Below are 288358 nucleotides of genomic sequence, written 5' to 3' on the forward strand. Positions count from 1 at the left end.
TTGTCCCACATTGTTACTGTATCCTGACTGGGACTTATCACAGCTGATAGATTTGTTGATATAAGTGACACAAAAAGCTAGACGTTGACATTTCTGTCATGGTAAGGGAGATGCAGAGGGTGTGAGTTGCAGAGAAATGCAACTCCTTTGGGATTTAATGCAATTTATGTCAGACTCTTGAAAAGGTGGAGTCTTAATTTTCACTTAAGTAAACTAGTTGAATTGAGAAGGTTCAAAGTAGCAAACTAATGCTTCAAAGTTGCAAATAATTCAAGGTGGTCTCATGGTCAATGTGAGGCTTTTATCTCCTCCAGTCCCAATCCACCAGACTATTCTCATCCATATCACTTATGAGGAACAGTCCAGTATCATTCTCTCATCATGTTTTGTGCTTTCTAAAGGTGATCTATTGTCATGGACTTAACTGTATCAGCAAATACACAAACATATACATGACATGGATAACCACTTCTTCATCCTGGGTTCTCAGTAAGATTAATGAACCACAATTATGAAAATGAGAAGAACAAGTGAGTAGTGCATCTTAATCTGCACAGTTTCTGATGGTAGAGCCTCCAGGTACAGTAAAAAAAAAAAAAATCCTAAAAATGAAGATAATCTGTACAGGAGGAAGTAGAAAAGGAACTGCAGAATTCAGAAAATAGAAAGTAAAGGCTGATGGAAGAAAATAAATTTCAAAATACAGATTCTTCTGGACTTTTATATTTACAACTAAAATTTATGTAAAGAAATTTACACAATAAAGGTTTTGGCACACCATGTCAAGTTTCTATGTCTTTCTTTACAATATTCTTGGACATGTATGATAAACACTTTCTAAACTTCACAGTCTAGTGTCTAGCTTTGAGTCTTCTCACTGAAAGAAAAGCAATGACTGTTATCATTGCTTTCACTGGAAGCAGACACATATCAATTCTGAAAGCTGTTTAAATTTTAAATTCAAATGTACAAATGCACAGAATTCCTGATTCTTTTCTAAGATCCAATCTCTAGGCACACAGTCTTCTGTCTGGGGAAATAAAAAAAAAATCCTTTATGTGGGGCTCAGTTACGTAGATATTGGTATCTTGTGCTATTTTTGATGCTTTGAGGCATTCTACCCCATTTCCAGATAGCTCTCCAAAAGATACATGCTTTCTGTAGAACTGGTGACATTCTCACCAGGCCACATGAGTATTTCAGATATTCTAAAGCGACTTCAGTTTTCTAAAGTGACCTTAAAGTCTTCTGTTAGATAACTTAAACCTACATTTCATATCTGATAATTTGTTCATGCAACATCACAGACAGCTCTCATTTCCTTTGTCAGGATAGTAAGCATTTGTTTAATTTTGAGTAGTATGATCAGACCTTATCTCGCAGAGATATAACACGTACTATTAAGGGTGAAGAACAAAAGCATTCAAATAGCAGCCACTGTACTTGATTCTAAATACCCTATTTTCATTGTCATAGTAATCATAACTATTTCTGTGATTTAGAACAATTTAAAGTCTGGAATAGACCATAGATATAGAGAATATTTCAGAGAATACATCCCCAATAATGCACAGAGCACTACTTCTTGACAAAAGAAGCACTACTAATTTCCAGGGACAATAACCTCAATCATCTTTTGGTCTTTTCACTCCTAATAATTTAACTATTGTTAATATATTACTTGGAATTTCCAAGTAACTTCTTACCTTTTGTGATCCCAATTCTATTTAAAATGCCTAGAATGTGCATGAGTCTATTGGTGCCACCAATTAATCATAAATGAAAACCTGTTGCAAAAGCAGTTATAAAGCATTTCAACATATTATACACTCTTCCATTGCTAGGTTTGAAGGGATAGTGGTGACATTGGTCACATCCCATAGGAAATAAGTACAGTTTGATTTTTACATTAAAATCCATGGCTCACAAGCAGATGCTGACACCAGGCAACAGCAGTTTAAAAGGCATTTCTCTTTTGAGGAAGTAAGAGGGATCACCATAATGCAACACAGCAGAATTTCTTTAGTAACACAAAGTATTAGAATCAACCTTTCACCTTTAACAAAATTCCAGAAACAAATTTGAAAGAAAAGGATAGGAATAACTTCATTACAATTTTGCCATTCAAAAATCATATTCAGTATGTACATTAAACTTCAGTTGTAGAAGGTCACATCAGAACAGTGGGAAACTACCAACAATGAAATTGGTTACAATATCTAATTCACTGTTACATAAAATGCATTTACAGTATAATAGCTAAGGAATGCATGTAATTTAAAGAGGCCCCTTACAGCAATCACTGAGACTGAACATATGCAATATAAAGTCTCAAATCCATTGCATTTACTGAGGAGTGCAAGAGTTTTTTCTGTCCATCAAGAGCCCCTGGCTTAGCAAGAAAGTCAGACTGGTACATTATTATACTAAACAAAATCATGACTGTCAGTCAGAAGAAATATTCTTTTTGATTTTCATTGGCTGTGTTTTGCATGCTGAGCTCACTTTTCAGCGCAGATTCAGCACTGTCTTCATTTTCAGATCCTTTTGCCTCATTTTTTGAGTATATGCCTTTTTTTTTATAAATACGTACGGCTATGGCAGTGATGCAAAGTAGGATGAATATCACAACTGCTATTACACCTAGTAGAAGAAAAAAAGAAAAAAACTCCAGAGAAGGTATATACAAATAGTAATTTATTGGACAGACAACAGGACAAAAAAGGAATGACCACATCACATAATGGAGGAAGTAGCAAGGAAACTCTAAAGTAGGAAGCCATAGTTCCTTTCAAAACAGTAACAGCACTACAGTACAAGTTTCATGAAAATTATTTCAAAATTTTGCATACTACTACTACCAAAAACAAAAAAAAAATAAAAAAAAAGAATCACTATCATTCATTCAACTTTTGAGTGGAAGACCTTAGGGTACTGTAGAAAAGAGGTTATCTTTTCCTCCTTCACCACCAGCCCTTAGCTCTCTGTCAGACTGTGATCTCAATCCACTGCAAATGTAAGGATCTGATATTCAGGGACTTTCCTGAAGAGAATGGGACAACAGAAAGAGCTCTACTGTGACTTTCTGCTTTTCTCCAACTTCGGTGAATGTTAGACAAGGCAAAGTGTATTCCCCCTCCTCAGTTACTTCTGTTGCTCAGGACCCTTTCTCATGCCACATGTCATCAGGAGAGAAGTGGACGTGTCAGAAGATTTTGCCTGCCAATCATATCTTCTATCACTACTCCAGGTCTCAGAAAGGAATTTGGAGAGCTGAGGTAGAGAACAGGGTGAGGACAAAGGTGTTGATCTGGAATTCTGAACCAGATCCTCTATCATCTCTGCTTGTGTATATCACAAAGTCCAAGCCTCAGACCTTTGCTTTATTTTGACTTGTAAATAACCATAGTTAAGTAGTAGAAAAATTGTAAGTGCATATTCCTAATTGTATTTAGTAACAATAAAATGATGAGGTTATTGTTGTCTTTAAAAGTCTTTAGCTATTGCCGTTTAAAGTTTAAAAATGACTTTATTCCTAGTAGACTTAAAAATCCTCATCCAAGCTAAATTACCTAGTACATGAAATGGTCTTTATGTACAGATATTTATGTAAAATAATACCTTTTGAAAGAGCAAAGTAATGTTTGTCAAAGTTAGACATGTAGAAGAGCTCAGAAACCATTTTTTAAAATTCTGGCCTCATCAAATGTGTAGAAAAAGATACAGACATAAATAACATTTCACAAGAAAGGAGACTTCTAGGTTTTAATGCCTCTTATTCTGATATCTTTAGCAATACTGTGTTAAAGGTCACTGACCATGCAGTGTGTTGTTGGCAGGCACCAACCATAGCAGGTACCCTTATTTAAATGGTAGACACAGAGGTGACTCCAGGTTCTCATCTTAACTTCACCTTTCACAGACATAAACGCTTTTATCCTCAGTGAGAAGCCTTGTCAGCTTTATTCAGCTAAATTTCACTCTGTAATTTATCTGCTGAGGCTTTTAAAAACCTTAGAAAGAAAACCTATTCAGAATTTAAAAGACGAAGGGCATGACCTTTCCCTCCCCCTGCCCTCTTTCTGTTGAAATAACTAATGGAAACTGAAATGGAACTGTGCTGTGAAAATGCTATCTTTTCGAGTGAAAACAAGTTTCTCTCCCGCACCTCCTCCCAAGAGAAGAAATATCATGAGAAATTCTCACAGGGGAAGACTGTCACATATGCAATACCATTCCTTGAAAGAAAGAAAGAAAAAATGAACTGGCGTAGCTCTACACTTTCTCCAATACAGGTGACAGGAACTGAAATTCGTATGAGGGTTCCTGATCACAAACTGTCACTATTCAGGCTTATATGAGTACTCTACATTCCTTTTAAGGAGATGGAACTGTTATCTTCCCCACTACAATCTAGATGGATCCTGGCTTAAGGACAGTCAATTAGACTAAGGAATGGAACCTGCATATCCTGATTACAGTCCTGAATTTTAGGCACCAGATAACTATCCAAGGCTTTATATCATATTTGTTCTAATAGGCATAAAAAGTAAATGGACTGTCAACATATTCTCTTTAGGAGCAAGAGAACTGTACATAGCTCTTCCTCCATTCCTCTGTTGAAAGTGTTAAAAAAATATTTTTTGATGATCATTTGTAGTTCTATTTGAGCTGATAAAAATGGCCAAGAGAAATAGTAAGAAAATGGAAGAAGAGTAGTGATATTTCAAACCAAAAGTAAGTAGTTTTTATTTTAACATTTTATCTCACATGCAAGTGAGTCTATTCAAGAGTACATTGCTTTCCAGATGTGGAATCAGAATCAAGCTTGTCTCAGTCTGTCAAATGATTGATTCAAGCACTGTTAGGTCCCATTTTCTCAGGAAAATCTGTGCTGGTCAGATCTATTAAATAAGATTTTGAACTTGACTGTGCGGCAAGATGTAGTTTTTTGGCATAGTTAAGGAGGAAAAACAGTTCTTCCTTAAACATATGCTATTGGTCACAACGTATATGAGTACTTTTTAAAGTCATAGAGCATGGTATTAGGCAGGTTAGAAACCTGTTCTTAACATATTGTGTTTCAGGATAATGTTCAATGCACAGAAACACAGCATAAATTCATGTAATAAGGAAGCATAAGAGGTATGTATTACATCTTAGAATAACAATTGATTTTTTTCTACCACCTGTAGTAAAACAAAGCCTTTTTTCTAGTTTCCTTGGGCACACAAAACCAAACTGACTTCACTTCAGCATTGATTGACTCATAGTTAATAGAAAAATTAATTTTTGGAGTTGTTATAGTGCCTATTACCTCCAATAACTGCAGAGTCGTTTCTGATTGCATTAGCTAAGGGTTCTCCTTCATCTATTGGTCCAGAGTGATCTGTAGCAGAAAAAAAAAGGAAAGTGACAAATAGAAGAGATTTCAAGATGTTCTTACATGGTTACACCTCATGTACAGTGTGGTTCAGTGGCAGTAGTGTGAGTCTGTAAATGTGCAATGAACAGTGATGCAGATTACGGAGATAAAGAGAAAAATGTAAACATTCAGAGGAAAAGAGAAAATCTAGAGAAGAAATAAGTACATACAATAGAGAATTACTTTCAAAGCTACTCCAGAGATGTTAAACCACACAAAAAAAAAAAAAAGAAAAAAGAAAAAAAAAATTTATTCAGGTCATGAATACACTTTAGCTTTTGCTTCAGAGATCAGAACAAGTGATAACCATATGCTACCTGCAAATGAATGGGTTGTTTCACTTGATGTTGAGTCAGCACCAGTTAAAGTGCCACAGTTGGATTCAGTGAAGCGTCCCTTTACGATGACGGGGGCTGAGCTTCTGTGGTGCAGTGCAGCCTTCAAAGGAGCAATGTGGTTGAACTGCACTGAAGAGAGACATCCAATAAACCCCTGAGAGTTTGCCTTCATAGTCTCCTCATCTACATCACTGTTTTCTGTTAATCAAAAGGAACAGAATACAGTTAATCATAGTGTAAATCTACAAAATGAAGTGACAGACGAATAAATGAATAATTAACCTGTGTTCCTTTGAGTATATTTGAGTTACAGCAACATATGTAGATTCACTGAATCCCTTTCTTGTCTGTGTTTAATAAAAAGACAGTGAGATAGATTCAGTTCTTTTTTTTTCTAAACATACAACAGTTACTGACCTGCTGAGGGAAACGCTTTTAACTTGCTTTAGTAAGTTCCAAAGTAAAAAGACTCAAATGTAACTAATTTATTTACATTAAAATGCAGCACTTTTTCACTCTGCAAAAAGATAAGGATGAAGCATGCATTCAAGAAAAATACATATTTTATTGGATTTCATCTCATAAATATGTACATTATTGAATCATATTCTTTTCAGAAATTAATACATCTATTCTATCCTATCTTCATCAAGTCTGTCAAAACAAAACAGAAAAAATCTCTGAAGATCACTAATCCTGGAAATCCTTCAAGAAATTTTCTGCGAATTTTTTTTAAAAAATTAATGTTGTTCCAGTAGGCTACACATTTTAAGCATGTTATCATTATCTTTCCAATTATGCCAAAAAAATCACAAACAAAAGACAGATATCTTCCCACTTTATTCACTTAAGCTGCTTTTCTGAATGCTTGGATCTTGTCAGAGCTTTCTATTTATTCACCAGCCAATGCTTACTAATGTATTACTTTGGAAATGCAAAGCAGTTTATTTAGTCTGACAGTTCTAATTTAAGCAAAAATTCTGGAAGTACTAATTATTCAAAAAGATTTCTTAAGGGAAGTAAGTTTTCAAGTTTTCTACAAAGAAAATGAGAATCTAATCTCATTAATTTCCACTTTCACTTTACTTCAGAACACACAAATGAACCTGTGATCTTTACAAGGGCTACCATAACAATCTTAAATACCAATATAAAACACACTCCTCACATAATTAGGTTAACAATGAAAATAGGACTAATGTGTGTTGGTAGAATGTTGTAAAATAACACATCATCATTTTCCTCAACTACTCCCTGCTTATTGGAATGATGATGTATTAGTATACAGATGTATACCAGCCAAAAGCCTGCTCAGCCTACACTGATGGATTACATAAAATGCTGGGTGTTTAACTGCTTCTATTCTCTCTGTAGCATACTGTGCTTCTGATGATTGCCTCATTGCACAGAAGAATCTCCTATATCTGGATATATTAAGAAAAAACTAACCTGAACTGGCAAGAAAACAGTGTCCCAAACCCTTTGTGATAAATACATGTATCTTTCTAAGTAGGATCTAAACTTCAAGAGTAAAGTGTTTTTTATTATTTTCTAGTTTCCTTTACAAACTATTTCATAAATTTTTTATGTGTCTAATATGAAAAGAAATTATATATTTAAAATCATTAGAGTTCATTTGACTCATTAATTAGAAAATATTGCTGCAATGAAATAAAGCTTTTCATTAAAAGTCATAAGGTTTAGGAATAACTGTGCTTTGGTGCTAAAATCAAATTTAACTAACTGAAAATGACACACAACTTGTTTCTCAAAGACTGTTATTTATAATAAACTGCAGTTATGCATCCTTAAGCATCTTTACAGCAAAATGTTTGCTAAAATTTTTTTCAGCAAGAAAGGCACAATTATTCCACCTACATTGCCTTGTTCAAAAAAATCTCAACCAAATCTCAAAGGTAAAATATTAAATCAATAATCTCTTTCTTGAATTCTGCTTCAACCGTCTTTCCTCTGTGATGTACTACTGAAAGTGAGCTCCTAGCAGAATATTTTAAGATAATAACTGTGTGATCAAAAGATTAGCTTTGATCTTTCTGCTTTTATGATGTTGAAGATTTCAAAATTTTTCATGTTCTTGTATGAACTTGTCTCAAAATTAGGTAAGTCCATAACACACTGGGTGAACTACTGGCTGACAAATTGAGCTCAAAAGTTATAGTGAATGAAGTTGCATTAGACTGGTGGTCAATCATCAGTAGAATTCCCCAGGACTCAATTTTAGAGCTACTGCTCTTTAAAAGATCTGAACACAGGAATCTAATGTTTATTAAGTAAGTTTGATGACAATATTGAATGGGGAGGAGCTGTGGACTCCATCGACAGTGGAGAGGTCCTGCAGAGAGATCCAGAGAGGTGGACAAGTATATAAAATTAGACAAAAGTAAGTGGTAATTCCTGGTAATCTTGGAGATGAGAGGCTGGAGAGCAGCCCTACAAAAAGAGATCTGGTGGTTTGGTTTGATGCCAAGGTGAATATGAGTTCACAGTGTACCCAGCCAAAATGGCCAACTGTATCCTGGGGCATACGAAGTGTAGAATACCTAGTTGGCCAAGAGAGGTGATTGTCCCACTCTACATTGCTGTGGCCCCACACAGCAATTTAAGTTAGGTAAGTTCAGACTGAACATTAAGAAAAAATTCTTTGCTAACAGGGTAGCTGGTCAGTCATATGGCACATATGTTTTAGAGATAGGTAGTCCTTTAAAGTTGGACTCAGATATCCTTATAGGTCTCTTCAAACTTGAGGTATTCTACGATTTTATGATTCTATGAATCTACTCCCTAGAAAAAAAAATAATCACTGTTTGACTTTCACAGTCAAACTACCAGATGGATACTAATAATACGCCACAAAATCTCACGTTTGTGTAACAAGCCTGTGTTGGGATGAAGACTTTATTATGGCCAGGTTTTTTTTCATTAAAAGTGTTTATTAGAGTAATAAATAATTACATCTATATATCCTCTGATTTCAGTTGAATCATGGTTTATTGGTGTGTCTTTTTCCCTACAGTTAACATGTGACCCATAAACACTGTGAAGCTATTTTCTTTTTATACATGGATAAATACAACATTGTACTACGAAATTTGGTTATGGTTTAGATTGAACAGGAGCAGATAAATTACTGTTAAAATGTCATTAAAAATTTGGGGGTTTTTTTCCTGACTTTTCTGCACAAAAGAATACCCTTTAAAACCACTCAGAAACAGACTAGGACCTTTTTCCTTAATTTGTTATTTGATTCAGCAGCTTACTGCTGAAAAAAAAAAACCAACCCAAAACACGGCAGTGAAGAAAGCAATTTGATTAACAGGAAGTGATAGAGAGTTCTGTCATAAAGACTTTTTGCTGTTTTTCTGACAATATAAATTCAGCAATCAGGAGTCACAAGTGGGTGTTATTTGTGGAACTGTCATTTATCACACTGTTGAGATTCAGCAGAAAAAGCCTTTAAAATGTAATATTACAGGAGAAATATTTCGTCAAAAGAATTATCTCATCAAACTAAAGTACCTCAATTTAATTCCTGAATATTGATTTTTTTTAAAATAACAATATTTCATCCAAGACTGTAAGACTGTAGAAGCATTCTCTTTCCCTAAATAATAATCCTGAAAATCTTCTGTATTGAAAGCAAGCCTTGGCAAGCTTGGCTAACAAAATTAAAAATTTGATTGAAAAAAGATATTAAAAAAAAAAAAGTTTCACAAAATTTTGGAATACAATCATATGTACTTTAAATTGTGGGAGGTGTATTTAAAAGTATATTTTACACTTATTTTAAGCACTTTTCTATACCAACTTCAAAAGATTGAATTTTACTATTCTATTACTATGTTAGGTCCTGAACTCATAGAGTAAAAAAAAGAGAAATGGACATTTTTTAAAAACAACTATTATATATCATTTGCTTCATGGCAGCACTTTTTGGGGAGTGTACAAACATTATGGTTTCAAAGGGTTGATTTTAAAATTAACAATTCAAATTTGAACAGATCAGTGGGGCAGAGTGAGTGTTTTGCAATTCCATCGTTCTTTAAGAATAAAACTATAACAATTAGAGCTCTTAAGTAAGCTTAAGTAACAATTATCAATTATTTTCAAAGATATTCCCATGAAGACAGACCAAGTTATACAATCTTATCATTTCAGCCACAAATAAACCAATATAAGAAAGGACAAATTACCTACAAATAGAATGGAAGTTTGAACACACAAAAATTTCTCTGAGTAAAAACATTTAAGTGGTTTTAATTATGTCTTCTTATTAAAAGTCTATTTATTTTTTTTTAAATTATCACTGAAACCAATTTTTACATTTTTGGAGACACCAATATTCAGTGTGATGCCTTTGTTTAAGTATTATCTTAAAGTCACGTATTATCTTAAACTGGTGAAACTTTCTCTATAAGCCTTGCTGTAAGATTATCTATTTCTCATTTGGTGAGGAAAGATTAACACCATTCACTGAACAAAAACATCACCCACAGTTTCTCACCCTCACCCTGGGGAGGGTAGGAAGCTTCATCCTTGGCTAATGTGATTTTCTTTACTCAGCAGAAGTAAACTGCTTCCTCAATGTATTGCTGTAAAAAGAGAGGCTTCTACAGCATCCTTATTGTGAGGTTTTTTGAGAGGAAGTATCTTCTTAGAAGAAAATTAAAAATACAGTGATTTCTTTGGCTTGTAACCTGTGAACTCTGCAGCTGAGTGTATTGTTTCCCCTTTCCCTCACAATTTAACCTTAATATATTTTGCTGATTCCCAATACAGCCTAGCTCCTATTTTGTCACAATGTTGAAAACATAGATTCAGAAGTCTTTAAACTGGAAGGCTCAGGTTCCATAAAGTGAGGAGAAACAGTGATTTATTCCCTTTGTCCCTGGGAATCCAAAAACAGTTCAGCAGCTCTCAGATTTGCTTTCAACAACAACAACAAAATAACCTGAGCTATGTAGAACTGCAGAAGAGCTCTGACAAATACTTCTCCAGCTGAAGATAATCCTCAGAAAATCCATTGCTTTCTGGCCTACTTTAAAACTAGTGAGTTTTTCCTGAACAACATTTCAAAGGACAAGAAACACAAAATTTCATATTGTATTACTCATGCTGTTTATACCTGCAGTAAAGACTTGTTACTTTTTTCTGCTGCCTCCACAAAGTCTCCTTCCATCTCTAAATACAACTTCACAGATTCAGCACCAAAACCATTCAGATTTATAAAAGAAACAGCAGCTCTTCAATAACATCTCCCCTTTGAATGGGAGAGACCTATTACATAATTTTTTTCTAAGCCAAACTGGTCTGAGTGGCCCATGAGGTCATTTTATCTCCATGCCTCACACTATTGTGATCATGCAAAGTCATCATATAACTGTCGAAATTCCCACGTCTGAACTTTTATAACTGTGATTTCTTTGGGAAACAGAACATTGGCCCTGATCAAAGAGACTCTTGTTTGCCCACACACATGCAATTCAATACATTGCATCAAATATTGAGAGGAAGAAGTGATTCCTCAGCAGGTTTGTGGATGACATTAAGCTGAGTGGTGCACTTGATTCACTAGAGGGAATGAATGTCATCGAGAGAGACCTTGGCAGGCACACTTGAGGAGTGAGCAAATCTGAAACTCATGGAGTTCAGCAAAGTCAAGTACAAAGTCCTGCAAATATGTCAGGGCATTCCCCAATATCACTACAGACTGAGAGACAAATGAATTGAGAATGGGCGTACAGAGAAGGAGTTAAAAATACTGGTGGATGAAAAATTGGGTATGAGCTGGCAGTATGTACTTCGAGGCCAGAATGCCAAAAGTGTGGTCAGCAGGCTACAGGAAGTAATTCTCCCTACTCTGTTCTGATGAGACCTCACCTGTAGTCCTGCATCCAGATCTGGGATTCCTAGCAAAAGACGGATAAATCTGTTAGAGCAGGTGTAGGAAATGTTCATAAACATGGTCAGAGGGCTGGAACACTTCTTCTATAACTAACAGCTGAAAGAGTTGGGATTCTTCAGCCTGGAGAACAGAAGGTTCCAGAGAGACCTTATAGCAGCCTTCCAGTTGTAGTGGTTGTGCCTGGGCCAGGTTTTGGTAGTGGGGGGGTCTACAGGGGTGGTTTCTTTAAACAGAGAGCTGCCAGAAGCTTCCCGTGTAGCTGACAGGACCAGTACCAGTCCATTCTAAGATGGACCCTGCATCTGACAAATTAGTGATTGAGGTAATGCCTCTGTGAATAGCATATTTGAGAAGAAGAAGTTGCTGTACAGTTGCTAAACTGCAGCAGCAACGGGTAGTAAGAATGTGAAAACATCTCTGCAGACACCAAGGTCAGTGAAGGGTCCTGAAGAAAAACTCCCCTGTGAACTGTGGTGAAGACCATGGTGAGGCAGCTATGCCCCTGCAGTCCATGGAAGCCACGGGGAAAGAGAGATCCGCTTGCAGCCAATGGAGGATCCCACACTGGAGTGGGAAGATGCCTGAAAGGAGGCTGTACTCCGTGGGAAGCCTGCAGTGGAGTAAGTTCCTGGCATGCCCTGGGAGTCTGTGGAAAGAAAGGAGCCCACACCAGAGCAGGTTTGCTGTCAGGATTTGTGATCCTGTGAGGGACTCATTCAGGAGCAGTCTGTTCCCGAAAGGCTATGGATGTTCCTGTTCTCCCTGTGGATAATTCACATTGGAGCAGTGTGTGAGGTACTGCCTGCGTGGGAGGCCCCATGATGGAGTAGTTCATAAAGAACTTCCCATGGGAAGGATCCACTCTGGAAAAGTTCTTGAGGGAGTGTCTCCCATGAGAAGGACCACACAGCGCAGCAGTTGGAAGTATGAGGATGCCTCCCCCTTTGAAGAAGCAGCAGTAAAGTCCATCTGTAATGAACTGACTGTAACATCCAACCCTCATCTCCTGAACCACTGGTGTGAAGGAAACAAGAGTCCTGAAGAAGGGAGGGCTAGGGAGAGGTGTTTTAAAATTTGGTTTTATTTCTCATCTCTGTGCTCTGATGGTTCATTAATAAATCAAACCTTTTTCTCCCGAAGTTGAGTCTGTTTTGCCCATTCTGCTAATTTCTGAGTGATCTCCCTGTCCTTTTCTTTATTCACAAATCTCTTGTTATATTTCTCTCTCCTTTGTGCAGTTTAGGAGGAGAGTGATATTATGAGTTGGTTGTCACCAGGCACCCAGCCAGGGCTAAACTACTGCACCAGTGTATAAAGGAAGCTTATAAGAAAGACAGACAGAGATCTTTTACAATGGTCTGAAAGACAGGGCAAGGTGAAAGGTTTTTCAATGAAAGAAGGTAGATTAAGGTTAGACATAAGGAAAATGTTGGGTGTCTTTTTATGATGACTGTTGTGAGACACTGGAACAGGTTGCCCAGACCTGTTGTGGATGCTCCATCATTGGAAACATTCAAGGTCAGGCTGTATGAGGCTATATTTGAGCAACCTGCTCTAGTGGAAGATGTCTCTGCCCATGGCAGGGATATTGGAACTAAATAATCTTTTAAGGTTGGTTTCAGTTAAAATCATTCTGTGATTCAATGATCTTACACATCAGGCTACTAAATTAGTTACACTTGAAATATCACGTTCAAATCTCTCAATTCCTTTTCTAAACAACAGCAGGCCAGAAATCGTCTCAATTATGCTTCTTCATTGTGAAATTGAACTTAAAATTTTATTAAGTCCTTTTTTCTAGCTAACAGTACATGTAGGAAAAGGCATATTTGGAACTGATTTTTTTGTTTCTGAGCATATGTATGCACACATACACATGACAGGAAAAGTTAAAGACCAATATTTACTCAGAATAGAGAACTAATTTCATACATATTTTGATTTGGATTTACATTATTTGAAAGTAGATAGGGATCAGACAGAAAGTGGCCAAGACTACCTCTTCCCTACCCACCGGCACAATGGACTACTTTGTTTGTTAGTGAGAGAGCTTTTTGGAAACTTATCTATGTTTTTTACTGTCCTAGCCAGAACAGTATTTCTGAGTCTGTTATAATGGCAGAAACATTGATTTACCAAAGTTGTTATGTTACTCCCAAAGGTACTATAGTGAAAGTGGTAGATATATGGATCCTGGAGGGGCACCTCAGGTATATAGTAATAAAATTCCTCTAAAATAAAACGCATACAACTGAATGTGAACAAAACACTTCTTCGATCTTATGGTTTAGTGTGGCTATTATATAAAGCATGTAAATTGTTCCTATAAGCCTTGGGGAGCAAGACAGGGTAATATCTTCTCTGTACAACGTTAAGATGAAACCTCAATTTCTTCCATGTCACATATCATAATTTTCTAAATTTCTTTCTCCAAAAAGCCTTTGTTAACACTTTATCTTACTTAAAGAGATTTTTAAAGAGTGGGAAACTATCACTCCCTTGCAGTCAGTTTGTTGGCTAAATTTTCAAGCACCAAAGACTTAGAGGGGAAGGGAGCTCCTAGATCTTGTTTTGTTTCTGTTAAAAATTACGGTACTTGTGTGCCATAAAAATGACAAATATTTAAGCTCTATAAATTTAGATATAGTCTTTTCCTATAATCCATCATTTGGTAAAATAGTTATGTATTCTACACTTAGTCCAAGAAAATTTATAGAAGGATAAAAATAATCAAATCACAAAATGAGGGAAAGGTTACTTACTATATACAAGCCTTAGTTACTGCATAGTACAACATATGCCAACTCTGCTTCCATATTGTAGCAACAAAAAGTGCAATTAGAGGAAGAATGAACAAATGGACCATATGCAAACCTCATGAGGTTCAGCAAGGTCCTGCAAATCCAACAGGGAACTTGCTAGCTGTTCTCCACAGGCTGGGTGGAGAATCCACTGAAAGCAGCCCTGCAGAGCAGGAATTGGAGGTACTAGGAAAGGAAAAGCTGAATATAAACCAGTAATGTCCACTTGCAACCCAGAAAGCCATTCGTATCCTGGGCTGCATCAAAAACAGCGTGGTTAGCAGGTCGAGGGAGGTGATTCTGCCCCTGTATTCTGCTCTTATGAGACCCTGCCTGCAGTGCTGCATCCAGCTCTGGGGTCCTGCAAGATAAGAAGGCCATGGATCCATTGGAGTAAGTCCAGAAGACGGCTGCAAAGATGATCAGAAAGCTGGAGCACCTCTCCTATGAAGACAGGTTGAGTTGAGATTGTTTAGCCTGGAGAAGAGTATGCTCTGAGGAGACCTTACAACAGCCTTTCCATATCTAAAGGGGTCTATAAGAAAGTTGCAGAGGTGCTTTTAACAAGGACATGGAATGACAGGGTAATGGCTTCAAACTGAAAGAGGGGAGACTTAGATTAAATATTAGGAAGAAGTTCTTTACTGTGAGGGTGGTGAGGCATTGGCATAGGTTACCGAGAGAAATGGTGAATTCCTCATCACTGTAATTGTTCATGTCCGTGCTGCACATGATTTTTAGAAACTTGGTCTAGAGGAAAGCATTCCTGTCCATGGCAAGGAGGTTGGAGCTAGATGATCTTTTGTCCCTTCCAACCCAAATAATTTTATGAGTCTACAAAATTACTTTAAAGAAAAATATACTTTAACTTTCCAACAACACTAAGCCGTTCTCTTCAGTTTTGCAATATGATGAATACGAAAATAATAAGATCTTGACAATTTTAGTTTAAGCTATTTTAACAAAAATGAAAAATTGATAACTGTAGATATGAACATATTGATCATTACTGCAGAGAAACAGATAGCATTTCATGAATCATCACTAGACACAGATTCTTGTCATAGCTTAAGTAGTTTTTAAAAAGTAACTCCAACATATTTTTTATTTACATTAAACTTATCCCTAGCTGTTTATACCAAAACTATTCACAGAATTTTTTTTTCAAACAAAGTACATGATTAGCTGTGTTCTATGGTCTTTGTGTATGATTTCACAGTGATTTATTTTTTCCTGAGAGAAAAAAAAATGATGTTTGACAATGCATGATTGCAAAATGAGATAGAGTACTGTGAAATTATTTTTAATGGAACCCACTTGATCATTTTTCAGGAAATATGTATCCATTATTTGTGCTTCAACAAGACAGAAATTTCTATCTTGATTGTGACTTGGTGTCTAATTAAATCCAAGACAACAGATGTCTTTCAATGAGACTAGGGTTATTATTTTTTTTATGTGCTGTGATGACATTTTGATGCGCATTTTAGAAAATGCTGTGGTATTCCACTCACCTAAGATCTTGCCAAGTGTGAGTGACTTGATTGCATTGAATTCTGTGCCTGAAGACAAAATAAATTTGATTCTTTCATTCTGGTTAACCTGCAGGATAGTGTGGGGAAGAGTAAAGTAGAATAATGGAAGAGATATTAGTTGAAGTTTTCAAAAAGGCAGATAAGATCAAGGTTAAAAATAAAAATAGTTGAGGGAAGCATTTGTTGGTCATGGCACAAAAACTAATCAGGAAATATATGATCAGCTTCCTCAGATCACAGATTATGGCTCTGATAATTCTTAAATATCCCTCTTAATAAGTCTTTATTTATCTTATTGATTCAGCTGATTACTTCTGTTTCATCTATAAAATGAATAAAAATGAGAAACTTTCAAAAACACAAAAAAGGCTCTTTTGATTAAAAAAGGTACTTAATATTTAGTTTACACAAATCAAATATTATGCTGTAAATGCTCTGGCCTCCAGAGTACATCTAGAACTACTTGCCTTCAAGCCTTATACCAATGTATAATTAAGCAAATTCATCTCTAGCCTAAAAATACTAATTTGTAATATCCAGGAGTTTTTAATTTTAATTTTAAAATGTAAAGCTTCCTTACATGCTACTGTCTGTTATTACCAAACCAAATATTTTTGGCTTACCATCAAATATTCACCAAAATATAATAAAAATATCTTCCTTAATAGTGACATTCCTTTGTTGTAAAAGGGTCCAAAGAAAATTAGAAAAAATTAAATAGATAGGCTTAAATTCTTTTCTAGATGGCAACATGTTAGTACTGTAGCTTGATGCATAATTTGAAACAAACGAAGATAAAAAAAAAAGCAAGGCCACAGTAGTCTCACATTTCACAAATATGTGAGAATTTTCCCATAAAGCAGTTATTTGCATTTTGAGGTAAAACAATGAGGAAGTATTGACCTGAAATAAACAAGATGAACACCAGAGAGAATATAATAGACTTTCACTGTGCATCAGGAGTCTGCTAATCATTTTTTTTGTCTAACAAGATTACCTCTACAAAGAGCATTTCATCCTCTCTGTTAATCTTCACATGCTGCAGTTGTCCATCAGCCATGCTTTTGATATTGATGCTGAAGACATCAGGGTTTTGATGGTTATCTAGCTTGTATCTGACCTGTAAACTTCCTGCATGGAAAAGTAGAGCAAAAGCTACAGTATTTACGTGGTTTCTTTGTCAGAGATCTCCTCCCAGTTGGAGATGGACTGCAACGTTCTACACATTCATTGGAAAGCAAGGCAGACCCAGATGTGTAGACCCAGGTCTATTGTATATTTTTATAGGTACATAAGTAGTTTATCAAATTAGTTGAATGAAATTACTTACAATTAATCTGTAACATGGGTAATGTACTTTCAAAAAGAAGTTTATTTCACTAATTATCATGAAAATGATAATATGCCACTTGAGCAGCAGGTAGATCAATTTTAAGTTTCATTTCAAAATTTTAAAGAGAAAAGTGATTTAAAATATTTTACTGCATTTCTAAAGGAATTCCAGAAATCAATGTTTTTGCCAACATTATTAAAAGTAATAAAAGGTGAAACAAAAGTAAGAGGAGTGGTTTTCATGTCGAAATCACTGCTTGTTGCAGCTGGAGAAGAAATATGTCATTTAAAGCTACAATAAGGCAATGTTTAGTTTATGGTTGAGGTCTGGGAATCAGATTGAATCCTAGTTGGCAGTTGTGACATTCATTAGTGTTTCCAGGAGACGTATCTGAACACTCACCATTCCTGGTGAGAATGACTGAGAGGTATTCCTTGTAGAAGGAGCTGACGTAAAGCAGTAAGCTTGGTGTGCGTGTTGTTCGGAAGGCAAATGTGATTTCTTCCCTGTTCAGTGTCATGTCAGCATAGAAAGATGAAGCATGAGAACTGGAATTTTTAGCTAACGTGTAGTATTCTTGAAAATTGTATGTCACAGAAGCGCCAGTCCCAAAATAGGCAGAGATCTCTGAAACAAAAAGTAATTCAGTTTTTAAATATGCAAAATAAGACTAAATATCTTTTTTCTGCCACAGAACAAAATAAATTGTGCTTCTAACTGTTGTGATAAAGCTGAAAAGGACATTTAAATGAAGCTAGTATTTAAAACAATAGACAAAAATCAGAATAAATCACGGATACAGCAAAAGCTAGGTTTGATATGCGTCTTAAATATCTGTTGAATAAGTCTTTCTTTTTATTTAGTTTTATACACTTTTTCTGCCTTTTTTTTCCTGTTTACCCATGTCCTCAAGGCCAACACCTTCTGTTTTGTAAGTATATTGCACCTACAGAGAAATAGGTGCAGTAGTTTGTATCCTAACATAGTGATTGATCTTGGCCACACCTGGAACACATAATGTAGGAAAAGGGAATGGTCAAGTGAGAGACAGAAAAGGAGAATGCAAACTGTGTAATGGTCTGGGGGATGAATCATCCATAATGTTTTCTGTACCTCTTAAATATCTCTCAGACGTTATTTGCTACAAGTAAGCGTCTTAGAACAACCTGTTTCCACATACAACCTCCACACTTCAGGAAAAAATCTGGAAACTTCTGTAATCTAGCTCAACATCTTTCACAGAAGATGATTGACAGTTATTGCATACTTTCAGCAACAGGAGTCACTCTGGCTCAGCAGAGTAATAAAACTGGAGTGTAACCCTTAGTCTCTGCTGTTTGCAGAGGAAGGAAGAAAATATCATTCCTCACTGAGTGGCATTAGCTCCACATTGAGAAATACAGAAGAACTTCACACCTTTATTCTTGTAGTGGTAGTGCTGGCTGACATATGTTATGTTCACTAATTTAGAGGAACATGGATTTGTGGCAGTTAAACCACTGGGTACTTTATAAAATGCCTTTAATGCACAGAAGGAACAAGTAATTTTTAAGACATCAAAACTTTGTGAAAATATCAAAAGTTTTGTATAAACTTCCATTCTTTAAATTCAAATGTAATAACTTGAGATCATTTACTAGTATGATGTCAATACCAAAGAACTCCTTTAAAGAGGCTGAAAATATTGGCTCAGTATGTTCCTGATGATCTCACTGTCTTCCTAAAGCAAAATATTCAAAGTTCTTCTTTTTCTTGGATTGTTTTCCAAATTTACTCTTAGTTTTGAACCTTGAAAGATAGAAATCCAAAAGTTTATTGATAAATATATAATTCATAAATATATAGCTTTAGTATAATATAAAATAATCAAAGGAGTGATGTATCATTAGAAAAAAGATGCTGATCCTCTCAGGTAGTGTGATTCCTGCATTAAATACATGTTAAACATTTCTCCAGAAAACAGTGGTTTAAACTTACATTCATCAAATAAATAACTGAATATTTCCGTAAGTAAAATACAAATATTTTGCAAGCATTTAAAAATATCTTAAAAAAACTGTAAAAATCTTGTTTCTGGACTGAATGTTCCTGTTTTCAATAAATGATAAAAGAAAAATACATGCTTGCCTTTCTTACAGAATGGCCCAGCATAGGCAGAGAAAGTGCAGTCACAAGTGAATCCACTGTATTTTTCTCTACATTTTCCACCATTGTGGCACAGGTTACCATAGCTGCTACAATGGCCAGGACAGCCTGGTTCAACTCCTGGTGTTATCTTTGCTCTTTCTTCCAGATCAAGGGCCATTCCATTCAGCTGTAACGAACGAATGCATCCCAAAAATCCTTTCTGCCTGGATGCTGTCCCACCTGAAATAAATTCATACAAGCTTTCAAAAATGTAAAAGAATTGATGTTTAAAAGCCTCTTTATCCTGAAGAGTAGTCCCTGAACAGCCTATTATGAATTTCCAAGATACAACACTATGGATGTGAAAATATTTATAAATAGATTTTAAAGCATACCTGATTTCTTTATTTTGTCAAGTAATTACAGTGATCTCTTTAAGGTTTTAATGGGAAATAAAGATTTTGCACAGTAAGATATCAAATAGTTATACAAACTTTTAATTTGCAAAGGAGTAACATTCAGAAATCAAGTTGTTTTCTTTTTTTGAAGAGAGGAGAGGAGGGGAGAGGAGAGGAGAGGAGAGGAGAGGAGAGGAGAGGAGAGGAGAGGAGAGGAGAGGAGAGGAGAGGAGAGGAGAGGAGAGGAGAGGAGAGGAGAGGAGAGGAGAGGAGAGGAGAGGATTCTTCTCTGGAATACATTAAAAGTATTCTTTTTACATGGAAAACCTTGTCATAGCTGTTCGTGTCTATGGCAGGTACTAGACATATGAGATGATGTTTAAGTAAGTCTCATTATTCTTTTCCTTGAAGAAAATTATATTTAAATGAAGAGCTGAAAATATCTTGTAAATAGTTGGCAGAGATAAAAAAGCTCCATTATCTGAAAGACTGGTTTAACTCAAACACAAAATAGACTAGATATCATATTGATCCACATGACAGTATTGCAGTTGCAAAAACAGATTGCTCAAAAATTCAACTTGCTGCATTCATAGCAAACTTTCAGTTATTATATTTAGGAAATACATGACACAAACAATTCAAATGAATCATTATTGTTTGTCATGTTGCACTTCAAAAACACTGTTTTGACTGAATAAAATCAAATAAATGCCATTTCTAGCTGTTCTGCTCCAAAGTGTTTCAAAATAATTGTACATGCTCATAAAGGATTTCAAGGTACACAGTAGTATAGTGAATGTTATTTTATTTTACTCTCGAGGTCCCCAAGAATTGTCAGAGAGGAAAAATAACTCATAACACTAGAAACAAAACAGAATCACTCCTCTAAAACAATTATTCATCTGAACTTTATCAGGAGAAACCAAGCTATCCAGCATGCTGGTAGATAAGTCAAAACAGTTTTTAAATGATCAGGTTCATAGAGGAGAAGGATGTATTAAAAATTACTAGAATTTATCAAAATATTTGACAAAGAATCACTCTATTCAATGGTCAAATACTTTATTAAAAAACAAAAAAGACGGAAAGTGCAACTGTCCATGTAGGTTTGTACAGTATTAGAATGTTTGGGAGAAAGGTTAGAACTAGATATGAATCAATAGTCCTTAGAAAAAATATTTAGACTTCATATTACTACAAGCACTTGTAGGATTAGATAATTTCTTACTCTTGCTTCACAGATCAAACTTTTCAAATTCATATGGATCTAATTTCCACTGTTCTTATAATATCAGTTATGTGGTAAGTCTGAGAACAGTGATGAAATCTATTGTACAGAAATTTTAATTCCATTTCTGCTTTCCCAGTGTTTTATCTAACCATATTAACATCCTATTTGCTAAACTACAAAGGCAGAATTATTTGGGTAAATTACTTTCTTTGAAGGTTTCACAAGGTTTCTTGATTTTTCTAGAAGGTTTCTAGATTTTTCCTGGTTTTGTGAAATTTAAGAACAGTCCCTTTCTCTTCTTTCCAATACTAATTAAACATAATCTGATTTTTTTCATTAAATGTGTTAGCAGTCACAGACTGCTTTGGCTCGGAATAGACTTTTAAAGATCATATACTCCAACCTCTCTGCCATGTGCAGGTACATCTTTCATTAGATCAGGTTGATCAAAACTCTGTCTAACTTGACTTTAAAAACTTTCAATGATGGGAAATTCATAACTGTAGTGGACAAACTAAGAATCATAGAATCGCTTCAGCTGGAAGAGATCTTTAAGATCATTGAGTCCAGCCTTTGTCCTTTAATGTCATTTGCAAACTTACTAAGGGTGCACTCTATCCCCTCATCCAGATCGTTAATAAAGATATTAAGCAGGAGTGGCCCCAGTACGGAGCCCTGCGGAACACCACTCATGACTGATCATCAACTGGATTTAACTCCAATGACCACAAATCTTTGGACCCAACCATCTAATCAGTTTTTTACTCAGGAAAGTGTGTGCACATCCAAATCAAGAACAGCCAATTTCCCTAAGAGAACACTGTGGGAAACAGTGTCAAATGTCTTACTAAAGTCAAGGTAGACAACATCCACAGCCTTTCCATCATCCAATAAGAGTGTCATCTTGTCATAGAAGGTGATCAGGTTTGTTAAACAGGAACTGCCCTTCATAAACCCATGCTTGATGGACCTGATCACCTGATCATTCATGTGCTGCATAATAGAACTTAGGATGATCTACTCCATCAGCTTCCCAGGAACTGAAGTCAAATTGACAGGCCTGTAAATTCCCAGATTATCCTTCCATCCCTTCTTATATATGGGTGTTATATTAGCTGACTTCCAATCAGATGGGACCTCCCCAGTCAGCCAGGACTGCTGATAAATGACAATGGCTTGGTGAGCACACCTGCCAGTTCCCTCAGCACTTTAGGATGTACCCCATCCAGCTCCACAGATTTGTGCACATCAGTGTGGAGAAGCAGGTCACTGATCATTTCGTCCTGAGCTGTAGGAGGGGACAAAGTAGTTGTGGATGAACAGAAATAACAATATTCCCTTGATATTTCAGAAGTAACACATCCTCCTTCAGTAAATTAAATCCTCTCAAAGAACTGGTACAAATGGAAGTCCTTCACTTGTTCTTCAAACAAACCTCAATATAAGAAAACTTCAGCTGAAATAGTGTCCAGCAGTAACTGTAGACTAAGACACTAAATTTGTACTATGAAACTAGAGTGATATAAGGCTCTCATTTCATCATACAAACTATTTTCAAAATACTTAGTTGTCATCTTTTTTTTTTTATCCTTTGTTTTTTTGTCCTTTGTTTTTTTGTCTTTTTATATTTTCATTATGATAACAAGGAAAAATTCCAGTAAATGAGTGCCTACCTACAAACAGCTGGCTGTTGAGCTGCAAGTGAATACGTCCATCAGGTGGAGCACCATGAGACTTTTGAGGAAGCTGATCTACTTGTAAGGATGCCTCTTTGATGTTTCTTTCAGCCTTCACATAATGCCATTGGTTGTCATTTAAGGAAGTGAGTGTTTTCACTGTTACTTCACTAGGTCCATTTCCAACGTCAAATGAAAAAATCACTTCAGATGGAGCTAGAAAGAGCACATTAATAAAGGACATTTAAAGTATTTGATAGTCAGTTGGGTCACAAAATCATCAAGGGGCAGAACAAGTTACTTTAAATTCTAGTCTACTTTTTCATGGATAAGCCTGACTGGTTTAGGGGAAAAGCCTGCTTCAAAAGGTGTGTCCCTGAAGTTCATAGTTCATATTCTGTGATAGTGAGAGTAATAATTTTTCAACAGCATGATAATCAAACCATTGTGTGCCCATGGAGATCATAGTAGTCAAGAAACACTGAAATGTGATGCCTTGTTTTTCAGTTCAGATAAAAAGCATCCCTTGCTTTCATGCCAATTGATTGCCATTGTTAACTATATTTATATTATTAGTACTATAATCCTATCAAGTTCTACTGCTTATTTGCTTTTGTTTTTTCTTCACACAGTCTCTACAAATATCAGAGGGCAAATATTACTGTAAATTAAAAGACTATGTATATGATGAACCGCGTCATTCCCTAAGCAACTTTCACATTATAAAATAATAAAATGAGAAATATGCTAGAAATTAAAGACATGAAAATTTTGAATATCCTTTCTCTCTGAAACTCTTTCATATATTCAAGGTCAAATCTCTATGAAAATCTGTAATCCCTAAACAAGAGATTATCTTTTTTTTGAATTATTAAGAATTTGTTTAAAGGGCTAGAGGTCTGAAAAGATTTCATGAATCCAAGGGAAATTTTCTCACTTATCGGACTGTGAGAGAAAAGCAAAATAATTAGAAGTAGTCAACGGAAATAAATCAACTTTGAAAAACATTTTCAAAGATGAATTCACTGAATTTAAAAAAAAAACCCTTAAATGAAATATTTTAAATTTAGTTTTTAAATATTACAGTTTTAATATAATTTAGATCCACATTAACCAATCTTTAAATGCATTAATGCCACAAGTTTGCAGTCCTTTAGCCCCAAATCTGGTAGTTATGTATTTTCTGTAACAGTTGACCTTGAAAGAGAAAAGTAAATTGACAAATATACACAGTATTCGATCTCCAGAATAAAATAAGGCATAATATGCTGTCAAAGTTTAAATGAATGCCTTCTGTAATTGTATCTTCTGCCTAAAAGTCAGCAAGTTGTTATGCAATAATACAAAATAACTTTTATCTAAAACCAGTTCCTCAGTAAAAGAAATTTTAGGAGAAATTTTTTCGTTTGGACAAAATCTTCCCTTACTGAAGGATAAAAGAAATAAAAACAAACACACAGCAGGAGAACAAACGGAACAGAAACTCCATGTGACCAGGTAAAGAGAATTTCTGCTAAATTTTACCTTCTTTGTAATCCTCTGGATATTGTTGGAGTGAAGTCTGAAAACAAAAATTGCGCCTTGAACTCACTGAATGTACCTATCAAATAGCATATTAGAATGATGGGTTGGATAAGTGATGTTGCTGTTTAGATTTTTAAAGCAGGAAAAAATATAAAGATTTTGAAATAATCACTAAAATAATTAATTGTGTTAGTACCACTAAAAAAGGTAACGCAGTCTGAAGAAAGGTAATGAATCCTAGAAATGTCAGACATGAAGGTCCAGATAGCAAGCATGGGCACATGACCATCCCCTTGAGTGCCTGAAGTTTGACAGAATATGTCAGAAATAACTCTGCTAAAAACAGCTACACTGCAAATTTGGAAGAAATTTGTCATTTATATAAGTACACTGGCAAACTACCTGTGGAAAGTGTGCCATGGACATGGAGAGATGCTGACTGAGATCTAAAATTTGTTGTTTTGTGACAAACGACCTAGGCAAAGAGATGTTGGTCACTTCCTGAGTAGCAGGTCAGGGCACATCTGGGAGTTCTCTTCTGATGCAAAAATACTTTGTGGGTCTCGCCTACCTTTGTGTTACTTAAAAAATTTCCAAAAATTAGAGACTCTTGTAGCTCTAATGCATTAAAACATAGGCATAGGACAGCTATAGATTGGCAAAGTGGATTGGTGTCAGTGGCTACCTGTGGCTAAAATGATTAACAGAAAGCAGTTATTGAGAACCATTCAGATTATTGAGGCTGGGCATCACATGAGGAAGCAGAAAGGAACTAGCAAATGTCATGGTTTGAAGGGGCTGTAAAGATGGCTTCTGTAAGAAGTTGCTCACAACTCTCCCCATCTCTGAGCCATTTAGGCAATTAGATGCCTCCACGATCACTTTTAAGAAGTCAGAAGAGAAGGTTTCTTCCTCCATCTTCCTCCATCTTCTTCCTTCTTTTGCCCCTTCTTTTTCTTCTGGCTGGTGGTGGTGCAAGGAGTAGGAACAGTGAGAGAAACAACCATGCAGACTCCAAGGTCAGTGATAAAAGAGAGGAGGAGGTGTGCTGGAGCAGAGACTCCCCTGCACTCTATGGAGAGAACTGGTGAAGCTGAGATTTATTTTCATTACCTTAAAGACCCCTCATCAGCGGTAGAGACTCATTTTGCTAATGACACTATATCAGGGGCAGAGACTCATTTTGCTAAACTTGGCTTCAGACGAAGGGCAGTGATTCACTTCATTAAAGGCCCTGAGCCAGGGACAGTGACTATGGCCGGAAGAGGCCATGTCCCAAAGGAGGGACTCTTTATCACTATGGCCGGAGCAGGCTGTGTCCCGAGGAAGGGACCCAATATGCACAGCTGTAACTGTGGGGAGGAACACACGACAAAGCAGCTCATTAAACTTATGCCCAGAAGAGGCCTTATCCCAAGAGAGTGACCCTGTAACTGCAGAAACTGCAACCATGGCAAAGAATCCACGCCAGAGATATTCACCAAGGACTGCGTCCCGTATGAGGGACCCTGTATCGGCAGAAGCCGCAGCTGTTGGGAGTAACCCACACCAGAGAAGTTCGTTAAGGGCTGTGTCCCAGGGGAGGAACCCTGTGTTGGAGCAGGGGAAGAATGCCAGGAATTGTCCTCATCTGAGAAGACAGAAGCGGCAGAACCCATCTGTGAGAGACTGACCACATTCCCCATTCCCTGCCCCCCTGAGCTGCTGAGGGGGGAGGAGGTAGAGATATCGGGAGCAGTGAGCTGGGCCCGGGAAGAAAGGAGGGACAGGGGGAGGGAGATCTTAAAGTGCTGGTAGTAATTTTCTCATCATCCTACTCCCTTTTTGCTTTTATTCCACTCTGTTTCTTGTAGAATAAACTTTCCTACTTTCCTCTCTAGGTCGAGTACTGGAGTCTGTTTTGCCCGGAACTGTAATTGGCAGTGAGCCCTCCCTGCCCTTGTCTTAATCCACAACAACCTTGCTTATCTTTCTACTCCCATTTTGCTGGGTCCTCCGCCATCCTAATGAGGGTGGGAGTGAATGGGAGCACTGAGCAAGAGACTGTCATGGTGCTGCTGTGCTAGCTGGGCCAAACCATGACAGCAAATATGCTACAGAATACAAAACTCAAGCATTTTACATAAAGGAAACTGTTGAATTCCAAATATCCTGGACAATAAGTTCTGAATTTGGGCAGGCAAAGGCCAGCAGCCGCTGCATATTGAACTCTTTAGAAGTATTTCCAAAGAAACTGCAGAAGACTCTCCAAATTAATAACCCATAATGTTTCCAAACATACTTTAAATTTCTATTTAACTATTGCTTTTAAATAAGAAATAATCCTTCAAAGAGCACTCCAACAGTATAAATTAGTTACTCAGACTTTTGGTTAGAGGATGTAACCTGTACTCATAAAGGTATTTAATAGAGTGTATTTTTCAGAGTTGAACCAGTCTTACTGCTTTCAACCAATACATCTGTAGAAGATTACAGGAACTCAGATAATATTTCAGTTTTCATAATTCTGTAAAAAAAACCAAACAAAAGCAACAGCAACAACAAAGGGGTTGCTCTGTATATTAAAATACGGATAGAATGAATATCTCATATTTGGTAATAGCTTTTAAAATATTGCACACACATGCTCTGTAGTGTTTATAACTTCATGAAAAGATATGAACAGCAATAAACTTCATATTTCCTACTAAGACTCTTAATCTGACATTTTGCTTTGGCAAAGTTAGATATAAAGTTTTAAAAATCATTATGTCTTACCTAAAAGAATTAGATTTAAGTCTTGAGAACAATCAATACAACTTTAAGAAAAATCATTGTGGTCACAAGTATGGAATGCCAACTGTTAATCACATCATGCTTTTTAAATAATTTCTAAGACATTCTAAAAACTCACATCTGATATTTTCATTATTATTATTATTATTCATTATTTATATGGAGCTATTAATAGAATATCAAACGTAGGTTGGTGATTCACATCTATTATAAAAGAATATACGATGATTAAATATAAATAATCCTATCCAGTATGAAACATTCAAGGTGATGAGAGAGAGAGATAAAGAAACAAGTGTTCTGTGCAAGTACAGAGTTCTGGTTCCACTACAAACATCCCAACCTATGATGTATGAAAAAGAATACGTCTGTGTATTTAACAAATTAGGACATTTCTGGAAGTGAAGAAATATCTCTATACACTAGACAACAACAGTATAAACTTTGAGTTTTTAAATGCTGAAATATAGACCAATTCAACCTTTCACTTTGTGTCATGCCTCACTAGTCACAAGTAATTTAAAAACCATAAGTATACATGAATGGGACAAGTGATACGAGTTTGTCTGTAAATTATTCTTCTGAAGAAAGAGTTATGGTCTTCTGTCAATGGATTAAATGTAGTCTCAGAGCATTCTTTTAATGTTTCCATGATTTAACTTCATTTTGAAAATGGAAAATTATTTATCAGACACAAACATCATCATTGCTTCAGGGATTCTCCACTCAAGTGCTGATCCAGTGCACTTGTTGTATTGTGTAACAATAAGTTTACAGAACTTTAACAGAGGGAAGCTCATATTCATGATAAACATGGCAAAAACAGTGTTGACATCAGAGTCTCTTTCAAATGCAGCACACAGTAGATGATTTACTGTTTGTTTCAATAACTTGACAATAAAATTGGCCAAAAAATATTCAAGCACAATAGTTTCCTATTTATTAAAGACATATTAAGATTTCAATAGTAATATTTTGCATTCTATGATATATTAATTTAATTATTTGTTTGTTTGTACTTCAATGGAAAATATTGGATTGTAGTATCACAATGAGTTTGTAAAAAATAAGAAACTGTCTAATCCCAAAGTAAAAAGAATTCTAGAGAATTTTTCTGTTACTGAATTCAGTGAGACATTTTATTTTCTCTTGTTCAACAAAAAATTAGTCATGTGTAATCGTCTACAAAGCTGAGAATGTAGAAAGAAAATATTTTCTTAAAGTATCAAAAAAATAAGGATGAGAAAGTGTGATTAATCTTGGATAATGTTGCATGAGTCACATGTTGTGACTGAATGAACCTTCCAACAGTCACACGGATTCAGTGAGAAAGTGAAGAAAGGACAGTCTGAGCAGTCAGGGGCAGATTGCTATACTCTTAGATTAAGAACAATCTGAAATTATCTTTGGATGGATATTTGTAAAGTCTCAGTGCTGGGATTTTTGGGAGAATGTTAAAGCTTCAGTCGCAGTAGTAACAGTAATAAAGCTAGAAAACAGTTTTAAATTACTCTTTTTAAAATAATTCTTATTTAGTCCAACATCATAATAATAATAACAATAATAATCATAGCCATCAGTCTTGTTACTTACAGTATAACTCTATCCTTATGAAGTCTTGAATTCCCAGGTTTTCTAAAAACACTCCTGAAGAAGCAGTAGTTTTAAAGAAAAATGAAACATCTGCACTGAGCTCTTCATGGAAGGTGGGAAAATGTAGATATGATGTCTCTGTGTTGAAGGATGCTGAATTCCAAAATGTTCCTGATTGTCAAAATGAAAGATTAAGTGATAAATATAGTGTTATCAAATATTGCTAGTGTAAATACTACAATCAGGCAAACAAAGGAAAGTTCCCAGGCCTAGGAAGTAAAAGTGCAATGTTCATAAAATTTAACTTCCACAGAAGTCTCCCTCTGAATCCAGAAAACAAAAAGTAGTGGTTCTTGTAGACACAGAAGAATCATTCAGCAAAAGTACTTAACGTGCTCATTTCAGACTATCAAAACCCAACTAATGGGAAATAAAATGCCTGGCAAATCAGCTAGACAGTATGTTTAGGACCTGATATATCCTTTTGTAAAGTAAACGAACATGGCAGCTTTGAATGAAATACTATACCTACATAATATAAACTACAACTATGATAGTTGTTACACACATTTCTCACGTAACTGCCGTTTTTGGCAAGTTTTATCAGATAGCACAAAGAAGTTAAGATATAGCTCCTGGTAATTACTGTGGAAAGAATTTAAAATTAATAATAAGCTTTTTAGAAGACATTTTCTTCTTCAGTTTACTTCAGTTTAAAGTTCCAAGACCAAACAAAGTTATTTTGTTCAATTGATTTTTCTTTAAGCTGACATTTAATCATAATTTGTTTTATTTGATTCTTGATTATTGAAAGATTATGTGAAATCCCTTACAATATCCTCTTCTAATAAGATCATGATCTGCATTTATAGTGTTTAGCTAGAAGTGGTTTGCTTTTATTGCTGAATTCTTACAGATGTACTTCTTTATTAATATATATTACTTTCTAAATAAAATGAGACATTTGATACTTTCCTATCTAATTGAACAAAGGTTTTGTACATACATCTCATAATTCTGTGTCTAAATATTATGCCAAACTATCTTTTTTGCTCCAGGCACTCTGTTTGAAGTGGTGTTAGGGGGAGAAGGACGAGATCAGATTTGCAAATTTCTCTCTTATCTGCAAGACCAAACTCTGTGATATAGTGTACATAGAGGCTTGGTCCATCGCACAGTGAAGTAAAATCAAAGCTCATTCACTCATTTCTCCTGACTTTTAGTAGAATTCTAATCAGCATTCAAATCCTGCACCTAGCAAAGTAGAATGGCAGGATATCTGTCCGTATTCTGCAACTCCCTTTTGCGACCCTTGCCACTTGGGTCTGGTCATTACAAGTTGCCATCCATCACAAGTTAGAGCAGCTATCAAGACAACTTCTACACAGTAGGGCAAAGCTGCAAACAGATGGCTCAGTCTGGGAGAGGAAAGCATAGCTTTGCACCTTGCTCTCTTGTGCTTCCTGATGAGCTCCTTAGAGTTATCATCGTGCGCAAAGTGCCATCAGTTGAAGGCAGCAGTCTTACATATTGGTATCAATTTTAAACCCACGTTCTTTAAGAGTTTCAGGTCGTAACTCCCACAGAGCGAACTTCAACACAGTTAAGACTCAAGTATATAACAGCTGGTTGTTACCAGTAACTCAAACACAAGAGAAAGTTTAATACTAGTAATTTATACAAAATTGGTAAAACACTGCGAGCAATTAGAAGAGAGACAATAATGGCAGCAACAGTTCACTAGAGTAAATGACACAACTAGGTTCAATGAAGCATTTGAATGATCTTTGCAAATCAGAATAGAATCCTTGGGGGAGGTCAGAGATAGGATGTTTTATTCTTCCTCTCTTTATTTCCTGCTTTCTCATATCTAGTTGTTCTTTTTTCTCTGCTCTGGAAATTGTGTGATTTATGAATGTCAAACTACTGTATCAATAAAGCAAGTTACATATAGATCCATAAAAAAATATTGAAAATTATTTTATGTTGTAAATTAGGGTGGAAAAATGTCTTCACTTTACAGTGGCTCACGGTCTCCTATTTAGTTTTCTCACTCTGATAAACACCATGTTTATAGGAAATCAGTAATATTTAGAATTTTATCTGAGTACTGAGTCTGCAGTCTTTCTGTGAGTAAAAAAAAAAAAAAAAAAAGATATCCAGTTTGTCATAAATAAATACTTTTTATGCAAATTTATAAATTTTACACTGAAAAAATTGTTTTAGTTTTTAGCATATATCAGCTATTCTTATCAACTTAGAATTGAGACACCAAACAGAGACAAACAAGAACTAGACAGATAAACTAGTAATTTTAATGTTGAAAAGATAATAAAAGTGACTGTCAAAAGAATTGTGCAATTGCAAATTGTAGCACTTTCCACGTTTTTAATGAAAATGGAGATCTGTTTATTTGTATCTATTCTCTTGATGCCTCTCAGTGTTGCACCATTTGTTCTTTCAGTGTGAAGCTCCACCAGAGACAGTGAGTGCAGATTAAAAAAAGACATTATATTCCTGAACAAAACTTTCTGCACATTTAATATGTCTTCCATATTTCCCATATTCTCCCTTTTATAGGGATTTTATGAAACACTTAAAAAGTACTGAGAAAGCATGCAGGAAAGAGTTCTGTAAGAATCAGCTTCTATCTCTGATACATCAACAAATCTTTGAATTTCACTGGAAAGTCACTGTGGTCAGATTGGAGCTGCACATGTAGAAAGTTAATACTGGAGAAAGTATGCTTATTGTAAATTGTAGATCCTATTAATCTGTCTGATCTACGCTACTGGGTTATCTGATCTTAATTAAACTGCCAGTAGATAACCAAGAATTTTCCTGTTGTCTTTTATCTGCTCCTCTCTATCTTTCCTCTTAGACTGACTGTTAAATTATGTGATCATCTAATATTTGGTTTAAATGGGTTTGTTTGTTTGTTTGTTTTGTTTGGGTTTGCTGAAGTATTGTTTCAGTGCTTAGTGATGGGCATCATGATGGCTTGTCCTTTCTTTTATTGCAATGGAAAACCAAGTAGGAAAATCCTCATTACCTATCAGATGATTCAGTTACATCAATTAATTTCCATAGTTACTCAATATTTCTGTCAGTTTTGCTACATGCAAAAATTTCCTTTCACCTAGCACAGCAGGGAGGAGGACAAAATTACTGAGAAGTGTGTAAATTCCTTCTTCTGAAGCTATCCTTCTAATGTTATGAAGTCTGATCAGCTGGCAACTATTTGTGTCTGAGAATGTGTATAGTTCAGATGTCTCATCTGTAACACCACTTCTGGCTCAACTAAATTGCAGCTTATTATAAGATTCGTCAATTAGAAGACCAGAAGGCAAAACTGTGATCATCTACTTCAGACTCATATGCCACGCATTATATAATTTCTTTGAGTCAATTCTTGTCGGAAAAAGAGCTTTTATTTTAGGAAAAACATTCAATCAATGCAATTAAAAATTGTCCATTTATGGAAATTCACTAATGCTCTTACTGTAGTTCATATACAAATTTATGTATGCACACATACTCAGTCCATTGGCCTAGCTTCAAATTCTGACCACAGGATTTTTTTCTGATTTTCTGTATTACTTTCAAGAACACTATTTGAGCATTCTTATTCCACTTTTTACTTACTTCATTTAAGTGTAGCATAGCACCTTTGATTTTGCTCAAGCAAAGAGATTAAGTATAGGAGGCTTTCACTAAAAATGTATCTCTCAGTTTCTTTAAGGCAATGCTCTTACAACCTCGTGTTGGTTTCAGCAGGGATAGATAATTTTCTTCACACTAGCTGGTATGAAGATATGTTTTGGATTTGTGCTGAAAACTGTTGATCATATAGGGGTGTTTCACTATTGCTGAGCAGTGCTTGAACAGAGTTAAAGATTTTTCTGTTCCTCACTCCACTCTGTCAGCGAGCACATTGGGGATGCACAAGGAGCTGGGGGAGGGTACAGCCAAGACAGCTGACCCAATTTGACCACGAGGACATTCCAGACTATATGATGTCATGCTCAGTATATAAACCTTAGGGAAGGAGGGAAGGGGAAACATTTGGAGCGATGGCATTTGTCTTCCTGAGTAACTAAAAGGTGTGATGAAGCCCTGCTTTCCTGGAGATGGCTGAACATCTGCCTGCTCATGGAAAAAGTGAACGACTTCCTTGTTTTATTTTGCTTTGCATACACAGCTTCTGCTTTACCCGTTAAACTGTCTATCTCAAGCCACGAGCTTTCTCATTTTTACCCTTCTGATTCTTTTGCCTGCTCAACCAGAGTAGGGAATGAGCAAGTGACTGTGTGGTGCTTACTTCACAGCTGGGTTTAAACCACAACAATCCTTTCTATATATATATATATATATATAAATTATATGCAAAGCTCACACTAGTTAGTTTTTTTTAATTTAAATGTCAAACTATGAATTAACATTGAATGGATTACCTATTCCTATTTACCTGCTTGTGCTATCATTTTGAAGTTGAATCTGTATATTTCCTTTTTAAAAAAAAAGTTCAATCAAGTATTTCATCAACTATCTTCCTGGACTCCAAGTATCCCACTTCAATAGTATTGCCTTTAGTAGTATTCAAGTCCCTGAAAAGTTTGGCCAAATTTACTTTATATAAACTTGTGTTGAATAAAATATTAATTTTACATCTATATGCAGTATCTTTATTTAATGTTTTATTGTCTTATTATAATTTTTATTTTTGGGACAAGAATTAGTCCGAATGTGACTAGATTTAGCACATTTACTTTCTTTCAGTGTTCTGGATATATTCTTATGTTCTAATACTTATTTGAACTTTATAGTAATAAGTTGGAGTATTTGCAGCCAGTTCTTCCAAGGAAAAGAACCCTCAAAATCTTTGAATGATGTGGTTCTTTACAAGTCTCCCCAAATTAACTGATTCTGCCTACTACAATTTAATCAACATCTGACCTTTTTTCTCAAATACTGACAAGAATAATAGATACTTCTTTCTTTTTTAATGAAAATCATAGTATTTTTATATATTAATGGCCAAAATGTTTATTTTGTCCTCGTGTTTCAAAATCTTTCCTGTTACCTATCCCATTTGGTACAGGTTAATTTGAGTCTTACATTTCATTATTTTTAGATACATTTTTCAATCAGATACCTGCAGTGCTGGCTTACCATGTATTTGATGTATTATACAGAAGAGAATATAGGAATGAATCAGTAATATCTTTTAAAGGTGACAGAAACAAGTAAGTACTACTCGTATGCATAAAGCTGAGTGTCACTAAATCCTATCGCCTAATTTCTTTAAATGGCCATGTTCTTCTAGAACGTCATTACTACTTTTGTTGTGCTTTGATATCTTGGAAACGTAGATAGCTAACTCTGGCATAAATATTAAGAGAAATGGAATTTCATACATAAAAAGAACCATACTGGCATTGATTTTGCTATTATTTTTCATATATTAGGTTACTCTTTCCTGTTTTATTCTGGCAAATATGCTTTGATTTTGTATAAGTAGCTTACTTCACTGACGAGAGTCAATCTATAAAACCTAACATAAATAAACCAAGTACAGTAATGTACTGTTAAATAAAAGAGTGAGAAAAAAATGTTCAATGAAGAATAGGTAACTTATACCAGAGTGCATTTGAGTTATGATACATGACTTCTAAGTTCCTAATTAAATTAGTAACTTGGAAACTTACTCAAGTGAATGCATGGTTTATGACAGTTCAACTCAACAAACTACTTATGGATCTACCTTATTTTCCTGTGGGAATAAAAAAAAATATTTTCTTCTTTAAGCAGATGTCCTATAAGGAATAGATTACCAATGCAATGAGAATTTATGATCTTTTGGTTTTGAATCATTTAACGATGTACTGAGTTTATCACAAATACAAGTAAACTTTCTCCCTCACTTTTTTTTTCCTGGTATGTCCATGAGTTATTCTGAAGGACTTCTGTTTGTCAGAAAGAACAAAATACATGTTTCAAAAAACACTTTTCTGGAGAGTATGCAAATCATATCTGCAAATCCAAGAATATCTATTTTTCTTTGTTTGACATTACTTCTGAAAAGTGAACATTTGTTACCAGATCTTTTGTTATGTTCTCTACTTGTCAAGGGTGCAGAAGAGAACAGATGTCATTAAAAGTGCATTTAATTAGACCTGTATGGGTGTCTGCAACCTCAGATTAGAAAAAATAATGATATGCTTCCTTCTTTCAGATTCAAAGTGCTCCCAACATATTATTGCTGATCTTTCAAGAGGGTTTAGATTGAATTAATTGATTTTGTCCAGTGTGAAATTTAAAATGTAGAACTCAGAAGCTACTACAGTTTGTGGCTTTTTACATTTTCTGGAAAACTGACATTTAAAGACAATGTTCATTACACAAACCGCCATTATACATGAAGACTGTTGCAAAAAGTTCTAGTAAGTTACATACTCAGTCATTTCCAGTGTAATGATTGAATTAATATAATAAACATATGAAGTAATTATATTGCATATGAGAAAATATATTGCTATCAATTAATGCAATATAAGCTATATAATATATATTATATAGCTTATATTCTATATTATTCTACTATATGTAGGATAATATAGAATTGTAATAGCATAATATAGGCAATTTATTGTATTTCATACATGATATAAGATAGAAAATAGAAAATATAGGTCATAAGAGACTTCATACATATTTTATTAGACATTATAATAAAATCCTTAATGACTTTGTTTTTATGTGAAAAAATCTATTATTTTACATTAACTTTCCCTTCAGAAATTTCATATTGCTTTGTCAAATTTTAGTCCCTTCCTTTCTAAAATCATGCCATCTCTTACTATCTCTATCTTTGTTATGAAAATGTCTGAGAAAAAATTGCATTATTGCTTTCATTAAACAATCAAAGTGAAAGTTCCTTTTCAAGATTTTTGGCTGTATTATTACCATTAACTGTTATATACTGAAAAGTTTTTTCAGAGATTATTTCAGTTCCAAATTACTTCTTTCTGAAGTTAAATTCTATAGTGTCTCATCATAGTAAAAATATTTCTCTGATGTTCTGATTCAGACTTCTTGTGCCTGTTCTCATGATATTTTAGAGTTCTCTGTTGCAGTTTATCTAGAGATACTGTGACCATTTAGCATCACTGTGAAATTTTGCAGGAATTCAATCACTCAGACTAAGCAAACATCAAATAAAGGCAGGGAGGTCAATGGGTGTCAGAACATTCTGTATATTTTAATGATTCACCCGGGGAAGCTAGTTGGCTTCCATGTTTTAAGATTTGTGATAATTGGGGTCAGGTTATGTAATTAACAGTAGCTGGGAACTTGGTGAGTAGTGAAATTGAAATTCTCCCCACTTATTATTAGTAGATAAGCTGCAAATACTTCTGTTTCATTGCTGCCAATGTCCCTGGTTTCACGGTCTCTGTCTACAATGGGGGCTTGTTGCATTATGGGCTGTGTAGTTCCTATCATATCAAGGAGCTGGTTATCCCTCTATGCTCAACCCTTGTAAGATAACATCTATATCCTGCATCTAATTTTAGGCTTTCTGGTAGACAAAAAACATTGATACACAGGTGCAAGTATGGGGGAGACCACCAGGATGTTCAGGTCTGGAGTACTTTTCCTACCCTTCAAGCTGAGGGACTAGGGCTGGTTCAGCCTGGAAGAGGGACAGCTTTGGAGAACCTGACAGCAGCCCCCAAAACCTAGGGGGAAATTAACAAGGAGATCGAGCCAGGCTTTTTACACTGGTGTAAGATGTATCAAAGACAATGGGTATAAATTGAAATAACGAAATTTCAGGGCAGATCTAAGTAAAAAGAAATTGTCAATGAGGACAGTCAAGCAGTGGAGCTGTACAGAGAAGTAATGCATTTTTAGATGCTTCAAGCTGCAATTTGGCAAAACTTTAAGAGACTTGGTGTGAACTTATGTCTAACTGTGCTGTATGCTTCAGGATGACTCTCGTGATTCACGAGGTTTTTCATGTGTAGGATAAATGGTCAGCTCACAATGAGATGTCAGACAAGTGAAAAGGAAGCACAGATGAGGACTTTTTTCTGTATCTTAGGAGTTTTCATAAGAAGATTAGAATGCACTGCCATTATGCACATCTGGTGTCAAATATTCCAGGCATAATTACCCTGATAAGTCACAGGAATGAATGCAGAGATGATATAAAAATAAATACATGGTAATTTTTATTCATTTAACTATTCAGTCTCCTGAGTTTCCCTAAGAGTACACATTGGTACTTCTTTAATAGTATTTCTTTCCTCTTATTCATAAAGCCTGAACGTCTTTGGAAAACAAACACAAGATCTTATGATGAAGGGGGGAAAATCATACAAAAAATAAAAATAATAATATGTAATTATCTGAAAACATTTGATGTAAAGATATCAGGCTTATTAAATATTTTAATCCCTTTCTCAACTGTAGTAAAAATCCTCCTATTCAACCCTTCAATTAAGATCTTTAGAATTATATGTGGCAAAAAACTCCTGACTTTTGGTTACGAACAGCAGCAGGCACACACTATTTTGTGCAATAGTTTACTATTGAATATAAACCAAATCTTTTTTTTTTTTTTTCCTAATGAGGATGGAAATTAATGAGATTAGAAATGCCATCATAAATCTTTTATAAGGTATCAATTTTGTTCCAGTGGTCTCATTGTGTTTAAATAATTTCTTCCCACATGACAATTTTCTGGTTACTACATACATATTCAGGATGTAAAACCTTTATTTTTTTAATAAATCTCTAAACTTTAAATTCTCATATGAAGTTATTATATATACTGGATTAATATCCCACTGTATAGATTTCCTGGTTCCACAAATACTCAGAGTTAATTTGCATAAGGATGGAGGCACATGTAGTAGGTTTGTGTGGCCAGGTTTTAGTAGCAGGGAGTTACAGGAGTGTCTTCTTTTAAAAAAGATCTGCCAGAAGCTTCCCCTGTAGCTGACAGGGCTAATGCCAGTCAATTCTAAGACACACCTGCAGCCGACCCAGGCCTGGAGCAAGTTCCTGGAGCAAGACCTGAGAATCCATGGAGAGAGAAGCAGATACCAGATCAGGTTTGCTGTCAGGAATTGTGACCCTGTGGGGCACTTAGGCTGGTGCAGTCTGCTCCTGAACAACAGTTTCCTCATGGATGAAACCCATTCCGGATCAGTTTGTGAAGAAGTGTAGCCCATGGGAAGGAGCCACATTGGAGAAGTTTGTGGAGGACTGTCTCCTGTAGGAGAGACCCCATACTGGAACAGTGGGAAGTGTGAGGAGGCCTCTCCTTGAGAGGAAGCAGCAGCAAAGTCAATCTTTGTTGAACTGACAGTAACCCCCATTCCTTGTGCCCATGTGCCACTGCAGGGGAGAGGAAGGAGAGTCCTGGGAAGAAGGAGGGATGGAGGAGATGATTTAAGATTTGGTTTCTAGTTCTTATTTCTCTACTCCATTTTGATTGATTGTTAATAAATCAAACAGTTTTTCCCCAAGCAGAGTCTGTTTTGTCTGTGATGCTAATTGCTGAGTGATCTCCCTGTCCTTATTTCAGCTCACAAACCTTTTTCTCCCTTATCCAGTTTAGGAGGGGGAGTGATAGAATGACTTGGTGGGCACCCAGCCAGGGCTAAACCACTACACTAGTGAAGGCTACATTTTAACTAAGATATGATAACCAGTTATGAATTGAGTTCCATGCAATGCTTTATTCATAACTTAATTCAATTTGCATAAAAATCACTAATTTTTTTACTCAGAATATTTGTTTGAAAAATATACTGTTTATGTGTTCATTATTGATGTGTATCATTGAAAATATATCTTTAAAATTCTACCCTGGTTTGCACCAGATCATGGCATTTTTGTTTTTTCTTTTTAATTACAAAAGCATTGTATAAATGTTTTACAAAAGTGTATCTTTGGCTGTTTATCAAACAATATTTAAAATTTATTGCACTCAAACCCTAACGTTGTTTAGTAGAACTCTGAAGTTGTTACTTACTGTCACCACGGCACAGCAATGGCCCCAGTTTGTAAGCTGCTTCAGAATTTGGTCTGTCGGTATCTGTGATCACAATTTCAGTTACTGGTAGATGCTCCTTGTATGAGAGGAATCCAGTATCATTAGTCCTGAAAAGGTAAAATGAAAGCCACAGTTCTCTTGAAAGTTTCTGGTAAACACTTCATTATCATCTATAGATTGTTGGGGAAAAAAAAGGAAGAATTAGGTTCTGAAAAGAAATGCTGCAAAAGCCCACGGGTAATTCAAGCAACTATCAATACAAACAGATGCTTTGGTACTGACATTGGGATCATTTAACAGGGCTGAAATATTTTCATAGGCAGTGGGCAGTTTTATGGTTCTGCTTGACTTCAAAAGCACAAAAAAGCTCTTTGACACATAAATGGGTGCCTAACTGTCTGCCTAAGCTAATGTGTTTGCCCATGTCAGTAATTTTATGTTGCTGAAGACATACTGTATATATAATGGCCCATCTCTTCATTACTGAATATTAAATGGCTTAGTAGAACTTTCAAATATGTGAGGTTTTTTTTCACTTTGACAAAAGTTTTAAAAAATCAAATTGAAAATACAAAAGCATGCTGAGTGCACAGGAAAAGCAGTATATGCTACAGAAATGTAACTCTCAGAAAAGGAAATACTTGACACTCAGAGAACATAAGCAGTATTTGTAATCTTAGATCAAATTCCTTGTTCAAAATCTGTAACTTGTCAGAACTGAATTTCTAAATTTCCTAAGACCAGTTTTGGTGCTAAAATTTCTTGCTCTGAATCCACTCAAGACCATTCTGAAAAATTCAGTCTCTCCTTTCAATGAATTCATAGACAAATCTTCCCTTTAATAGACAAGGCAAATAGCTCAGAGACAGCAGAACAAACCCAGAGAGGGGAGGCAATCTGGAACTCACAATACTCACAGATTAAATGCAAGACACACATGGCAGTAAGCATGCCATATTTCTCTTGGAACATCGTTTAGTTTAGCAGTCCGCTCTCTCAGTTCACTATGCACTGAGACTGAAGTAATGGGAATAGAATTCAGCATGGTGCTGAATGAAATGAATTATTTTTTTTCTCCCTTTACTAACATCACTGTATTTTTCTGATATACAATTGCTGTTTATCTGTCTTGGAGCACAGTGCACACAATTGTACTTTTTTATTAAATGAGAAATGGAAAACAGTTTTTTAAAAAAAATTTTGATTTTTTTATGAGACTTTGTAGATTTCTAATTTAGAACTGAAAAATACTCCTGAAAACGCTGAAAGTGTTTGCTTCAGTAAAGCTATGCTGCAAACAAAGGGGAAGTGAATAGAAAGTAGCTTACCTATTCTGCTGAGAGGATCTGAATTTTGCAAATATTTCGAAACTGAGTTTTTAAAAAAACTATCTTTCTTTTTCTAGATTTTGAGAGATAGATATTTTTATTAGTGAAACAATGAATTTTAGAACCAAATCTATATCAGTATATGAAATAAGAAAGATCTCACTATGAAAATAGAATATTAAACTTGTATTTTCAAAACCATACTGTGTGTAACTCTGGTTTTCTATGCCTAGAAAGCATCTCAAATAAGCAGAACTTCTACCTACTTTTTCTTCTCTATGAACAGTATTGAGTCAACTGATTTAAACCAGTAGTCTCTAGGGAACAAAAAATAACTTTTGAGTACAAAATAACAAAGGAGTGTAAACATAACCTCCATAAATTTGAGTTACTGGGATAAATCTCCACTTAAAATGAAAATTTAAATGTAGAAAGTGTTTACAGAAAACAAATAATATTTTCAAAGTAATACATTCAACATATGCAGTTAAGTCAAAGTGGTCATAGTGAAGACATATACGTCATCCCCTATCTAATTTATTTACAAGTATGTAACCGTTATAAATTAATTTATGTATGTAAGCATGGATTAAGTGAATTGAGCAACAATGTATTACATATACTAGCAACTACTCAAAATCTTGTCTCAAAATGCATTCATCTTTCAACACTTATTTTGCTGTTGGGAATGAAGCATTGTTTGTGATTTTGTACAGCACAATAGGAAAATTCCAAGGGTTCCATGTACTTGTTTAATCTCTTTACTAGAATGAACACAGTAGATACTATTCTAAAGCTTGTGAAGCTTATGAAGCTTGTGAAGAATTTTTTACTAACCCTTTGCTGTATCTTCCTTTCTGTACCTGTTGAGCACCTTGATCATTATGAGAGAATAAATATTTTCCAATCAATTTCCCTAACTGTTCCTTTAAAGAAAGAGTGGATATCTAGACTGAGAAGAAAATAATATATTGCTTCATTTTGTACGTATGAAGACATTACAAAGAAATGTCTTCTTCTTATCTTTTTCCATTTAAAAAGACCCAGACGTTGCTACATATATTAGCATGCATATATTACTGTAGTCACTGAAATGGATTTATTGAACTTCAATATGTTTTAAAAGTTCAAAAGCTTAAAAGTAACTTCAACAGAAAAGCTTTCATTTGTAAAGTCTCTGTCTGCTTCATGAAGTCCTATATTGCACTGGAGTTATTGTCAAAAAAGTTGTATCTCATCCTCTTAAGTGAAAAGTCAGGTTCTGAACTGGAACTCATCTCTTATGTTATTTATTTGAATGGGGTCATTAGTAACATGAATTTCAAGTACAAATGGAAGACCTACATGTTAGATATTCTTCCATCCCTTTAGAATAGTGTTCAGAATGAATGTTTCACTTTCCTAATAGCAAGGCTGTATAGTTGTAATTATCTAAGCTGTAGATGTCAAAAAGAAGGTAAAAAGTCTAAACTTATAAGTATAGTTAAAACTTATGCTAAAAATTAGCTGACTTTTTCACAGACACTTTTTATTTTACCATTAAATATTTTCAGTAGTCTAAAACTAATAAGTGAAATTTTACTAAAAACCAGAGCCATTGTCATAATATAAAACATGCAATAAACTACAAAGCTAAAAGTTATCTATGTAAAATTAAACCCTTCCCAGAACTCAGACAGAAAGAATTAGCTATAATACTTCGTGTATATAGTCTATATTAAGCAGGTGACTCTATGGGAATTTAAATTTATGACAGTCTCGGTGTCCTAAATGTGCTATGGCCTGTATATTTTCTTTATTTACTTTCCAGGAAAAAGTATAGTGAATAAGTAACAGTATAAAGTCACCATTCATCTCTGTCTGCATCACAGTTGCAGTAATGTTGGGAGTCAATGCAGTTCCCCTCTAGTCCACAAGCACATTTTTGTACAGCAGGCAAGGAACCGCCCCAGTAAGTCTGTGTTTCATTTGTTTTTCCGATCCACCAGCTCAGCGGCATTCCACCTAAAAGATTAAGTAAATTTTACAAAATCAGTGTCCAGTCTTGTTTCCTACTTTTTTTAATCCAAACAAGTTTCCAAAAAGTTGAGAAAAATCATGCCTCAAATCTGAAAACTTTAGATGACTGAAAAAAACCTAACTTCACTTGATAAGTAATTATTCACTTTAATACTTCATTATCAGGTATTAAATGATTGTCACAGGTTTTGCTTGCATTAGTGGAACAGAGGACTCACAGTCCCTAGCTCAGCCAGCCATGATATTAGATTCATTTATCTTAAGTAGTCCATTTATATAATTCATTTTAAAATGGTCCACGAAAAAGGAGATACCATCACCCTAAAAATCAGGGTACTTTATATTCCCAAGTAAAGATCAATTTTAGATCATGGAACTACCAGCCACAGAATGAGAAGAGTTACAGAAAAGCTCTGCAGAAATAATCCCTTCCCACTAGCAAAAGTACTATAGAGTACTGTTACCCCATATCTGTGATGAACATTAAGTATCTGAATAGTGAAGTTAATCAGAAATGCCCAAAGACAGCTGTTAGGTCACAGGCAGCAGATTCAGAATTTATATAGTCCGAGACAGCAGAAATCATGTTAGTGATGCTCCCATAAGCAAGCTGATATACCTGGTGAGCTGAATAGAGGTTTCCCAGGACTATTACAACATTATGGTGCATCTAGTCAAGATTCTTTGTAGCAAAATGATAAAACTGCATGTTTCCTTAATGTTACTGCAGATTAAACTGAAGTATGCTGCCAAGCAAGCACAGTAACAGAAAATATATACAGAACAGATAATAGCTAAAAGATATGAAGCATATATATAAACTATCTCAAATGAGAAGATGGAAGGGTGATAGATGGAATATATGAAAGTCAAAGCATGAGAAGAAATCAAGTACAGTTAAATTGTAATTTCTTACAGCTGCACTTATTTTTGCTGTTGTGTTGCTCAAAGTTTTCTGCAGCAGACTCCCATGAAGAAGTTGGAATTTATCCTAGTTTCAACTTACAACTGCCGCTGCTTATTAAACCTCACTGTTAGATAAGACCTCTGTTACACTGACAATCTCTCAGATCGTAAACATATTGACTGCATTCATTACCACACAACTGTCAGCCCAGCAGGCCAAAAACCAGTGTGAGCAGTTTCTGGAAAAGTCAAACTTGCATAATAACATCAATGTCCAATATCAGTGTTTGTGTTTGCAAGCCATCACAGGAGGAAGAAAATCTAGAGACAGTTTATAAATAATTTATCAGATAACACTTTAAAAACCTTCCGACAACTAAAACTCTACAAAGCAGAATATTTTTGTCATTTAAACAGCATGCCTTAGCTTTACATTTCAGTCATGAATTAATGTTCCCAATCTTTCACTAGGGGCATTGAGATATGTTTAAAAGCTGATCTCAGTTATTTGTTCTTACAGCAAGGTGAGAGGAGAGTTTTTACTGAAATGCTGCAAGTTCATACTGATTAGCTCAGATTGTTATATCTGCTTTGTCAAATAATACAGATGAAGTAAAATAAAGCTATTAATTAGAACGGCTAGAGATTTCCTCCTAATGAGCATATAAATGTATTAGAAGGTGACTTCTTTAATGACATCATTCACAAATGCTATCCAGGGTGACTGAATATAATTTATTCTTAAAATACATTCAGTTGAGAATTCTTATGTGAACTGTAGGTTCCAAAAAATATTTCCCATTACCATGATAAATTTTTATGCTTGTCAGCTAATGGAGATGAGAGATAGTAGAAGTGGGAGGGATTAAATTGTGTAGGCAATTTGATAATGTACTCATTTGCATTTCAAATTTTGATATTTTGCTGTACTTGTAAAAAATGAAACAAAAAAAGCTTATTTCAGTAAAATGTTATTTGAATTTTATATCAATATCAGGTATGCTTCAATTATTTTTTTGTGTGTGATTGATTGTTTTTGTTTATTTTGTGACTATAAAATCATTCAAAGAAAAATATATAAATATCAACATGCAAATACATAAAGGTGATTTTAAGCAGAGTAACTTGGTGAAAACTATCTTTAGATTCTGAATATGTGAAACACAACTAAGTCAGCAAGCTAAAAATATGAAATTACATCACTTTACCTTCCTCAACTTCCCTCAAATTTAAGCATTGGTATTCCAAACAGAATTCTTATTTATCTCTCTGTGCTTTTCTAAATAGGCTGAGCATCCTATAAAATTTAACTATAATTAAATCTTATAATTGCAATCTCTAACTAAATTTCTAACTATGGTACTATGTCACTCTTAGACACTAAAGTATTAATGCGTATCTGCTGGAGCAGGATGAAACTGGAATGTTTCACATAAAAAGAGATAAGAATATATTTCCAAAGCTCTCAAAAAATATAGACCTATGTTTCTTAGTAACTATTTTAAATTTGAAATTACTACTCTTTAGAGAGAATAAGAAATATGTTTTGTCTGCTCTCCATATTTTTCATGCTCATGAAAAAAAAAATGGACCCTAATTCTCCTTTTTTCCTCCCCAGCTCTCTCTGTTTAAATAACTTATGACAGAATAATTTGAGAATATTTAATTCTGTGAACAAAGGTCATTATAAACTGCCATTTGTGTTTTTTCTGGTTCAAATATCTCTCAGCAACTTTAAAGAATCTGAGTACTAAACATTTGAAGTAGTTCTAACTCTGTAGTAGTAAAATGCCATAACCTTGATAGAAATAAATATTTTTAGCAGTCAGTGAAATAAAATGTGCTACGCAATAGAATATGCTTTATCTGCTTTACTTACCTGGCTTATCTAAAAGCCTTGACTTTTTGCAGTGGTAAGCAAGCTCCTGTTCACAGTGCTCTGCATGGTTAATTGTAGCCTGAAGCTGGTCTAGGCTGGCAGAGTACTTGAAAAACATAGTGTGAGGATTGTCTCGATTAGCACTTTTGACTCTGGTTAGGTTGGTGTTGTTATGCTGTATAACTGTCCACGTTGAATCTTTCAAAACACATATGAAAAGTAACAAAGAATGAGAAGTAGTTGCATAAGTTCATAAAGGAAAAAGAATGTATGATGTAATCAACCAGACTTTAAGGTGACAAAAAGTACTTTTAAACATATGAAATAGAGACATAAATAACTGTGCAAAATAAAAACAATTAATCATTGTTTCTATTTATAAGTAGTTTATCCTACTGTGTCTCTAACTTGCATTCAGTTTGCTGTGATTAGTGAATAAGGAAAAAAGTGACAACATTTAAACAATTTTTAAACAAGACACAGTTTACTTACTACAGCTTACTTAACGTCTTGCAATCAAAGAACAGAAAGAAGTAATACTTACTGTCGTTACTTTTCACAGACTTAAATTGTTTAAAAAATAACAGTAAATTCTACCCTAGATTCTAGCTGCATTACATATATCACTATAATTTGAACAAATTTATTCTGTGTAAGAAAATGGCCCATAGCCTTTTTGTATGATACAAAAAACCTAAAAGTAGCTTGCAAATACCGTTTTTACTCTTACACTCAGATTACATGAAGGAGATTTATTCTAGACAGTTAAAATCAAATGATATTCATTACTAAAGGTACTATTCAAAATCTGTATGTAGTCAAGGTCCATGAATCAGCTTCCATAGTTCAATCAAAATTTACTTCAAATATCTGATGTAATATAAGTCTACGGCAACCACCACTGTATGCCCATTTGACTCAGTACTGTAATATAACAAAGTACTAGTCCAGAAATTAGAGTTACATTTCTAAAAAAACCCACATACTGCTCTTAAGTCAACTTTTAGCTCAGATACTGCTGAGAAGGCATCTACATACTTCACTGAACTATGTAGACTAGCCTTATGATTCATGTAAAATGAGGGCATTGAAACTGTTGCCAGAATATTTATTCCACAAGTGAATGAATCATCTGCAAGACTTTTTGCCTATGAATCACTAGTAAATATTCAGTACTTCAAAGATTATTGCTAAAAAAATATGTTCTGAAGTAATACTCTTGTAATAAAAACAGAAAATATTTCCATATAAATATACATTTAATTCAAATGACTGAACAATCAACAATACATTGAAGGTTTATAAAAGGTGTATATTAAGATGTGCAATCTGCTATAAAAGAGACTTTCTTCAACTTGAAGTCATATTGCTGACACTAAGCAATAGAACAATTCACAGAATCACAGAATCACAGAATACTAGAGGTTGGAAGGGACTCTCTAAAGATCATCTAGTCCAACCCCTCTCCTTAAGCAGGTCTGCTTAGATCAGGTTGCACCGGATCACATCAAGGTGGGTTTTGAAAATCTCCAGAGAAGGAGACCCCACACCTTTCCTGCGCAGCCTGTGCCCCGTCTCCCTCACCTTTATGCTTTCATTGAAAGTCTTCTTTTAATTTCCCACAGCAATTATGGAAAGCATTTTTAATTGAAACAACTTATTACAATGCAAACCAGATAGATCAGGAATTAATGTTGATGTTAAAATATGTTGACACTACTTTAAAAGCTACTGGAGGCCATAGCACAGGAACTCGTTGATCACTCTATCCAACAGTTTCCATACAAGGAAATGTAACAATCTCTTTACTTCTGCAGAGAGAGTCCAGTACAGGACCACCAAAAAGTTCCACTTAAATATAAGAAAAACTGTTTCACTGTGAGGGTGATGGAGCAGTGGAACAGGCTGCCTAGAGGGGTTGTGGAGTCTCCTTCCTTGGAGGTCTTCAAGACCCACCTGGACATGTTCCTATGCGACGTGATCTAGGTGAACCTGCTTCTGCAGGGGGGTTGAACTAGATGATCCCTAAAGGTCCCTTTCAAACCTACCATTCTATGATTCTATGATTCTATGACTTGGGAGCACAGACACTACTCCCTCCCTGTTCTTCCAGATAGAAATTGCCCTAAACATTAGTGGCTGGTAAAATCTCATGTGGTTCTGCCATTTCACACTTTTGTCAAGCTCCCTCACCTATGAATACAGATACACTAAACTTATTCTGTTTCAGCTTTCACTTGTAAGGCCTGTGACACTCTGTCATAAGCAAATTCTACTTCAAGGCAGAGGTGAGCAGGCTCTGAGGTAAAGTTCTCCGGATCAGTCAAGTTTAGATTCATGTTAACTGTGTTCTTGTATCTTAATGGCCAATGTAATTTGAATAGATATGACAGATTAGGTTTTTTTCTAACTTGTAGTATTGATAAATTTTAACATTCTGATTTTATTCCTAATTATTTAATAAGGTTGTGTTTTATTTCATTAGCTTCTTACAGACCACACACGACTTACATTATAAGATATCATGATAAGATTATGTCCTACCTTTTAATATATAGGAAAAAAAGTCATAGTCAATTACAAGACAAGGGTTTATCAGGAAAAAAAAAAAAAAAGGAAATACCAAGGTGAGATGGCTATTCAAAGAACATTGTATTAAAAAGAATCAGTGAAGTTTTTTTGATCATTGGTTACCAGTTTTTCGCTAAATTATAAAATTTTATTAATATATGCTCACAGTGTCAAAGCAGATAGCTGGAATCCATCAAACATTTATTTTTGTACATGCAGATAGACATAATTGTACCTAAAGACTAGACTGAACAAAAAAACTAAGAGAAACAGGTCAACTATCTGACTCATTGTCACATTCACAAATTTACAAAGAAAAAGAAAAGCAGGTCTTTACAAAGCTTTATCATTTTAGGTGGCACTGGAGATTGTAGGCTCTTCATTCTGAACCTGACCTCCAAGAAAAAAAAAAAAAGGAAAGGCTCCTCACTCTCTGCTGCTTGAAAATAGAGACCTATGAATGTCAAAGACAAGGCAATGTTGTAAGATATGTGTGCATCTTCCTTCCTTGCTTCTAGTGAGAAAAGGGAATAGCAGTCATGAGGAAACGGGAAAAAAAACAAATACAAAAGATTCATCCTGGCAAGCTGTACCTCAAGACAAAAAAATGATCAATGAGGTTTGCTTAATGTGGTGAGTAACGAGTGACTGAGGAAAGCATTAACAGCTGTTCATGGACATAAAAAGATCAATCAGACACTGCACTGTACTTTGGAGGGTTATACTCACTTAAAAAAATAAGTCACATTTGTACCATGATTCTTTGGTCACAAAGGACAAGAGGATACTTCTTTCTAAAGGCCTGTGCTAATCTGAAATGTCCCCACCATGAGCTAACACAGTAGAAGTCAAAGTCAGGACATGACATAGTAATACTAGCTGAATTGCATGATCTGATAGAAATTGTAAGAATTGAATTTCAACATATATATAATAAGTATCCTTTAGATTGCTGTGAAAATCAGCTAACGTCACTAGCAGACAGTCTCATCAGTTTCTCAAGAAATAAACATGACCACAAATTGCTTACAAACTAACATCAAAAGCTTATGGTAAGGTTTCTAATTCAAGTTCTTAACACTTAGGACATACTTATACTAAATGAACTATAGCTTATTCGTGTAGTCTTTTAAACAGTTCTGTGTAAAAATATTTTTTTTGTCACATGAAACAACAAAATGTTTCCATCATTTTGTCTGAAAAGCAATTCAAATAAAGTAAAAAGAAAAGGAAATAGCCACAATGAATAATTTTTGAAAAGCCATTTATATGTAACCTTCATTTAAGGGCTATGTATCAATAGATATGCATAGACAACATCAAGTGGTTTGCTAAAAAGCAGACTGACAATAAACTGTGATATCTAAATCTACTAGTGACATAAATTCACAAATTCAAAGACCTGGGTACAGAAGATGAGTCAGGCTACCTGAAAGTGAGTCTCTGAGAGTCACAAAGGTTACATATGTATTCTCTAAAAGGTCAAATTGCAGCTTGAGAAATGATGCTTTATGTCTATACTCATCATAACGAAGGCCATATCTGAATTACAATTTTTAAGAAGGTTACTGGGAAAATTCAGTAGTTTTCCCACAAAACAGCTTATTTCTCATTTCCTTAAGTGTCCTCAAGAGGCTATAACTCCAATGAAAGCAAAGCTGCTCCTCAAAAATGAACTAGTATGACATTGTCTCGATGTGGAACACATCTTGTTTACACGAAGCACAAGAAGAACACAGTGTTAGCGTCACAGCCTGAATCCTGTTACTATTGTAATTTCTCTATAATTCTTTGACTGGTATTCTGAGCTACAGTCACCTTCATTTTGTTTTGCATGTATACATTATACTTAACCAGCTACTGAGGTTTTTTACTTGGTATCTTATGTTTCAATATAATGAGCATGCATACAAACCCAGTTGTGAGTTAAGGAAGTTTATCACCTCACCTGTCATATTACAGTATACAAGAAAAGGTCCCAAGGGGCCACTTCCATCTGAATCAATATAGTAAAAGCCTGAAGTGTTCCCTCTGTGCTTATAGGCTTCACATGATTGCTCATAGATGGCTGTAAAAGAACATATTCCATCACAAATGTGATGACATAATTTTACATTTTATTCAGGAAATTGGGAGGGGGAAAAAAATTGGGAGGCATGGAGCCTGTCTGGGGAAGAGAAATTGCATGTCTTCACTGCTGAAGAATACAGAAGAAATCACATAAGAAAACTCATATTTTCATTTTATCAGGGAGATCACTAGGGGCATTTTCAAGCATTTTCTTCCATATTTCAAACAGGAAAATTCAAGGATGAAGGCATGAAATGTGAGTCAGTAAACAACAAAGTAATGTGAATGCCAAAAACCCTGGTAATCAGATTTGTAGTAAACATATATTAAATATCTCAAGAAATTCAGATATTTTCTTCTTGTTGCTATCACACACAGCAAAGCCAGGCAGTGCTTCTAGGTGTTCTGATTGTCTCCTGGCATTTTTTAGGTTTCACGCTTCTGATTTTCTTCCTTTCTTAAACAGAATGGAGGACGACTTGTCAGCGACTGCAGTAAAAGAACTAAATAAGCAAAGAAAAAATGACAGCTTTGTGGTCCCGTGTCATGTACACTTTGTATCAGTCAAGGCTTAAAGAAAAGTCTATGGTGACTTCTTTATCATCAAAAACCTGTGAAAAAAAGACTTATGAGTGTATTTCTCTACTTAAAGATAAGGGAACCACTGAGGGTAATGTCACAGCTAGACTACATTAGCCTAATTTCTGCTTTAACCATTACATTGCTATTAATCAGTCATACTGTTCTGATCCTTAGTTTCAAAATTAGATCTTGTGCTCTATCAGTTACCGTCAAAACTTGAAAATGCTCTATCAAAAAAAAAAAAGAAGAGTTGTTAGGTAAAAAACGTCATTTCACACTTCTATTTGACTGTTATGCAAATGTGAGTCCAGAATAATTATTAATAGTCAAGAAGAATTTGATCTACTAAAATTCAGTTTTGTCGTTTGGATTATTTTTTTCTTTTTGAACTATAAAGTACTATTACAGTAATCCAAAAGAGGTGTTAGTTTTCAGAAGTGTGATCTTCTTACTTTTTATTCGATGGCTACTGACATTTTATAACATCTAACAAAAAGATAAACAATTCTTTCAGATTGTGTATTCTATGAAATATTCAGAATGCACAATTTATGTAATTTTCAGATAGAATTTCATGATTCCTTATAGTAAATAGTTAAATTTAAATGCAACAAGAGATTCAGTCATTTATTGTTTTCTAAATATAGTAGTTTGTATACTAATGTTTGCAGATCATTAAAGTATTTCTAGGTTTATAACAAAAATAATATTTCTTTAAAAATTCAAGGGACCTTTTTTTTCACTTTGAAACCATATAGAAGTGTTAGAACATGACAAAAATCATCCAAGGTTCTTGATTTGCAATCACTATTAAAAACACTAAAGTCAAATACTAATGCTCTTCCATTTTATAGCCACAAATACAGCATTTTAGTAATCATAAACAAACATCCCAGAAGGGTGTTATATGTATCTTTAACCGTTAATAAGGTTTCAATAAGTCTTATAATATTATTGTGTTTCTCATAAAGTCTTAATCATTAAGAAACCATTCTCTTCACCTGTCCTCATTGACATAATTTGTTGATCTAGCATATGATTTTTCAAATTATAATAATTCAAATCGTCTTCATTTTCACCTGGGGCTCATCATAGTTTTATGTTATACACCATGTTATTCAAAACAATCTGTACAATTGATATCTTTGTTACACAAATTTTCTTCAAATTGTTATATATTCTACTGTGTTCTTTACAATTAAGGCATTACAGGAAAAGTCATCACTACTGTTGTCTCTGTACAAGCAAGATTTAATAGGGCACTCTTCTAATAAAATCAATGATTTCTCAAAAAAATCCTATGTCTTTAGACATATATTCTTTTCATGAAATCCTATGAGATCTGTATAGCTTTTCTAAGGACAGAATTGTTTATTGGATCATTAGGACTGTGTTTGGAATCTTTTAAAATATATGTAAAGTTTCATAAGATCTTCTAGTTATTAGAAGCACGTAATGAAGGCCTAAGTAATTTATTCCTCTTCCCAGAACATGCTTAAAGCAATACCAATGTAGAGCAGTTCCTGTGAAATTAATTACTTTCCATTAGCTTTTTTTTTAATTTCTCCTAATCTACTCCCTGATTCAGCAAACTATATAGACATGTGTTGAGAGCTTAGTATGTGATTACTTTGCCCATAAACGTACTTCTTTGTCTCATGAAAAATTAATATTAATAGTTTTGATGAATAAAGATTAATTAAACTCATTACTAAATGATTTACTGATTCAGAAAGGAGGATTGTATGGATGGAAGAGGATATTACTGATCATATTGTGTAAATGATGAAAAATGCGAGAGAGAAAAATATTAGAACTTTCAGTGAGTTTTTGCTCTAACGTATTTTGAATTATTAAGGCCCTTCCTTGAACCAATTTGTCAATATCTACATGACTGGAAAATTTCCTACCATGAATGATCAATAAAAATATATATTTTTGTGATAAAACCCTTCAATTAGAAATAAAAGCATAGCCTGAAAACATCTTAGACATACGGTAATGACAAGTAGCTCCTTTGTAACCAGTATTGGCACAGTCGCAGTAGAAGCTGTTCCAGGACTGTGAGCAATCACCACCATGTTCACAGTAATTAGGTAAACACCTAAAATTAAACCAAAAAAGAGCATTTTCACTTTCTTTTCCACTCATTTACATGTCACTTGTGCTTATCAAGGGATGTTATATTATGGGAAAGTAGTACAGTAACCTGAAGTAAGTCTTCAAGCTCATCAGGGAATGTTTCAATATAAATATTGGAAAAGAGAATAACCTCTACTATTTCTACAGACTATACTAAACATATTAATTATGCAATGAATCTGTGAGAACAGAAGCAAAGTGTAAGATGCATAATTGCTACTTATCACCATTCAACTACCTGAAATTCAATACTGATTGATAAACCAATGAAAGATTTTAAAGCTGATAATTCCCTGGCAACTTATGCAAATGATAGGATTTTTTCAACAAGATATGTCTCAGCAAAATAGCATTACAATACATTGCTTTCTATTCTTGTAAAATACTAGATTTTTTTAAAAAATAATAATAAATAAATTTTACTGTAGTACCTGAGAGTTATTTCTTTTTCTAAAACCAATGGTTACTTTCTTTTATAGAAGAAATAAAATATTAAGTACATTATTTCCATCACAAAAGGTAACTACCAGTAAAGCTAGTTCTCATTTTGGTGATATGAGTAGAACCCTAAAGAACATTTCTGCAGTGCTATACCTAAGTATAAAATACTGCAGGAGAGGAAAAAAAAAAAAAGAATTTTTTTTTTTTTAACAGAACTGAAAATATATTGAAACAAGCTGGCAGGCTTAAGTCAATTGTTTACTAGCTTTTCAACTTAGAAATTAGCTAACATTCTAATTGCAATCAAAAGTATATGTATATGTGTCTGTTTGTAATGCAGCTCAGAAAGTATAAAAAGGCTTTACTGTTGACATTAACTACAGAAAAAACAGAACACTAATATTCACAGGATATTAAAATACCTTTTAATTTATTCAAGAAATCTGAAGAGGGTATTAAATTAGGATTTTAGAAAGTTCAGCAGTTCACACATCTGCCCTATGAATAATTCAGGGCCTTTGTACATTCACTCCTTTATCTTTATCTTCCTTTCACATGTATAAATAAGAATAAGCAGAGGTTTTCAGAAAAGGGAAAAAAAAATCACAAAAAGAAGAATTAGTAGGTAAAGTGTAGGTAAGGTAAGTGATATAGGTCACTTGTTTTCAAGTAAATGCATGACAGTTTTGCCAGTGAAAGAGGTGATCTTGTACCTATTATCTCACTCAGAAATGTATTTCTAAGACAAATCTGTAGGTGATATACGTCAATAAGCTATGGTTTGGAAAATAAAAATTAACTTTAGGCACTGGACTTTCAATTATTTTGATATTAAATACTGTGCTTGAAGGGATTTTCTAAATGTTCATCATGGTAATTCTTAGGGTAAATGCTTAATTTTGCTTTCTACAGGTATGATTAGTCCGTTATTACAAATATACACCTCCTTTATCATAACTGCCACTCAGGACTTTCGGTGCCTTATGACAACTACTCTGCATGCATACCTTTCAGTAATAGCTTTTCTTGTCTTATTTCTTTTTGATAAAGACATCATTACCACAAAATTGTAAGTGATTTACATGGTCTTTACTTGTATTGACTCCCTGTCCATATTAATGATTTTTCTTAATAGTGTTAACAAGATGCAATGCTTTGACTAAATTGATGATGCTTGAACCAACTTTAATAGAAGTGAAAACAATTTAGGGTAAAATTGAAATTTTTTAACATTAAATTTTACAATTTCCCTGTTTCAGAATGACTATTATAAAGTCCTCACTATCTACATCAAAATGAAGATGTAATTACACTTTATGTCGCTCCCCTACTCAAAGCAAGATTCAGAACAGTGCTTTCTCTGTGGAAATTAATCTTCTAACAAAAATATTTCTAATATTAGAAAAAGTATTCCTAACAACCTGTAAAAGGAAAAATTTTGATTCATTATAAAGCCAGCTTAAACCATAAAACCATCAGTTGCCTAAGTATTTTCAGTATTTTTTGAAAACATGCTTTTATTTGTATGGCATTTGAAAATTATACAGGATTTAAAACAAAGGCAGTACAATTATAATAATGATAATGATAATAATAATAACAACAACAATAACAATAATAAAAATAATAAAACAATATTCAAAGGAGAACATTGGTTCAAAACCTGAAAGAAATTTCTATGTTGATTATCAGCTACATATATGTACTGTGCACTATCTGCTTCTCATGGTTCCAAACTATATTTTGAAAAAATATTTTGAAAAGAATAACTGATTGTTCCATTTTTCATTATTGTTCTTTCTAAAGTTTTAAATAAAAAAAAAAAAAGGGAGAAAAAATGCTCGAAAGCTATTCCAGTACCATAAGGGGGGGGGGGGGGGGGGGGGGGGAGGCAATTTATGGTTGGCTTCTTGGGTGTTTTAATGTATATTATTTTGTTCATTTATTCTATTTTGGTACTGCTGCCAGGAAACCAAGTGCAATAGCTCCTGGTAAGCAATTTCATGTTTCTGTGTAGTGCTTGATGTAATTATGACAGATTCATCTGGTACTGTTTCCTCAGAGACTAAATGTGTGAACTTTATGAGGCGTTTGGAATGACATTGTGTCCTTTAAAATTATTTTGTCAATAGTTTGTGTTCAATTAGTAGTTATTAAATCAATATATACTGATACAGTAACTGAGAGAAAAGATAGTAAGGATAAATACATGAAGAGAATTATTTGCATGCCAAAGAGGGATATGAGCAATGGAATGATATAAAGGTATACAAATGAAGGATCATGGGAAGAGCAATGACTGGAAAGAGTCATAACAATTTTATGCATAGGAGGAGAAATTTGAAAGTGTATAGAAGTGAGAAAATAGAAAGTAGGAAAATGGTATTTTTTTTTGTTTCAAAAGAACAGGTTAATAAATTATATCTAAATCAATAAATGAACAACTAACCAACTATGTGTCAATGAGGACTGCAAATCTGATAAAACAGTCTACATATGTCAACTGGATATATACACATATGAGATAAAGAATGGACATTAGAGAATTATTTTATTTACTGTTGCACATAGATTCAGATCAATATGTCAACAATTTTTGTGTTCATGTACTTCAAATGTGTAAAACTATTATATTTCATGGTCCACTGTTTCTACTACAAAAGACATCAATAACTCCAGAATTTGTGTCATGCTTCATTATTAAGAATCAGAGATGCAAAGACTCCTATAAAGACTATATGATGAGGAAGTGGTTTGTTTGCCCTCAACTGTGGGGAAAGGGATATCTGGCATAGTGGCAAAAATGCTAATTTTTTCATCTTAAGGCAACCAAAGATGTGTAGAAATCATTGTAGGAAGAAAATACTTTTCTCTCAACCAATATGGTGCACAAGATGATACAAGTGACATATTCAAAACTGTTTTAATACTAGTAGGCAATTTTAATGTCGACAAGAAGAGCGTATTTTATCAACTGGGATTTATGGTGAGAAATAGAATTAATCTGATAAAGAGAAACATAAAGTTTTGTCCAAATGATGATCTGCAGATATCAAAAGGATTAAGACTGTGTGAAGAAAATGGAAATAAATAGTTCCTGAAGTAAGCGAGCACAAGACCAGGGAGACTTTTTAAAAACAGGCTAGATTGAAACAAAAGATAATGAATGTAACAAAATTGCTGAAAATGAGTGGATTAAATTTATATTTTCAAAAGTTAGGAAAACACAAAGTAAGCATGCTGAGAAGCTAAAAACTAAAGAACTACTGCAAGAAAGGTGTAATTGTTAAGATATAAGGACAAAATCAATATATGTAACCAATATAAACAAAACGAATTAAAAAAACCTTCCATAAAGACTTTTTTTTTTCTCCTTTGGTATCATTGATCATAGGAAACCACATATGATTTTGATGAACTATGAGTAACATAAGATCAAATAAAGACTTAACACACCGTCAGAAGCTGTGGTTTCAAAGTTTAAGTGCCTTGCCTAACTCCATACAGAAAAAAAGCAGATGGTATAAAATAAAGATGGTAACTACCTTCATATGCTATAAAAAGTCAGCAAGATAGAAATATGAAGAAGGGTTATATATAAAGCTAACCTCCTTTATACAGTGCTTAAAAGCAAGAAAAAACCAATATGGTAGGGTGCAGTTCTGAATAAGCTGAACTTGCACTGAACAAATACAAAACCTTATGAAAACTGGAATATTGTCAATAACACTAGTTTTATATATACTGAGATTCACAGAGTGACTTTATATATATTTAGACATGCAAACTTCTTTTTAAAAACCCGCATGTATACATTTACTATAAAAGCCATTAAAAACCTGAAATGAACTGAAATCACTATATGTAAAAATGCATCATCTTCCTTTAAAAATGTAGACATCTCTGCATTCATGGAGGAAGAGATGGTTCTTAATCCACAGCTGTGAGATGAGCATTCTGAGAGGTCTTCAGTTACACTGTGTATTGAAAAATCGATGGTAAATCTGAGATATAAATTGGCATCAATTATCTTATGAGCCAATTTGGTAATATTTTCCCCTCATAATATTGCTTAGACATCCTCTAATGTTATATTAGAAGTGGAGGAAGCTATATTCCAGCATTGAAAAAGCAGCACTGATCAATGCTTTAGAAGCTAGAAGATCATGAGGTCATAGAATCGTGGAATCGTTTCAGCTGGAAGAGACATTTAAGATGATCGAGTCCAGCCTTTGTCCCAGCCCTATCAACCACTAGATCATTTCCCTAAGTGCAACATCCAACCGTCTCTTAAACACTTTCAGGACTCCACCACCTCCCTGGGCAGCCCTTTCCAATCCCTGACAACCCTTTAAGGGAAGAAATTCAGCCAGATTCATTCAGCCTGATATCCAGCCAGAACTTCCCCTGGTGCAATTTGAGTCTGTTTCCTCTTGTTCTGTTGCTTATTATTAAGGAGAACAGACCAACCCCTGCCTTACTACAACCTCCTTTCTGGTAGTTGTAAAGAGTGATAAGGTCTCCCCTGAGCCTTCTTTTCTCCAAGCTAAATGGCCTCAGATCCCTGAGCTGTTCCTCATATGAGACATGATCCAAACTATCTTGGTAGCCTGCCTCTGTATCCGCTCCAGCATCTCAATGTCCCTCTTGCAGAGAGGGGCCCAAAACTGGACACAGTATTCAAGGTGCGGCCTCACCAAAGCCAAGTACAGGGGAATGATCACCTCCCTCCTCCTGTTGACAAATCTATCATAGAAGAGAGGAAAGAGACAATGTAAAAAGGCTGAAAAGTGAGAAAATTACTCAAAAACAGTAAGGTATGAGAAAGGTAAAAAGGAATGGAGGTGTATGCTGCATGCCAAATACAAATCTCTAACTATTTATATGGTAAAGTTCTGATTGAGGCCAAACTCTGCTTATGTCTATCAAATTTACTGCCTACTGCAAGTCAGGATTATGTCAGAAGAGACAAATTAGCACAAAGAGTTACATATATACAACTGTATAATCTCTTAAAACATGACTGATGTGAAAAGATTAGTGAGAATACCTGCTTCTTCAGGGGGATTAGAGTAGATGATCTCTAAAGGTAACTTCCAGCCCCTACCATTCTATGATTCTATGATAATACACACTAGAACCTAATTGAAAAGATCACAATGCAGGCAGATTTTTACCCTCCTTTTGGAGGTTCGTTCCCATAAAGTTTTATGACCAATTATGTAAAGAATTAGTATTATTTTTGCCTTTGATCTACAAGGTCTTGTGACTTCAAAATAATGATCTGAGTAGATGTACACTGTGTTATCTCTATAAATAGAATATAGATCACAGAAATACTTCTGTGGACTGGCCAGTTGGGTACGGTCTTGAAGCAGATCTCTGCTTACACTGTTTTCCACAAAGATAGCAATTTTTAAGAGTCTTGTAATTCAACGAGATTGCTTTAGAGCAAATGACAACATTTAAGGACTAAAATTTTAGAGGGTTGGGAAGAAATGTGTACAAGCACATCTTTCCCTGCCTGTTCTGTCATTTCAGTACAGTTTTTCAGCTTGGTCCAACACAACAATTTCTAGATTAAAGCAGATTTTCCACAGATGTCTATAACTGCATTTTCCTGAGACTGCAGCAGAAATCATCTCTTTTAATTGCCCATTTGTGCATTTGCTCCCTCTCCTCTCAGCAGCCTCTGCTGTTCTGCAACATTTCTTTTGGCTCATCTTCTGCCTTCACTACATTGAATTCCATCAATGGCCTTCCATTAAACTTTTTGAACTATTTCAGGAAAGCCATACAGTCTTTCCTCCCTGCAGAGGGAGTCACTTCATCTAGATATTTTTTTTTTAGATAGGTAGCATTTGTTGCAAGTTGTGAGAATAGTTCCAACCACAGCCTAAAAATTATTGCTCACTCACCACAATGGATACTATCTACTGTGCTTCTGGATGGGTAGAATATAGGAATAAGTAATAAGTTATGAAGAATTTAGCATTTTAAAGGGTGAATGGGACTACATGTCACAGAAGGAAGGTTGTGTCTATTGCCTTACTTGAAAAGAAAGCATGAGAGGTAAAATTTGTCAGAAACATAGAACAGTTTTAACTGTAGCTACTGTAATTTTATTTTTAGTGCAAGGAAATCTAATTGCTGTGCTATGTATACTACATTTGCTCTAGACTTTTGAATTCTTACAAAAGCAGCAATATGCCATTTTGTAGTTTTCTGTTCTTTGTCATCAAGTCAATATCAGAAATAAAACATTCAAATAAACAGAAGAAATAGTAAATATTATTTTCTTACCTGTCTATAATTCCACACAAATCTATCAAAATATCACTGAAATTGCCCAAAACATTTTGCTGAACTGAAATCATATCTACTGCTTTGTCACCAATGGAAATGAGTCGCATGCATCCTTGAAAGCCACCAAATGAGGTATTACATTCAGGAATGTTTCCACTGCCAGGGCAGCCTGAAAGAAGCACAAAACCTGGAGTTGAAAAAAAATTATTGAAAAATGTATCTATTCCAGAAGTAGATAGAACTGTGATAATCTCCATGTGTTGGAAACTTTACGAATGGAAGACTTCAGCTAGAAGGTCTTCTAATTAGTCATGGTGGTGTAACAACAAAGAAATACTGTTGTTCAGTATTACTATTTTTAAAGCCTATGCAAAAGTATCACTAAAAATTTGGATAAACGATAATCCAAGCAATAGTTGTAAAGCAATGAATGAAATCAAGATGTGAACAAACTGTCTGACTGACCTTAATATCAAAATGTTAAGCTACAATACAAGGTGCACATGATTTGTATGAGTTTTAAAATACAACCAAAGTAAAATAAATTAAAAATGAGTTACTAAGTATAGGGATTTTCATTTATTAAGCTGTTTAGAAGATTTCAGAAAGCACTGATGACAATTTCTTGATACAGGTAATCAGTGACTTACCTGGGAGAAGTGCTCTTTTTCACCTGCTACTAGTAGGCAAGAAAGAAAAAGTTGAAAATGTGAAGCTCAAGGACAATCTCAAGTAAACATGAGGCTGTGGAGTTTAGGATCCACCAAAAACAGAGCAAGAAAAAAAGGGGATTTACAACCCTGGACTTCAAATGAATCAATTTTGGTGTGTTCAAGACATGTTTTGAGGATGACCCTGGGTTTGGATGAGATAGATTTAATTTTCACAGGAAGCTGAGAGGAAGCACAGCCAGAACTGATGGCCTGAAAAAGCTAAGGGGTTATTTGATGCCATATGATATCACATGCAATTCCAGAGGGATGGGTTCTGGGGCCAGTCTTGTTCAACATCTTCATCAATGACCTGGATGAGGGGACAGAGTGTATTCTCAGCAAGTTGGCTGATGATACCAAACCAGGAGGACTGGTTGATTCGCCAGAAGGCTATGCTGCCATTCAGTGGGATCTCAACTGTCTTGAGAGTTGGGCAGAGAGGAACCTCATGAGGTTCAACAGGGACAAGTGCAGAGTCCTGCATATAAGAAGGAAGAACCCCATGCATCAGTACAGGCTGGGAATTGACCTGCTGGAGATCAGCTCTGCAGAGAGAGACTTGGGAGTCCTGGTTGATAATAAACTGAACATGAGCCAGAAATGTGCCCCTGTGGTCAAGAAAGACAAAGGCATCCTGTATTCTATCAAGAAGAGCATGTTCAGTAGGTCAAGGGAGGTCCTCCTCCCCTTCTCCTCTGCCCCACTGAGGCCTCATCTGGAGTCCTGTGTCCAGTTTTGGGCTCCCCAGCTCAAGAGGGACAGGCAACTTCTGGAGAGAGTCCAGCTCAGGGACACTAAGACGATCAGGGGACTGGAACATCTTTCAAACAAGGAAAGGCTGCAGGAACTGGGGCTGTTTTGTCTAGAAAAGAGAAGACTGAGGGAGGATCTCACTACTTACAAATATCAAATGATGAGTGTCAGGAGGTTGAGACATCCCTTTTTTCTATAGTACCTAACAATTGGAAAAGGGTTAATGGGATGAAGCTGGAACACAAAAAGTTCCGTTTAAATATAAGAAAAAACTATTTTACTGTGGGGGTGATGGAGCCCTGGCACAGGCTGCCCAGGAAGGGTGTGGAATCTCCTTCCTTGGAGGTCTTCAAGACACCTGGACATGTTCCTATGCAACCTGATTTACATGGACCTGCTTTGGCATGAGGTTGGACTAGATGATCTCTAAAGGTCCTTCCCAACCTCTACCATTCTATGATTGTATGATTTTATGTTCAGTATATAAATTGGCAGTGTGTTCAGGGAAGGAGGAGGGATTGCAGCTTGAAGATGGGCTAGGCATTGACTTTCTACTGGTGTGTAATTGCATTGTGCACCACTCATTTCAAATACAATTTTATTAGTTATTATTATTTCTTATTTCCTTTTGTTGTCCTATTAAACTGTTCTTATTTCGTGTCCTTAAACTCATTAATTTTTACTTTTTTCTTTTCATTCTTCTCTTTGTCCATCAGTGACTGTCAGTGAGTGAGTGGCTGCACAGTGGCTGGTTTCCAGTTGGGACTAAACCATGTCAGCCTTCTTTAGTGCCTAACATGGGGCAAAAAGGCAGATCTGACCAGAGTGTGCTAAAAAAGTATAGTTATGAACTATGTATTCCCGGCAATACAGTTAATTACCTCTGGGAAAGAGATGAGGATGACCATTTTGCTATATAGGGTAACTGACTTATAATATCATTACATCATTGGTCACGAGGTAAATCTGTCATTTCTATGCAGTATTGTTGTCATGGCTGTACCTCAGGTCTTTTCTCTCAGAATTTATTAGTAACTGCACATAATCTGTGTGGGAGAGATGGAGAAAACTTTCTCCCACTCTTTAAGGTCCCATTTCACTTTCAGGCTTATTACAAGAGCTTTTAAGAATTTTTAACATCATTGGGATATTTGAGTAAGCATGTTTTTATTGCTATTTTTCCTGAATATGTTTCAGGTCTTCTTTAGGTTTTATATATATAGATATTTTTTTTAAACTACTACTTAGATATCTGCCCCAAGGCTAAAAACCCATGGGTGCCACAATCTGCGGGAGAATATGGGCAGATATCTAGACAACTTCTCACTTTCAATGGTTTGGAACTTCACTCTCAAAAAACTACAGGACCCTGCTGAAGTGATAGAATATTTGGAAAGAAAATAATGTGATTATTCCTAAGAGACATAGTTTTCCACACTGTGTTGGGCTCTGGTCAGTATCTGCTAAACACTGCATGACATTATACAGCACCTTTAAGGGGAAGGAAAGCAAAATACACCAAGAGGCACTGCAGCTATTCCAATCCACATGCTGAGCACTACAGCCACCCTAACCCCTGGGACATGCACTGCAGCTGAACCAGAGAATCAACCTTTGCCAGTACCAATCGCCCCTACACAGAAGAAGAAATACATTAAAACATCAGTTCTTTTTGTAAGTGATTAAGGTGAACAAGGGTCATCATGAGAACAGGAGAAAGAGGCAGAATCAGAGATAATCATCCAATCACTACCCTGGAATGAGCTGTGAGGTACACTTAAGGATTTCAGCCAGGTGAACATATTGGTAACTAGTTTCTCTGGTGCTAGGATGATGGGGTGAGTAGCTTGGAATTAGAGGGTGAGGAAAGCAAGCAGCTGGAATCTCTATCTATGGAAGAGGATACTGGCAAGGTAAGTGGGAAAAAGTTGTAAGACTTCAGCCTCTGGAGAAGACTTCTGTTAGGTGTGAAGGAAAAATACACTTCAAAGATGATATTATACGTCATCCCGTCAAGTGGACCACTGTGGACAGAGCTATCCAGTACATGAAGGAATTAGTCATGCTGGAGGTGGTTTATAATTATTCAAATGAGCAGTTATCCACAGACCAAGGTGAAGTCCAATGCACACAACCTATGTGGTAAAAGTTTCTATAAATTGTATCATCATCTTATGACAGTTAATTGGCAGTTCTTGAAAGAAGGTGAGGGAGAAATGATGGATGAAGTGTCTCCAAATTCCAGCAATGCAAAGGAAGTATCTCTAGCGCCCTATGGGCTTGCATCTTATCTGTGGACAAATTGCCATACATACTAGTCAAGAAATTGTCCTCAGGGTTCCAGCAATGTAAGGATAAGTTCTGCCCCGACCTGTAAGGGTCCATATCTCAGCTATTAGGAGTAAGCTTTCTTCTGCTTAAGAGAGAGAATATAGAAGGTACACACTATGAGTTACGCCTTTATGACGAACTAGAGGATATGAGAGAATGGAATCAAAAAACTATCCTAGAGGCACAGATACATGAGTTGCAAAGAAAAACAGTCACAAAAGGGGTCTCTTTCTCTAGAAATACTGTTCCAGTTTCCAGCAGGAACCTCCCCAGGCAGAGTAAAATGGATAATCTCAGTTGTCATCTTCTTGAAGGGATCTTTGATTCATGATTACAAAACACAAACAATATCTGCAAAAGACAGTATCAGAGGACCCCTGTCTTCAGCCAGTTGGAGGAGAGGGGCATCTAATAAGACAATAAGACAAGACATCTGTGTGCATTCAATGGCCTAGTACGTCAGATGCACAGGAGTATAAGGCTCTAGTTGATTCTGGTGCACAATGTCCACCTAATACTGCCAAACTATAAAGGTACAGAACCCATCTGTATTTCTGGAGTGGCAAGGGGATTCCAACAACAAATTGTATTGGAAGTTGAAGTGAGTCTAACAGGAAATGAGTGGAATAAACATCCCATTGTAACTGGCCCAGAGGCCCCATGCATCCTTAGCAGAGTATGTCAGGAGAGGGTATTTCAAGGACCCAAAAAGGTATTGATGAGCCTTTGCTGTAGCTGCCTTGTAGACAGAGGAAACTGAACAGCTCCCTGCCCTGCCTAATCTCTCAGAGGACCATTCTGCTGTGGAGCTACTGAGGATTGAAGAGCAGTAGGTAAATATCACTACCACTACTGCAATGTGTTTTACTGTGGTGAGGAACCAAACTCAAAACTGTTGCTACCTTTGTAAAGTAAAACGTTTACCATGTAATTGGTATATTGCTTTAAGAAAATCAGTGGACTTCTAAAACACCAGTTAGAAGCACAGTAACTTTTCATCACCACGTCCAAACAGACAAATCAATTATAGGACTAATCAATCTCTTTACAATATTTCACAATAAAATTGTAAAAGAGGTTTTATAATTTCTGGTGAAAAATCTGCCATGCATTCAGAATAAGATATTTCAAGTTGAGTACATATTAAAAAAAAAGAGCCAAATAAGGCAAATAATAATAATTTTAAAAAGACCACTAAAAGTTTATCTCTTCTGCACTTAGCTATTCTACAAAATTGTGCCTCGGATTTTTTCTTTGGTGTCTGTCTTTTAGAAGCCATTTTCTAGTTCTGTTAGAGAAAAAGCAACATAATTAATATTAATGAAATTCCTTAGAAATGTGGACTGAATATTAAAAATAGGAAGAAATTCTTTAATAATGGAATTTCCCCAATGTGCTTATTGTAATATTAAACAATTTCTTTTTGCTCTTATAGTTACAGTGAGTTTTTATTCCAAGAACTGAGAGAGGCACTATATGCTTGTTGATACTATAACTAGAAATTGTGCTGACATATCTCTGCTGACATATTTCTAACGTGTTTTCATGTTGATTACACATTTTCTCAAATCAGCATACATATAGCTTGTATACTTTGTATTAATTAAAACAAGCAAACTAACCAGCATATCCCCAGGACAGCTATCTTGGAAGAGATATTCATGTTTTAACAACCAGCATGTAGAAACATGATAAATATTCATACAAACTTAGAAAGAAAGTAAAAATGCATTGTCTGCATCTTGATAGTGGTATATTATATGAAATTTTAATGAACAATTTTCTAAACTCAGAAACCTTCTACTAGGTTTCCCAAGCTTGTATGACATGTATGAGGTGCTGATATCAGCTGTAAAGCTGAAATCAGAGAAGCCGTGGAGTGGGTATGCAGTTAGTACTTTCAGTGTTCTTGGAATTACATTGCATTCCTCCAGCCCCTCCAAAATGAATAGAAAGATCTTTTTACAAATTAATTGAATATGTTGCTTTTTGCAATTGTTCACATCCCATCTGATTTGTTCAGGTGTGCCTTCAACTCTGAAATAGTGCAAATCACCCAATCAGAGAAATGGGAACCTAAAGCAACGTAGAAGTTGTGGGGGGTAGTGGGGCAGAAAGTAGTCATCTGGCTATTCAAGGCCAATGTTTTTGTATCTTTCTCTGATAGTGTAGTGGTTTTGCCTGGGCCAGATTTTTGGTACTGCAGGTTGCTATATGGACGGCTCTCTAAACAAATTGCTGCCAGGAGCTTCCTATGTAGCTGATAAGGCTAGAACCACTCAATTCTAGGATGGACCCTGTAGCTGACCAAGGCCTGACCAATTAGTGATAAAGGTAACACCTCTGTGAATAACATATTTGAGAAGGGGAAGAAGTTGCTGGGCAGTTGCTAAACTGCAGCAGCTTCATGGAGTGAGAATGTGAAAATATATCTGCAGATACAAAGGTCAGTGGAGCAGGAGGGCAGGGAGGGTGCTTAGGCCCTGAAAGAAAGACTCTGTGACTTGTGGTGAGGACCATGCTGAGGCAGCTGTGCCTCTGCAGTCCATGGAGGTCACTGGGAATCAGAGATCCACTCGCAGCGCATGGAGGATCCCACACTGGTGGAGGTGGATGCCTGAAGGAAGCTGTGACTGTGGGAAGATCACCCTGAGCAAGTTCCTGACAGGACCTGGGAGCCTGTGGGGAGAGAGGAGAGCACACCAGAGCAATTTTGCTGTCAGGACTTGTGATCCTGTGAGGGACTCCGGCAGGAGTAGTCAGTACCTGAAGGACTGTTCTGCCAGTGGGTGACCCATGTTGGGGCAGGGTGTGAGGACCTGCCCCCATGAGAGGCCCCATGCTGGAGCAGTTTGTGAGGAACTGTAGACCATGGGAAGGAATCACACTGGAGGAGTTCATGAGAGACTGTCTCCCATAGGGAGAGACCTCACAGTGTAGCATTGGGAAGTGTGAAGAGGCCTTCCCCTGAGAAGAAGCAGTGGAAAAGTCCATCTGTAATGAACTGACCACAACCCCCATCCCCCATCCCTCATTCCCTGTGCCACTACAGGTAGAGGAAGGAGAGTCCTGGGAAGAGGGAGGGGTGGGATGAGATGTTTTTAAGATTTAGTTATATTTCTCATCTCCATGTCCTGCTCTGATTGTTTATTAATAAATAAAACTTTTTTTTTTCTCCCCAAATTGAGTCTGTTTTGCCTGTGATAGTAATTGCTGAGTGATCATAGAATGGTAGGGGTTGGAAAGGACCTTTAAAGGTCACCTAGTTCAACCCCCCTGCAGAAGCAGGTTCACCTAGATCAGGTTGCATAGGAACATGTCCAGGCAGGTCTTGAAGACCTCCATGGAGGGAGATTCCATACTCTCCCTGGGCAGCCTGTGCCACTGCTCCATCACTCTCACAGTGAAATCGTTTTTTCTTATATGTAAATTGAACTTTGCGTGTGATCTCTCTTTCTTTATCTTGACTCACAAATTTCTCATTGTATTTCTTTCTCTCCTGTCCAGTTTAGGAGAGGGAGTGATGTTATGACTTAGTGGGCACCCGGCACCCAGACAGGGCTAAACCACCACAATCTGACAGATTAAGTGGTATTTTTATTAGAGAAGGCTAGATGTCAGATTTAGGGGTTTGTGTGATTTTTTTCAATTATCTCAGAAATCTGAGAACTGATAATAAATAGTCCAACAATTAATTCCTATGCTATTATGAGATGGAGCATTGGGCTAATGTTGACCAATACATTCAAATGCAGTTTAATATTATTATTATGTAGTCCATACCAAACCGATTTAGACATAAGAACATACCCAATTCTATCAGTAATAATGTATGCGATTAATGACAAAATCACTTTGTAACAAATAATTGTCAATATTCCTAGGGAAATGAAGATATCTAAACACATATTTTTGTACAAATTATATCCTCCAAACATTGGAAATTTACGTCACTGTAGTAAAAAAAAAAATTGTATCATGTAAAGAGGATATTTGCATAAGTACACAAGCACTCACTTAAGGTGAAAACTTGAAGTCATACCACTGGAATAGTCTCACAAAATATTAATTTACCACACAACACAGTATGCAACAAGAGAGAATTTTGTGTTCCGTTGATTGTCAGTCATATTATATTCAATTATCAGGGCATGATCCCAGAAAACAATTTTCTAAAACATGAAGAAGGACTTAGGGGGTGTAATTTGTTCTACCAAACATTAAAAAATTTAAAGGAAAGATAAACTCAGAAACATCATAGCAGAGCATGAAAAACAGATCATTTGAGAGATAACCAAGCTAGGCAAAGCATATTTAAGGCAAGCCATACAATTCTTTCCATTTGATTAGACATATCAGGGAAAAATGATGTTTGATTGTGGGATAATGTCAGCATTAATAAAAAACATATTTCACCTCCAAAGTAGAAAACATCTCCTGAATTAATTTGCAGAGGTATGGAGGCATGAGCAGAGGAAGTCACATCATTGTCCACTGTTACACTGATACGATTCTTTTTGACAGAGAAAGACACAGAATGCCACTGGCCATTATTTAATCCAGTACCTGGAAGGAAAAGAAAAGGTAAAATGAAGAATAAACATCCATTATTTGTCATACTATCTGAACAGTGCAGACTTTAAAAGAGGAGATTGTTAGAGCAATCATAGCGGAAAAGAAAATGAAGAGCACAAATGTCTTTCATGAAGACAGAAGCTTTCTCTATTCCCCTGCTTCAAATCTGATAAAGAAAAAACAAATCTACTTCAGTGAATAAGCCTTACTGTTGTAACATTCCTAACTACCTGTAATATATCCATTTAATGTAGTGACTATGAAAAGCATCCTCCCAATCTAAGGAGGTTATCATTAAGATACCATTGTGATGGCTGGTACAGTATTTTACACATAATACACAGCTTTACTACAGTATTACAAAGGATTTCTTCCTGTTTTAAAATCAAAGGTAGTTAATATATTACAATCCAGTAAAGTAGCAAAATCGTGTAGATTTTAAAAGCTTCAGCAGCCACCATGTCAATGTCACATAGTTCTATTTCTTTCAATTGTCTCATTTCTTTGAAAGGTATGTGAAAATTTTGACAGTTTAGCCTCTGATACCATTTACATGATCTCTGACTGTGTAGGTGTAAGGTGCCACAAAGTAATAAACTTAAAGCCCTAATTCTGGAAAACACTTACATCTATATATTTAAATTAATTGTATATAGGGCAATATGTAAGCATATTATTATCTTTAAGAAGTGCTTTAAGTCAATCACATTCTTGGCTGTTCTTCAGAAGAGAGATACTTTTTCAAGTAAGGTCAAAGAATACAATCTTTGAATTGTGTAGTCTTTTCTTGACTGCAGTGTCTATGATTTGTGATCTGTGATTCCCCTTTTGAAATGTCATGTATTTATATCTCACCACTAGAATGTGTTGTATGTTCCAAAAAAACCCAGTCCACTAGTTAACTGATTAGTTCAAACGGAAGGAAAATAAATAAAAATAGAAAGACAAGAAGATTCAAAAAACTACGTCATTACTAGGCTCCATATAGTACCACATTCTAAACAAAAGATCGTTACACAGGTAATAAAATCACACTATAAATTCAGATAAGGTATCATCTACAAAATATCTCTTGTATGTTTTACAGATTAGTCTTATACACCTTGTCTGTTATTTCTTTTTCGTAGTTCAACCACTATATTTATTAGCGACCCCATAACACAAAAAGTTAAACGTTTTGCTTTATCTGCAGCCTGAGTGGAATTACATAAAAGCTACGTCTAATAGATCTTCTTATCTTTGTTTTGCACTTTCAAGAGCAATTCACCTTTGTAACATAAAGGCAGAAAACACAGAGTTGCATTCACTGGCTTTCTGATATCATTCTGGCCATCACTTGTTTTGGTTGCAGTCTTCGATGAGAAGTAGCATTTGAGTTTGCTGAAGGAGTAGTACACTTACAGTATGAATAATTGGCATTAAAGATATCTCTCTAGCATCTGGCTATCAAAAGGACATCCGTAGAGGAGTAATCTGTTTACATAGTATTTACATAGCCCTACAGGTAAAGTGGAGGGATTGGCTAGAGATTGCCTATATATTCAAGATATCCAGCTGCCAAAGAAGCCTGTTGGTACTGGTGACAGTTCATAGAACTTACAGGAGCCTTCTATGTGGCATATCTTATGTTACTGTGGTGGTTTAGCACTGACTGGGTGCCAGGTGCCAACCAATTTGTTCTATCACTCCCCCTCCTAAACCGGACAGTTGAGAAAGATATAACAAAGGTCTCATAAGTCGGGATAAGGACAGGGAGATCACTCAGAAATTACTGCCATAGGCAAAACAGACTCAGCTTGGAAAGAAACGGTTTCATTTATTAATGAATAATCCAAATAGAATAGGGAAAATGAGAAATAAAAATTGAATCTTAAAACACCTCCTCCCACTCCTTCATTCTTCCCAGGTCCCTACCTCCTTCCCTGCTAGTGGTGCAGGAGGATGGTGGATGGGGGTTATGCTCAGTTCATTACAGATGGGCTTTGCCACTACTTCTTTTCAGGAAGAGGCCTCTTCTCACTTCCAGGGTGTGGAGTCCCTCACCACGGTAGACAGTCCCTCATGAACTTCTCACAATGCTATTCTCACATTCTCAGTCCCTGAAGCTGCTGCAGTTTAGCAACCGCACAGCAACTTCTTCCCCTTCTCAAATATGTTATTCACAGACCAAGCCTTGGTCAGTAGTGAGTCCATCTGAAAATCGGCTGGCATTGACCATATCAGATACAGTGGAAGCTTCTGACAGCTCTTTCTTTAAACACCCAACCTTTGTAGCCCTCTGCTACCAAAACCTGGCCACACAAAACCACTACAATAAGGGCTGGTATGTTACAGAGATATGGATTAAGAAAATGCTTTAAAACCTAGCCATTTAGACTGGTTATATTTTGGATAGATCATGTGTAACAGACCTTTAAAAAACAGTATAAAGCATTAGAAAAATACTGCTGTCTTGCAATACCATGTGTATTGTCATACTGTATAATAAAGTTTTTAGATTAATGAGTACTATTATATATCTCTACTAATTTTCTAATACTTTTTTACAGAAAGAACTCATCAAATATATCAATACGTTTGATTAGTATCACATAAGAAATCAACAAAGTATCACAGATAAAACATCCTTACATTTTTTGCACTAACTTGAACCTCAGAAATCTATACTCTTTCATAAAAAAGATAGTAGATATAGTAAAACAAAACCATGAAAAATGTATTTTTTTAAAGCACAGATAAGGAAGCATGAGAAAAAAAGGATTTTTTCCCAATTTTCAGTTAATATAATCACTTTTCCATTATAGATTATTGCAGAACTATTGTTTAATGAGAAACTAAATTGTATAACACATATAGTCTATAATGTCACTTGCCACTTTGGGTTTTAAAGATTAGAATTTTTTATTTTTCATACTTACTCATTTCCCTCTTTCTAGCCTCAATTCTCAGCTACCAAAAACTCCTGCTTCTTGCACCTCATCTCTAAGAATAAGCAAGACGTTTCTTTATTTGTAGAGATATTCCAAGTGAATATTTTTCCTAACCACATCTCTGCAATACACTACTTTCAGTAATCAGAGAATTTAAGAATCAGGGAATTGTTTGGACTGGAATGCACCTTCAAAGGTCACCTAGACCAACCTTCTTGTCATGTGCAGGAATATTTTTTTACTATATTAAAACTCCAGACAACCCGACCTTGAAAATTTTCAGGAGTGAGATATCTAAATCTACCCTCTTTCTTTTAAAACCATTACTCCTTTTCCTGTCATATAGACCCTTGTAAAATATCTGTTCAGCATTCCTGTATGCTCTTATATATTGAAAGGCCACAATAAAGTCTTCCTAAAGACTTCTCCAGACTGAACAACCCAATCGTCTTTCAATCTTTCTTTACAGGAGCTGTTTCAGCCTTCTGATCATGTTTGCAGTCCTGTTCTGGATCCACTCTAACAGGTCAATGTTTTTCTTCTGTTGTGAATCCTGGAGTTGGACACAATATTCCAGGTAGGGTCTCATCAGAGTGGAGTAGAGAATCGCCTCTCTCAACCTGCTAGCCATGGGGTTTTTTTGATGAAGCCTAGAATCCAACTGGATTTCTCGGCTGCAAATGCACATTATCAGCTCATATCCAATTTTTCATCCACCAGTACCTTCTCTGCCAGGCTGATCTCAATTCAGTGATCTGTACTGGAGGTTGCCCTGAACAAGGTGCAGAATATCAAACTTCACCTTGTTGGACTTCATGAGTTTCACAGAGGCCAACTCCTCAACCTGTCAAAGTCGATAGTTATTCCCTCTAGTGAATCAAGTGCATCCCTCACCTTGACTTATCAACAAGGCTGCTGAGGAGACACTCGTTCCCACTATCTATGTCATTACTTAAGATATTAAATCTAATAATAAATTCCGTAATTTAATTTAAGTTGTTACAAAGATAACTGCTCTGTTCCTTAATTTGTCATCTTACCTCAAGAACTTCTTGTTCTAGTGAGTAAATCATATACCAAATACTGCAATATTTGACTTACCTCAAGCATGAGAATACCCTAACATAGAGGAGATTGACTGAATGAATGATTGAAATAGAAAAAGAAAAAAAAAATGGCTACTGGAAAATTGATTATATTAATTTTGCTGTTTTTGATTTGTTTACTGTAGTTTATCATACTGACTTATTAAACCATTTCAAGATGGATATATAACCTCTTCTTCAAATAGGCTGCCATGGTTAGAGGTATTAAACAATGTTCACCTAATTCAAGTTAAGACTTCCCCAAAGTCAATTTCTTTCAGTCTGAGGAAAGCCATTGTGGGAGGACAAGACACTCCTGAGAAAACAGCCAACTCTAGCCCTGGAATTAAGAACTGCTAACGTTTCCATTCCCTCTGTAAACTGTATTTCCTTATATTCTACTAGGAGTTTCAAATGTGCTTTATCAGAAGTGAGGAAAAAAAAGCACCTCCATTATTTTAATATCTAAATACAAAAAAAAAAATATTCTAGAGAAAGCTATAGATTAGTCTGAAGTATAACCACCAAATGCTATGACTGTTAACATCACTTAATTAAAAGTTACATAGAAAGACAGTCATATGAAGAAATTAAGCACTAAGATCTTGAACATCTATACATACTGTGGTTCAATGTAGTCTCATCATTAAACACAAATTAACTTTGTGTTCATTTATTTTTGTTTAATCTATGTAATTTCTTTGTGAATATTTGATGACTAGCTTGCAAAAGAAGTTACAAAAAAAAGATATTAAGTAACCATTCTGTAAAAGATGGATATATCTTATTATAATTTAATCACTCATGAATTGATACGCTATTCTCCTTGGTTTCCCATGGTTGAGGAAATCTTTAAAGAACACACAATAATGAATTTGAGGACTGTGTTCAAAAAAATATGCTCTGATTTAATTATCAAATTTCATGTGTGTGTGAAAGTCAGGTCATAAGTGCTTGCCTGAAGGGGAACAAACCCGTCCAGCCATCCGTAATTGAATTACTCCATCTCCAAATGCAGACTTCAATTACTACAGTGAATGTAACAATAACACTTCAAAAACTCACTAAAAAGTTCCTCATATGGTCTTGTCAAAGAAATTCTTTCTCAGAAGAGAATAAGATGTTTTTACAGGAGTTTCTGTCTTCAGAAAGACGAATGCAATTCCTCCTATAAGACTTCATGACAGGTAAGCTTCACATAAAATGAGAATATTAAATTCTGTTTCAGCATAGAGTTGAGATTTATTTTGGAGTGTTTCAGTTAATATGTTACATATCATGTTGCAACTTAGAAATTTAATATATAGTTATATGTTCAAATCTACAGCTGTCAAAGTGTCACTGCCTTCAGCTGGTCTGTTAAAATGATGCTGCATGACAGTATCTTCTTTAACATACATTATCTAGTTGAACTGCAATTGAAATAGATTTTAAAAAGCCATATTCTTCACTCTTAACTACATGTCACTGACATTCTTACTAAAGAATTGACATTTTCAAATGGTGAGCCTGTGGAAACCTTTTGTCATTAAAATGATATTCTTTATGCATCAGTTATTTTACATTATAATACCAGGGCTGATCATATTATCACCCACAGAAAAAGGATCAAAGTACTTATATAAATTTCAGTATTATTTGTGATCATTACTATCTTACAACCTTTTCTTGAATTAAAATATTCTACTGTTTGAAATGTTACTCTTAATCATTATATGCTTGTAGAAACACAACGAGCTTCCTGCAGTGTGTTGATGACAACTTCCTGTCACAGGTAGTTGAGGAGTCAACAAGGAAGGGTTTGCTACTGAACTTTGTGCTGAGAAATAAAAGAAGATCTGGTCAGGGATGTGAAGACTGGAGGCAGCTTTGGGTGCAGTGACAATAAGATGGTGGAGTTCAATGTCCCACATGGAAGAAGCAGGACACCAAACAGGATTGCGACCTTGGGCATCAGGAAAGCTGACTTTGGCGGCTTCAAAGACTTTTTGGGAGCAATCTCATGGCATAGTATTCTAGATGGTAGGGGTGCTCAACAAAGCTGGTCAATCTTCAAGTGCCACTTCATTCAATCCCACGATTGGGGTGACCCCACAAGCAGAAAAATCAGGAAATGGAAGCAAGAGGCCTACATGGATGAACAAGAAGCTATTGGAATGACTCAAGGAGAAGATGTATCTGGTACGTGGTAAAGGAGCTTGGTTTCTTGGGAAGAATATAGGAATATTGCCAGACCATATAGGGATGAAACTCAGAAGGCCAAAGCCCTTTTGCAATTAAATATGGCAAGGGAAGTAAAGGAAAACAAGAAGGACTTCTCCAAGTACATAAGCAGCAAAAGGAAGGTTAGGAAGAATGTGAGCTTGCTGATGATGGTAATTTTTTTTATTACTTTCTTTAAGACAAATTAGTATTAAACAGTGTCATTAAACTCTATATTCTGAGTTGAAAACTCTTCAGGTTCCAATGAATGTTTATAAGCTTAAATTCTTCATACATTCAAATCAACTTTTTTCTAATTGCCAATAGAAAAAGTAGTTTCTCTATTTGTTATTCACCTGCTAATTCAATTTAAACATTACAGGAACTAACTTGTCTTCTTTCTCACTGATAATATTCTTGCTTTCTTAATATGAAACATTAAATATATGATTGTGTGTAGTTTAAAATAAATCTAAGATCAAGTGAGTTTTAAAATACCATTGTGTTTTCTGCAGCCACATTATTCCCTGTATCTATGACATATTCCTCTAGTAAGTTGTCTCTGGCCATCTTTTTTTGCCCATAAGAAACCATTGCAATCACAAACTTATTTTCTCATCTGCATATATTCTTTGGAATCCCATTTATCTGCCTAATCTCTTTAATCTAGACTCAGACTAGCCCCAGCTTTCCGTAACACAACAGATTGTTTCGCATCCATTGTTTATATTCATTTAATAGACAGCTTTGTAATTGAGACCTCTAAAATGTAATAAATGTGTTATTTACAGTTCTTTATAACTATGTAGAAAAATTAGTTATGTAATGTCTTATGAAGATACTGATAAATGGTAAAACACATGTTAATGGCTTAGTTTGACAGCGTAAGACATTAACTTGTGTACACGTCAGAACTGAAAAGTTGCTTAAATGTCTCACATTTCCCTGATGATACACCTGAGCTTCACATAATGTATAATATTGCAAGTAATTTTTACGCAGTCATTAGGAAGAAAGCACAGATACATGTTTGTAAGCAAAGAAAGTGCTTAGAAACATTTGACATTAACATCCACATAATTAAAGCATTATTTCACACATACAAATCATAAAACTAAGTCAAGACTACATGTACTAATTCAAATGACTTTACATTAATGTTTTTATTCAATATGTAAGTATCTCTAATTTCTTTTGTTTCTGTTACCTGCAGTGATGTCAGTTAGTGCTTTTCCTGGTTTATGAAGACTGATTTTAACTTTCCCGTCACTCAGATATAAGAGGAAACCACCTGAAGCCTGGTGCAGTTTACCAGATAACAGAAGTCCCTCCTTATTCCAGGTGCGAAACTGGAAACTGATGAAGACTTCATCTTGACCTGATGTGCCTGGCACTGCCAGGTAACTACTGGAGCTCAGAAATGTAACAGGAACCACCTGTGGCTCTAAACATGAGAAGGACATGTTACCCTAGGAAGAAATTAAACAAATATGGCATTAGGAACATTTTAGGGGAAAAAGTCATGAAAACTTTTTTTGTGGAAACTACAGAGTTTCAAAACATGGTGCACAGAACTAAATATTTGTAATACTTGAATGCATTAGTCTAAATATCAATTACAAATCTAGAAGAATATCAGCAATTTGAGAAATAGTTACCTAGCTGCTTGACCAGAAGAGACATATCTGCCTGAACAAAGAGTGGGAAGAACCTTTGAATCAATGAGGTAAGACAGTAAATTAAATTATATGCGTGATTTAATGTGCTTTAGGAGTTAGACAGACCTGCGTTGTTTCTATTTTATGTCACCCTCAGAGAGTTTTAGGTACTGACAAATTTCTGAAAGTCAGATAAAATGCTACTGAATGCAAAATTTTGTACAAATATTTACATGGGTCTAAATGTCTGTATGCAGACAAAAATTTTGAGCTTGGCTGCTGACTCTTTAAGATAGTGTTAAATTTGAGAAAAAAACCCACAAAACCTTTCTGTTCAGCCAAGGGGCAGTCTCTTAATCTGTGCAACTGGAAAAATGCACTGACTGTTTTCACAAATAGTCAACATATGAAATATTGCTACATAGGGATGTAAAACATACTTCATAAATCAGAAGAAAGCATGTTTTCAAGCAAGTGCATATGGACCAGACCACGAGTTGTGTTTAGGCACCCAGACATTATTTTATGCTTGAATGCCTCTGAAATCACTGGTTCTCAGTACACATAAAAACTTACGGATGAAGTCATTAATAAATTTTGTACTAATTTGTATCTGTGTTTGTACTGAATGATATAGATAAGAAGGCTAAAATGCATCTGGTGCATTTTTGCATCTGGTGTCAGAATGAGTTAATTCTTACTCTTGATAGTGATAGAATATGCTCTTTGATCTAATGACTTGCTGCCGTTTGAACGATAAGTAATCTATTCTGTACATATGATTACCAAGAGATGAATGACTTTAGAACTTAAAGTACATTTAACTTCCATTCAACATGAAGAGCTTTTAAACTTTTGAACATATATAAAATCTTGACCATATAGTAAAAAGCTAAAAAAAATCAATTTAAGAAAGACACTCACTAGCCCCTGGCATGGCAAGCAAGACATTAAAGTTTATCTGTTTTAATTTTCTTCAAGGAAAGTATAAAAATAAACAAAAGCTCTGTCTTATGAACTCAGCTATAGAGAACAGTTGGCTGAACTGAGCTATAGTAAAAAGGTAGTCATCAGATTTATAAACCTTGTTAAATGCTACAAGCTTACCATCTGCAGATTCCCCCTTCATGTTATCTGGACAGCTGCCTGATACTGTATCAGACACAGCAAAGTGGCTATTTGACAGAGATTCTATGATAATATAGATACTTTCTGGCACATTTCCTCTATAAAACATCTTAAAAACAGTTTTGAAAGTAGCACAACAGTTTAAATAATTTGAGATCAGTTTCCAATGACAGTAATTTTATATCTTATATTTATATGACAGTAATTTTCATTAGTCCACACAGAGCCTCTTATAACTGTCTTATCAACATTCATCAGCATCACAGATAAGATATTATAAGGAGGTATCAGTTCACTTAAGTCTGAAATATTTCAGATGAGCTTCACATGACAAGAGATGCCTTACATCCATTCTCTGTAGCACATAGAACTAAATGTAATTGTTCATATTCTGAACTGAAATCCAAATTTAAAACTTTGGAGCTCAGAATAATTTAATTAAAAAGAACCTTATTTTGAATGGTTTGTTTCCATTATATCTCTACATTTCTTACTGATAGATAAATCAATACTACAAATAGAGGTGGCTCTTGTACTGGAAAAAAACCCAAAGGATTTAGTAAACTTTAGAGAAAACTTTCTGTAACACAGAGGGAAGTTAGTTCCTTAGTTGAATTTTTTCTCTAAATGCTATGGATTTTAATAATACAACTATTGACCATGTCATAATAAATTCATTATACCCATCAATTTAAACTACAACTCCTCAAGCAAAGGGCAGCATAAATGACCAATAGAACTTTTCAAACAAAATTAGATTGATCTGAATAAAACACTGGATCAGTGTCCTCAGCAATAAAAGTCTATTCAAACATACTCATGATGTTCTCATTAGTCAGATATAGAAGTCAGAGTCGGAGCTTCAAAGACTTCAGATGAATCTTGTTTTTCTCATTGACTTTTCTACATGCACAACAAGAAAATAATACAATGAGATATCACACATCTAAACATCAGCTAAAGAACTGAAGAATAAAATGGATCTTGCGTTGTGCAGTAGATCAGTCTGTACAGCAGCAAATATAAAATAACCCTATTAGGGGTTTTCTTGACTTTTCTTTTGTTAAACTACATAGATTTTACTAGAACTGTGTTAACACAGGGTATCTGACAGTAGCTGTGGTTTTTTTTTCTTTTCTCTCTGTTACCTATTTATTCTTTCTTAACTATGAATCTCTTACCACAAAGTAGATCTGAGATTTACGCCTCCTGGCCAGGTCAATAATGTTCAATCCATTATAATAAATATTTTCAAAACACCCATGAAAGTTCCTGCGTGACAATGTCCCTGATTTTCCAGGCACTGGGATCCCTCCAAAGCTGAGCTTAGAAAGAGAAGAGAAATCAATGATACTATTAAGTAATTTTCTAAGGAAAGAAGTTGCCAATAGCGTAGGGGCAGAAGTCAAAGATTGGCCAATAATGATTCTGCTACTTGTATCACATCTAGGTATTGAAAGAACAGGGAAGCAAAAATTAGGCTATATCAAGTCACATGTATGCATTACAATACTTTGAAATGTTGGAGGTTTTATTCTTCTGAAGATGCATCTTAACAGTTGCTTGGTGTAGAGACCTATCAGTTTTTAGGGTCAATTATGGCTGCAAAACCTTGGAGAAGAAGGCCACGAGTCAGTACATGCAGATCTTACTGTACAGTGAAAAAGAAGGAGAATTCTTTAATGACTTCCTCAGGAAATTTGAGCCTGACTTCTCCATTGTGCAAATCATAACTACCATAATAAAGAACAAAAGTGCATGAAATTAAATTATTCTAGGGCAAGTTGAAAACAAATGAAAAGAGATAATTTTTTCTTCTCAAAATGCTTAGGCTGTGCAGTTCGGCGATGTGATGTAACCAGTTTACTTGGGTTCAGAAAGAGATTGGAAGGTTTAATAACAATAAAAATCCATTGAGAGCTATTAAATTCAAGACTATCACTCTGTCTTAAGAGGTCCCTGAGGCAGAAACTGTTAGAAAGCAGTAGATTATTTCACAAAACCATTGCCACAAGGCTGACCTGAGTTATACTCTGGTCTATATTTCCACTCTTGGACACCATGAGAAAGAGGATATCAGATTTAAGTGAACTTTTCAACTCACTCATTTCAAAGCTATTCTGGTTGACATTGTGGAAAAGGTCACTTTAAGCTACTTTTAATTTTGAAATGTCACAATATTTAATATCATTTTACTGAAAAAAACCCCAATAAAAATTAAATATATCACACTTCATTAAGCTATTCAATTGAGACATTTTCCTAGTCAGAAATAAAATTCTAAATACAGTAGTACATACTTTTTTAAGTTTTAAAGCTTGGTTTTTTCCAGCTTTTGCTTTCCTTTCTACCTTGAATTTGTAACATATTCTTCAAACTACTATGTGTGGAGAAAAAATTAATTTGTAATAAAGAATTACTAGTTGATTTTGTAAAATAAAACTATTGGCAAGTCAGAACTATAATTTGTTGGTTTTGAATTGGTATGATACTCTGAGCCTTGGCATTGTAGCTTAGATTCAGAAGTTTTAACTAGAAAATAACTTCAGTCTTGTGAATGATACCTTTAAAATGAAACAATGCAGACATGGAACAGCACAAAATCTTGCTCTAATGGCTTAAAAACTTGAATTAATAGAATCATTTAGATCTATGGGTTCCAGACACCATGATCTATTACTCATTGCCTCACTCAACAAATAAGTCAGGGGCAAACACAAAGCAGCAAGTCATCACATTAAAACTCTGAAATATTAATATTTTTAACCATAGGTGGGACATTGTCACAGCAAATTACATCTACTCTTTTTCACAGTACGTTTGTCAGATTTAATAGGAAATTAAATCTTAATCTAAACATTGATAAAATGCTTTTATGCTGATTTATTGTAATTTTCATTAAGCCATCAAATAAAAACTTTGAGTTGGGGCTCATTCCTTATGTTTACGTACTGTGTACCTCATTTGCAGCACTACTGAAACAAAGATATTAAAGTAATGAATTGTGAGATGAAAAAGATGATCTTCTGAAAATTTTGAGTGGCAAATCTAGTGAAGCATTAATAATCTAAGAACAACTCTTTTTCTTTTATTTATTCCTTTTGGAGACAGAATATCTCTAATGTCTTAAGAATTAAAAACTTTTAAGTTTGTTCTCCTTTGCTTATTTCACTGCATCTATATAATAAAGTTAGTAAATATAAAAAGGAAAGGTAATTTTCACACCTTATAATCAAGGTCCAAATAATTGAATTCTCCTTTTGCATGAAAATGATGAGTGTGTTTATCCACAGTGAAGTTTACTTGACTGTTAAAGTGCTCAATGACAACAGAATGCCAGTGTTGATCATCCAAAAGGCTACCCAGCGTAATATTAATTTGGGCATTAGAAGGGTGAGTTTTAGTATCACCTTGAAAGAAGAAAAATAAAAGCTATTAATTTCATATAAAAATATAATTATTAAAAAGTAAACTGCCAATTTATCATACTCTATGCATTAAAATCCACTTAAAAGAATTTTATTCAAATAATACCTAATACTTTATTAGATTTTATGAGATTGTAGCTGTTACCTAAATTAATGAGTAAGAACAGCCTCCCTTTAATTAACTCCAGGGTGATGTGGTCTCCATTTTGTCCTTCTCTGTGGAGGAGAATTCCATCACTTTGCATTGTCTTAAACTTCAGAGAAATCACATCTTTCTGTGCACTCATGAGTTTTTGATTAAATGTGTAAATTAGATAACTTTTCCCATCAAAGCCAACCACCTCGGACCCTAGAAATAAAGAAATGAAAGATAATGTATAATGCTATGTCTAAACAGTTGCATGTTACTTCAATATGATATGAAATCCCACCACTAACAACCCTAGATTCACCTGTGACGAGTAAAGTGCAGCTTTTTTCTGCTATTCCTATTCTTCTCCAAATATTAAGACTGTCCAGTTTTAATGATGATGTTAACACTAGATAATAAAGCAAGGTGAGAGAAAAAGGTGTGGCTTCTATTCCAATCTAGTACTAATCTCACATACTGAAAGGTGGATTTTTTTGGTCTTGAAGCCGTTAAGTACTTTTACTATTTTTGTTCTTACTGTATTTATTGGGAGAAAAACTCTACTAATTGATCTCCAATTAATTCTAATTAAATAAATAAACAGAGAAAAATAATGTTCATTACATTTAACCAATTTTTAGAGACTTCATGCATGCTGTAGATTTCAGCCACTATTAAAATCATTGTAGATATCTGTACAGTAGCCCAAAATAATATCATGGCATACTATTGTAAGAAAGAAAAAAATAGTCTCAAATTAAATCCTGTAATTTGTGATTAGGACCCATTCTTTTCATCCAATTTGACTCTACTGGCATCATAAACAAATTCCAACTTTAATTAGGTTGAATTACAATTTTAATACTGGAATCTAGGACTTTTTATCATCAGTTTCCTGACATGGCCATCACAGAACCACAGAGTGGAGGTTGCCACACATCTCTTGAGATCACCCCGTGCAACTTCCTCACTAAAAGAAAGATCACCTCCAGCTGATTTCTTAGCGTCATGTCCAATCAGGTTTCAACATTTTCCAGAGAAATAGAATACACAACTCTGGGCAACATATGTCAATGTTCAGCTATCCTCACAGTAAAAAAATTTATTTCCGTTTGTACCATTGCTTCTTGTCCTTTTATTGGACACTAATGCAAAGATCCTGGTTCCATCTTCTTTACATTCTCACATGAAGTATTAATACCTATGGGTAAGATTGTCTCTGAGCCTTCTACTCTGCAGTCTGGCTCTCACAACCTCTATTCATATGGCACACACTCCAGTTAATCATATTTGTTGCTTTTTACTGGATTCTCTTCCATATGCCCATGTCTTTCTTGTAGCAGGTATCCCAGAACTGGATCCAGCAATTCAGATGTGTCTCATTACCATGGTTGTGTAGCGAGTAAGAACAACCTTCCTTGACTTACTGGCAACAGTCGTCCTAAAATATCCCTAATGGCCTTCTGTGTTGTAAGAATATGTTGCTAGATCATGGTCAACTTGATGTCTGTGAGAACTCTCATGTCTTTTTGTTCAAAGCCACAGTCTGCTCCCAGTGTGCACTGGTAAATCCTTCTAGGATTATGCCTCCACAGGTGCAAGACTTAGCCCTTCACTGTGTTGAACAGCACAAAATTGAATACACTACAAGTGAATATACTCAGTTTGATTTTATGTCACTGATCACAACTCCTTCAGCTAAGCAGTTTGGTCTGTTTTCAGTCCACTTCATTGTTCACCTAAATAGCCTGTACTTACATTGTCTATGAGAACATTACAAAAGATAACATCAAAGCACTTGCTAAACTCCAGATAACTAACATCAAACACTTTCTTTCATTCACCAAGCCAATTATATCTCTGTGGAAGTATACTAGTTTGGTCAGGCATTATTTCCCCTTCATAAATCCATTCTGTTTCCAATAATTTCCTTATCTTTCACATGTTTGGAAATTATTTTCATGATTATTTGCTCCTTCACTTTTGCAGGAATTGAAATGAGGCTGACCAATTTGTAGTTTCTCAGGTTCTTCAGGTTCTTGCAGTTGTTGAAGATGGGAGCACTATTCCAGTCTTAAAGATCTTCTTCCTCTGTCATCTGCCACTAGTTTTCAAAGGTAAAAGTGGCCTCATCATGACTGTGGCCAGTCCCTGCAGCACAGGTCCATGGACTTACATATGTCCAGCTTGTTCAAATGTTACATATTCTGACTCTCCTCCACTGATGATCTCCCTTGCTCTAGTCTTTCCTGTGGGCCTCAGGAACCTGAGATTCCTGAAGGCAAGTCTGACTGGAAAAGGCCAAGGTGAAGAGGTCTTAATGCCTTTTTGCTCCCAGATCCACTGACTCATTGAACAGTGATTCCTTATTTTTCTGTCTTCTCTTTTGGTTCTGATATATCTGTGGAAACTCTTCTTGTTGTCTTCCATGACCTTTATCAGTGTCAAATCCAGGTGATTTGACATTCCTAACTACATCCTTGTATGCTCAGACAATGTTTCTATACTCTTTCTGGGTTATCTGACATTGGTTCCACGTCTTGTAAACCAGAGCTTAGGTAGGAACCTCCTGCTCATCCATGCAGACCTGCTGCTACTGCGTCTTATTATTTGAAATATGAATAATTGCTGCTGAAACTATCTGTGCAACTAGTTGTTGATCCAAAGGATCCCAGTTTCCCTAAACCGCTTCTGTCTTGACAGCAGGAGCAAGGAAAATGCAATCTGAGACCCTATCAGTAGGATTGTTAGTGTCCACATGGAAAAGGAGCAAAGCAGGAGAGACTGAAGGCTGAACAAGCCTGAACAGTCTCTCCACTCGCCCTAGCAAGGCACAAACCTCCCCTAGTGAGGCCTCCAACATCTGCAATGGAGAGAGTTGGGGACATACCTCAAGGGATATCGTTATAGTATAGAATCATGCAGTAGTTCAGGTTAGAAGGTATTTCTTAAGTATCAACTAGTTTCAATATCTCTACCATGGGCAGGGACATATTTCATTAGATAAGTTGCACAAAGTCGCATCCGGTATGACCTTGAGCACTTCCAATGATGAGACATCCACACCTCTTCAGAGCAACCTGTTCTAGTGTCTCATCATTTAAAAAAAAAAAAAAAAAAATCTTCTTTGTGTCCAATCTAAATTTACTCTCTTTTGGGTTTAAACTGCTATTGTCCTGTTACTACAGGCTCTTCAAAATAATTCTATCACCATCTTTAATATAGGCCTCCTTCTAAGTATGAAAAGGTTTCCCTATAACCTTCTCTTCTCCAGGCTGAACAACCTCAACTCCCTCAGCCTGTCCTTGTTAAGAGAGGTGCTCCAGACCTTTGATCAGTTTTGTAGCTCTCCTCTGGACCCACTCCAACAGGTCCACATTCTTCCTGCACTAGCCATCCCAGAGCCAGACACAGGAGTCAAGGTATGAGTAGAGAGGAAGAATCATCTCCCTTGACCTGCTTGGCTCTATACTAAAATAGATAAAATAAAAAGCTAAGTTTTACAGACAAAGAAAACAATAACACTGGGGAATTTTCATCATTACACTATGAATGTATACTTTCTGACTTATACTTCTCATGATTGTGCTTAGAGGTAGGTACAGTGCTACAATTGTATAACACTCCAATAAAATATACTTTGTATTTAAGACTGATTTTTACCTAATTTCTTTCATGGTCACATTCTTTACTTGGGGGAATGAAAATGAAAAGATCTTATCAAAATAATCTAAAAGGATACCTGTAAAAATCAGTACAGATTGAACAGTCCACAGACAAAAGAAATGATAACACTGTAAAAAACTCACAGAGTATTCATCCTTCATAAGTAAAGAAAAAGTATATCCTTGAAAGATAAATTTATGAAATAAGTGAAGATGCAAAAGATAGTCAAGAATTATAAAGTTATTTTTCAATTGGCTGTTTGACTTCTTGAAAGTCAACTAAAAAAAACCACTATGTATTTACTAACTTTATTTAATTTCACTAAAACATATTTCATTACATGGTCAGTATGGAAATGAACTCAATCCAAATTAAATACAGTACTAAGACAATTATTTGTATTTAATTTTCAAAAACTCAGAAAGTGAATGCAGCCATGTTATAAATACAGTTTGTTTTTCTTCACATCTTGATAACGTACTTCTTACTTATGAAGAATTCCATATACATAATGAAAAAATATGGCATTCTACCTAAAAATTAATCATAGGTTGAGTATTTTACTTTATTTTACTAGGTATTCTTGCTAGCTTTACAGAGATGGAAATTCAACACGATGACTGTCAGTCATTTACTTCATTCTATTAAGAGCCCAGTCCCATTTCTGTGGTGTGTGAGGATTTCTGCTTACTCTTCTTTGGAATGTGTCTGAAAATCTTCCCCACTGAGCAGGGATGCCCCTCAAGCTTACCCTCCAAAGCTGAGAGAAAGAATCACCCACGGTCTTTGATATTGGTGAGTAACATTCTCTATGAAATAAGTATTCTCTATAAAATAAGCTAGCTTTAAACTGTTAATTCCATTAATAGCAAGTACTAGATGCAGTACTAATATCATGTAGTAAGTGTTCCTCTAACCCATTGCCTACTAAAACAGAAAGCCTATGTTCTTAGTCTCACCAAAACTACATGAAATATATTTCTAATTCCAATAATATTAATCTATAAAAATAAAATTCTATTTTGCTATACCCTCTGAGTTTGCCATTGTCACCCTATAGACATGGGGAACACCATCAAACCTGCTAGCTAGATATGTTCTTAGTAGGTACTAGATATGTTCTTAGCAGGATTTTGTCATTAGAAACATACTCTTGTTACTAGTTATTAAGTAAAGAGTATAAAAAACATTTAAGACCACTCTTCAAAATCTCTTTCACTATTCTGCTGCACTAGTTCCTAAGAAACAAAACCTACTATTGTCCAAAGTTGGAATAAACCTTCCCCTCACCACCATACAAGAATGAAAATTTTGAAAGGGTTGAAGATGTTCATAAAAATTCTTATAACAGTTCTTACACATGTTTTGTTTTTACCATACGTACATTTTCACTAGAAAGGGTTGTGAGACTTGGGTTTCAAACAAGGTAATCAGGATAGAAAAATGATCCCAACTACACAGGGTGCTGTAATATTTTCCTCTTTCATGTTTACCAATTAGTCTCAGCTTCTATTACACCCTGGATTTAAATATGTCTGCATGAGTCTTTTCTACCCTGCTGTTGTAAATCAAGAAAATTTAAAAGGTCGATTATATTTGTGTTTTCATCATTTATGATATGCCTTTCTCAAACTAGTGTAATCTAAATCTTTAGTACACTGTGAAAATAACTTTGAAAGTGATGAAATGACTCTGGGAAAGTGGAAATTCTGGAAGTTACTTTACACACGATAGGCCCAAGATTTCTAGTGAGCATGAGCAAAAGTACTAGTTACAGAATCTTTGAAAATTTATTTTTTGTTGATCTTTAAATTAATTTAAATTAATATTAACATTGTATAAAGAGAAAGTCTAAAACAATGACAACTGTTTGGCATTTAAAATTGGTTTTAGATATCTATAGTCCTGACCAGTTGTCAATGAGAGACCTACTTTCTCATCCTTACAATATTTGGAAATAGACACCTGAAAAGGTTAACAGTGCTCAGAAAAGTTAGGTAAATCATGACTTAGAGACTGTTTAGTAAAACCTTAGCCAAAAAAAGGATAAAATTGTTCATAACTACACTTGAACACTTTTACAATTGCATTTTTATAAGCACATTATACCAGTTATGAAGTAGATGGAAAGTTCTTTCTTTGAATGATGTAACTGTGCCATTAATTTTATATATTCCAACCAGGAACACAATGTTCAAAAGGCTTCAGCACACTTTATAGTGTTACATGACTCTGGAAGACAGTTTGCATATCACAGTATCTGCAGTGGTTGTTGTTAGGCTGTATGTCCAATATTGCTTTAACACACAGCATGCATTTAGTTCCCAGTTATCTTTCTCATACAATTTAACACAACTCACCTTTTCACATTTAAAACCATCTTTCTGTCTGTCACAAGAAAAAGCTTTTGTTTTTGTTTTTAGTGTTCTGATTTTCAGAGGATGGAATGAGAAAGAGTGTGTGGTAATGAAGGGAGAAAAGAATAAGTCAAAGTGACTTCTAATTTTCCTCTTTTAATGCCAGGAGATAGCTTAACCTGAATTCTGTTTTACATGGTTTGTGACAACCTGATATTTGAAGAAGAGGAGATGAGAAATGTCTCTAGATTCATCAGTCCCTTTTGCACACACTAAATAGGAAGAGCTATGAGGCAAGAGGCTTAGAGAGAGTTTGGGGTGAGGTTTTTCTGGCAGAACAGTGTGTGTGTAAATATGGCACTAGCAGATTTTGTCCAGCCACATAAAGCCACGTGGATCACCTGGAGGTCAAAAACATCTTCCTTTCTTGCATCAAAAAGATTGTAGAACAGGAGAAAGAAAACTGGGGAATGTAGCTGAGGTAGTAGAGTGAAAAAGAAGAACATAATCCAAGCAAAGAAGCACAAATAAAAGGACTTGTTCAAAAACAAAGGTCTTTACAAACATAAAACCTGACAGTCTTTGATATATAAACTTCACGATAAAGTTCAGTGAAGTTATCCAAGAGAGCTATTTTACTGGAAGACAACAGACCTGCAACTTGAAAGTAGTGCCAACAGTTGTCTGGTAAATATTACTTCATTAAGATAGTAATGAATTCACTTGAACATGAGATATGCATTTTTCAGTATCATTTTATGGAATAGTAACATCAAATTCTTACAGTTTTAGTTTCAATTGTGTAATTTGTGACAGGTAAGACTGGAAGAAAAAATTACCATATTTACACTTGAATACAGAACACAGTCCACATATTCAATGGTAAATGGAAAGAGAGTTGCTTACTTGGATAATATTAAGACCCAGTGAGATCTCTTTGAAAGGAAAAACGAGAAATTGAAAATTTGGAAAGTATGAATCAAAGTAGGTATCATTGACATTTCTGCTTTACTTTATTTTCTGCTTACACCTGGAAAACTACATAGCAATTCAGAAGCAACTAGGCATAATTGCTGTAGCAATTACTATGTGTCCTGCATATGTCTGATAAAGGGAGGCAAAAACTGGAGAGAAGGAATTCATCTTTCAAATTATTGCGTGTATTTTAGAACTGTAAGACTTTAATCACCTGGTTTGTCTTCAACCACTAAACTAAACTAGCAAATGCTAATTCTAGATGTTCAAAATAAGTAATGAGATAATAGTTTGTAACTCATTTGGAATGAACACACTTATAAATAACAAAAACCAAGCATTTCAGGATCTCATAGTACTATTAATACAATGAAAACCTTGATCAGTTTAAAAAAAGTTCATTTTAACACTGTTACTTTATTTATGTACTGCATTATAGTAGATAATGGGTGAATTCTTTTTAAATTCAGTCTAATCTTAGAAAACAGTTATGATTATTTGTTTCTATAAGCTATCTATAGGATCCATTCTGTACCCAAAAATAAAATATATCCTGTGCCAAATACATAAAATATAGAAAAATATATCATCTTCTATAAATGTAGTTATGGACCAGACACAAAATATTTTAACTGTATAACTACTTATTGTGTGTTTTGATATTTTATATTATATTTTATAATATGAATACAGTCTTCTTTAAACTCATAGGTTTTCCACAGATCATAAGGCTACAGGAATATCAAAGAAGAGAGCCATAAGATAACCTTGCAACGTTACAGACAAAATGAGAAAACTGAATATAGATAATTCAAATCTATATTTTAGACTCATACAAAAGAAACCTGTTTGGAAATGTTTGAGAACAAGACGTTGAGTAAGTATTTAAAGACAGGCAAATCACTGGGAAGATGCAAAGCCATTTGACTTTCAGTAGATCCAGTAGAGAAAGTAAAGAGCATACTCTCATCCAGTACCACAAAGATGAGATTTCAAATTGGACACTTCGATGAACTTTCAACTGAGAATGAGAAAAATCTGTTCAGCTTTCATTTTTAACTTGTAGTAGTCCTGGTACTTAAAATAGTGCAGGGTAACCTGAATGTTAGGCACATTTCTCAGTTATAGCAGTATTATAAGATATTTCTAGGAATCATAATTCATGCTTCCAGTATCCTGGCAGATGTCACTGAGGAATTCTGTGTATTTCGCTTCTCACACCATTTTGCTGCCATGAGCTATCTGTTCTCTGGCAAGGGGTAGTTTACCTAATTTCTGAGGTGGCCCAATCTCCTGTAGTCAGAATCATGGAATCATAGAATGGTAGGGTTGGAAGGGACCTTTAGAGATCGTCTAGTCCAACCCTCCTGCAGAAGCAGGTCCACCTAGATCAGGTCGCATAGGAACATGTCCAGGTAGGTCTTGAAGACCTCCAAGGAAGGAGACTTCTCAACCTCACTGGCGAGCCTGTAGATTGAAGGTTAGTTGAAATTACTAGTGTTCTTAGTTCATGGTCTTCTATTTACTTTATAGAGAAAAAGTTTAAGTTAGAAAATTTAGAGGTGTGTTTTACTGAAGTTTAGTTTGAAGTGAGATACTAATGAATGGAAATAGAAGAGAGATATATGGAGACAATTCAGAAAAGATCAGCTGTGTAAAGAATGACTTAAGCCTAGAAGATGAAAAAAAATTTTCCTATGAAAAGTAAGGGATAAAAAATTTTAAAAAATTTTAAAAACCCATTAATTTCGTTTCTTAGAATAAAGATATGGAGGAAAAAAATGCAGTAATCAACTTGCTAAGATAAATATCTTTTTTAAGACTCCAGAGATGAAACACTGGAACAGGAAGACAAAATGGTAATTTACATGGTCCACCAAACCAATTCAGTCGCAACACTTATGCATTTGTCTTCCAAATGCTTATAACAGTTATTAATGTTTTATTAATTATACACAAAATGTTCTAAAAATACCCCTTAAACATATGACAATTTTGAAGTATCCTTCAATCTTTTATTTACATATATACCTACTTACACTCTTTTTGTTTCAAGATCAAGCTCATGTGTATGTAAAGCTGTAAACACTTTCCACATTTCATCCTTCAGGTTGAAAGTATGCCACGTTAAGATGCAGTTTAAAAAACCATCAAAAGAAGAATCTACACTTAATCACTTATTGTATTATGTCCACACAATTCATTCTAACACAAAATGGTCTCGAAAATAATCATTACATACTGTTAGATGATGTAGGATAGGGAAGTCTCACATAAATTTATAGACTCTTTCATTCAGGATTAAATTTAAGCTTCAAAATCTATTTTCAAGTGTAATTTAAGTAGCAAAAGACAATGATGAATATTTGTTTCTGTTAGCTTATTCAGCAAAGCACTTACTGTATGTGCATCCATAAACTTCAATGCGCATTCCAATTCTGCCATTTGGATTCCAGTTCAAAGGCACAAAACGGAGAAATCTTGCCTTGATGGAATGCTGAAGCTTATAGTATATGACACTGTCCGCATTTGTGTTTCCAGGAAATGCCTAGAGGATGATGAAAAAGTGATCAACCACATTCATATGGAACACAGTAGCACACAGAAGTATTGCTGAACTTTCCATTTTATATTCTTATCTAGCAAGCAATCAAGTAAAAGAATAAAATTTAACAGTGAATTCCACAGGAACAACTGCTGAATCAATCTTGAATATTTTTCTGCATCAAATGTTGTTATCTGTGCATTTAGTACTGACCCGACACTCATTAAAAAATCTCACGCGTTCTAAGATTTATGTGAATGAACATTTAAAAACCAAACATCCCTTTCAAAAATGTAAATATATTTCAGCGTATTGTACCATAGTGTATATGTCATTTTCCTAAGACAACAATGTGAGCTCTTTGATTTCTTACTGAAAGCTTAGATAAATTTCATTGCAAACCTGTGTTTTAGATGCAAAGTATGTCAAATCAAGACAGTTTTTATACTGACAAACCTTAGCATTGAAATTGGTTTCCAAATAAAGAATCCACAGTACTATATAAGAATTTTAAATCAATGCTCTGTTGAAAAATACAAATCTACATTTCAAATTTTTTTCCCAGGTGAGAGATAAAAAAAAAAAAAAAATTATAATAGAAACTCTTTTTTTTGTGGAAATATTTGACTGGTAATACTGCTTTCTCTTTTTGTTATATAAAGATATGTACAGAAGAACATAAAATTACAAAGAGTTGTAAGAATGAACTTTAGTATCCTAAAGATAGACAATATCCTCTCATTTTGTTGCTTATCTATTTAGGTGTTGTACAAGTTTTTTTTTCTTCACTGTGTGTTTCTGATATGGAAGCAGAAAGAATTTGTTCAAACATTCTAAATCTAAATATCTCATAAACCAGAAAGAATCAGCTGTCTAAAATATTTTCATGAGCAGAATTAAAAACATTACACATATCTGGATATATGGGCAGTAATGTTCATATAGCTATCAGACATAGATGTTGCAACTGCAGAAGCTTATAGAAACCAACATATTTAGGTATATAGCTTTTATTGAGGTTATTTTCTCTTCCATTCTGTCCACCAGAGGAAAAAGGGAAGTCATCAATGCAAAAGCCGGGCTAGTTAACTCCTGACTAAGAGACTGGTGCCAGTAGGAAGGTTTCAGTTTTTATGACAACGGATCCTTCTTTGGTGACTATAACTTGATAGGACATGATGGAAGTAATCTCTCTCACAATGGCACTGAAACATTCAGGAACAGAGTAGCCAACTTGACCAAGAGGGCTTTAAATTGAAGGACTTGGGGGATAGGAGTAGAAGCAACACAGAACAAGCTATCTTGTCTAGCAGGGAAACAGGGCAGGGCAGGGAATGTGATAAGTGCCCGTCATCCGCACATCCTGTTGAGATGCAGAAGACTGACCACCCTGAGAGACAGCCAAACTGGGGAGGATCCTCCTGCATCCATCCACGGAAACCTGTGTGTCTGAGTAAGCTGCTGTGCTGCCTCTACACCAATGCACGCAGCCTGGGGAATAAGCAGGAGGAACTGGAGATGTGGGTGCGGATGCGGGGCTACAACCTCATTGCAGTCACAGAGATGTGGTGGGACAGCTGCCATGACTGGAGCACAGCCATGGAGGGTTATGTATTGTTTACAAAAGACAGGCCAATGAGGTGTTGGAGGTGGAGTTGCTCTCTACATGAATGTTCTGGTTTAGCAAGGAGCAGCTTTTGCTTAGTAACAGGGGGAGCGGGTTGCAGTGAAGACCCGGTAAAGAGTTCTTGGACTCTCCCCTGGCTCCTGGGTTCAGACCCACCTCCGGCCCGGCTGGGCTGATCTGGCGCCTCTGCGATCACTATTTAGGGGACAGGAATTTGAAGTGCTGGCAGGAGGTATATGAGTGATACAAGATGGAGGCAACCACGCAGACCCTTCAGCCAGAGAAGGAGGAAGGAAGGAGAAGCAATAGACCAGAGATCCCTCTGCAAGCTGTGGTGAGAATGCAGCTGTGCCCCTGCAACCTATGGAGACCGATGGCAGGACTGAGAGTTACCATCAGCTCTGTGTGAGTGAGTCCAGATGGATGAGGGACTGTGTGGGGAGACAGCCATGGCCCAGGCCGTGCTGGAGAGCCTGTGCGCCGCAGAGCAGCCCCACACGAGAGGCAGAGAGGAGCTGCAATAAATGCGCGTCAGAGCAGCCCATGCAGGTCTGCCATGCGTGTGAGTTACCCCACGGACCTGCAGGGAGGATGGGTGTGGAGCCCATCTGTCCTGAGGAGGGACAAATGGCAGAAGCTATCGGGAATAAACTAACTGAAACCCCCACTCCCTGCCCACCCGAACCATTCACGGGGGATGACGTAAAAACACCGGGATCAGGGTTGTGAGTCCGGGAAAAAGGGAGATGTGGCAAGAAGGTGTTCTTAAAAAGGCGGGTTGGACTCTCCATTGTTGTATTATGCTGTGTTGTTTTATTTTGGTTATGTTTTGGGTTTTAAGATTATGTTTTAGTTGATGTTGCATTAAATTATTTTCTGTTTTCTTCCCCAAGCATTAATCGCCATTATAAATGAATCTTTACATCTTCCTTTCCTTGTACTACTAAATTTTAATACATCCTAATATCTGAACGTTTAATAGAAGACAGAAGTGAAGCAGAGCAAAAAAATCCAAAACAAAACAAAACAAAACCAGCTAGTGAGTCAGCTCATTATGACTAACTTATTAGGCTCGTCAAAGACAATGAGAATTAGTGACTAAATGTCCTCACCACTTTGAGGTTCAGGCTTCAAAATTTCACTGTCATCATGAGTGAAGGTGGAAACACATTAAGAAGCTGAAGAAGAGCTACTATTTAGATTGTGAGACCCTTACAGACCTCTTGTCTCTTCAAAAGTTTATTTGCAGCCTGTAGCAAATACAGTTGCTAAAGAAAGTGCCAATTAGTTTGCTGAATGAACCAGAACTCAAGTCCCAGAAGTTTAAGTACTGTGAGCAAATGAAGTGTTTGATTAAGTTTTTTCCAAAATCATTTTTGGAAGGCAGCCACCTCATGAAAATTAGTTGTTAAGTTTTAAGTACAGAATACATATTGCTTGATTTTTTTACTGCAGGGTATACTTAAGCCATGCATTCTTAATTTCAAATTATGGTTTTGAATTCAGTAACAGCCTAAAAGTCATTCAAAGTACTCCTTAAAGCATTCAGAATGGTCAGTTAAGAAATCAATATTTTTAACTGTAATTTTTGTAAAGATTTTACACATTTTAAAATCTATCAATTAAGCTGAGTATTAAATGGGTCTTTTTGCCTGATTTCAAAAACTCTAAATACAGTTTGTGGGTTTTTTGGTTTTAATTCCTTTCACAAGAAAATAAAGAGCAGACAATCAGACAGCATTTCCTCCAGACTACAGATAGTAAAGACATAACCAAAGCCAGCTTGTGGACTTTCTAGAGGAGAAGCAGATTCAATGTGACAGACACATTCCTATCTTTACAGTAAAATGCAATTACTATTTCAAGGCCCAATCCAACAATCATTTAAATACTCAGCAATTATAACCATATAATGAACCACCTTCCTTCCTCTTATCTCTGCCTTCTTCAGATTGTTCAGATCATTCCATTCTGTGTTAAATCAATCAGAGGGAAGTTGTAATCTAGATTATTCAGCGTCTCACAACCTACAAAGGCAAGTGGTGGTTAAAAAGACTAAATGTGCCCCTTAGTTAATATGGATGTTATACATAACAGGCATTGTTTGCATAAATATCAATAGGGTTTTTAAGCTGACACCTTCAATATAAATGTCTACTGAATCTTAGCAGTTACTTTTACAGATATTGTATTATACTACTTTTTAACAGCATGAAAATATATCAGTTTTGCCTTAAACAGTAGGCAAGACTTTCAGTAGGATTGATATCTAAGTACATCACTCTTCACAGCCTTTTTAGTTCCACAAAGGAAAAATACCCTGGGCTATACTGAAGCCTGAAATGAGGGCCTACTCTCAAAATTGTTTTAACCCTTGTACTCAATTTTGAATCCTGTAGTTTCTTTACCTCAAGATATTTTAAGTCTGCTTTGAAGACACAATTTTTCAGTTTGTTATGGAATCAGAAGTCATGTATGTGCTTCAGACTGAGCAATGTTAAATGCTGTGTGCAGAAGGGCATCATCATGCTTAGAATGGTTGTGAAAGTAAGCTTACATAAATATAAGGTAAAAATTAAGTTTGTTTTCCTCTACATCCTCTATCTTGAAAACAAATGTTTTTTAGACTAGGGGTAACACCATTATCACATAGAAAACTTCCTTAACTAGTCAAAAGTAATCCAAAAGCAAAAGTTTGTATGAGACACGCACTGTGTATATTCAGCCTGAATTGTCTAGACTAGATGATGATTTTTAACAATGCAACTTGGAATGATAAATTATATATATACTGTAAAATATACTATATGCCTAAAAAATATGTACAATGTTTTAACATATATTTTGTACCCATTAATAATGTATAAATACATTATTAAAATATTGCTCTATATTAAACACAATTTTTACTGTGTTAAATAACTATATTTAGAACCAAATTCTCATTTCATATCTCAAGATAAGAACTGGAACTAAATCCCAGCATGGACAGTTTTGTCAGAAGAGGTAGCAGTCTACCTTAAGAAGTGTTTGAGCTTTGTTGTGTGTTTTGTGAATTCTACAGTGAAAACCAGCAAAACTAGTTGACAAAATCAGTGTAACTAAGAGCTGTTTAATTAAAATACTTGTCCTTGTTGCGTGATGATAGACATACTGTCAAGCCAAACTGCCTGTACATGTCTTTCTGTTTATGACATATACCAAAACTTTAGTTGGTATTAGTGACAAAGGTTGTCAGGAAGGCAATAGCTATTCCAGGAGCCTATTTGCAATTTATTCACCTTGGAGCATCATTCAAACTACTCTAATAATGATTAAGGATTAAACCATCTTGAGCTCTTCTGAGAACTGAGTTCAGAATAAAATATCTTCTCACATAACCTCTAAGCCATACTCAAGTTCATACAGTAGTTTAGCTGTTTACATCTCAGTAACAAAAGATTTGTCTATTCAAGTTAACCTAGCACACAATAAAATAACATCAACATCAATTCACAAGAGTCAAAACATCCAGACTGTTCCTTCTGAACTGTGGTAGGTTATTCTTAGTCTTTTATAGTCACTCCTGAAAGTCAAGGAGTAAGAACTCTTTGGTTAAATTGCAAAAAAATGAGTGCGAAAGTCCTTAAATCTGAAAAAAAACCATTGTACCACGCAACTGCCTTCTTTACTTATTTACAGATTGGACTTATGGTTAGAAGAAAAAGATTGCACAGATAAAATGATCAAAGATTGCTACTGTATTATTGATTGTAATCAAGGATTCATGCAATTGGCAGTTTAGTGAGAAGCCCTGTGCCCTAAGTTGCTTACTGTATTTTTCACTAGGTCCTGACTCTGAAGTTGAACTATACTAGAATAATCTTAAAATAACAAAAACACATGGCAGTTGCACATAGTCAAAACTTTTACTGATCTTAATCTCTTATGGTGTATATTAAAGAGAGATTATGTATATTAAAGACAACATGATTAAGATCAGATTGAAAAATCTTTGCTAGAAAACTATCATAAGTTCTTGTCCCAGTCATTGTTCACGCCACCATCTTCTGTTATTTCCATAGGAGCACAATCCATCTTGCAAGTTCTGATGCATTTATATCATCTGCATATTGTCCACATCATCTGACCAGCGCTATGATTGAAAGGAAAATCTATGATCAGCTACAGTAGTAACATGATTTCCAAGCAAAACAGTGGAGGGAGCTTAAAACCACTGCCACACTGGAATTGTGCCTAATTAGTGTCAGATATATTGATGCCATGCAAAAGATAGTATGTTTGTCATTTCATTCAATGGTTCTATAAATCTGTTTCCTTCTTTAGCTGGAAGAGAGTTTGGGCTTGCCTTATTTTTTTTGTTCGTTTCTTTGTTAATTTTTTTTAAAAAATTACAGATATTTCTAATGTGTTTGCTTAAAAGATTTTAATTGTGTCATAGTGATATAATAATTTCATATTATAGACTTGAGTACAATCCTATTTGGATACAACATTACAGAAAAAAATCCCTAAAAATCCTTTAGAAGAAGATTTAAAATAATATTTCATTTATAATTATATTTTTTGCTTAAAGTTTTTGCAGTCTATTAAGGGTATTTCAAGGAATATCATCAAATATTATATTTTAAATATGTCTTAACTCATTGGGCTGTAGAATTTGCCATTAAAGTATAATTGATTTTATTTTTAGATCGAAAGTTCAAAATTGGAATCCTCTTATAGCTTTTAGCACTGGAAATGTTGCTATTTTTTTCATGTAGAAAATTATTTCCCTTACCAAGAGGATTACATATCTTATTTAATTACTAGCCATCTTGAGTCCTATTAAAATTACAGATGGCAAAAAGGGACTATTGAGTGCTCTTCAGAATGTTTCAAAACACTACTTATTTTTCAACTGCATCACTAATAGTGTTATATATGACAAACTAGAAATGTAGAAAGGGAATTTATTTAATTAAATATTACACTGTACATAGTTATATAGCTTCGCTTCATAAGAATTTACTAAACTGTGTCTCTGCTCATTATAGAACATCTCAAGGTGAATTATTCACATGTGCTATGATAAAAACCAGGAAGATAGTGGATATCTTTTGAAGACATAAAGCTCTAGCTATTTCAAATTATTCAGTATCTAAAAGAACTCTCTGAAACACTCCAAAACATGGTATCACTTCCCACCTGTACTTTCTTTTACTGTTTATGAGGGCACATTAGGAGTAATCATAGAATGGTAGGGGTTGGAACGGACTTTTAGAGATCATCTAGTCCAACCCCCCTGCAGAAGCAGGGTCATCTAGACCAGATCACACAGGAACATGTTCAGGTGGGTCTTGAAGACCTTCAAGGAAGGAGACTCCACAACCCCTCTGGGCAGCCTTTCCTCATATGAAAGATGTTCCAGTCCCCTGATCATCTTGGTGGCTCTGTGCTGGACTCTCTCCAGAAGCTCTCTGTCCCTTTTGAGCTTGAGAACCCAGAACTGGACACAGCACTCCACATGAGGCCTCACCAGGGCAGAGGAGAGAGCCAAAAGAACCTCCCTTGACCTGCTGGCCACAATCTTCTTGATGCATCCCAAGATGTCATTGGCCTTCTTGGCTACAAGTGCACACTATTGGCTCATGTTTAGTTTCTTATCAATCAGGACTCCCAGGTTTCTCTCTGCAGAGCTGCTCTCCAGCAGATCGGCCCCCAGCCTGTACTGTTTTATGGTTGTTCCTCCCCAGATGAAGGACTCTGCACCTGTTCTTGTTGAACTTCATGAAGTTCGTCTTTGCCCAACTGTTTTCTGTCTTGCGGCTATAAAAATTACTAGTTACTCTGACCAAATGCAAAAAATCCACTTGGCTGTTGTACACAAGTGTAGTATAAATGTGGACTCCAATGGTGACTTTAATTCTGCCATATTTGAATCCTAGCTAACAGTTGATATTAGAAACTGGCAAATCGTGGAACAAAATCTACATGGAATTAAAGAGCAGGAGACATTAGAGGTTAATAATGGATCCAATCCTGTTTAGAATCTCCATTACTTATCTAAATGATGGGACAGACTGCACTCTCTGCAAGTTTCATGGTGACATCATAACTTGGAGGAGTGTCTGATACACCAGTTTCGTGTAGCTATCCTCAACAGGCCGGAGAAAAGTATTAGCCAGAACTTCATGACATCCAGCACAGGGAAATATGAAGTCACCAAGAGCCAGAAATATGTCATTATTGAAAAGAAATTCTAGTGGTATCTTGGCTGAATTATACAAAGTATTGCCAGGAGATGATGGCAAGTGATGTTTCTCATTTATTTAGCACTGGTGAGGCCACATCTGAAGTATTGTGTCCAGTTGTGAGCTTCCCAGTACAAGAGGGAAATGGACATACTGGAAAGAGTTTAAGATATGGATAAAAGATGAAGAGCAGACAGGTGCACCACACTTAGGATGAACATCTGAAAGAGCTTTTTCACCATACAGAAGAGGAGCCTCAAGGGGATATTATCAATGTATATAAACATTGGATAGGAAGACCTAAACAAGATGGAGCTAGGCTCTTTCTACTAGTGTCTTAAGACAGGACACGGAGCAGTGGGCAGAAACTTAAACACAGAAGTTCTGTTTGAACATAGGAAAACCTTTTACTATAAAAACTTGGTTTGTTTTTGGGTTGGTTTTTTTTTTGTTTTTTTTTTTTTTTCCAGAGGTCAGATCAGATTTCCCTAAGATGTTGTGGAGTCTCCATCCTTGGAGATCTTCAAAAGTCCTCTGCACATGTTCCCAGGCAAACAGCTCTAGGTCATCCTACTTAATCAGCAGTGACCAGATGATCTCCAGAGGCTCTTTAGAACCAGAACACTTTATGATTCTGTGATATTTGTTTTCACACTATAAAATAGAAGGGGTTTGTGGTGGGAAGAAAAAAACAGAGCTCATAATGTGATACCACACTGCAATCCCAGATGAATGTCTGTGAGGCTTAGATCTCCAGGACTTTCTCAGTGCTGTGGAAACTAGGTTTTAATATCACCAAGGTCATATAATGGAGTGCACCAAAATCTTGTAATGCAAACCACCCCTCAGGGATACACATTCTTTTCAATACTTTGTCAATATTTAGTTGATGTTTGACCATGTGATATATTTATTTTACAGTCCTCTCTTCTTCTTTCCCTTGTTTAATCTCTTTCTAGTATTTCTTCTCCTTGGGTGAGTGCTTAATTCACTGGAATATTATTTCATGTCTCTTGCTCTTTTTTGCCTTTCACTATGTGAAAGCCAACTTTAAATAAGAGCTTCAGAAGATGAAGAGAGGATGAGATCACACTTACCAAGTAGTTTATCAAAGGTGGCAGCGGACATTTTTAAGTTGATCCAGTACTAGAGATTCTTTCTGTCTTTTTCATTTGATGTTCTGGTTTTTTTTCGTTTGTAGTTTTGGTTTTCTTTGAAGATAGCTTTGTAATATAGAAGAGGAAGGCTTTAATATCTATAATAATAAGCTAACAACAGAAGTTCGTGTATTTTCTTTCTTTTTGCAGCAGTAGCCACTGGCTACCCAATTTACTCAGCAGCATTGCAGGGGTGTGTGGGTAGGATATGAATCTAGAGCACTTGCTAGCCAGCAGAAGTCTATCATCTATCCTTGCTCCTTTGAAAACGTAATTAATAAAAAGTGTCTCTTTTATTTCTTTTTTTTCTCATGTTCAGCAGATACCTCACTGTCATAGTGTAAGGAATAATGTGTACATTAACAATATCTTAATGCAAACCAGCATAGAGAACTACTTTTTTTATTTCTTCCGTCTATCTTATTTCCTGTTTTATTCATCCACACATAGCAATAAATTATATGTGAAGCAACTTGTCACCATTGGAGGGAGCTCTTGTACTAACACAGCTGGGCACAACACTGAGTTTTGTTAATCATCCCATAAAAAATTATCATAACACCTCTTCCTTATTAATTACCAATATGTAATTATGAAACCACTATGCTTTATTTATTAATACCTAAGCACATGTACCTCACAGATATTCCCTGAAAATGGAAAGTGTGAACACGTTTCATTACAATATTACTAGAATTCTAAACAATATCCTCAGAGACTTTAAAAGATTATTAGCTAATTATTTACCTGAATGATTATATATAGACTTTTACAAATACAGAACTGTATTTCATGAATTTGGATCTTGATATTCTAAAGGTAACTTTGATGACCTCTGAGATTAGTAACGAAAGCATTTTTTAAAGGAAATGATAATTTACCTTCACTTCTCATTTTTTAGGGTTTTTTTTTTTTAATCCATTTGAAACTACCTGTAAAATATGAACACATTGCATTTGTCAGCTGCAGTGTGACTGTTCTTTCTACTTTCAAATAATCCTGACATTTAACTACTATGATGCTGGGTAATGCAATGTTTTTACTAACTATATCGAATGTTGAGTAACTAATGAAAAATGTTTATAAACTTAAAAATAATAAGCTCCATAAACATAAAAAAAACTTTTCAAAGAACAGTAGACTATTTAACCTATTTAATTCCACATAATTACTTGTTAAAAATTGTAAAATTTTAACAATTGATATATCTCATTACATGAAATTTAAGTAGGAATAACAATTCATTACCATACTATTTCACAGCACATAGCATATCACAGGCATTAGCAGAAAGAAATAATAAATAAAGATAATTCAGGTAAATTATAACTATAATAGCTACGGTGCAAGAGCAGTGCATTTACTGATCTGTCAAAACAGTACATGGGGATCCTGTTTGCTCAAAGCAGTATTAAAAAATGCCTAAAAATTACAGTGTAACATTCTGCATATTTCACACTTTGCTCTGAAATTATATTAAATAACCAGTAAGAAAGGAAGAGAATCTTTCTTAGTAACATATATGCAACAAAGAAATGGCAGAGCAAATGCTTTGTAGCTCCTTTGACCTGAGGGTCATAGAAAGTAACAGAGTTCAGTAAAAATGCTTCTTACTAAATTTATATCTATAGCTTTTCATAAGCAGAGTCTCACCATTTCTAAATTTAGGAATATGTGTGTACATGAATTAGTCTGTAAGTCATCTTCATGTTTACAACACAGTAAGTTAATATAACAGTAATTAGATTCTTATGTTAATACTACTCTCACATTTCACCTCTAGTGAAAACTTTTTTTTCTACATAGTGCTTGCCATTCTGGTTATAAGAAAGCAAATAGCTTCCATTTTGCTTCCTTTGTTCTGTTGATTGATACTTTCAAATGAAACCTCAGACAAACTTACTAAAGAGATTAAGCTTTTCAGAGAAACTGCAAACAAGGCTCAAAGACTTTTCTGTATACTAATTCTGTACTAAATTTTATCAGAAAAGTTCAGCTAATGTACAGTGAGGTTGCATTCAGAAGTAGTTATCAGAGACTAAGGAAAAATAACTCCAATGTGTGAAACAGTTCCTTTTAAGAACATTTGGGACACAAAAGCAGAGGTTCAGATTTCTGGAAATGTCAGCATTCATGATAGCCACACTGAAAAAAAAAGATGAGACAACAGGATAATCTCCCAAGTTTGAGTTTCATCATGATATTCTTTAACGATCCCTCATCTAGCTAAACAAACTTTAAGCTGACTGCTTTGGTACAGCAGTTACACACCTGCATTGAAATAGACTAAGACTACTTAATAGATGTTTATGAAAACCAAAGGCAAAGTGAAATCAGAGCTTGTCTTAACTCATACAGGTATTGAAATGATCATTCAGATGAAAATAAAGGTTAAGACTTATCACTTGCCTAATGTAACTAAATACAAAGGATTAAGCAGACAAACAGTATCATATTCTCCCCTTAAGTATTTAATCTTTATGTTCGATTTTTAAGATTTTTACTATGTCTGTGCAAGGCTTTAATTTTCTGATCCTTTCTTCTATATTGCAGGGAGCAAGACTACATCACTTCAGGATGAAAAAACATGGCTAGATTGATATCTGAAGGTCTCCTTGGTTTGTCTGGAATAGTTAATTTTCTTCCTAGTAGCTGGTAAAGGGATATGTTTTTGGTTTGTGATGAAAACAATGTTGAAAACAGAGAGATATTTTGGTTATTGCTCGGCAGTTCTTGTACAATGTCAAGGCCTTTTTTGCTTCTCACCCTGCCCTGCCAGCGTGTAGGCTGTAAGTGCACAAGAGGTTCGGAGGGAACACAGTTGGGATGGCTGACCCAAACTGACCAAAGGCATATTCCAGACCGTATGATATCATGCTTAGCATAAATAACTGGGAGAAGAAGGAGGAATAGAGAGGCATTTAGAGTGATGGTGTTTGCTTTCTCAAGTAATGGTTACCTGTAATGCAGCCCTGCTTTCCCTTATATTAAAGAGAAAATAAATTATTTGTATCGTCTGTTCTTTTTAAAACAGAACCAGATAAATTCCACAGCATGAGAAACTTAAGAGTTAACTAATTGCTAACAAACATAAGGCATATTACTTCTCTTGCAGGCATCTGATGCCTCAGAAACGTAATGCAGAGATCCCACAACTAGAGTATCTGCAAATCCTACACTGTAACCAGGCTCTTTTTTGCTCAATGAATGTTCTAAAAGTCACCGTAGAATTTTTAACTAGTGAATGGAAGACATATCAATGACGGTCATTAGCTTTCTTTGTAACAGGTTATTTGGTGGAAAGCAGAAAAAGTCATAGAATAATAGAATGGTAGGGGTTGGAATGGACCTTCAGAAATCATCTAGTCCAGACCCCTAGCCAAAGCATGTCCATCTAGATCTGGTCAATCAGGAACGTGTCCAGGCAGATCTTGAAGATCTTCAAGGAAGAAGACTCCGCACCCTCCCTGGGCAGCCTGTACCTGGGCTCCCTCACACTCACAGTAAAATAAATTTTTTCATATCTTTAAATGGAACTTTTTGTGTTACAGCTTCATCCCATTACTCTTTGTCCTGTTGCGAGATACCATAGAAAAAAGGGACCTCCCAACATCCACTGTTTATATATTTATAAATATTCAAAAGATCAAAAGATTTTGTAGTATTTTAACTTCATGGATCTTGCTTATGTTGTAACATCTTTAAACTGACTTTGATGCACACCAGTGTTGTACAACAGATATAAATAATGCTTTCTCAAGTGGATATTTCTAGTTTGGTAGTCATCCTTAACTACTACATGTGTCTAGAAAAAACTAAGTGCAAGGCAGAAAGGAACAGAGAACCAGTCTCACATATCTAGATAAAACAATTCAGATAGAAATCTATATTTTAATTCTAGCAATAGGGGTTTTTTGGGTGTTTTTGTATTTTCTATAGAGGTTCTTGAAAAAAATCCAAACAAAATTACTATGCAATTTATGTCACAAACACTGGTAAGTAACAAAATTATTCTCACCTGAATGAAGGAAATCTAAAGTTTCAGAGATGCAAATTAGCAAAAATATTCTTAAAACACTTATAATTAGGTTGCAACGGCTGGAAGGAATTAATCTGAGGACGCTTTTCCCTTTCATTTACAGTTGACACTGAGCGCATAGTTCAATTCACAATACACTGATAAAGACAGTGAGTACTTAAACTTATTTAGTACTTTCATTTGATCTGAGTAAAAAGTCATAAGGAGGGTTTTACTGTCATATGACTATGGGGTTGCTCCAGTAAACTCAGTTTTTAAACCCATTTTATTACTACAGTGGAGGACTGAAATTCAGTGAACTTCAATATGTTTGTGCAATAGCAGAAACTCCATTCTATTTCCTAAGGAAGACTTAAATCTGGAAACAAATAAATCAGGACAAAGATGGAAGCATGAAGTTGCACAACCACAATTCAGCAACACAAATCAGAAAAATTGCCTTTGAATGAAAAACACACACAGGTTAAACTCCAACTTCTAGAGAATGATACACCAGTACGTTTTACAAATACTAGGGGTGGAAGAACAGTCTGAAAATTTATTTTAAAAATTATGACTTCCTACTCCATGGCAGCTACATTATGTACTTTTTCCGCCATTATTTATGATTGTCAAGTTTTAAATTAAACCAATACCGATATATCCTGGTCTCTATAGCAGTTACCTTCTCTTTGAAATATGAAATTGTTTGCTTAGAAAAAACCCTTTGTCATCATTGAATAAATCACTGAACAAGCTAACAATTAAAGAAGACTGCTCTTGCTTGGCAAATTTACATTTCCAATTACCTTAATGTAAGAGAGCGATTAAAAAATTTCTAACACTTTTTAACTGAAAATGTAGTTCATGTTATATTAAAAATATTAATAAATGTTAAACTTTATTGGTGTTTTTTTCATGCTATAAGCTAAGAAGATAATGAAAAAATATGTTTATAAACAATATCAGATTTTTTGGTAAATATTTAGAATAAATACACATTAGGAAAAAAAAAAAACAAAACAAACCCATAAGCAAGAAGCACAAAATAAAATTATAGATAGATAGAGTTTCTCTAAAAAAGATTTAGTAGTTATGAACTAATTTTTTCATGTAACTCTTTAAGTTACCATTTTTATAATTTTTTCTTTTAAGCTACACATTGTAACTGAAAATAAGGGTTTTATTAAGCAATATGTATTTATATATTTATTTATTATAAAATATTAACCGACATTCAGAACAGCAAGTGCACTTTAAAGTTTTCAGGCTCTGCTTTCAATTCAAGTACTCACTTTGTTTGTTACTTAGTCTGTGTGAAGTTTTATCTGTCACTTGGTCTATGTGAAGTCTTATCCTAAAGGAAATCTTAACAGAGCAATAACCAACAAGCATACACAAGACTTCTTCATGTCTCTGTCATATCTAAAAAGGCTTGTGTGATCATTCTGTCTCATTGTCTGTTTGGTCTTTTCTCATTAGTTTATAAAAAAAAGATATTTAAATTAGCATATCTCTTAGTAAGATCATTCTAGATGTTGTAAGTCTATGCGCTCATCAGCTTCTAGTATACATAAGACTGTGAACCAGGAGTCTTACTCATCTTGCAAAAGAGTTAGAAAACACAGAAAGGAAACTGAAGTGAAAATGGTTCTGTCACAGGTAATAAAAAATTCTGGGACTATAATTAGGAGCTGGGATGACTGCAGCCGGTAAACGAACATCAAGCACAAACGTACAAATATTAGTCACCAGCTTGTCATTTACAGATAAAGGTAACAAATGCTACTTTTGAACCATAGACTGTCTGTGAGATTATGTGCTGTATCGTTTCTATTGTTGGCATGATTGGACATTTTGACAGTGAAAAATAATTGCCATAGGTTTGTATTAACATCTTCTGCCTGTTAACAAGGAAGAGGACACTGCAGTGCTTATCCTCATAAGCGGTTCTCAAAACATCTCCCAGCTCTGAGGTGGACCCACCTCCAGCCCTGCTGGGCCAATTTGGTGTGTCTTCGATCACTATTTAAGAAAAGAAATCTGCAGCAGGCATGTGGAGGAGTGGTACAAAATGGAAGTGATCACGTTGACCCCATAGTCAGAGGAGTTTTGGATCAGAGACACCCCTGCAGCCCATTGTGAGAATACAGCTGTACCCCTGCAACCCATGGAGGGCAATGGCAGGACTGAGAGCCACAAGCAGCTCCAGGTGAGTGTGCTTGGATGGGCAGGAGACTGTGTGAGGAGGCAGCCATGGCGCAGGCCATACTGGAGAGCCTGCGGTCCACAGAGCAGACTCACACAAGAGGCGGAGAGGAGCTGCGGCCTTTGGGATGAACACACACCGGAGCAGCCCATGCAGGGCTACCTGGACTGTGAGGGAACCCATGCTGGAGCAAGGGAATCTCAGGGAGTCCTGCTCTGAGGTGAGACAAGCGACAGGAGCCATTTGAATGGATAGATTGGACCCCCTCATTCTCTGCTGCCCTGCACTGCTCAGGGTGAGAGGAGATACAGACATTGGGATCAGGGCCCAGCAGGAGGGGAGAGTTAGCAAGAAAAAGAAAAAAGGGCTGGTTGTGCTCGTCATCATTGTACCACTTTAATATTTTATGTTTGCTGTGTTTTTGGTTGGTGGCAGATAAAATCATTCCATTTTCTTCCCTAAGTTGAGTGGTCCTATTTGTTTTGCACAGGATCATAAGTGGCAAGTGATACCTATCTGTCCTTACAGGGTTCCAATTGCCCTTAGAGCTGATCATTCCTGGATTGATCTAAATCCAGACAAAAATATAAAAAAGATATTTCAGACTGAATTTACAAATTTGCATGGGTAGTAGAAGATAAAGAAAATAAAACAATAGAAGTAATTAAACATGATCGCTGTTTGTATACTGTCCCTACTGTAACCTCGATAGCCAGTGCCCCAAAAAAAAAAAATTGTGCCTCACCATCATATTAGATGGACAAATCAAGGCCTTCTGCCTGACATTGAGTTCTGAGGTCACTCTAACAGCTTTTAGCTCCTAAAGATCTAAAAAGAAAATTCTGCAGCAGAAGTCTCCTTCCATCTGTACATATCTGTGCATGTATGTATTGTGAGCTATAAACAAGATTCCACGAGAAAACTCAAATCTATTTCTGGTAATGGGAAGAGGTTGTAAAGATGACTCCTGTAAGAACTTGCTCAAAACCCTCCCAGCTCTGAGCCAGACCCACTTCTGGAGCTAAGCCAATTAGGTACCTCCACAACAATTTTTTAAGAAGCAGTCAGAAGAGGAGAGTGCTTCCTGTTCCTTTTTTGTTCTGCTCCTTTTTTCTGGCTGGTGGTAGTGCAAGGAGCTGGAAGACAGAGAAACAACCATGCAGATCCCAAGGCCCCTGAGGAAAGAGAGGAGGAAGTGTGCCGAAGACTTCTCTGCATCCTGTAGAGAGAAGTGGTGAAGCAGAGATTTGTTTGCACTTTGTTAAAGACCCCGCATCAGGGACAGTGACTCACCTCATGGAAGATCCCATGCCAGGGGCAGTGACTATGCCTACAGGAGGCCATGTTCCATGTGAGGGACCCTGTATTTGCAGAAGCTGTAACTGTTGGGAAGAATCTACACCAGAGAAGTTCATTAAGAACTGTGTCCCATGGCAGGGACCCTGTATCAGAGCAAGGGAAGAATGCAAGGAGTTGTCCAGCTCTGAGAAATGTCAGAGCCTATCTGTGAGGGACTAATTACATCCACCCCTCCCTACCCCCCTGAGAGCAGTGAGCTGGGCCTGGGAAGAAAGGAGGGATGGGGGAGGGAGATCTGAAAATGCTGGTTGTAATTTTCTCATAATCCTGCTCTCTTGTTGCTTTTTGTTGTGTTCTGTTTCTTGTAGAATAAACTTTCCTACTTTCCTCTCTACGTCAAGCAGTGAAGTCTGTTTTGCCTGGAACTTTAATTGGCAGTGAACCCTCCCTGCCCTTGTCTCAATCCAAAACATCCTTGGTTATCTTTTTTCCTCCCATCTCGCTAGGGCCTCCACTATCCTAATGATAGTGAGGGTGGATGGGGGACAGTGAGAAAGAGACTGTTGTGCTTCATTGTTGACTGTGCAAAACCACGATAACAGTATAGTTTATAAAAATAATTTTAACAAATGAAAGTATACAGTTATTAATCATTGGAAATAAAAGAAAATATCTATTGTCCTGGGAAGGACCTTGTAATTAACTTCAGTATAGTCCCTTTTTATGATTGAGATTAAACTGGTGAATGCCTGGCTCAAAGTTCAAGGATACTCCATGAAAACTCTAATTAGAGCTACTGTGCAAAACGTTGAGAGTGTCTTTAAGTAAAAAAAAAAAAAATCCTAGATGTTACAATAACCTTCCATTAAGTTTGTAGCTACTTCCCTTACACAACATAGGTAACCTGCTGTTGCATTACATAAAGCAAGTTTTTATCAAGTTTTCTGCAAAATTTTTTCTAGGCAATGGTCTATCTCCAAAGAGCTGCTGCCATCTGAGGTTGCAGCCACAAAGGGCTCGGCTGCACCTACATTTTGTGACATTGTCGTGGTTTGGCCCAGCTAGCACAGAAGCATGACGACAGTCTCTCGCTCAGTGCCCCCATTCACCCCCACCTTTGTTAGGATGGCAGAGGCCCCAGCGAAATGGGAGGAGAAAGATAAGCAAGATTGTTGTGGATTAAGACAAGGGCAGGGAGGGCTGGCTGCCAGTTACAGTTCTGGGCAAAACAGACTCCAGTACCTGACATAGAGAGCAAAGTAGGAAAGTTTATTCTACAAGAAACAGAATGGAATAAAAGCAAAAAGGGAGTAGGATGATGAGAAAATTACAACCAGTACTTTAAGATCTCCCTCCCCCATCCCTCCTTTCTTTCCGGGCCCAGCTCACTGCTCCAGATATCTCTACCTCCTCCCCTCTCAACGGCTCAGGGGTGCAGGGAATGGGGGATGTGGTCAGTCTGTCACAGATGGGCTCTGCTGCTTCTGTCTTCTCAGATGAGGATGACTCCTGGCATTCTTCCCCTGCTCCAACACGGGGTTCCTTCCCCGGGACACAGCCCTTAACGAACTCCTTTGGTGGGGGTTGTTCCCAACAGCTGCAGCTTCTGCCGATACAGGGTCCCTCACACAGGACACAGTCCTTGGTGAATATCTCTGGTGTGGATTCTTTGCCACAGTTGCAGTTTCTGCAGTTAAAGGGTCCCTCTCTCAGGACAAGGCCCCTTTCAGCCATAGTTTTAAAGAAGAAAATCACTGCCCCTGTTTCGGGATCTGCAGTGAAGTGGTTGAGTAGCCCCCTGGCTCAGGGCCTTTAATGAAGTGAATAGTTGCCCCTGTTCTGGGGCCAGCTTTATCAAAATGAGTCTCTGCCGCTGATGTGGGGTCTTTAAAGAAATGAAAACAAATCTCAGCTTCACCAGTTCACCAGTTCTCTCTTTCATCACTGACCTTGGAGTCCGCATGGTTGTTTCTCTCACTGTTCCTACTCCTTGCACCACCACAAGCCAGAAGAAGAAGGGGCAGAAGATGGAGGAAGATGGAAGAAGAAACTTCCTCTTCTGGCTTCTTCTTAAAAAGGGATTGTGGAGGCGTCTAATTGGCTCAGCCCCAGAAGTGGGTCTGGCTCAGAGCTGGGGAGCCATCTTTACAGCCCTTTCCCCCTTACCAGAAAAGGCTATCATGTCAAACTATGACAGACATGTTTTTTTTCGAGGCTCTTTCTCTGATCAGGATGTCCTATAAAGTCTCCTGGCAGCTTATGTTCTTAATAAGTTCCTAATATATCCTTACTGGACCAAGGGCTATCATTCAGAAACTAACCTTCTCCAAATTCTACTCTATTTCAGATTATTACACAGTTTCACAGTAGTTTTATAATCTTCACAAAAGAAAAAATTACTTTATCCAGCTCGTTCTGAGGTCTCTGACAGAAGTCACTGACCACAATAAAAACAGAATCATGATTTTCTATTTTGTCTCAGATATAATTTTTCTAATAATTTAGAAAAACCTACAAGAAATATCATAAATCTAAAGGTTAACCTTATTGTAGAGATTTCTATAATTTTCTTCAACTATGACCTAAGAAACAAATCCATCTCAGCATAGCTGTACAAGGAGGAAAACTAATCCCAGAGCTTTGAAGTCTTCATGGAGACATCCTTGCTGGTTGCCCCAAGTCATATAAATGTATCTTCAGCTTAGATGGCAGTCAGTCTCAGTATAGGAGAACACTGCAGTTAAAATAACCAGTTGCACTTTTGTAGACTAGTTCAGGGTGCTTTTTTCCATGCTTCTCTTTGCAGCCCTGATAATACATCCACTCTTGTACTGACAGAGATTTACTCTACAGCAGTACATTAGCTTCAGTCCCATGCTGTTTGCCTTCAGCTAGTTAAGTAAGTTGGAATATATGTCCTACAAACTGCATACATATCTAGACAAAAAATAATCTTACAGAACTAAACTGTACTTCAAATATGACCCTCAAATCTTACTGCAGGAAACACTGGGTAGTTGGGCAAAAATAGTTGGTATGAATGGAAATGTAATCCATATAATCAAAAAAATCTCTTAGAATTTGTGTATTTCCTCAGAAAGTCCTGAAATGGGACACTCTGCTGTGTAAAAAATATCTTCACATAGATGATCAAAATACAGTCTTAAAATTAATAATAGGCACTGTCAGTGACAGAAAGTGAGCAAATGGGAATTTTCTTTGAAAGTATATTGGTTCTGGAGTGTAAAAATTGGTAAAACATCAGCAAAAATATACTCCTTAAATCCAGATTATTCAACATTGAGACACATGTCTAAGTGATAATTTTTACTCAGGTATAACATTGATTTGGAATTTCACTGATTTCACCTGAATTGTCTTCTTTTTAAACAAAGTAATTATATGATCATTCTTTTGAGACAAGGTTTTCAGTTAAAACATTAAACTATCAATTTTCATTATAGAAATTAGGAAAAATAAAAGAAATAAAAACAAGTTAGATGAAATAACAAAATATGTGGAAAATATGTTGTAACAAATCAATAATGCAAGTCAGAACAATAAAACCTGTTTGTGGGGAAATTAGCTATGGATAGTTAATCCAATAAGGAACATAGCTGTTTCTTTATGTTTCGCTCTAGTGAACTAGAATTTGGCAGTCTTCATTGTTTTTCATATTAATATTTTCAGAAGGTTAATTCTTTATTTTGGATGAGATTTTTTTTTCTTTTGATGTCCTCTATTTTATTTAAAAAAAAAGTAGTATTTATTTATGTTTCATATTTTTAAAGTCTGTTTTCTAACTACATACTTCTCTATTAATTTTACTAAGAGGGAGGAAAAAAGATATACACTTTAAACAAAGTAAATAATCTTTGTGACTGCCAAGCAAGTAATATATAGCAAATGCATATGTCTTTTGCCTTTTTTTAAAGTTTTTTTTCCAAATAGGTTAACTTTGAAAAGCTTTTTGAAAATACAGATATCAAAGAACAGAAATGATGGTAAGGTCACACATGAAAACGTTTCTGTTTAATACTCTTCCTGGTAATCTGAAAAATATTGAAATACATGAGTTAGATCAATCTTGAGTAAAAGGTGTATGAGTATTTTTTCTTTTACAATGACCAAATGACATCTGTTTCTCCATATCAAACCTATTTATATTTCAATTTGAGATTGACTTGATTTGTCTATTCTTAAAAATACCTAAAAGCATTAGTGTACTCAAGTTCTTCTTAAGAAATCTGTTAGTTAATCCAAAGTACATCTATACTATGCATTATTGAGATTCTCCTACCTTCAACAACATTATTTATCTTGAGATGTATTTATATAATGTACACAATATTTATATTTATTTATATTATCTTTATTTTTTCATTATTGCTTTGCAATTATTAATCACCTGAGAACACACAGATTTTCCAGTCTTGTAGAAGATACCACTACGAGCTCTGATTTTTCCTGATGATGTTCATGAAATCATCTTTAAAACTCTCAGCCTTTCCTGTCTATGTCACCAGAGTCAATTTAGCTCATATTCCTAAGTCTCACCATCACAAACAGAATTGTTGGGGTCAATTATTCACACATTCAAATGACCTTGCCAATGCAATTTTTTTTTTTTTAATCTTAGATCTTTGTTATAGAGAAGATAATAAACTGTGCTGGATATGTAGTTTTAACAAAAGTACATCTACTCTTTTTTCTAAACCCTATGATCTTCTGACATTACTAAACACAAGTTGCTACAGGTTCTTTACTGTTTCAAAATAATTTCTTTTCTATGTTAGATATTTTCTATGCAAGATTTTTCATCAATATGTGTCTTCTGAGTATGACATATTTGAATGTAATTCCAACTCCATACAACACTCATTAAACAAACTGTAACACAGACTGCGGAAGAACAACTAAATCTGTCCTCAAACAAATTATAATAGCATTATGATAAATATTGTCTAAACAGATAAGAGACATGGAAAATACCACAGTCTGATTATCCATTATTCAAACACTCACAACCCAGTATCATGAATGTGTTAAACATATAAATCAAACCCTTTGTACAACTAATTGGAAAAAAGAGCAAGTTAAATTTTATATATTCAAGAATGCTATGAAATACAGAATTTTAATTTACTGTAGCTAGCACCTATACTTATTTGAACTAGGTTGGTTTGTTTGTTTAGTGGAATATGTGTATGAAATTTTATAAAGCATATTCATTTTACTGACGATAATGGTCATCATTTTTATCACTATAGAGAAGCATTTTGTTGTGGTTTTTCCCAGTCAGCAATGAAGCACCATAACAATCTCTTGCTCAATGCCCCCCATCCATCCCCACCCTCCTTATGATGAGAGGAAAAAAAGATAGCCAAGGATGTTGTGGATCAAGACAAGGGCAGGGAGGGCTCACTGTCAATTACAGTTCCAGGCAAAACAGACTCCACTACTTGACTTACAGGAAAGTAAGGAAAGTTTACTCCACTACCTACAAGAAACAGAACAGAATAGGCACCAAAACCACGGCAGGATTATGAGAAAAATAACCAGCACTTTAAGATCTTCCTCCCTCATCCCTCCTTTCTTTCCAGGCTCAGTACACTGCTCCCAATATTTCTACCTCCTCCCACCTCAACAGGGGAGAGTCATGATCAGGGTACATGATTCCCACTCTGCTGTACTGGTGGAGGCAGTGAACTGACCTCCTTTCTCTTCATGCCACAGTACTTACAGATTTCTCTCATCCATACTAAATATTCTCTTTTCCAGGTCAAAAAATCCCAATCTATTCAGTCATTTCTTTCATACCAGCTGTTCCATTTTTAATGTTTTAAATCATCGTACTCTTTTCCTGTTCTATTGTATTATTTCTGAATGGGTGATCAGGTCTGCACTGAAGATACTGAAGACATATGAAGAAAATATAAATTCAAACAGTGAGGTAAATAGTTTTTCTCTCTCATTCTCTACTCCAATTTCTTAATAATTCTAACAGTCCATTTGCATCATTTTCCTGAGCATTGAGCTGATATTCCCGTGTGATTTAATAATCTCAAGTTCTTGTCTTACAGTAGCCTGCAAACCGTGACTTAACACAGATGGAAAACTTTGTGTTTGGTGTATTTTGGTTTTTTTTTGGGGGGGGGTGGTTTTGATATTTTTTTGCAATGCACGTTATGTTAGTAATGATTTTTGTTTAATTAGTGATAGTATTTAAAGATTTTGTTTGTTTAATGATAGTATTTTTGATATACATAAGCTTATAAATTGTCCAAATAAAAATCTGGACCATAACTCAATCTACAGGTGACTTTTTTTTTCAAATTTATTTAACACTTACAATTTTTTAAAAAATAAAGGCAAGAAGAAATTAATATATTTTTTCTAGCCATATCAGGGAAAACTTAAAATGGCAAGATGGCATATAAGTCATCATAAACAGATTCAGAAGCTCTGTAAAATGCAAAGATAAATTTGAACATTTTTTCATATGTTTCTTATTTTACAATTGATATTGCAATGCATTTTTTTTACCTGTGATAAAGAGATGCTTTCATTAAAGTGTCAATTTGGTATGTCTGCTTTGCACAATGACACGCTCTTTCTCTCACATAAAAAGTTGTACTGTCTTTTGAAGATGAATCTATGACAATTCTACATTGGGGATGTAGACAAAGAATAGAAATGGTATGAGAGCACAGTAGGTTTTGCAATGTTACAATCACCCTACTTCCATTGAAACTAAATGAAAAGTTAACATATTTTTATTTCCAAATCATATCAGTATTTTTCCTTTTCCTTTTTGCAAAATAGTAGGAGTGTGAAATGATGAGAGCAAAAAAAGAAGAGGTAAATTGGTGAACTTCAGCACTCATTTAAATAGATACTCTTCCTTTAGATTATAGTGTAATTCATCTTGGAAAGGTCATTCAGTCCAAGATCTTGCTTAAACAAGGTCAGATTTTAGGTCAGACAGGTTACTCAAGGCTTCCGTGGTACCTTAGATTTCTATTTGGTCAGTGTTTTAAGGATATGTTGAGGACTCTCAAAGCTGTATGAATGGGCAAAGCTATTCTTAATTAGATGTTTAGAGTATCTTGAAATATATTTTTTTACTAAGAAACTACAACTGCGTGTTGAATCAGGTACAATCATTTTCTACTGAGTGTACACTGTCCCTGATGAATCAGTTCTCTCAGAATAGTCATGTCACTGCAAAAGGAAGTAAACGGAATTGCTTATAAACACTTTAGCTTTTCATATACAGCAATTCCAGAAAAAAAAAAAAAAAAAAGCTATTTGTCAGTGCAGTGAAAAAGAGAGTTTCTGTTCATGATTAAGAGATAAGGTTTTACAAGGGTGTGACGTCTGTTCTGATGCTGAACCCTGTAAATCCAGCAGTTAGACCATGTCACTTGTTTTGTCCTATAAGTTTTGTGGACAAAAAGATAATCCTGAGAACACCTCTTAATACCAGCAACACTTCTTGGAAATAACTCTGTGACTACATATGGGTCCAGAATGTCAGATGATTATATTTGGAGTACAAAATACAATGGCTTGAACATAGTCACATACATGTTCATGTAAAAGCTATCTTTTAGGAAGCTTGGGTTGCTTTTTCCATCATCAGCGGAAAAAACTACAAAAATCAGAAGCCTGACTTCTAAAATCCCTAATAAAAATATCTCATATTTGTTGGGATGAACCCTAGCCAGGGACAGAAGCAAGCCATGTCTGCTTCTAGGATTTGTGCTCCAGAGAATGGTGATCATTTCCTCAAAAAGTGAAATATACACTTTTGGTGGCAAAAAATAAGAAGCACATATTTTATGTGCTTCTTTTCATTGGAAATTAACAGATAGATTTATCTGAAAATCTTCTTCCAATTCCAGCCTCAGAGTGAGGCTGCTGTCCAGCCCAGAAAATTTTAGACAAAATAACTCCATTTTGGTAGAGGTAACCTTAGCATAGATTTGAGTTTTCTCGTGGAATCTTGTTTATAGCTCACAGTACACACACAATCTGTATTTTACGAAGAAAAAAAAAAAAAACTAAACAACCCCAAAGTGGAAGTAATTTTGCCTACGATACACAGTATACTGCAGCACGTGATCTGAGAAAATAAACAAGAGATATGAGAGGTTTCCCAGTAGATTTCTTGGGACAAACTGATCCTATGATAGAAGGTGCAAAGAAAATCAAAGACAAGTCACAAAGAGAAAACATGATATAAAATACAGTGCAGAACAGTTTCCATCTTGACTGCAGCTGAAGAATAGCTGTTGTTTCACACTATATCAATTTTATTGTGGAACTCTCTCAGCTTCTAGCATATCTCTGAGGAATATCTCGAACAAGTGCTCAAGTAAATCAACAAAAATGAACTATAACTCAATAAAAGTGCCTTTTACAGATTTACAACTATTTCCATAACATTCAAGTCATTGCCCTCATTGCAATTGTATTTGTCAGGAGCCCAATTAATCCATACATTGAAATCATCACTCTTCACTTGACCCAGGATAGAGATGTTAAACACATGTGTGAATTCAGGTGCTCAAGAGAGCAAGAAATGTGAAAAGCAGCTTTTCATTTCTAGGTGACCTGTTTAAATTAATTCTAACTCAGTAGTGACTGAATATCACTATCAAAGACTGTCTGATTACCTATGTGAAAGATTTTGTTGATCTTATTCCAGTTTCTAGTGGAAAGGTCGAGCATTCTGCACACCAAAATATATTCCTTGTGTTTTCGAGAGTCACCAGCTTTCAACTTAAACTGGAAACTGCAAGATGATGTCCTCTAATGAAAGTGGTTCTCCTATGTTGAGAATGAAAGTGGATTTTCTACTAAGTCTGTGCTTTGTTGCAACAGATGTAGTAAAAAATGAGTTGTTCCTTTTCCTGAATGTACAGTAAATTACAAACATATGCTCTTACAGTAATTATAAGATCTTGATGGCAACACTACTAAAGTTATCAATCTTCAAAGAAAAAAGTGGACTTAAAAATCTAGAACATATCACTGACAATCCATTAGATTCAATTTATGTACAATGGGAATAATGTAATTTTTTTCAGATTATTTTTCTGCATTATTAAATATATTGACTCTTTTTTTTTTTTTTAAAGAAATTTTTTGTGTTATAAGTATGTTCTAATTCACTATCCAATTGAAAAACACTTCTATCTCTATTCAGCATAATTACTGTCTTGGGAAGATTATCACAGTCTCCTCACTGACAATTTATTATTGTTTAAAGAAGCTGCATCTTAAGAAAATTTTCATTACAGCTTTGGACTCAGTTTTTGCTCATTTTGTTTTAGCGTATTTGTATGTCTCATTCGTCATGTCAATACATACCAGATGTATATTAAGTATATTATCAAGAGATATAGAATTTAATGAATATTAAGAGAAACATCTTTGATATTATGATCCTCCAGAAGGGACTTTGGCCATATTATGATTAGCTCAAGTCTAATTGCAATTCCCTGAGTCCCTGAACTAAATATCTCTAGCATCACAGAGATAATGATTTTCTTTATTCTTCTTTTTAATATTTTTTCTCCTAAATGAGTTTGAGTATTTGGTAAAATTGGTTGCAGTTTATAAGACAGAAAAAGGAGAAATATATCATACTATACAATTTCATTTATATAGTACTATTATGAAAAGTAATTAATGCAGCTTAAATGCTAACCAATTTAAAAACAAATTAAGTGGCTCATGAAGCTCAACAGTGGAGTGTTCTTTATAGGAAAAAGTTCCATATGCCACTCTCACATATAATACCTTTTTTCTTTTCATGAACGTCTTTTGAGAAGGAAAATAGTTTTACTAAAAAGAGTTTTACTGCAGTTCTTTTTTAAAATAGCACTCTGTGGGATGTTGTATTTATGAAGGAACTTGATATTCCAGAAATTTACCATCAGGAATTAATTTACATCAAATAAATAATTTTTGTCAAATAATTACATCACTAATAATCATAATTACATCACATTATTTTTGTCAAATAATTACAAATCATGTCAAATCATTTACATCACTTTCCAAGAGTATAACAGTAATATAATGGTAATTTCTTCCCTCCCCTTCCTGAATTTTAAGTTATGATGCATTAAATCTGCTAAGGAAGCAGTGGACTGATTGTAGAATATGTTCAGAAAAGGAGGATTATGTCTTCAAGTACATGAATGTAACTGGGATGAGAATATTTTCTAATGGGAGATTTCTGTTTTTCTTTCTTTCTTAATGGGCCAAGACAAAGCTTTTTAATTTCCTTGTAAAATCTAAAATACCACTATATGGAAGTTGTTTTTAATGAAATCACATAAATTATATACAAAATTTATGAATGTTCAATAGTAGACAGTAGAATTCAAGAAGTGTTACTAAAAGATGTACAAACTCATCTGAGAATCAGAGGTCATACTAAGGCTGATCAACACTGATGTTGACTATGTCACACTATTACAAAATTATGTTGAAACTATGGTAATACAATAAATCCTTAGTTTTATTTCAACAGATCAACCTCCTTGTCTACTGTTTGGTTTTGATTTGTTTTTTTTTTTTTTTTTTATGACATTGTTAACAGAAATGGAAAATATATGCAGGTAATTCAGAAGGCTACAAGTTCTTTCCCAGCATGCCAGCAATTTCTATGTATGAATTATTTACATGAATCCATGATATCTGAGTCAAGCAGCTGAGCCCATTAGAGAAGCAGATAAAACAGTATGAGGTGCTGGGTGCTCAAATTCTGCCTGACCTGACCTAATAACTGACTTTTCATTTTTTAGTGTAAAAATTAAAAAGACAATGAAAATTAATTCCTACTTATCCAATTTACAAAATTTAATTTAATTTAAAATTTATAAAATATTGAAACAGTTACCTCAGGAATGATGATTTTTATTAAAGTAGCTAAATGACAATACTCAAACTTTTAGGATTCAAAAAATGTTTAAAGCTGCATGTATCTCCTAATAGAATCATTGTGTATGGTACAATACAAATTCCTTGCAAGAATGTTGAAAAGAAAAAAAAAATATTAAATTCTCACTATGAAACCATTGAATGAATGCTTCACTGAAACCAGGAGTAAAGATGGTGAAAGACAAGTATGGTTCTAAGTTTGACAGGAATATTTTTTTCTATCAAAGTGATGTTGAAATCCAGGGTTAAATGGAGCATTAAGCTATGTTTGTGTTTCAAAACAGCTCTGAAAACAATTATGATATAACTGACATTACCTTGGGTACTGGAAGAAGGTTAAAGAATGCTTTGGGTTTTTCAGGTTTGAAGTTGATTGCTCAAGTGTTCTTATCTAAAGAGGCTAAAGATTAGTTTGGATATGACTGATACCTCTGCTTTGCTCAACAGTAAATACAAAACTGTTGCTATAAAGAACTGATTGGTGCTCAGGAACTACCTAAATCAAAGACAGTTATCTCTGGTCTATCACCTCATTGTAAGCTCTGGTAGCTTGTTTTATTATTTACTGTGAAGTCAAAAACATATTTGGAAAACAAATTTGAGTTTGACCCTGACTTAATTAAGTAATAAAACATAGAGTAGATTCTGCTGTTGTGAAGGATTTTTTGATGTTGATTTAACTTGGATGAGTTATTATGTAAATCCATATGTATAATTATGCAAATACATACATCCATGACTCATTGCTATTTCCCACTACCTAAATTGTATATTATTTTATAGTTGTATCCTTTATTTGATACAATATATTTTGATTGTCTGTTTTTTTACTATCCAATTTAACTGAAAATGACCAGTGCTGTCCATGCTGTGTCATCCAGGCTGGTTCTACAGGATCCAGCTCAAGTCTGTAATGAGTACTACTGCTGATCTTTCCTTTTTCCTTACATCATCAAGGGTTTTTTTTACAGCCTAGTTTACGTAAGTTTAATCTCTGTTTTTATTACAACATCCTAGATTACCAATCTAGGTAAAATCCTAGAACATTTCAGTGTAATTTTTGTTCATTTATAAATATGTAATTTACAAATATTAAGGGTCTTCTGAACACTTACTACAGTTATATTATAATAGACATTCAGTACAGTAATCTAACATAATAAAATTAGATTCTCTCCATTTAATTCCTTTAATTATCTTGGTCTTCAAATTTTTTTGCAACACCGGCTCATATCAAGCAAGACATGGTAGAAGACAGCAGAAAAATTAACAAAATTAAAAACAAAATTAAAAAAAATTATTTTGTTAAAGTCTCTGAATCTTGAGAGCTCATTCAGATACATTAATTTCTAGGCAAAACTACTTGTTTATTTAATTATGACACAAAATCATGTTGAAATCTGTACTTGCTTTCTCCATGTGAGATTCTTCTCCATATTGCTCTCAAAAGTAGTTCTTAATCATTCAGTCACATGAGAGAAGAAATCTCTTCCATGTAGTTGTATATATGCAGCTAACTTCTGTAACGCAGGTTCCCATAACACTGAATTAAATTCCTTTAAGCTCAATGGCAGTAAATCAGCCCTTCTGACCTCAAAAAAAAAGTGAGAAGCCATACAGCCTATCACTGAATAGCCCTTAAAATACACAACTTTTCTGCCTTCTGGTGGTATGGTATAGAAAAAAAAAAAAAGAAAATGTTTCAAAATTAAACTTATTTGTATAATATCACTTTTTAACAGATGTGCCACTGTGTCTTTCCTATGGGACGTCTGTGGTCCCGACTGCACTCAGATTCCAGTTTCTGTTTTCCAGTTGAGTTCCTCCTACATGTAACTTGTTCAATTAAAAACCACTTTGATATGTTTAAAGCTGGAATTGTAACTGCCTTTATTCAGATAACTCTCCTAAACGTAAATAGATAATAAATTACAAAGTATTACAAGTATTTGAGTTGAGATATTTACATGCTTGATGACAAGCACAATGTTGGATGATTGTTCTTTTAGGTGGTATGTCACAGCGCTTTTTTTGTAGTGTATTTTTACCAAATTCAAAGTACTGCGTATATAGAAAAAGTAAATCAGAAAAAAATAAAGATATAGCGAAATGTACCTAAATTCGAAATTATCTTTATATTTAAGATCAGATGGATCTTAATACATTAATATTCATGACAGAATATACTGTAGCCTCATATTTCAACATTATCCTGCCAAGACTGTCAAAAGGTACACAATTCACAAATATATGAATTAATGAAGGGTAAAATATTTCCATCAGCTTCCTGAGATCGCGGGGAGTTTAGTCTGTATGGTCAGATTTTTCTTAAAACACTGGGAAAATGACAAAGAAAGAAAGGGAGGAAGGGAGAGTGAGAGGATGAGAGAACTTATCACTTGAAAAAGTCAAGGTTGATGAACAGTTCAGAAAATCAGGTTTGGCTTTAAAATATTAACGTTTCTGTATCCTTCTTACCATTTTGTGTCTTTACATTTTCAATAACTATATAACAGAATTCCAGTCTTGAGCATCCAGCTGACCTGAAGAAGTGTCTTAAAAATTACCAGGTAATTATCATTTGAACATGTAAACAACAGCCAATGGCATCTTCCAATTATTAACTAAATTTTGAGGGGAGAAAAAAAAAAAAAAGATGATGTAATAAGAACTTTATTTTTTATCCTCCTGAGGGAACAATTTCAACCTGCAACGGGAAAATGTGCTAACATAATACATAATTAAAGAAATATTTAAAAAGAAGCATCTTTCAAAGATGTATTGATGGTCATATCAGTCATGTATCTTCCTGCTCACTTGGATTCTGTGAATGGAACTCATCACTCAAGCATTTTGCTTACAAAAGTGACTCTTTATGACCTTTGATTTTGACCTTGGGACCTGTATGGAATCCCTACAAGTGTATTAATGATTTGAAGGGACTCAACACAGAAATTAGGTGGTATTGGTTCCAAGAAGCACTTTTGCACTTTAAGATACAGACTATCAGAAGGATTTGTCATGTAATATGAACACAAGTAGAAAAAACCATTTTTGTAAAAAATAAAGATCAAATATTCTAAGCTATCTCTAAAAGCAAAGGTGAAAATATTTCTGTTGAAAACTGTGAACAAAATTATTCATAAAAATGTTCCTGTGCTGTTACTTCTTATTGCTATGTTCTGTATTTTTATATTGAACTAAACTCCTGTTTTAATAAGAAATCCAAGGAAATATACTTTTATTATGATATATATCATGTCCACTCTACTTGTACAACAAGTAAAAATCTTTGCTTTTGCAGCATAAACACACACTTTTTCAGGAGTTTTGAGAATATTTGCTTGGTATTTGAATGTACTGGGTTTATACAGTGTAAGTAATTTAATGCATCTGATCAAAGTATTCAAAATGTTTGCCATCATTAAGAGCAAAACCTTCCTTCTTCATTCTTTTAATAACAGTGCTATGATGTTTATTTCCATGTTATATTTTAAATTTAATGAAAGCTTATTTTCTCTAGTAATAGTTTTTAAGTTTCACTTATTATGGCATTGAGGATCTTAACTGTTGCATCAGTAACATAATGAAGGAGAAAAAACACCACAATACATTTAAAGAGCATTTACATATAGATTAAAAAAAAATTAGCCTTTTCAAAATATGTGTACCATGTAATTATTCACAGTTAAATACTTCCACCTAGTAGAAAATTTAGCAAGACTATAAAGCTAAACTGAACAAGTGACCTATGAGGTGTTTCAGGGAACTTTCATTTCCATTATAAACTTTCTGAAAGCCACCACCAAAGTAATTATATTATTACCTTTCCAAACAATAAAATACAGCATATTGTGAAAACTGGGATTAAAAGTTCCATATTTGCTATCTTTAGCTTTTTTTTTCTTATGAAGTTATATTCATGAGTTTGCTACTTACTTGTATTTAGTCTGCATAGGATGAAGGAATTTTTTTTTTTTTTTGGTAGATATATAAATAAATGAATGCCATGCAACTTTTTGTTCTGACTCCATATCCTGGTTTCAACTGGGATAGAGTTAACTTTTCTCCTAGTAGCTGGTACAGTGCTGAGTTTTGGATTTAGTGTGAGAATAATAGTGATATTTTAGTTATTGTGAAGTAGCATTTATCCTAAGGGAAGGACTTCTCAGTTTCCCATACACTACAAGAAAGGAGGTGCACAAGAAGCTGGGACGGAATGTGATCAGGACAGCTGGGATGAAATAGCCAAAGGGATATTCCATACTATAGAATACCATATCCAGCATGAAAACTGGGAGAAGCTGTCAGGAAGGGGCAGATCACTGTCTGAGTATCAGTCAGCAGGTAGAGAGCACTTGCATTATGCATTATGTGTTTTTCTTGGGTTTTATTTTCCTCTTCTTGTTACAGTAATTTCTGTTGACATTATTGTAATTATATATTTTAATACTATTCTTGTGGAGTTTTTTTAATTTTCATTTTAGCTCTTATCTCAATGCATGAGCTTCATGTTTTTTTCCCCCAATTCTCCTACCTGGCCCACTAGGGGAGCAAACATTTGCGTGCTGGGGTTAAAAGAGGTTGGGGTTGTTGTCAGGGGAAAGGCATGAACAGGAGAAATAATTACAGTTTGGTAGGATCTGTTATCTGCAAAGGCCTGTGTTACTTAGTATTCTTCAAATATTCTTTTTCCTTCATCCACTGGTGTGATTGAAGCAGTTATTGATATAGCTGTTTAACTGTGCTACTGTTGACTGATTTTATAGTCTCAGCTTGCACACACTTAGGCAATCATGCACACTCAGATCACATGAGTTTATATATTGATTTCACATTAATGATATTATTAACGTCAGGACCTTCTAAGTCAGAAAAGCAAGTCACACATCACCATGTCATATCATTTCCACCACAATAAACCTCATCAAAGAATCCCTAATGTGTGTAAATCTCTGAAACAGCAAGGCTTTCATCTCATCTCACATTGCTATAAAAAGGAAGGTAAACTACCTTCAGAGGAAAGTACTCAAGACATCAGTACTTGTAAAATTTTCTCAAGAAGTTAAATCACACTCAACAAGGAATCTGTAGAAATTTTGCAGAAAGTGTAAAAATAGATCTAAATAAGATACTAAAATATCCAATTCAAATAAAAAGATTAGAACTAGAGTTCTTAAATTCCTGTAAATAAAGCAGTTAAAAATAGAATAGCAGATGTCCAAATAATACTTTCATCTACAGACTAGATACAAACAAGCTCACATGAAGAGTTTATTACTATAATGAATTGTACCTAATAGTACCCTTGTGTATGTAAATATGAAGTTCTACCCATAATTACTGTCATACAGACAAAGCCAGAACAATTAATAATGGTCTCAAATGGCTTATGGAACTGTAGGGTGTAAATAGCCCCACATCCCAATAAAGCTAACCAAACTCCTAATGTGATGTATAATTTTTTTTCCTGGTGATCTAAAAATAAGTAAAAGAATCTATGTCAGATCCTAAGTCCCAAAGGCATCTGACAGAGTGATAAAGATAGTACTGCATTGGATGGCTTTTTTACATTAGACATTATCTAATCAGGATAGGAAAGAGAAAAAAAAAAAAAAAAAAGAAACAGAAAAAGTTATTGTAACAGTCATTGCTATCTTTTTTAAGCATCATTGTAAAATCAATATAAGATTATTATAAATGAAAGCTATATATGCAGATATAAGCTGAAGCCTGATCAAAACTCACTCAGATGTGGGGTTTTTTTCCTGACTTAAAAACCCAAAAGTTTTACAGACTTTGAGGTGTTCTTGATCTCTCTCCAAGCCACTTTATATTAACTAGATGTTACCTGCTTTTACTTTGCAAACTTTGACACATTTAGAAACAGTGAACAAAAGCTCTTCTCAGCTTTACAAATTTTTTTTGCTTTCTCTTCAATTATAAGCTCTCCATGTATTTTATTATATTAACAGCCTTCCTCTACCCATTCCAGTTTACACTGTTCTGTAACACCAGTATCTATGACAGCATTAAATATACCAAAGAGAGTTTTATGCATGATTCCTATTCAAGTACATTATCCTTTAAAAAAATTACCCCATAAACACATAATGTCTCCTGTCTTTTTCAGAAAAAAAAAAAAAGTTAGCTCATGTGCATCTTACAGGAAAGTAGTACAAGCCCTGAGGTGGCTCTTTTCTGCTGACACCAATTGATGCTTCATTCTTACTGCCCCAACATTCAGTGTTATCCAGTTCTGATTATAAGCTACTATGGTTTTTCTGTGCAGGCAATATAAATAAGTAAAATCAAATTTAATTAACATTAATGTTTTTTGTGACTATGTCAATTAGAAATTACTAACTAAATATTCTATCAGGATCAATTCTCCAAAAAATGGGGAGCTGATCTAATGTGTACCTTCTCCTTTATTTTCTTATACAAGGAAAGACATTTCCTTAGTCAGTTTCTTGAATTAATTTGAATTAATTCAGATCTTCTCCTGCTGACTAACGAGCTGCAAAAACATGAGAAAGGTAAAAAGAAAGTATTTCTAAATTTATTATTGCTATGTTAGATTAAAGCTGCAATTTGTTCTGCTATAGAAGAGTAATATTTATAATGAAACTAATAAATTTGAATGAGAGGATAGATAGAGTGTGCTTACCTATATGTGATGAAGAATTTGAAAATAAGACTATGGATCTGCAATCCATCTCTTGTTCATTTTACCTGACTATCATTTTCTTATGATGGAGAAAAATACCATACTTGTAAGGTATGAACATAAATATAAAATCCATGAAAAATAAACCCTTTTTTAGCATTTGTTGGAACAAAGAAATAGGAGGATCGATAATAATGCCTTCAAGAAAAAATGCACTCCAAAAGAAGTGTACTACTACCAACTACCCCCAATAGATACAAGAAACGAATTACTTTCAATGACTAAGGATTTTGAAGATTTCTTTGAATCTTGAGTTTATAAGCAAGAAATACATCAATTATATGCAGTCTTTTCTGTACATTCATCAGCATCGTGTAAAGGTTTCACTTGCCAAAGTAAGGCTCATGAAATCTGTTATTAGTGTACAAATTATCTGCAGTGTAATAAGCTAATAAGGACAGGAAAAAAGGTATATGACCTGCAGCACTGAAATTAAAAGAGTAAAACAGCAATACTAGATGAATACAATGTGACTCGGTCTGGTAGGATAAGAAGAGATATGGAAATGGACAGAAGACAAACTTCTTGATGGATTAGTGGACCCAAGGAAGAGGAATGATTGGAGGCAAGGAGCAGATTTTGCTATTCTATCAGTGGGAAATCATAAACCATGAAAATTTTATATCAAACTATGGACAGGGCTTTGTACCACTGCTTTCTCATGGACAAAATTTGAATGAAAATGTAAAAAAAAAAAAACCTCTTTTCTTCTGGAAAGGCTGAATTAAGTCAATGAGCCAGTGAACAGGTCTGGCTAAGTCATTTCCATTATGTCTTAAAGTACAAGAACAGCATTTATCTTGGACGGGCAACTGGTAAAGAATTAAATGCAACTGTTGAAGACACTTTTCTTGCTACTCAAAGTAAATTTTTATTTCCTGACTGAAATAATACCTCTGACCTATATATTTCACTACTTGATGGTGTTCAGTTGTTTACCACTTGCCATTACAAAACTGGCACTGAAGGGTAAAATTACCAGCTATGCCTATTTTACCACACAATGTGTTTTGCTTAAGAAAGACAGCATGAAAATACAGTTTTGGAATTCCACGTGATCTGACCACTTAAGTCATTAGATCTGTTAACTGTTTTCAGATTTTCTGTGTTGGAGATCTGTAGCAAAGAAGGATTTATCATTATACATGAAATTGTATATTAGCGAATTTATTAATTTTTTTCACCTAATGCTAAATGTTGAAATAACTCTAAGTGCAATTTTATGATGCAAGAAATACAGATTAATAGATAGGAGATAGTACTCTTTTAATTCAAAATTAATCAAAAAAGAAAGAAAAAAAATACAGTCTACATGATTCTTATACTACAAAGATTAAAGAACTAAAAGGAGATGTAAGAGAAAGAGCCAAAAACATTTCCTAGATAGGAAAATCGAAGACTTAGGGGGATGCAACAAAAATCTATAAATATAATCTAGACAACACTCTAATTCATGAAAATACTGAAAAATTCTTCATGATTTCAAAAGAAAGAAATAAAATTTAGTTAGGGGAAGAAAAGATTCCAATTCATGTAGAGACAGTAAATACTAAATGACACACAAACAGAAAACTAACGATGAAAAAAATGTAATTTCAATGTATTTCTAGTCTATAGAAAGCATTTACTTGCTATGATTGAGGGTTAAATTAAAAAAAAAAAAAAAAAGAAAAGAAAAGAAAAAAAAAAAGGATATCATTAGGAGTAGAGTCCCAGTAGAGAATTCAAAGGGTCTTGTACTCTTCTGTCACCTAGCTCTTTTTTTCATGCCATTTCACTGAGATGTTCTACTCCATGGTTTAAGAATTACTTTCTTTTTATATATATTTTGCATTTTAGGTTAAGTCCCTCCTAAAAAACAGAAAATAATTAAAGTTTTTTCTTTACTTCAGTTTAAGAAAATGTTAGGATAACACTATTGCAAATGCAGATTTTGTGCAAAGACTTAAATGTCAGGAATCATAGAGCACAAAGAACTTTGTTTTCCTACTGGATATGAAGATTTATGCATAATAAAATGGCTGTATATCTTAATGTTGGATAAATAAGATAAAATTGGGCACCTCATCTGCAGCAAAGATGACACAACATTAAACTTGGGTCTTACTTATCTCCTGTAGTGAACAGCTCACTGTTTACCTTTCATAAAGTGTTAATAAATCTGATGACTCAAATGGCTTGAATGTAAAATATTTTCAAAATGCAAAAAAAAAAGTATAATTTAAAATGTGTGTCTCTGTTCAATTCTGATGTTTCTCAAAAAGGTGAAATATAAAATATAAACATTTTAAAGTATACATTTATTTATCAGAAGTTTAATCTTGGTTCTACATAGAAGGTGATAATCAAGCTTTTCAATTCAACAGAATTTTAAGAATAATACTGAAGAAATGTTTCTAATACTAACATAGAAAATTTATTGTTACCATGAGTGAACTGAAAGCAAATTGCTGAACAAACATCAAGTTATGACAAGTAATTTGTAAGATGTCTTAAGCATCTTGTGCTCATTTCATAGCTACCTACCATCAGTTTTAAGTAGTGACCATAGGTCTTGGAAGAAAAAACCCATATGAATAGCCAACAGATTTCCCCAAATGTATTTGAGATTTTGCCTATTTTATTCATCACCCACAAAAGTCATGGACTGACTCATATACAGACTCAGGTAAGAGAGTAAAACCACCTACATTTTTAAAGAAAACAGCCTTTTGGTCACAAAAGATCAGTATAGAATTCTACATGTGTTAGAGAGTTCAAAAAAGACACTGTTCAATGCTGTTGAAGATAATATCCTAACTCAACTTATAGACTAAATAAACTCAAACGGCCATATTTATACTTATGATGGACTCAGATCACGGAATACATAGGTTGACTGCAAAAAATACTAAAGGCAATGTTAAACAAGGAAGAGGTCAGGGCAAGTAGGGGAGAGAGCAAGGGCAAGGAAGGGAGAGAAGTGTATACTACCTGAGTTGTGACAGCAAGACAGAAGTAAGGTTGAAGGGTCCTAGATCAGCCAAGAGGAAGCTCTAAGTTAGTCTCTCATTAGATATGCCAAAATTCATCACGTATGGATGATTTTGCAACACTACAGTTGCCATTTAACCATGGCTTAGCTGGATTAGCTATGACTTAGCAATGTAAGTTTATCCAATGATAACTTTGGAATGGTTGGGACAGATAATGACTGTGGGCACACACATTTAAGGCTGCTTCTGCCCTCTGTTTTTTAGGCAAGTTCGTGACAATAAGGAAGGGCTTCCTTACCTACACTGGACCCTTCTTCTCGTTTCAGAGATGAATTTTTCCAGTTTCTAGGCCTGATCTCTGTTTTTCACAACTTAAGACCATAGAACAGCTTTTCTTATGCAAAAACTTACCTTTTAACACATACCTCTCTCTTTTACTCCTTCACTATTAAAAGATAATATTGTCCATGAGACTTCCATCAAACTGACTGGACAGATTTCTATACTGTTACATAGCTAGACAGAAAAAAATGTTTTCCAGTAAAATGTTTTGAAGAACTTTAGTTTCAGTTAAAAAATTAGAACAGAATATTTCTTCTATACTAGCTCATCTGTTATCATAAACTTGCAAATCTTACAAAGCCAAAGGCACAGGTGGTAACTTCATCCAATATCTACTTTTAATGACAAGGAATTGTTGTTGTAAGTAGCTTCTCTATTGTAATATTTTCATAATGTTTCTCAAGACAGCATGGGTTTATGGAAGGTAGCTCCTGCTATCTTCTTTTATGACAAGCTGACCCTTTTAGTGGATATGGGAAAGGCTGTGAGTACTGCCTACCTAGTCTTTAGTGAAGTCTTTAACACAAATCTTTTTGTTCTTGAGATCATCACAAATCCCTCTTTCTACAACTCTTATTGCCAAGAGTAGGAGATTGTACTTGTTCACATTCAAAAGAAAACTTCTACAATGTAATAAGCTAAAAAGGAGGAAGGAATAATTCAGAGGAATGAAAAATTGAAATTTTAATACATGACATTTAATAGCAAAAATGAAAAGGAAACACTGTCCACTTCTCTTGCTTTTTTCTCCAGCACACTAAAATAACAACTTTCAATATAAGAGTGTTAAGAATCTAAAATGAGTTCATGTGGTAAATCAAACTACACAGTTTTACAGATTAATTTAAACTTTGATTTTTTTCCAGATACTTGACACCTCATCTCATATCAAGGATTAACTCTGCTTTTACAAAAAGCAACACAGAATTAAGACAGGAAGAAAAGTTAAAAAAGGAAGGAATTTTCAAGTGAAAGATCAAAGATTTTCTCAGTCAACTTTGAAAAGGGTGATAGGCTTCTCAAACCTACTCTCATCCTTAAAATAGAAAAATCGGAAGACACCATGTGTCCAGTACTAATTAAATACACTGTAGACCAAATAAATTAGAATGAAGGTGTAATTTACGCAACCTGAAGAATCTTACCATAATTCTTTTTTACTTTTCCAGGTGAAAAAGCTTGAAAAAAAATCTCTTTTAAGTGTCATTCTTCTCCTTACATCAAGAGAATCCTGTCTTTAAAATCTAATTTATTTCAGTCTTACCTGATCATATTGCAGAGGGAGCATATTCCTTTGTAAAGTCACCACTTTAGTGTTCTGTACTTTATAAGGCCACAAAACCTTGACAAGAAAACCTGCACTGGACAAATTTCATTGAGAAGACACTGATGTGTGAACTGGTTTTGGCTAAGACCACAGTCTCTTAGTAACATTTCCCTCTTGTAAATTTTACAATAAGAGAACAAAGAAAATGTAACTAAATGACTTCTTTAGGCAATTTGAGATTTACTCACCCATGGAAAACAATATAACTCTTGTTTCCATAAATAAGTAAACAGTTTAAAGAACAGAAAGTTTTCACTTCCTCTCACTTCTCAAAATAAGATTCTGTATTTTTTACTAGGGACTGAAGGTGAAGTGTGACTACAACACTCATTGTATTTGAAGGATGTAGTAGTTGAATATGCCTTTGTATTTTTTTATACATTCCCTTCCTACATTATTTTAATTTCCGACAAATATATAGCAACAAGCCCTAAGACCAAATAAATAGGTTTAAAACATAACTAACAATATCTGTGGTTGGTAACATTCTTTTCCATATTATCTAACTTGTTTTGCTTTCAAATGATGTCAAAGTTTCTAAATTCTTTGTTACTGTGGGCTGGAAGATATGCCTATATATTTCTGACTGGAGGTGAATAACCCATTCTAAGTTTTCAAAGATACAATTGAAAGAGCATTATAGCATATACTTGAATATGTTGAACTGATTAATTAAAGTAACTAACACAACTGTTAAAACGTGCAATTCCAAGGCTAGTCCATATATCTATTTGAGGCAAAATAATCTGTCGAATCAGAAAATTCATGCACAAAAGCTAAGAAACCTCTTTTCACTATTTTTTCTATATTCCAGTGATTAAAACTTGAAAAATAATTAATTATACCCATACTCAATTAAATCACGTTCATTTACGTTGCTTTCAACTATACTTATATCAAGTGAACTTATATTTCTAGCTAATCTACAAAGTATTAAATAGTAATATTTATTTTTGCAATATTCCTGGACATGCAAGGGATCTACTTTTTTTAATTAATGTATTTGTAACCTTACTATAAGAGCTTTCCAATACTGAACAAAAAAAAAATTTTTTGTTTACATTAACATTTTCTTGTACAAAGCTGCTTCATTTTGTGACTCAGATGAATGGCTAGAATTGCACAGTGCTTCGAAAACAAGTGAAGGAAAAATAACATAACTCATGAAGATTTTCTAATACAAAGTAAAAGATTTTTCTTTCAGTGAAATAATTTTCTCTCCTCTCCATCTGATAATCTTTAAGGCAGACCCTTTGTTTTGAATATGTTAGTCTGAAAGTACTGGACACTGGCAGTTTTTTATGATTTGTCAGTATTTGGCAGCATCTGATGGTTTTTCTAATGTGATATGTCTAGTTAAGCTGCATAGACTTTTTTTTAGTTCAAAGGGCCAGGATTGAGTTCTAAAATGGGAGGAGCAAGCAGGAAGAGACTGAGAGACTGTTGTGTTTACACTACATATTTTCTTGTTCTTGCAGATAGCATCCTGCTAGGAAACTAATTCAATCTCTTCAGAATTAAGTATTTCAAATTTTTCCTGAAAGTGTTCGAGACATTATGACACATGCAAATCAGTCACACTCAAGACTAAGCAGGTTGCATAATACTTTCTGAGAGATTAAATCACAAAACAGAGATTTAGTCTTAAGCAGTAAACAAGCTTCAGAACAGATATCAATGAAGTCATCTCCTCTTCTCAGATCATGAGTTTCTTTAAAATAATTGTTTTGACACCAGTGAATGTGGCAATAAGTAACACAACAAACAAGACAGGAGATCAAAAATTTAGTATGTTAATATATGATTAAGAAAAGGTAGTTAGCATTACCAGAACACCATTTCATAATATGCTACTGTTGCAGTTTGAACCCAGATGACAACAATCAAACTACACAGTTGTTCACTCCTCCCCACCTCAAAGGGACGAAGAGGAGAATCAGAAGGAATAGGGCAAACTTTGTGTGTTGGGGTAAGGGCAATTTAATAGAACACCACAAGGAGAGAAAAAATGGCCATAATGTCAGCAGAGGAATACAGAAAACAAGCAATGCTTGGCATCACTGACACTCAGTCCTGACAGAGAAGCTAAAGTTCCCTCACAGCTCTGTGTCCTCCAGCTACCTGTATCTACTCAGCATGACATCAGCATGGGATCCAATATCCTCAACATGGCCCCCTGTGGCCCCCGGGGAAAGTTAACCGTATCCCTGCCAAACTCATGCCTATTTTGGAGGACTTCAGATGTTTTTTACCATGAGTAGTCAAATAGCTTTCTGGCTTTTTTTAACCTTTTTAACTGTGTATCACACCACCTTCAGCATGTGTAAAACAGTACAATTATCCTGATTTAAGCTTTGTTCTATACTAGCATCAGGAACACAGATTTTTTTACTGACTCAATATTTCAAAAATTTCTTGGACGTTTTCTGTGAATCCTGGTAGAAGTGTTTCAGAAGTCTGCATCAGGAGTTGGTTTACAAATACATGCTCTTTTACAAAGACTAAAGTGTATTTAAAGCCAATGCTCAAGGCTGAAGTTTTCTCGGAACAGGTTATCAGGGGAGTCACTGAATCAATATATGTACTACACAGAAGAAAGAAAAACATCTTTTTCCATGTTTTCCTCCTAGTTGGATGTTCAAGTGTACAGCAACTTACACAATGTACAACTAATTCTTCACACTTCCGTTTAGTGGTGAATAACATGTACTTTTCACTTCCTTATGACAGAACTTCCTTAATACATCTGACCACATGACAGAACTTTCTCCATAAATCTCAAACAATACTATAATCAAAACTGGAGAAGCAGACTAAAAAAATCAAATTTTGTACCCAAGTTACTAATAAACTGCATTGTTGCTTGATGTCTTCATCAGTGGAATGCTATTTTCCTGTCCACAGCTTTGATTAGAAAATTTCTATCAAAGATCTTTTTGATTTCTCAACACTATTAAAAATGTGTACTCATTTCAATGTAAAGAACAGAAAAACATGTAGAGGTCACAGTTTGGCTTAATGAAATTAGACTTCATCCAGCTTTTGAGGGATTTTAATTTTTTTCCAGTAGACTTTATGAAAGTTCATGGTACTACTCCAGCATTCTTAAAAGTAGTTTCACAATTTTAGAAAAAAAGAAATATTAAAAAAGAAATATATGCATATTTTTAGATGATCACTGAAAAAAAGTTCTCTGCTGAACTGAAAATACTCCAGAATGGCTTTGATATTTCCCTCTTTAAGATGTTGTTAGTTTGTCATCAAGGTCCATGCTCTTCCCAAAGACAAGGCCAACTTGTAATTATGTGCTTTGGGAAACAGAAATTCCTGAAATACATAACAAGTCTAATATAGTAAGCATAATTCTGATGGCATACATTTAATAAAACACTGATATTGATAGGTTTCTATAACTGAATGGAAAAATTAGCCAGAATAAGAACATTGAGGTTTTTAAAACAGTCAGTATAGATCTACATTTTAATGAATATTCTGATATGGTCAAAGTTTACCACCTCAAAGAGAACAGTATGGATAATTCAATTTGAGTTTCTTAAGAGATCAGAAGCGAGATGATAAGAAAAAAATACCAAACCAAAAGCAATTCAGTAGAATGCCTAACTTTGCTATTGTATTCAACATCACTAAACTCTTCTAAGTGTGTTTTGCATGCTTCATTAAAAAAAAAAAAAAAAACAACAAAAAACCAAAAAAACAACAAACCCTTATACTATAAAACCAGAAACTGGTTTACTCCTTTCACATTTACGCTTTCATTTTAGGAAGTATTACATTTTCTGAGTAATTCAGTTAAAATAGTATATTTTTCAAATCAATAATAAATTATAAAAGATGGTACAAGTGATGTGTCTACATGTGCATTTTTCCAATCGGCATGCCTCTGAAAAGGTCTTAAACATCCTTCCACTGTATTAGCCAACATATTATTAGCGTTTCCCATGTATATGCAAATAATATATAGCACTATAGAAAAGACTTTATGGTTGATTTTTTTTTTTAAGTATAAATTTTAAAACTCATGTGTACTACTGAAAACTTATTTAGTAGTGCTCTGCAATTTAACAAGCAAGGATCCATAACATCCGGTAGCCCTTCTTTAACTTTTACTTCAGTTATACAGGTCCAGGTAAATTCACTTTTGTTTATACAAAGATTTTTTTAAAGTCATTAAATAGATATTTTTGCTCATAGTCAGGTTTGAAACAGCACCTTTCACTTAAATACTATCTACAGCCAACATCACTAAAAGATATCAATGTCCAGATTGAAGACATCAGACAATCAATATGTTGTGTACTAGACTGGAAGGCAGTGCAGTAGCAGAGTGTGTACTGACAACTGAAACAGCAGTATCGTTTACTTTTCTATCCATAGAGAGAGCTTCCAAGGCTTCAATTATGGTCTTATCTGAAAAATCAGACAGCGAACAAGCGGACAAAGAATGAATTGCTTTGTATCATCCACAAAAGTAGAATCTATCCTCTCTGGTAGCTGTAATTCTTTTCCCTTTCTCTTACAGTTTTATGTCTTTATTTACCTCCCTTTATCCCAGATATGATCTAGTAAGATATCTTCTCTAAAATAGATTTAAACCTTTGGTATTGTTTATATTTATATATTCATTTTTCCACTGCTGCTCCTGTCTCACACTTGTGAATTCATTTGCAAGAATTCATTTGGACAATATTTAATTATATTGACACCTAGAAGTGACATATTCAACCTTAGCATGTAAACTATGAATAGAAAATAGATCTTTTTACTAATGTTACATATCTTTCACAATAGAACACTGCTCAGCTCATCACATTTTTCATATTTCGCTTTTCTCTGTATCACATAACTATTGTGATTCTTTGGTAAGATAAGACTGAGGGAAAATTGAGGAAAAAGATGATGACAGTGAATATATAAAATTCATTATTTTTCATGTAATCAGTTAGAAATACTCAGTAATAAAATGGACAGTTCATACAAGATTCATCTATCATAAGAGCCTTAAAAAGAAATATATCATTCTGTGACAAAAGTGAAATAATAGTTCACAAATCTTTAGAAAAAACCCATGGTGACAGTGCTTCATATTTATAACTAGACACTAATATCTAATTTTTAGCATTCTACAAAGAACATACAACCCCTTTAATGAAAATTGATTAAAAAAAATTTACAACTGCTTGATTCAGATATACAATACTTTGCAGAGGAGTTTCCTAAAATTTTCCTGTCAGTAACTAATAATGATGACTGATGGAACAGGAACAAAAATCTACACAGACGGTTACTTTAAAAAGACAGTTATTGTAAATGCCATGGAGGCTCATAAAGCGTTCTCTGATGTCTTCCACAGCCTAATCTTTCAGAAAGGTGCAGGTGATAGTATTGATCAAAAAATATGGCATATCCATGAGCTATCCACGAAACAAAATAAAATCTAACAGTTGAAATGAAAATTTGCCCCTTTTTTATCGAAAAAATGGGAATTACTGTACAGAAATATGTATATATTCAATTAATTTTTTTTTTACTCCTCTGTAATGAATCTAAGATGTCCAATAGAGTTTCATCATGTCCATGGATTTTAAAAGCCCACCTGGATGAGTTCTTATGTAACCCACTCTAGGAGGTCCTCTTCTGTCAGGGGGGTTGGACTAGATGATCTTTCAAGGTCCCTTCCCACCCTTAAGATTCTGTGATTCTGTAATTCTTCGACTTTCACAAAGGGCAATGTGCTGGAAAAGTTGCATTAAAAGTTGTAAAAGTAAATTAACAGATATAAGAATGAAATTATTTGACACAGGATATAAATATAGTTAAAATAAGTGAAATGCTATAAATCAGTGTTTCATGGTACTTTTCTGACATTTTGACTCAGTATCAAAAAAATATAATTCCAGTTGATTTCCATATAGCTAACTATAAAGAAAAAACTGAGAAAGACTAGTTTGAGGCACAACAAGGAAATTATCATCAGTGATAGTTAGGGCTAGGGCCTTTCAAAAATTTTGGCAATTTGTGAAGAGAGAAAGAAAAATTTTTTCACTGAATTTTCAAAGTATATGATTGATCACATTGAAAATTTTACTAGATATGAGTAGTCCTGCTATAACTGATGAATCATTTATTTAAAACACACTGGAATATTCCTTTCACAGTTTCAATCCAGCAAGTTTTATATAAGGGTTGAAATATGCAATAAAGTTCATTTTAAATCTGCTTACCTATGACCTTTAAAACAACTGATAGCAAATGTCACTGTCTGGCAATAGAAAATCTAGATTTAAATGGGCTAAATGCCAGACTACTGGAGAAAAACTAATTCTTTATTCAGCATAAAAATGTATGTTGTTAAGAACTAAATACACATCCCAGTGGAGGAACACCATTCATTTCCATTTAAGAAAAGGTCCTAAAATATGGCAACAAGAAACTATACAGTATTAATACATAGGTTACTAATCTGGTTTATTCTTATGTGATTCATTTTGCCAAAAAAAAAAAAAAAAAAAAGACTAAAAAATACATTAAGAACAAGCTTGTAACATTTGTTACAAGTGTGTCAGGAGGTTGTGTCATCCCTTTTTTCTTTTGCAACTAGCAACAGCACAAGGGTTAATGGGATGAAGCTGGAACACAAAAAGTTCCCAGAGAGGTTGTGGAGTCTCCTTCCTTGGAGATCTTCAAGACCCGCCTGGACGTGTTCCTATGTGACCTGATCTAGGTGATCCTGCTTCAGGGGGTTGGACTAGATGATCTCTAAAAGGTCCCTTCCAAACCTACCATTCTATGATTCTATGATTTTACCAAATTCTATGGCATTATCAAGACATAATGTCTCCACACATCAGAGATGTGATGATCACATGGCATCTTATTGAAATAAGAAATATGTAGTTGATATTTTATCAAAATACTGTCTAACTCAATATGAATTGAAGGTGATATTGAGAAAATAAATCATTAATACTAAAAGGTATATGATCCTTGTACTTCAAAAATCAACTGAATTTTCATACATACTCTCAAATTTCTCTTCTTAGATAATCATTATCAACTCCATCTTAGACATACAGACTCACCCTACATTTAAGCTATATTTACCCATTAGGAAAAACACTTTAGAAACAGATTTTTTTCCTCTTCACTCTAACAGTGTTTTGAATTTAACATCTAGCCATTATCTAAAACCTTAACTACATAAGCAAATGACAAGGTAGATGTTTCCAGTGAATGCTTAGGCATGGGTTCAGAGCGCAGTGTGCTATTACAAATCAAATTACTCATTCATGATCATGCAGCAGGGTGGTAATTGTTTATTCCATGTTAGATCATACAACACTAGAAATAACAGAGATTTCTGTTGTGTTTGTGGAAGAGAATGTTGATAGCATCATACTAGCAGATTTTACTTATTCAATAGCCTGGTACGTGAACTGGGACAAAAAGCAAACATACAATTAAAATAGCAAAGGAGAAAAATCCAATACTAAATAAGACCACCCCAACAAACAAAACCCAAAAATTATAAACCACTAGTGATGCACAGCAATATCTATTCAAACTGAAAACTGTCATACAGTCATGTAAGAAAATCAAGTGAGAGAAGAAATTTTTAATTGTGATACCTGTTTTAGAGATATACAGATTCAGAGAAAGAGTAGAACCAGATAAAAATCAGATTCTTAGAACCTGAAATAGGAATTTGAGCATTTAAGTGTACTTTGGAGTTTCCAGGTTCAAGCAAGTTGGCAACACTTAGTTCTGCAAACTATTATTTCTACTTTCAGGAATCCATAATTTCAATGCTTGGTAAGTTTTCTAAAGGATTTTCAAAGAAAATATGAAGATGATACAAATATGACTGTGCTGTAAAGTTAATATACTATTATAATGTCAGGATTGACCCTATACCAGGGCTAAGACTGTATATTCTAAAAATAAACTTGACATTTTCTCTGAAGTTCAATGGCCAAAGTTTTTATGATAAATCAGGGCTCTCTGGTTAGCTTTAAACCTCAAGGAGTTGACTAAGCATAAAACAAATTCATATAGAATAGAGAGATGCTTCCAAAGGAGCTCCAAAGTATGTGTCTGAAAGTATTTTTAATACACCTTAAAACAGTGGCTGTGGTAACAAAAGACAAGCAGAATGTGTGGTCTGCTACTACTTACTAGCTCAACAGACCTTGAGCAAACTAAACGGACCTCAATCTGTTTATGAAGATAAATTGTTTTCTTCAAAAACAGCTTGATTTCCCCAAGCCATCTGTAATGTTCACAATCTGTTGTAGAAAATATAGATAGTATTTTCGCATCCATAAGACAATTTTTCAATGCATCATAAGTGATTTTCAGACACAAATATATGTTCAAGCACAAATATCTCATCTTAGTATGAGAATAACATTATCAGTATCACATCACAAAAAACACAAAAAAGTGAAACACAGAAAGTTCCACTTAAATATAAGAAAAAACTATTTTACTGTAAGGGTGATGGAGCAGTGGAACAGGCTGCCTGGAGAGGTTGTGGAGTCTCCTTCCTTGGAGGTCTTCAAGACCTGCCTGGACATTTTCCTACGTGACCTGATCTAGGTGACCCTGCTTCTGCAGGGGATTGAACTAGATGATCTCTAAAGGTCCCTTCCAACCCTACCATTCTATGATTCTATGATTCTATAATTCTATGATATCACACTAGAACAGCCAATAGCTGAGACACAAAAAAAGAAACTTTTGTTTTTTTGGTACCGTATTTTCCATGAAGCAGATATTATGTTATTGGCTTTAAGACAACCAACACATAGAAACAATTCAGAATCTATCATGTGAAATCATTTTAATGGAGAAAAAGTGTTCCATCATCATCACTTTTAGATTAAAAAAAAAAAATCAAAGATCTAAATATAATTATCCTCATGAAAATCTAGTGTTGATATTTAGAAACTCAACTGAAGATATCGAATTTTTCCAGGATTTGTGCACACAAAGTCATATTTAGACTTTCATAGCATAAACTGACCGATCCAACTTGCAGAGAATGGCAGAAGCAATGAACTGGTTACTTGCTGTTTCTCTATACTACCCAAATACAGTGAGTTGTAGTTGCTTTTCTATTGCTTTCCCTTAAGATGACCACTATGTGAAAAGTCCTTCTTATCAAGACCAGTCCCAGAATCCAAATCTTGTGTTAAGTTTACATGATTGTCAGTCTTCATAACACATTAAAATTTGATTTCCAAAGCTCCTGTTTGTCCAGGCAATTTAATGACTTGCAGTACTAACATGCTTTTTAATCTATTAATGTCTAATTGTAGTAGAACAGTTTACTTGTATACGTGTCTGGAGTTGCATATTTTCAAGGCATTTTATTGTCATTAGTTAAATATGGTCTCCTTAAGTGTGTGCATTTAACTTTTATTTCCCCTCCACACATGGACTGTTATAACATATGCAGTGACACTATATATTTTCTCTGTTATGGCATTAACCATTTCCTTAATGTTTACATGCATATTTTATCAATATTTTCTTTAAAACACTGTCTTATTTGCTCATGTTTCAAACTTATTTTTTCTTCCTTTTGTGTTACAGTAAATACTCTGGGACAGGTTAACCTTATGCAGGCATTCATCTCTTCACTTACTGTAAGTTATTTTATACAGAGCATTAATCATTGTGACTGCCAAATTAGCCTTTTTAGATTGCCATTTAAGTGTCCAAAAATAGCAGTGTGGTCAGTCCATATTTTAAACAGAAGTGGATATGGAAATATAAAAGCTGAAAAGTTCAGTTCAAAAAATGTAATGTTTTAGATAAATATCATGTCATCTTAAATGGAAGATTATGCATGTAACCAGTTTCACAAAAGCTGCTGTACAATAGATCCATGCATTTATTATTACTTTCAAGCTTCCCTGTAGCTCTACTTTTCTTCATGCTGCATTTTTTATTTTTCCTTTCAAGCTCCTTTTTACCTCAGGTTACGGTATTCTTCTCCTTTGCTTTCTCCTGTGTCTTCTTGCAACCTCCAGCATTTCTCTCTGCACAATTGTTCTTTCTTTTCAAGTTCCAACTTTGCACTAGTCAGCTTCTTCCCCATGCAAACACCGAGTGAAATAGTCTTTCAGTAACTATCTACCCCTATTCCTCTCAGTTGTATATACATCTTAGGGTTATTTTCATGCAAATGTTCTTAATCAGAATCTATATCAGCGAATTTTCTACAATGGAATGTATCTCTGCGTTTGTAGGTGTGAGTGTGTGTATGTACATACACCAAAACATTGATTTGGGTGCAAGGCAGACAGGTCAAGTTTTGTGTCACTTTATAACATTTTACCAGGTAAAGAGCTTTGAAAATGTTACCGAATGTATTATTTCTAATAAGCATCTGCTTATTAGGGAGGACAAGAAACCTGATGTTATTAAAAATATTTAGATTAACAATACTGAGATGGCTAGATTTAATTTTCCCTAGAACTGCACATATGTTGAAACTCAAAATCTTTTAAAAATTTAATTATTTAAATGATTTTCATAACTCGTTTGTTGTCCCTATCCATAATTTTCTAGTGTGTGGGGTATTGTAAATATATTCACCAGTATCATGAAATTAGTACACAGTTCTTCTGGAACAATAATTTCAAATTCATTATTTTGAACTTGTACTCAGAAAATCCTGACACTTACAGTTATTTGGTTAGAGAATCTGAACGTAACATCATGATCTTATATGTACTGAAAACACTCCAGGATATGTTCCTGAACACTGCAGCAAGTTGAATAAAGATCACAAACTACTCATAGAAGCATTATTCCACAAATCACTTGAAAATATCAAATTCATTTATGTATATCACACTCAAATAGATAATTCTCAGGTAGAAAATTCAAACTTTCACCGAATAAATTATTAATTACAAATTATTCAGTCTATATTCTTCTTCTCACTCAAGTGAAACATCAGATTAAGCAAACATTTCAGATGTATGAATTCAATAAATGCTTAATTGTTTAACTCATTGTCACTGAACCTCATATTTCAAATTTAGGTTCTTGTTTGGACCCATATGAGATGAGTTCAATGAAAGATCATAATCCCTACTCCCAGTGTTCATTTCATACTTAGAAACATGCCAATACCCAAAACACACACAAAAAAAATTAAAAATATTTACATTACTTTAAGCTATTAAGTAAGTCAATCCTGCTACACAGAATATAAAATTATTTCCTTGTCATAACTAACACCATATGGATATGCATAATCATGTATTTCATCTAAAGGGCTCTGGAAAAATTATTTGTGTCTTTTTAATGGTTATACATATATGGAACTAATTATGTCTAGTTCACTATAATTATAATAATGTGGAAATAAAGAAGGAAATATCAAACAAAAAACCTGCAAAATCTTATGCAATATCACTCTGCATACTGTATAAAAAGAAGTACTTTTGATGTTTACCTTAATAAAACAAAAACTTTTCAAGTCTTGAAACCATGATCTTTATCTAGCATGACATATCTGGCTTATTTATCTGATACTAAGCTTTGAAGCATCATCTCTTGATTTCAGATCCTGAGAATCTTTAGTTTAACTCAATATCAGCACAAAATTTCCTTCTGGTCTGCCCAGATTCTGATAACCACCATTCTTCACTACTCTCTTCCTGACTCCCATCCCGATATTCAGTGGCTCTTGTTTTTGTGTATTAGATTTGGATATCTAATATTTTGGATGATAGCAATGCCAGGACTGCTCCTGTTGTTATTTTAGCAAACATTCCTGAAGCAGAACATTTCAAGGAAAAGATATTTTGATATCAAGTATGTATTTCACAGTTTTGGGATACACATTCATGTCCTTCTTATGTTTTTTAAATTTTACTTTAAACAGACACTCAGGATGAAGGGGATTTTTAATCTCCATGATAAAATAAAACACATTTTGCCTGTCTTTAATGCTATTATCCCTTACAAAAAAGAATTAAAAAATTTAGAACTGCAAATATATAGGAGTTTTTAACCACTTTATAGATATTGGTGCACTTCAGGATTATAACACATAACTTATGCAATCTGACAAATTCTGTGATAATTTCCTCTTTAAGGAAGTTACAGAAAGGTAGAAGCCAGTTGCAGTTTTAAGTTATAGAATCACATAATCATATAATAGTTTTGGCTTGAAGAGACTTTTCAGATCATTGAATCCAATCTTCGTCATAGCTCTAGACCACTAGAGTATTTTCCTAAATGCAACATCCATATGTCTCTTAAACACCTACAGGGACAGTGACTCCACACCTCCTGGGCATTCCAATGTCTGACAACCCTTTCAATCAAGAAATTCCTCCTCATATCCAGCCTGAACCTCCCCCGGTGTAACCTGAGGCCATGTCCTCTAGTTCTATCGCATGTTACTAGGGAGAACACGATGATCCCCGCCTCATTACAACTTCCTTTCAAGTAGTTGTAGAGCAATTAAGGTCTCTCCTGAGCATTCTTTTCTTCAAGCTAAACAGCCTCAGATCCCTCAGTTGTTCCTCATATGAGACATGCTCCAAATCCTTTACTAGCTTAGAAGCCAGCCTCTGGATCCACTCCAGGACCTCAAAGACCTGGTAGAGAGGAGCACAAAAGTGGATACAGTATTTTGAGAGAAATGATCACCTCCCTCCTCTTGCTGACAACACTGTTCCAGGTTTAGATCAGGATGCCATTGGCCTTCCTAGCTAAACGGGCACATTCCTGGCTCAGGTTCAGCCACTGTCAGTCAATGCTGCCAGGTCCCTCTATGCCTGTCAGCTTTCCAGCCACTCCTCCCCAAGCCTGTAGCGCTGCTGGGGGTTGCTGTAGCCCAGGACCTGGCACTTGGCCTTATTGAAACTCACGGTATTGGCCTTGGCCCAGCCATGCAGCCTATGTAGTTGTTATAGGTCTTTATGTTACATAGTCGAGTTAAGTAGTTAAAACTATTCCATTGGGAGTGTTTGGATGAAAACACAAGACAAGTGAATAATCAACAAGCTACAACAGAACCAACTGTGTTGAAGTCATCATCATCTGCCTTACTTTAATTTCCAGATAAAATAGTCTTTATTTTCTGTGAGTAGCAATAGAGAAGTGCCATGTCAGTCTGTATATTGAAGTCAAAACAGTGACAAGCAGTAGCTAAGGAAAATATAATGAAGTACACATTTGTGTGGGAGTACCCCACTCCACTCCTTACCTCTGTGAATCACAGCTTTAAGAATTATCATAAAAAACCATATTTGTCACACAAAACTAACAATCTTCACAAAAAAGTATTCACCACACCCAAAATGAAAATAACATCATCACACTACTGAACAAAAGTGGATCATTTATATACAATCCACTCCTCATTCCTTCATCACATAAAAAGAAACCAAAATTCTCTACAATAATTCCATTCTAACATCATCCAGTTCATGTTTTACCTCTTACCAATCCCAGTTACAATCCTTATCTCAAACTCCTCAAAACCCTCCTGCTTCATGTTGAGCACCAAAAAAAACCCATGGTGGTTTGGCCCTGGCTGAGTGCCAGATGCTCACCAAGTCATATCACTCTCCCTCCTAAACTGGACAGGGGAGAGAAAAAATATAATGAGAGGTTTATGTGTTGAGGTAAGGACAGGGAGATTGTTCAGCAATTAGGGTCTCAGCTAAAATAGACCAAATTTGGGAATTAAAATGTTTGATTTATTAATGAACCATCGGAATAGGGAGATGAGAAATAAAACCGAATCTTAAAACACGTTGTTGTGGTCAGTTAATTAAAGATGCCACTGCTTATTCTCAGGGGGAGGCCTCCTTGCCATTCCCACTGCGACAATTGGGGGGTCCCTCCCACAGTGTGGGGTCCTACCCATGGGAAATACTTCCTCATGAACTGCTCCAGCATGGGGCCTCCTGTGGCGGCAGCTTCTCACACCCTTCCCCAACATGGGTCATCTACCAGGAGAATAGTCCTTCACATACCGACTGCTCCTGCCTGAGTCTCCTGACAGCAAACCTGCTCTGGCGTGGGCTTCTCCCTTCCCATGGGCTCTCAGGTCCTGCCAGGAACTTACTCCAATGTGGGCTTCCCACAGAGTCACATCCTTCTTCAGGCATCCACCTGCTTTGCTGTGGAGTCCTCCTAAGGCTGCAAGTGGATCTCTGCTCCCCTTGAACTTCACGGACTGCAAGGGGACAGCTGTTTCACTACGGCCTTCACCACAGGCCACAGGGGAATCTTTCTTTCAGGACCTAAGCATCTCCTCCCCCTGCTTCTGTAGTGACCTTGGTGTCTGTAGAGATGCTTTCACATTCTCATTCCCTGTTGCTGATGCAGTTTCGCAACTGCACGGTAACTTCTTCCCCTTCTCAAATGTTACTCACAGAAGCGTTACTTCAGTCACTAATAGGCTCAGTCTTGGTCAGCTGTGGGATCCATCTTAGAACTGACTGGCATTAGTCCTGTCAGCTACAGCAGAAGCTTCTGGCAGCTCTTTGTTTAAAGAAGCCACCCCTGTAGCCCCTCCATTACCAACAACCTGGCCCAGGCAAACCCACTACAACTTTTGAGTTACTTGTGCCTTGGGATGCAGAAGGAATTGATATAAAATTGTTTGCTCCAAATAAGTCATAATCAGAAAACAAGAAAAGTAACATATACATACAGCCTTTTGGTTTTAAAGTGAAGCCAATCATGGTCAAGAACAAGGACTGATTTTTCTCTAAGGAGAAGGATCATAGCTTCTAGCAAACATGTGAATCCTTAAGACTGAGGAAGAGTCACTAGCTTAGAGAAAACATTGAAGAAACTGCACTCTAGATGTGACAATCATAGAATACTTGTGATTTACTATTTCCTTAATCTGCAACTTTTCATAATGATTAATCATTTTACAGTACTGGAAGTTTCCAATGAACTACCACTCCAAATCCTTTAAAGAGGAAGTCAGGAATATATGTAGCAATATGTGTGCAAGAAATTACTCAGTATTTATAGTATTCTATTACATACCATTAGAATAGTAACCGCTAAGAGCTACTGTTAAGAAATCACCTCTACACAATCTCAAAAGATTGAGAAAATTATAATAAAATTTCCAGCTTTACCTTAAGTTAAGGTAAATAAAATGGAAAATAGACCTCAAAATGAAAATGTACATACAAACATATTGAAAATTTGATCACAGCTGTGGAATGAATAAGTCATTATTCTGTCAAGAAAAAAGCAAAGAAATAACTCTCTTTCCCCCCCCGAAAAAAAAAAAATCCAAACAAAGGACTGAATTTTGTGGTTTCCCCTAGCTGTATCAGAGAATAAATGGTAAACTTTTAATTTAAGAGAAAGTGTATCTCTTTTCTTCTTCTAATCTCCTGATAATGAATGACATTCTGTTGTTTTCATCATGAGCAGGATCACTCATTCTTTCACTGAAACGATCATCCCTGTGAAACTTGTCATTCAAACTGTAAATTGCTCTCTTTCTTCTCTGTCTTAGTTCCTCCATTTTCAAAATGATGGAGAATATAATTTCTGTTACATTTTTACTCTCCTTTTAAAAGAAACATTAAATTAGTAATCTTAAGCAGAGACTATACACCAGAAAAAGACTTGTGATACTGGGGTATGAAATTAGTGAAAGCTGGAAACTATACTAGTTAACATGATTAATATATGGAGCCCTGAAATAATAAACTACCAATTACAATAGCAGATTCTTCACAGATAAAATACAGGCAATGATACCTAGAATACAAATTACTAGGAAGAAGTTATAGCAGAACAGCTGTTAAATGTAATATTGAAAGACAGGCATATTTTCTTAGCACTTCTTGAGTCAAAGCTTAAGTTTACCATCAATTTTTAAAGATGTTTAAAGTTCAGTATGCCTCCTGAATTTTGAAAGAAACTAAATAGAAAAAAATTGTCCTTTCCATAGTAAAATATGATATTCTAATACATAAACTAATTTGCAACCATTGCTCACTTAGGAGGTAAAAAAGAAAAAATAACTATACAAAGGATGTGTTTGGGAAGTTGGGCTTTACTCCATCTGAAATTATATTCTAAGGAATGTAAAAAATAAAAATAGACTGAAGAACATACATATTCAGACATATATTATTTACATTTACAGTACTATCACAGAAAAAATTAGATTTAGTTGAATTAATATTTTTCCAAGACTAAATTATTTCTTCTAAAATAGAAATATTTCTGTCTAAAAATATACATTTTACCACTAATAACAATCATTTAACATGACAATTTTGTCTTGACCAGAAATGTATTAGCTTTTAGAAAGATGTTAATATTGATCCTAGGGCTTAGTGCCTGAAAAATCTTAATGTAAGTATCGAGTAGATTGCAGAAAACATTTAACAGATTTATTTTAAAAAGACAATTAGTGAGGAAAGACATGAAAAGGAATGTGCATATTTTTTTCCTAGAAAAAAAACTACTAAAGCCTCAATTCTTAAATATTCTTAATAACACTTAATCTACAATGAGAGCAGTCCTAGTGACTCTAATGGAGATAGACTTTCAAAAGTATTTGGAGTAATTCAAGGGTTTTCAGCAATAAATAAAATCTACATTGAAAATAAACTATTATCAATATAAGATAGCAAGTAAGGTAAGTAATCAGTAAACTGTCAATGAGAAGCCCGAGATCAAGGTATATTGCACAGGTAAAGACTGCAGACATTCTCTCTAAATAGAGTCCTAATGTACAGAGAAATGAAAACAAATCATATTTAGCAGCCACAAGGGGCGAGAGAAGTTCATCTCGCCTTACTTAGAATATCCAGATCCAAATTAAGTACCACAGGCAATGAAGCATTTTATAGATTGGAGAGGGATAAGATAGTTATACATGACTCATTTCAATCTGACAAAGACATCTAAGGTCAGAAGAACTAGCCTTAAAAAAGACTACCCTTTCCACAGACTATAAAGAAAGTTTTTATAACTAGATCATCTGTAGATGCCTGGATACTCCTCTTTGCAATTCAGTTATAAAAATTTCATGGTGAGTGAAAAAAATTTGATCCACTCCCCAGACATGGCAAGAGCTTCAGAACCTAAGATAAGCCAAAGACAACTCAAACCTTACTTCTGTAAAGGAAAATAAAAAATAGAGTTGTGAAATTGTACAGATGCATCTTTTCTTGTTAGGTTTAGAAATCACGGTTACAAAGTGCAAATCCTTACATATAGTAAAGAATTTTGAAGTACTTATAGCAATACAGGTCTTTCAAATCTGCAAAACATCTTTCTAATTCACAGTAGTAGTCAAGGAAAAAAGTTAAAAAATTACCCCTGGTAAGCAATCTTGTAATAAGGCAATGACTCAGTTAAAAGAGAATAGAAATAACACAGTGGGTATCATAAAATGTGGAACATTCTTTCCTGAAATGAACCTAGGCACCTCAGTTAAGAAGACTTAAAACATAAACATATAATAGTCAGAGAAAATCTATAAAAATAAATAGCGATTTAAGTGTTTCATTCCAAGAATATATCTATACATTAGTTTAGAAAAACGTAAATGCATTCCACTAGAAGCAGAATTCCTAAAGAAACATACATAAAAAGATCAATAGATTATCCCTGAATTTGATGGTTTATGTCCCTGAGTTATGTATCAGTGTCTGCAAGCCATACCTCTAATCTTCATTGCAATTATGAAAATATTCATTTGTTTATTAAGTTTGAGATAATAAAATTGAAGTTGACTTTTCCCCTCCTACAGGTCTAACAACCTCCTTACACCTGCTTCACCATTTAACTTTTTTTTTAACAAATTTTTATTAACTATTTTACTGGTAGCAATATTTGGGAAATACTTGTCTACATCACTGTTTGCAATACCAACATGGGACTTCAAAAGACCTCACAGAAGAAATTAAGCAGCTCTACATCTCATATTTGTATTATTCATTTGTCTGAAGATGAGCAAAAACAATATTGTAGCAGCTTATACTCATTTAACATTCGGAAGATTGTTTTTCTTTTCTCTCTCCCCACAGCCGTATGGATTAGAAACTCATTTATTTCCCTTTGTTATGAAAACACAATCTGAAGCAGAAGTATGTAGCAAATTCAAAAAGAAGGATATTTATGCAATGGGTAAGCCACTGCATAATCTCATTATACCATAGATGGGGGTTGACAATAAGAGTAACAAGAACATTTTGAATTAAAAGTCAACAAAATTAAAATGCTGAAAGTGAAATACATTTTAACATAATGTTTAACTGCAACAAGAAACAACTGAAGCCTAAAGCTTATTAAAATTTGAAAAACATCAGCTCTCTGTATGGACAGAAAGATAAAAATAACTTGACAGGATAAAATCGTAGATCACAGGTATTAATTTTCTTCCTTTAGACGAAGATGCTAAATATTGAGTATTAATGAAAGGTCTAGAACTTTCCATGTGGATTTTAGGCATTGTCTGCCTGATATAGTGTACCTTTTGCTCTCAATAACATTCCTATAAATAGAAGGTAATGAGCATAGCAAGGCATAATAATAATTATTATTAGATACAATGCCAATTAATGATAAATGGTTTAAACATCAGAAACTAGTCTGTGAATTAGATGACCAAAAATTAAATGTTGCTTAATTTTGATTTGTTTTTAAATAAATTTAGTTTTGTTTAGTTATATTTTGATTCTTTGTCTCTTTTCATTTTTCTTTTATAATCAGATTAAATGTACCAGAAAACAGTAAAGTAATATTTCTTTTCTTCCTTATTAAAAATCCAAGTTTAGCAGGCTGGGATCAATACTTTGGGAAAACAGCTTTACATATATAGCAGCAGAAAAGACATTCTGCAGTACATTTTTAGTCCTTAGAATATCTCCTTTGGAATTAATGGAGTCATGATAAGGATACGGGGGGTTATGTTTCTTTGCTTGTTACAGCCTTTTATCTTGTCAAAAGCAAAATAATTTTGTATACTTAATTATTTAAACACTTTCAGTGTAGTTTTTCATATTCCACTACTTTTCTTATAACAATTTATAACACAAGTATTTTAAGTCTTCTGCAGAAACATAATTCTCATTATTGAAAAAAACATACCCAAATGCTTTCTTCTTGACGATACTGCTTCCAGTTTCGACCACTATCACTAAACATTAGAAGGTAGCTTGTTACCCAGTCAGAGCTCCCGTAACCACCTTGAGTAGCAACAGCAGTAATCTCAGTTCTTTCACCAAGATCAATCTGAAGCCACTGGTATTTATTGGACACAAGTGGAGACCAGCCACCAGCACCTTAAAAAGAATGGAAAAGATTGAAAAGTATTCTGAAAAGAAGAAACTTAACACAAAACTTGTATATATAAAAATGAATTAATTCATAAGAGCAACTTGATATAGTGAAAGATGTCCTTTATATTCTCTATTTCATTTTATATGGACTAAAAGATCTCTGAGGTCCACTCTAAGCTGAATGTTTCTGTAGTGTTCTGTTCTGTGAAACTTGGATATGAAGAATTGCAATAAGCAGAGTTAGATGATAAATTTATATGTCTCAAATCAACCACTCCATTTGCAGCCAAAATAAGGGAATCATATCAAGTCATGATATCAATTTAGTTTTCCGTTCCCTTTCTTAGCTTGCCTTTATTTACTCAGATCAGGTTACTTTGTGAAGTTGGATGAAAAAGCCCAAAAACGAGGTGAGAAACAATCACACACAAAAAAGTGGTTTTTTATGAAAGTATTCTGCAAAATTTACAAGTATTCAGACATGGCTGGCATCTGGTGGGTTTTATTAGAGAAGAGGTACCAAAAAAAGATGCATTTTGCAAGCATGTATTTATATCTAATTCAGACAAATTCCCACCATTAATAAACATTGTATTATCTGAAAGAGACAGCTGCAATCCAACTTTATGCTTGTATAGGTTTCAAGATATATACCATTTAATAAGTAAAACATTACATATGGTTTTATTTCCATTATTGAATGGATTTTAATTTTTTTAAACAAACTTTAAAAGTGATTTAAAAATAAGATGATGGGAAATCTTGTAGATGTTCACTAGCCTCACACAAAATGTGAGGTTCGTTCTACAGAGGAAAGTAAGTAGAAAGAGCTGAGAGGAATACATAAATCCTTAAGTATGTGTGAATTATTTTGTCCACACCTTTATAAATTAATTAAAATATAACCTTTAAATCTATGAGTGAAGTTAAAGACTCTGTAGATTTGTTATTTATTTTTTTAGTCATTTATCTACATCAGGATGAGAAATTTCAGGTAAAACCTCCCGTTTTCTCCTTTATTAATTATTTCTTAGGAGAAGACATCAGATCTAGGATATAAGGATAGCATTTTTAAAAAGTAAATTTTCTGTGGTTTGTATATGAACCTGTTTTTCATGAAAACTGTAGTTGAGTGGTGATTTGAATTCTCATTTAATCATAATTAGTGATATAACTAGCAAACTAATTTGAAAACAGCTACAGTTAGCCCTTGCAGTGACTTAATAGCAATGATCCCAACCATACTCTTTCCCAATAAATCTAGAGGGGTTTTTTTTTTCAAAAAAGACAGTAAGAAAACAATTCTGAAGTAATATTTGCATCACAGAACTCAAAATCAAACAAAAATTTTGCATATGCATGTTGATGATACGGTCAAGAACTAGTTCCAAAAATGGATTCCTTCAAAATTTTAACTGTGAGTTCTGACACAGAGTATGTTCCTCCTTTAGTACGTTCCTCCTTAAGTGAACAATTTACTAGGTACATCTAATAGCAGAAGTACAGATACTTCTTTTAAAATTATGATGGAGAACATGAAGCAATGAAGCAGCATTTGTCTAAAGTCTAAAGCATTTGTCTAAATATTCAGTGAAAATAAAGATAACGTAAAAGTGGTATTCTGCACTTAAAGAAGGCAGAAATAGTGCTTGGTGTGGCATGTTACTAATTTAAATTGATTTTCCAACTTGGCATATGTTACTTCCCAAATCCACAGGTTAAGTTAATGACATAAAAAAAGTCTGTTGCTATTATTGCCTGAATTATATTTATATCCCCTTACATTTTCTTAATGAAAATTACATCACTAAGTGAAAAGATGTCTACTTCTTTACAGTAAAAATTATCAGGTTGTTCCATGTTTATTTTTAAATTCCTGTGCTGTAATAGTCCATTATTCTTTCAGAGGAAACTGTTAGATCAGTACTTCAAGGTGATGGCTATAAATTCTTCATGTTCAGCAGTAACGTAAACCCATAAAGACATTTAAAGATGTAAAAAAGAAAATCCAATTTCACAAAAAAACCACTCCAAATTAACAAAAGTTTTCAGATGTGCTTCACTTTAGACTGAGGGCAAGTGATTTTTTTTTCTATTATTTTACTTTTTTTTGCTTTATTTTTCCTCCACAAAAACAGAAAGATAACCAACCATAACAAATAGCTACAGTTAAAATACTGAAAGTACTTCTGTAGTTATCAATGAGACCACATGAGTCTCCTTTCCAAACTCTTCACTGGTCTCCCACCCAGCGGTGCTTGGTTTCTCTACGCAATTTCCATGACGTGTATCAGTATCCTGAGTACACTAAAAGGATTTACCAGCCCTCTCCCATCTTCCATGGGGCTTCCCCCTGTACTTTGCCCAAGAGCTAGGAATCCTATTTGAGCTCAGCCAGCTAGTCCTGCTCCCTAACATACACCTTCAATGTTTTTGCTTAGGTTCTGAGATGAAAAAACCTCATGACACAACTCTTTACCAAAAGCTTTAGATGATATTACCCCTTTCCATCACTAAGATATTTCTAATAATGTATTTGTTACTGCAAAGTCAAGAATGTAGATCAGAGCCTACCAAAAGTTTCTCTTTGATGCGCTTTCTAAGTTTAGTCGAGAAACACTCACAGAGAAATGTGTCCCATTCAGCCTCTCCCCTTAAAGCACAAACAAAAACATTTCCAAATAAAATGCAAATTCTAAAAATTATTAAGCTAAGATAAAGATGACAATTAATTTATGACATTGTCTAAACTACTCGGAAAATTCCTCATCCTCCTTTCAGATAAAATCAATTCTACATCAAAGTCTCCTTTATCTTATTGAGAAGATTTCTCCTCAACATTTCCATGTAGCAGCCTGAATTTGCACTACATCCATGTTCACACAACAACCCCTAAAACATCCTATCTCCTTCCACCTATGCTGGCAGCACTTACTCAGTGTGAACAGATATTAAAGAGAATATGGTATACAATTCAACAGGAAGGGTTTCTCCCTGCAAGGAAGGTAACAGGGTATTATTTGGGAGACGGTTGCTATTCTCTTGGTTGGGTAGGGCATTGTGATATTCTTTCCAATCCACTGGCCTTGAGAGCCACGATCATTCCTTCTTGCATTGTGGAAATTAACAAATTAAAACACAGTTCACCATTTCTGCAGCTCTCTCCATTGCTGATGCAGATCTTGCACTAAAATGAGAGGTCAAGTAGCCTCTTAGGGCTTTATGAGGTTGGGCTGAAGTGTTAAAACCCATGTTCATTCAGAGAGAGTAAATCAAACAGAAAATTAGTGGCATTAGGAAAACTATATAAAATAGTAAATCAATGAGAATACACAAGACATTTCATTAAGTTTGTTCTGCCCACAACCATTATTCAATGTCAACATATGATTCATAATTTCCTAAGGAAGTCATAAAACTTCCTAGTACTAATAACTGAAAACTAGAGTGGATTGCAATACTTCCACTAAAACCCTCATTTTCTGTTGAAAAAAACCTCTCCATGACATGTCTTCAAAAGCTTTGTATCTGGCAAGTAGGAAAACTTTGTAAATGCCCAAACCAGATGAGACAACTTAACTTTCACTACAAAAATCCCCAGGTCATGCACTAACATTCCAGGAACTGCATCATCCTGAAGGGCTAAACCATCACCCTTTGTCATCCCTAAATTTTCTGAATAATTGACTTTGTAGTCTTTATTTTAATTCTCTAAGATTTCTTTTTGCCAGTGTCATTTATGTAAAGCATATCCTTTCTTCAGTTACCTATCACTGTTTTTCTGACTACCACTGATGAAACATCTTTTTCCTTGTGAATTAACAGCAAATCAGAAACATCATTTTCACAGGGGAGACAACCCCTACCTACAGGTACAAATACTAAACTACAGAGATGTTTAACCCTCCTTACTTTCCTCTTTACTTGTCTTGTCCCAGTATCAAGATTCATTGCATGCAGTATACCAAAAATTGACATTAAGGCTGAAAAAGTATACAAGTTTCATGCTTGATTTCTAGCAAATAACCCACACATTGTGCAACTCCTTTTTAATGAAGAACATGTTGACTTGAAGTTGCACATGTAGATTAGAAATCCTCTGATATTAATGTTATTTTTTTCTACTTTAATGGCTTTTTAATAAAAATATTTGGAAAAAAGTTTGTGCATATATTGGAATGCTTGTACATGTGTTGGAATTGTCTTTGATGTACATTAATTTACTGAATATATCTGGCAAGTACATGCTTTTTCTGAAGTACTAAATCATTTTCTTAACTCATGAGCCTCTGTTTTTCAACTCTATTTAAATAGCAACTTGCCAGCTTGCCTTGATGGCTGAAAGCTTAATGGTCTATGGTTACTAGGAGGCTGGTTTCATGCAGCATAGCAGTGATTAAATGAAACTTAAAAGTTCCCATCAATTTTTTGTATATACTAATTCAGAAACAGGCTCTTTCATTTTATGCAATATCTGTAAATAAACTACTCAATTAATAAATTTTCCTCAGCTCTTGATATTTTCAGTATTTAAAAATTGATCTATTTGTGCCAGATTTAAAATTTAAGAATATTTCACATATTATTGAACCAACATTTTCCTTGTGACATGTATTAATTTGTTTCAAAAATATAATAACATTCTTTTTTTCAAGACAGCTAAGTGATGACATATTGGGATTTCTTCACACCCATCCCCAGGTAATGCACAATGCTTTTCTGCTAACATTATATGAGGAGGTGTTACTCATTGAAAAATCAGTTTACAGTTTAGTCAACAATTTCTTAGTCACTTCAGTTGCTGAAGTATAAACAAGATTATAGTCCTGTAATGTAGACATTAAATTGCAGAATATCCACTTTCTTTCAAATTACCTACATTTCTTGAAGATTTTCATTCTAATGCACTTACAGAGTTTAAATTCTGTGAGTTTCTTTCCCTTGCATCTAGAAGTTAAATATCCTCTGTCTTCCTGCATGGCCACTAATATAGATATATCACAATGCTGAATGAGTATGCTTTCCTGAATGAGTATAGATGAGTATGTCTGCTGAATGAATATGTCTGCCAGGATTTGTATTTTAAGGGCACTCACTTTAATTCCTTAGCTTCACAAGTGTGACAATACCATTATGAATAAGACATTGATAATAAAAAAAATAGCAAACTTTCCAGATAGCTACAAAAGAACAAAACTAGAAATAGCTGAGGAAAAAGGCTCAACATTTAAAATCCGTGACAGAAAATACCTGAGTATTCTTACAGCAGATTTGAAGAGTATCAGATTTATAACTTTAATGCTGATGGCAGACATTTTTTTAAGTGATGCTTAAGCTTTCTAAACTGGCTCTCTGTAGCTATCAGTCTGATAGGCTGCTTCATTTTAAAAGCTTTGAATTACAGAGAATAGAAACTGATATAAATATTCTTCCTTTGTACCAACAGCAGCAGACTACATTTATCTTGCACTATGATTACCATTGTCTACGTTGTTATGTAAACCACAACACAGTTCACATTTATATGTGTATTCACACCAGTTTCTTCACATACAGTTCATTATACCATTTAACCAGCATCATCCTTTATGCCATTTTCAAATTGTGCTTTTTACAAGTTTATTGTAATAACTACAATATATAAGTGAAAATCCAGATTTAAACACATATAGAAATGGATGCTTTCCTTTGATTAATGAAGATGTGTATTTCCCATATGGATTATTTAACAGAAGCTGACTTCAATCTGAAGTCAATAAAGTTGTAACAGGGATAAATCTGGCTGCAATAATACTAAGCAGATTTTCTACATGCAAGTAATTGCCAGTTGAGGTTTCCCAGGCTTAGAAAAGTCAAATGAAGTGTTTTACAAAATCAAAAAAATCCTAAAATATCATTCCTTTCTCAAGGTGAAAAGCAAGACATCCTATTTCACAAATTGAGAATTATAAAACTGTACGCTTACACTTAAGAGAACAATACAAGGGTTTTGCCCTCTAAAAGTTTGTTGACTGATGACAGTGATGGGGGGTGGGGGAAAATAACTGATAAAAATTTTTGATGGATCGCTACCACTCTGACAAGCATCTTGAAAAGCCTCTTGAGTAACACAGCTGGGGAAGACGATGAAGGCTGAAAGTTAATCTTTTTCTTCAAGATTTTAGTTCTTCTGTTCTTGATTAAGGCAATTCAAGAAACAGAGCAATTAAAATATCCCATTTCTACACAACCAACATGCAAGAAAAGTAGTTACTGGGAAGAATCTAAAGACTCAAAGGTGTTAAACAGTGAAAATCACAACTTGACCAGTTTGTCAGAAAGGCTCAATGGAAATCAGAACTACTAAAAAATTTCAGGAACTTTTGTGCTAGGTGGAAGATGAAAAGAGCTATATGAACATCAGACAAACTCATTTCTACGGAAAGGGGGTGGAGTGGCTACTTCTGTGGCCTCAAAGGCAGAACAAGCTTCATTTTGTAGAATGGTCTAATCCATTTTAAGATATTCTGAACCCAGATATCAATGGAGAAAACAGGTATGACCTTAGACTAGAAGGAGCAGTTGCATTTATTATTTAAACTGTCAGAATATTTTATATGTAAGGATTCAAAATTTCTAAATTGTGACAGGTGTTAGAAAATTAATGTTAGGTTTTAATAATAATTTGTAACAAGTAGCAGTTATGGTGTCAAAAGAAGTTACAGAGGCATTTTGGATCTGATTCAGAATGACAGAAAGGCACTGGGAAAAAGCATTAATAATGACAAAATTTGCTCTAACTTCATGGAGACAGAAGAATGTAGCCAATTTTATTTCATCTCTTTCTTCTGTGTTAACAGTAATTTAGGTGAGTGAGTGAATCTCATTTTACACCCATCTTCAGAAGGCTTTGAAGACATTTCTCTTTAGTCAATCACTCTGTAAATACATCTAGGGATAGATATACTTTATACAGGTGACTGCCATATTTTATCAAAAGGAGTACTGACAATGATTCAAAGACTTATCAAAGCCAGTAGTTTTTCTTCAGATTTTTCATCAACACCATGCCACAAAGTGCTACAAATAAGCAGTCTATGCTGGACAAGATGTTTTGTGTGTTTCATAAAAATCAAGTTTTATTTAAGTACTTTTATATAATTAATATGATATGTTACTCTCTTATTTTCATTTAAACAGGTAAGATGTTTAAAGAAATATTACATTGAAGCTGTAATTGATGCACTCAAGAGACTGACCCATCAAACCTGTGTATTAAAAAAGGATTTTTTTCTTCACCCAGCAGAAGGCAAATACTAGAGAAATGTCCTTCCAATATATTTCTACTAGTTCTTGTTCTTCACAGATGATGCTTTTTAGGAAAAATATTTGGAAATATATCAGTTCAGTTCAAGATTTGGAACATTCTTTCTATTATCATCGACTTTTATTTCATCTCCCTTACTAGGAATTAGGAACTTTACATAACTTGCACATAGTCTGACAATAATCCAAACTAAACCAAGCCAATCTGGGAGACTGTGATAGAATCATAGAATTGTTTCATCTGGAAGACACCAGATCATTGAGTCCAGCCTTTGTCCCAGTCCTATCCACCACTAGGCCATTTCCCTAAGTTCATCATCCACCCATCTCTTAAACACCTCCAGGGACAGTGACACCACCACCTCTCTACAAAGTCTGTTCCAATGCCTGACAACCCTTTCAGTAAAGAAATACCTCCTCATATCAGGTATGAATCTCCCATGCTGCAACCTGAGACCATTTCTCTTGTTCTGTTGTTTGTTACTAGATTGTTTCATTCTTAGGAAAATATACTCTTTTTCCTTTGTCTAGTATCTGGGAATATCCAGGTTTAGGATGCTGTATTAGTAAATTCTGCTTTGTACAAAGCCTGGATCATTCCTTTAAATCTGTAATCTTCTCTCTCTTTTTATTTATCAGCAAAGTGGGGATGTTTATGCCTCATCATCATAAATTTTGGCTGAGGAGGTAATTTTGTTCATAGGTAGATGATGCATAGAAAACTTCATGGGGCAAACAAAAATAAAGATTTCATTGCCATCATTATGCTGCTGAGTTTAAGCAGAATCCTCATTTAGAATTTTGTAATCATGTGATTTCTAACTGTATATTCAACATTCTGTTAGCAAACATAAAATAAATAGACTGAAAATAGAAAATATGTATTTACTGTATCAATATCTGTTACAACAAAAGAAAAGTATAGCATAACTAACTCCAATACACTGTTTAGTCCAGTTTGATAAAGTTACACAGTTTCTTTCAGGCTAATAAATTTTTATATGCTGTTTATGCAGCAGCTGCTTTCCATGACTCTCCTAATTTTTTCTTCCTTATTCAATAGTCTTATCCAACATGTTGCGCTCCTGGCTTGCAATTTAAAACAAGCACTAATAATTAACTACAGCTTTAATTCATGGTCAAATATATATATTGACATTAACAAATATGTTTTTACATTTGAACTTCTGCAACTCATTCAGTTGTAAAAATTTTAAAGTTTTTAATTCTTTATGATTTTTTCCCTGTCATGCCCTCAGATGTGAAACAACCAGATAAAACCAAATCATCACACCACATCAGAACTAGTTCTTTTTCATTGACCACTGATCACTTCAAACTAGTGTATAATCCCAATGCTTTACTTATTATGGTCACAGAATTAAAAGAAAACCTTATAAAAGCATTTAGTATTGATCAGTTGACCTCGGTTTATGTGAAATGAGAAGACTGTAAATAGTTTAAATATATGCCAATCTGACACCAATTACATTTTCCAAATTAATCAAATTAAATTTCCTGACTCAAGCTACAGTTTCCAGTGATGAGAATTATACTGAAAAATACAAATATGTATACCCAGTTTGTATTTCTCTGTTTCAGATATTCATTTATGATTTGTGTTACCGTCTTCTCAAACATAAATTCACCACTGGCCTTTTAATAGAAAATATTGACATTTATTAAGAGCAGACTGATGCATGGTATGGACTAAAAAGGTTTTTTAACTATATTGCAAAAAGGTAGACTATTTTGTATAACTTTTGTATTTTCCTTGAGGAGCTTCACACTGTTTTGAAGAGTGATATGCATCAATATCCATGAAATGCAAAGAGAATGGCAACAAATTTAATTATAATATCAAATGAAATCTTAAATCTCCCTGATATTTATCACCCATTTCTAACTGAAAGCTAGATAGACTGTTACTCGTTGTGCTTAGCAAGAGTAAGACATTTGTATACTCTGTTAGAGAACTAGAGAATGAGAAAGACAGTGTCCCTGAGGATATGAACATGTTTGTGTCTGCCAATTTTATCACTACTTTAATCTCAGTCCTTGATGATTAACTTTCTGATGATGGTACTTTTGGAATTTCTATTTCAGTCCTGGAAATGCTGATTCACTGATTTCAACACCTGTTTTAGCACATCCAACATTTTATTTCCATTATTGTGGCCATATATTACTACAGCTAGCAGCAGGGGAACACTGGCAGACCTGACTATTGTCCTGCACACAGTTCTGACATGCAAAAAGAGAACATGATTTTCTAAGTAAGAGAACAAACTACTGAGTTACCCTTCTGGTGCTTAAAGTCTCTTTGTGCTTATGTGCACAAGAATATGAATATTCTACAATGGAGTTACAGAGACTCTGTAAATGAACTCAAATGTCTGGTCTGATTCCATTTTTACTCTGGGTAAGGTACACTCTTCCAAGTGTCACAGTATGCATGTAACATATGCAGTTTCATTTGTGTACATGTACATTTGTGAACTACTTGACCTGATAAACACAGAAAAAGGTGAGATCAAACAGTTAAGTACAATGTCACTTACATAATTTGATGCTCCAGTCATTACTCCCAGCATTTTGGTCACTTATGCAATTACATATAATATTTTCATTATTTAGAAAATTTGGACAGTAATAACCAATGTATTTGTTAGTCTACTGACATTTTTCAGTAACTCTAAGCTTATACAGAAATTGGTTCTTTTCTATCTGTAGACACACTGCACCAGATCCTCAATTGGAAAATTAGGATAAGTCTCCTAAGTCATGGCATTTTGTTTTCAACCATCTCTTCCATATTGTCCTAAATGTTAAAATGTATGCAACGATTCAGCATGGCGATTTCTGAAAGCCGTTATTTAACCATTCCGTTAGCTTATTCAGCTTCCATGTTTTAATATTCCCATTCTTTTAAAAAGAATTAAAAAAAAAAGCTACACTATGTCTTTTCAAACCCAAGAGAATTTCTGGTTTTGTTTCATTTCGTTACATCTGTGTTTTTCATATTTTTATGTCAATACTTCACAACAGATTTTAGAGATAAACCCACATAAGTAAGAAGAGGATTGAATGCTTTAAATTAGAGAAGGACAAACAGTGTTCACTCCTGGCTCACTTTTCTTGGCAAAAAGTTTGAGAGTATAACAATGACAGTCAGGAAAATAGCATAGGAAAAATGCAATTGAACTAGATTGATGGAATTTCATGACCAGCGAATATAATCACATCTGGCTTGACTATCAGAAATAGAAAATAACGTCTTTGTTGGTTAAATGCTTAAACTGTAGGTAGTACAGTTATAAATATTACCAGATTAAGAATTTTATTATTGTTTCATGTAACTTTGGAGGACAAAATTTATTACTTGTAATGTGTAAAAATGAAGAAAAAGTGCAATTTAATGTACTTAAATTTTACCCTTGGAATAAAGCTTCATTTTTCAGCAATCTGGACTTTTTGCAGAGTATTATAATAACATTAGTCCTCATTTGTGATTTTCAAAAATATAATTATAATGCTAATGAAACCAAATCAGCCAACCTCAACAGCCAAATGAGAAATTCACAGACTTTGTATCTGCATCAGTTTTATGACAACTGGTGTATAACAAATGCACAGCTAAGCTGTATTATTTTTAAAGCTATGTCTCACTTCAGAATTGCATATTTATGCATATTCAGATCTCATCTTTTCAGAACATCACAGCTTCTTAGTTTTAAAGACAGCTATTATAGAAAGCAGAACTACTGGAATAAAGCTTTGCAATTCATGTAAAAATAAATCAATTATAGCAGATTTTTGTTGAGAAAATTGTCCACAGATTCCAGAAAAGTAATATATTTGTTAAAAGCCTTGATGAATTGTGCAGATTCTGTGGGCTGCAATGATTTCAACTTCATTTTTAATTGAAAAATACTGTATCAGTTTCAATATTGCAGCAAATTTTTTAAAGAAGCAAAATCAAAATGATACAAATCCAGTACAACTTAATAATATTTACACACTTTCTTCTAAGAATGAATTTTTTAAACTGATAATTCTCTAGCATAAATATTATGAGTTAATTTGATTTCAGCAATTACCTATTAAGTAATTGTATTTTTTAGGAATAAAACTACTTTTTGATAAATTATTTTTACTGTCTTGTAACACAGAGATAAATAAAATGCTGAGTACTGAAACAGAAACTCTTTGTAGGACACAATAAAAGGCAAAAAACAGATATAATCATAAATAGAACATGACTGGTCAATATTTGTGCTTTGTTCACATCTATATCTAAGCAATTACTAATTTCCAAATGCAAACTAATGTCTGACAGTACTACTGTTCTGCTGTCTGTGTGCAAACATTTATATGGCAGCTTAACTAAATCTATATCCTGAAATAGCATCCCAGATGATAAGGTCTCTAGACCTATAGACGGATATGAAATAAGAAGAGGACTGGTCTCTACTCATATTTCTAAGAGGTTTCATGGCTGTACTGTATTTCAAATGTAATGGAATTTCAAATGTGATTAGATTGCTGTGAGTTTAGATTTTTTTCTTTATACTTTAAAAATTTTAAAAGAAGATTAGACTATAAATATATATATGTAAGTATACACACTATGTATAAATATATATATGCATTATACTTAGAGAAGCTGATACTATTAATAAGAAGAATGTATATTTATAAACATGCTTCAGTTACAGTACCTCAAATTTTTAAAGAATCATTTAATTTATGAATGTCAGGTGGCTGAGAAACACACATTGTTACCTGGACTACAAATGGATTTGTATTCATTTATACTTACTCCCAGGTAGCCCAAAGAATATTAGTCAAGAATTGAAGTCAAATTGATCTCTGTCTCTAGGAAAGATGGAGTTAAAGCTTGGAACTGAAATGTGATGTAGATAATACAAGACATAGATAATGTAGATAAAAACAGGATATTTTCCAGTTTTGCAGATTTCTTCCGAGGAAGTTTTGTCTGCTAAGTAGGTAAAAATTTTCACAACAAAATTTAAAATTTTGAGAATATCATGTTTTCTATTAAACAACTAGATGACAGTGAAACAATATTTTAAATTAAGAAGTTTATACATTATTCATTTATATTAGCTTTTTTTTAGTTGTCAATTGCAAAACTAAACAAGACTTGAGAGTAGGACAGAGAAGAACCACATGAGGTTTGACAAGGATAAGTGTAGAGTCCTGCATCTGGGGAAGGACAATTCCATGCACCAGTACAGAGACCTGGGAGTCCTCATTGTGGCCAAGAAGGCCAATGGCAGTCTGGAATGCATTGAGAAGAGTGTGGTTAGAGAGTTGAAGGAGGTTCTGCTCCCCCTCTGCTCTGCCCTGGTGAGGCCTCATCTGGAGTCTTGTGTCCAGTTCTGGGCTCTCCAGCTCAAGAGGGACAGAGAACTTCTGGAGAGAGTCCAGCGCAGGGCCACCAAGATGATCAGGGGAATGGAACATCTTCCTTATGAGGAAAGGCTGCAGGGACTGGAGTTGTTTAGAGAAGAAGAGACTGAGGGGGGAATCACATTAATATTTAGAAATATCTAAATGGTAGGTGTCACGAGGTTGGGGCATCCCTTTTTTCTATGGTATCTAGCAACAGGTCAAAGGGTAAAGGAGGTAAAGCTGGAACACAAAAAGTTCCATTTAAACATAAGAAAAAACTATTTCACTGTGAGGGCAATGGAGCAGTGCAACAGGCTGCCCAGGGAGATTGTGAAGTCTCTTTCCTTGAAGGACTTCAAGGCTCATCTGAAAGCATTCCTGTGCAACCTGATCTAGGTGGATCTGCTTCTGCAGGGAGTTTGGACTAGATGATTTCTACAGGTCCCTTCCAATCCCTACCATTCTATGATTCTATGGTTTTATTTCTCTTTCCTCTACTCTGTTTTGATTGTTCATAAATAAATTAAACCATTTCTCCCTAATTTGAGTCTCTTTTACCTGTGCCAGTGATTCCTGAGAGTTCTTCCTGTTCTTACCTCAACTCTTCAGTTATAGTTCTTACTCCCCTGTCTAATTTACAAGAGGAGTAATATTACCACTTGGTGGGCACCTGGAACCCAATCAGATCTAAACCACCACAATCTGGATTCCAAATTCACCCGTCTGTATAATAAAAAAAAGGTTATATAAAAACTTGGTAGTGTTATTTAGTAGTAAGGATACTCAGTACTTTCTATTACAATTCCCTGTTTCCGTATATTTCAAATCCTGTCAGTCTTAAAGATAGATTGAAATATTTAGTTTTTTCAGGCTTATTTTTCTAATTCTCTCTTTTATCCAATAAATGCTCTTTGCAGTTGTAAGACTTAGATCAAGATTTTGCTCGTTATTGGAAGATGAACTTGTGTGAAGAATATGTTGGTTTTTTTCTTTTTTTTTTGTTTTCTTATCAAGTACCACATTTGAATGACATTTAAAATTCTTCAAACAAATGATCAAGATTTGTTCTAAGGTAAAAAGGTCTGTCTGCACTGCTCCACTAAAATACTGGTGATGCTGAGTTCTATGGGCTGAAAACAGCTACAGAACTGAAATGAGGAAATTTATTTTGTAACTTGTTTCTATCTATCTCCTTTATTTGGGCGACGGAAAGGAAGATAATTCGGTATGGAAACAAAAGAGGTTGATAAAGAACTCCACTCTCAATTTAACTGGACTTCAGTTAAAGAGATTTAGTACAACTGCAGCAAATCCCTCATAAATACTACATAAATTCTTAATGTGTGAAGAATATGTGAAGGAATTCTTTAACTGGTAATGACTGACTCTCAGAGACTGTGATCTCAGAAAGAGCATATTCTCTGATTGTTTGGTCTCACAGGACAAACAGATGCTGCCAGTAGGGAATTTTATAACATGGATGAAAGTGCTAAGATACCATTTGGTTCTGATCCAATAAGAAGGCAAAATCTTTTTGGTTCCAATATCTGAATGAGTTGTGGGTAATATTCAGTTTTGATTCTGAATTGAGGATTTTTTTTTCTCATAACTGTTTTTTATGGTAAGATACAGAGTATCTGCAGGGTCAGTTCTTAGGTGCGGATGTTGTTTGAATATATGTAGTCTGGAACCTGGATTAGAGGCCATAAGGACATTTGTAACCACGTATGTCAATACTGCGTCAGCAAGAAGGAATCTACAAAACTAGTTGTGCTTTTGTCACTTCTGACCTTAGAAACTCTATAAATGTTAGAGAAATTAATGGAAAAAGCACATGAAAGGACTTGAGAGATACTCCAAATGGAATATAGCCAGAAACTGCACTGGGAATCTTGTCTTCTGTAAAGCGGAATTTTGGCATTTAGAAAATGTGTCTTGTCTGTCACTACGTATGCCCTCCCAGGAGGAGGCTCCAGCTGCTTCAGATCCTGGCACCAGGTCAAACAGTTTAGCAAATTCATACTGACTTTCCTGGTGTTATATTTTTATGTGCCAGAATCCCAGTTCAGTCCAAACTTTGCCAAATTCTTCCTGGTTTCTTTTCAATTCCAAGTCCAGAAAATGATTAATACTTGAGGGAGAACTGCTTAACAATAACTCATGTTTTGCTCTACCTTGAAATAGTGTATTTGAGACTAAAGACAAATACATGAATCAGTCATGTAGGTGAATCTGGAAATAAGTTTCCAGGAGTCCTGGGAAAGATGTACACAGAGAAATATTTTGGATTTGTGAGAGGAAAAATATCTTACATGGTCTTAAGAAAGGATAACAGAGCCACATTGCATTTTATGCTCTCTCACTTTAGCTTGAAGAATCCTATATGTGCATATGGTCCCTTAAACATCTCTACTCAAAATAGAGCAATTACAATAGTCTTTTCCTAAGTATATATACTAGAAAATTTATAGGCACCGATCATGATAAAATAATTCCTTTTATGTGATACTCATATAGCAGCAAAAATATAAGATTTTTTTTGTTGTAGTTCCAAATAGAAGGTGAGGCATTTGTTGTTGCTGTTGTTTTCCTTTTTTCCATCAGGAATTTAAAAGCTGGAATTATTTATTTTACACTTTTATCTGTAGCATTTCCATCTCATAAAAAATTAAATTATGAAAGCTTTTCCACATTTCTACACATTAGAAAAATAATCAGGCCTTCTTAATTCTCCGAAAGACAAAACAATCCCTCGAGGAAACACAATCAACAATGTAATGAGTTGTAAAATCTATGATTTCAATGGGTCGCTTCTTTTTTTGCCTAAGCTGCTCTTTCATGACTACTCTTCTATGCTTACCAGTTTCAAAGCTGATGTTTAACTACCTATAGACAGCTGGCCTTCTGCAGTGAATTAGTAGTTAGTTCTGTGAGTATATACAGAAACTACTTATTAAGGAGAGTGATTTCTCTACAAGATGGATTTTAAAACTATTACTGCTGTGACTGTCAGAAGATTAAAACAAGGTAACTTAGAAAACAGGTCTGAGCTGGTCAAACAAATAATTTTCAATGTAGGAAAAAAGACCTTATATCTAAATAAGTGTGGAAAGCAGAATATCATAGAAAACTTTAAAATACAAGAAACTTAATTCATCGTTAAATACTCAAATTTGCATTTTAGATAATGTATAAAGCTTACAGAGTTAATGCTCAAACTACTTTTACTCATTTTTCTATTGAATGTTTGCATTTTAGCAAAACTGAAATGTATATGGCTAAAGATGTTTTAAACTGCATATACGTAACAATATCTACCTTTTAGTATTTCAAAGTAGTTTACTTCTGTATTTCAAAAAACTATAAAGTCATCAATGCCTATGGAAATTGAAGACTTTTTTCCATTATCAGTTCATTTATGAACAATTAGTTAATAAGAGAGAGTCATCTCTTTTGCCAAATAGTGGTCAGTTCAGAATGTAATACTCTTTTCAGTAAGGTAATATGTCTCACATTTTTTAGCAAAAAATCTAAAAGGCTATTCTGCAGTTAAGAAGCTGATTATTTCTGAGAAGACCCTGAACACCTAGACATACACAACAATATTTTAAGAAAGCACTAAACAAAATAACACTACATACATTGTCCAGAATTACTATGATTAATGGAGTTAAAATTTATATTTAAAATCTTATGATAGAAATAGGACAAGGGGTAATGGGATGAAGATGGAACACAAAAAGTTCCACTTAAATATAAGAAAAATGTATTTCACTGTGAGGGTGCCGGAGCAGTGGCACAGGCTGCTCAGAGGACTTGTGTAGTCTCCTTCGTTGTAAGTCTTCAAGACCGGTCTGGACATGTTCCTGTGTGACCTGATCTAGGTGAATCTGCTTCTGCAGGGGGTTTGGACTAGATGATCTCTAAAGATCCCTTCCAACCATACCATTCTATGATTCTATGATTCTCTGATTATGGCTCGTTAATCAAAACATGTTTATAAGATGTCATGAAGCTTCTGGATATAAAGTACTGCAAAGATACATTCAAAGACATGCAAATGAATCTCTTATGAAAAAGGTTTTTTTGTAAAAAGAGATGGAATAAAATGATAAAAAAAATCCCAGTAATTTCCAACAAATAGTGATATACTTTCCAGTTGTTTCTCGTCTCTAATCAGTCCTGATTTTGGTTTGATTTGATACTTTTACCATTTTTCAACATTTGATTTCCCATCAGAAAGACATTCATCTTTCTATAGCTCAATAGTAAAGGCAGATTTTGGCTCCTTTGTTTCTAAAAAATGAACATAGAATTTACTGTCCTCTTACAAAACCACTCAAATAAACTATAACAGAAAATATTTGGATAAAATCCATTTTATACTCTTGTTTATGTATTTTTATTAAGTATCTATAAAGCATATATATATTTTCTCTAACACTGCACTGCAAAACTTCAGAACTTTCAAAGGAAATTCACAGTATTACTGAAATTACTCACTTACCATTACTTACCATTAGAATAGATGCCTACAGCTCCATTCACATTAAAGTGTTCTGGATTTTGCCTATGTTAAAATTCACATCCTAGAGCCTTTCTTCTTGCAGCTGGCAAAACTGAAGATCTCAGTTGTGAATATTTTTAAATCAATCCTTGATCAATGACACTAATTTTGTACTTAAAATTCCATCTGCATTTCAAAATTGTATTAGCTATTTTTGTAGTATACTGCTCATACTTGTAGGGTTTTCAGTATCACATATATTTTGTCCATTTGAGAATATTAAAATGACAGACTATTTCATCAACAAAATACAGTTGTATAGATACTTCTTTTAGTATCATATCTTACATCTTGAGCCCTCTTGAGTAAAATATATTTTTTCTATCTTCAGAAACCTTTTTCAAAGACTAAATCTTGCAGTAAAAAATATGAGATGCAGTCTTATCCAAGAGTTTTATCTAGTACTGACCTCACATTGCATCTGTTCATTTCTTTTTTCCCCCAGAATTATTTAATAATGGACTTAAAAGTCTCTTTTAAAAAAAAACTTGAGAATTCGTATTGATTCCTATTATGTTATCCTGAAAATGACTAATTAGCTTTGAACACAGCAGATAACCTCTCCTCTGACAAATTTGTCAATGTAGTTTACAGTTTTATAATTTGGATTTTTATTTTGGATTATTATTTTAGACTTTCATTTACACCTACTTCCTCAGATAAGATTACTTAAGATTACATTTCCTTTTGCTTGTCTTCTGTTCCAAATAAATTAATTTTAAATTACTCTTTTTGACAATATTTTTGTGAACTTTCTTCATAACAATACAGAATTACTATGAACCCTTTTTTTTTTCTCTTGATCCTTTACAGGTCAGACTATTTAGCAACGACCTCTTTATGTTGTCATGAAAATGTATAGAGGATAATCTATGACTGAGACATCATTACAATCCACTCATGCTTCAGGCAAACACCAACATTAGTGTGCAGTGATGCACAAGTATCTCTGATATTATCACTACTTCTATCCAAGTTAATTCGCTACTGAAGTATTAGAGACTACTTGAGCCATAAAGTATAACAGATTATTATAAAGTCAGCTTCTGACCTCAAAGTATTTTCAGAGTTGTCTTTTGCAGTGGCCTTCACTCTATTCCTGCAATGCTCACTTTAAGACACTAAAAAAAAGTCTTAAAAAGAGGCTGAGCTGAGACCAGTGCATAAATGTAAACCGTGCACCCCGTGATCCATGGTGAGGTGGATCAGGACTTGGCTGAATGACAGAGCCCAGAGGGTGGTGATCAATGGCACAGAATCAAGTTGGAGGCCTGTGGCCAGTGGAGTTCCACAGAGATCGGTTCTGGGGCCAGTCTTGTTCAACATCTTCATCAACGACCTGGATGAGAGGACAGAGTGTACCCTCAGCAAGTTGGCTGATGACACCAAACTGGGAGGACTGGCCAATTCACCAGAAGGTTGTGCTACAATTCACAGAAGTAGGACTGTAGAAACTATAAAATCATATAAAACAGCTGACATGTTATGAAATTTGTGGAAATTCCAGATTATTTGTTATAGTTTGTTAAAAAGGTGAGAAAAAGTAAAGAGAGCACACAGGTGAAGCCTTTGTCGTCTACCAACACGCTCATAAATTATTTAAGTTAATATCTAACAGAAATGTCTGATACTAAAAATGACAGGAATACTACATTTGAGAAATATCACATTGTGTTGATTCCCAAGGGTCATGAATATGTAAAAATGCAGAATACTGAATTTTATATTACTGAACTTATAAAAGAACTCGTATTTTTGTTAAATGATAACAGACAAAAATTAAGTAGCAGGCAGATAAATATCTAAAAAGGCTACTTCTAAAAAACTAAAAAGAAAATTCTTCCTAAAAATTTCTACTGATCCATGCAAATCAATTCTATTTAATTACCTCACTAACATCACGCCAATTTAACTGGCTTATGAAAAACCCTGAAGTACATTAGCACTTCTGTTCGTACATCAATAATCTTGCTGATTGAGCTACTTGACCTTTTTTTTGCTGATTTCAGTCATCCAGAGGAGTTCTGGGGATAATCTCACTGCAGGTGAAGAAAATCATAAAGTCAAGTCCACTGAGTCATCTTGCAAGCCTAGCTGACTGAACCTGGACCATAGCAGTTTCATGTGTTATTTATATCAGTAATAATGAATGGAACAGTTCCAATATGGACATGGATGTTAATTTGCTATGATATGCTGCTCTGTAGAGCTGAAACCTTTTTTATACTTTCTTTCCTTTCACTACATCCGACTAATTTATTACAACCTCTCTCATTACCTGTGAAGACCTTGAACAACAGCAAAATTGACTGAGAAATTATGGATAGATGTTGTTGTTCATTGGAAATCTGAAGGAAATATAGTAGTAAATATAATCTATTGGTTTTGTTTTACACTAATATTCATGATCTAACACTAATTTCCCTGCCTAAATCTTTACACGAAAATGAAAATTCTAAGTGAATATTATTTATCTAAAATATAAATTATGTCTCTTTTAGAAGAAAATCAAAAGGATATATAACTATTAGAGAATTATCTTCCTCAGCTTGCCTCAAGACCAGTGAAATTTATTCAAAACTGTTAAGTAATAGAATTTCACTGTCAATCTTACTTCAAGAATGCAGTTATTTGTCACCTGAGCAGGACCAGATTATGATAGAATGATTAAAAAGTGAAGAACTATGTATTTTGCACACATAATGTAATTCTCTAATACATCTGTGTACTTATGCTACTTATTGGATTTTATTTAGTTTTTAAAACATAATATTCTATGAATGGATACTTTATTCATTTGTATAGCAAAAAGATGAAATAGAGCCAAGAAGTTACTTTCCATTAGTTAGTCCTACTTTAGATACTAATCAATTTCCATTTCTTCCAAGACATATTTCATATGTGTTTAATTTATTTTCATGCACTTTTATGCACTATTTTCTGAAGAGGTACAGTTATGGTATACAATTGTCTGCATCTTTCAGAGGTCTAGTTTAAAAAGTAATTCAGTAAATGTAATTCACTAAATGCTAAGAATATTATGATAATATTTAGTTTAATTACTTGTCTGAGGGAAATAGTGACTATGATATTCAAGAGAATGCCTCTATATTGTAAGGCTTTGAGATTAATTCTGAGCTCTCCACCAAACCAAGCAAATATGCAGGTACTGTTTCAGTGTAATGTCAGTATGAGAAGGTTAATAATACATAAAAGTACATCTTGCATACCTGCAAACTGAGCAATAATAATGTTTTAAAGGAGGTAGAAAGTATAAGGTTCTATGCAAATTAAAGTTTCTGAACTTTTTCTAGGGATATGACAGGAAAAAGGTTTTTATATGTTTACATTATTTTCCATTAGAATTGGAAAAATAAGACAGTCTTATAAAAAAAAAAATATAAGACACTCAAATTTGTTTTGCAGTACAACTGAAATTTGTCAATAGTATATCACTTGGAAAGTCTGCTACCATTTTTTAAGTTAGGAAATTGTCCAAAAATCTCAGATCATGTCCCATCTAGCAATAAGTTAAAGTTTTTCACTGTTTTTGATTTGTCAGTAGAAACAATCCAACCCTCCCTTCTGCCTCAAACATGCAAGGAACAACTTACATACATCAGCATTTATGATTTCCTTTTCCATCCCTTAAAATATTAAAGGGGGTATGATCTGAAATTACTATTGAAAACCAAGCTTGAGAGTAAAATTCTATTATGACTCTCTAAAAGATATAACATTGATTATAATTTTAGGTGAGTTCAACTTTTATATATGATTTGAAAAATACATTATTTAAAATCGTCTAAACCCAAAATAGATATGAATAAACCAAGGTTCCTATTTTTTTAATGTCTTGAGTTTAACAAAAGTGATAACTGACATGAATTGCAGAAAAAATTTCTGAAGAAATTTTTTAGATTTTTTTCAGACCATTCAAGTTTGTTTCTAAAAGTATTTAATCTTGTAGCTCTACACTACTTTTTTGCAAATTTTTTTTTTTTTTATTCCTATAGCTATATTTCAGGTATAAAAACAGTTCTAAAGGATTTCAACAACAAAATATCTAAATAAAATATATTTATAAATACCCCAAGAAAATACCTTTACTTAAATTACAATTTCCTTGTGTCTTTTCTGCATATTGCCATAATCTGAATTTGCTATTCCAAACATATTCTCAAACATGGAATAGTTCTGGCTGAAACCTTTTTTTTAAACTTTGTTGTGCTTGAATGAACTTTGATGACAAAGCAAGACCTTTGATTTCGAGAAATAACTGAATTAATATTCTTAACTTTCTATAAATGTTCATGAAAGCATGATGTTCTGCAAATATCTGCAAAACACCTGTAAATATTTTAGCTTATTTACTTATCTACAGGAATTCCACTGACAATACAGCAGAAGACAACATCTGGTTTTTTTTATGCATACTACTGAAATCACTGCTTATTTAGCTTAAAAATAAAAGATTTAGTTGCCTCTTCACCTTTTTCTTGACCCTGTTATTGCAGTCTGGTAAGTCATAAAATTCTAATCCATGGTATTAACTAGATCACCTTAGATTTGCTGTTCATTTATAAAAGCACAATGATTACCATCTGACTGGATCTTTGCCATTCCAGCCTCATTTGCTTATTGCTTGTATTGAAGTAAAATATCAGCCTTAATAAATTTTATTTGCATACTAATGAAATGGAAAGAGTAAGTTCTTTCTAATTATCTGTTTTTTGAGTTTTGTGCTTCTTTATTTTAGTTTAGAGCAATACGTTACGATAAACTGTTTGTTTAAAAAAAAAAAAAAGAAAATTAGTGTAATTAAACTTACTGTGTGGTAATCCTCTGTTTTCTTTCACTATTTCCTTCATGTTTTCTTTAACTACTGATAAGCAGAATTTGTTTTTCTATTTTGACCCGCTTAGTTCAAAATCTCAGAAAGTTATTAAACTATAGTGTTTTATACATATAAATATATGTACAAAAGACATGAAATTTACAGTACTATATTGAATAAACTATCCTTTCAATGCCTTTTGACTGAAAAACAGTGCAATAAAGTGTTTTTGATATTCAGTGAAATGGCAGAGTAGAGATTAATTAAAAAAACAAGGAAGCTACATATACACACCAGACTAAAAACAGATCTGATACCTGTTAATGCATTCAGGTTTCCAGGTTATTTGTGAAAATCTGGCAAAGTTAAGGTGACAGAATAATTAAAATTAGTTCTTTCATAATTCAGGGAAAGAAAAAGCTATAAGCCAGATTTTTTAACTACTTAACATCTTCTGTATTAATTTTTCTTTTGTCATACTCCAACAACTGTGTGTGAGTATGAGGCAAAGAAAGCACAGTCAAATGCCTGACCAGATCATTTAGCTTCCCAAATATTGATGCTCTTCTAAAGGCATGTGTAATCTTGTGGAGCAACTGTCTTCTGAATCTTTTTCCCATAAAGCTGAGAAGGTCAGTAATTCAAAATAAGGCCTACATTTTTCTGTAGGTATAATGATTCACAGTCTCAATAATAAATCTTTCCCAGCAAGACCAGAATAACAAATGAGAGGACTTTGTTTATGAACAACCAGCATGAAATACTGATCTCATTGCAGAATAAACCAGAACCTTATCTCAGCAGTGATATAATCTCCCAGTCTGGGAAAGGGCTCTTCCACGGATCATGATTGTAAAATAATATATCTGGAAACATCTTGTATTTGCAAATGAAACAGTCTGTAATGCCAAACTTTATCTGATAACTCATCATGAAAATTATTTGCAACAAAGGCACGTTCTTGATGGCCCAGGTTACATATTAATTCCTGTCAAGAATTAGTAATCAATGACGTTATATTATAATACCATTAATGATACCATTATATTATCAACAATAAATAAATTAAATAGTATAATTAATTATATTATTAATTAATTATATTAATTCTTATGATTAAGTCCTTAAATACTTCTGTCCCAATCAGACTTTTTCAAACCTTGAGCAGAACTGTGAGCTTAACCAGGATATTTTTTGTTTCTTCTCTTGTTTGCTTTCTGGATTTTTAAGTTTTGTTAGGTTTTCCTTTTTTGTTTTGTTTAATGTACTTTGATGTGAAAAGACATATTTTTTAAAAAGCATCTCCTCTACAATATATTTTTGCATCACATGCGCACAGTGGTGGAAGCAGCAGAGCAAACCAGCCTAGTTTTCCCTTTCAGGATCTATAATTTTACAACATAGTTTTCCCTTTCAGGATCTATAATTTTACAACATAGTTCAGTGTTAGAGTATATAGTTATAAGGACACTAAGAACCCCTTTCTTCTTTTTGCATAGATATAAATGTTTACTATTTCCTTTTTCTAGAGGACATGTTAATGGTGAATTTCTAATTCAGCTGTACTCCCAGATTCATTTCAGAGTCACAACTTTGTTGAATACAGTTTCTATTTGACCATTTTTCTTCTAAACACTTTTAACTCACCCTGTAAAGGTGCTTATTTCAATAGAGAAATTGATTACTATATGTCTGTGTAATTGCTTTGCCATGCTTATTTACTTTTTTACAAATCTTCATAGTATTTACACATTTCATCATAAAAGATTTATGTCTAAAACAAGAGTATTGAACAGGGTTGGCCTTCAAGTTTCCTCTGAACTTCTGTGAGAACTGCTTTAGACAGTAATGAGAAATGCTTTTTGAGATCAACCATCCATTTCATTTGGACTGTATTAATATTGTGCTATTATTTGAAGTTAAAATGTCATACAAAATTAAGCTAAAACTCAGATCTGACAAATACTAAATCCATGAATTTATGTCTACTAACCACAAACAATTTATTCAAGGTCTTATAAGATTTATTTTTAGTGTTACTAGTTTTTTGCTTAATTACTGTTACTTGACTTTTTTAGCTACTTTTCCATTATTGCAAGCAGAGTTGACATCAGAGTAACTACTATAGCAGTTAGCAGAACTATCCATTGGCTGTGCTTGAGTATTATGTATTTGCAAACTTCAGGAAAACAACACACTAATAATAAGTGAAATTGATTCCTAGCTGTTACCACTTTCTTCAGCTGCTAATGGACTGAATCATTATGTAGTTCAATAATATTATTTTCCTCTACAGACAGCTGAAACATAATCTTAACATAATGTTTCTGTTTTACTAATCTGTCTCTGCTGTCATTGTTTTTCTTCATTTAAACCCTATACTATTTTTTTTAACTATATATTCTCCCCTCAGTCCTTCTAACTTATCTTATTAATTTTCTACATTTAGTAAAGGCAAAGCTATACAAGTAAAGAATTATTCTCTCCTTCAACACAATTTCCCACATTCCCAATTTCAGAAGTTTCCTGCTAATTTCTACATATTCTTTGTCATTTGAAGCAGTGTAGGTTTATAAGTATATTTGTTTTATTTCTTTACTGATGAATTATAACAATTTGACTAAGTAATCTGTGTAAAAAAGCTATGGTTTTTCCCTGTCAAAATTATGTTCAATTTTGCCTAATTTTGGCACTTTAAGAATGAAAGGTATTATTGGTCCATGATCTGCATGTCTAAATTGAATGTTAGAGGGTCACAATCACTCCCAAATATTAACTTTGAATAAAACCAAATTATTCATTCAAGCAAAGTAGACAATTATCTATATTAAAGGCAAAGCCATTTAAAATTATCAGTCAATTTATTTTGAAACTGTAATGATGTATTCACTGCTTCCATGAGATCACTGACAACAGAGAGAGATTCAATTTATCTTCTCTTAATAACAGATGTTTTATCCAGTCTATATAGTTCAACAATTATTTCTTCTGTGAAAAACTCATTTGTTCATAATCATGTGTGCAGAACAACTTGCTTTGTTCCACCCAAGTATGACTTTCATATATATACCTTACACATAGAGTCGAATAGACCCTTGCAAATTCATAAAAAAGCTAAATATAAATTCAACACAGAAAACATGTTTTTTTCCTTCAGCAAGTGCTGAATCTCTACATTTACTGAAGAAGATTTAACTGAAGACTAAGTTATTTAAGATTGATTTATTGAATATCAAAGAAATAATTCATGTTACCTTATCTACCCAATTCTATAGAATTCTATCTGAATGGACAAAAATTTCATAACTGAAGAGTCTAGTCCTGTTATTAAATCACAAAAATGTTTGAACATGGCCAATAAATAACACACTCAAATCTGTGCCCTGTTGAGTGCTTTGAACCTCAACTGAGAAGGCAGCAAGCTAGCAGTTTTATTATTAGTTAACCTGCTGCTTTGTATCTGCAAGAGATGGAAAGATACCAAATATAAAGCTATGTGCATTACTAGTATCTTCTCATACTACAGGACACTGTGAAAGAAATGATAAATCTAAAAAATGCATGCTAATGTGGGACAAACAACTGTATGGTACATGAGAAAAGACAAATGCTAAATAAGGTTCTAAATATACAATTTTGTGAAAATTAAGATACTGTTTGAGGTAAACTCATGTGTTAAGATTCCAAGAGCTAATACTACTTCAAATTAAGGTATATAATTTTCTTTACTATCATAGCTTAATTCAAAAAAGTAGTTCATACTTACCAAATTTTCACCCTAGGATAAGGAAATAGATTGAAATATTTCTTCTTCACTATAGATTTTCTGTCTGTACATAGCAAATGTTCCAGTAAATCAAGGATAACCAAGAACAGAAATGGTTTTGTCAGTGTAATGTATTCTCACGTTTTAATTTACATACATATCAACTATATACCTTGATATATTTCATTGGAGTCTCACTGAACTGCAACTTCACAACTGTTTCGTTTTTAATTCCATGTGGGTAATAGTTAAAAAGAAGCCAATGGTCATAGCCAAAAGGTGGGAAGTTGGGCTTCATAACTTGAACTTATACTACAGTGTGGCACACCATTGCTTTCCAAACACGTAAGGTGATTTGAAGCAGCAACATATGACTTTGGATAGCTAAACTGGTTCAATTTAAACCCAGATTTTAACTGTTTTTAAAGCCATAATTTTAAAACACACTGTTCTTTTGATATGTAAACAAAAGAGATTTTGTTTACCAACATCATATGTTGGTTAACAGTAGGTGGATCAAGAGCTGACTGAATGACAGAGCCCAGAGGGTGGTAATCAGTGGCACAGAATCAAGTTGAAGGCAAGTGTTCAGTGGAGATCCATAGGGATTGGATCTGGGGCCAGTCTTGTTCAACGTCTTCATCATCGACCTGGATGAGGGGACAGAGTGTACCGACAGCAAGTTCGCTGATGACACCCAACTGGGAGGACTGGCTGATTCCTCAGAAGGCTGTGCTGCCATTCAGCGGGATCTTGACCGTCTTGAGAGTTGGGTAGAGAGGAACCTCATGAGGTTCAACAAAGACAGGTGCAGAGTCCTGCATCTGGGAAGGAACAACCTCATGCACCAGGACAGGCTGGGGGTCAAACTGCTGCAGCTCTGCAGAGAGAGACCTGGGAGTCCTGATTGGTAATAAACTAACCATGAGCCAGCAATGTGCCCTCATGGCCAAGAAGGCCAATGGCATCCTAGGATGCATCAAGAAGAGTGTGGCCAGCAGGTCAAGGGAGGTTCTTCTCCCCCTCTCCTCTGCCCTGGTGAGGTCTCATCTGGAGTACTGTGTCCAGTTCTGGGCTCCTCAGCTCAAGAGGTACTGGGAAGTGCTGGAGAGAGTCCAGCACAGGGCCACCAAGATGATCAGGGGAATGGAACATCTTTCATACCAGGAAACGCTGCGGGAACTGGGGCTGTTTACTCTGGAGAAGAGGAGATTGAGGGGAGATCTTATTAACATTTATAAATATCTAAAGGGTGGGTGTCAGGAGGTTGGGACATCCCTTTTTTCTATAGTAGCTAGCAACAGGACATGGGGTAATGGGATGAAGCTGGAACACAAAAAGTTCCACTTAAATAGAAGAAAGAACTATTTCACTGTGAGAGTGATGGAGCAGTGGCACAGGCTGCCCAGAGGAGTTGTGGAGTCTCCTTCCTTGGAGGTCTTCAAGATCCGCCTGGACATGTTCCTATGCGACCTGATCTAGGTGACCCTGCTTCTGCAGGGGTGTTGGACTAGATGATCTCCAAAAGTCCCTTCCAACTCCTCTAATTCTATGATTCTATGATCCTATTGCCACATGTTAATAAAATCCTTCCTGAAGATATTTATTCTTCCTAAGCATTAACACTGTAATGTTAAGACCAAGAACCTTGCCAATATGCTGAGGGAAAAATGAATAAAAATTGCATATAGCATGTTACAGACAGGAATGACTGAGCTCCTGGGTACTTCTCTAATGAGGTTGAACTGAGATTTCTCAGTATTTCAGTGTTATTTTTTTATCTTTTTATTATTCAAAGTATTTCCACGTATTTTTGACAGGACTTTGAACATAATTGCTTGTGAGAAATACATCACAAACAGCACAAACCTAGTGTGATATGTCTTGACTTTTAATTTTTTTTTATATAAGTTTTTATAGAATTTAGTAGATAATGTCAAAAAGATTCATGATAGATGCACTTCACACAGAAAGCAGAAGACTGTTGCAATTAGAAAAAGAAAATATGTTTACAGTGACTAAAAGGAATTAAAAATTTCTCATCCCTATAGTAGTCTTGACATAAAATGAAAGATTTGAGTTGCCATTAGACTTCAGATAAAATTTAAAAAAAATTAATAGTCTCCAGATATCCTGACATATAGCAGTGTTTAAAATTTTCAGCCAAATTGACCAAAAGGACTAAAAACATGTGTTTACTTAGTATAGCAAAGAAAAATATAAATGTTTACAAAGCTTTCAGATGTTTTATGTAGATATATAACATAAATAATAACCTAATATGTGTTTCCTTCTCTTTAGTAAAAATTGGGTCATATATCAATGAATAAGCATAATAAAACGCTAGATTCGGTGAAGGGATAAAATTACAATAATAAAGATTTCAAATTGCCAGGAAAAAGAAGACAATTTCTTAAACTTACTTCCTTAACATGTGTTTCTGTCTCTCCAAATGGAATCTGCATTGTCTTTTATTTCATTAGAGAATGACATAAAATAACACTAATATGTTTGCACTTTTTCTAGTTATCCGAAAGAAAAAAAAAGATACTACATTCTAGGTTTGTTAAAAAACAAACAAACAAACAAAATAATAATTTTATTTGAGAAGTAGGCACCCATGTATATCCAAAATTGTCTACACTTTATGCAGGATAAATCCTTTACACTAAAATTAGTGAAACACTCAGAAATGTCTGAACATACAATTTTATCATGTTGCAAGGTCAATTCTTAGAGATTGTTTTACCTTCTAATTTTCTTTAAAACAATCAATAGATTTATCTCTATCCCAAATAACCCAGATTATGCTCACTATGTATCATTTCAACATTATGCTCGTGCTCAGGTACAAAGATAGTTTAAAAATCTTGTAAAAAAACTCAGACATCAATCACCCAATATTAAACACTTACCTTCTCTTCGATTAAGCCTTGCAAATCCAGGGCTGTGACTGTTTGACAGCTCTGTTGAACTGCTGAATGATGACTGAGGCAAAGCAGACACCAATTGATCATCACAATTATCTGTCAGTGAAAAATATCATATTCAGGTTAATACAATTATCACCACTTATTGGAACTGTAATCAAAGAGAACACTAGAAAAATACCTGAATCAACTCTGTAACTGAGAGCAACAGATTTTTAAAAACATCCTTCTGTATCATACATTAAATTTTTAGTATTGAGGCAGCATTTTTAATACCCAAGACGTCATTAAACTACCAGGGTATAGTTTATTATGCTTCAGCTGGTTGTACTTGCCCACTTCCAATCTAACTTCTGAGATCATACTGATTAATGGTTCACAGCTCACTCACTATCATTGACATGGATAGCAACTGACACCTAGGCTTGGCTCTAGCATGAAGCTCTTGCTACATGCTCTTTTTTTCTTCAGAGCTGATGCCAGGACAGGTCTGTACAAACACATTAAATACAAAATACCACAAAGCAAATGAACAATAATAATAATAAAAAAATCCCTTTTAAGTACGGTAAGAATGTCAAAATGGAAACACTTTTGCTTTGACAATGGTGTGCACAATTGATAAAGACACAGCACAAAATCATTGCACAGCTATTAGTAAGCAAGTCCTAACATCATACAGAATGAAACCTGAGTGTTTTAGAAAAAGAAGACTTAAATGCAGTTCACAATCAATGATGCATAAGCAAGCAAATGCTAATCAATATTTGAGATGTTAAATGCCTCTCCAGCTCAATTATTATACAGAGCATGTGTTTATTCTCCATTTAAATTTGAAAAATATAAATTGAGAATCAATATCTATTCTAGTTTTAGCTGAAAGAAGACTGACTTTAAAACACTAAAAGTGTAAGCAATTTTTTGCTACCTATACCATGCTGGGATCTGTTATTTAGGAAACAAGAGGAAATTATGTAAACTTAGTTTTTATGAAATTCTTTTTAGGACAAACTGTGTTATCTGGATGCAACTGGTAAGTGGCAAATCACAGATGAGTTCTTCTTCTAATCATTTTGTCTACCAGATTTCCACTATCAAAATCACGTATAGTAATAAGTATGAAATTTTTTTCTGACTTAGCTATAATAGTTTTGAATAATTATGGAGATTTCTAATTAGCAGTAAAATTTTATATATATATATAAATTTCTATATGCATTTTTATCATCCTCAATTTTTTTTCTGCTGCTGAAGTTGGTTCATTTGATTTAAGCAAACTCTTCCTAAAGTGGTGGTTTGATACTGACCATGGCTGCTATGGTTAAAAATTGTCTAGCTGTAAGCTCATTTTTCACTTCATAATCCATGGACTAGATTTTTAAAGATGAAAGAGGTTGTGCTACTTGGGACAAACTGTCTGACTAGTAAGCATAGAAGAAAAATGTAAGGGAAACAAGATTTCATCTCATAAGCAAATGCATCGCACTGGTAAGTCTTTAGAAAAGGATCTCATTAGTGAAAGATTTCTTTACAGCACAGAAAATAAAAAGAATTTATCAGTCATCAGCTGCACCAGATAGAATATGAATACTGTTGTGTTTCACACTGAAAGCTACTTACACTGCTCATGCAAAGGAGCACTTCCAGTGCCCCTGATCCTTTTTCTACTGTCAAAACCTACATTGTAAGCCTTGATACCAAGATTGCTTGTAACAGGGTGAGGGCTGCAGTGCAGCCTGTAAAGAGTTCTCAGACTTTTCCCTGGCTTTGAGGTTCAGACCCACCTCCTCAAGCTGGGCCAATCTGGCATCTCTGACATCACTATTTAAGGACAGGAATTAAGTACATAGGAGATGGAAGGGAAAGATAAGATGGAAGCAAATATTTGGACCCTGTAGCCAGGAAAAAGACAGGAGAGATGCCAGACCAGAGACATCCTTGTAGCCCATGATGAGAAGCAGAGATCCTGTGTCAGAGAGGTAGAGAGCTGGAGGCTCCGGGTCAGATGAAGAAAGTAGTTTAGACCCCAATCTGGAGAAGATGAACTGGGGTTGCAGTGGCACATTGGAGCAGCCTGTGCATGGCTGCCTGGTGTGTGGGAGACCCTGAGCTGGAGCAAGGGAGAACTGATGAGGAGCACTTCTCCTCAGGAGTGTGACAAGCTGCAAGAGACATCAGGAAAAGACTGACTGCACTCCTCCATTGCCTGCCCCAGCACTGCTTATAGGGGGAGGAGGTAATGACACTGGGCTCAAGGCTCTGATTCTGGGAAGATAGAAGGGGTGAGAGAAAAGTGATCTTAAAGAGCTGGTTGCACTTCCAACGTTTGTCCTACTCTGTATTATTTTTCTGTTGGATATTTCTGTTTGTTATATTTTGGTTTGAGGAGGATTAAATTCTATTTCTTTTCTTCCCCAAGTTGAGTAGCCTGGTCTGTTTTGTCCCAGACCATAAGCAGACACTAAGCCCTCCCTGTCCTTTGGGAGTTCCAAAGTCTGTGGTACTGAAGTCTAATTGTGGTCTTTTGTCCCTGGATGGACCTAAACTATGACAAGAAAAAAATTAAGAGGAGAGAACAGAAAGGCACTTTCCCTCAAATATATGTCCGTGATCTAAAATCTAGGTTTGAGTTGAAAGTGACTTTTAAAGGTCATGTAGGCCAGCCCCCTACAATCAGCAGGGATATCTTCAACTAGGTCAGGTTTCTCAGAGTCCAGTCCACTCTGGCGTTGAATTCTTCCAGGGGTGAGATATCTTCCACCTCTCTGTCCAATCTGTTCCAGTGTTTCACCAACCTTATTCTGAAATATTTATTTCTTATATCTAGTCTAAATCTACTTTCTCTTACTTTAAAAACACTACACTTTGACTTATCTCTACACATTTCTCAGAAACTCATCTATTGCTTTAAGATGCTGCCAAGAGAACTGATTGAACATTTATATAGTATTTATCCTATAATAATTTATATCACTCTCAATTGAGACTAGAAAGGTACATAAACAGTTGAATATACACAAGATGTTATTAAAAATCCAACAGTGCAAGACATTTGTTTTTGCTTTTATACAATACTGATTCAAGAGAAATGAGCAATGCATCACAAACAGATCTACTCTGAATAGTCATTTATCTTTACAACAGCTGCTATGCTTTTTTTCAGGAAAATAACTTCATATAAACTCTTTTTTTTTATTGCTTAATACATACTGCTTAAAACATGTTCTTGTCGCAGCTTAAAGTGTGCAATGTGATTCAAAATGTAGTGACAATCCCAGAATTGAATCTAAAATGTTTTGTAAAAATTGACAGGAACCAGGTGGTCAGTATAGAATTTAATAATAGCGAATGAAAACATAATCTGGACCACATGAAAAAGTTATATTGTTTCACCTACTGTGGAAAATGTACTAGAAAATGAAAAACTGAATTCAGTGTTCTCTCACATGTTACTGGTCATTTCTCTTAGATACCCTTTCTCCATGCATCAGTATAGATTTCACCGCAGAAGATAACCTAGTATAATTCATAATTTTAAAAGGCTAGGATTGGATAATGTAGGATACTGAAACAACTGCTGTTTGAAAAATTGTATGAAATTAGCAGTATTTGATAGGATAAAAAGGCATTACTCTGTGAATAAGAGGTGAAAAGTGATACCATAATTTACATAGATCATGCCATATGATCTTCAGCAGATGGAGTTCAAATAGCATATCACGGAGTAACACAGTTATCACAGTTATAACACTTGTTTCATAAATAAATTTTGTGTCTTCAACCAAAGCAATAGATGACTAAAATAAAACACTGAAAAAAATATTAGAATACTGGGACAACGTGGGATTTATTTCTGCAAAATGCATAAATGTATCTTGTCATTTCCATGTCAAAAAAAACCACAATGTCATTTACAGGTGTAAACTTTCTTTGTTCATTTGCAATAGCAAAAATATATGGCATTGGTTTTAGGTTGAATTTAACATTCAGAGTGCTGTTTGTCATCTGATTTTCAGCTTGGTCTATAATATAGACTCAGACTTTCATGCATTTCATTTTCAGGGCAAACTTTGTCTGAAAATGCAAATGTGAGTCCACTGCTCAATTACTACAAGTAGATATACAGGAAAGATTGAGTTTCTAATTATCTAGAAAGTACCTGTATTACATTGAGATATTTTATTTATTCAAGACATATCTTAATTCAAACTAAAACATCCCAACAGCAACACATACACATAACATTTTACTTAATTTTTTAGGACATTAATTCAAGCTATTATATCTTATTCCCTTTTTTCCCCCTTAAAATCCAGTTTACTCAATAAATAATAACTATCAATGTCTAAATGAAGTATTGGATTTCTTGTAAAGCAGGATGTATTTAGCAAAGAAGGGAAAAAATATTATAAAGGCAAACTTTTCTGAAAACCTACTAAGTTCTGCAGCTTTATCAAGGACTCAGAAAATAATGAGTGCCTAATAAGCAAAGTAATAAACTTTTTAACATTAAGAAAAAGAATGTGTAATAGTAATACAAATGAAAATAAAAGAAAACAATAAAAACATTAAAAAAATGTTTATCAATCTTTCCCCAACTCAGGATTACTCAACACCTTATCATCAGATAGGCAGATTCTCTAAGGACAATTGTAAACGTAGTCTTAGTGGAGCACAGTAGGAGAAATAGTAACTCTGGGAATCTCTAAGAAGTTTATACTAATGTTTATCTTACCCCTACAGGTAAAATTGCAACACTTAGTACATTAATATTTGAATAAATGACTATTACTTATAAAAAAACATCATGAGTGAGGGTTTTAACATGCTATCGTACCGTATCACTACAACTACTACTTGCTTAAACCTAAAAAAAAAAAGGTGAGACAAAAACTACACTCCAATAGTTATTTATTACATTTATGATTGAGTTATGTGAACTTCAAAGCATGCCTTTTCCTACTGTTGTGAAGATTAAATATCCTTGAGCCCACCTAATGTTTTCAACGGTAGAGTTTATTTTCCCTAAGACTATGCACATATCTCACTTTACTTATTAGAACCTTTAAATATGTTAATTGTGGTAATTTAATCTTCCTTCCATGTGCAGGCTTGTAATTAGTTTCAAAAGAGTCATTGAATTTAATGAGATTCATGCGACACAGATAAAGAGATATGTGCCTCTTCTACTATTGCTGAGAGAGATATTGACCATTATTATGATCCCCATTATGGTGTGCTCATCATCAATAAGGGTAAGAATAATGAAGATAAGTCGATAGATTTTCAAACAACTAGATCAGGTTAGTTACAGGCCTTCTAGCTATGCAATGCACAATGTCACTTGGTATGAAACTGGTCTGTAGTTGCTGCTGCTGTATGCTTCCCCTTGCATTTACTTCCTGATCATGGAAAAGCTATTTTTGTTCACAGAGCCTAAGCACTTCTTGATCTTGGGTATACTACTGTCTGTTTGTAGATAAGAGTTTGAAAACAACTAGAAAAGGTGGACTGTTTCCTACACGCCTTTCTGAGCTCCTTGAAGCAATACTTAGCCACTCCTGTTTCTCTTTTTCACTCTTCAGTTCATTTTGTGGAACTCTCTTAGACATTTCCATATATCTTATTTGAAATGGACATAGCAGCCATAGAAGCTCACAATGCTTTGCTTTGATGAGGTTTTCTAGCTATTTTCAGCTGCTTACTACTTTGAAAGCTGTTAACCTCTCAAGTTGAAATTTTATTGGTGATTGGCCCAGGCTTATTCTTTTTTTGTCAGTTGGATTTTTTTGTTTGTTTAAACATGAGTTTTCAGCAATTGATTTCAACTATATCTTGGATGGGGTTGGAGGAAGAACAAAGGGAGATTATTACATAAGATGAACAGTTTCTCTGACAATGTAAACACTGATTGACCAAGGAAGTAACCTCATAGCAGAACTGAATCTTTTAATTTGAAACAAAACCTTCCAGTTTCCTAATAAAACTTTTAGTCTTGTCATACTGCAGTTTACATGATTTCTTCACAGAATTCTGACACTTAGCAGTCAATTGTTCCTAATATACCATTCATATCAGGCATATGATCACAGAATCATAGGATCTTAAGTGTTGGAAGGGACCTTTAGAAATCATCTAGTCCAACCCCCCTGCCAGAGCAGGACTACCTAGAATAAGTCACAAAGGAACTCATTCAGGTGGGTTCTGAATGTCTCCAGAGGAGAGTCCACAACCCATTTGGACAGCCTGTTCCAGTGCCCAATTCACCCTCATAGTGAAGAAATTCTTCCTTGTGTTCCTTTGGAACCATTGCCCCTTGTCCTGTCACTGGACATCATTGAGAAGAGCCTGGCTCCATCCTCCTGACACTCACTCTTTACATATTTATAAACATTAATGTGGTCACCCCTAAGTCTTCTCTTCTACAAGCTCCAGAGCCTCAACCTTTCATCATATGGGAGATGCTCCACTCCCTTCATCATCTTTGTATCCTTGCACTGAACTCTCTTCAGCAGCTCCCTGTCCTTCTTGAACTGAGGGGCCAAGAACTGGACACAATATTCCAGATGTGGTCTCACGAGGGCAGAGTAGAGGGGTAAGGAGAACCTCTCTCAAACCTATTGCCCACAGCCCTTCTAATATGCCTCAGGATTCTGGTGGCCTTGGCTATGAGGGCACATTACTGGGTCATGGTCATCCTGCTGTTCACCAGGCCCCCAGGTTCCTTTCCCCTGTACTGCTAAGAGTTCATTCCTTAACCTGTCTTGTTACCTGGGGTTCTTCTTTCCCAGATGCAAGACTCTACACTAGCCCTTGTTCAATTTCAATACATTTGTCTTTGCCTGACTCTCCAGCCTATCCAGGTCTCGTTGGATTGCAGCATAGCCTTCTGGTGTGTCAGGCACTCCCCCAGCCTAGTATCATCAGCAAACTTGCTGACAGTGCCCTCTGTTCCCTCATCAAGGTCATTAATGAATATATGGAAGAGTATCGGTCCCAGCATTGACACCTCAGGGAATCCACTAGACACAAGACTCCCTCCCCCATTGATCACAACTCTCTGTCTTCAACCACAGTCCACCTCACTGTCTGATCATCGAGCCCACACTGTCTCCGTTTTGCTGTAAGGATGCTGAGGGAGACGGTGTCAAATGCTTTACAACATTCACTGCACCACCACCATCTATTCACCTGGTTACATCTTCATAAAAGGCTATCAGGTTGGTCAAATGTGACTTCTCTTTGACAAAACCATGTTGACTACTCCTAATGACCCTCTTGTCTTTTCAATGCCTGGAGATAGCACCCAGGATAAGTTGTTCTATCACCTTTCCAGGGATAGAGGTGAAGTTGACCTGTCTGTAGTTATCTGAGTCCTCTTTCTTGCCCTTTTTGAAGACAGTAGTGACATTTGCTCTCCTCCAGCCTTTAGGCACCTCTCCTGTTCTCCATGACTTGCTGAAGGTGATGGAGAGTGGTTGAGCAATGACTTCTGCCATCTCCCTCACACCCGCAGGTGCATCCCATCAGGGCCCATGGATTTGTGTACATCCAGTTTGTTCAACTGATCCTTAACCCAGTCCTCATCAACCAAAACAAAACTCCTCCTTTAACCTTACTTCCTCTAGAGTCTGAGGCTCCTGAGGACAGTCTCCAGCAGTACATACAGAAGCAAGGAAGGCAGTCAGTAACTCTGCCTTCTCTGTATCCTTTGAGGCACTCGTCTCATTTAACAGTGGCCCTACATTGCCTCTAGTGTTAGTTTTGTTTTCAATGTATTTGAAGAAACTCATTTTGTTGTCTTCGACCTCCCTTACAAGGCAACCTTCAATATTTTTCATGATTCATATATATAGCTAGGAATTAGGCTTTCCTGGGGGGTGATGGAGAGTGGGTGTTACTTCTTTTTTTTTTCCCTGACTCTGTGAAAAACTTTTGTTCCATAGTTTAGGAAAAAGGAGCATGAAAATTTCAGGGAAATCTTCTGCTCTAGTTTTAACAAAGTGGAATAAAGGTCTTCCTTGTTCTTAATACACAGAAATCAGCAAAGAGACAACAAGTACTGTCTTAATTGACATTGAAGACATATTGATAATAACTGAGTTATCTTACTCCTGATTGTCTTGGGTTTTTTTTCTAGAAACATTCAGTCTATGATCCTCAGTAAGTGAAGCCCTGTCACGAAAACTCAACTCCATTAACTGCTGGTGCCCTTTGAAAGAAAAAAGTTTTTATTGCATTTTATGTGTGTGTATTCACTGGTAAAAGTACATGATTTAATAAAATATTACAGTAGGACAGATTAGAACCGAGAGATGATGGGAGAAATTAATCATATTTAGTTAGCTACTTCTTATTCACTTTAGAGACACACAGAAAAATTTATTAATTAGCTAAACCTGCTGCAGTAATGCTTTTAGATCAGCTTGTTCAAGGTGTACCCTACAGCAAAGTAAAGAAAGTAAAAATGGTACACCTTTTGTTAGATAGGCAAGTATCTTATCTACTTTGATTTAAAGGCATATTTCTTATAAAATTGAGTCAAAACTGTCAAGACTAGGTTGAACACGTTCTAAAGCATCATCAGACTCTGAAATTTCTTGATTCTTCTAGGTTCTTGATTAGTTGTATATACTCTAACAATTTTACATAATATTTCTTCTATTAAAAGATCTTTTGTTATGGGTTTTTATTGCTATTGAGTTTTCCTGGGGATGTTGGCAACACAGAATACAGGTTGAAAAAGTTTTTAACATCAAAAACAAGTATCATGTTAAATGTTAGTAAGAGTATTCCTATGGGTAAAAATTAAATTCACTAATGAGTTTAATACATGAAAAGTAGTGAAAGACATGCAATTTATAACGTAAACTGAACTGTTAACTGCACGAAATGTCTCTTACTAAATATGTCTTAGACTACATTAATAATCCTCTCTTCTTGTGTTATCTCATAATTTTGTAAAAAAAGTTGTTTTGTTTTGTTTTAGCTGCGATCACATAAACAGAGTTTAGTGGAATTTTTCTTGAGATCAATAAAAGTATTTTACTAAAAGTCAGATTATTTCCAATGTTTTATTATCAGAAGAAAGTAGATTTTTTTTTCTTTCTCCTAAAAGAGCAGATGCAGATAGAATTCACACAGAAAGAGAAAGGGAATGTTTGTTTGTTCCAATGGCAGTTTTAACTCTGATTTTATTAAATCTAACTTTCCCTAAAGTGAAGTCTTTCCATTGGATTACATCTCACCTGTGAAAACAATTTCCAATACGTGAAGTTAGAAAAGAACTCTTCTCTTTATTAAAGGCATATTTTAAGCCAAAGTGCTTCAGAGGCAAATAAGTAACATAATTCACATCCTAAAAAAAAAATTAAAAAATCTATCCAGGACTGTGGCAATGAAATTAAAAGGAGAGTCGTATTTAAGTAAATCTCATCAACTGTCACTAAGACAGCCATCTTTATAATCACGTTACACAAAACCATCTTCAAAGAAACACAAATTAAAAGTTCTTCATTATTGCAAAGATACTATCTGCTCTAATAGTAATATAAATTTTAAAAGAACTTCACAAAAAATTTTAAAAACATTTTTTTCAATAATGCCTTTTCAAATCAAAGGAAATTACATTTATAAGATTCATCTTAGTACCAAAGCATTAGGAACCATATTTCTTAGTATGCTGATCACTTTCTAAGGAGACCTTTACAAACGGATAGTATTTGACTGACTTACTCTACAGACAAGATGCTGCACCACTGAAATCCCATTGACTTTTCTGCTCCAGTCCTAGAACTATGCTCAGCTACTGATTCCAAGCCAACTTTTTACTGCAACAAACATATTATATAGAATTATAGATGGATATACATTATTACATATTTAGTAAAACTGAATTAATAAGCCACTCACTTTTAAATATGTTATTAATCTTCTTTTTCACTTATAGATTTAAGTGTTAAGAGGTAACAAGCTTGCAGGCAAAACTGTGCTTCCTGTTAAACAAGGTGTATGGAGAAGAAATGGTGTTTAGAGGAAAACGATTATAGGTAAGATCTTTATCAATATTTATATTTGTATTGCTATCATTATATTAGCTTAGTAACAGCAACTTGCAACTGAAATGTGAGTTCACAAGTAGCTTCCTCTAAACAAGCTCTGGAAACACAGTTATTGATTAGAGGAGCAGTGCTGCTAGGTCATAGCGCATTAGGGACAATCATTGTCAGGTATTGCATCTCCACTAAAGTAAAGTAATTTTTAAAGTATCTCTGATAATAACCCTTGCAGTTATTTAATGAGAATTTAACAACTCTGGTCATCTTTTCAACTACAAACCACTTACCTTCCATTCCCACAGCTGAGTCTTTAGAAGGAAGTAACAATAACATCAAAACCCTTCTGGTAGGTATTACAGACATATAATTTAGAAGCAATTCATTTGGATGAAAGATAAAAACCAAGAGGGAAGCTCCAAAGTGAAGCAATACTAGACACCATGCTAGTGACTTGGGCAGATTCTTTGGTCAAAGACAGGAAGGGAATTAGTACTCTGGCCCTTGATCATCTCAAGAGGCACAGTGCTATCTCTGCTCTGCTTGAAAGCATATGGCTCAAGCAATTAAATTCAAGAGATCTGAGAATGCTGAGGGCAGTACAGATAAAATCCTTGTTATGGTGCTGTAGGAAAGGAGCAAACAAGAAAGTGCATACACTTTCTAACTTCAGGATTAAAAGGATCAATACCAAATTGACTCTACTTTCAGACTATTAAAAATGTCTAAGAAACAGAATAGAAAGCTAAGAATCCATACATACACCCACAGAGTGTACAGAGTATTTTATAACAGTGTATATCCACATTTCCCATCAGAATTCCAGAAATTTAAATACTGGTGGAAAATAACATATTTTTTTAAAAGATAAGTGTGGGTGGTGCTGTGTTAATGACTGAGTGGGATTTGAGTCTTTTTAGGCCTACAGGATAAGATAAGGAGGGAATGCCAAAGGACAGTGGAAAATTATAGATATGAAGAAGTACATGTGGTGAAGCGGGGATATGGCAAGAGAACAAGGGAGTTGCGGTGGCGGAACAAGAACAGCCTGCTCACTAACAGGATGTTATGACCTTGAGAAACAAATCTTGAGGCTTGTCTTGTCTTATAGATTAATGATCTTTTTGTTAAAAATCAGCTAATTAACTCAACCTATAAGGAGCTCAATTTCTGCAATATGTATGTGATGATAATTTTAGTAACCAATCATTTTGTTACGCGTTGACAGTAAAAAGTATAAATGTCTCGAACATGTACAATAAAATCGGACATTTGCTTGCATCAAGCTATGTCTCCGTCTCTCAATCGCGGCAAATGGTGACCCCGACGTGATTCATGTGAAGACGCTGTCGGAGACAGATTAACGCCTTTACGGTGCCGGCTGCGAGTCCTGCAGAACTGGAGGAGCTGCTGAAACAAAGCGGGAGAGGCCGGCCAATCACCCCCGTCTGGAACGAGAGGTGAGCTGCGGGAAACTGGGAAATGGGGAATCAGATGAGCTCCCCAGAAAGAGACGTATATGACTTGATGAAAGCCCTGCTTGAAAAGCATGGCAAAAAGACTATTTCAGGCCAGGACCTTAAGCTAATTCTAAAGTGGGTCCAGGTAAAAATTCCTACTATTACGGCCTCCTCGATCTTTACCCAAGACGCTTGGGATGAGGTGGGAGTGAAACTTTGGGATGCAGCCACCTCTGGAAACGAGGAGGCTCAGCGGATGCTCCCACGATGGAGGCTAATTTATGAAACGATAAAAGCACAGAGTCAAGAAAAGGAAAAGCCCCCCACGCCCTCTGCACCACCAGCTTCGCAGTCTGTAGCTGTGCCGATTCCGCAAGTCTCCTCACCACCAGTTGCCTGTGCCGTGGGTTGCCCGCCTGAGGATGACCCTCTTGACCCCGGACCCATAGACCCTGAAAAGGAGCCTGATCTATTCCCCCCCGATCCTCATGACGTCTGGGGAGAAATCAAGCGCCAAGCGCTGAAAGAGGGGGAATTAGAAATAGCTCAGACTATAGTGGCTCCTGTAGTCTATCAGGGAAGAGGGGGAGCAGCTCAATGGGAACCCTTATCTTTCTCGGTCATAAAGGAACTGCGCCGTACGATTACGGAGCATGGGCTCTCTTCTCCTTATTTTGTAAGCTTGCTGTCCTCTGTGTTTGATACGTATGTTATGACCCTGCATGACTTGAAGTCTCTTGTACGGTTGCTGTTAACTCCAACACAATATACTATGTGGGAATCTCAATGGAGAACGGCATTACAAACGCTATTAAGGGAATATGTGGGAAATGCTAATGCTGCTCTAGCTGCTTTGACTATGGAACACCTTACTGGGACAGGGCAACACGCAGACCCTGCCGCTCAGGCAAGAAATATTCCCCGAGATGCCTTAGAAGCAATTCGAGAGAGAGCGAGAAGGGCCTTAATGAAAATCCCTGACTCTGAGAAACCTCAAAAGGTTTTTACTAACATTACTCAAGAACCCCGAGAGCCATACATGCAATTTATTGATAGGTAGAAACAGGCTCTAGATCGGCAAATAGATAATGCCGAAGCTCGGGAGATCCTATTGCTGAAATTAGCAGTAGAAAATGCTAACGCTGATTGCAAAAAACTTTTAAAATCGCTCCCGAATCAAAACCCCACGATAGTTGAAATGATAGAGGCTTGTAACAGGATTGGCACGATGGACCATAAATATGAGGCTATGGCCGCCGCTTTTGCAGCTATGCAGGGACCTGGGGGAGGTGAAAAACGAAACTGTTTTGGTTGTGGACAACCAGGGCATATCAAAAGGGATTGTCGTAATAACGGCAGTGGAAAGAAACCCTCAGTGCCTAATGTTTGCCCTAAGTGTCAAAAGGGTAGGCATTTCGCTAATCAGTGTAAATCTAAGTTTGATGTGAATGGGCGTCCCATACAGGGAAACCGGCAGCTGAACGCGAATCCGCGGCGCGTGCAGACACAAATTCCGCGACCAGCTCCGGCGCCCTTTCATATGCAGGGGAGAGAGCAGGAGACCGAAGGGTTTCTGACCTCTGCCCAGCAACCACAGGGAGTGCCGGCTTGGACCTGGCAACCTCCCACACAGTAACTTTACTTGATTCCTCTGTTCATCTGTTATCTACTGAAGTTACTGGCCCTTTACCACCACAGACTCAAGCATTATTAATAGGAAGGTCGTCTGCTACCCTGTCGGGTCTTTTTGTATTGCCAGGAGTAATTGACTCTGATAGTGAATTGGAAATTAAAATCATGGTTTGGACTCCGTTTCCACCTTGTACCATACCAAAAGATAGTAAAATAGCACAATTGATCTTAATCCCTAAAGTAACTAGCCTCCAGTCTGATGGCCAGCCGAAACAAAGACAGGGAGCTTTTGGCTCTACAGGAGTGCCTGAGATTTTATGGGTCCAATCTATCACCCAGAAGCGCCCCATGTGTCGCTGTACTTTAGTTCGCGGAAATCACCGAGTGGTGTTAAGTGGGATCATTGATACAGGGGCGGATGTTACAGTCATTTCCCAAGCTAAGTGGCCCCCACAGTGGCCACTAGCAAATGTTTCTCAGGCGCTGGCTGGGATAGGGGGCTATGGAACTAGCCGACAAAGCTCTGATTTGATTCAGATTCAGGATTCGAATGGTCAAACAGCTTCTGTTAAACCGTTTGTTTTGCCTGTCCCTATGGTTTTATGGGGACGAGACGTGTTATCTCAATGGGGAATGTTTATTCAAACTACCCAAAAGCCTTTTTAGGTGGGGCCATTGCAGGGCGTGAAACCCTAAAATTAACTTGGAAAACTGATTCTCCTGTTTGGGTCGATCAATGGCCCCTGCCTATAGAAAAACTTCACGCCCTCCAAGAATTAGTTGCAGAACAGCTCTCTGAGGGACATATTGTTCCCTCTACGAGTCCTTGGAATTCACCAATCTTTGTTATCCGAAAACAGACTGGCAAGTGGCGCTTGCTCCATGACTTGAGAAAAATTAATGATGCTATGGAGGACATGGGAGCCCTACAACCCGGGCTGCCATCACCAACCATGATTCCTCGTGATTGGCATTTAACTGTCATTGATCTAAAAGATTGTTTTTTTAATATCCCACTGCATCCAGACGATGCCCCTAAATTTGCCTTTTCAGTCCCTAGCATCAATATGCAAGCTCCTTTACAGAGATACCACTGGGTTGTGCTGCCACAAGGAATGAAAAATAGTCCCATAATATGTCAATGGTTTGTAGCAAAAGTGCTTAGCCCTGTTAGAACTGTAATGCCTGAAGTATTAATGTATCATTATATGGATGACATTCTAGTGGCCGCTCAGCGCCAGGAAATCATGGAGGAAGCCGTAGCCCTTGTCATGGCTGCTGTAAAATCAGCGGACCTCTGTGTCGCGCCAGAAAAGGTACAAAAGTTACCACCTTGGAAATATTTAGGATGGCGTATTAGGGCACAGACTGTTGTTCCCCAGCCTTTGCAGATACGAGCTAATGTAAGAAATTTACACGATATACAGAAATTGTTGGGAACAATTAACTGGGTGCGGCCTTTACTTGGTATTACAAATGCAGATTTGAATCCATTGTTCCAACTGCTTAAAGGGGACACAAACTTGTGCGCTCCACGAAGCCTTGACAGTGCAGCTATGGATGCGTTACAAAAGGTTGCCACAGCAATTACCAGCAGACAAGCGCAGCGGTATGCACCTGAGTTGCCTTTTCAACTCATCATTCTAAATCCTGTGCAGCAACCTCATGCGTTAATCTTTCAGTGGGACAACCAGAAACCGGACCCTTTGTTAATTATTGAGTGGATTTTTCTACCCAACCAAGCTACAAAAACTATTTCGACACAGCATGAAATGTTTGCATCCCTTGTTATCAAGGCTCGACAGAGACTGTTAACTTTGACAGGGTCAGATTTTACCCTTATTTGCTTACCAGTAACAGCAGTTTATTTGCAATGGTTATTGCAACAATCAGATGCTTTGGGGACAGCTTTAGTCAACTATGCAGGTCAGCTTACTTTGCATCCACCTTCTCATAAACTGTTACACGCTGATTTCCACCTATTGCCGATGCCAAAAAGAAGTGATCAGCCTCTGCAGGCTTTTACTGTTTTTACAGATGGATCGGGAAAAACCCACAAGTCTGTCATTCTTTGGTGGGATGATAAGTCTGGACGTTGGGACTCTGATGTAGAAACTGTACAGGGCTCTCCTCAAATAACAGAATTGTCGGCTGTGGTTCGTGTTTTTCGGAAATGGTCTATTCCTCTCAATGTAATTACTGACTCTGCTTATGTTGCAGGAATTGTTCAACGAGCAGAGGCCTCGGTACTCCGTGATGTCTCTCATGTCGCCTTATTCACTTTGTTACAAGAACTTATCTTTCTTTTGAACTCTCGTCATCATCCTTATTTTATCATGCACGTTAGGTCCCATACCTCCTTACCTGGGTTTATTGCAGAAGGAAACCGACAAGCTGATGTGCTTACGTTACCTGTACAAGTGTTACCTGACCGTTTAGCACAAGCTCGACTTAGCCATTCTTTTTTTCACCAAAATGCCGGAGGCCTAAAACGACAGTTTAACCTTACGCCTCAGCAGGCTAATAGCATTATTGCCACTTGTCCCGACTGTCAAAGACACTCTTTTCCCTCTATAGCAGGAGGGGTTAATCCCAGGGGTTTGCAAAGCCTTCAATTATGGCAAACAGATGTTACCCATTTTGCCGAATTTGGGCGTTTAAAGTATATTCACTGTTCTATTGATACATTTTCTGGGATGCTGTTTGCTTCTTGTCATGCTGGAGAAAAGACACGAGATGTACGCAAACATCTAATGCGTGCTTTTGCTACCCTGGGAGTACCCTCCCAGATAAAAACAGACAATGGTCCTGCATATATCTCTAAATCTTTGACTGACTTTTTTGTATCCTGGGGAGTTTCACATACCACTGGCATTCCTCACTCCCCCACGGGTCAAGCTCTGATAGAGCGTTCCCATCAAACCCTCAAACGGCTTTTACAAAAACAAAAAGGGGGAGTAGGAACTGACACTCCAGAGGAGAGATTACAAAAAGCCTTATACGTTTTTAATTTTTTGAATTGTTCTTTGTTAGATAACAATCCCCCGGTAGTTCGACATTTTAGCACAAACAACCTTTTTGAGCCCAGGGTGAAATCTCCAGTTTTGGTTCGAGATCCAGAATCAGGTAAGATAATGGGACCCTATCCCCTTATTACATGGGGCAGAGGTTATGCTTGTGTCTCCACAGAAAGAGGTCCTCGTTGGATTCCAGCAAAAAGTGTGAGACCCTTCAAAGAGACATTGCAGCAGCAACCGTCAGAAGAAACCTCAGAATTGATGAACAAAGATGAGAACATCACCCCTGAGTAACGGCAGTTTTGGAGGTTATTAAGCATAAAGCCTAGCATTCTGTGTTGATATCATGTTTAAAATGTATAGAAGAATAATTGGGCTTGTTGTGAGTATGGCTGTAAACATTGTAACAGGATTTGATCTGCATCATATTGACCCTCGTACCAATGTGTGGCTTACATGGGCCAATCGCACTGGTACTACAGACTTTTGCCTGTCCCTAGCACAGGTTGGTGATCCATTTAGAACATGCTTAATTGGTTACCCTTATGTAAACTTGGATGATTTTTTAGGTTATGTAAACGACTCTGATTTATCGAATAACCTTAATAACGCCTATCGGCAATGGCGAAGAAACAATGATCAGGGAGAATGTATAAAGAGTAATTATTGGCCTGTGATACAGGGAGCTATGTTTCAACAAGGATTGATCCAGATGCTTAATGTCTCTAACCCATTGCCGTTTCAAGAACTTGCACTTTGGGGATCCTTCCCTCCTCAAGGAGAATGGGAAGACATTTCAAATCGTACAAACTGTACCGGTATGCGCCCCACAATTCTACCTGTAAATGGGACTGGAGTAGTTTATTTTGGTGATGGATGGAAAAGATTTTTAATCCAGAGTGGCGATAAGAAAACATTGGACTCATTAATATATTATCAGAACATCACAGGCAAGTGTGACCATTGGAACATCTCTAGGAATGTAGGGTTTGGGTTTAGTGACGTATCTAATATTCCCGGACAGGTGCGATTGCCAAAAGGGTATTTTTTAATTTGTGGAGATAGAGCCTGGCCGGGAATCCCTGCTCGACCTATAGGTGGACCATGTTATATTGGGAAACTCACCCTGTTTGCACCTCGTATGAGAGATTTGATTAACCGTTCTCATGATAGAACAAAAAGAGAGCTTCGGTATTTACGACCAGACTGTGATGACCGTGTCCAACTTGGAACTTTGGGAGCAACTGTGGCTCTATCTCTTTTTATGCCTGGTGCTCAGGCTGCCGGAAATTGGAATAACATAAGAAAATTGGCGTGTTGGGCTGTTAAGGAATTCAATACGACTTCTGACATTTTGTCAGGATTAGCTCAAGATGTAGATAGTCTGCGACACGCCGTGTTGCAAAATCGGGCCGCTATAGATTTTCTTTTGCTAGCTCACGGACATGGGTGTCAGGAATTTGAAGGAATGTGTTGTATGAATCTGTCCGATCATTCTGTGAGTATCCACAGGCAAATTGCTGAATTAAGGGACAGAATTCATGATGTACAGGAAGGGATAGATGGATTTGATGGATGGCTAGCTTCCTGGGGAATCACGGGATGGCTGAAAGATTTGCTTAAGCAAGGAATTGTAATAGTTATAATTGTTTGTGTAATAATAATCATGATTCCATGTATCTTGCAATGTTTGCAGAAATCATTAACCGCCTCTGTTAATAAGATTTTTTTTGTACGACAAGATTCGACGAAAGGTCCTGATGTGGAGAAGCAGGCTGATTTTAAACCTTGGAAGATGGCTGAAGATTAAAACAAAAAGGGGGAGATGTGGGTGGTGCTGTGTTAATGACTGAGTGGGATTTGAGTCTTTTTAGGCCTACAGGATAAGATAAGGAGGGAATGCCAAAGGACAGTGGAAAATTATAGATATGAAGAAGTACATGTGGTGAAGCGGGGATATGGCAAGAGAACAAGGGAGTTGCGGTGGCAGAACAAGAACAGCCTGCTCACTAACAGGATGTTATGACCTTGAGAAACAAATCTTGAGGCTTGTCTTGTCTTATAGATTAATGATCTTTTTGTTAAAAATCAGCTAATTAACTCAACCTATAAGGAGCTCAATTTCTGCAATATGTATGTGATGATAATTTTAGTAACCAATCATTTTGTTACGCGTTGACAGTAAAAAGTATAAATGTCTCGAACATGTACAATAAAATCGGACATTTGCTTGCATCAAGCTATGTCTCCGTCTCTCAATCGCGGCAGATAAGATTTCAAAATAAGATCATCAACTCAGTTTATTATGAAAGCCTTTGGATCTTGTTATCCTGTCTCCATACAAAGAAAAAATTTGTCTTCACTATATTATCACTTCTTTAGTAACACAAGTTTTTTCAGTCTTGTTCTGTTAACCTTATTTTCCAGGCCCTGATCACTTTGTAGGCTTACTTTGAACTGTCAGAATTTGCGTATTTTTCTTGAAGGGAAAATATCAGCACAGAAATCATTAGGAAAGGTCAGTGCTGTGCACTGAAAGCAAACTGATTCCCAAGTTCTACTCGGTATTCCCTCAGTTCATTTTCTTTCATATAGTTCATTTGTAAAATCTCTGTTGATGTCACCTTATTTAAAGACACATACTTAGAGACGTGCATTTATCCAGTTTCTAACGCAATTTATGACGTACATTAATGGCATAGAATACAGTCCTTACACAGCAATGCCACATGATTAGGAGTTATTCGAATATATTAAAAGTGGTTTTGTCAAAGATTTCTAATTAATATGTTATTTACTCCTCCTGATAATTAGCAGAGATTTTAAGCTTGATTAACCCCGAAGACCTGTATTAAAATCAAACTCATTTACTATTACTGCAGTTTGTCTTTATATATCATATGCAGGTCTTTATGAAGCTATGTTTCCTCCAATAAGAAGTATCACTATAACTTCATTATACAAATACTGCTCCTTTTCCATTTCATAATTTGCATATGTCAACAATGAGTAAACAGTATGACCTTTTTAGAATGCATGGACATGTAAGGGCCACAAACAGTATTACTTTTTTTTAAATATAATTGGGATCTAGTGAGATTTGCTATCATAAAGAAATGCATAGTAAACAATGTAATTTCATTGGCATGTGTGATGAAATCTGACCTCACTAAACATATAAAATGAAATTCTAAAAATGAAACTTTTTCAAAACCTACCTGGATGTGTTCCTGAGTGACCTGATCTAGGTAGACCTGCTTAAGCAGGTGGTTGGACTAGATGATCTTTAGAGGTCCCTTCCAACCCTTATGATTCTATGATTAAGTCTATTACATATAGAAGTATGTAAATCTTCATATGTCAAAGGAATGGCTGTGCAAAATTAATAGTTTTCAAAATGGAAAGTGTTCTGTGCATTGAAAATTTAAATTACAGACATTATCTCCAAATAACCTTGGTATTTATCTACAGTAAATAACACAGAGGTATAATTATTATTTTTCTTTAAAATATTATTCATATGCAGGTACTTACAGCAGAAATGTTACACAGTCCTTACAAATCTTTAGGCTTAGTCTTGCATATTGCACTGGCATGTCACTGTATGCTTTGGTGACTTCTCAATTATTATGTTTTTCCTAAACATATTTCTCTTTCCTTTTTGGTGCCATTTTTCTACTTGTCCCTTCAACTGGAATGGAGTCACACACTATTACCTCTTGAATGCTTTGGAAGAAGAGTTTCAGAAGCTAACACACTTGTTAAGAGTTTTCTAAAATACACACACAGATAAGGAATGTCTAGTTGTCACCTAGATACTTTAAATTACATTAAATCCACTTTCAATTAAGACAGAAGGGAAAATTTCTTTTTATGAAAAAGTAAAACTCATCTTCAAAGTCTCCTAGGAATCACAAAAAAATGTATTTTTTTCCTCTCACACTGTCTTCAATTGCCTGATTGAGCTGACCACTTTTCACAACTAAAACAATCCTTGCTCTGCTTCTTGAATATCCAGATGTCTCTCTGCCTTCCATTTCTACTTTACTGATTAGTAAACAGCTTCTAGCTTTAAAGAGAAAAAAAGTTCCCCTCTCTTAGCAACACAGTGGAGTGCACTACCACAAATGTCTTTTTGCATTGAATGGGTTATTTAGTGTTATCAGTTCCGTAGGTGTCATGGCTTTGTCCCAGCTGGGGACAAAGAGTCACGAGGGTGCTCGCTCACTCCTGCCCCTCCTGATGGAGCGGGGAGGGGAACCAGAGGAAAAGCGTTCAACCCATGTAGGTTGAAATAAGAACAGTTTAATAGAACAATAATAAGAAGAAACAAGTTCAGGAAAAAAAAAAAAAAAGTTTTAACAGTAAATGAGGGGATATACAAAAGGAATGTGCCACAGCTTCTTATCACCCGGGACCCGACATGACCAGCAGCTGAACTCGTGGTTCTGCAATGCTGCCCCCGACTAACTCCCTGCCTATATGTACTGGGTATGACGCCAGTATGGTCTCGAATACCTGTTGGCCAGCCTGGGTCAGCTGCCCATGCTGTGCCCCTTCCTACTTCCTCATCAAAGTTAACCCTATCCTAACCCAAACCAGGACAGTACAGTACACCTAACTCTGATTATCCACTTAATCTGCTTGGAGTATGAGTGAATTTCAGGTGACCTACACTACGCTACATCTTAAGCACACTAAAATATCATGCAGATTTTGACTATCCAGTAAAGCATACGATTCAATGTTCTCTGATGAGTTTAAATATGTGCACTCCATTTGAGTCTGTGATGTCTTTTCTGTTTTCTCAGAGTGAATTATCCACGGTAACATGACTAATAATAAAATACCATGGTGGATTCCACAAATAAAAAACCTGACAATACAAGTTTCACAGGCATAAATCCTACCAATTTCAGCTGTGCACAAAGATCCAATGTGGATAAATCTTCTTTTACACACAAGTTCATTCATGAAAAATTTTATTCTTTGTAAAGAGCTTAAGTGCTGTGTAACACCCTACAAGGAGTTATTCAGGAGATGTTTGTCTTAAATTAAAATACAGTTTTCACATATCCCTAAAAAATTAGCTACTCCCACAAACAAAACAGATCAGTATTTGATGTGAAGCCCAATAGGTAATGATGAAATCCAAGAACAGTAAAGTGTAGAAGGCATAGGAAAATTACCAGCTGGCAAATTCCCACTCCTCGTTCAGAGCACCACTGTGTCCCAGGAAGAAAGCCAAAGGAAGGTACATTCCTAGTCATAATCCACCAAGTTTTTGCTGTATTTTTGCGGATATTGGAGACCTCCAATGAAGGAGCCTCCACTCTCTCCCTGGGCAGCCTGTGCCAATGCTTCCTTGCTGTCACAGTAAAACAGTTTTTTCTATGTTTCAGTGGAACTTTATGTGTTCCAGCTTCATCCCATTACCCCTTGTCCTGTTGTTAGATGCAATAGAAAAAAAAGATGTCCAAACCTCCTGACATCCACTATTTATATACTTACAAATATTAATAAGATCCCCCCCCAGTCTTCTCTTTTCTAGACTAAACAGTCCCAGTTCCTACAGCCTTTCCCTCATAAGGAAGATGCTCCAGTCCTCTGATCATCTTGGTGGCTCTGCACTGGACTATCTCCAGAAGTTCCCTATCCCTGTTGAGCTGCGGAGTCCTGAACTGGACACAAAATAGCGAGGAAGGAGAACCTCTCTTGACCCACTGGCCACACTCTTCTTGATGCATCCCAGGATGCCATTGGCCTTCTTGGCCACAAGGGCAAATTGCTGGCTCATAGTCAGTTTACTGTTGACCAGAACTATCAAGTCTCTCTCTGCAGAGCTGGTCTCCAGTAAGTCAATTCCCAGATCGTGTGTGGGATTGTTCCTCCCCAGGTGCAGGACTCTGCACTTGCACGTGTTGAATCTCATGTGGTTCCTCTCAAGCCGGTTGAGATCCCACTGAATGGCAGCACAGTCTTCTGGTGAATTGCCCAGTCCTCCCAGTTTGGTGTCATCAGCCATCTTGCTGAGGGTACACTCTGTCCCCTCATCCATGTCGCTGATGACGATGTTTAACAAGTCCAGCCCCAGAATCGATCCCTGTGGAACTCCACTGGCCACAGGCCTCCAACTCTGTGCTACTGATCACCACCCTCTGGGCTCTATCATTCAGCCAGTTCTTGATCCACCTCACCATCCACTCATCCAACAAACACTACCTGAGCTTTCTGATGAGGATGTTATGGGAGACAGTGTCAAAAGCCTTGCTGAAGTCAAGGCAGATGACATCCGCTGCTGTCCCCTCATCTAGCCAGCCGGTTATGCTCTCGTAGGGGGCTATCAGGTTGGTCAAAGAGCATTTCCCCTTTGTGAATATATGTTGACTCCCCCTGAGAACCACGTTTTCCTTCATAAGTCTACTGACTACATTCAGGTGTTCCAACATTCAGAGTTTGACCAGCCTGTAGTTTCCTGGGTTGTCCTTCTTCCTTTTTTCTGAAGACTGGCGTGACATTGGCCTTTCTCCAGTCCTCAGGCACCTCGCTTGTCCATGATTGTTCAAAAATGCCAGCTCTCTCAGCACTCTTGGATGCATGCCCATCAGGACCTATTGACTTAACGAGCGTTAAGCTTGGCCAATAAATCTTTAACCTGTTCCTCTTCCACTCAGGGCAACTCCTCTGCTGTCCTGGCCATCCTGTTATCCTTGCCGGACTGGATTTCCCAAGGGCTAGCCTTAGCTGTAAAGACTGAAGCAAGGAAGGCATTCAGTAGTTTGGCCTTCTCTGCATCCTCAGTCACCACAGCACCCTCTCTGTTTAGTAGCAGTCTCACATTCCCCTTCCTTTTGCTGCCAAGGTACGTGAGAAACTTTGTTTTCCTTTACTTTCCTGGCTGGGTTTAATTCTAGGCGGCCTTTAGCCTTCCTGGTTGCACCCCTACATGCTCTGGCAAAGTTCCTGTACTCCTCTCAAGGCATCAGCCCCTGTTTCCACCTCTCATAGATGTCTTCTTTCTCCCTGAGTTATTCCAGCAGATCTTTGCTCATCCATGGAGACGTCCTGCCTCCTTTTCCTCCTTTCCTACATGTGGTGACACATTGATCTTGGGCTTGGAGGAAGTGATGTTTGAAGATCAAGCAGTTCTCTTGTGCACTTCTACCGTTGTAGTGGTTTTTCCCCGGGCTAGATTTTTGGTAGTGGGAGGAGCTACAGAGGTGGCTTCTTTTAAAGAAAGATCTGCCAGAAACTTCCCCTGTAGCTGTCAGGGTAAGGCCAATCAAATCTAAGATGGACCCCACAGCTGACCCAGGCCTGGCTAATTAGTGTGGACTGGGCAGCACATTCAAACTTTAGCCTAAGGAGAATTGTGACATCATGCTATTCCAGGTCAGACTAGCCACCACTAAATTTAGGAAAATTAAAATTAAATCAGTAACATTCTATGTGATCATATTGTGAGCATTTTACCTGATTTAAACTGAAAAGCTACATCTCAGCCACTAATTTTCCATGTTATTTACTGCTTTTTCAGGTTGGCAATATGACATTGGCATATTTATATTCTCTGGAACCTGTAATTTTGAGCTAATTCTTGCTCAGTCTGACTACAACAATGAAATAATCAGAAACAACTGCCTCAGCTGGTGAAGCGATATAGTTACATCCATGTTGATTAAAGATGAGAAGAATCACCCAGTAACATTGCTAATTTTTGTTATTTTACTATACCTCCACATAATTTTGCTGCCAAAAATCATGTAGACTTCTCTTTAACATTCATATATGGAACAGAAGACTAGAACTCATATGATTTAGGAACCTGTATAACTGCTTAAAGTCATGCAGATCCTTCTGAACAGGATGAATTTTAGGAGATCAAATCACCAGCTACTTGATTGCTTTATCTTATGGAAAGAAAATCAGTTGTCTGATATAAAGCACTACTGTGTTTCTTGTTTCCTCTCAGTAAAGACAATAAATGGGAAAGAAAAATAAGAGTAATTATGACTGCATTGACTTCTGAGTAAATGTCATGGTTTGACATGACAGCCTTTTCTGGTATGGGGGAAGGGGCTGCAAAGATGGCTCCTGCAAGAAGTTGCTCACAACTCTCCCCAGCTCAGAAAAGGCTCACTTCTGGGGCTGAGCCAATTAGACGCCTCCACGATCACTTTTTAAGAAGAAGCCGAAGGGGAGGTGTTTTCCTCCATCTTTTTTCTTTCTTCTGCCCCTTCTCTTCTTCTGGCTGGTAGTGGTGCAAGGAGTAGGAACAGTGAGAGAAACAACCATGCGGACTCCAAGGTCAGTGATGAAAGGGAGGAGGTGTGCTGGAGCAGAGACTCCCCTGCATTCTATGGAGAGAACTGGGGAAGCTGAGATTTATTTTCATTTCTTTAAAGACCCCACATCAGCGGGAGAGACTCATTTTGATAATGAGCCCGCATCAGGGGCAGAGACTCATTTTGCTAAAGCTGACCCCAGACCAGGGGCAGTGATTCACTTCATTAAAGGCCCTGAGCCAGGGACAGTGATTTTGGCCTTGTCCCGAAGGAGGGGCCCTTTATCCACAGCTGCAACTGTGGGGAGGAACCCACAACAAAGCAGCTCATTAAACTTATGCCCAGAAGAGGCCTTGTCCCGAGAGAGGGACCTTGCAACTGCAGAAACTGCAACCGCGGTGAAGAATCCATGTCAGAGATATTCACCAAGGACTGTGTCCCGTGTGAGGGAACCTGTATCGGCAGAAGCCGCAGCTGCTGGGAGCAACCCACACCAGAGAAGTTTGTTAAGGACTGTGTTCCGGGGAAGGAACCCCATGTTGGAGCAGGGGAAGAATGCCAGGAGTCATCCTCATCTGAGAAGACAGAAGCGGCAAAGCCCATCTGTGAGAGACTGACCACATCCCCCACTCCCTGCCCCCCTGAGCTGTTGGAGGGGGGAGGAGGTAGAGATATCTGGAGCAGTGAGCTGGGCCTGGGAAGAAAGGAGGGATGGGGGAGGGAGATCTTAAAGTGCTGGTTGTAATTTTCTCATCATCCTACTCCCTTTTTGCTTTTATTCCATTCTGTTTCTTGTAGAATAAACTTTCCTACTTTCCTCTCTAAGTCGAGTACTAGAGTCTGTTTTGCCCAGAACCATAATTGGCAGTGAGCCCTCCCTGCCCTTGTCTCAATCCACAACAATCTTTCTTATCTTTTTACTCCCATTTCACTGGGTCCTCCGCCATCTTAACGAGGGTGGGGGTGAATGGGGGCATCGAGCGAGAAACTGTCGTGGTGCTGTTGTGCTAGCTGGGCCAAACCACGACAGTAAATCAGATTGTCTTAGTCACTACTCAGCCTTCTGCAATCATATATCTGAATGTATTTTCCATACAAAAGGTCCTGCAATTGCTTAATATACTCCTAGCTTATTGCCGATATGAATATATTTGATCTTTTTTTAAAAGTGCTCAACATCACAGTTAAAGCACTAGGAAATTTATTTTATATCAGACTCTTAAAGTGAGATCTTGTATTTCTCAAAGATAGCAAACATTCATAGGTAATTACATTAAAATGTATTACTAAAGAAGAATATTAAATATATTTACAATTATATGGGGGATGGTTCACTGTATTATATGGTTAGCAATTTTTCTTCCTTAAGATTACACTTCAAAACCAACTGTGTGATCAATACAGTACTTCTAAGACAAGAGTACTTTAATTTAAATATCAAAACACAATATGTACTGATAAAACTTCTCTGAAGGAGGCAATATTACTTCTCCAAATAATTATAACTATTTCTTGGCTAAATAGTAGGACTGACTGAATTTGCATTGGAAAAAAAAATATGGTCCAAGTAATAATAAGAAATTGCATATAAAATATGCAATATTTGAATAAAGAGAAATTCTAAACCTTCACATGAAACTACCCAAAGTTGAAGCACCATCCTAAGAATAAATTATAATATTTACTGAAAATCACAAAAAAGTCTAAGAGTATCAGCGATGAGAAAAAAACAAAAGTAAACTTCCCTAGCTTTTTTGAGGAACTGAAAGAAATTACTTCATAAATGAATAAATTAGATCCACTCTTGAAACCAGAGGTAACACTATAATTAATGTCAACCAAAAATATTTATTGATTCAGTATGTAGGAAAACCTTCATTTAAGATCTTTTTTTCATGAAAATGTGAGTAAAATTAAGGTTAAAATGAAGTCACACTGATGGTGAAGTCGAGTGGATGCTCGAGAAACAGTAGAAGTGTGTGTTTTTGTCAAAGCAGTAATCGTCACCAGTCATGTGTCACCAACCTGATGTCTTCAGGAAATGCAAAGTATACAGGGAACAGATGCTGAAAAATCTATTTACTAGGTTATTTCCCTCTCAATATTTGCCTCATTCCTTTTTTTTACATTTTCAACCACATTCAAACTCAGATGTTACTTTCTATGTTTTTCTATGTAGAGTTTTAATCTATATACTAACCTAGAGTAACGACTGTCTGGAAAGTTCATTTTTATTCTTTATAGTTACTTTTGTTTTACAGTAAATTAAAGATGTATGATATCTGTGTATGTATTCAACATGGGAATCGATTTTTTCCTTGTTTCATATGAGTATGACCACCCATAGGTTCTACTGAATTATAGGAAAATTCTAATTCAGAATAATTAACAGTCATTTTATTTCTAACTAAGCTATGACAAGGCATAAAAATAGACAGAGTATACTGGCATCTGAGACATGCTACACCCTTTTTTTTCCTTCTTTCAGTTTCCTTTCTTTTCCATTTATTCCAAAGAGTAAGGGTAAATGAAAGTGAATAGCCAAATTTTTTCACTCACACAGACAGCACAACAAGTGTAAAAGACTATTCATGTAAAGAAATCAACTGAGAAGGAGTTTTCAGAACAACTTGGAATTTGGTAAACTACCAGACCAAAATCATAAAAATTACCAAGTAATGAATGAATGACAGTGAAAATTCTAAACAATTGTCCAGCACATAAAAAAAGATCAATTGGTTAACCCATTGCCATGGTTTAGGCCCATCAGGGAACAAAGACCACGATTAGCCTCGAGGACCAAAGAGGCTGAGAATTGCTCGAGGGCAGGGAGGGCTTAATTGCCACTTAAGGTTCAGGACAAAACAGACCAGGCTACTCGGTTTGGGGAAGAAAACAGAAAATAATTTAATGCAACATCAACTAAAACATACCCCCAAAAACCCAAAACATAACCAAAATAAAACAACACAGAGTAATACATCAATGAAGAGTCCAACCAGCCTTTTTAAGAACACCTTCTTGCCACACCTCCCCTCTTCCTGGGCTCAGAGCCCTGATCCCGGGGTTTTTACCTCGTCCCCACCAAACGGTTCGGGGGGGCAGGCAGTGGGGGTTTCAGTTAATCTGTTCCCGATAGCTTCTGCCGTTTTTCCCTCCTCAGGACGGGTGAACTCCACACCAGTCCTCCCTGCAAGTCCGTGGGGTAACTCACACACACAGCAGCCCTGCACGGGCTGCTCCGACGCGCATTTATTCCAAAGGCTGCAGCTCCTCTCTGCCTCTCGTGTGGGGCTGCTCTGCGGCACACAGGCTCTCCAGCACGGCCTGGGCCATGGCCGTCTCCCCACACAGTCCCTCGCCCGTCCGGGCTCACTCACACGGAGCTGCTGGTGGCTCTCAGTCCTGCCACGGATCTCCATAGGTTGCAGGGGCACAGCTGCATTCTCGCCATGGCTTGCAGAGGAGTCTCTGGTCTATCGCTTCTCCTTCCTTCCTCCTTCTCTGGCTGAAGGGTCCGCGTGGTCACCTCCATCTTGTATCACTCTTACACCTCCTGCCTCGCATTTCAAATTCCCGTCCCCTAAATAGTGATGGCAGAGGCGCCAGATTGGCCCAGCCGGGCCAGGGGTGGGTCTGAATCCAGGAGCCAGGGGAGAGTCCGCAAACTCTTTACGGGATCTTCACTGCAACCCGCTCCCCCTGTTACTAAGCCAAAAGCTGCTCCTTGCTAAACCAGAACACCCATATTTTCCTCTAAACTATTAGTAATATCATAGATATTAATTCAAAAGCATCATCAAGGTTTAAATACTTTTCATAATTAACATTATTTTTTTAATCTTCCTTTAGCTATACAGGTTAAATCTACTCTTCATTGCATGGATGGTAACTTTGCACATATTTATTCAATAGAAGATTAACAGATTAAAGCTGCTTTTGGAAACAAAATATGTTTCTATTCTGTTGGGGATGTAACTGCTGTATTATAAAAGCCTGTTTATTTTTTTAATAGAAAATAATTTTAATATTTGTATTATAATTAAATAGAATTTATTAACTTCATGAATAGGCAGCTATTACTTGTACAAAAATTAAAAGAAAGTTTTATTATGAATCATTTTCCCTTAAGATCTACTGGAAGCTTACTCTAGTTAACCATGGATAATTTAATGGCATCAATTATTCACTGGAGATTTGTTTATAACTGATAGTAAGAGATACTTTTCAAGTGTTTAACTCTGCAGAAAGGCCATTTAAAGTTCGATTTGGAAATAAGAGCTGCTATAAACATGCTTTACAGGAGTTTGGGAATAGCAAGTATTCCCAAAGTCAATAATACCATTAACTGTTTCAAGTTTTTTAAAGACTAAAAATAGTAGTTTATAATTAATTTATAATTTCTGATGCTTCTTGGTAAGCTTGGTTTTGTCTTTATAAGGCATGGCAGTATCTCAGCATTTAGGAAGTGAATGGACCGTAAAACTTTTCTGCCTTTTTTTAAGGAACTTAGTAGTTATTCCATTAGTTAAGAAATTTGAGGAAAAAAAACAGGAGTTTTTTTGTGTGTTTGTTTTACTTGACAATTTGACTTGAAGGCAAATTATGCCATACTGCCACTCCTAAAATTCAGAGTAATCTTTAAAGCATTCCATTTTGGATGTAGATTGACTTTTGTGAAATGATACTCCAAAATTCAGATCACTGCCTTATGAAGAAATTATTTCCATTATAAAATGGAAGGTAGAACAGTTTACAAATGCTACACTTACAACAGTGACCTGAATGAAACATGACAGTGATATGTTCAGCGCATAGGCCATTCAGTAACAGGTTTCTTCTATTCATATTGCTAAGCTTTCCCAGCAACATAAGCACTATGGCTATAGCCAAACTTCTGGCACATGCTAACCAATTCAGAGTACCTGGGAACAAGTGATGGAGGAAGAAGAGACTACAATCTGCTTATGACCATCTTGACAGTCACTAACAATACAAATAATCAACTCCCACTGCTGAAGCACTCCAGAGCTGGAACATAAGTGTAGCCATAGCATGTAATTTTCAGCTCCAGTACTTGGACTTATTGACCTCCAATTAGCTTTATACAGTTAACATAAACATTTTTTATGTTACTTAATAATTTTGTCCTTTATCAGGTTGGATTCCTCATACTTCTGAAACTCTACTCGACATCATACTTGTTTCATATTTATTTATTTACTGAACATGAAATTCGGAAATACTCAAAAATATATACCTAATAATTACATAATCCAAATATTTATATAACTCATATTTCTTCAGAAATTAATAAATCATCTGACTGCAAAATTGTAATGGAAAAGTGAAGATGAGGTGCATATGAACTCTGTCTCTGCATGTGATTCCAGGCCATATCTAGTTAATGCAGGAATAATTACAAATCTAGGTTATTAAAGTATGTTTGAAAAAAATGTAGCTGTACAAAGTTATTGCCATACATATAAAATACTGTTATGGGAAGGAAACAAATGCATTATTAATATCAAAAAAGAGAAAGTGATGCTCCCATAATGCAACTGAGATTCTGGGGAAAAAAAATGTATTTTCAATGAAAATAATGAACGCTTGGTAAGTATTTTAGGTGACATTCAATACATTTTGTACTAAATGAAAATGACCTAATTTGATCATGACATCTCACAATTGTGTGACAAGTATTCCTTCAAATCCTCTTTGATTTAACTTTATTGTTCAACATGCATCAAGAAGGATTTATTAGATTAACAAAATGAATGAAGAAATAGGACTATTTCTTTCTCTGGAAAACTGACCTCTTTTTCACTGACTATAGGTGAAAGATGTATATGAAATTAAAAGATCCATAATTCGCTACCTTTGTGAAAAAAAAAAAAAACAGCTTAGTTTCTAGTCAATTAATTTCTTTTTTTTTTTTTTTTTAAGTGTTCTAGGAGCAGTAGTTTACATATTCACTTTAATTTTAAGGAATATTTTCTTACAGGATTGCTTCTCTGTGATGCTCGGTTAGAATGAAGAACACAGTGCATTATAGGATATATAATTTAACCAAAAAATAAATCTCTAAAGTAGCCAAGAACACCGAGAGACATTGCAACTGCTTAAAACTATCTTTATGCCATGTGATAAAAATTTCTGTGTAGCACACGTAGGAATTTTATTTAAATTGAGTTGATAGAGAACTAATAGCTAGTTTTAAAATACCAGTGGCTTTTTTTTCAATGAAATAGAATTCAAGTTTTAGAAAGGTTAAAAAAAAAGTAATTTCCAATCAGATCTAAGATTGATCTATATAAAGAGAAGTCATATTTAGCTCACTGATATTGTTGTGTCCTTAAAGATTATAAATAAAGTTCCATGACTGAAAAGAGAGAAAGAAGGAAAAAGCAACCCTATAAATCAGTTTACAAATTTGATCCTTGAAGTAAGACTGATTGGCTTCTGTGTCTATATGAGTTAATGTAGTATTAAGGAAGGAAACTACCTGAACTGGCATGACAGCCAGCATTGTATTTGCAATTTACTTCATATGATCATTCTAAATCTTTTTTTTTTTTTTTTTAAATCAGATTGTCTATTTTTCTGTTTTCATAGGAAATGGAATTATGGAATTAAAGCAGAGCTGACAAACTCCATCTGAGTTGTTAGGACAATTGTAAAATTCATCTGTACCTGTCATCTTGTCTGGAAGAGTTATTTTTCAAAAACAGTCCGTCAGCCTCTGAAGTCAGCCTGCTAAAATCAGTCCTTTTTCATGGTGATTTCAGTTATGAGTCTGCAACTTTCTATGTAGCTCAAATGAATATATCAGTGACAACACATTTTCCCTGTTATAATCAGAAGGGGAAAAAATAAAATGGGGAAAAAGGTGGCATCCACTGGGTAAAGACAAAAAAAAAACCACACAACCAAAAAGAAAAGACTCCTGTTTTAGTAATAAATCTACTACTCTCAAACAAAGATGGCACATGATGGAATCCAGGAAATTAGAAGCTGTTTTTGCTCATTGTATAATATTTTCAAGATTATCTTTTAGAACTATCCCATCATACCTATGGGGGCGGGGGGGGGGAAACACGACCACTAAACCCCCCTCCCCCCCAAATAACAGCAAGTGAAAAATTGTAGACTTACACTTTTTAACCCCCTGTGAAGCTAAACTAGCCAGTTGCTTTGTTTTGTTCTATCTTCTTGTTTGATTTACTTTTCATGATATTTACTCCAGATGGAAGCATTTTTAAATGCCAGAAGCAGGATGCTTCTTTTCTGGACTTAGACTTGCACCAGAATACTATCCTTTTCATGTTGTTGTGATGCAACATGTATCCCAAAACTGAAAGGAATATACATCTGTTGTACTTCACAATACCCTTTACCATGCTTAGTCTTTAAAATCTTCAAGATATTTATCTTCAGAAAAATTCTGGACATACTAGATGGTGTAAATGAAGTAAAGAAAAGGCTTATTGTCTATCTCCCAAGCATTATGCAACTGGACAGTTATTTTAACCCATATCATCCAAGACCTTAAAAGATATACACCATACAGCTTCATTTGGTTCCCTTAAGTAATATAACATAACAATTATGCAACCATACATATACACATTTTATATGTATATTTCTGCTTCCCCTTCCTCTTGCTGTCCAACTTTTCATCCTGTTCCCTGATTTCAACCAAATTTCAAGAGCAGGAAATGTTCTAAAAGTAATAAAGTTCCTACAAATTTTGCGATCATAAGGGACAGGGACTTTACTAGCGTCCTGTCTGCAAGCAAGGCTGTCAGATGGACTTTCATCTTGTAAGATACCAGAAAATCCACACAAGCAACTGCAAGTAATTACAAACCCTAGTAAACAGTTCTGAATGTCTTCTTTCAGTCTGTCTATATTCAATCTTACATTGCTTCACACAGTGTAATTCACGCGATTTGAAAATTCTGTTCCACTGGTTGTCTCTTTTTCCAGCTCCATTCTATAGTATCAAACACACACACCCATTTACAGGCAGGCCCAAAATCTACTGTTTCTTATATCCACATGCACACATTCTCAGTCTTTGAAAGGTTAAAGAATTTAGTCAATTGTTCCCAAGCAAGCAATTTCCCTTACCAAAGCCTGTATTCATAGGAGTGTAATCTTTTCATTATGGTCATATCAGATCTTACTGTCTGATTTTCTTATTCATTCTCATCAATGTTGGTTTTTAACATAAGAGAAAAATAAAGTTTAAAAGAGCAGATCGAAAGCAGAAATTTTCTCCACTATTGTAGAGAATAGCTTATGAGTGCATACTCAAATACACATAAAATCACTCTGTGTGTGGCAACTGAAGGAATGTACCGATGGTGTCTTAATGGGAAAACCCAAGGCTGGAGTAGTGTATATCAAGACTGAGAGATTTCAAGTTCAAGATTGGACTGCCTATAAATAAGTTTTATACTCTTCATTTCACAGAGTCCTAAGAACCTTGGCTTTTAGAAGGAGAGTTCATGGTGAGTCTTCCAGGAAATAAAACAAGAACAAAAAATAACCTGCAAAAAAACAAAGCATGAAAAGCAGAGAGATACACAGGGGAGGTGGATAACACTTTATTTCTCAGTATTTTTAAATAATAGTCAATACTTAGTGCCCCCTGGTGAAACTCAATCTATAGCAGGTCAAAATTGTTTTTAGGAGTTTTAGCATTTTAAAGAAGTAAAAAATATTATGTTTTCTCCTCACAAATTCTAAAAAATGTATAGTTTAAAAGGTCTTAAAAACCCAAAGCAATTATACTGTATCATTCGGTTTTACTTTCTTTCCTGTTTGGTTTTTTTTTCATGATTTGGAAGGTACTGTGTTACTATGGAACATTAATAGTTTCCTTTATGTAAATTAACAACCAAAACCCTAAAAAACTAGAAACTATTGGTTTGAAGGGATTTCTAGAGACCATCTATTCCAATCCCCCTGCTAAATCACGTCCACCTAGATCAGGCCACACAGGAACGTGTCCAGTAATGTAAGATAAACAGCAGAGCACCTCAGGTATGAGACTGACACAGATTTTAATATAATCCACTGGTAATCCCATTGTGTTTAATTTAATAAGGTTGCTTTTAATATTGCTCTTTAATGTAATAAAGTACCTTAAATATTGGGATTGTGCCAAAATAATTTCCATAAAACAGTCAGTACATGTAACTGTTTGCATTTATTAAAAATGCTAGGCCATTACTGTTATCATGCAGTAAATTTAATAATTTTAAGTTTATACATATTGACAGAGTTTCAAAATTGGATCATTCCAGAAAGCTATAGTTTTTTCCCTTTTCATATAAAGATCTGTGTTGCAAGCATTTAAAGCTATTAATGGATGTGTTATGTCAACATACAAATACTTACAGGCAACCAAATTTTACACTATGTAAAATTTTAAAAAGACTTAACTGACTGAGTGGAATAGATCAATAACTTTTACAAACAAAATAAAAAATCTTAAAAAAAAAAAAAAAAGGTGTGCTGGGAAAGTTAGAAGGGAGAGATTTTGTAAGCTGCTTCTTTTTTAAAAAATTATGTTTAAACTCTATTACACAAATAAAACAATTCTATTTGGCACCACACATTTAGATTAGACAGAACTCAGCATTTTTGTGTAGTGTTTTCATTTTTACTAGATATTTTCATTAAATTTGTATTATTTATTGATTTGTAGCAGCTCAGATATATTTACTGATTTAACCAGCTTAAGAAAAGAGGCAAAAGAAAAAAAAAGTAGAAATTTTAATTGCTTTTTTCCCTTGTAATGTAATGAAAAGGAAATATAAAACTAAGTATGTGGAAAGTATTTTTAGAAACAATAATCCCAGAAATGTTTCCAAAGTTTACATTACTTAAAAATGTGTCAGCTAGTACCACTCATATTTTATGATGTAGTTTGAGACTGAATTCTGAATACATGTTTATATTTTATTATCCACGATTCTGCAAATCAGTATGTTTAAAAAATACAGCATGTCTATGTTTACCGATGAAGCATTCTACTTTCTGTAACACACATTGTTTCTTCTTGAGGTATGAAAACATTTAATATTAAATGTGAAAACTCTTTGCTCCTCTTTAAATAAAATGTTATCTCTCTAATATATTTTAGAAGTGGGACTGAATACTAAAAGTAATGAGGCAGGATGGATAATGAGAGTAAGCAAAAAAAAAATATTGAAAAGTAGCAGTGGATTATAACACCTCAGCTTTTTTCAGAATAAAGTCTGTATCTATGAATTCTAAAAACCTGATACAAGATACCACAGATTTAGAAACAAGTATTGTAAAGCAATCTATCAGGAAAAATTGTACTGAAGAATTGGACAATACCCTGTGCAGTATAAATACAGAATGGAGAAGGCAAGAAAGGTAGAAGGATTGCAAAGCAGACAGTAAAAATCTGTAAATCTGATTCAGTAACACATGCAACATTAGAACAATTTTGAAAGGAAAACATTTTTAAGGAAATTAATGTAAATGGAAAACTACATCGACTGGAACAGAGGTTGTCTAATGTACATCATGTGTAAGTAATCTATGGTTTTCTATGACAGGCAATTTTTAGATTGAATAGCAGGGACTGATTTTATCTATTTTTGCATAAGAAATTGGTAGTCGTTCATGAGTAGATGAGAAAATAAGCTACATTCAGCATAAGGGCAGGAAAATGGTAACAGGAGATACTGAGAATGGGAGAATCAAAACATGGGAATTAACAATCTGAGAATCATGTTATTCCTTAATCATTAAGATTACGATTACAAAAACAAAAACACAAATGTGTTTATTAATTCATCTGCATATAAATTTAGGAGCTGTCATCAATACAGACCGGAATCAAGATATTGTAAAAATGAACTAGGTGATAACAGAGTAATAGAAATAGAATTAAATCTGGCACAACAGACTACAAGGTCATGTAATTGACAGGAAATAACAAGAATTTCAGCTCAAGTCAGAAGCTCATTAGATAGACATGACTGAAGTGTATCAGTCAGTCATAAGATGATATAAAATTGCCTACTAGTATGAACAACTGTGAAAAAGTGGATGCTTAAAATTTATCACATTCAATTGCTGTCTCAACATGAAGGATTACAAATCCACACCACAGTTTCAAAGATATGGATATAAACAATTTACTGTAGGCCAGTAGCAGTCGGCAACACCTCATGCACAATCCTCAATTGTTTGGACAGACAAAAGAGAAACAGAATAGAAAATTAATCATGATTTTGTATACTCTGAGTTGGAAGGAGAGTTACAGAAAGGAAAATGTTCATCTTTCAGAGGTCATTTTCACATTTTACATTATACATTCACAAGGAAGAATGAAGTAGTGGGATAGAAAATAAAGTTCATCATTTTTTATTACTTTTCTTCTATGTATGATATAATTCTCTTGAACTAATAACAAAAGAAAGCAATAAATTATAGTGATGAAGTCAAGCATTGTCATATGGATCTTTCAGTGAAAATCAACAGCTTAAACCTAATCATTATTTAAGTTTTCTAGGTGCACTATGATTGGGGTCCACTGGATGGATAATCAGACTTTACAGTTCCTGTTTTATTTAGATAGTTAATGCTACTGTATTTATGTGAGTATAACATTAAAAAAGGCTCATCAGGCTGTCTAGCTGAAATAACAAAAACAACAGATGATGTCCAAGGACTCGCCCTTTATACTTATTCCTGGAGTACAATATCACAAAGTTATTATGAGATCTATCAAAATAAGACAGAAAGATAAGAAAGGAAAAAAGCCTTTATTACACTCCCCTGATGTTGTAATAGAGCTAAAATACTGCATAGAAGTAGTATTCCAATATATCACCTTTAAAAATGGTTCTAAAAGAATTAATAAGGCCTTTGGGGCATAATTTATTTGTCAATTTACTTGCAGAATTAATCTTGCAGTCTAATCACTTTTTTCAATAAGAAAGATTAGACTTTGTGATAAATTTGCCTTCACAGTTGAGACTAGCCCACAAAGCTTTGACCTTGTTGGCTAAATTATGTACATCTCCAAACAGTCTGTCATTTTTCTAGTAGAGTGAAAACTTTGTATGAGCTTATAGTGTTTTGTTTGCTCAAAGTATAAATAAAAGGATTATTTTATGCTGAAGATAAAATCTTACACTCTTGGCCAATACTGACATCTCAAAAGGACAGTAGATAGCAGAAGTATGGACTCTTTTTTTTTTTTTTTAAGTATGCATTACATGACAGAATTCTTTTATTTTTCTTTTTGGACCTAGCTTCTCAAGGCTTTCTTCATCCTCTTCAGTAAGAGCAGTCTCTGCATGCTGATGGAGAGGAAACCCGTTACTGGGCACTTCTATTTAGCACAGCCTCCTTATATTTCCATACCTAGTTGTAAATTTCATAGCATGAAAGTTTTCTACTTTTCTCTATGCCTTGTCTTGTTGACCTGCTTAAAGAAAGTTGATTCACCTTTAGAGAAAACAAATGAAATGATCTCATGTCTAGAAAATATTACATTTAAATATTGATAAAAACATTTATCAAATATTATATATGTGTGATATATATTAAAAAAATAAACTTCTCTTGTCATTCTAGTGAATGTTCCTGCTCTAATTAGTAATGTATTGTCTATTTTATCTTCAAGACATTGCTAGCTTTAATACCAGACTATGTATTTTTTGCTGTTAGATCAGTAATTTAAACTGATGGCAAAGGGTAGGTAGAAGGCCAAGAGAAGCAGCTATGTTCTGGGAGTTTTGACTTAATATGGCACTACCAAAGACATAAACATCAAGATGAGGTTTTGAAATCAATGAAGTCTTGAAATCATAACACATGGCCAAAAAAACACAAGACCTGTTTCCCTTTCTGTTGTGGTACACACAGCAGAACTGTTATCTACATAACCCAGCTTCACCAGAAACACTGCTCAGGCAAAGACATGGCAAATGGACAGAAGAAGGAAATCAGCACCACAAACACTTGCACAATCAAGAACGCTCACTCAGTTTCTCTAAAACACAAAGATAGACCTGAGATAAAGTCTATGAAAAGGAGGTACCTTTTTTTTCAAAACTAATACTCAATGTGAAAGACTTTAAGAGGAACAGGCAGAATATTGATACTGTTCAAACGTTACATGTATTGTAAAGCATATACCAGCACACATAAAAACCCCTTCAATATTTGGCAGTTGTCACAGCATTGCTAGCTTTTACATCTTGCTACCTACAGAAGTCATGTAGTGGTCAAATACTCTATAATCTATAATCTGTCCTGATCAAAAAAAACCCATAGAAATCATCCAAGAACACTCAGCATTGAATTCAAGATCCTGTGTGGAAGATGCAGAACACAAAGCAGGACTGTGACCCTGGATTTCAGGCAAGCCAACTTTGACTTCATCAAAGATCTATTGGGCCGGATCTCATGGGATATGATTGTAGAAGACAGAAGTGCCAATGAGAGCTGGTCAGTCTTCAAGCACCACTTCCTCCAAACCCAGGACCAATGTGTCCCAATGCGCAAGAAAGGAGGAAAAGGAGGTAGGAGGCCTCCTTGGCTGAGCAAGGATCTACTGGGACAACTCAGGCAGAAAGCGCCCATCTATGAGAGGTGGAAAGAAGGGCTGGCTTCTTGGGAAGAATATAGGAACATTGCCAGGGCATGCAAGGATGAAATGAGGAAGGCTAGAGCCCTTCTAGAATTAAATTTAGCCAGGGATGTTAAGGACAGCAATAAGGCATTTTTCAAGTACATCAGCAGCAGAAGGATGGCAAGGGGAGATGTGGGCCCGCTGATAAATGCAGAGGGTACCCTGGTGTCTGAGGATGAAGAGAAGGCCGAAGCACTGAATGCCTTCTGTGCTTCAGTCTTTACGGCCAAGGCTGACCCTCGGGAAGCCCAGTCCAGCAAGGATAAGAGGATGGCCAGGACAGCAGAGGAGTTGTCCTGGATGGAAGAGGAAGAGGTTAAAGACTTATTGGCCAAGCTTAAGGCTCATAAGTCAATGGGTCCTGATGGGATGCATCCTAGAGTGCTGAGGGAGCTGGCTGATGTGATTGCTAAGACTCTCTCTATCATTTTTGAACAATCATGGAGGTCAGGTGAGGTGCCTGAGGATTGGAGAAAGGCCAATGTCACGCCAGTCTTCAAAAAGGGTAGGATGACGACCCAGGAAACTACAGGTCAGTCAGCCTCACCTCTGTCCCTGGAAAAGTGATGGAACAACTCATCCTGAATATTGTCACTGAACATATGAAGGATAAGATGGTTATCAAGGAGTCAACATGGCTTCACAAAGGGGAAATCCTGTTTGACCAATCTGATAGCCTTCTATGAGTGCATAACCGGCTGTCTAGATGAGGGGAGAGCAGCGGATGTCATCTACCTTGACTTCAGCGAGGCTTGTGACACTGTCTCCCATAACATCCTCATCAGAAAGCTCAGGCAGTGTGGCTTGGATGAGTGGACAGTGAGGTGGATCGAGAGCTGGCTGAATGACAGAGCCCAGAGGGTGGTGATCAATGGCACAGAATTGTGTTGGAGGCCTGTGGCCAGTGGAGTTCCACAGGGATCGATTCTGGGGCCAGTCTTGTTCAACATTTTCATCAATGACCTGGATAAGGGGACAGAGTGTACCCTCAGCAAGTTGGCTGATGACACCCAACTGGGCTGATTCTCCAGAAGGTTGTGCTGCCATTCAGCGCGATCTCGACCGTCTTAAGAGTTGGGTAGAGAGGAACCTCATGAGGTTCAACAAGGACAAGTGTAGAGTCCTGCATCTGGGAAGGAACAACCTCATGCACCAGGACAGGCTGGGGGTCAAACTGCTGAAGAGCAGCTCTGCAGAGAGGGACCTGGGAGTCCTGATTGATAAAAAGCTAATTATGATCCAGCAATGTGCCCTCGTGGCCAAGAAGGCCAATGGCATCCTAGGATGCATCAAGAAGAGTATGGCCAGCAGGTCAAGGGAGGTTCTTCTCCCCCTCTCCTCTGCCCTGGTGAGGTCTCATCTGCCTGGTGAGGTACTGTGTCCAGTTCTGGGCTCCTCAGCTCAAGGGGGACAAGGAAGTGCTGGAGAGAGTTCAGCACAGGGCCACCAAGATGATCAGGGGTATGGAACATCTTTCATATGAGGAAAGGCTGCGGGAACTGGGGCTGTTTAGTCTGGAGGAGATTGAGGGGTGATCTTATTAACATTTATAAATATCTAAAGGATGGATGTCAGGAGGTTGGGACATCCCTTTTTTCTATAGTAGCTAGTAATAGGACATGGGGTAATGGGATGAAGCTGGAACACAAAAAGTTACACTTAAACAGAAGAAAGAACTATTTCACTGTTAGAGTGGTGGAGCAGTGGCACAGGCTGCCCAGAGGGGTTGTGGAGTCTCCTTCCTTGGAGGTCTTCAAGATCCGCCTGGACATGTTCCTATGCGACCTGATCTAGGTGACTCTGCTTCTGCAGGGGGGTTGGACTAGATGATCTCTAAAGGTCCCTTCCAACTCCTCTAATTCTATGATTCTATTATCCCACCTCTTGCTGGACTCTGTTAATGAAATCCACCAGATTAAATCTATCATCTATTAAAGGATACGACAAAAACAAACCAAGAAATGAGAGAAAAACCAAGATTAAAAAGAAGTTTTATCATTTAGAAGTGAATAATTTCTTACAGATGTGAGCTCACCATAGAATAACTTTGAAGGAAACGTCCAAAAAAAACCCCAGAATGTGTTTGTGCAGGATGTTCTCTATTTCTATTTTTTCTCTTTTTGTTTATCAAAATTAACATTGGTACTTACTGGAGGAGTAATGTGAGATCTTTTCCTTAGCAACCTTAGGCAGGTTCTGCATAGGTATCTGCAATTAAATTGCTTGTGTCCTGTATTAAATTCATGTTTGCAATTACCTATTAATATTGATAGGAAAACTATTCAAGAACTGAGTACAGAATGGAGGTCAAAAAGAGTTCTGCTGCGTGAAGCATATTAAAAAATGTAAAAATTTGCTATACTTTTAAAATGAAATAAATTTTAAAATCATAATTTATTATTAAAAAAATCACAAGCTGCCTACCTTTATGCAAAGTCATTTTTACATCTAGATTTGCAGGTACACAGTTATCAGTGCAATCTTGTCAGCCTAATGAAGTCATTGATATTTTGTAAAAGAAATGAAGTTTCATTTTTGAGAATTAAGTCATTAAAAAGTTCTTCTTTGGTGTTTTTTGTTTTTTTCCCAGATTTTGAGCAATAATGACCAAAAGTTACCTTACACTACAATCAATTCTCAAATCAAAAAGCCAAAACAGTTGAGATGCATGGAAACTCTGAGACTCAAAACAAGAAAAAAATTAGGCAATATATTTCAAAGGCCCTGTGTTTTACAGATGCTATGTCAGTGTCTGCTGAAGTCCTTCCTTTGAATGTCAGAGCCAAAAGCCCAGAAGAGGACATACACTTCAAATCCATGCGAGCTTCATGCACATTGTTCACGCTTTCACTAAGGTAACTCATTAAATATTTTTTATTCTTTTTTAACAATTATGAATAATCTATCTGCATCTACTTCTACCACCAAAAATCTGCACATTTCTTAGTAAAAGTAAGAGACTTGTAAAGAGCAGGGTAGCCAAGGCCAGTCTTGTCAGCCAAACAATGCGTCAGAAACAGAGGTAATTCCAACTCTTGAAGAATTTGCCAGGGGAAAAGAAATGAGGTCACTGTAAAAAGAAACAATATGGCATGTTAATTTCTAGTACCTGAATATGAGAGTGGAGGGAGTTTCCAAAAAACTGTGTCATTGACAGAGCACTGAGTCTCCAGACCTTTGTTTAGATTCATCACATGAGATTATTGCATACTGCAGGAAGCTTTACCCTTGAATATCACCTAAAACTGTGTCAATTATAAATAAAAACTAAACCAAAGAGGTAAATGAAAATCCCCCAAGCAATGCTGAGAATGTTGTTTCTATTAAAATTTTCTGCATGTTAAGTATAAATATTTCTGAACAAATTAAAGCACTTTCAAGTTCTTTTAAAAATTTGGGCCAGGCATCATTCTATGCTTACATTTTCTTTAGAAAACACAGTAGACTAAGCCATGGACATTTGGTTTTTTGCCCATGTTACATGATAGATTTTCAACTGTAGTGTTATCTGTCAGTCTGCTGGAAATTCTATTTTAACATGAGTCACAGAAGAATAACTAAAAATACATACATATCTAAAAAGCTAAACAAGAACCAAAGTCAAGAAGCAAAATTCAAATTCTAACTGCTCGGTAGTGGTAAAACTGTGACCAATAAATTATTTGACTTGGAAGACAAGAAGGTCCATCTGCAGAAAGGATTAAACTAGTTGGGAGCAAGAATGCCAGGAACAGATGGCTTCCTATTGTCTTGTAGGCATCCTGGAATACCAGCAATCCCTCAGGGACCAACTTCAGACGGCAGAGTTGGGCCAAGGAATGATGGGCTGTCGTGCACCATGATCAGGCACATCTTTCACAGGGTTGGGGCTGGAGCAAGGGCATGGAGGGCATCTCCTTGTGAGGCATCTTTGCAATGGGTTTGGAACCACTTATTGCAGTAGGATTCTACTCAATGCTTTGTTCAATAACTTATTTTTTATTTTATATATTTAAGTACAAACGTATTTAATTTTCCTCAAAAGGTACAATAAAAATTCCCCGGCAGTAGTTTAACATGTAGAAGAACACTACTTATAAAGAATGTTTGATTTTCTTCTGAGTCTTAAATTAGTCTTTGAAAATAAAATCTCTATTCAGTTTGAAGGAATAACATGATTCCTTCTTCATGATAAAAGTCCACACTCCAATGCAGATAAAAACTGATCTGGCATAAGATTTCTTCTCTCAGTGATGACAAAGATTAATTTCAGGAAAGATGACAATGAATTATTTTATTAGAAAAAAATTAAGTGGACTGTGATACTGTCTTTCAGATATTTTTAGACAGATGTGAAAGGATGCTGTAAAATCTACCACTATTTATATTCCAAGTGGATAACACACTGAGTGATTATCCCTCACTGTCATTTCCCACCCATTTACCTGTTCATGTTTTGCAAGACATTACAATTTAAGAACCATTTAGTGTTTTATCATGTTCTATTCTAAAAAAAGGATTTTACACTTAACAGTACTAGATTTTCTGACTGAAACAGTCCATTACTACAAGTGTGGTTTTTGCATGGTTTTAGCAGTGCAGTTCTGAAGTCAGAGGAATTCCATCTTCATCACCACTTTCTCTTAAACATGACTAGCTCTCTAGTGGCACATGGATCACAAGGACATATCAAAATTCCCACAAATCTGGGATTTCCATGATTAAGATTATTTTTCCCATATTTATCTAATTTGAATGATAGAGAAAAGCAAACAGACAACTTGAGCTGTTATTTTACAGATGTACATCCACAACAGTGAAAGCCACAAAACAAAATAATAAATAGATATGGAATCAGTAAATCATAGCACCTCTGCTACTATCAAATAACAAGTGTGAAAAATAAATGTCAGTTTTAAAAATCTACTGATAGACAGTTAAAGCACTCAACAAGATATGGATACAAGTAACAATAAATTACTATAAAAGCAAACATGTAAACATGAATATCATAGTCATAATTTCCTAAGTAAGCCATTATGATCCATCATACTATCAGTTCACTAATAATAGTTCACTAGTAGATTTTTGAGTCATACTTTTCAATCTATGATATTCAAGTATGCACAACTGTGCACTGAAATTTGACATAATTCGATTCCACTCAACACACATTCTCAGCACCTGCGGCAGTATCTTAGAAACACATCCACTGAGACATAATAAAAACGTATTAGAAACTTCAAAACAGATGCTATCCCCTTCAGTATCTACATCACACATACACACTTTACTAGAGGTGTGAGTTAGATCAGAAAATTCTGTTAGAATTTCTCAATCTATCCTTACCCGGAATATCTACAGAGACTACATTACCGCTCTTCCCAAGAAACAAAATATTGTCCAGTTTCTAAGCAGTCACTGCAGAGACAGAAGACAAAAAAGGAAAGCAATCTTTGCCAACATAGGTTCCCAGCCTCCTCCTGGCCCTTTTCACCTGCATCCTCGCACATTCCTGACAACAATACACAAGATGGTGGAAAAAAGCTTGCTCTCTACCTCAACATCCTAAGGATACCAGAGATGAAGTTCAGTATTAATTGTGAATCCATCCCATGTTCATTTCTCAAAATTTGGGGCAGTCTAACTGGATACCTACCACTACAGCAAGCAGTATCTACATGGCCTACAGCAAACTAGCAAATAGGTGTAGAATCGTAAACAGTTCAAAAATAATAATGCTTCATTGAAGATGGCACAAAAATGTACATATTAGTAGTTTTATATAAATTCTCTTAAATTCTTTGTTTTCCTGCCCAAAGAGAACAAATTAGGACACAGCAAAGCACAGTTATACAGCATAAGAATGATCTATGAGATAATCACAGTTCACGAAAGTCAAACTAAATTTACAGTTGAGTATAGATGAGATTTTTTAGTGTTTGGGGAGGAAAGAGAAAAAAAGAGGAAGTTATCATGTTCCAAAAAATATTAAGAGTAGACAAGGAGTAGATGGTAAAAAGTTATGTTCTGTATAAAAGCAACTTATACATTTTGTAATGTATCTTAAAGACTTCTTCAAGACAATGCTTCACTTACTTTTAACCTTTCAGCTGTGCCTAGGCCATTTGAGAGTTTTACACTTATTTATTGCTATATGCACTATAAGTTTCAATCAGTTGAAAAATGTACATTGATAATCTCTTATAGTAGCTGTAGTGCGCTGTAGTGCTTTTAAAGCCAAACAAAGGATTAGTAACTGATTCATTATTGAGTTCCTTCTGTATTTCATTTTATTTAACTACTTCCTGAAGTCAGAGTAATACTTCTAGAGTATTGTGTCATGAGCAAAACTGTGTGATAGCCCTTTTCTTGTGACAAGCTCTTCACTATCGTTCTAACTTTCCAAAAGTACATTAGGAAATGAGAACATAAATCATCACGGTTGTTTCTCCTATTTTACAGGAAAAGAAACATATTTAGTGGGTTTGTTTGGCCAGACAATAGAACAACTTCATGAGTACCTGGCACCCAGCCGGAGTTAAATCACCACACATATGCATTGATGTACATTTACAGATATATTTCATCTAAGAGTAAACAGGATAAAACCATGTGTTAATATTTGCAAAGTTTTATTATGATCTCTACTTTATCCAAGAAATCAGTTCTCAATCTCAGTCACTGGTAGACATATCTACTCTTTTCCACTCTGAGACAGACTTCGCTTGAGGATAAAAATGTAATCGCTGCAGAAGACAGTGGAGTACCAGAGCACACTGGCATGCTGCAATTGAAAAAGAGCCATACAAAATCAATATTCAGGTTGAAAAACACTAAGAGTTACTGCAAGGCACCTTGTCAATTAGGGAGCAGAGCTCAGCAACTTCCAGTGTGCTCCACTGCATTCAGACACTCCCGAAAGTACAAAGTTTTGAGGGGGCTATTTCATTCTTGAAAATTAAAATCAATCATCTTGATGGTTTGGGAAAAAAAAAATTACTGTTGGCTCTGAAAAACGGAGCAGTAGTTTTTCACTGCAGGCATATAAATTCCCTAGCCACAGAAAATGGCTAAAATTCTAAATGTCTTTTTCTCCTCATATTTATCTTTTATCAAGTAGAATAAATGAATAATTCTTGTTTGTTACACAGTTCTATATCTGAGTCCTCCAAACAAGGCAAAATGAAAAGACTGATACATACAAAGGAAATAAAGAGACCAGTTATATTCAAACTATGCAGCACATCACTGCTGTATATTTAGCTCACTCTTTCTAAAGCTTTTATTCAATATTTATTTAGGCAAAGCTACCATTGATTTCCCTAGGAGCTTTAGTTGAATAAGGATATGGAGAAGTAGTGTCATTTTTCATTGATTGAAAAAAAGAAAAATTCTTAGTTACTAAAGATTGTGTTTTTTTTTCTAAAAAGAGAATAGTAAGTTGAGTCTCACAAAACTGTTGCAAACTAAACTGTTGCATAGCTAGGCATCCTGTTGTTGACTGGGAAAATAATTTAACAGTGAGAGACAGTTTGCTGTCTTGGAGCATAAAACGGCTTCCTGTCCCATATAAAAGTCAGTCTATAACCATCATTAGATGCTGGATAGAAAAAAATGTCTTTAAAGTAACCCTAAAAGTACCAAGATATTTTTATCTGTTTTATTACTCTTTCATGAAAATAATGTAGTATTCTGATTATTATTTTCATAATACAGTCTCTGGTAAAACTGTGCTTTCTTTAGAAGAAAAAGAAAAGTCTTTTGACAAGACTGAGGTTAAAATCAAGATTTAATGATCATTTGTTGAAGAGGCAGAAAGATGACTCTATCTTGGGTGAGTAGAATGGGCAATCGTATCTTATTTAAGTTAATGAAATCTTCACTTTAAAAGAACATTGTGAAAGTGGTGAAAGTATCTGTATATTTCATCCATTCAGGAGTGAAAGATGTTCCCACTGGTAGGACATTTGCAGCTCCTCACTTAGTCCATATATTTTGTCCAGGACCATTGACGACAGCAGCCTTAACCCTTAAGAAATAAGCCACTTACCCAAATACAGACAAGGGACACTCTGGGAGATTCAACACCAAATACGAACATATTTGTTATAACCAGTAATTACTGTAAAAGACAGTCAGAACAGCTTGCCATAAATTTTTCTAATAATTTGTTACAGTAGGATATTTTAATGCAGCTGGAACTATGTGATTTAAGTTTTGGTGTCTACAAAGCCTACAGCTGACCTACTTATCTAGACTCAGAGTCATCATCAGTGTTGAGACAAATGACAATTCTACACTACCTTACACTAACTTTGCATGCAATTTCTTCCTTCCATCTCCTGCACGACTTCTTCCTATAAGAACTATTTTTTCATCTCCTGTGACTAAATAGGGACTTAGACAGCTCATAGGCAAATATCCAAGTTGTAGATTTTTAATTTTGGACAGATAAATGCCAGTATTCTCATCTCTGCAGAAGCCATCAGAGTTCATCATATATCTCAAAAGTAACATATATTTGCCAATAAATAAAGCAGTAAAAATTCTCCCTTCTGTCACTTCTACATTAGTTATTGCTAATTCAAAATTACTTCCAGCTTCAAATTACTACTTTCTTATTAACAGTGCACAGCAGTAAACATCACATAACCTCTACCATAATTTGGAATCCTGAAGAAAAAAACTTTTCCCTCTCCTCAAAACTCTCAGATAATTATACAATATCTGGGTTTATTATATCTAGTCTAACGTAACAGAGGATATACCACAATGTTGCAGGTGAATTAACCAATATTATTCAGGCTCTCTGTATACAACTCAGCTTGTCTACTGCATCACTTTTGTAATATGTGCTATCTTCTGAATGTTTTACTCTTGCTGTCTTGTTCAAAAGCTTAGCTCTAGACTCTCTATTAACAACTTATTCTGTTTGCTCTCCTAAGTGAGATTATTAGATTTTGTGGCATCTGAGTAATAATAATTTTTTGCCCTGTATAACCACCTATTTTATAAGTTCATTCTTTTTATTGCTTAGAATTTTCTTTAAAGGTGTATTTTAACAATAAATCTGAACAGGTCAATGAGATACAGCTGGATTGTTTTGGTGGCAAATTTTAAACATTGGGAAAAAAAAATCTATCTTTAGAAAATGGTATTTTTACAATTTGAAAAACATTTTCTATTTATTTTTAAAACTGTATAGATAAAGGTCTGAAAAAGAGTGAGATCTTCTTCAGTTAGCTGAATAAAGAATGATATTAACTAATAAAAATAAATTCAAATATTAGAACATGCTTTTTCTAAGCTATTTTTCCCTCAAAACCATGCATACAAAAATGTCAATTGCTGAAAGACTGTTACAGAAACAAACAGATATATTAACAGCAAGGATTGAGCACAATCAAATAATGAGATCTACTTAACAAAAAAGGTAATTGGACCTGGTATCCAGTCGGACAGATTTTCCAACCATATTTTTTCTCTATCCTTTGAGATTTAAAATCTTAGTGATAGTTCTCTTCACTAGTCTATTAAGTGCCTATAACATTTAAATAATATTTCTGTAGTTAGCAATTTTAATCTATCAGAGTTTCAATTACAAATTATTGCACTGAAAATATTTGTTAATTAGAACATCAACAATAGCATTTTTGCATCCCAGTCCACACTACACCTTGCATACTATAAAATGGCATAGCAATTTGTAATAAACACTAAAAACTGTCTTCTGAAAAGCAAAATAATTGGACACCAGCCCTCCTCCACTTTTCACATATTTAAATCAGGTTTACTGATAGGAGCTTGAATAGATAAAAGGAGACCTATAGAATACTCCTTTGACAAACATTAGTCTATAGCATTGTTCTTGCATATATACAATCCAAACATAACAGGTAAGTAAGCATGATCAAATACATAAGTATAAAACACCGCAGAGTTAAAATTTCAGTTAACCACAAATCGTAGTGTTAAAGCTGCAACATTTTTTACAAACAAATAAAGCAAAACCAATTTCATTTTGATAACACTATCTACTATATCTTTCATTTTATTTTCAAATTTAGGGAGACAGCTTTTGGCATAATGACATTTATGCAATACATGCTAGTATACTGAGACATATATCTCCTCTGCAATTTTAATGTAGAAGTCACGCACAGGCCCCAACTGCCAAAGCTACAAGTTGAAATTTACAAAACACTTTTTTATTCAAGAACTACCAGATCAATCTACCAAAGCCTTTCACTTTTAGTCATATTTAACAGTGCAAAAAGTGAAGAATTCGTATAGTAACCTGTAAAGTCAATGTTATCACTATTGTTTTGGTTTTCCTTCTTCAGAGAACAACTGAAAACAGAGAGGCAAGAGTAAATTTCAACTTGCCATTTCAGAAGCCTCTTAAATAAAGTGATTGTGTACTTTTGGAGTCATGGACTGACATGATTAATTCTAATGTTTGTTATTTCTTTATCATTCTCAAGAAATTGCCTTGAGGGTTCTAGACAGGAAAGCCTCATCTCTGTTTTTCACCTTACTAGTTGACAGCAACCAACGAGGAATAACCATATAAAAGTAGCGAGAAGCAGTTCTAACTTTTGTACAAGGCTGTAATCCTATGTGATCTTGAACACTGAATTCTCAAACCTGAAAGCAACACCACAGCAGTGTCATTTTGAGGGAAAGTGAAAATATGTATTGGAAGGATGTAATGCTTCTCAAGCATTCAAGTGTCCTCTGATTTGCTTGTTTGGGATGGAGAGGCAGTGAGGGCTGAGAAGCAATGAGGAAGAGATTTAACCTTTTTCTTTTTTTTCCAGATAAACTTGTTCTAAGCTATTAAATCATGATTGTTCAAGTTCTTACACAGTAAGTATCAGTAGGCATAATACTGGCAAATATATCGCCTGAGATATAGTAATATACAACTACTTCTTGTTTTCTACTGCAGCATAAAAGAATTCAGAAAAAACAAAAAAAATCCACATTGAACCTCAGCACTGTACCTCATAGTTACAGAAACATACATGATTTTGTGAGACAGACAATTTCATATAACATCTTAGTTAAAGGTTATCTTCCTTGTGGTTGAACAGCGATGTACTCGTACATCTACTTATTACATAAGAAAGCAGAATGGCTGGGACTGCATAATTACCAAGATTTGAAAATGTGATGATTATTCTGGAACTCCTGACTATTACTTACCTATAACACAGTAAAATCTAACACACAATGAAAGTGTTATTACTAGCAGTGACAACATACTATATATAAAACCTGCTGCATTTTCTTCTGTGCTTGATTCTATCCTACTTTGAGAATGTTATTACTTGTCTGTCACTATCCATCAATTATGACCAAATTTGCTCCATCCATCCTGATGACTGAACCCAGGGACAAATATGTTCATGGGAATTTCAAATCCTAGAGCAATGAGATGCAAATTGTTGATTATATTCAGTGCAATCTATCCAAGGCCTTTCTGTGAATTCTCAGCCTTGGAAGACTGAAACAAATTTTGATAGAGTTTTCCATTAGTGTTGATTTAGATTTGATGACTATCTAAGCTTTTGATTTTAGTGTACTAAAAACATGCAAAATATATTAGAGATGTCTGTAATGTTTTATTCATGCAAATAATTGCCCAGAGATGGCCTGATCTCCGATGGGGTCTCCACTGCTATTTCAGAGCAGAAATAGACAATAATAGACGGGGGATAAATACTAATGAGGTTAAAAGAAAATTAAGGAAGTTTCTACTTTCTTCTCCCCTACAGTTCAAACCAGACATAAACTAATGGTAAAAGAGTTCCATTTTTATTTAAGTTGTTTGGGATAACCAGCTTTTTAGTATATTTTTAACGCAATTCCATGAGTTCTCAAACAGTATATGGAACTATTAAGTATTGACCATTAACATCAAAATGCATTCAATTTCGAAATTAAGATACAATACTTTCTTTTTGGCAAGTAATTTCCTGCCTTGTGATATTACTTGTACAATGACTTGGATCTGACAATATAATTACTCTGTTCTCTATTTGAAAACTTCAGCATCATTAACAGTCACACTCTGTCAGCTTTAAAGTAGCTCTACTGTAGTACCAAGAAATCCCTGATATTTACAAATAATAACAGTAACAATAACCACTTCTGCATTTATAGAAATTACTGTAAATAGAATAAATATATAAATACAAAAATCTGATAGAAATCTCCATAAAAATCAAGAATTTTAACAGAGAAAATTAGGTATAAGGACATGAGAATTTACAAGTAAAGTCTTTCATTTGTACTCTTTATTTCCATTCACTGTCAAGATTAACTTTAATAGTTTTCAGTCACAGTTGAGTTGATGTTTTTAGAGAGTTTAATTATGTTTTGAGTAATTCTTCCGTTTTAGAGAGTTTCCAAAAAAAATTACTGCACTTATTAAAGTACCAATTTCTGGCGAGTTCTCAAGGACTGATTTAGTAACTTACTGATTTACAGCTGTAGAGACAGTTCCTAACAAAATAAAGATGTTCTCTATCTCCAGTGGGGAAAAAAAAAAAAGACAAAAGAAGAAGAAACAAACCAAAACAAAAAACCCACATTTAAAATCCACGATTGACTTTATACAGTTACTTACTCGGTGCTATCAAACTTCTTTCAGCTGCTTTGGAAATGCAATTTATTTGGAGGAAGAAAGCATACAAAAGCACGAAACAATTATATTACAGAACTTTCACAAGATTGGAGTTTTCAGCAGCAATTATTACCTCTCTAAGTGTCTCTAAGTGTCTCTAAGTGTCAGCATATTTTTTCAGGGGAAAATAACCTCGGAGTAACAAATAAAACAAACAAAAATAAACCCCTCAGAAATAAACTTCCATATTCTATATTAAAGCGTCTGTCACCTTAAGGTAACATAAGAATGTCAAGATCATTTTATGCAGAAGATGAATTCTTTGTGATTCCTTTAAGACTGAAATAATTCTGAACACATTAATTTAAGATCCAAGACATTTGCTTGGATAGTAGTAACCTTAGCTTTGACACTTCAAGGTGAACTGTAAAGGTCTTTACTTTGGTGTTTTCTTAATGGCAGCTGGTCTGAAGAAGAACAAAGCAGAACTGAGGTATTCAGGATCTGATATGGAAGAAAGGACCATAAAATGAAAAGAAGGAAAACAGACTAATTTATAGGAAGAATTTTAAAAAAAACCAAACTGCTTTCCCTGGTGATTAACAGCATACTGGACAATGTAGCCAACAAAACTTATGCAAAAAAAAAATGAAGGTCATCTGTTTTTGTAAATGTATTTGAATACATTAATGCCAATAGTACAGCCCCCTACTGAAAAGAATTTCAATCCCATGTCAACTTTCCAACAAGAAAGGAAGTTCAGGTGAGTTGATAATGGCTGCTGCATATATCTTCTGTAATCAGTAATTATGAAATTCTTTTCCTCCTGAGGTCATTTTTTGAACCCTAACACAGTTACCAAATTAATACTTTGATGCTTAATATGGAAATTGTCACTTTTAAAATAAAGTAACTGTCCCATATAAATGTTTACTTACAAAATAAGATAAAGGGATTTACATCTTTTTTTCCAGATTATATATTAAAAAGGAATAATATGCATGCCAGGTTCTATCCATGTGTTAGCACTCCCTCCTTCTTAAATTGAATAATTTCAATTACTCTTCCCACAATTAATTTCCTTGCCTACAGCATGGAGAGAGTTCTTTTTCATTTCATATTAGTGTTTTGATACAAGAGTTAGGACTTATTAATAAACAAAAAATAATATAGATTTACAAATTCTATCATATATGTGAAAAATCTGTTCATTTAAGTCACTCACTTTATACCATAACCGAGTTTGGATTGGTTTAGATAAGTATTTGAGAAAAATAGTTGTAAACATAGTCTGTACCTGATTTGTTTTACTCTTCGTAATTCCGTATGTGGAAAAAGCTTGTGCCTTTTCTTCAAACCTTACTTCCTAAACTGTAAGAGTGACCTCTAGTGCTATACCGTCTTGCTCTGTGAGGCAAGTCTTTTCTGCAACGGTTTTAATATGCCTCCCTGTAAGCAACTGATTTAGTTCTGTGCGTAGTGCCAAATGCTGTTAATGTGCAATTCAATTATCGTGGCCTTCTGAAAATGGATGTATTCATAAACTGTACAATGCAGAATGATGAAGAGAATTAAAGCTGTGGCTGGACTGCAGCAGGGTGTTTAACAAGAGGAACTTAGTATTCATGTTTAGGGCTACACTATGCACTTGAGTATCAAATGAGATATCATTACTGAATGACAGCACAAGATCATTTCAGTGCTGCAATATGAATGTCTGGCTCATGGGAGCATGTTTGGTTTACAAACCATGCATATGCAAAACCCTAGGCTATAGACCCATAGAGCACTTCAAACTTCTCTGCCATTGCTCAAATGTTTCCAGTGAGCCATCTCCTGCCACTGGGCTGTAAGGTTATTCCTGAACATTCCTCCTTGCTTTGGTGTGCACTTTCTTCCCACAGAGGTATTGCTCCTGCCCTCCCCATTCCTGTGATACACAACCAGGAAAAGGAGAAAATACACTCAGTTCGTGTTATGAGCATCTGGCATTTAGGCTGCTGTTCTACCACATGTATGCAAAAATGAAATCCTTCAGCTTGCCAAAGCTGAATCAAATGAAACAATAACAGCTCAGAACTATTGCTGAATAAATCCCCTGAAAATCAGTTTCTTGCTAAGTTTTATTTTTTTCTTTAACTTGAAGACAATTAATTCAACACTGAAAACAGAGATTTTCAGGTAAGTATCAGATTTGACTCCTAGAGGGCAGATTGTCTTTAAGACTGTAATCACTATCTTTATTTTGCAATACCACCCTATTGGCTAACTATGAATTACTGTTTTTTTCAGAAACTTTTTGCTGGAACTGATAGCAGCATTCTCTTCTTTAGTCATGCATGAACAATATTCCCTAAGCAATCAATGCAGAGCCCATGAAGTCTTGCTATCCACATTTTTCCTTGTTATATTTGTATTGCTCTTGAACTGCACAGTAATGTTCATTACCAAGTTATTTGAGTGGCAGCTTAATTCAGGAGATGCAGATAGCATATTTCAAAATCAAAAATTGCTAAAAACCCAACTGAAATAGTACACAATAGAAATCTGTTAGTAATTTACATGTAAGACATATTTCCTTGGAAAATGCTGCACTTAGAAATTAAAATGGGGCTGAACGTGCATCCCTTAGTTAAAATGCTGTTTTCAGATACTCAGACTGTAAGCTTTATAAACAATATTCTGTACATAGACTCATGACAAAAATCTATGGAAGGACTGTAGAACATTTTCAGCCTAGCAACTTGCTGTCATGATTTCAAAGCAGTAAGCATTGGTCTCAAAAATAGTATTTATTCTAAATGCAAATAAAATACCCCAGAAGTTTCTAAAACACTCTTGATTGAGTTTTAAAGCATATACAATACTTACATTTATTCTCTGCCACTGCCGTGTGCCAGTTATGAACAGACAAGAGAAACATCAGCTTCAAGAAGGATGCAGTGACAGAATCCATGTTCACATTCAGTGAGGCACCCAAAAGAACCAGAGTACTGAGAAACAGCTGCTCTTGTACTTCAGTCCTGATCCTGTCCCTTCTCTTCACCGCCTCTCTCTGCCTCTTCTCTCACTGCTTCCCAGCGACCAGATGCCTCAGTCAAATACACTCCGCATCTCCTGACACATTACGCACACCCTCCTCCAAATCCGCTTTCCAATCTATCAGCAGCAATCCCCGAAGAGCAGCGGCGAGAACCTCTCCCTCGGTTTCACAGGATGACTCCGGGCGAAACCGCCGGGCTTCCGCACCGCGCGGCGCCTGACGGCTCCCGCCGGCCGCGGTCCCGGACTCCCCCTGCGGTGACAGGTAGGAAATGGGCTCTGCCGAACGCCAGACAATAACGACGGAGCAGCCAGCACATCAGCGCTGAGGCGCAGCCGCTCGCTAGGTGCTCGCCCTGGCCAGCTCTTTGTCATTATCTTTTCCTTCCCCCCCCTTCTCTCTCTGGGAGGAAGGGGGAGGCGGTGAGTGGGGAGCATTATCCGTGCGTGCTGCCGTTTATCCTGCTTTGCCAGCGTGAAATTTTTTACACTTTCAGCTGCAAAAACAATACATTTTCTGCATTTTTGAATGAACACATTTTGCCTGTAGTAAAGAACCTAAGATTAGACGCAAAAAGAGCAGTCTTTACTGATGAATTCAACATAGGACAGGATAATCAGCTGCTCCTCAGAAAAATGCACCATGAATGCCCCTGATTGGGTTTCTTGCTGTTAATACTGACGTTAATGAACTATATCACGAACACTTAAGAGTAAATATAGCATAAACATCTGATTGTGACAATCTTTCTCAAGAAACTTTAGTCTTCAAATATCCACACAGAGCACTCTATACTTTTGCCAAGAGGAAACTGTCTTTAAACTGGTCCTAATGTTTGTACTTGCATAGATGTTGGGAGTGAGCTTTATTTAGGAAAGAACTTCAGAGGAATTTTAGGTTGTTACATTTATACTGCACCTTTTTTTTTTGGTTTTTTTTTTTGGTTTTTTTTTTTTTTTGGTAAAGCAGGCTAAATTATAAGGAATAATCTACTTACTAGCAAATTCCTGAAATTAGGGGTAAAGGCTGCATTTATAGGACCACATCAGTGCCTTCATCACTGCTGTTTCTGGAGGGTTTCCTGTGTACACATTGTCTTTATATTTTTGCAGAAATTACTATGACAGTAGTTACTGTGAGGTGCATTAACAGCAGACTTAGCAATTAAAAATATAACCTCATAGCCCAACTTTATCTTTCTACTTGAGGCAAATTGTTTAGAACTCAAATGTACCAACAGGTTTTTCCACCCAAAGGGATTCTGATGTCTGTGGGTCAGACACTACAAACCGTACTGATGAGATGCCTTCTTGCATCTTGCAGAGACTATGGAATTGAATGGAGATTGCCATGTAGAACTGTTTTCTGACAGGAGCAACTGTGAGAGACAGATGAAATGTGAATTAAGCCACAGAAGTTTCTGAACTTTAGTTGGCTATTTAAATCAAGTTCCTTGGGCCTTGAAGGATGCTCTAATTCATCTAGAGAAGAAAGGATAATCGTGTTTTGGTTTCGTGCTGCCTCAGCCAGACTAATATACATTGTACAAAGATTTAGTCAAGGCTCAGCCAAAACATAAAAAATGAAAAACAAAATATTTTGAAAGGTGTTTAATTCAGCTTTTGGTTACCTTCATTTAAAAATAACAAATCAGCATGATTAAGATTAAAAAGGCATATTTATAAATTACCATCCTGGAAGAAAGATTTATTTGTTTGTATGGAAAAAAAGCGTGGAGAATATGTATTAGAAATTATATGGATCATAACCTGCCTTCTAGCTCTACTAAATCTCCCCTTAAATTTTAATCTCTTATTCCAGAGTTTAGTACAACTATAGGGTAACTTGTCCATAAACTGGATTTCTTTGTCCTATCATTCCTTGAGTTAATATTGACCTTCTGACTAAATTCATATGAGCACAAAAACATTTCTTATGCTGCATCCTATCTGTAAAGAACATCCCACAAGATGACTCTGGACTCTGAACCTAGACAAAATTTCATGTTTAAAAATAGGACAAATATCAATAAAATTTTGGCAAGGAGTTTCTATGGAGTGATGTTCTTTAGGATTAGCCATATGAATCCCAGGGCTTTGAATTAGGAAAAAATAGTATTCTAGTAATGTAATGCAAATTCAGTGAAAGAGCCAATGCCATTTTGTGTGAACATTTATCTTATACAATAGCTTGCAGTCACCAGAAAGGAACATCTGCCAAAGAAATGTCATAGGAAGGTTTTTGTTTTGGGTGGGGTATTTTTTGGTTTTTCAATATAATGTACTCCTAGAATTACAGAAAAGACAGTCTTACAGAAAAACAATATGCTGAAATATGTACACATGTTTGTGTGTGGACAACAACACCCAGAATGTCAAGAAAATCTTTATCCAGAGATGAATCTATGGTATCCAGAAAGTACATAAAATAGTGTAGCTTGGCTTGCCCAGAATATTACAACCTCCTCTCTGCTTTTGCATCTCCCTCATGAATCCATTAAATGCTTTTTCAAATACAATGTTATTTCTCTAGTCCAGCATCTCATTTCCCATTTCTTTTCCATACAATGTCTAGATTTGTCATGAACATCTTACATCTTTACTGTGGAACTCAGAATAGTCCTAGCTATTCTTGATTTACAAACCTCTTTTCATCCTTTTTCCCCTCTTTCAATGTTTTGGTTTTGTTATCATATACTGTTTTTTTATAAATTTCCCCTGCACGTCAAAAACGTTATTAACTTTATTTCTCTTTGAAATGTAAGGTTTTGTCTACTTGATTTGGTGAAGGATCCTTCCTGGTGAATTTGCATATATTTAGTATTTAGAAAGACTGCAAGTTTCTAAAAACAACTATGTTTTGGTTTAGATTCATGCTCACACATGCAAAAAATCTGCTACAAAATGGATTGTACAAAACTGAAAAATTTTATTTGGGTATTGCCAGTCTTCTTTTACAAATGAATGACTTTGTATTGAAGTCTCTTTTCTTAGCAGACTAATAGAAAAATAATTTCTCTTTAAAATTATTCTCACTGCAGCTTTTTGTCTGAAAGAAGTGTGTTTAAATCCATGCTAATCATGCTTTTGGTACTACTGTGATCTCCATATTAATTGTAGAACAATTTATAAAATAGTAAAGAAAGACATGGAACAGTTATAAGCTATAGGCCACAGAATGCACTTTGCCTCTGTCAGAACGTCAGCTTTACAAGAGAACTATTCACTACACATTATTTAATGACAGTGGATATAATAAATGCATATTTGTATGAAAAGCACAAGTTTAGCAGTAGGAAAGTCAACAGCATTCATACTGACTGGATAAAAATATTTGCTTTAATCCTTCTCAGTAAATTTCTCATTCCTCACGAAGTCCTCAGAAATTGTCAACCAACCTGGAAATTAGCTATTTATTTATTACCTTCTGCCTCTCACTTTTCATTAGTCCAGCTCTATCAAGCCAACATTTTTCACATCCAACCATCTGTGTCACTTTATTCTTATTTCGGGAGCCTAAATTTGGCCCTGGTTAACTCTCCTTCTAATGCCACCTGCTGTAGTTCTGTTGGTATTGCAGGTTTCTGATCACAGCATCTCGTCATATAATGTAGCTGGAGAATGTGGCTTTTTATTGCCAACTGAGTTCTGTCAAGACTATGTGAAATCTACTTCACAGTACTATTAGCAACCCTTCAAAAAACCGCTGCTGTAATTGTCTGCAGAGACTGCAGAGAGCAGAAATGCACAAAGACAAATATAAATCAAAACTAAATGAACAAAGCCACATTATATTGGGTACACTAATAATGAGATCAGGAATAATTTTTAGCCATTTGGAAGATAACGTAAAATTAATATCTGCCTAATACTACTGCACTTTTTATTTTAATCATAGTTCTCTATTATAGGGGTGGCATAGCTTAAAAAGTACTTGTCAGAAATAAAAGCAGTGCATCTACCAGTCTTAACATTTATGGGTTTGGGTTTTTTTTTTTCCAGTAGGGGCAGAATAGTACAGTTTGTCTCTGATTCTAAAGCTGTGAATTTCCATTCAGACTCTATTTGTTAAAAAGGAAAAAAAAAAAACCACAAGAAAACAAAAAAAACCCACACAAACAATCTATCTGTGTATGGCACATTTTAAGAATTATTGCAGCTAAATATCACTTCATTAGAGATTTAAAACCTAATTCTTTCTCAGGTGAGACATTGAACCCAGAACAAAGCAGACATGGCTTCATGCACCTTCGGGAGAAGAATTCAGTCCCTTAACACTGTTTAAATTTGAAGAATGGAACAAGATGTGTGGTTGCAGACTGTTTGTCTACCGCTGCTGTCTGATCATTCAGATTTCCCACCTGAAAGGATGCAGAGAATATCCTGGAGGTATCTTTTTTGAGATTTTGTGAAGTTACTGTCTTTTAGCCCTTGTGAATCTTCTCATTTTGCAGTGAAGAGTTCTATTTCTTCCACAGTAAACACACTGTATATTGCAGCTCCCAACACAGGAAGTCATAGTTGCAATACATGATACTGTAGAACTAATGTGCGTATCTTTTATTAAACATTTTTAACAAGACTCACATGTGAAGGATGTAATTTGTAAAAGGATAATATAAAAAGTATTTTGTATAAATAAAATAAATGAGAGGAATAATAAAAGGAAGCAACAAAACAGTCTTGCAGGACTTAATACTAAGCTATCTTGGTGGCCCTGTCCCTAAGTGGAGCATGCTTACTCTGTCCGAAGGACAGAATAATGAAAGACACGGAGGTTGGAAGAGGACAGTCGAGTCGTAAAATGTAACATGGATTTACTGAAGGCAGATCAGAGTACACTAGGTTGATAGCTCTCTGATATCTGTTTCCTTGTGAAAGAAAATTAATATAGATTATTGATGTAGAAAGTATGACTATGATATAGTTATGACATTTATTTGATAGTGTAAAAGAATGGAGTATAGAAAAGAATATGTGCAATGAATAAGAGAGGTGGTAATGGAGCAAAAAGATATCAAGGTGTCATTAAAGTATAAGCCTTGTTTAATGCATGAGCTTATGGCTACAGTGCAAATAGAAGGAACAAGCTAGGGCTGGTGGTTTGGGAGACATACAGTCAGTGCAGGAAAAGTCTACAGTATCACACATTGGCATGTGGGGTTGATACGTATCCTGGGGTTGATAGTAAATATATAGAATGTGCATTGTCCAAGGCTGATAATGTACTAACTGTAAATAAAATACTAATAGTTAAGTTAGTATTTTGATTTGAATCACATGATAACCAAAAGGTCCTAAATGAACCATCCAGCTGTGAAATGAACATAAGCTTCCAGTGTGAATTAGCCACAAACAAAAAGACCAATTGTAACATGCACTAGGAAGGTATTTGCAGTAGGAATGCAGTATAGTAGTTTATTACAGCAGGAAGGATGGTTTCTGAGCTGGAAACTGTATGAGAGCCAAAAAGACTGACAAGCAAAGGATCCAAAGAATTTCTCTCCTGGGTATTTTACTGTTGTGTTGGATTTTAGAAATACATGTCTGAAAAATCTCAGGGATGGTAAAGAGTGGAAAATCCAAGATCCATGCTCTGAATTGTGACTCCAAATATAAAATATTTTTTAAAACCCTTCAAATAATGGAATAACTCCTGCATCATTTCCTAAAGAAGTCAATAAAATTTTGGAGAAAGCTCTAGGCTGTGACTCCCATTTCATACAGATATGGTCATCCAGGCCAGAATCAATCTGTGAAAACTGCAATAAGAACAGTACCTTACAATTATTCCCTTACTTTTATGTTTGATGCAGAATAACTTAGGTTGACACTCATAGAGTGTTCAGGTTGGTGCAATTCTCATTCATAACTAATTTTCTCTAGGCATCAGTAACTAAGCTGCCTGGCTGAAACATGGAGATTTCAGGTACCAGAGTCAGAAAGTGGAGCTGCTTGCTTTCAGTATGCCCAAGGATATGTTTACACAGACTGATGCAGATAAGACTACAAAGCATCCAGCCTGGAGCCATCATGTGTCTGTCTACTCAGTGTACAAGAAATATAGCTCAGATCTGTTTGTACCCATTTAAAAGGATACTACCTGGTTGTCTTTGTATATATGAAGCCTGAATTTTGTTGCCAAGAAGGCAGTCACTATAGTTTTATAATAAGTCTAGTTTTTTTTCCTCTATGCAAAAAAACAGCCTTCCTTCAAGTAGAAATATTTGGAAGATAAACATGAATAAATGGATTATGTAACATTTGTTTAAACCATATGAAAATATTGCAGCACTATTAGAGTAGTTACATGTAATTCGTATCTAAAATCTCTCAATTCAGTGGAAAGCAGACTAGGGTTCAGTTGCTATACAACAGAAGATGTAACTTAAACAAGTCTGATTTCTTCAATGTTAGGAGAAAAACCATGTAATATGACTTCTCTATCTTAATTTGTGTGAAATTGTTCATTTGCCAACAGTATTTGTGAATGTGTTAGGATACAAATCTGTTGCTTTGTTGAAGCAATGTGTAACAGAGAGATAATATGAAAGAAGACAGTAAACATACTTGTGCAAGTTGAACGAGGTAAAAAATACGGGGCTCAGCTCTTTCAAAAATGTGAATATTTCTAAACTGAATGGGCAGGTCTTGCCTGCATTGTCAGCACTTAGAGTATGCAGCAAATAACTGATGTTTCATTGATCTGGACTATGTTTTACAGACCAGGGTCACACTCTACACACTGTAGGTTAACTATTGCTGACGTTGTTCAATGTGTTAAGACATGCACACAATTCTCTGAAGGGACATTATATTCTTCTGCTTTGGGGGTTTTTTTTAGGGTTTTAGATTTTTTTGTTTGTTTTATTTTTTGTTGTTGTTCTGTTGTTGTTTTCCTTTAGGTATTTTTATTTTTTGCAGGCACCAGAAAACAGGAAAATCACTTTACTCTTCTTGTTCTTCATTCCCTCTTTCCTTCATGATATCGCTATGGGGATTATATGCAAAGTATCCAGCCTGAATGTGTAAATTTGCTTATACATGGTTTAGTAGTATAAACACCACATGATACTAAAAGGAACTCTTACTATACCAATGCTTAGCTGATAAATATGATCATGATCTTTTCAACAAGTAAAATTTCTTTGTAGGTGTGTTGCAGGAAAGTAGTCTGTCTTTATTTCACTGTGAAGCATAGACACTGAGGGGAGGGGTCATTTGAGATACAAGCAGTGGAAAAAGATTAGCAACCACATGGATACTTCTCCCCATACACATCAGGAAACAATCAAGCTCTTGCAAAGGCTATTTCATTCTGAATTTAAAATGAACAGTTGTCTTGTATGATTCTCTTTTATATAAAACCAAAAAGAATAAATTCTTCTTGTGTTTTTTATTATTGTAGACATGACTGGACAAATTCACTCACTTATTTAGGCTGCCCTTTTTACTGAATACTGCATCAAGAGCACAAACCACCTCTTGTCTGAGAATGAGAGATCCATGGGAATTATGTATTTCTATGTTACGTCTCTAGGGAAATCTCGTGCAATGTAGCATCTGAAAGTTCTGGGATGACAAACAAGATGCTAATCAACCATAGGTACCTAACAGCTTTTCCTGGCTATTATTCCATCATTTTTCTACTTAGTGACAGCAAAACTTTTCCCACAAAATTATCAAAACAACAAAGAAGGAAGTAACCAAATGGTTGAATATACAATTTCATGTTGTATTGCCTTGTTCGCTCCAGTGCTCAGTATTCAGACTGTGCATGATCATCTTTCTGCTCATACTGAAGGAAATACTTGTCTTTATATACAAATAGCTCCTGCTATGATGCCCCTGCATCATAGTTCACTTAAAGCAGTACTAACTTCTGTGTCCAAACAGTGGTATTCTTTGAAGAACTAATATGCAATGAAGAAGACTACAGCAGAGTATCGTCTAAGCCTTCCACGTTGCTAAGGAGAGAGAGGTCTTGAAGGAGTACTGCAGAGGCTAGGCATCTGTAACTTTGTTCTAGGAATCAAGATTCCCTTCAGATTCTCACACCTGATGCAATTACAGGGAGGATTATATTCCCCAGGCTTTCCATTCTGTCATTTATCCTCCTGAAACAGTAGATAATGATCTGGGTTTTGCACAAATCAAGGTTTAATATTGATCTTTCTCTGCTTTTCGCATAGAAGAGAATGATTTATCTGTAATATAACCTTGATTGAGCTGTGCATGCCCCTGCTGATATCAGCAATACTGCTAGGGCAGTTAAAAAACAAGCAAGGTTTGGAAAGATGCAGATTTTATGAATATATGGGAGAATGTAAGAAAATGACAGCCAGATTGACAAGTGTAAACATTAATTTTATGATGCTGGAAAGGGCTGTAAGGGAATCCTACAGTCAGTCAAAATAATCAGGCAACATTTTGGACATTTATCATTTCAGAAGCATGTGATGGAGAACCATGGACATAAATTCCTATTATTTAAAAACCAACCAAATTCTACAGAAAAAGATGAGAGTAATTTTAGGTTACATCACTACAGAAATCCCACAGAGTATGTCTGTTGTTGCCTGCAGAAACTCTCCAACTTTAATTAAAGTGAACTATAAGAGTTCCTATACTCTTTAATCCCCAGTGGTGTTTTTGTTTTGGGAGCCCACACAGGGATGGCAACACAGTGAAAGCCATCTATACTGGTGATAAGCATTTTTTTCAACTGTAAAATTCACTTCCTTTACAAATGTTAAATGTAGAGTCACTGCAATTCAAGTCACCATTACCCAGTATCTGATAAACATATATTACAAAATGAGGGTATTTTTACTTTTTTTAAAGTCCTTACTAAAGAAACACATACAGAAGACTCAATAAAATCAGAGCCAATGTTGTATAGTGATAGATCTGCATACTCGTTGGTATGTTGTACAGGACCAGACTTTAATCTCATATATGTCATATTCAATATGTTTTATAGTTGTTGTCTTCTTTTGCTTTTTCATGCTTTAATAGTGGAGAAGAAACAAACTGAGCATTCAACTGCCTTCTTTGTGTTCTGAAATGCAACTTCATCAGGCATTTTTTAAATGCAATTGATAATAAGCTTTTTATTTCTTATAAAACCTACACGGAAAACAGGGATAATTAAAACCTGGGGCTTTATATTGAGACAGAGTAATGAGCTCTCACTGATTTATAACTCTGTGTAAATAATGCTTACTCTTTGCTTTTAATACATAGACAAAAGCTAGTTGACAACTAATGCAATCTTTGTATGGATTTGGTATCAAAACTCCCCACTAAGTGACATTTCAGGAACATGTTAATTTTACCTTAGGTGATTTAAGTGGTAGAACTTTAGAATATTGGCAGACAACAAAAACGAGACAAAATAGTCTCTTTTCTATGTCTGAACAGGACAATCATTGCAGTGTTTCAGTCTCAGCCACACAGTCATCAATAGGAGTTTTATTAAACCAAAACCTGAGCTTTTGAAGAGTAATACTAAAAAATACAACCTTTAAAATCTAGAATAATGACTTCAGAACAGATACCTATGATTAAATGTTTGTTACTATGTATGACATTTAAATAGTTATTAATCTCGGATATCAAGGGATTCATAGATTCTTGGTATTTTGACTAATTAAAAATAACTTGGATATTGGCTTAAAATGTGATTTTGCAGGCTTCGGAAATCAGTTAACTTTAAAATTTCAGTTGTCTTTAATAAGAAATGGAGCATAAGCAGAATATTTTGGTACTAGTCTAACGCAATATAGTATTGAGTATACTTTGCTGACACAGATTTCCTGAATAAGTCTGAACTATTTAAGGCAATGTCAAAAAGAAGTTATTGAAGACTCATGAGTTGGGTGTTGGATCCAAAATTGTAGAGCTAAAAATTCAGTCGTGCACAAGTTCTGAAATCATCTTTACTCCCAAAACTATCTTTGTCTTACAATGTTGAGCAGCACAGTGACATTAGTCATACCTCACTAAGCTCTAGAACCAAAGCATCCATCCTGCTACATCTTTCACAGGATCGACATAGCCAGTGTCTAATGCATGTTTGAGTGCAGTTTATGTAAGTTTTAAAGTAAAATAATTACAAAAAAAAAGTTTGAGAAGTAAAGGAAGTAAAGTAATCAAAGCATGAGTTTTTCAGCAAGTGATTCTCTTGGCCTCTCATTCTAATTGTGACAGTCTAGCCCTGACTGTGTACCAGATGCCCACCGGCTTTTTCTATTACTCTCCTCCTAAACTGGTCAGGGGAGGGGGAAACATAACAAAGAGCTCATCAGTTGACATAAGGACAGAGAGATCACTCAGCAATTTCTGTCACAGTCAAAACAGACTCTCCTTGGGGATAAATGGTTTAGAATAAGCAGATCAGAGAAGGGAAATAAGAAATAAAGCCAAATCTTAAAGCATTTCTCCCCACTCCTCTGCTCCTTCTTGTCCAGTGGTGCGGGGGATGGGGGTTGTGGTCAGTTCATTACAGATGGACTTTGCCGCTGCTTCTTCTTAGGGGGAGGCCTCCTCACACTCACACTGCTACACTGCTACACTGCTACACTGCTACACTGTGGGGTCCCTCCCACAAGAGACGGGCACTCACAAACTTCTCAAGTGTGGGTCCTTTCCATAGGCTACAGTTCTTCATGAACTGCTCCAGCATGGGTTTTTCCCATGGGGTTCAGTTCTTCACACACTGCCCCCAACGTGGGTCATCCATGGGGAGAACAGTCCTTCAGATACCGACTGCTCCAGCCTGAGTCTCTCACAGGATCACAAGTCCTGACAGCAAGCCTGCTCTGGCGTGGGCTCCTCTATCCCCACAGACTCCCAGGTCCTGTCAGGAACTTGCTCCAACATGGGCTTCCTGTGAAGTCACAGCCTCCTTCAGGCATCCACTCGCTCTGATGTGGGGTCCTCCATGGGCTGTGAGTGGATCTCTGCTCCCTGGTGGCCTCCATGGACTGCAGGGGGAGAGCTGCCTCACCAGGGTCTTCAACACAGGTCATAGTGTCAAGGCTTAAGCACCTCCTCTCCCCTCCTTCTCCTCTGATCTTGGTGTCTGTGGAGATGTTCTCACATTCTCAGTCCCTGCTGCTGCTGCAGTTTAGCAATTTCTCAGCAGGTTCTTCCCCTTCTCAAATATTTGATTCACAGAGGCATTACCTTGGTCACTAATTACTTCAGCCTTGGTCAGTGGTAGGTCCATCTTAGATTTGACTGCCATTAGCCCTGTTAGCTACAGAGAAAGCTTCTTTGATTAAAGAAGACACCACTGGAGCCTCTCACTACCAAAACCTGGCTATTCTCATTCTAGAATATTTTTAAGCAATTTAAACACAGCAGCTTTGAATCACCTCGCGTAGGTGAGCTTCAGGAATGATAGTTCAGATTCACAAGTGCCTCCCATTCTTTAAATACAGACTGGCTGACAATACAGATTAAACACATAATTTTAAAATGTCACTTTTCCATTCTGCTTTAGCAACAGAATACAGGCTTCTCAGGGAAGGAAGACCGATGAGTAAGTGACATTGAAAAATAGTCTGAGTAGAATACATCTGAATCACAGAATACCAGGTTGGAAGGAACATCAAGGATCATTTGGTCCAAATTTTCTTGGCAAAACCATGGTGTAGACAAGATGGCCAAACATCCTGTCTGGATGAATTTTAAAGGTATCTAACGCTGGAGAATCCACCACCTTACTAAGGAGATGATTCCAATGGCTAATTGTTCTCCTGAAAATTTTCTCTTGTGTTCAGTCAAAATCTTCCCCAAAGTAACTTTTACACATTACCCCTCATCTTGTCCACGTGATTCCTTTTAAACAGGGAGTATCCATCTTCTTTGTGGCCACCATTTAAGTACAAGAACATGGTGATAAGCTTTCCCTTAGCCTTCTTCTCAAGACTGAGCAAAATCAGTTCTCTCAGCCTTTCCTCATGTGGCAGGGTTCCCAGTCCTTTGATCATTTTTGTAGCTCTTCTGTGAACCCTCTCCATTCTGTCCACGTCTTTTTGTATAGCACAAAGAAAACCATTTCATAGGACATGAGTGAAAAGGGGAAAAAAAGAAAAATAGATTAGTATAAAATATCATTTTTTTTTTTTTAAATTAAAATTCTTACTTAAAGATTGGTGCTTAATGAAACTAACACATCTTTTTCTAGAAACAGTCATCACCAGAATCTCAGAAGTAATGTGTTATAAATGACCGTGAAACAGAAATGTCCGGAAAGAATATGTAACACTATTTTGCTCTATCACTAGGGATATGACAAACTAACTCCTCTCATTTGAGAATTATACACTTTGGAAATTTGGGTTTTGTATTATCCATTTAAAAAAACATTTTCTTTCATCTGCATTTTTTACCATCTGCGTACAACCATGGCCAAAGATACTTCACTTGTTTTTCTTGACTGTAGAAATTATCTGAAATATGAATTCTCTAGAAGTTGTAAGAGAGCTGATCTATGACATCAGTCATCACAGTGATAGGGTCAACAAGTGTCTTGCAATGCACTCAAAATACTAGCAAGGATTGAGATGAATATATGCAAAGCCCGTTCTCCAATACAAGCCTGCATAACGAGAAGTGGGGAAAGGAAAGGAGACTACTATAAATTGCAGAAAGTTAAAGACTAAGATACAAAGAGGTGCAGGAGGAAGAGATCTGGACAAGAAGAAGTGGATTGTTAAGATAGTGTCCAAAGGAAACCAAAAATCTTTGAACCCAATAGAAAATCTTTAAACTTGGGAGCAAGTTTCCCATGTATTAATGCTTCTTCATAAGTTTTCTGTGAGGCTCATAGCCAAAAATTTGTTTCAGTAGTATTTTACAGGGAATATATTAGCCTGTTTTTGCCAATAGATGCTGCACTCATTTATGCACCAGTCTACAGTGGATGTAAAAACATTCCCAGTGCTGAGATTTCAGCAGTTCATTCAGTGATTATGTTTCAGTATAAACAATATTATCCTAACAGCTGTTATTAAGATATCTGTGTGAATATAACCACGTGAAGTTGCGAGAACATCCAAATTAACCAAAGAATCATTTCACAAAAGTCTTTGGTTTGATTCCAGATAAGCTATTTTGTGATTCATGCAAAAAAAAAAAAACCCCACAAGAGCAGCACAATGCATAAAGTGTGATTAATCTTTCCACAGAAGAGTAACATTAATGTGCCAGAAAAGTCTTTAATTCAAAAAATGCAATGTTTTCCCATTTTAGCACTTTCAAAATGACTAAGCTTCTAATAAATAAATGAAGAATCTCACTGAAGACCTCTACCTATACTTCCCTATTCTTAAAAAGCATTCCTTTTCCAAAGACCATGCTTTCTCTATAACATTTATGCTATTTCTTGTATAAGTTGGTTTATCCTAGTGACTTTATTCCATAGTACTAATTGAGGCGAAGAAAATAATAAGTAAAACAGAGGTTTGGGGACATGAAAATTTATTGAGCAACAGTGTAACCAAGCATTCACAATTTTCTTAAATATTGGTTCCAGAAATAAGCAAATATTTGCATGACTTCTTATGTTTTCTGAATCATCCTCTCATCAGTAATTCAAATGTGCACAGTTATCTGCAGAAATACAGTCATAGGCTGAGGCTACATCTTAGAAGATTATTCTCAGGAAATAACGTACTCAACAAATGTAAAATTATGAAATACAAATGTATAAGTCAATTGTTTTCACTTACATTAAATGCTGCAAGGTAAAGATCCTTGTGCAAGAACCATCTACCCTTGTCAGTGACCAGTCCATACTGTAGAATTTTCATGACTTCTACTTCAGCTTGTGTATGGACACTTTTGACTTCTGAACATAACCTGTGAGGAATCAGATAGCAAATGCTATAAAGGCAGTGTATCTGTTTTTATATGATTGCCTAGTAACGGGTAAAATGCTACAGATCTATATTGAATTCTTTAGTCTGAGGAAACATGTACTACATATTCTCCATCTTCCAATGAAGTGTTGATTCTGGTTTTACAAAAAGAGTATAGGCATCAGATCCCTTGCTTCTGAAAGTCCTAAGCAGTAGTTCAGTTCGTTCCAGTTTAATCTCTTTTATACACTGAGAATCATTTACTTTTGGTGGAGCCATACAACTTCCAGTGAATGCACAATGCTTGTTCTTTGCTTTTGAGATGATTTTATAGTTAAGACATAATCCTGTGTACTTAGAAGATAAAATCTAGAACCCTGTCAGATGAAGAATGACAGAGGACCACAATTTTCCTTCTCCTAGGTCAATAGTCCTGTGAAAGATTAGTGGCTGTTGCATCATACTAAACCAGAAGAAATGAGGAGTGGATTTTTTGGTTTTTGTTTGTTTGTTTGTTTGTTTGTTTTTTAAGATTGCAATTTCTTCTCTAGGGGAAGAAGAAAATAAAAATGCTATCATTTAGCTAACTTCAATATATAAGAATTGCCCATTACTATTCACAACCTTCTAGCACAAAAATAAAGGTTTTCACATTAAAAAAAAAAAAAGAGAAAAAACAAAAAAATAACAATAAACAAAAAATCCTTCATGGTTAGCATTTCTTAGATAACACTTTGCACTTTTGAGATTGCTCCATGTCTTGTATGAAGGAGTTAAAAAAATCAGACTTGATGTTCTAGGTCCTAGGTGGCCCTTTGAGACGCAAATGCAGATCTGCAATTTTGTTGATACCTGCATCATTAATTGACCTAGTTTCTAAGTCTTGTAATTTAATTCTGAGGTTTGACACTGAAGTTAGAATTTTCAGAAAAAAACAGCACTGAATTGAAATAATTCCATTTAAGACCAAAATTAATTTCATATTAGAAGATATGAAATTTCATATACAGAATGATTGAACACGCACACACACAAAATTACTTCTAGCTATGGGGTTTTTTCTACATTTCTTGTACCAGTGACACTGTGACATATTTAAATATGATGGAAGTCACCTCATGCTGTTTGACATCAAAATCCAGATTATGGAAAATCTTCTTCCCTGTTTTTGTCACTGTTGGTCTCATGGCAGCATAAAACAGAATGGAAGGAGGCTGTACTGATACAATGTTTATAAAAAACGCAACAAAGAAAGCTGAAAACAGCCTACTCTGCTTCTAAATACAAACATGTATTAGTAGAAGTGGCACCATACAGGGCAGAAAAATGGTACATAGATCTATCCATTTGACCATTACAGAAATGAGACTTTTTAATTGAAGGAAGAAATGAAGAAATTGGTTCCCTGACTGTAAATATCTTCCTGTTATAACAGTATGTACGGCATACATTGATTTTCTTTGCTTGTATCTCCAAGCTGCTTTAGGTACTTTATATTATCCAGAGTCTAGCTCCTGAGTCACAGCCTTTGTCTTCATTTCCCATACAACTTTGTACCACAGAATTATAACTATTTGAAGGAGAGCCAATTGGGAAGAGATTCAGAGCTACAGGTAATATCTCTGCAGTCCCCATGTCTCCCACAAGTACTCTTTTATGATTGAAGTAGGAAGGGGCACTGCTTAAAGACCCTTCACTTTTGTTCTGAATTTTCTCAGATTGGCAGTCAAAACTGACACTTGATTTCTTTACAGGTGGTATTGTTTTGATAAACTGTTCCTTAGTGATAATGGGAAGAGCAGCAGAAGAGGAGGGAGTATAAAATACATTAACCAGACATTTTGATTGATGCTCTAAAGCAATCAAAATCTGCAGGGGGCAGAGCAATAGCTTCTTAGGTTTTCTTTTCTGATTTTTGCAGGCTGTTATAAGCTACTAGCCTGTGGCTCTGAGTCTGGCAAACAGAATTTCTGTAACAGATTTCAGAAGAAAAAAAAAATAAAAAACCACAACAAAGCAACCAAGACAATCAAACCAAAAAAAAAACCCAAAAACCAATCCACCCAGCATGTTCAATGCAGCAACCAGCCTTGCTCTAATTGCAAAGAATTGGCTGACTTGTTGGGACAGAAATCTCCTAATCCTGTCCACTGGTCAAAAACCCAGCTATTTCAGTCTAGAGTATCCTTTTTCTTTGTCCCTTATTCATATTCTCTGACTTTTACCATTCTTGTTATTCAAGTTCTTGTTTCACCAACAGTTTTCTCTCTGCCTCTTCCATATCCTGGATCTTGCCCCTGGTGGATTAGGTCATAAATTTACCCTTCTAAGAGAATGACTCTGCTCTGGTTGGGAATTATATGCAGCATAGGAAACAGAATATAAAGTTAACCAACAATGAAATATGGGACTATACAGTCAAGGGGATGGTAGGATATATATAGCGTTAAAGTCAAACTAAACCAGATATCTAAAGGGATTTTATTAAAAGAAAAACCCTGCTGAGGTAAATCTTAAAAAGGTGTCTCAGACGTAAACATTCATCACCATGAAACTAATGAAGGTCCTTTAAAGGATAATTACAGACCCTTTTGAATACTTAAAGCCCTGTTAAGAATCTGAGAAGCATTTAAAGGGCTTAGAGGAATTATAACAAAATGAAGTACATGGACAGAAAAAAAATCCATATGCACCATAAAGATGATAATGCATTAAAACTACAGCCTAATAATACATCACTTTTTCACACAATATCTATCAATAGTATTTACAAACTTAGAACTTCATTGACAATGTTGTCGTGAACTAAATGCCACCTAAACTGGTTACCCCAAAAGTAAAGTCTGTGGAATTAGGATGCAAAATCAGGTCTTTTACACATTCATTTAAGAAAATGATTACATTTTCTTTATTACCTTGCATAAAAGGGTTCTGAATATGTGTTACAGTGAGTAAGGATGCTTTGGTCTTTATTCTGTCCTATTGTGTATGCCTAAGAGTAGTCCCAGTGTACTAGGAATCTCCAGTTCTTCTGCTCAGAGTAATTGTACAGATCCAGTAACAAATCCTTTACAAAATGCACAAGAAAATTATCTTACAAATGCTTCTGTATCATCTGCATACCTGTGTAAAACTAGTCATAGTCAGTCCAAAACCTAGACTCAGGTATAATCATTTTAAATCTGTGATGTAAAATATTATCTGTGCTGTATCTATGAATCTATTTATTTATTTAGTGTTTTCCTGCTTAAAATAAATTTTGAGAAAAAAAGATAAATAGAGATGTGTTTTAGATTTTAATTTTGCTATTTAATTGCACACTCCAAATATCTGGTAAAATTCTTTATATAGTAGAATCCCAGCTTTGTAAAAGTGAAAGGAAAAATTCAGTTAGCTTAATCTGATCTCTGATCATATTTCTCTTCATTCATATTATTGAACCTAGAAGATTCTACAGAATGATTCTACTATGGTATTTAATGAAGCTACACTCTCTGAAATCAGTATAATTATACTTTGATGATTGCTGTTGGAGAAGATATTGGTATTACATATAAACAGTAGTGGTATATTTTGTTTTTCAATAAGTAAAATATCTACAAGTACCTATTTTTTTTCTTGATTTGCCTAGCAACAATTACCTCTAGCATGAATGCAACAAATAGAAAATTGTCAAATTAAGTAGCCTGTTAGTTAGGAAACCAAAATTTAATTTCTAAAAATAAATTCCTCATTATATTAATTTAGATATCCACATATTAACCTATTATCTGTCATCAGAATGTTCTAAAACTTGAATTTTAAACCATGCAAACATAAAAATATGCTTTATCCATTTTTTGAAGTCAAGTGGATTTCTACTCTTTGTTTTATTTCTATTGCTCTTTTCATGAAACAAGTTAAATAACATTCCAGAAATTTCAAGTAAAGTGACAGACAGAATTTGAGGTTAGGAATTAAAGATCTGAATATATAGATAACAGCTTCTATGGAAACAAATTTTCAGCTTAACCAAAAAGGTTTTGTACAATATATAACTAAAGCAAAATAAAGATTTTCCCCATTTGATAATAACTGCATGTACACTATGCACAACAACTAAGATAGATTTCCTTACATGTGGGTTGTGGAGTCTCCTTCTCTGGAGACATTCAAAATCCACCTGTGTGACCTACTCTAGGTGGCCCTGCTCTGGCAGGGGGATTGGGCTAGATGATCTTTCAAGGTCCCTTCCAACCCTTATGATTCTATGATAATAAAGACCAAAGTAGAAATGAGCCCTGGAGGGTGCAGAGACCTAATTAATCTTCATTGTGTTAGTAGGCTAGAGAGTCACAGGTTATGTGCAACTTAGATGCAGTACAGCCTTGTAATAACACAAGGACAGAGATGTCTTTATAGTCTTCTCTCCTCAGCTACAGTTAGGAATTTCTTACTGCTCTCAATATGTTCCAGATTGATCCTAAAGTTTAAAAAAAATTCTGAAACAATTAAGTGCTGTATCAATTTTGGAAATATGCATGCTCAAAAATACTTTATATACACCTGCAGAAAACAATACATGACAGATTCACAGTATTTCTCTTTATTTTTGCAAGATTGATTTTCTAGATTTGATTTTGACTGGACAAAGGAAGAACTACTTTTTTATTTTTAAGGTGTTGGTGACTGCAACATAAATAGGCATCACAGAAAACTCTGTGTAGCAAAATTAGGTTGTTCAGTTATCTAAAAGTACTTCATTGCATCTTCTAATGATATTCTGTGTACCCCATGAAAATGTAGCCATGTTCATCCTGTAAGGATTAAAAACTTTCTTTAGACAAACTGGTCTTCAGTTGGTTTTGCATTATGCTAAATCTTGGTTTATCGGTACTATAAAGGTTCATATCACAAAAAATGAAGTGCAACTACTGTAGCAAACAGAAAGTAAAAGGCAGTACATGTGTATCTCAGAAAAGATTGTGAGAATGTATGTCTAGAAAGAAAGCCACACTCCTAAATATTTGAACATTACAATACAGCCTGGAGATTTTTTGAGGACAAGGAGTTGTCACATACAAAAATTCAGTGTGGATGTTTACTCTCCTAACTTCCTGTCAAGGTGAAGGTAGCTGATGTGTATTTCAACTTAATGACTGTGTGTAGCTCTTATTAATTTTAATTGCCTCATGGATTTGTCAAGAGCAGGGCCCTGGAGTCACTTTCCCAAGTTTCTATGAATTTCCCTAGACAGTTGAAAGTAAAATACAAAAATGGTATATTTAACTTGCCTAGAGAAAAATTAAATAATGCTACAAGAAAACAGGAAAAATGGAATCCTGTTATCCTGTTATCTGTTTTACAAGATCATACTTTAGTGTAAAAGCAATTCAGAGGCTGCTGAAATAAGTAGTATCCATTGAAACGTGAACAATTAGATGAATGGAGCTTCAAACTACAGATGTTCTAAGCTATCCATTGATAACTTAATCTAAAGATGCATCAAGTGGAAGACTTCAGACTTGTGCATATGATTTATTGAGTGAGCAAACATTTTTTTACAGAAGATCACAGCAAAGTAAATAGCCAGAGCTATACAAAAGAACTTGTATTTTTGTTAGTATGTTTTGTGAATGTAAATTCCCACTCTGTTTATTTTGAAAAATGTACATTTGTCCTCCAATATCTTCATACTTATTTTGGACCTCTGCTCCTTTTCTGAAACTATGAAGTTTCTGAGAAATGTGATAAAAAATGTGAAGTCATATAGGTACTTACAAAGCATGGCTTACTTGATCATCTTGAAACTTGGTGAACTTCAGCCAATAAAGTCTTCATGGCAGTCTATGGTTTTTGGTACTCTGTTTATTTATTAATATATTTTCTTCAGATCCAACTGTTTATTTTTTTTTTTTAAGTATCAAGATTGGCTGCTTGTGGTAAGCTTCTCAAAATGAAAAGTTAAAATCAAAAAAGGCATGTCTTGTTATAGATGTTTTTTTCCTAAAATGAAATCTGTTTCTCAATTTATCATGTCCACATGGATATCTCACATTTACCTCAGAGTTAACTCAGTTCTTAATCCATTTCTTCAACGATCATCTAGTCCAACCCCCTGCAGAAGCAGGTCTATTTAAATCTGGTTGCATAGGAATGCATCCACGTTGGTCTTAAAGACCTCCAAGGAAGGAGACTCCACAACTTCACTGGGAAACCTGTGCCTGTGCCCTCATATTCCTCTTGCTGCTGATGTACTTGTAAAATGCTTTAATACTTTCCTTAACTTCCCTGGCTAATAGAAGGGCTCCAGCCTTCCTAGTTGCACCCCTGCATGCCCTGGCAATGTTCCTATACTCTTCCCAAGAAGCCAGCCCCTCTTTCCACCTCCCATAGATGACTGCTTTCTACTTGAGTTGTCCCAGCATATCCTTGCTCATTCATGGAGACTTCCTACCTCCTTTTCCTCCTTTCTTATGTGTTGGGACACACTGATCTTTGGCTTGGAGGAAGTGATACTTGAAAACTGAACAGCTCTCTTGGACGCTTCAGCCTTCTAGGATCTTATCCATAAGATCCGTCCAAATAGATCTTTGAAGAGGTCAAAGTCAGCTCACCTGAAGTCCAGGATCACGGTCCTGCTTTATGTCCTGCCACTTCCCCACAGGATCTTGAACTCTACCATCTCATGCTCACTGCAGTTGAGGTTGCCTCCAACCTTCACATCCCCAACCAGATCCTCCTTATTTGTAAGTACCAGGTCCAGCAGCACACTTATCCTTGTTAGTTCTTCAACATCCTGTGACAGGAAGTTGTCATCAGCAATCTGCAGGAACCTCCTGGACTGTGTGTGCTTGACTGTGTGGCTTTGCCAACAAATATCAGGGAGGTTGAAGTCCCCTGTGAGGACCAGGGATTGTGATCGTGAGGCAGCCCTCAACTGTTCATAGAAGACCTCAGCCACTCCCCTCCTTCTGAACAGGTGTCCTCTAGCAAACTCCTACAACAATATCACCTGCCTTGCCCTGCCCCTTAATTTCCACCCATTAGCACTTAACCTGCCCCTCATCCCCACCCAGACACAGTTCAGTACACATTAATTGCTCCCTGACATAGAGAGCAACTCCACCTCCTCACCCTGTCAGTCTGTCCTTTGTGGACAATACATAGCCCTCCATGGCTGTACTCCAGTCATGGAATCTATACCACTACATCTCATTATGATTGCAGTGAGGTTGTAGCCCTGCATCCACACCCATCAGTTCCTCCTGTTTGTATTGGTGTAAAGGCAACATAGGGGCTTACTCAAACACACAGATTTCCCTGGATGGGTACGGGAGGTTCCTCTCCGGTTGGCTCTTCTTCAGGGTGGTCAATCTTCTGCATCTCAACACAGTATCTGGATGAAGGACATTTATCATGGTGTTCCCTGTCCTGTCCTGTTTCCCTGCTACACAGGATAGCTTGTTCTATATTGCTTCTTCCCCTACTCCCCAAGTTCTTTAGTTTAAAGCCCTCTTGATCAAGTTGGCCTACTTATTCCCAAATATTCCAGTGCCCTTGTGGGATAGATTAATTCCATCCTGTCCTATCAAGTTATAGTCACTAAAGAAGGATCCTTTGTTGTAAAACCCAAAACCATTCCACCAATAGCAGTCTCTTAGCCAGGAGTTGACTGATTTTTTCATTGGTGATTTCCTCTTTATCTCTGGTGAACAGGATGGAAGATAAATTAACTTGTGCCCCTCTACCTATCACTCGCTCCCCCAAGGTTTTAAAATCCTTCTTGATTCTGGACATGTCATGCCTTATCATTCATACCTACATGGAACAGGAGTAAGGGATAGTAGCCTGCATCCCTGATGACCCATGACACTCTTAGCTATGTCACAGACTTTAGCTCCTGGCAGACAGCACGCCTCTTGGAACTCCTTATCTGATTAACAGATGGATCTCTCAGTGCCTCTTAGCAGTGAGTCACCATCAGTGAGCACCAATTCCTTATTTTTACGGTGCCCATTACCTGTTGCAGGTGAAGCAGCTGATGGTGAATTGTTTGCTGGGATTTTCCGTTTTGGAGCTTACTCATCGAAGTCTCTTGTCGCCAGTGCCTCATACTTCCTTGTAGTTTACACTCTGGAAGGAGGGTTTTGAAGATGAGCCCTTGCCCTTCTTTTTTTTTTTACCAGGGTCCAAGGCATATCAGATTCACTGGATTGTGGAAGCCTCTGTCTATCTCCACCTCTTCCCCTCTAATACTACACAGTCTAATAACAATTTCCTACGTTTATCTGTCAACTGTTACTACCATCTGAAAACAATATTGATCACAGAACTTTCTCTAGATTCTTACCCTCATCTGGTCTAATACATTTCATCAGAAGAGTATCACATGAAATGTAGCCCTCTTATCTATCTGCATAAAAGAAAATGTGCCAATTCATTTTTCACAGACCTTTTTACTGGCCTTAGTGAATCTGTCTTGTCATTCCACCAAAAATTAATCTTAAAGGCCATTTTCTAACTCCGTTCATTTAATCATGCTTCCCATGAGACGAGAGAGTTGTTATAGAGCTGTACAATCCCAACTTAATACTTGGTGTTACATTCCTGGATTGGAAAGGTAGTGCAGTTTCCACTGATCTCTTTGCTAAAAATATTAATAGCATAAAGTGTATTTTTGGCTAAAGTAAGTAGTATCTGAACACACATCACTTCAAATTTAGATGAATCCAACAACTCAATTGACATATACTAAGAGCAATAAGGATTTTTAGTCACTGTTGGTATCATTAACCCCAGCAATTTAGACTTTTAAAATTACAGAATTTAGTACTAGTCTGATGACTATTGAATCAATCACAACAAAGGATTTTTAGTGTTTTAAAGGATTTTAATTGATTTCCAGCAAATCTATTGGAGTTAATTGTTGCCTAGGCATAGAAAATGGTATTTATTAAGCACAAACATTTTCTAACTAATAATATCAATAACTATCCACAGAATTGTGTGTTAATACATTATATATTTTGGTTTGACTTAATAATTATAGTGCTATCCCCTGCTTAAACCACATTTACAAGGCAACCACAGCAAATACAACACTCAAATCCTCTGGCTTCAACAGAGCATCATCTCTTATAATCACTTCTTAAAGAATGTGGCACTTGTTAGCCGGTGAGATGCAAGACACAGGCCCTCTTAACTCTGATTCTTTCTTCCTCACAACACTCAGGACAATACACAACTTTTTAAAATGACAAATGGGTTAACAGGCAATCAGTTCTGAAGTTGATTGATCTTCACAGATAACATCAAGCCAGATGTTGTGTTACAAGTGGTATAGTATTTACCTGCTGCTGCTAAACTGTACATTTTCTTATACAGCCAAATTGCCGGTATGATCCTTTAGATCCTCTTGGAAATTGAGACAGAGTGGATCTTCAAATGTATGAGTTTGTTTGACAATTTGTAATCTCCATGAAAGATAAGCCAGCCTTGAGTCCTCAGAAAGAGTTTCAAAATTTAGCTGGGTACAGTACTCTGTTTTCTGTCAAACTGCATACAAAGTTTGTACAGTTAATTATGCATCCAAACTATCAATAGACAAAGCACTGAACCTGACCTTTTCCTTTCTTACACGCTTTCCTAATTATTAGTCAAACACTTGCAGTAAAAATAAGATTTTTCTTTTTCCTCCAAACTCACTCCTTTTTTCAAGCTGTAGCCCTGATTTTTGCACTTATCAACTGTGTAGGTGACATGTAGGAATGTTTAAGTGCACAGTATGTTACGTGCACACTCTCACTCTCAGGACAGAATGAAAACCTTTACCACATGTAATAGCTTCCAGTGCAGATTTTTTTTGTTTTGTTTTGCAGTTTTAAATGACGTATGTCTCCAAGAAAATACTCTTGCTTTGCACAAGATGAAACAGAACTTTACAAATTTTCCTACAAGAGAGCTATTAGAATTCCCAGTTCTTCAATATTTCGTGGTGTTTTATTAAAAAAAAAAGCCTCAAAACATTGTAACTAAGAAAATCTCTTAAGCTATAATTAGCTCAAACAAATCCTTTATTTCACTGAAGTTAAATTAAAAACCAGAAAATTCATTAATTTCTGAGGAGCAATATATTGGAATTAATAAGGAGTGGTTTTAAAAAATAATTAAACATTCAAAAATTGTTTTATAAGTAGATTTAATTTCACTACAAGGCTCTTGATTAATTTAGATTCTTTTCACAGTTTACTGGAAAAAGCAGTATTTAATTAAAAAAAGAACAATTGGACAAATGATGTTCTAAAAGAAGTGCCAGACTACTAGATGGTAATTTGAATACTTTTCTCTGAATGTTGAGGTACATTTACTATCATCCACAGGTATTTTTACTTTCAAGTAAGTTCTATGCAAATGTGCCATTTACCACTATACTGAAACATGCTGCACCTTGTCTGGAGGTGCAAATCCTTTTCCACATGGAAAAACACTTTGGATATATCTAGCACATGGTGAAGCATGAACAGATTTGTACTGTGTCTTTTATTGATTTTATCATGAGTTATAAGAATACTTATATATTGTATAAATAGAGAAGTTACCAGTAACTTGAATATTGAAAGTCATAAGAATAATGATGGAATTATGAAGCTGTAGTATTCCATTTTTTATTCTATTTTTTGCCATGTTTTAATTGATTGCCTATGTTCCTCTGTGTTCCTCTGATGAATTTGTGAGCTGATCTAGGTGAACCTGCTTCTGCAGGGGGGTTGGACTAGATAAGGTCCCTTCCAACCCCTACCATTCTATGAATTAAGGTGATAAAAATTATGCTGTTGTTGCAGCTGTGAAAAAATATATTTCTGTTAAACTAAAGATCTATAGTCTTTATATTAGTAATTATTTTCACTCATTCTTGCAGTGGTTTAGTCTTGGCTGGGTGCCAGTTGCCCACCAACTTGTACTATCACTCCCCTCCTAAACTGGACAGGGGAGAGAGAAATATAATAAGTTTGAGTTGAGATAAGGACAGGGAGATTGCTCAGCCATTGGTGTCACAAGCAAAACAGACTCATCTTGGGGAAAAAGGGTTTGATTATTAATAACCATCAAAAGTGGGAGATGATAAATAAAGCCAAATCTTAAAGCACTCCTCCCACTTCCCAGGATTCTCCTTCCTTCTGTCACGGTAGTAGAGGAGAGAGGGGTTGCAATCAGTTCATTATAGAAGGACTTGGCTGCTGCTTTCTCTCAGGGGGAGGCCTCCTCACACTTCCTAATGCTACAGTGTGGGATCCCCACACAGAGATAGTTCTTTATGAATTGCTCCAGCACAGGACCTCTCACAAGGGCAGCTCCTCACACCTTGCCCCAACGTGGGTCATCCGTGGGGAGAACAATCCTTCACATACTGACTGCTCCTGCCTGAGTCCCTCACAGGATCATAAGTCCTGACAGCAAACCTGCTCTGGCATTGGCTCCTCTCTTCCCACAGGCTGCCAGGTCCTGCCAGGAACTTGCTCCAGGGTGGGCTTCCCACAGAGTCACAGCCTCCTTCAGACATCCACCTGCTCTGATGTGGGATCCTCCACAAGCTGCGAGTGGATCTTTACTCCCCAGTGGACTCCATGGACTGCAGGGGCACAGCTGCCTCACCATGGTCATCACCACAGGTCACAGGGGAGTCTTTCTTTCAGGGTCTAAGCACCCTCCTCTCCCTCCTTCTCCTCTGACCTTGGTGTCTGTGTGTGGTGGTTTAGCCCAATGTCCACCAAATCATAAAATCACTCCCCATCCTAAACTGGACAGGAGAGAGAGAGAAATATAACAAACGGCTGTAAGAGTCTTTGATTCTGTGATCATACTTTTCAGTTTGACTGCCCTGAAAAGTCTAATATTAACCTAGACCTACTTTTAGACTACATGCTCTTCTTTAGACTAGCATATGTATAACAGATACAACTTGTTTTTTAAAAGATGAAACACAAAACAGCTCGATTTCTCATCCAATGCTGCTATTGTTTCTGCTTTACTTATTTTTAAGTCATTCTGTCCTATGGGTAAAAAAAGATTGAATGGCTCTCTGGAAATGGAAAATCTTTACTGAGCTTTGTGGATCCTAAGTAATAGTCAGTAATATATCTGCAGCCTACCAAGGTATAGGACATTGAGAAGATCAAAGTTCTACCACCTTGATTCATAAACTATATCAGTATGATTAGTATTCCATGATAACATTCTCCTGACAATTAAATCAGAAGAACAAAAGAGGAAAATTAATCAAGTTATGTACTAAAAATTGTAATGAGCCTTGGAAATTGTAAAATGATTAATTCCCATTCAATGTAAAATTAACACATTTTTAATGCTTACAGGATCTTTTAACTAGTAGTACTATAATCACTGAAGAGATGAGATTAGCTGATCCAGCCTATACTTCTTGCCACATTAACAAGAAATTGACTTGTTCTTATTTCTTCACTTTCTAGGTTATCCCAAGGCAGAAATAGAACACAAATAGCATTCATTCTTAAAAGAGGTAAAGACATTTCCTTCAGTTTTTGATCAATGAACTTACATTGGACAGTTTTAAAATCTCACCTTTAAAAATGAAAATGTTGATACTGCTCACCTTAAACATGTTTGATAAATGCATTTTTCTTTCATCATGCCAATCTTAATTTTCTCAACATTCAAAAAGTTTAAATAAAAAATTTGTACTATTAGCAAATTGCTAGTTTTAATGGAATGTGTCAGACAAACACTTAGTTTGCAATACTCATAACACTGTTAAAAGTGGATTTTACCAATAAAATACAAGCTATGATTAATGAAAATTAGAATTTTCTATCACCATTATGGACTTGGAATAATAAACACCTTTTTTCTCTATCTCAACATATTTTAATGATAGGCATTGAGAAAATAAAAATGTCAGTGTTAGAGTTACTAATAGTCCTATTTAGAGAAATTTTTTTTCACCAAAATTTCTACTTTTACTTAAAAATACAACCTGATAATCCTTCCACAAATGTCCATCTTTTGTTTAGGTCACTTTCCTTTTCAAAATACAATTAATTGAAAGGGATCTTATTTCCTCAAAAACACTTTTAAACTAGTCATAATTCAAAATTCATAAAAAAAGCATGTATGAAAAGGCTTCTGCTTCTTCAGATGCTTGGAAGAATCAGTGTAGGGCCTGTAACCTCCACCAAGACCTACCTTGGTAAGAGAACCTTAATCTGTCTCCTGCTTTCACAGATTCTTCTGCACTAAAGGGTAATGGTCATGCTCAGACAAATGGTAAGTAACTTCTCAGTTATCTCAGTACCATATGCATTAGTTATCCGCAATGAGACAGGGATAGTGTATATCAAAATTAGCTTAATGGAATTCAGATATCTCAGAAGCTCTCTCATACAAAGAGCTTAGACAGAGAGATAACTACCTTTTCTTATTTATTACCGTTAAAATTTCAGGTTTAGGTATAATCAGTCAAGAAAGGCAAAAATCAAAGTAAAATCTATGATGCCAAACTTACTCAACCAAAAAACACACATCTTCATCAGGTTTAAATCTGAGAGTTTTCAATGCCAAAAGTAGCAGAGATGTTCATGCATTAAATAATTTTAATCATTCAAACATTATTATGAAATATAATCTCTCAGAGACTTATGTTTTTACAGTCACTGCTACAAAATAATCTATCAGACTATAATTTAATTTCATTTTTCTCCCAGTCATTTATTTCCATGTTTTCAGGTAGGGAAGGTTATAAAATAAAGGCAAGTCATCACTTACAAAGGAGCAGAAAGGAGTTTTACGCAGGTGTCTTATGAACATACAGAAGTCTGTCTCAAGATCTGTGGTTTCAGAGAGATATTGCAGTTCCTGGAGATAAGTAATATGCAGTTTAAAATGCCATTCTGTGGTATATCAGCTTGTCCAAGGATACCTATGAGTATGAATGTCTGAATTTTAAATAGCCTACATATATTAGTGATCTTGAATTACTTTTTAGGAATTTAAAACTAACGTAAGAGACTCAGCTGCTCACAGGTTTGCAAACATCAGAAAGCTCCCAATGTTAGTACATTGAACTAACACTCAAAGAAATTAGTAGTATTGTATGAGCTAAAGCAGACCTTAAAAATTATTTTTTTAATTTGCCTGTGAGCTTGAAAACAGTACAGTAATTATTTTTATAGTCTTTTAATGTAGCAATGAATGAGAATATTGCTATTGAGGTACATTACAGTTGTTTCATATCAGTATAGGCATAGCATTTCTTATGTGTGTTGTATTTTGTTGTTGGTCAGTTATCGTAAAGAGATATTGAAATTTCTCTTCAAGTTTATAAAACTTGTATTTGACTTCATTCTGCTAAAGAAATAAAATACTTCTTTGTTCAGCAGATTCTATAAACAAGAATGACAAAATATTTTTATAATGTTACTACTTGAAGTTGAGTAAATAGACTAATCTTTAAATTAGTTACCTGCTTTTGAAGCTGATTCTAGAACAATTATGTTAAACAAAGTGGTAATATTTAATTTTATGTTTCTATCAATACCTAGAAAGTGGATCTTTTAAGAAACAACTTCCAAAAGAAAGCTGACTAATCACTCAGTTCTTTCTTGCTTAGTAATCCCATTTCCATCATTAGATACTCATCAGTCTTCCCCCTTTCAACTGGAATGAAAAAACAGAATAAGTAATATATTCATGTGTTTTCTTTCTGTATTTTATCTTGATTTTCAGTTAATTTTTTGTTAATTTATTCATTAAAGCTTACAGCCCTTTATATACAAGAAAATCTAAATGAAGACAACAGTTGTGCATCATGATGACGTAGAGTATATGAAACTGCAATTATATAATTCAGAAAGGATATACCAGTTGAAATGACTGCAAACCTGTTAAGAAATAAATATAGTTTGTCTAATATGTTAATATGTTAAATTTTTGTTAGGAGATACAATATGCATACCTATTCTCACTAGACCTACAACAGGTAAAATTAAGGTACGAAAGTAATATTCAGGCATTTAAAAGTTGCTGTTGCAGTTTCTAAGAAATTCAAATGTCACACTCAGTCATCGTGTTGTACAAGTCTAAAACCAAATTTTGAAAGTTCTAATATGTTTTATAGCATCTATAAAAAAAGGAAATGGTCAATCTAGACATAGGAATATTTCCTTTCTTCTTAAGGGTGATAAGGCAGGCTGTCCACGGAGGCCACACTAGCTTCCTGTTTGCCAAACTGGGTGATGAAGCGCTAAGCAATGTGCTGTGAGATCATGTCTGATCCTTCTGTGAAGAGGAAGTTGTACCACAGATTTCCTGAGATCTTTCTCAGCCTGAATTATCCCAAAAATATATTGTCACTGCAAGGTTAAAACTAGATGAAAAATCTAGTTTTTATATTTTCTAAAAGCTTGAAAAACAGGTACAAAATTCAGTATACACTGAAGATAGAATATCCTTTGTTTAATCGATAAGATAGCCCAGTAGGTTCTGAATTTTTTCCCCTTTTTCTTGTAAATCAATTTAATTACATAAAATTTTATTTAATTATAATTATACATTATCCTGATAAGTACATTTAAGTTAAGTACAGTTAATTTAAGTACATTGAGGGGTTGGACTAGATGATCTCTAAAGGTCCCTTCAAACCCCTACCATTCTATGATTCTATTAAAAAAATATTTCTTAATACAAGCCTACAGAAAATTACATAGATACAAAGAGACAAAGTGATGGTTTCTACTTTTTGAAAAAATTAACTTTATTTTATGTGATACCTTTAAAACTTGTTAGACTAATTAAATGTCTTTTAATATTTCTTATTATTTAATGTATTGTCCTGATGCACCAAAAAGAAGCACCAAATGCAGTACAAATGTTATTTTAGTCACTAGTCATGCTGCCCTATTTTCTTGCTAATAACTTCAGTTTTCCTTTAAAAACTGGCTAAAATGTATGAATGTAGAACAAGACTAAAATAAATTTTAAAAATGCAGACTTTCTTAATGATTTAAATAATAATTAAATCATGTGATTTATATCTTTTTATTTTCTTGCAGACTTGAGGTCTGCAAGACACAGGATACTAAGTAGTGAAATCTTAACTAAAATTTCAAAACAGGCATATTCTGTGATCAGACTACTGTAAGATAGGAGAGGAAGGTTAACTAGCAGGTTAATTGGTACATGAAGTTTAATGAGAAAAACTTTAAAGGTAAAGTAGGAAAGGTAACATTAAATACGTTCATTTTCAGTGGGACTTTAAAAACAGTAACAAAAACTTAGTATCTTTCATTTCTGTCTGTTGAATTATAGTTCCACATTCATAGGAAGAATAGCAAGAAATTAATTTAAAAAAGTCAGATATTATCAAGAATTATACAAAACAAACACAAGCTAGAGTTAAGCAGAATGGCTCATGCAGCTGCAAACCACATTAATTTTATTAGGTATAAATCTAATTTCATACAATCTATTTCTCTCTACTCGCCAACTATGAGAACTGATACATATATTGTCCCAGTTTTCCTGGCTAGTGCTGGTTACTAAAACACATTTCTTCCTCACGGACCACAGCATTATCAACTCTCTAGCTAATCCATCAAGCTAAGTGGAAAGAGATTTTATTGTGTCATGGATGTGCTGTGAAATATGCTACAGAGGTAGAACAGGTAGCATTACAGGTATCCTCTGACTACATTTCTGAGAACTGCCATTTTAAAGAAACAGTGGAAGTCAGTCAGTTCCCTGAAAATGCTTTTACCACAGGGTACTTTAGGCTAAAATTTGAGAAATGTAAACATTTATAAACAAAATGTAAACTACTCACATAGATGACATCAAGCATTATGCATTGGCACAGAAGAAAAATATAACTGTTGTTCATCTCATCATTCTTCATAGCAGACAGAGTTTAGGACTGATATTCAATCTTTTCTTTTACCCCTTGGCACATAGTGTTCATTAAGCCAGATTTAGCCCTTTTTCTTGCCAAGTCCATGATGAGCACCTAAGCTTGAACATCTTAAAGACACAGAGACAGTCCAGGTACTTGTCACCTACTTCATGCATAGGCAGGTTGGGACTCATCTATTCCAATTTACACCTGGACTAATTTCTTTTTTAGTCAATAAAGGGAAAGAGCTACTGAAAGGCTGCAATTCATCTCATCATAAAATAGATATCTAAAATAAATTATGTGAATCATTCTGAAGAAGCACTCATTTTGCAATATTAATTATAAAGAGAAAGATTAGTAGCTCAAATGTGTACGCTACATTACGGATATCTAAATGTTGATGAAAAATTTCCATATTGATTTATCTCAAATCATAACCTTTTTCAGAAATATATCTAATGTTACTTCACGTCAGCTAAATGTTCAGATTCCTTGTACAAATCCCATCCTGTGTATAAACCCACAACTTACTCCACACATAAACACATAACTAGAATTTAGTCATATGACTTCATAACTGGTTCTCATGAGTCCAAATACAAAAGCTATTGCTGTCTCTGAGACAGTGATTTTGGGATTTCCCATTGAACTATCTATTAAACTTACTATGATAAGAAAAAGTGCGTTGAGAGAAAAACAGGTCTACTGAACAGCGGAAAAAACTCGAATTCTAAAGTTGCAGAGATTTTCAAAATTGCCTCTGAAACAAATTAAGGAAATCTATCCCATATGAAATCCCTACAAGGTCGGTTGCAAAGTTGTTTGTAAATGGCAACCAGAAAATGCTTATGAGTATTTTCTTGCAGAAGTTAAAACCTATGGGGAGAAGATTTCCATAAGGTTTCTCTCTGTCTGTTAGGATGCAAAATAAAATAGGTATATAACATTTTTGTAGGCACTATGCTCAACAAACCATCAGTTCAATGGAAAGCACGGTTGAATTAAAAAGAACTATAACAAAGGGACATTGAACACAATTCCATCTTTCTATAGAAAACACCACACCATTCAATAGTTTCCCATGTGAGATTTAGATAGGGAAAAAATCAACTGAAAGAGAGGTTCAGAAGGATTGTGAGTTGGGCAGAGAGGAATTTCATGAGGTTCAACAAGGACAAGTGTAGAGTCCTGCATCTGGGAAAGAACAAACCCATGCACCAGTACTGCGGTACCGGCTGGGGGTCGAACTGCTGAAGAGCAGCTCTGCAGAGAGGGACCTGGGAGTCCTGATCGATAATAAACTAACCATGAGCCAGCAATGTGCCCTCGTGGCCAAGAAAGCCAATGGCATCCTGGGATGAATCAAGAAGATTGTCGCCAGCAGGTCTAGGAAGGTCCTTTTCCCTCTCTATTCTGCCTTGGTGAGGACTCACCTGGAGTATAGAGAAGAGGAGATTGAGTTGGGATCCTATTAACATCTATAAATATCTAAAGGGTGAGTGTCAGGAGGTTGGGACATCCCTTTTTTCTATAGTAGCTAGCAACAGGACAAGGAGTAATGGGATGAAGCTGGAACACAAAAAGTTACACTTAAATATAAGAAAAAACTATTTTACTGTGAGGGTGCTGGAGCAGTGGAACAGGCTGCCCAGAGGGGTTGTGGAGTCTCCTTCCTTGGAGGTCTTCAAGACCCGCCTGGACACGTTCCTATGTGACCTGATCTAGGTGAACCTGCTTCTGCAGGGGGGTTGGACTAGATGATCTCTAAAGGTCCCTTCCCACCTCTACCATTCTATGATTCTATGTAGAAGACTATGTGGAGAAAGGGTCCAGGAAGTAGTATAAACTGAAATGAATCACAAGGGTAACATAAATTAACAGTGTCTTGCTGATACAAAAATTAAAATGGACAAGCAGGAAAAAGAAAGATAGATTAGAAAATGTATAAGTCTAAACTTTTCTCAACAACCTCCCAAGAGCCTTTGTGAAATTTTGTATCTTGATACTTTAAAGAAATATATTATAGCTGAAGTCAGAAGCTGAAGTCAGAAAAAAAATAACAACAATCAGAAAGACTGAAGAAATTAGGGTTGCTGAATTAAGAAAAAACTTTATCATCTAGGCTCTTACAAAATATAAGGAGGCAATTTCTTTCCCTTTGCTCAGCTTGGGAATTATTTGAAGTAATGGTCTTACATTATAGCAAGTGAAATACAGGTTTGATATTAGTGAACTTTTCTAGTGTTAACAACAGTTAGGCACTGGAAACATTGCAGGGTTAAACTACAGTTTGAGTAAAAGAGATACTAGACATCTGTCAAATACCTCAATAGTCATCTCTACCAAAATGTGTAATCGCAGAAACGATGAAGAGGATGATTTCTGTAATTACATGGAGTTAATGTCATGGCACATTTTTTCCATATACAATATAAAGATTTTTTTGGTTTATGAATTTACCTGACACAGAGCAATTCCAGTAGTACGTTGCTGAAAAATAGATTCAATCTGAAAACAAAGTTACAGTGAAAATACTGACAAAAATTTAAATACAGAGGTTTGAACAGTCTACTATCATGATAATTAGTAACAAAGTCAAGAGGATTTTCAGTAGTGGTGCCAACTATCTATTTATTATTTGCAGTAGCTGAACACAGTTTAGAACACAATATATTGCAGGGACTTAACTTCCGTATTTTGCATTGTTTACTAGTATACTTCATTAGTGAATGTGACGTAGATAATACAAAACAGAGCTTGTTTTGCTTTTAGTAGAATTTGCATGTTAGTTGAACACTAAAAATATATTTTATAAATAAGATGCAGTCAATTAGTCTTGGTTTTAGACAAGAAAAAATCTCAATATTATCAGACTGCAAAATTGAGTCAATATATTTAAGAATAAATTGAATCAATAAAAGTGCATAAAACAATCAAACTAGAAAAATATTTATCCTCCTAACTGCTGGATGACTCTGCTGTTTCTCATACTTCCATCAAATTCATTGAAGGAAATAGTGAATATTTTAACTTCAAAGCTTAAAGAGCTGCCTGGTGGAATAAACTCTCGAATATTTAAATTACAAAGCATATCCAATGACTTTTAAATTTTTATTACAGCTTCTCCTGACAACATAGCTGTATTCAAAATAAAAAAATTGTTACACTATAAAGATTTTTTTTTTTTTTAATGTAAAGAGAAACTTCATGAAGAGTTTAGGAGAGATTCTGGGAATGTAGCTGTTACAGGAGTATTAACAGAGCTAGACCCCTTCCAGTGTATTCCATAAGTATGCAATGTGTGTCGTTGTTATTTGGTACAATGTTTTTCTAAGTCCCCTGATTTCCACTGTACAGACCTGAGAACCATTTGTCCCGTTTTACAGACTTGTTATCTTTGTAGAGAAGGTTACTGCTTACTGTGTCCTCAACCTCAAATTGTGCTGTGCTACAAACAGGAATGTCTGTGGACCAAGATAAGGAGCAGCTCTTTTGAACTTGTAAAGTGGAACAGTACTATTTCAACTCTGCCCCTACAGAAGCAGAATGAGCTTAATTTCCATAAAAGAACTTTGAGGGAAAAGTTACTGTCTCTTGGTTTCTGTTTTGTTGTTTGCTGGTTTATTTGTTTTATACTAAACATAACTTCTAAAGACATAGTTTTTTTTTTTAATACCTTATGAAGTACTACAGGTTGCACAGAAGTGATATAGTTTAGTCTAGCTGATGCTGCTTCCACCCCTTATGGTTCTGTAATAGCTGAAGAACTGCAAAATTCAAGCTGATGGTAATGTTATTTTGGCCTTTATGTTCTTCTCTTTTTAACTCCTCTGTCTTAGAAGAGGAAGACTACATGATAAAACATTTATTTAGATTACCTTTTCCAAGCTACTGCTTTACAATTGACCAATTATCAACCTTGCCTTATCCTCAAGACTCACTTCTATAAGAGGTAGAATGATAGAATCATAGAATCCTTTTCTTACTAGACATGGCTACCAATGAAATTTCTGTTCAAGCACATATCATGTTAAATTTACATTATTTTGCCAGGACAAAAAGCCATCTTCATTCTGATTAACCTCAATCCATTTTCCATTTTTAATGTTAGAAAAGTATTCTATTTAAACAAGCTTCAGTGCAGAATAACTCTACAGAGACAGTCTACATAATTTTACTTCTCAGAAGGTCTACTGTACCAATATCATAGACAGGTTCCTGCCTCCTATGCATTTACCTCCCACTACGTTCAGTTCTAAGGACTTATTTAAAATCCAGTGTCTTCTAACAGATTTCATACCTTTGACACCTAAAATACATGATTTAAATCTTTTTGTAATAATTCTTTTCTTCAAAGTACTAGCAGAAATCCATTCTCTGCATTGCATGCTTAGAGGGGCATTATATTATCTTTCACACTGCTGAATCCCCACTGTTTGAAACAATCCTTACATACATCGTAGTTTCAGAAATGGCATTTTAATGCTAGAAAAATGCTGAATACTGGCATCAAAGTGACATTTACAAGAATATCACGTTCTCAGAGGCATTAACTAATGTTCTTTCTTTGCCTCCTGTTACTTTACACAGTCTACACAAACATTACCGTGCAGCAAGAAGCAGCATAAATGCAACTGAGTTTATCAAGAAGAATTGAAAAAAAAAAAAAAAGTCAATTCATGAATCTGAATGTAATAATTCTTCTCTTAATACATTTAATGCACCATTTACTGAGCCACCAATTAAGTGTTTGTATTTTCTATGCTGCATAATTTAAACATTTTTTCAAATTTGTCAGTCAAATCATTTATCAGAGAGTGGACTTAAAGAGAAATAAAATAATTTTCAGCTAACAGTGATGCATGTATTTTATCATGATTAGTGTGATTTAAGATATATTGTATGAAAAAGTATTATACAGTTCTATAATTTTGTAATGAAAGATCACCTATTTCTATGCATTTGTACAGAATGGATACAAATGAAAAAAAAAACCCCTACATTTCTTCACCAGGAAAAAGGGCTTAAAACATTAGCAAATGTTGCCTGGAGAAAAAGGCCAACATGAGAAAAAGTATCTGATTTAGCCAAAATTTTCTACAATTTCTATAAAGACTAATGCCGTTTGTATGCACTTCTCATTTTCTTTTTTCAATAAGAGTCTATGAAGTTCCTGAAATAAATGAAACAAACATGATGTCATTCAGCTTCCATAAAAGTCAAGTCTGTGTCTTACAGCTTTTGTATTGTAGAGGAAGATGATCTTGCATGTGAATAAATGTAATTCCATCTAGTCTTGTTCATAAATGGCAGACATGATTCTTCTAATCATTTTCTATTAATAACTTTTCTCTTTTCAGTGTCTCTGTTCTCCAATTTGACCAATCAAAGCTGCATATGGTGCCTCATTCTCAAATTGTTACAATTTTACATCTTGTGAAACCTATTGAACTTAACCTAACTACTCCCATGGTGCACAAAGTCTACTAAAGGCTAGAGTTGGATTGTTATTCGCTCCAATTTACTGCTAGTAGAATTTTAAATTGATTGACACAGATACTAAATTTTTTTAACTATAAGATACAAGTTAGAAAAATTTCCTATTTCTTGATTACAGCTTTAGGATAAGTAGTTTACCCCGTGTTCATCGAATGTTGCAAAAACTTTGAAAATGTCAGGTTAAACGATGGTTCCTTGTAACATTAAACTACTAGAAGCTGAAATATTCCTTCTTTTCTATCAAACATGCATACTAAAGTATCTGTCATTTGTTCCCATGATATAAAACAAGGTTTTTTTTATTAACTGCGGAAAAAAAAAGTATTAGTGAGACACTTTAATTCTTTAGCAATAAGGTAAAAAACCCATCTGACACCACATAAGCTTTCTTCTATAAAATAGCCCACAATCTAGAGTAATGATGCATTTCTAGTACACACTCTATGCACTGCTACATGTTAGGAATTCTTTGTCCACATCATGTTAGGTTTCCATGATAGGTTGAATTTCCATTTACTATTAATCAATCTCATTCAAAAACCATTTTGGTCACATCCTGTATTTCAACATTTTGTCACATTTCTATATTTATATCAAATAGACATGACAATATAGGTAGTTAGAAGTTGTTACTCGGGGTATAAAGACTAAAATCACTCTAGTAAAATGGCCCTTCTATTCTTGGTTTTGATATTTTTACTGAGAGCGGCAAAATATCTGCAAGGAGAAAAAGAATTTATTAATTTTTTCATGCTTCTTAGGAGTCAGTTGTAGATTTTTTATTTGTCAGTTAAATTATTTACAACATCTGTACCCTTTTGTAGTTGTGCTAAAAATGACCATAAGCTCATATATCTTATATGGTTTTTTTTCTATTGGTATTGTCTGTGGCCTGATATATTCATAGTCAACAATTTCCGTGCTATTTGACTTTTTTTTTTGGTCAGCAGCACTAAATTCAATCCAAACACTGGAAAAAAAGAGAAATGGTTCACTAGATGAACCAGAACTATATATAAATGGGAAAAAGTAATGAGAATATGCTCATGGTTAATTCCATTTCTGAAATTAAGATTATCAAATTTAGTTAATTTGTTTCCTAAAGTAATTCAGTAAAGAATCAAGGAATCAGATAGGTGCAGTGTTTAAAAGGCAACCTGGAAGCTGCACTCTCTTACTAGTAAGTCACTTGAAATGAGTATTAGGAAAAGCACTGTAATGTGCTATTGTGTTAAACATCTTTTCATAATCAGGTAGTTTCACTTCTGTCTCTTAAATTTAAAGTTTAAATGTTCTTAATGTGTGGAGAATTATATTGTACAGAGATCATAAAGTTATAGGTAATCATATTAAAAAAAGCTACAAAGAATTAATTGAGAATATGTAAAATTACAAATTAAAAAATATTTTATTTATTACAGTTCTAAGTTTGAATATAGTGGTTCTGTGTGGCAAGGATTTGGTAGTGGGGTCTACACAGGTGACTTCTTTAGACAAAGAACTGCTAGAAGGTTTCCCTCTAGCTAATACAGCCAATGCCAGTCAATTCTAAGATGGACCTGCAGCTGACCAAGGCCAGGCCAATTAGTGACTGAGGTAATGCCTCTGTGATTAACATATTTGAGAAGGGGAAGAAGATGCTGCATAGTTGTTAAATGGCAACAGCAGCAGCAGCAGGGAGTGAGAATGTGAAAACATCTTCTTAGACATCAAGGTCAGTGCAGGAGAAGAAGGCCGTATCTAGGAGCTGGAGGAGAGATTCCCCTGTGGTGAAGACTATAGTGAGGCAGCTGTACCCCAGCATTCCATGAAGCACCACAGGGGAGCAGAGATCCACTCACAATCCATGGAGAACCCCACACCAGATCAAGTGGATGCCTGAAGAAGGCTGTGACACCATGGGAAGTCCATGCTGGAGCAAGTTCCTGGCAGGTCCTGGGAATCTGTGAGGACAGAGGAGTCAATGCCAGAGCAGGTTTGCTGTCAGGATCCTGTGAGGGACGCAGGCTGAAGCAGTCTGTTCCTGAAGGACTGTTCTTCTCATGAATGACCCATGGTGGGGCAAGGTTTAAGGAGCTGCCCCCACAGGAGGCCCTGTGCCAGAGCAGTTCGTGAGGAGCTGCAGCTCATGGGAAGGATCTATGCTAGAGAAGTTTGTGGAAAGCTATGGAAGAGACCCTAACTGTAGCAGTGGGAAGTGCGAGGAGGCCTCCCCCAGAGAAGAAGCAGCAGCAAAGTCCATCTGTAGTGAACTGAGCATAACCCCCATCCTCCATCCCCTGTGCCACTTGAGTGGGAGGAAGGAGAGTCCTGGCAAGAAGAAAGGGTGAGAGGAGGTGTTTTTAGATTTCATTTTATTTTCCATTTTCCCTGCTCTGTTCTGACTATTCTTTAATAAATCAAATCAAGTGGAGTCTGCTTTGCCCGTGATGCTAATTGCTGAGTGATCTCCCGTCATTATCTTGACTCACAAACCTCTCATTATATTTCTGTCACTCCTGTCCAGTTTAGGAGGGTGAGTGATAGAACAACTTGGTCGGCATCTGGCATCCAGCCAGGACTAAATCACCACACTGAATAATTTAAAAAAAATGCAGAAAAATAAGACAGCAATGAAAAACCAATTTGTTTATGTAAAGTCACTTCTGTTGAAAATTTAATCTTTTCAAGAGAGTTTTGATATCTCTATCTTCATTTAGATCTCTAGCTTTCAGGAACTCCATCTTGAAAATATTCTTTTTTTAACCAAATATACGTGTAATATTTTAGCTCTTAGTTGAATGAAAAGAAAACACAATCTTGATTAATGCCTTTAGGTAACATAGAAAAAATACAAATACATTTAATGTATAACATATATATATACAAATATACATTTAATACATAATAAAATTATAACCTATAAATTCTAAAACCGTTTAATTTTCTTTGCTTCCTGAAGCCTTTTCATACCTAGTACCCGTTCACTTACAGGAGAAAAAAATAGAAATTTCTACATGGGAGCCATTTGTGCAGACAAAACAATCAGTATAATTTGCATGTCTTAACATTTTAGTACTTACGAGGTTGTTAACGATGGAAGTGTCCAAGAAAACCCTTCCAGTAACCTCACTCAGTTTTGAAATACTCAAGCTTAAATATATAACCTGGAAGCTATGGCTCTCTGCCTGAGAAAATGAAAATGCTCACCTTTCCCTCTCTAGAAGGAACAAATAATTTTTTTGAAAGATAGAACATTATTCAGATATTTTCCCCATCATTCGCTGCTGATTGTTATACATTTTCTGCTTCTTCTCTCTTTCTCAAAAGCCATTAAAATTAGGATTCACATGAACATCATGGGTAACAGGAAAGTCATTCCCTTAGCAACAGAAGCAACGTGAAAACTCTTCATAGTCAAGATCCAGTTATTATTTGAGATTCAAATGATTTGGACAATGCATATTAATTAATATCTGGTCTGGCAGATGTTCTTCTGCAGCAATATATCACTCTAACAAATAACTAATAATAATGATGTAATAATACTAGCACTGGAACTTTTGAAAGTCTACAGAAAGTGGTGTTTACAGGACACTTCCACTTTTTGACAAGTGCAGAATATAAACCTGTCAAAAAGTCTCTTAAGGCCACCCGTTGAGAACAGCCTCTAATAAAAATATTTTCACTTTTACTTTTTTTCATTTTAATTTATTGAAGGGCTAATTTGTGCAGGTGAAAAAGCAGAATGAGTATCATATTCTTGGCATCTCCACATGTCAGTGAGTTGAAAAATCTCCTGTAGGGATAACCAGGTTGCAGTAGACAGAAGAGACAACTTTTTTGTTTTAAATAAATCAAAACAATGTAGAATATGAATGTTGATTTTAAGTCTTTTTACCTTAGAAAAGAAGAAGTATGCTTTTGTTACTCAAATGCAGTGTGATAGAACTAGGGCAGATTTCTTGCTTCCAGTTTAATAATATTTCTCACAAATTCATGGCAGTCTTCTCATTTAATTCCAACAAGCCCACAAGTTCCCAGCTGTACTAATTGGATACAGGTTTCCCTGCTAGTACCCTGTTACCATTCATCCTCTTCAAAGGAGCCATTCTGATTCAGTGGAGGCAGCAGTCAGTGAATATCATTAAAGACTGCAATCATCCCTATGTAACACAGAAACTTTAGAATGACTTTCTGCTTACATGGATTTATTCTACTAGATTTCATTTGTTATTCATACTCATTGTACATTTTATACTCATATTTGAAAGAATAGGAATTTCTCTTATGTATTTAATTTTCCCTCTAGGCTACCGATTTGTTTTTCATTGCTACAGACTTGCTATGCAACTTATCTCAGGTGCAACTACCTTCTATCTTCCCTCCAAAGACACTGCAGTTTGCAGTTTATCACATCTAAGAAGCTTTTCAGCATGTATTTTTCACCATGATGTGCTGGTTTATTAGAATGCAATAAGAATGGCACACTGCACTTCTCTCTGTAAAGTATCAATTCAAAACCCGTTTACTAAAGATAACACTTCACAGAAGGAGAGGAAGTATAAGTAATTGTACGCTTCTCAGATGCTGGGAATCATGAATTGTGCAACATCAAATGTACCTCTGATCAGGTCAAAGCACTCAGTGCAGTGTCTGTGGTACAGTACTCTGGTTTGATTACTCCTATTTCTACTGCCAATCATCAAGGATTTTCACATGGAACTTATGGCTGAACTTTTACATAAAGACAAGCTTGCACAGGTGGTATAATTTCTGGTACCAAGTGGAAGTTGCCTGAAGGCTCATCTGTTACTACCAAGTGGCAGAGCTTTCCTTGCAGTCATAAAGTCTGTGCAGCAGGACACATCCTGAAAGCCACCCAGGACTTGCAGAACAGCACAACACACAGCTGCACTTGTGCATGTTAGGTGTTGTTTGAGTCACTAACTCCTCCATGCCATGTACAGTGGTCTTCTGCTCATGATCACCATGACATGTTGCGGTTTTGTCACTTGGTTGTAATCACATATCTCATTAAAATAGCAGGATTGGTTTTGTCATTAAGAATCTAAGAGGGAAAATTAAAATTTATTCAAAATTTAAGTTCTCATAGAATTTTAAGTCCAGGATGGAATTGCGGATGGTAAGGGCAGTAAAAACAGTGGCATCATTAGTCCTAAGAGAAATATATGACAGTGCATCCTGTGGGAAGAGTTAAAATACTGGCCACATTGTTATAAAAATTTACAAAAATATTTTCTTCTCAGCTCCTGTGGCTAAACTTATTTTCTATATTCACATTGGTAACTTTATTGCAAAATAAAAAAATGAGACATGTGACATATAGTATACTTTGGCCTTTTTGTTAGTTTATGCCAAAATTACAGTCAGAGATTTTTTTTTTCATATATCTATTATTACAATGAAGTCCATAGTCAAACTCTAGATGAGCTCCTAAGTAAATTTTATTTTTTCAGAGCAGACTAGCAAAACTGCTCCATAATGATTTTACACATAACTAATGAATCATCCATTACCAAGCATCATCATGAACAGGAAAAGGAAATATTTTTTAAGTTATCTAATGAAACAGTTGAATCCAATGCGACTGCAAAGTCTCCAATATTATGTGACATCAGAACTAACTTCTTTGAAGTATTAACATCTTGCACTTCTCTTTCTATTAGATAATCCTAACTTACAACGCAAGGACTGTTATGCAGACACAAATTTCACAATTCGTAGTTTGATCTAACTAGAAGAAGGCATTGGATGCTGGTGTCAGAAGAAAGTGTATTATATCAACTTTTGATATTATACAACTTACTAATGCTTTTTCTCTTCATAAAAAGGCACCAGACTTCATAACTTATTACATTCAACACAAGAAGCTATGGAAACACAAGTAAATAATGTAGTTTACTAGTAATTATATTTAATACTCATAAATACAAAATGTTACTCTTATGTTACTGAAAGGGAATATTGCAGAAACAAGTTAATAAAATCCAGAATAAGATAATGAGAGATAGGATTAGTGTTCAGGAGTTGCAGGCTCTCTAAACCCTTTCTCTTGCATAGAGACAGTGAAAGGGAAAGATATTTTTTCCTGTGTTCCTAGTTGCTACTCAGCTTACATTTGCAATTATAGAAATGCAACAAGATACTTGAGAGATGAAAAATTATCATATTATGACTAGATAGAAGTATTTACTTCTGAAGAATTAATGAATGTAGAATAGATGATTTCTTAAAAAGAGAGAGAGAGTACTCATTGCCTTACTGGATGAGTTCATCTCCATTGTGAGTGATGAAAATTTAGCAGGGAGTCACTAAGTTTATTTTTTACTAAGGTGATTCATAGCTCCTTTTATTATTTTCATAGAAATAAGTGATGATTAGAATCTTGTTCAAGATCCATGTTAGGAAATTAACAACTTTGCCAATTATCCTGTTATGAATTTCTTAGTTTTGTATAAATACTCTCATGAGACGGCAACATATTTCTTTCAATTCAAAAATCTAACAATAGCATATCAGTCTGGAGGTGTTAGTGACATCTTGTCCTATCTAATGGTGAATCAATGTTTTCTTCTTACAGAAAAGTATTGTAACACTCAAGGAAGAGTCATATTACCTAGCTGATAATATTTTCTTACATTTTATAGTGTTAAAGTCATCCTCTATATATTCCCTTCTGATCAATTTGTGTATAAAGAAATTGTTCAGTTCTCTGTCCTTACAAAGTCCCTTCTATTGAAAAATGTCTAGCTACTTCATGTGTAATGATCAATGTGAAGTGAATTATCTAATAAATACAGACTACTAAATAAAAATATGAGAGGTACCAGGTACCAAACAGAGAACACCTTAATTTTTCAAAACCATCAAATATTATTTGAATTCAATGCACAGAATTGTTAGCAACAACAAGCTCTATTTTCATTTGACATAAAAACTAAAAAAAAAAAAAAATAGTCCCAGCACCATTGTCTGGTAGTGAAAGGAAATAAGTAACATTTACAATAAAAGAAAATAGAGTGTATCAGAAATTACAGAATCACAGAATGGTAGAAGTTGTAAAGGACATTTAGAGATCATCTAGTCCAACGCCCCTGCAGAAGCAAGTCTGCCTAGATCAGGTCGCATAGGAACATGTCCAGGCAGGTCTGGAAGACCTCCAAGGAAGAAGACTCCACAACCCCTCTGGTCAGCCTGTGCCACTGCTCCCTCACCCTCTCAGTGAAATAGCTTTTTGTTACGTTTAAGTGCAACTTTCTGTGTTCCAGCTTCATCCCATTACTCCTTGTCCTGTTGCTAGCTACAACAGAAAAAAGGGATGTCCCAACCTCCTGACACTCACCATTTAGATATTTGTAAATGTTAATAAGATCCTCCCTCAGTCTCCTCTTCTCTATACTAAACAGGCCCAGTTCCCACAGCCTTTCCTTGCATGATAGAAGTTCCAGTCCCCTGATCATCCTGGTGGCCCTGTGTTGCACTGTCTCCAGAAGTTCTCTATCCCTGTTGAGCTGAGGAGCCCAGAACTGGACACAGTACTCCAGATGAGGCCTCACCAGGGCAGAGTAGAGGGGGAGAAGAACCTCCCTTGACCTGCTGGCCACACTCTTCTTGATTCATGCCATTGGCCTTCTTGGCCATGAGGGCACATTGCTGGGTGATGGTTAGCTTATTATCAGTCAGGTCTCTCTCTGCAGAGCAGCTCTCCAGCAGTTTGAACCCCAGATGTACTGGCGCATGGAGTCATTTCCCAGATGCAAATTGTATCATTCCTGGAAAGATAAAACTTCATTAGTTATTCCAGACAGTCACAAAACAAATATTGGTAGTGAGTTCACCTTGGTTGGCTGCTTGACCTTCACTCACCCATTTTCACACTTCACTTCGTCACAGGACGGTCAGAAAAAATGATATGGAAAAGCTCATAGGTCAGGATAAAGAAAGCAAAATCACTTATCAGTCACTGACACGGACCAAACAGACTCAACCTGGGGAAAGTTAATTCCATTTCTAAAATGTCAATTTTAAAAAAATAGTTGGATGAGTAAAAAGGCCACTTCAGCATTGGCCCTTTCCACAGCCTGCAGTCTTTCAGGAAAATACTGCTCCAACACGGGGCTCCCAGAGGCCACAGCTTGTGACAATCTGCTCCTGTGTGAGTGCCTCTCCACAAGCCACACCTCCTTCCAGAAGCCTGCTCCTCTATAGGCTTTCCATGGACTGCAGATTCCCAGGGATTTTTTCCTTGACTGACTGGCAATATGTCTCCTGATGCAGATCAGAATATCATTACTCTTTTTCACTGTGAGACACCAAGCTGACCAACATGGTATCTACCAGGACCTCAGTGTAAATTTCTGAAAAGCTGTTTTCCAGCTATGCAGGACTTATGTACAGTGGTGCATGGAGTTATTCTTCCCTAGGTTCAAGACTTCCCTGTGGTGAACTCCTTGATGATCCCGTTACCTCATTTTTGAACCTTTTTGAGGTCCCTCTGCTGTATCAGCCACTCTCATGGTTTAGTATAATCATGTTGTGATTTTTCCCAGCCAGCAATGAAGCACCTTGACAGTCCATTGCTCACTGACCCCAACCTCCCTTAGGACAGTGGAGGCCCCAGCGAGATGGGAGGAAAAAGAATAATCAAGCATGTTGTGGATAGAGACAAGAGCAGGGAGGGCTCTCTGCCAATTATGGTTCTGGGCAAAACAGACTCCAGTACTCTACTTAGAGAGGAAAGACAGAAAGTTTATTCTACTACCTAAAAGAAACAGAACAGAATAAAAAAGCAAAAAGCGAGTAGAATTATGAGAAAAATACAAACAGCACTTTAAGATCTCCCTTCCCCATCCCTCCTTTGTTCCTGGGTTCAGCTCATTGCTCCCTCAATGGCTTGGGGACTAAGGAATGGGAGATGTAGTCAGTCTCTCAAAGGTGGTCTCTGGCACTTCTCTCTTCTCAGAGGAGAGTGACTCCTCTCATTCTTCCCCTGCTCCAAAACGAGGTCCCTCCCACAGCACACAGTCCTTAATGAACTTCTTTGGCATGAATTCTTCCCAACAGTTACAGTTTCTGTGAATATAGGTTCCCTCACACAGGACACGGTCTCCTCTGGGCATAGTCAGTGTCCCTGATATGGGGTCTTTTACAAAGTGTAAATGAATCTCTGCTTCGCCAGTCCTCTCCACAGGATGCAGGGGAGTCTCTGCTCCAGCACACTTTCTCCTCTCTTCCCTATCTGACCTTGAGGTCTGCATGATCACTCCTCTCTCTCTCCCAACTTTTTGCACTGCCACAAGCTGGAAAAGAAGGAAGACCAGAACAAGAGGGAGTAGGAAGAACCCACCTCTTCTGGCTTTGTCTTCTTAAAAAGTTATCTAGAAAATGCCTAATTGGCTCAGCCCCAGAAGTGGGTCTGGCTCAGAGCTGGGGAGAGTTTCGAGTAACTTCTTACAAGAGCCATCTTTACAGCTCCTTCCTCACTGCCAGAAATAGTTCCATGTCAAACCATGACAAATCAGAAAATTTGCTGAAGGTAACCTCTGTCCTAACACTCAGATCATTAATGAAGTTCTTGAACAAGATTGGAATAAGTATTGACCCCTGGGTTATGTCACTGATTACTGATCTCCAGCTAGACTTCATGTCACTGATCATGACCTCTGGATCTAGACATTCAGCTAGTTTTCAGTCCATCTCACTGTCTCTTTATCTAGCCTGTATTTTAATAGGTTCTGTAAGAAGATGGGAAACTGATGTTTCGCTTTCAAAATACAACTGCTATGCTGATTTGGGTTTAGCCCATCAGTGGCTTTAGAAATTAAGAATGAAAGAGACAATGAACTGGCATTGACTTGGCCCTCTGTTCTTGTGGATGAGATATGCTAGGTATACCACCTTTTATCCTATAAAAAATTAAACAGTTTGTAGTTTCTCTATCATCTGTGTATTTTTTTTGACAGCTATTGTACACTAGACTGTCAGAAACCAAAAAGTGAATCATGACAAACAGAGATGTCAACTGTGAGTAAGTCATTGCTGTACACATTTTTTGTACTCCTGCTGACCTCCTCACTACAGTGATTTAAGTTCTTGAAACTGAATTGATCATCAGGTTAAAACTTCAGCCCCTTATTTCTATTTGTTTACTGAATAATCCCATAAAATACTATCCAACAATATTTTAAGCAAGATATATTTCTAATAGAAGCCTGCTTGCATCAAGCAACTTGTCATCAACTAGAGCTTTAAAACATACTCCATGGAAGGCTGTCTAGAAAGAGAGTTACTCAGCTCCCTTCAGAGTCCCTAAGGACATTTTAAAGTAAAAAAGATATAATAATTAAATGAGATAGCCATAAACAAGAATATACAGAGAAACAACCCTGACCAACGAACTATAAGGAAAGCAATAATGAACCTGGCCCATCGTACTCATTAATAAGGGTACTGGAACATGGGAATGTTAATATCAGTAGGGTCACCTGATGAAGGACCTTGTGAAAGGGATCGAGAAGGAACAAAATGCATGAAAAGCACAAAGTTGACAGGGAAACATAATGGAAATAAAGACAAGAAGCAAACCTGGTTAGTCACACTAAGAAATTCAGGAAAGAGGGACTTTGCATCTGGTAGGGATGCAAACCTGAGGGTCCAGGATGTTGGGGGAACAGTGGGACTGTCAAATGTTGGAATGTGCAAGAAAAGGAGATTTGAGAGGATCAAAAGCGAGAAATGGATGTAAAATGACCAAATCTAAAACGGGTTGGTCAGTATGCTCATCTAACTGAGAGCTGCACCTGATTGCTCCAGATTATCTATGTTCTTATCAAGCCCTTTCTCAACTATGTCTCTGCATCTATCCTACTTCTCTGCATGCTGCAAAGACTGGGAGACTGATGAGAGTGAAGCGAGAGGAGCTCATTTCCAGTAGCTGAAGAAGAATGAGTCATAGCCCACACGTTTGCTGCCAGCCACCGGAGGGTCTGAGTGTCTATGCCTTTCCCAAACTTTGTGTAGAGTGGTCGTTTGCTTGTGTCATTGGCTTGCAAACCGAAAGCTGGACAGCATTTAACACTGTGTCATTTGTGATACAGTCTATTTGTTTTCCTTCAGGAGGTCAGGACCTTTGTATTTTGTCACTATTGGGATTGTTCATGCTGATAAAATCTTCTGCCAGACAAGTGTGAATTATTGAGTGCTCCATTGCTTGACAATCACAATTATAATTCTCTGAGCATGTCTCTCTTTGTATTAAGAATATCATTTGATTGTAGTTGAGGTGAGAGAAGTTACTTTACAATTTGCTTTACTAATATTTTAATATAAAATGACAAGAAATGTCAGGTGGATTGAGTGAGGACAAATATCACCTGTTTTATTATGTTTCACCTTTATGAACTAAAAGTCCAGTCAAATTTAATTATTGGCATGGATTTCTGTTCTGAGTTTTCTTTGTATTAGAGGACTTTTCTACATGCTGGTGCAAAATCAAGCTGATCTGTTTGCCTGTTGTGATTTACACTTGACCTCATTGCCTCTGATAGCTATGTAAGTACCTAAGTTTCATTCTGTAAGAGAATTAGCACTTCTGCCTGTGCCCAATAGGAGTGGTTCAAAAATAAGATGGTAATCTGAAATTAAATGTTACATAGAGTTAAATTCTAGGAGAATCGTTAGTATGATGGAGTACAGGGCCAAATTTTAAATACAAGTCATTAGACTGAAATAAAGGCAAGTTATCAAGTCTTTAACTAGTTGCTGCACTCCAAATTCCATGTATGGTCTAAGAATAGATACATCATGCGTATGATCATTCTTAACATGAAAAAATCTGTCCATCTTAATGGATTTCCATGACAACATTGGGATCTGCAAACGAGGTAAGTAACAGAGAAGGATGAGTTTACTCTCATCTGAGAGGTACAGCTAAGAGTATATTGTTCTCTCCTTGAGTGTCTTGTAAATCTATATTTCTTTCTGAACACATAGTACAGAAACTATTTACTTCGGCTTTGCAGGGAGTGAAAATTACTGTATCATGTTGACCTTAAGCCTAGCTTCCCTTATCCCATCAATAGAGAAGTCTAAGGTACTTAACGCAGATATAAAAATTAAAGATGGTGGGGTGAGATCAACCATATTAGTACTTATGCTGCTGTATTATAGGGGAGCAAAAATTTTAATTTTCAAAAAAGTTTTTGTTTGTTGGAGTTGTAACTGAAGCCATTAAAATAATTTCTTTTTTGTTTGTTTGATAGATTCAAAATAGTCTTTTAAAATTTCAACCAATACAGTTAATTTTCAGCATGAGAATTTGCTATGTACCTTCAAAAATATTTATTTATGATGAGTATCTTTTTCTACTGTGGTAATTCTTATAGATGCAGATTGAAACAAGAATTTAACTGGGTTATGAAACTAATTTACTTTGTGTCCAATTGGTCTCTGTCCATATATCTGTATATATATCCCTTTAACAGATGTAAAAACACATATATTTAAAACTTAGTAAATCTAGTATTTATGTAATAGAAGTATATGCATTTCTATACCTATTTTTACCAAACCACTGTGAGTATTCCTGCATTAGAAATACTGTTAAAAATGCCACAGTGAGTTTCAAGGTAAATCAATTCATAATTTAATGGAGATTTTATTTTAAGACTCACAGATAGAATTTGTTTCTGCCCATTTCATGTTGTTGTCAAAACTGCCTGCAAACAGAAAATAATGATACTCATATCTTTTGTATACTGATGACAGCAATGTAGCACATACATGCCTACTTACACAAAAACCACTCCCTATCAAATTATGAAACTCATTGTGGTGGTTTAGCTCTGGCTGGGTGTCAGATGCCCACCAAATTGTTCTATCACTCCCCTTCCTAAACTGGACAGGGAAGAGACAAATATAATCAGAGTTCATGAGTTGAGATAAGGACAGGGATATCACTCAGCAATTCACATCATGGGCAAAACAGACTCCACTTGGGGAGAAATTGTTTGACTTATTTATGAGCAATCAGAATAGAGTAGGGGAAATGAGAAATAAAACTTAATCTTAAAACACCTCCACCCACCCCTCCTTCTTCCCAGGACTCTCTTTCTTTCCCCTCCAGAGGTGCAGGTTATGGTCAGTTCATCGCAGAAGGACTTTGCTGCTGCTTCTTCTCAATGGGGGAACTTGCTCCAGGGTGGGCTTCCCACAGAGTCACAGCCTCCTTCAGGCATCGGCCCAATCTGTCGTGGGGTTCTCCATGGCCTATGAGTGGATCTCTGCTCCCCTGTGGTCCTCCATAGCAGGGACACAGCTGCCTCACCATGGTCTTCACCACAGGTCACAGGGAAATCTTTCTTTCAGGACCTAAGCACCTCCTCCTCCCTCCTTCTGCACTGACATTGGTATCTACAGAGCAGTTTTCACATTTTCAGTCCCTGTTGCTGCTGCAGTTTATCAGCTGACCAGCAACTTCTTCCTCTTCTCAAATACTTGAATCACAGAGGCATTAACTCTGTCAGTAATTGATTTAGCATTAGTCTGCTGTGGGTTCATCTTAGAATTGACTGCCATTAGCCCTGTCAGCTAAAGAGGAAGCTTCTGGCAGCTCTTTGTTTAAAGAAGCCACCCCTGTAGCCCCTCTAACTACCAAAACCTTGCCCAGGCAAAATCACAACATTCCTTTAAATATATTTCAAAGTAGGTAAAAATGAAGTCTCAGCAAATGACACAAACTATCTATTCAGAAAAAAAACAAAAACAAAAACAAAAGACCAAACAATGTTTAGTACTATTTAACGCTATTGAAGAATTTGCTTAGAAAAGAATACGTCTTTTCTGCTTCTTAAGAGCATTAGACAGTATGCACTCGCTGGAGTCAGAACACACGGGTTTTTTGTTTATCATTTCAGATACAAGCTCCTTTTAATATGAAGTGTTGTATTTTATGAGCCTTTTACATTTACAGTTTTATGTGAATCATGGAGTCTTTACTGATATTTATGTTCAGTTGAAGATTAAATTTCCTATTTGTAATGATTAGAAAGTAAACTGATAAAAAGTATTAGAAATCTGAAATAAGAATTCTTAATAAAATGTGTTTATTTGTACCCAAGTCTGAATATTGATTTTGAAACTACGAGCACCATTTTTTTTTTTTTTTTAATTAAGTTTCAATCTATGTTCAAATGCATAAGGAAAAAAATCCACACATGTCTTAGGGAGCTTGTAAAAATACAGAGCTCAAAACACAAAGCAACATTGAAAGGCACACTTCATACTTCCTTTACTTGGTATTTTTATGTTAAAAGATAGTGTTATTTATGCTTCTTGTAGTTAATGATTATCAATGATTTAAAATAACTGAAAATGTAATTATATTACCAATGTCTGGCATTTGATTTCAGGATAAAAATTAGGCAAAACCATTATTACTGTACTATCCTTGCGTCTTCATTGTTACAGAACTGATAAGACAGAGAAAACAAATGCTACTTTCAGATTTTAAGGTGCCTTGATAACAAACTAGTATGTTACTCTGACAGAGAATGTCTTTTATAGTTGTTTTTATTCTAAAAGAAACAAAAGGGTACTAAGAAGTTAAACACTCATCCAGACAAAATTTAGTCTTTCTTTGGAAAATTAAATTGTGGACTTAGACTGCATCTAACAAAGTTCCTTTGTAAATGAGAGAGAAAAAAAGTCATATAGGGAAGAAACTGGTAGACTCAAAATATGAACTGCTCATAATGAAGTGAGGCTCAATTTACTCCAAAGTCCATCGAGACAACCCTAATTGCTACTCTATTCAAAAGAAAGCAAATCATGCCTCCTCCATATGTTTTTATCCTGAGCCTAATTCTGTATTCAATAATTGGAAGGTGTTTTGCACATATCTGCACTTCTGTCAGGCATGGAATCTTGACTGTGGGACTTCTGAACCATCCCTGCCACTGCATAACAATGGAGGGAAGAAGTCAAGAGTTTGTTCTCTACTGCTAAAGCCAGTAGCTTATCAGTGCCCAAGCAAGATATCTCCAATTTACCTCAGATATGTCGCACGTGAGCTGCTATCATACCTTTTAAATGTACTGTGAAAATAACTATAAAAATGTCCCACTCCAATTTTTCTGAATAGATGTGTAGTATAGTAAAGAGTAACTGAATACAGTATGATCTGATAGGGATATAATGCATTTCTGGAGGAAATTTTAACCTGTATTAGAACTTAGTTCAATTGGGGCTTTTTTCCAAATTTCAGATTTAATTTTAGTTTGGAAGCATATGCTATCAGGAAACATGGTTAAGCTAACATGGAAAAGTTGGAAAAAATTAAGAAATTTACATTGGAATTAATTGTGTAAGTTATTGATATTAAGTTCAAAAATAGTTAGTTCAGTCATGGAGGAGACAGAAGAAAAAAAAAACCTACAAACTACCTAGAAAAGAATTTCTGAACATTTCCTAAATATTTCTACTGTGCAGTGACTGTAGAAATATTGACATATCAACATGGGTTAATACTTGCATTATGTACCTGAAGTAGAAGGTGAGGTCATTAACAAAAGTCATGAATGAAGCTATGAAGAAACCAGGTGTGAAAAAAAGCCAATATTGAGAGGACAGATGACAGAGAAGAGGCAATAAAACTGCATTAGAAATCTGTAAAGTTGAAACTTCTAAAGCCAAAACTCTTTATAACATATTTATTATAGACGCATCATAAATTCAGAGTATTTTGTCAAGATAATATCCTTGTTATGTAAATTCCTCATTCAGGCTTTCTTTTTTTTTCAGTTTACAAAAAACCCAACTTGTTATTTGAAGTTGTTATGGGTTTTATTTTATTAAAAGAGATTGAAAGAAAATACTTCTATGTGATGAATGGGTGAAAATATTCAATGTTTTGTTACAAAAAAAAAAATCTTCAAACACAGATAGAACACTATGACTGAAATTGTAGAAAATAGATTGTAGGAATGAAATTGAGATATAGTCACTAGAAATTATTTAAACAGTAACTACAGAGGGCAAATGGAATATTGTCAGAAAGAGCAGGAGAAAGTTCTTAGCAAAGAAACCTGAAAGTCTAGTAAAAGCAGACAAAAGAAAAGCAAATAACTTGGTGTGCAAACAGTAGGCTTATGAAAGGATGAAAAGTGAATTGTCATTGACAAAACCAAGGTGAGTCATACTTTCTCCCAGTTTGAACATGTCAGACAACTTTGTAAATACATAATAACCACAAATCCATATGCTGTATATGCAAGAGATCCACACAAAAGTGTTGTGTATCAGCATTCACAGTTGTATGATAATAAGGGACAATGCTTTAGCAAGAATTTTGCAAGTTATATGTATAGTGCACCATCAATTCTTGGCTAATACACACTTTATATACACTATATGTTTCAGAAATAACTCACAAGTATAGTTGGCTGTGTAATAATTCTACAAATAAACATTTTTTGGAAATGTGTTGCTTTTTATCAGAAATATTGATATATTTTTCTATTATTTAAAAAATCAATTAGAAAAAAATAGCTTGTACATGAAAACTAACGTTTCAGATGCTAGTTGGATTAAAGTACTATTTACATTTCAATAAAAAAGTCTTCAAAAGTCCAAGATTTATAAAATAATGCATCACATATTTCACAAATTAAACTATGAAAGTAACATTCAAAATTACTTTTGAATTTTACAGTGACTAATTTGATATTTTCTCTAAGAAAAAAAATTATGTATTTGTCCTGGCAATTTGGGCATGTGATTGATACACCTAATCTCTTCTCTGTTTGGAGACAGACTGGTGCTTCATGCCAAAATTTTTTGTAGGGCACTTCAGCAATTTTTCTATTTCTAGAAAAAAAATGAAAAATGTTTTAGGAAAACTAATATGTCACATATCACAGGGGAAGTATATCCCTCCAGTTGCAGTCAGTAGTCATCAAGCTGATTAACAATCACAACTCCCAGATGTTTGCAGATATCACTGAAGGCATCACAGATGCTGAAAGACAAACAAGGTACATCTATGTGCACCATCAATTACAGGTAATTACAAATGGCATGAATGCCATCTTGTTTGTATAGCTCAGCTCTTAAAAGATATTTAGGACAAAGGCAGTTTAGAATGTAAAGCTAGTCATGAACATAGAATGTAGGCTACACTAAAACTTCAGGAAAGCTACCCTTTTCATCAGTCTGAATCACTCTAGCTTTAATGCTGTTTTCATAACCTCAGCACTACAGGGGAGCTCCTTAGGTGGAGGACAGCAAGAATGTATTCACACCTATGCTAAAGGCTAAGTGCTAAGGAAAAATAAAAGAAAATGCAGATGAAACTTTCAAGCAGAAGTGGGATGATGACTAATGGGAGTCAGTGAGGAAAAATTTTGAGAGAGATTTCAATAATGGTTTTGAACTGAAGTAGAACAACTGTTGTGAGTACAAGTGCTCAATATGAGTTGTGTAAAGGCAAATGAAGAAAGAATTGTCTCAGTGGATGGTGACTCTTACATTAACAACAGTGCACTCATAGATTCTGGACTACAAAACAACACATCACATATACATAGAAAAACAAAATCCAGAGATGTAAATATACAGAGATGTAACCTCTTTCTTATAATGAAGAAGCAGGTCTACAAGCTGGTGTTGAGAGTTGAGAAAAGGGACATTGTAATATCACAGCACATAGTTTGCCAGAATTACTGGATTATTTGGTTTTGTAATTCAGTTAATTATATAGAGCTTTGTTTGTGAGAGCAATGACACATATAGCAACCATTATTTTAGGGGTTTTATTTTGTTTTGTTTTCAGTCCAAACCTACACATCTCCCCTGTCTGTTAGGAATAAAGGAGTCTAACAGCAATTTGTTCTATCAAGAAAGGTACTGGACTGTACACAAGTGTAACCAAAGATTATTATGGCCAGGGTACCCAGGCTTTGCATCAGGTTAGTTGTTAATATTCTCTGTAGTGTTACTCATGTTAATATTTCTAAATGAGGTGAAATTCAGATTTAAAATAAATTTATGAGAGGTTTCTTTTAGGTTTTTTTGAATCTTCATGCTATACTCTTGGTACCTTATCCTTCTTTTCCTGATAACTTTGCAAAGCAGATGATCTATGATACTGAGGTCATTTATTTCTAACTCAACTATTTTTCATAACTGAGCTAATTAATGTGTAATTTCTGTTCACTTGTGTATTCCCTGCACCTATAATGTTTGCTAAATTACAGGAAATGTTCATCTGCACTACATCTCAGTAATAATTTTATTCCAGCAGCACATTTTTTCTGAAGGTGAAGCACAGGTCCTTGTTTTAAAAAATTATGTATTGCACGGTTACTTAAAAAAATATGATCCTCTTCCCTGTATCTGAGTTTATGACACTTAATCTTCTTTTCCTAGAAATTTCTTTAGTCTTCAAAAAACACATACTGACAACCCTTTCAGTACACTTCATTTTCAATTACCATTTTCAATATGTTTTTAATAGATTGTCTGACTAATTTATCTCCAGGATTTTTTTTGCATTGACCTGTTACACCAACTCCCTGCACCGTTGTTCTTGGGTCTCTCATTTCCATTTATCTTTGCCAGATTCAGCACTGTTGATGCTTGTTTTTAGTATTAATCAGACCAGACTGTCTTCCATCTTGAATGATCCACCCTGTATGTCATCAAGCTAATTAGGGAGACTCAATTTCTAAGGCAACAGCTTGCAGTGTCTGAGGAATCTTCTGTTGCAGACACCACCAGAAATCACTATTCAGAGTGACATTAATTAATTGGTCTCTTCACAGTATTTTCTCTGTTTTGACAAAGACATCATAGCATTTTACTAGCTCTTCATCCTCTCCAGTCTATAATCAATTTTGCTGAGGGATCCTGAAATTTATTATTTGTGTTTCAGACAAATAATATTGCTACCAGTTTCTGAGTTGCCAGTCAAAACTTTGTCATGGGCTTGTGGCCCTTTAGTTACTTGCCTTACTGATTCCTTCCCCAGATCCACTCATCACTATTCACAACATATCTGGAAGAATATTTCCCCAGTTGTTCATTCACTCATTTTAGGGTTGAACCGTTTCTTTTCTTGGAAAGGGGACAAAGAACTTGTAATACAGACAACTTTTCTTCTTCCTTTATATTGAGAGGGATGGTGAACATCAACCTAATCAGCAAACCTTCATTGGTAACCTTTTTAACTACTCATTTTCAAAACTGCTCCTGCAATAACTATTTGCTTCTTGATATTAAAAATGCCATAAAAAGATGAAATATGTAACTCCTACTTTAGAACATTTGAAACACTCTTATGCCACTTAATGTAACATAATCTTCAGAGAGAAAGCACACGTTCTTCAACCCACATGCCCACTTCTCCTCAAAAAATAACCAAAACCCTGACTTGTTGGAATATATAAATTCTTCTGAATTGAAGAGCGAGTATAATATTGAAACATCTTGGTTCTGCTGCATGCATTTATAGCTAACTTTAGATTTAGCTTGTTCATTAGAAATTATTGCAACTTGATGGTTTTTAAAGAAACTTTTGGAAAACCACACCTTGTATCGTATTCTAGGTCCCAGGTTACTATGAGAGATATAAATAAAATATTTCAGCAAGGAGTAGAACAATATTACATATACCTCAGTGTTCATTGGCAGCTATCAAGTGAATTCTGCTGCTAGTGTATTGTTTGTGATTTTTTTTCCCCCTCATTATTGAGATTTTAGCTACCCTGTTTATAGCTATGATAACTGCACATGCAAATATCAGAATATAATTTCAGGTATTTTTTGTGAGTGGATTATTACATTTCATTACCGACTAACTAGCCAATAATATCAGTGTGTATTTTTTTAGTAAAACTTAGTGTTATAAAATAGTCTTATTTCTAAACAACAAAAATCAGCATTTAATTGCATTTAAGTTGAGGAGGGCATTTAATTTATATTTCACAAAGAATTAACAATGATACGGGAACCAGGAGCATTTATTTACATCTGTATTTTTTGTACAATCATTTTCATAGTATGATGGATTTTATTGTATGATGCCTATAAAGATTTCTGATATTGATTTCTGTATCTTAGAGTTTCAATCACACATTCGATTTAAATACTTTTAAGCATTTTCCATTGACAATTAAAAATTTTAAAAGCTTTTCCTCTTATTTCATCCACTAGTATAAAATCTAAGTGCTTTAAAATAGCAATCCTCTTCTGTAATTTCCCCAGAATTATTTGACAAATCCTTTATAATTAACAAAACCAACAAAAAATTATTGTTGGTATCTTTATTACTGTGATTATAATTTTCATAATGACTATAAATATTAACTATATTATTATTACTATTATTATTATCATCACAATTTTGTTTTCTGAGCCAATACTATACACCTGTAAGAAATATGATGATAACAGTTTTCAGATTGTAGTATGGACAGACAGAACATTGATGATCTTTTGGTTTGAATCATTTAAACTCAGGGATGGGGAGCACAAATTTAAACCTTTGGTTTTCTGAAGGCCTGTTGCATGTTGTATATGCTCAATGTGTAATTAAATCTTATCAACAGGTAACTTGGGTTACAAAGGTGAACCTAAGCTTCTCTGATGACCTTCCATTAAAATGCATGGAGATGCATCCTGCGAGTTGCTGTACAAAACAGAAAAACACTTCATTGTCTGTGAAAGAGTATTTCAGGTTTGAATGTAGCTCATTTTTCAAGTGGCAAAAAGAATGATTTTTGAAAAAACTGATAGGATTCCCAAAAGCAAGGAAGAAAGTTCTCTTCTCTGTCTCCAGAGAGTGACTCAAGCACCAGGCTACAGGCTGTACTGGTTGAAAACAATATCCACCCTCCCTTCATAAAATGTATCACTATGAAGAAAATACTGTAAAAAAGAGTAAAAAAAGTAAGAGTGTTCTACCAGGAGATTGAAGCTTTGGTAACAAGTTCCAGGTATGCTTTGATCTTCAACCCTAATGGTCAGATTTTGGCACAGTATTGTTCAATTACTCCTAATCTTTTACTGTATACTTACATACAAATTAAAAATCAAACTACTAAAAAATTGAGCAGATTATAGTGAAATTTATGTAAGACATAAAAATCATATATAACTAAATTTCATACATCTGGATAAACAAAACATTTTTCCAAACTATTGAATTATCTATAAATATAGAGAAGCATTAGAGCATATTAAATATCTGGTAAGTGATCAAACATTGTAATTAAACAAGCTACAGTAAATCCATAAAAATCTGCTTGAAAATACTAAACTGAAGTTAATTAGGATATGAAATATAATAATTAAAAAAGGGGAAGACTTTAGAATAAAAATCCATTAAAACTGACTATCATAGTTAGGAAACGTGCACATATAGTAACATGGTTTATCAGTGGGCAAGACAGTGCTGGACTAATGGTTTGTCTGTACGATCTCAGAGGCCTTTTCTAACCTAAATTACTCTGTGATTCTATGATTCTGTATAATTGTTAAATCATAGAGAAATGTAATTAAGTTTAGAAAAGGTATACTGTACTTAAAGTACTATCCAGTGTAAACAAGACTTTTAATTACTTTAGTTGTTTTCCATACACCCTAGACATATACCTATATACCTTAGTTTGACTGTTAACTGTTAGTAAAGAATATTTAACACAGAAATTCCCAATCATTATCAAATTGAGGATTTTCTTCACCTGGTAGCCCTCTAATTCACTTTTGTCCTGACAAGTCATAAATTTATATT

The 288358-nt window shown here is 35.4% G+C and overlaps 1 protein-coding gene across 1 annotated transcript; it reads right to left on the reverse strand.

Moving 5' to 3' along the window:
- Window positions 1–2449: 2449 nt before the first annotated feature.
- CNTNAP4 (contactin associated protein family member 4) lies at window positions 2450–230215 on the reverse strand. Its single transcript, XM_062017669.1, has 24 exons — window positions 230125–230215; window positions 176484–176594; window positions 147485–147678; window positions 89324–89471; window positions 79941–80144; window positions 79593–79777; window positions 77549–77692; window positions 74789–75050; window positions 67206–67355; window positions 58990–59161; window positions 52101–52207; window positions 49400–49519; window positions 44881–45078; window positions 41924–42080; window positions 38728–38855; window positions 28683–28853; window positions 22788–23006; window positions 19483–19722; window positions 17758–17982; window positions 17020–17153; window positions 16002–16089; window positions 5743–5961; window positions 5318–5389; window positions 2450–2643 (listed from the first exon to the last, which is right to left on the reverse strand). The coding sequence occupies exons 1-24, from the start codon at window positions 230207–230209 to the stop codon at window positions 2450–2452; spliced, it is 3927 nt and encodes a 1308-aa protein (XP_061873653.1). The 5' UTR covers window positions 230210–230215.
- Window positions 230216–288358: the final 58143 nt, after the last annotated feature.

Source organism: Colius striatus, chromosome Z (assembly GCF_028858725.1).
Source record: "Colius striatus isolate bColStr4 chromosome Z, bColStr4.1.hap1, whole genome shotgun sequence".
Lineage (NCBI taxonomy): Eukaryota > Metazoa > Chordata > Aves > Coliiformes > Coliidae > Colius > Colius striatus.

What these genes read in the sequence shown, in the direction of transcription:
- CNTNAP4 (XM_062017669.1), bottom strand. Translation starts at nt 230,209, where the DNA reads ATGGATTCTGTCACTGCATCCTTCTTGAAGCTGATGTTTCTCTTGTCT. An exon ending in AGTCATTCTCACCAGGAATG is followed by an intron (nt 17,154 to 17,757) that starts GTGAGTGTTCAG and finishes TTTTCCATGCAG; the next exon opens with GAAGTTTACAGGTCAGATAC. An exon ending in ATGAAATGCTCTTTGTAGAG is followed by an intron (nt 16,090 to 17,019) that starts GTAATCTTGTTA and finishes ACTATCCTGCAG; the next exon opens with GTTAACCAGAATGAAAGAAT.